At 41.4% G+C, this 288,358-nt stretch overlaps 1 protein-coding gene across 1 annotated transcript; it reads left to right on the plus strand.

Annotated features, from left to right (window-relative positions):
* Nucleotides 1-66,007: 66,007 nt before the first annotated feature.
* ptch2 (patched 2) lies at nucleotides 66,008-177,636 on the plus strand. The gene is made up of 24 exons (XM_072273632.1): nucleotides 66,008-66,518; nucleotides 68,298-68,490; nucleotides 110,966-111,155; nucleotides 111,976-112,045; nucleotides 114,967-115,058; nucleotides 121,253-121,448; nucleotides 122,321-122,442; nucleotides 127,391-127,538; nucleotides 132,802-132,933; nucleotides 133,095-133,250; nucleotides 133,437-133,535; nucleotides 134,172-134,297; nucleotides 137,481-137,599; nucleotides 138,980-139,385; nucleotides 140,530-140,842; nucleotides 151,716-151,858; nucleotides 152,514-152,694; nucleotides 154,189-154,469; nucleotides 159,301-159,438; nucleotides 160,312-160,454; nucleotides 167,974-168,073; nucleotides 170,919-171,194; nucleotides 171,994-172,548; nucleotides 173,759-177,636. Exons 1-23 carry the CDS (start codon nucleotides 66,378-66,380, stop codon nucleotides 172,546-172,548), a joined length of 4,320 nt encoding a protein of 1,439 aa, XP_072129733.1. The 5' UTR covers nucleotides 66,008-66,377; the 3' UTR covers nucleotides 173,759-177,636.
* The last annotated feature ends 110,722 nt before the right edge of the window (nucleotides 177,637-288,358 follow it).

Here is a 288,358-nt window from a genome sequence, read left to right on the forward strand (position 1 = left end):
AACAATTCAGAATAATAATGATTTGGGTTTAAGATTTGTGAAGATGGTGTTCGAAAGAAAAGTTCAGATCTTAATGTAACCAAATGCCTCTAATATGCAAGTTTAGTTCATATGGCTACATGCACAAAATATTGGAGGAACTCAGCAAGTCAATGAGCATCTATGGAGGGGAGTAGACAGTGGATGTTTCGGGTCAAGGTGTAGGGTCTCGGCCTAAATGTTAACCGTATAGATATTGCCTGACTTGCTGAGCTCATCATGTGTGGTTTGCTAAAGATTTCTTGCATCTTCAGAATCTTTTGTGTGAATAATTCATATAGCTAATGCATATGGAAATACAAACCTAAACCAACATGTACATGTGTGAAAGTTAAGGATCAATTTTCTGGTAGTGAAGATTGTGATGTTTATTGAACCAGTATTTCATCTTAAGTGCCTCTTGGCAGCATCAAACTCTCCCAAATGATTTATTGCAATTATTACGAAATGTCCATCTTTGTTGTTTAATTTAAGAAAAGCATTAGCTATTGTATCAGTGTATTATTTTTATTTCGACTTTGGCAATGACTTTCTTTTGCTTATTGTATAGCATGACAATAGTTGAGGGCAGTTGAGACACTAATGAATTCCTTCTTTGTCGTCCGCCTGCGAAAAGAAGTGGTTTCTAAGAAATGGAAAGTGATCCACATTTTCCAGGGCTGCATTGTAATTAACAGAGGGTGATACTGTGCAGCAGGGAGACAGGTTAGCAAAGGAACTCTGTCTTCCAACTGTTTTCTAAGGCCCATCCCCTCATGTGCTTCGGTGAAAAAAGTCACCAGTAATTTGAAGCTTAGTCTCTGAATATGCATGTATGCAAGCGTTATCTGCATATTATAAATCAATGACCTAGCAGAGGGTGATCTTGGTTTTAAAGCTGGAACTATATTCCGTTCATCCTGTAGATTAGCTCCATTCCAGCAGGGACATTGTTGGAAAGGAGGTGCAGTATTGCACTGAGGAAGACTGGGATGAGGATTGAAGCATTGACATAGCCTTTTTGAACCTCAGTCTGAACTTGAATTGAATTTGCACATTGGTTAGGATTATGGCTTGTAAGTCATTGCATAACACATACAGAATGCTAACAAATTTTTGAAAACAGCAACTTTAAGAAGGAATTTTATTGTCTGAGTTGAAAGCCTTTTACGAGGATGAGTATCATCAGATCCAGTGACTGGTGTTCCATCATGAATTTTTCTTGGATTTGACATGCATTGATAATCATGGCATCTCTTGACAGAGATTGATTCTGGAAACAGATCTCTGGCCTCTGGAGAAGTCAGTTGAGGATGATGCTTTCAAGAACTTTCCTAGCAGCAGACAGCATGGAGACTCCTCTGTATATGCCCCAGAAGAATATCATCTTTCTTACAGATGATTAAAATTATGGTGTTTGCGAGTTTTCTTAAAATACCTTCCACTTCTCCAAAGAAAAAGATGAGATCACAAATTCATATCAGAAATTGTTCTCCGTTATGTTTTCGTATATCTGCTTGAGAAGCCTTTTGTTTTCCATCTGTCGGTTGCTTTTTGATTGTTTGCTAGACTGGAGTGCTAGGAAGATTATAGTGGATTGTGTGTTGTGGGATTCTGTCAATGATGCATGTGTCAAAGACAGATTTTTAGTTGAGGTGACCTACAAAGTCTTTACCAGGCACTGTAGCAGATTAAAACAATGAATAGAGTTGCATTAATTTAGGTTTTGTTGTCATCAAGCATTCAATTATTTTTTGTACTATTTTAATTTGCATATAGCTATCAAATTATGTAACTATTTGTTATAAAAGTCATCAGTGATAAAATTGTAAAGCATTATGGTGAAATGTGTAATCGTTAATTCTGTCTGGAGAGACCAGTTGATGTGCTATGTATTTCCAGAGAGCTCTTTTATTTATTTTGGATTTTCAGTGTTTGAATTTGTTGGCATTTGTTCCTTTTTGATCATCAAACACTTCCTGCTTCATGATCAAGCCATCAAAATGTCAAGTGTTTCTTATCGCAAGTAGATAAGATGCCTGAAGCTATATCCTGACTTTGCTTAATTTCTCAACAAAAGTATGATATGAAGCAAACGAAGCCATGAGAACTATTTCACATCGGCTGTGTTAACTAGGTCTGACCAGTTCAGTGTATTTATAATCACAGTCAAGGGAGCAAAGTTTCCTGCGGGTTAGAGAAGATTTATCCTTATTGGCTGTGGTCTTATAAGATAAACAGTAGGTATCTCCCTGGACAGAGATAGATTCAGATGGTATGGAGAAATATTTAATTGAGGGAGGGCAAATTGCAATGCTGTTAGGCAGGAACTTGGGAGCGTAAATTGGAAAGAGATGTACTTTGAAAATGCACAATGGAAATATAGAGGTTGTTTAGGGGACACTTGCATGGGGTTTTAGATAGATTGTCCCACTGAGGTAGAGAAAGGGTGGTACAGTGAAGGAACCATGGTTGAGAAGAGATATGGTACATCCGATCAAGAGAAAGAAAGATCCTAACCTTATTATTAACCCCGCCGATAAGGGGGGTGCTGTTGTAGTCTGGCGTACTGACCTCTACCTTGCCGAGGCACAGTGACAACTCGCAGATACCTCCTCTTATTTACCCCTCGATCGTGATCCCACTAAGGAGCACCAGGCTATTGTCTCCCACACCATCACCGAATTTATCCGCTCAGGGGATCTCCCATCCACTGCTACCAACCTTATAGTTCCCACAACTCGCACTTCCCGTTTCTACCTCCTACCCAAGATCCACAAACCTGCCTGCCCTGGCAGACCTATTGTCTCAGCTTGCTCCTGCCTCACCGAACTCGTTTCTGCATACCTCGACACGGTTTTATCCCCCCTTGTTCAATCCCTTCCGACCTATGTTCGTGACACTTCTCACGCTCTTAAACTTTTCGATGATTTTAAGTTCCCTGGCCCCCACCACTTTATTTTCACCATGGATGTCCAGTCCCTATATACTTCCATCCTCCATCAGGAAGGTCTCAAAGCTCTCCACTTCTTTTTGGATTCCAGACCTAATCAGTTCCCCTCTACCGCCACTCTGCTCCGTCTAGCGGAATTAGTCCTTACTCTTAATAATTTCTCCTTTGGCTCCTCCCACTTCCTCCAAACTAAACGTGTAGCTATGGGCACCCGTACGGGTCCTAGCTATGCCTGCCTTTTTGTTGGCTTTGTGGAACAATCTATGTTCCGTGCCTATTCTGGTATCTGTCCCCCACTTTTCCTTCGCTACATCGACAACTGCATTGGCGCTGCTTCCTGCACGCATGCTGAGCTCGTTGACTTTATTAACTTTGCCTCCAACTTTCAGCCTGCCCTCAAGTTTACCTGGTCCATTTCCGACACCTCCCTCCCCTTTCTAGATCTTTCTGTCTCTGTCTCTGGAGACAACTTATCCACTGATGTCTACTATAAGCCTACTGACTCTCACAGCTATCTGGACTATTCCTCTTTCACTCTGGCTCTTGCAAAAATGCCATCCCCTTCTCGCAATTCCTCCGTCTCCGCCGCATCTGCTCTCAGGATGAGGCTTTTCATTCTAGGACGAGGGAGATGTCCTCCTTTTTTAAAGAAAGGGGCTTCCCTTCCTCCACTATCAACTCTGCTCTCAAACGCATCTCCCCCATTTCACGTACATCTGCTCTCTCTCCATCCTCCCGCCACCCCAATAGGAATAGGGTTCCCCTGGTCCTCACCTACCACCCCATCAGCCTCCAGGTCCAACATATTATTCTCCGTAACTTCCGCCACCTCCAACGGGATCCCACCACTAAGCACATCTTTCCCTCCCCACCTCTCTCTGCTTTCCGCAGGGATCGCTCCCTACGCGACTCCCTTGTCCGTTTGTCCCCCCCATCCCTCCCCACTGATCTCCCTCCTGGCACTTATCCTTGTAAGCGGAACAAGTGCTACGCATGCCCTTACACTTCCTCCCTTACCACCATTCAGGGCCCCAGAGTCCTTCCAGGTGAGGCAACACTTCACCTGTGAGTCGGCTGGGGTGATATACTGCATCCGGTGCTCCCGATGTGGCCTTCTATATATTGGCGAGACCCGACGCAGACTGGGAGACCGCTTTGCTGAACACCTACGCTCTGTCCGCCAGAGAAAGCAGGATCTCCCAGTGGTCACACATTTTAATTCCACATCCCATTCCCATTCTGACATGTCTATCCACGGCCTCCTCTACTGTAAAGATGAAGCCACACTCAGGTTGGAGGAACAACATCTTATATTCCGTCTGGGTAGCCTCCAACCTGATGGTATGAACATCGACTTTTCTAACTTCCGCTAATGCCCCACCTCCCTGGTACCCCATCCGTTATTTATTTTTATACACACATTCTTTCTCTCACTCTCCTTTTTCTCCCTCTGTCCCTCTGACTATACCCCTTGCCCATCCTCTGGGTCCCCCCCCCCCCCGTCTTTCTCCCCCCGGACCTCCTGTCCCATGATCCTCTCATATCACCTTTGCCAATCACCTGCCCAGCTCTTGGCTCCATCCCTCCCCCTCCTGTCTTCTCCTATCATTTTGGATCTCCCCCTCCCCCTCCCACTTTCAAATCTCTTACTAACTCTTCCTTCAGTCAGTCCTGATGAAGGGTCTCGGCCTGAAACGTTGACTGTACCTCTTCCTAGAGATGCTGCCTGGCCTGCTGTGTTCACCAGCAACTTTGATGTGTGTTGCTTGAATTTCCAGCATCTGCAGAGTTCCTGTTGTTTGTGAAAGAAGGAAACTTAAGGTTTAGAAAGCAAAGATCTGACAGGGCTCTTGGAAGTCATAAGGTAGCCAGGAAGAGCTTAAGAAGAGGCTTAGAAGAGCCAGAAGGGGACACGAGAAGGCGCATAGGGTTAAGGAAAACACCACACCTATGTGAGGAACGGGAGGATGACTAGAGTGAGGATTGGACCAATCGGATAGAAAAGGAAATCTGAAGTCAGAGGAGGTAGAGGAAGTCATTAATGAATATTTTATTTCATTATTCACCGGTGAAGAGGGACTTGTGACAACTGTGAGACCAGCATAAGACAGGCTGATATGCTAAAACATTTCAACATTAAAAAAGAGGATTTTTTTTGGAACAAATGAAAAACATTAAGATATATAAGTTCCTTGGCCAGGTGCGAAATATCTATGTTACAATGAGAAGCAAGGGAAGAGATTGTTGCGTGTTTGGGAATGATCTTTGCATCCTCACTGGCCACAGGAGTAATACCAGATGATTGGAGGATGGTAAATGTTATTCCTTTGTTTAGGTTTAGATTATGAGAACACTCAGTCCTCTTTTATTGTCATTTAGAAATGTGTACATGGATTAAGAAATGATACAATGTTTCTCTGGAGTGATATCAACAGAAAACAGGACAAACCAAAGACTGACAGAACCATATAATTATAACATATAGTTACAGCAGTGCAAAGCAGTACCATAATTTGATGAAGAACAAACCATGGGCACGGTAAATAAAATCTCAAAAGTCATCGAGTCGATTGACTCCTGAGTCCCCGATAGCGGCGGCAAAAGGGAGAAACTCCCTGCCGTAAACCTCCAGGCACCGTCAACTTGCCGATACCTTGGAAGCAGCCGACCACAGCCAACACTGAGTCCATCCGTACGAAAACCTCAAGCTTCCGACCAGCCTCTCCGATACAGCCTCCCGAGTGCCATCCTCTGCCAAGCACCTTCGACCTTGCCCTGGCCGCTGAAACACGCAAAGCCGAGGATTTCGGGGCCTTCTGCTCCGGAGATTCCAGTTACCGCACATTAGCAGCGGCAGCAAAGCGAGCATTTCAGAAGTTTTCCAGATGTTCCTCCACATTCTCACGTCTGTGTCCATCAAATCAGGATTGTGCACGGTCCCCTACTTGACAGATAACACGTCACCACCGAAGTGGCCACTCGCACTGCTGTCGCGCCGCCATCTTCTCCTCCTCCATCCTCCTAGTTTAAGAAAGGTAATAGGGATAATCCTGGAAATTATAGACTAGTGAGTCTTACATCATTGATGGGCAAACTTCTGAAGAGGATTCTTAGAGACAGGTTTTACGAACATTTGGAGAAGCAAGTCTAATTAGGGATAGTTAACATTGCTTTGTGAGGGGTAGGTCATGCCTCATGAGCCTGATTGAATTCTTTGAAGAAGTCATAAAACATATTGATGAAGGTAGAGCAGTGGATGTGGGTATGGATTTTAGTAAGGCGTTCAACAAGGTCCCCCGTAGCAGGTTAATTCAGAAAGTCAAGAGGCATGGCTGCGTCGCTTCTAAAAGTAGCTTGTGCAATAATTGATGGAGACTTTTCTGCCTAGAGGTCAGTGACCAAAGGTGTTCTGCAGGGATTTGTTCAGGTACCCTTGCTCCTAATGATTTTTATAAATGACAATGAGGAAATGGGAAGGTGGGTTGTAAGTTTTCTGATGGCACAATGGTTGGTGATGTTACGGATGGTGTAGAAAGTTGTTGTAGGTTAAGGAATTGATAGGAATCGGAGCTGGGCTGAGAAGTAGCAGATGGAGTTCAAACTGGAAAAATCTAAAGTTATGCACTTGGAAGGTTGAAATTGATACAGGGTTAATGGCAGGGTGGAGGAACAGACAGATCTTGGAGTTCACTACCATTTATCCTTCAAAGTTGGTACACAAGTTGATGAAGGTTGTAGAGAACGTGTACGGTGTGTTGGCTTTAATTAGGAGACTGAGTTCAAGAGCTATGAGCAACTGTTGCAGCTCTATAAAGCCATGGTTAGACCACACTTAGAGTACCGGTTGGTGGCGCAGTGGGATCAGCGCCGGACTTCGGAGCGAAGGCTCCTGAGTTCGAATCCAAGTCAGGCCACCCCCCAAGCACGCTTTCCATCCATGCCGGGTTGAGCGTCGAGCTAGCCACTCGGCCTCAAAAAAAAAGGGTTGAGTCTGGAACGTTCATATCGTGACCCGGTTAATCCGAAAGGAGGCCAATCCTGACACTACGCGCCAGACAAGAATGGCTGGCTGTCTGGTGCGACACGCTAGGAAGGACTTAGAGTACGTTGTTTGGTTCTGTTGCCTCATTATAAGAGTGTAGAAACTTCAGAGAGAGTGCTGAGGAGATTTATCAGAATTTTGCCTGGATTAGGGAATGTGTCTTATAGGAGAGGTTGCTTGAGCTAGGGCTTTTCTCTTTGGAGTAAGAGATGATGACAGGTGACCAGATTCATATGTATAATATGAGGCATTGGTAGAGTTGACAGTTAATACCAGTTGGCATTATTTTAAGGTGATTGGGCAGCAGTTTGGGGGGGGGTGCCAGGTAGGTTTTTTTTACACAGAGGTTGGTAGGTGCATGGAATGTGCTGCCACAGTTGGTGGTAGAGATGGATACATTAAGGACATTTAGGAGGCTGGTGGATAGGCACATGGATGAAAGGAAAGGATATGTAAGAGGGAAAGGTGAGATTGATCCTGGAGTAGGTTAAAAGGTTGGCACAACATCATGGGCTGAAGGGCCTGTACTGTGCTGTACTCTTCTATGTTTTACAACTCCTAGGGATAGCTTATCCATTTGCAAAGGATACCAAAATAAGAAGTAAGATAAGTTGAATTGATAAATGAAATCTTCAGTGTATGTATGGGAGAGGGGGACTGAAAAAAGGAAGCCGATTGTGCTATTGTGGCAACATGCTGACACCTTTATCAACTAGTATAGTACTCATGAGTAATAGAGCCATGAGCCATGGTGTGTCTCTGCAGCCCCAAGGAAACTGTTAATGTAGCACTGGGGTCATCTGGTTTAACAGTACATTTCAGAATCTAGCCATCAGTGGGAGAACAAGTGCAAAGTTCAACATTCAAGGATCTGTATCTAAAATTCATTTGACTGATTGGGTTCTCAATGGGACTCAGTTTTGGGAGCTCACTCTAAACTGCTGGAATAATACCAAAACAAAACAATATGCCATGGTTAAAGCAGCAACCAGAAAACCCAATCCAGACTTCACTGCTGAGGAAAATTCAGGCCTCGGCATCACTGCGATAAGGAGTTCCACATAATTACCTTTGATCAATCTGCCTTTAACCAGCAAATTAATTGTCATGAAATATAAACAAAATATTATAACTGAAAGGGGCTGTGCATCAATTTATTCCATTTAATAAACACTGTGACAGTGACTGATTTTAGTAACTACAATTTCCCTTTAATTTCCTTCTCTGTTTGGATGTATTTGTTTTGATGTGACTCCACTGTTGGAATCCACACAGAGAAATGTGAAAGAATGAACACAGTGTGTTTCTGTGTTATCCTGGTGGTCAGTGAAGCCAAAAGTGATACAAATAAAAAGTAATGAAACTGGTTTGGGAGGTGAGAGTGTGCTTCTGGATCTGGAGCTGTGTGTTGTGAGGAGGGGTCTAGGGCAGGAACTGCACCAGATAGACAAGTCTTAAAGACATGGAGATTAATAAGTCAGGGTCATTCAGTATGCACAGGGAAATCAGGGTGGTTGAACCAGCAGCCCACCCACGTAGAGCAGTCAAGCCTAACTGCTGACTCCTGCAGTTCATGCTGCTCTCTACCAATTTGTCTCGAACATTCTGTTTCATAAATAAACTTCCTTTGTAAACTCATACTTAAAGGGCCACTGACGCCAACTCTCATACACTAATAAAGGCACATTTGGGGAGAAACAAAATAAAATTATCAGGCGCATTTTAAATCAAACTATTCCTGTTATTTAGATATAATGCAGCAGGAGAATGGAAATCCATTAAAGATTTATGTCACAGCAATCTACAGAACTAGTGTATGAAAAAAGATTCTTTCAAGAGATTAAAGATTCAAGATTGTTTAATGTCTTTTCTCATAAACAAATGTAAAGGAGAACGAAGCAATTGTTCTCTGGATCCATTACTGCATATAAAAACAAATTAAGGTAAATATAAATACATAAGTTATCTTATATACATTGATTATATGTACTGTACATAAAGAGATGCTAGGTACCGGAGTGTCTGTACATAAGGCAACTCTGACAGCAAATTATAACGACGTGGTGGGATGGGTTAGTGGATGGAGGTGTTGATCAGCCTTACTGCTTGGGGAAGGTAACTGTTTTTGAGTCTGGCAGTCCTGGCATGGATGCTACATAGCCTTGTCCCTTATGGGAGTGGGGCAAATAGTTCATGAGCAGGGTGGGTGGGATCCTTCATGATATTGCCTAACCTTTTTCCAGTACCTTTCTGTACATATGAGGGTAGGCTGGTGCCAGTGTTGTGCTGGGCCTTTTTGACTACCCATTGTAAAGTTTTCCTGTCCACCACTGTGCAGTTTCTGAGAGAGGAAGAATAATTCATTATAATCTGTATTAGTGCATGTCTTAGCAATCTAAAGTACTAGAGTAAACTTGCAAAGGACATAAAAGTAAACTGAAAACCTCCAAGAATATAAAAAGAAAAATAATGAAGACAAATATAGGTTTCTAATAGACAACTAAGATGGAATGAAAAAACAACAGCAATTAAACAAACCATTTGGTTCTGTCTTCACCGAAAGGCTAAACAACCGAAACTCTCACAAGCAGTAGGAATTAAAGGAACTCTGTATTAGTAAAACTAAATAATGTTAAAAAATTGATGGAAGTGAAAGCCAATAATTCCCCAGGGTTAAATTGTCTGCATCCCGGCTTACCAAAAGGATTCACCTGCAAACAGTAGTTTTTTTTCCCTCTTTCAAAATCCTGTATATTGTGGCATGGTTACTGCAAACTGGAGAATGGCAAGTGTAACCCCATTATTTCAAATAGGAAAGAAGGAGAAAGGTGAATTACCAGTTAAGTTAGGGAAAATATTAGGCACCTGTCACAAAGGATGTCATAGCAGGACACTTCAAAGAGGTTAGTTGAAGTTGACATGGATTCAGGAAAGGGAAATTATTTTTAACAAATTACTGCAACTTTTCAAGATGTAACTGGTTGAAAAGATAATGGAGAAATAGTGGATGTGGTGCATTAATAATAAAAAAAAACAAGTGTTGGAGGAGATCAGTAAGTCAACCGGCATCAGTGAAAAGACCCAGAGTTAACATTTCTGGGTGAAGACTGGGAAAAAGAGAAAACAAATTATAAGCTACCAAGAGAACTAGGGAGAGATGAGTAAGACAAAAAAATCTCTGCTAAACTGAGGCCAGGGATATCCAAATGATCCAACATCTTAGAGATAAAGAGTGTGAGAGAGCACGTAAACAAAGAAAGTGGTCCATAAAAGCTGTGAAGTGCAGGTCAGGGCTGTTACTGAGCCCAGGAACCAAACTGAGAATATGGGAAATCTCTGACTTTGGAGAGATAAAGCCTGGATTAATATTGCAGGTGGATAATCTTGCAGCAGAACTGGTCAGTTCTTTTTGAAGGGGTAAGTAATGATGTTGAATTCAATATTGAGTCCTCAAGGCTTTACAAATGATTAAGTACTATTCCTCAAGCTTATATTGAACCTTGTTGGAACAATGCAGAAAGCCACAGGCAGATAATTCAGAGTGGCAGTAAAATTATGTAGTGTATTTGAATTTTTAGAAGGCTTTTGACTTTCACTCAATTCTGTGGCTTCTGAAGTGTCAAAGGAGCTGCAGACTCTGTCATAGAGGGTTGATGGGCTGGAAGATGAATGGTTCGTGAGGTGGTATGATCCTTCTGCTTGCAGTGGGACTGACCAGTTCTTTCAGAAAAATAAATTCATGATATTGTTGAATTCAATATTGAATCCTGATGGCTGTACCTCAAACTTCCATCCATGTGCTCCTAATGCATGTCCTTTGGTTTGGAATACCATCCTGAATGCTCCTCCTCTAGTTTGCCAAATTAGTGCAACTAGAGCCTTAATGCTGTGTATGTTGACTTGGAGGAGGACACTGATGTTGATTTGTTCATCCAGCATTTCGGAGATTTTGTTGAGACAGGGTTGCTAGTGTGTTCCTAGTGCATTGAAGCGTCTGCTGTTGATACACAAGATCTCAGACACACAGGGCAGGGATCACTGATGCCCGTTAGACCATACGCTTTGTGCCAACACTATCAGTTTGATCTTGAAACACCCTTTTCTTCAGTGAACCAAAGCCTCTCTTGGCACACCGAACAACCTTACTGTCAGTAAGACCATGTATTTGATTGTAGACTCGGGAAGGAAAAATCAGGGTAATACACAGCATTTCTCATCAACAGGTCAGCATGGAAAATGTGAGTACAGGTTTCCCCTGCCATCTGAAGGTAGAGCGTTCCTATGAAATAGTTCGTAAGCCGAAATGTCGTAAAGCGAAGAAGCAATTACCATTTATTTATATGGGAAAATTTTGTGAGCGTTCACAGACCCAAAAATATCCTACCAAATCATGCCAAATAACACATAAATCCTAAAATAACAGTAACATGTAGTAAAAGCAGGAATGATATGATAAATACACAGCTTATATAAAGTAGAAATACTTCTCTACAATGATTGCCTGTGCAGATCTCCGTAGTGAAAATCTCATGCAAGTGCTCTCGGCAGAATATCTCAGGCAAGCGCTGTTGGCATAAACGCGCTCTCCAGTAACCTTTAAACTATGAAGCTGCCAAATCTACTAGATAACACATAGAAATACACAGCCTATATAAAGTAGAAATAATGTATGTACAGTGTAGTATCACTTACCAGAATTGGGAAAACAGCGCCGAGCACACTGATGATGGTGCGTTAGACTGAGTTGTCGCAGGCTGGGTGGTGCAGTGGCCCCCACCCTCCGGGCCGCCGACCCGATACATTGCTGCAAAGAAACGCAGCAGTAGCCGGGAGGCACACAGCACATCTTTAAGAAAAAAAGCTGAAATAAACATGCTAATTAATTAGGTGCTGCCCGGCACGTAAATGTCGGCACAGTTCAGAGGCGATTGCCGATTGCATCGCCTCTGATCTGAGCCGACAATTACATGCTAGGTGGCACCTAATTAATTAGCATGTTTATTTCGGCTTTTTTCTTAAAGATGTGCTGTGTGCCTCCCAGCTACTGCTGCATTCTCTGCGAATCGGTACAGTATCTGTCCGCGGCCTGGGTGTTGGGGTAGTGGGACACGGGGTTGTCATCTCATCATCGATCAGGGCAGGCAGCTCATCCTCTCCTATGACTGCCCGTCTTGATGTTGAAAGTCAAGGTTCGTCAACTGCTGTGGCTGATGTGGAAGGCTTGCTTGACTGCTGAGCCTCTTGCACTTTTCTATCATACAGTTGTTTGTAAGCACTCAAACCATCCTGCAAATATCCCCTAAACTTACGTATCCTTTCAAAATTAAAGTCGTACTTTATCATTGCAGTGAAAATCTCACGCAGTTGCTTCACTTTCTGCATTCGGTTGCATTCGGTTTCGATTGTTATCCTTTCCTCTTCCAATTGCATCAGCTCTTCATCTATCAGTTCTTGGTCATGGGATGCCAAAACCTCTTCAACATCATCTTCGTCAGCTTCCACAACCCAAACTCACTTTGTCCTTGCTTCATTCACCACGATCAAAACGCTTAATTATGTCTAGTTTTACGCTAAGTGTAACACCCTTACTCTTTCAGGCTTTTCCAACACTTTAGAACTCATCTTGCTAACGGCTGCTCAATGCAACGTGCAAGCAATGCCGTTCTGAATCCGTGAAAGAGTGGCTGCTAGGGGCGCGCGCTGCCTTTTATCGCGCGCTGATTTTTTATCACACGCTGCCTTTCTTCATAACAGTGAAAACACCTTCTGAAAGCGAAAACAGGGTACTAATGTAGGTCTTTCATAACAGTGAGGCTTTGTAAAGTGAACATTCGAAAAGCGGGGGACACCTGTAGTTTCGAGCTTTTGGCTGTCAACATCTCTGAAGATCTATCCTGGGCCCAACATACTGACACAGTTACGAAGGCATGTCATTGGCTGTATTTCATAAGGAGTTTGGGAAGATTTGGTAAGACCGAAGACTTGGGCAGAGTTCTACGGATGTACCATACAGAGCATTCCTGACTGGTTGCATCACCGTCTAACATGGAGATGCCAATGCACAGGATTGGAAAAAGCTGCAGGGACTGTAAACTCAGCCAGCTTCATCATGGGCACAAGGCCCCCATCATGGAAGACATCTTTAATAGACAATGCCTCAAGAAAGTGGCATCCACCAAGAAACCCCCTCACTATCCAGGACATGCCCTCTTCTCATTATTACCATCATTAAGGAGGTATCGGAGCCTGAAGACCCACACCCACTGTTTTAGGAACAACTTCTTTCTCTCTGCCATCAGATTTCTGAACACTCCATGAACCCATGAACACAACCTCAATATTTTGCTCATTTTTTTCCACAATGTATTTATTTATTACATATTCTTTCTGGAATTTATAATTTTTATGTATTGAGCAGTACTGCTGCAAAAGAACAAATTTCACAACATATGTCAGTGATAATAAGCTTGATTTCTGAATCTGATTCTGAAGGTGGTGGTGTGTTAACTCATTCATGTTGTCTTTGTTGAGAGGTGGTTCCCAAGATATGGGAAATAGTCCATGTTTTCCATCATCTCAACATGAACTTTTATAGTCATGGGTCAATATGGTGCAGCAGGTACAGGTTGGTAAATGGCCTTTGTCTTCTACATATTGAATTTAAGGCACATCTTCACACCCTGCTGGGATTAAGCCAACAAGCTTCATGAACATGTATAAATGTAAATGTTCTCTGCAGTCTGATACTTGACCACTGAGATATGGGTGGCCTTGATTCTGGAGTAATGATTCTGTCACAAACAGCTTTCAATTAGTTATGGAAATTAGCTCTACTCCTGCAAGAGGTTTTTTGGAGATAAGGTACAATGTTACACTAAAAAAACTGAAAAGAATGCTGGGGTAATGACAGAGCCTTATTTCTTTTGTCAATAAGATTAGCTCTGGAGTTTTGAAAGAAGAAAGGAGATCTCACTGAGACTTAGGAGATTCTGACAGTGCTCAAAGGGCTGGATGCAGAGAAGATGGTGCAGCTAGCTAGTGGGGAAATTTACAATATGACTGCTTGGTGAAATTTATTTGCTCAGAGCTAGGAGGCCGTAGAGGCTAAGTTGCTGAATACATTTAAGAAAATGCATAGGGGAAGAGCGATTAATAATGGTGTTGCGATACAGAATCAGCCAGTATTGTATTAAATGGCAGAAATGCTTGAAGGGCCGATTGAGGTATTCCTGCTCCTCCTTTCCAATTGATGGTCAAAGACTGAGACTGCTCTGGATGTGTTTTTGCAGTTTTCTTTGAAGATGCTGTTAAAGAATTAAACTGATAACCTGAGCATATTGTTTTGGTTGGGGAAATAACTTTACAGTATCAGGAGAACAGAGAGGTGAGATAACTTGATGTTGTGCTGTTCTGGGAGATAATTTATTGCAAGTAGCTCTCTTTCGAAATTAAGTGGCTTAGACTTTGACAGCAAGGCTGCAATAACCATGGAGTAGGCATGTGTGAAGTTAAATGGGGAAATTCAGAAATTAGTGCCAGAGATTTTTGCTCCTCTTAAGACATTTTGCAGCTTTTCTCATTGAAAGTAATCTTATTAAATCAGTGAAGTAATGAAAACCAGGGACCTGCAAGCTTCATAAGATGTGAAAAACATTGAAATTGCTACACACACTCTTAAAAAGTGTAATGGTTTAAATAATTTACTAAGCATTATTGCCCAACTAAGCAGTACTGCCGAAGGAATTATTGGGCCCTCCAAAACTAAATTTATGTATGGATTGTAATTCCCTCAGATGAATAATCAGTTTTATTTTTGCAAGTGTGTCTGTGATATTTCGTTATTTTAATCATCTTTTGAAAATTTTGCCTCTTACTTTCCAGTTTGCTGTCTGTAAGAATTCCTTAGTGTGGCTGGTAGCTCACCCATCTGGATCACATCACTGTTACTGGATGCCAGGGATCACCAGGGTGGAAGTAACCAAATGCAGAATATGGGAAGTCCTTACACAGGTCACTAGATACTTGTGAGAGCTTTCTTTGAGGCCAGTGACAAAGTACGATTTACCCTATCACTTATTTAGATTTTAATTATATATTACATCTCAGAATCGAGCTTATCACTGACATATATGATGTTGTTGATATTTGTTATTTTGCAGCAGCAGTACAGTGCAAAGACAAAAATTACCATGAATTACAAAAATAAGTAGTGCAAAAAAAAAGGAATAACAACTTAATACTCACGTATTTGCTTAGAAGACTGATTTTAGTGGGGCAGTTTTAATCTGATACCGGTAAGTGTTTCAAATCCTGATACTGATGATTTAGGAGACCTCCTGGATAGTGGAGTCAAAAACCTGTATGGCTCCCTGGGGTAGACACTGCATATGTGTTATAGACCACAGTAGGCCACTAACTCAAGAGGCATGAGATTAATTTAGACATTTCACTGTAGACATCAATAAGGTACACTCAGTGAATCACTTTATTAAGTACCTGCTGCAGCTAATAAAGTGGCAACTGAGTGTATGGCTTATGGTTTTTTGCTGCTGTACCCATCCACTTCAAGGTTTTACATGTTGTGCATTCAGAGATACTCTTCTACACTCTGCTAATGTAACACGTGGTTATTTGAGTTACTATCTCCTTCCTGTCAGCTCGAACCAGTCTGGTCATTCTCCTCAGACCTCTCTCATTAAGAAGTGTTTTTGTAAACAGAACTACCACTCACTGGATGCTTTTTTTGTTTTTTGAACCATTCTCTGTAAACTCGAGAAACTTGTACGTGAAAATCCCAGGAGATCATCAGTTTCTGAGATACTCAAACCACCCCACCTGGTTCCAACAATCATTCCACAATCAAATTCACTTAGATCACATCTTTTGCCCACTCTGATGTTTAGTCTGACCATGTCTGCATGCTTTTATACATTGAATTACTGCCACATGAGTGGCTGATGATTGCATTAACAAGCAGGTGTACAGGTGTACCCAATAGAGTGGCCACCAAGTGTATGTTATTAATAATCTGACAGGAGCTATTAAGAATGCTGCTCTATGCTTGTTTGCTTGCAGCTTTCTATTCACAGCTAAACCATAGCCTTCATGCCACCCAGCAAGCTCTCCTTCCTCACCATACTCTGGAACTTCACCACGCTTCCCTCCTCTCACATTCACAACTTAGATGCAGCAGGAACTCAGGAAGGCAAATGGTACATTGGCCAGTATTGCTAAAGAGTTGGTGTTCTGAGACAGAAATACACTTATAATTGAACAATATACTGGTTAAGCAGCACTTGGAGTATTGTGCACAGCTATGGTTACCTTATTTCCGAAAGGAAATACTGGCATTGGAGTCGGTCCAAGAGTGATTCACGAGGATAACTCCCGTGATAAGAGGTGTTCCATCATGAGCTGCTGAGGAAATTACATCTGTATTTTTATCTATATTAGATCATAAAACAGTAAAGTACAGGAACAGGCTCTTCGGCCCATGATATTCATGCCAACAATGGAACCTTTTTAAACTGCACGCTGCTGCGCATAGTCTACGTTCCCTGCCTGTGTTGTGCCTGCCAATTCCCTGCCTGCCTGTTAGGTGCCTGTCTATATACCTCGAACATTGCTACTGTGTCTGTTTCCACCACCTCCCTTGGCAACATGTTCCAGACAACTACCACTCTCTCTGTGTTAAAAAAAAACAACTTTCTTTATAAGTCTTCTTTTAACATATAGTTGTTCCCTATTTGTTGAGATGTTTCTGTTTATGGAAGAGTCTAGAACAAGGGTTCAGTAATCTAAAACTGATATATGTTGGAACTTCCAAAGAGGATGATACACCTCTGGAGTGCTGCATAATCAATGATTATGAAGGCTATATCATTAGGAATATTTAAAATGGAAGTAGGTAAATATAGTCATGATTGATGAGTGAGGCCTAGGACAGATCAATCATGAGCACATTGAACAGCAAAGCAGGCTTGAGAAACTAATTAGCCTAATCCTACTTCTTATGTTCTCTTTTCTAATCAATAAATCAAAGTAAATTTACTATCAAAGTACACATATGTCACCATTTGCAACCCTCAGATTCATTTCCTTGTGGACATCCTCAATAAATCCATAATAGAATGATAATAGAATCAGTGAAAGACCGCACCAACTTGAGTGCCCAACCAGTGTGAAAAAGACAGCAAACTGCAAATACAAAAAGAAAAGAAATAATAATAAAAGTACAAACGTTTGTAAATAAGCAATAAATATTGAGGAAAATGAGATGAAATATCATTGAAAGTGATTCCATAGTTATGGGAGCATTTCAGTGATAGAGCAAGTAAATTTATCCCCTTTGATTCAAGAGCTTGAAGGTTAACAGGTAATAACTCACAATCAAAATCAGGTTTATTATCACCGGCATGTGTCTGGAAATTTGCTAACTTAGCAGCAGCAATACGATGCAATACATGATAATATAGAAAAATAAATAAATAAGTCAATTTTCAGACATCCATTAGTTTTGTGAGACCATGGATCTGCGCCTGGAAAGTCTTCACTCTCCAGGGCACAGGCCTGGGCAAGGTTGTATGGAAGACCAGCAGTTGCCCATGCTGCAAATCTCCCCTCTCCATGACACCAATGTTGTCCAAGGGAAGGGCATTAGGACCCATACAGCTTGGCACCAGTGTCGTCGCAGAGCAATGTGTGATTAAGTGCCTTGCTCAAGCACACAACATGTTGCCTCAGCTGGGGCTTGAACTCACGACCTTCAGATCGCTAGTCGCATGCCTTAACCACTTGGACACGTGCCCAATAAGTCAATTACAGTAAGCATATATATGTATATTGAATAGACTAAAAATAATGCAAAAACAGAAATAATATATATTTTTTAAAATGAGGTAGTGTTCACGGGTTCAATGTTCATTTAGGAATCGGATGGCTGAGGGAGAAAAGCTGTTCCTGAGTCGCTGAGTGTGTGCCTTCAGGCTTTTATACCTCCTTCAATAAGAAAAGGGCATGCCCTGGGTGATGGAGGTCCTTAATAATGGATGTCGCCTTTCTGAGGCACCACTCCTTGAAGATATCTTAGATCTTACAGAGGCTAGTATCCAAGATGGAGTTGACTAATTTTATAACTTTCTTTCAGTCCTATGCAGTAGCAAACCATCTCCCCCCCCACCCCATTACAGACAGTGATGCAGCCTGTCAGAATACTCTCAGCAGTACATCTATTGAAGTTTTTGAGTGTTTTAGGTAACAAACAAATCTTTTCAAGATTCTGATGAATTCTAGCCGCTGTCTTCGCTGTCTTGCCTTCTTTATAGCTGCATCAATATTTTGGAACCAGGTTAGATCCTTAGAGATCTTAACAGCCAGGACTTGAAATTGCTCACTCTCTCCACTTCTTATCCCTCTATGAGGATTAGTTTGTGTCCTCTCACCTTGCCTCTCCTGAAGTCCACAATCAGTTCTTTGGCCTTGGTGACATAAAGTGCAATGTTGTTGCTGTGACACCGCTCCAGTAATTGGCATTTCTCACTCCCGTACACCCTTTCACCTCCATCTGAGATTCTACCAACAACGGTTGTATAATCAGCAAATTTGTAGATGGTAGTTGAGCTATACCTAGCCACACAGTCCTGGGTATAGAAGGAGTAGAGCAGTGGGTTGGGAACACATCCTTGAGGTGTGTTTGTGTTGGTCATCAGGGGGGAGGAGATATTATCACCAATCCACACAAATTGTGGTCTTCCAGTTAGGAAGTGGAGGATCCAATTGCAGAGGGAGGTACAGAGGCCCAGGCTCTGTAGCCTATTGATCAGGACTGTGGGAATGATGGTATTAAATACTGAGTTATAGTCAATGAACAGCATCCTGACATAGGTGTTTATATTGTCCAGGTGATCTAAGGCTGTGTGAAGAGCCATTGAGATTGCATCTGCCATAGACCTATTGTGACAACAGGCAAGTTGCAGTGGATCCGGTCTTTGCTGAGGCAGGAGTTGATTCCAGCCATGACCTACCTCTCAAAGCATTTCATCATGGTAGATGTGAGTACTACTGGGTGATAGTTAATAAGGCAGCTCACTCTACTTTTTTTAGACACTGATATAATTGTTGCCTTTTTGAAACAGGTAGGAACTTCTGACTGAAGCAATGATAGAAAATGCCCTTGAAAATGCCAGCCAGTTGGTTGGCACAAGTTTTTAGAGCCTTACCAGGTACTCCATTGGGGCCTGCCACCTTGGGAGGGTTCACCCTCCCTAAAGCCAGCCTAACATCAGCCTTCGAGACAGAGATCGCAGGATCACCGGGTGCAGCAGGGATCTTCACAGCTGTACTTATATTCTCCCTTTCAAAGCGGGCATAGAAAATGTTGAGCTCACCTGGTAGTGAAGCATCACTGCCATTCATGCTATTGGGTTTCGCTTTGTGGGAAGTAATGTCTTGCAAGCCCTGCCAGAGTTGACGTGCATCTGATGTCGACTCCAACATTACTTGGAATTGTCTCTTTGCTCTTGAAGTAGCCCTCTTAAAGTCATAGCTGGTTTTCTTGTACAGACCTGGGTCACGAGATTTAAAATGCCACAGATCTAGCTGTCAGCAGACATCGTGCCTCCTGTTTCATCTATGGCTTTTGGTTTGGGAATGTACAGCAAGTTTTCGTAGGCACACACTCATCCACACAACTGTTCCTGAACCGTTGGGTCCTGAGGCTCTTGCACCTTCCTCCTGAGGCAGAGGCAGAAAAGAGAACATGGCATGGGTGGTGGGCATCCTTGATGATGGATGCTGCTTTCCTGCAAAGGTGCTCTGTGTAGATGAACTCAATGGTGGGCTGCATCCACTACTTTTTGTAGGATTCTCCATCCAAGGGCATCGGTGTTTTCCGTGATGCAACCAGTCAATATTCTCTCCACCTAAGTCTATGGAAGTTTGTCAAAGTTTTAAATGTCAAGCTGAATCTTCACAAACTCCTAAGGAAATAAAGGCACTGCTGCACTTCCTTCATAATTGCACTTAAATTCTGGGCCCAGGACAGGTTCTCCAAAATTCTAACACTGAAGAAATTAAAGTTGCTGACCCTCTCCACCTCTGATCCTCCAATGAGGACTGACTCATGGATCCTCGTCCTGAAGTCAATAATGAGCTCCTTGGTCTTACTGACATTGAGTAAGAGGTTGTTGTTAATGCACCACTCAGCCAGATTTTCAGTCTCCCTCCTACATATATGCTGCTTCATCAACACCTTTGATTCAGCATATGACAGGGATGTCATTAGCAAATTTGAATATGGCATTGGAGCTGTGCTTAGCCACATAGTCATAAGTGTAAAAGTGAGTAGAGCAAGGGGCTAACCACATGCACAAGCTGCCTTGTGGTGCATCTGTGCTGATAGAGATTGTGGCGGAGTTGCTGTTGCCGTTCCAAACTGACTGGGGTCTACAAGTGAGGAAATCAAGGATCCAATTGCACAAGGAGGCATTGAGGCCAAGGACTTGAAGTCTATTGATTACTTTTGAGGGGATGATGCTATTGAATGCTGAGCTCTAGTCAAAAAAGACCATCCTGATGTTTGTATCTTTGCTGTCCAGATGTTCCAGGGTTGAGTGAAGCGTCAAATGAGAGGACATCTGCTGTGGGCCTGTTGCTCAGTAGGCAGATTGGAGCGGAGTCAAGTCATTTCTCAGGCGGGAGTTGATATGTTTCAACATCAGTCACTCAAAATGTTATCACTGTGGATGTAAGTGCTACTGGACGATAGTCATTGAGGCAGGTTACCATGTTTTTCTTAGGCACCGACCTAAGTGAAATCTGCTTGAAGTAGGTGGGTATCTCAGACGGCCAAACCGAGGGGGGAGGGGTTAAAGGTCAGAGCGAACACTCCAGCCAGTTGATCAGCACAGGTCTGTAGTACTTAGATGGGTACCCCATCTGGGTCGGATGCTTTTCATGGGTTTGCCCTTTTGAAGGCTGCTCGCACATTGGCTTCAGAGACTGAAATCACTAGATCATCAGGGGCTAAGGAAGTTCATGATGGTTCCTTCATGTTTTGACAGTAAAAGTGAGCATAGAAGACATTGAGCTCATCTGGAAGTGAAGCCCTATGTTGCCTATGTTGCTTGTTTTTGCTTTATAAGAGGTGATTGCATTCAAAGCTGCACAACTGTAAACCATCCTTCATTGATTTCAAGTTTAGTCCAGAATTGCCACTTCACCCATGAGATGACTTTCCGGAGATTGTTCCTGGGCCTCTTGTAACTTTCCTGGTCACCAGGGTTGAAAGCCTGTGATCTGGCCCTCAGCAGACTGTGGATCTCATGGTTCATCCAGGACTTCTGGTTAGGGTAGACTCTGAATGATTATGTGGGGACACACTCGTCTACAACAGCTTTAATAAAATCCGTAACAACTGTGGAGTATCCATTCAGATCCACGGATGAGCCGTTGAACACAGCCCAGTCCACCGACTCGAAACAATCTGTAGCCACTCCTCTACCTCCCATGACCACCCCTTTGTTGTCCTAATCTCTGGAGTGTTGCTCTTTAGCCTCTGCCTGTATGCAGGTAGAAGGACAGCCAAGTGATCAGATTTACCAAAGTGCGGGCTGGTATGGCATTCCATATCTTAGTATAACAGTGGCCTAGTGTGTTGGGACCTTTGGTGTCACAGATTATACGCTAAACATGAGAAATTCTGCTCATACTGGAAATCCAAAGCAACACGCACAAAATGCTGGAGGAACTCAGCAGATCAGACAGCATCTATGCAAGTGAATAAACAGTTGCTGTTTCAGGTCGAAAGCCTTCTTCAACTTTAGGCTGATGGTAATTGGGCAGGGTTTTCTTCAAGCAAGCCTGGTTGAAGTCCCCAACTATGATTTAAAATTCATCAAGATTCTTGTTTGGATTTGGCATCGTGCAGAATCTTAAGTGCTTGATTATAGTCGGCCACTGGTGGTATGTAAACTGCGGTCAGGATTATGGGTCATCACTCATACCCAGAGTATTCTCATTGTTGGCAATATTCTCCATCTGCTGCTCTCAGTAAAGCACTTATTGTTTGCATAAGTAAAAGTTTCTAAATTTTACCAGTTGAGGATGAATCCATTTGCACATTTACTTTTTCATTTAACTCCCCATTCTACAGAACAGTGCTTGGACATTGGGTTGGAATGGATTGCACAAAGTTCCCTTACATCTAAACTTCTTTGTCCCTTTGTGTTATCAAGCTGTATGTATTTGTTGACAACCCAAACTGGCCCCATCAGTGAGCAGGTTTCACTCTGGAGTCACTCAGCTCCAGAGCTCATAAGTAGAAGCAAGTCAATCCTATTATGTCATTGACGTTTAGGGCAGCAATGAAGCTCCTCAATCTCTGATGCTGTTCAGAGCTTCCTTCATCATGTCAGTAGCTTGCTCTCAGTTTTCATTACTATCAAACATGTAAGTCCTGGGTGGAGACTCAGGAATACCATTGTACTCAGATGCAGAAGGATTCTCTATTGCTGTTTCCCTAAAAGATTTGCTTTTCCAGTCTGGACTGTTAGCCATGAGCTGAACCCCCAAACCTGGAAGACCAGTGGACCTCCAAGAGGATGTTTGGAGGCTTGCATGTCTCAATGACCCAGACAGCTATGTTGGCTGGACTCAGGGCTTCATGCTTTGATGGTTGGCAGAGTCACCCATGTCAAAGGGAAAAGGCCAGACTGAGGGTGGTCCACCAGTCCTTCAGAGCTCATCAGTAGACACAGACCAAAAAGTTGAACTCCATCGATGAAGTGAGTGACTGCCCTTGATACCAAACCAACATTTGGCTTGCACCTGTAAAACCTCAATCAATGGGTATCAATGTAAAAAAGAAGTTAACTTGCACAAAGGAAGACAGTTGTAGTTGTCAGAGGTCAACCATCCCAGCCCCATGACATCGCAACAGAAGTTTATCAGGGCCCGTGCTATTTTCATCTATTTCATCAATGAGTTTTATTACATCATAGGGTCAGAATATTCACCGATGATTGCCCAGTTTTTCTTGCCATTAGCAACTCCTAGGCAAATGTCGTCATACCTAGACGAGACCCATGCTTGGGCTGGCAAGTGTTAAATATCACTTTCTGCAGGCAGTGTCACCTCCAAGAGTGAGAGTACCATGGACATTCATTAGCGTTACCGTTGTCAGCATCCTGGAGGTAACCATTGACCGGAAACTCAGCGGGACCAGCCACATAAATAACCTGACTGCAAGAGCAGGTCAGAGGCTGTGACTCATCTCCAGATGCTTCAAAGGCTTTCAACCATCTGCAAGGCTGAAGCTGGGAATATACAAGAATAGTCTGACAAATGCAGTTTGAACAACACTGAAGAAGTTTAACACTTCCCAGGACAAAGCAGCCCATCTGATTCACAGCCCATACATCACTCCAACCATTCAGTCGCACCACAATGGTGCACAGTGCCTAAAGTGTGTACTGACTACTAAATATTCTATCATCAATTTCAGGTGGAATAACGAGGAATTTATTTCAGATGCTTCTTTTTAATTCACCATCCCAGAAAACTGTAGAGGTATTTTCAAAATGTATAATCAGAGCAGAGTGGCAAAACATCCCAGACGGATATTGGCTTTGATTATAATAAAAGATTTTTGATTGGATATTTAATGTTTTGTGGGATGGCACAGAAGTATAGTGTTAGCGTAATTCTATTACAGTGCCAGTGACACGGGTTTGGTTGCCGCCGCTGGCTGTGAGGAGTTTGTATGTTCTCCTCGTGACCGCGTGGGTTGCCTCCTTGTGCTCTGGTTTCCTCCCACATTTCAAAGGCATGCGAATTAGTAAGTTAATTGGGCACATTAGTGTGGTTGTGTGGCGTGGGCTCATGGGCTGGAAGGGCCTGTTACTGTGCTGCATCTTTAAATAAATATAAATAAAATATTTTTGTGAAACACATACCAATCTTTATGCCTCATTCATATATATTTTATGTACATTTTTCTATGTTTTCTGTGGCTGTCCACCTTCCTATTTTCCTGATGCCTATCAGTTAATAGAAAGCCTCGAATCGCAGCTAAAATTCAAATACTGCAGATGCTGAATCAGTGAAATAAAAACAGAAAATGAAAAATAACTGGCAGCCTATAATATAATAGAAGCACGTGGCCAAGTGGTTAAGGCGTTTGTCTAGTTACCTCAAGGTCGCTAGTTCGAGCTTCAGCTGTGGCAGTGTCTTTGTGCCCTTGAGCGACACTTAATCACACATTGCTCTAGTCTGTGCGAGGAATGGCGCCCCACACAGACTTCCAATCTGCGCTTTGTAAGGCATGAAAATGCCCGACGCAGGCCTCTCATGGTCTGAGTTGACGTTCCCTCCCCCCCGCCTCCCCTCCCTCCCTCCCCCTCCCCTCTCTATAATAGATGAATGAAGTCAGAATGCAGAGTCAGGTGATTGGATTGTGAACTGCCTTCCAGGTAGAAACCAGGTGGGAGTAAAGGTAACACAAACAAATGCTGAAGGAATCCAGCAGGTCAGGCAGCATCTATGGAGGGGAATAAACAGTTGACGTTTCAGGCTGAGAACCATCATCAGGACTGGAAAGGAAGGGGGCAGAAGCTAAAATAAAAAAGGTGGGGGAAAGGGAAGGAGTACAAGCTGGCAGGTAATAGGTGAGATCAGGTGAAGGGGTAGGTGGGTGGATGGGGGAGGAGAGATGATGTAAGAAGCTGTAAGGTGATAGATGGAAGAGATAAAGGAATGAAAAAGGTGGAATCTAATAAGAGAGAACAGTGGGCCATGGAATAAAGGGAAGAAGGGGAAGCAGAGAAAAGTGTCAGGCAGGAGAGGAGAACAGAAGGGTTGAGAAAGTAGCAGTTATTCCGGTGGAAGAAGATGAGTACTGATGTTGCACAATGGTCAGGCTAGGGACACCACCAATGCATTAATGGTTAATATTTTAGAATTGAAAACTTGCGGAATGGGCAAATAATTGAAAGTTAAATTCAACATAAATAAATGATGGGTAGCACATTTTGGTAGGAAGAATGCTGAGGTCGCTGATTACTTGGAAGATGTAAGTCTCGATGGAACGAAGGAACAAAGGAATACACTAATCACTAAAAGTTGTACCACAGGTTTTCAAGACCTTAAATAAGCAAATTGTAGCTCCAGGGTTTGTTTCTAGAAGGATGGAATTGAAAATTAGGGAAGTTATGTTAAACAAGTATCGAGCCTTCATTAGACCACACTCAAAGTGCTGCACACTGTTCTGGTTGCCATATTATAAAAACCAGTGGAAAGAATGCAGAGAAGATTTATAAGGAGAATGCTGGAAATGTGAGGGTATACACACCAGGAAAGGATGAACTGACCGTGTCTCTTCCCTTAAGAAACAAAGGCCAAAGAGTGGACATAATACTGTTCTCTCCTATCAGATTCCTTCTTCTTCAGCCTTTAATTTCTTCACCCAGTTTCTTATTTCATCCCTCCCTCCCACACCCACCTGACTTACATCTCACCTGTTGACAGTTTATTCCTCTCCATAGATACTGCCTGACTTGCTGAGTTCCTTTAGCAACTTGAGTGCGTTGCTCTGGATTTCCAGCATCTGCAGAATCTCTTGTGTTTATGGCCTAAAAATGGAATTGAAATGTTGAAAGGCTTTGATAGTGAAACAGAAACAATATTTCTCTCATGCAGAAGAGCATAATCAGACGGCAACTCCAGATTTGCCTAAATGCAGCAGAAGTCTGACCAAGGGTCTCTGACTTGACACTCTAATCATTTCTCTTTCCACAAATGCTGCCTAACCCACTTTGAGAGTTTCCATCATTTTCTGTTTTTATTTAAGCTTTGCAGCATCTGCAGGGTCTTCTCAATTTTTCACGTGTGATTGATTCACACATGTTTTCTGAATTGGCCTAGCAATCCACTCAGTTGTACATTGCTACATTGAAACAGAGAAAGAATAAAGCTGGGCAGCCCATTAATTATTGAGCTAAGCACCAAACTTGGACACAGGAAAGTCACTCCCAGTCCAATCGACATTTTAATGAAGTATCTAGGGATTGGTATCTAAACTGAGAGGTCTGTCCCAAGAGGAGTCCAGCAAAATCCTGGCTTACTCATCCTTATGGACATCATGTCAGCCTCTCATGTCACAATCCCTGGCTGCATTCTGCCTCACCAGCAGAACAGACCATCAGGTCAATACAGCATCAAGGAGTGCTGGTAGAACTGAAGTCTTTAGATATCAAGAGTATCTAATGGTTGGAATTATATCTAGAAGGAAAATCATTCTGATCGTCAGGGTTCAAAAATCCTGGCTCCAGGCCGTCACTGGAGGAGTTCCTCGAGGTAATCTCCTAAGCACAAATATTTTCAGCTGCGCCATCTCCAACCTTTGTTCCATCATTCAGTCAGAAGCAGGGATAAATGCAGGTGATTTTGTATTGTTCTTTACATTTGTGATTCAAAACCAGGTGGATAGACCATACGACTATAACACATAGGAGTGGATTTAGGCCGTTTGGTCCATTGATCATGGCTGATTTATTTTCCCTCTCAACCTGATTCTCTCTACTTCTCCACATAACCTTTGACACCCTTCCTAATTAAGTACCAATCAACCTCCACTCTGAATATACACAATGACCTGGCCTCCACAGCTGTCTGTGGCAATGAATTCCACAGATTCACCACCCTTTGGCTAAAGGAGGCCCTGCTCATCTCTAAATAGACGTCCTTCTATATTGAGGTTGTGTGTAGTAAACCATATATATATGTTGTAACTGGGTTACACGCCCCTCTGCTGACAGCTCCTGTGGCTCCTCCCACAGAACTCTGAATAAAGGCGATTGCGCCATTGCCCCTCCTCCTCAGTCCAGGGGCAGATACTTAGCATGATGGAGGTCACATTTTACTGCTAATAAAAGCCTTTCAGTATTTACTCCACTTCCAGTCTTTTGGAGTTATCGATGGTGCATCACTGTGTTCTTTGATCATAGACTTTCTATGTCCACTCTGTTCAGGCCTTTCAATATTCAGAAGGTTTCAATGAGATCCACACCCCCACCACACCATTCTTCAATCTCCGCTAAGTACTGAGCCATGTCCACTAACCCTCTCATTCCTATGATTATTCTCGTAAACCTCTCCTGGACCTTCTTTAATGCCCGTACATCCTCTTTTAGATTTGGGACCCAAAGTTGGTCATGTAACTCCAAATATGGTCTGACCAATGCCTTATAAAGTCTCAGCATTGGATCATTGCTTTTATTTTCTGATCTTCTCAAAATTAATGCTGACATTGCATTTCCCTAATAACACCAAAGGTATTTATGCATGGACTAATACAGTCTGAGCTCACACTTACAATGTAGTATTCCATCTGCCAGACCCTTGACCACTCAGTTAACCTAGAGTATCCGTAACTTTTGCAGACTCCCTGATTAATTTACTTTTCCAGTGAGTTTAGTGGCATCAGCAAATTCAGATACACTCTTCCAAATTGTTAATGTATATCGTGAACAGTTGCAGCCCAGCACCAACGTCTTTGGCACTCCATTCACCACTCTGCCAACCAGAGAAACACCCATTTAGCCCAATTCTCTGCCATCTATTAGTCCTCTATCCATATGTCAATGATAATAAAACTGATTCTGAAATAATCAGCCATTCCGACCTTGTGTCCCTCACTACCAGGATTCAGCTCTTTCCTTTCTCTCTTGTTTTCTGATAATTCAGACTTTAGGATACCTCTTCCTACTTACATCTCACCCAGGTGTGCCTATTGAGAATCACCAGCCTTCAGCACCTTCTTTCAGGCAATTCCACCACTTGGGTAATTCAGTCGCATCTGATCTCTACCCTGTCTTGGACCTTCACTTTTGTTGTCTCTGCCCCCCTCCTTCTTTTTCTGCAAATTATTTCATATCTCCTTATGACACCGAAGGAGACTATTCAGCCCATTGAATCTATGCCAACTTGGAAAGAAATGTCAGCAATCTTAATTTCATGACAACCTGTTCTCTCTATCTCCTCCTCACCTACTTATGTGAAGGATTATTTATGACAGTCAACAAACCTACCATCTTTAGTACATGGGAGAAGCCATAGAAAATGGAGAAGATGCACATGGTCATAGGGAGAGGTGTAAAGTCTACGCACTACATGATGTCAGAATTGACCACAGTTTGCTGGATAGTGAGGCGGCAGTCTAACATTTTTATTTTAGTTCTAGTCCTCCCAATACTGATGAAAGGTCATCAATTTGAAACATCCATTCTGTTTCCTTCTTCACAGTTGATGAGTACTTCTATAAAGTTTTCTGTCAATTTTAAATCTTAATCATGCTACAGATAGCTGTAGAGGCCAAGTCATTGGGTATATTTAAAGCAGACGTCAATAAGTTCTGGATTAGTAAGGTTACAGGGAGAAGGCAGGAGAATGCAGTTAAGAGAGATAATAAAGCCATGATCAAACAGTGGAACAGACTTGGTGGGCTGAATGGCCTAATTCTGCTCCTATTTTATCTCTGCAGTGATAAAACAATCTGTTGAGTTCTGACAAAGGGTCTGTGAACTGAAACGCTGTTTGTCTTCGCACTGATGCAACCTGATCTGCAGGGCATTTCCAGCATTTTCTGCTTTCTTTTCTACACTTTAGATTTCTGACATCTGCTGTTTGTTCTTTGATTTTCATAAAACAATGCTTGATTCAGATGCAACACAATAAGCTGCTGTTCCGCCACTGCAGTCTGCCTGCGCCATGCTTGTGAAACACTCTTATGCCAGTGATGCCGAAACTGTTCAGGCTGTCAGGATTGTCACTGTATAGTGTATTAGAGAAGGAACAGGACAGGTATGAGTGTGATATAATCTGCTTTGGAGTACATGATGTTTGATAGTAAAACAAAAGTTCAAAGACTAACAAAATACCTGCCAGATTGGCAGATACCATCGCTGAATCATAGGAATGGAGGTGGAAGGGAAAGTAAATGTTCATGGTGACGATCATAATTTTTGGATCAGATGGAGTGGGAATATTTCATTACATGTTTCAATGAAGAATAACTTCACAGAGAACACAGCCACGGAATTGATCCTGGGATGATTTTGATTCTCTTCATGCTCTCCCACGAGTAAATTTGGCAGACCACCAATGATCACATATTGGATTGGAAATGTCTTGTGAAATCTCTGACAGTTTTACTACAGTTTTGTAATAAGGTTGCTCTGGAAGGTAGAAGAAAGACAAGTTCTCAAATGAAAGGAATGATAAAGAATCTAAATTTACAACCATGGAGTAATCAGCATCAGAAGAGATTATTATGGTAATTCCAGAGTAAGCAGATTTTGTGCATAGGGGCACTGCAGATAACAGACTTTCCTGGTACATCTACAGAATAAATAAAGCATGTTTCAGGGACTGCACTCAGTGCAGCTAATCTAAACAACGAGTAGAAGAAACAAGCTATTTATACTAGAATCCATCTGGTGCTGCATTGCTCAGTTTAGGTTCAGTGGAATGTGTCAGGTTTGAAAAAAACATTTACATATTATGGGTATGCCAGAAATGTACTCTTGTTAACCATTTCGTCACTGAAGTAGATTTAGGTTTAACAGCAGACTTAGAAAGGAATGATCAATAGTCAAAAATCCCAGTGACTAAGTAAGCTTGCATCATTGAATCAGACAACTTGTGTTTGTGATTTTCTTGGTCTGGAGCTTTTCACTGCCAGGAAGCTAGATACCTTCATCAAAGAAGGGAGGATATTTGTAGGTAAAATGCAGACTATTCTTGACACTACTGAACCGTGCATTTCATATCATGAAGCAACTCTGCAGCCTTGTGAACGGCATGAACTAATTTTAACATTGTGAGCTAAGACCAGCAAGACCAGAATCCAATGAATAATCCCAAAGCATTTTTAAAGTGTTTTTTTAATTAACAATATTAACAACTGAGATATTTTGAAGGCATTTTTCATTTTTTGTTCAGCACCTGAAAAGAGACCAGTGGAGAAAAAAAATGTTTAAAAGTAACATGATTTGTTAGAAAAATATCATTACTAACTTTTATTTGGAAAGTCTAATAAACTTCAAGCCCAATAAGCAAGAGATGACAGACAATTACAGCATTTACAACATATAAAATACATTCGGACAGACACTTGGATGTGTTGGGTTAGACTGTTTAATTGTTATTTTTTTTGCAGCTTAACATTTAATTAGCTGCTAGTATTCTTATCACTACTTACATACATGTAACTGTTTAGTATGTTTCCTAGTGGCCACAGTATGTGCATGCATTTGTTCAGTGTGTCCCCTAGTGGTTACATTTGTGTGATTTAAATCAAATCAAATCAAATCAAGTTTAATTGTCATTCAAACCATACATGGGTACAGCCGAATGAGATAGTTTTCCTCTGCTGCCAAGGTACAAAAAAAATAACTGTGCACTCAAAATAACGAGAAAGGATTTAAAAAAAAAGAACAGTCATGTAATAAAACATATTTGCTTTCTGGAAAGCTCTGGAAGCTTCTCTAGTGTTACATTATTTGAATAAGGGCTAATTGATTGACTGATCATGTCTGCAACTTTCAATGGAATGTTCCTTATCTAAGGGGTATAAAAAGAGCTGACCACAATGCTGTGCCATCTTTCTTTTGCTTCTTCTCTCCCTTCTCCTACTAGCCCCCATCACTATCTATTTTTCAACTTGCTTTGTTCTATTAATGGTTAATAAAATTGTTGTGAAGCACCGAGCTTTGTACCTTTTCCTGACTTCCAAAAGAACATTGGATTAAAAATATCACAATCCAACAGATAGGAAATTTGTAGAGGGATGTAAGCCTAATGCAGGCAAACAGCACTAGTGTAGATATGCATGATCGTCCGCATTGATGAGATGGACCTGTCTTTGTGTTGCAAGTTTTTATGATTTTAACAAACTATATCATATACAATAATTTACAGGGCACATAGGTTCCACGTCTCTTGTCTCATTATCTGACCGGTCCTCTTCCTCTCCCGTTCCCTCTCACTAGTTGCTTTTGGAGGACTGTGCAGCAGTCTTGTGCTCCAAGTTGCAAGGATTGATCAGTGAGGCTTCAGGGCGATCGGTACGGACTGAGGTGCCTCAGTGATGAATGGCACTGCGGCCTGTAGTGTGTTAGTGGCGCGGAGTTGACTGAATTAAACTGAAAACTCCTGGACTCCTCATTGAATGTTGATATTCTGTTTTGCACTGGCTTTTTTCCATTTGCATAGTTTGGTTTTTTTTTGCATGTTGGACATTTGATGTTTTCTTGAATAAGTTCCATGGTGTTTCTTTGTTTCGTGGCTGCCTGTGGGAGGGCGAATCTCAGCGTTGTATTCTGTATACATACTTCGTAAGTGTACTTTGAATCTTTGAATCATTAGCAATTCCAAAAAAATTTAAGATTCCATAATTAGAATCACAGAAACTTCCATTTATTTATAACTCTTTGTGAAGCAGAAGAATGTAACAACATAAGAAATGTGAGCAGGAATAGGCCATCTGGCCTGTCGAGCCTGCTTCACCATTCAATAAGATCATGGCTGATCTGGCCAGGGACTCAGCACCATCTTCGTGCCTTTTCCTCATTACCTTTAATTCCCCTGCAATGTGAAAGTCTAACTGTCTTAAGTATATTTCTTCAGGTAGCCTCTACTGCTTCCAAGAATTCTTATTAAAAGTATTCAAGGTCAGCATTTGCTTGAACTTAGTGAATCTACAATGTGTGATTACCAAATCTGAGAAATCCCAGCATGAATTTTTAAAGTAAAAATTTACTTGGTAAAAGTTTCAAAGACACAGGATATTCTTCAGATCCTGGAAATGTTGAGCAATCCACACAAATTGTGTACTTGGCAAGACTAGCATTTACTGCCCATCCCTTGTTGTTCTTGAGACAGTGCTGGTGAGCCACCTCCTTGAATCAATGTGGTCCTTTTGCAGAATGAACTCCCGTAATGCTTCTTGCTTCCAAATTCATGGATGATAAAGAAATAGCATGTATTTCCTAGTTATTCATATAGGATTTGAAAGGGAACACACTGGGTGGTATAATGCCAAACTAATTCTGCTCTTATAGTCGTATGCTTATGTGCCTGTTGTCCTTGCCCATCTTGGTTGGTGAGGCTGCAGGGTAATTGAGGTGAGTAATTGCAGTGTGTTTCATGAAGTGTGTGCAGGATGAAGTTTTAGGTGATGAATAGAGTGGCAATCAGTGGCATCCTTCTGCCTGAATGGAATTAAGCTTCTCGAGTGCTGTTGAAGCTGTACTTATCCAGTCAGGTGCAGAGAACTTCAGTATTCTCCTAAAGAGGGTAAGAAGGCATTGGAGTGTCAGAAAGTGAGTCACTCCTTGCATCTTTCCAAGCCTCTGACTTTTCCGGGCCATGGTATTTATGTTACTGGTAGAGTTGAATTTCTGATCACCGGTCAACCCAGAATTTGATTTGGGGGGGGGGGGGTCTAGTTGATGATAAAGTCTTCAAATACCAAAGGTAGTTTTAGACTCTCTTTTGTTTCAGATTCAATATTCAAGTTTCAAGATTATATATTGTCATTGGTCAGTACACAGTATAAAGGAGAACAAAATTATTGTTACTTTGATGCAGCATAAAAATAAGCATAAAGAACACAATAAATATAAATACTTAAGATTAGCTTAAAACCTGTACATTGATTGATTGTATGTGCATAAGGTGACTCTAGATACAAAAGTATTTGTACATAAGGTGACTGTGACAGGAAATGATAAAGCAGTATCACAAACACAAGAAAATCTACAGATGCTGGAGATCCAAAGCAACACACACAAAATGCTGGAGGAACTCAGCAGGCCAGGAGTAAACTATAGATAAAGTAGTGGTGGTGGGGAGAGTTAGTTAAAACAGTTGTAGACCAGTGAGCCCCACAAAACCATTCCAAGTCAGCCCATGATGAACCATGAGATCCGCTAACTGCTGAGGGCCAGGTTGGAGATACTCAAGTTCAATGACAAGAAAGTTACAGGAGGACCAGGTAGGATCACTGGAAAGCCCGCTCATGGGCAAAGTGAAAATTCTGGACTAAACTTCAATCAAGAAAGGATGCTCGACAGTTTTGGCAGAGCTTGAATACTATCACCCCTTATAAAGTTACATCAAGCAACATAGGTGACAACAGGACTTCACTTCCAGATGAGTTCAATGCATCTTGTGCTGGCTTTGAACATCAAAACATGGAGAAACCATCACGAACTCCCATAGCCCTGATGATAATGTGATTTCAGTCTCTGAGGCCGACGTGCGGGCAACCTTCAGGGAGGTGAACCTACGGAAAGCATCTGGACCAAACAGGGTACCTGGCCAAGAACTAAAGACCTCTGCTGACCAACTGGCTGCAGTGTTCACTGAGATCTTTAACCTCTCACTTTGACAGTCTCAGGTACCACTTGCTTCAATCAAGCTTCACCTATACTGGTGTCTAAGAAGAACGTGGTAACCTGCCCCAGTGACTATCATCCAGTAGCACTTACGTCCTCCGTATGGAAGTGCTCAGTGGTGGGGAGGGTTTGAAGTTCATTGATTAGTTTTGAGGGGATAATAGTACTGAATGCCGAGTTATAATTGACAAAGAGCATTCTGCATTTTGCTGTCCAGATGTTCCAGGTTTGAGTGAAGAGCCAATGAGATGACATCTGCTGTGGACCTGTTGCAAATTAAAGTGGATACAAGTCACTTCTCAATCAGGAGTGGATATGTTTCATCGTCACCCTCAAAGTCTAACAAGATGGCTGGAGAGGTATCTGACAACTGTGAGACACAGATTTTACCTTTTGCTATTGCTGATTACAGCTACATCACACAATGTAGCCCAAGCAGCCCAAGCCAGATGAGAGAGTTATCTTCTGGCTCTGTCTCATGTGGTTCAGAGCAGTGCTGCCAGAGTGCGTAACCATCGATTCACTAACTTTTATGGTTGCATTTGAGAGACTAAGAAAGGGAAGAAAAAGATGGAAAGATACTCAACTTCTGATGAATAGAATATAGGACTATGGAAAGACAAATCTTGCTCCATCAAATAATATTCTGGATGTAGCTCTAAATGGCAATGTTAAATTGGTCAAAATGAAAGCTTTGTGCACAGCCTTGTTGCTGTTGAGATATCGTGCAATTGCCTGAACTATTTTGTTCTGATGGTACAATGACTCCTATATCTTGCTGAAAGCTTTCCCAGTTAGAAACATAGAACATAGAAAACCTACGGCACAAATCAGGCCCTTCGGCCCACAATGCTGTACGAACATGTACTTATTTTAGAAATTACCGAGGGTTATCCAGAGCCCTCTATTTTACTAAGCTCCATGTACCTAACCAGCAGTCTCTTAAAAGACCCTATTGTATTTGCCTCCACCACCATTGCTGGCAACCCATTCTATGCATTCACCACCCTCTGCGTAAAAATCTTACCCCTGACATCTCCTCTGTACCTACTTCCAAGCACCTTAAAACTGTGCCCTCTCATGCTAGCCATTTCAGCCCTGGGAAAAAATCTTGACTATAAACACAATCAATGTCTCTCATCCTCCGCTGCTCCAAGGAGAAAAGGCTGAATTCACTCAACCTATTCTCATAAGGCATGCTCCCCAATTCAGGCAACATCCTTGTAAATCTCTTCTACACCCTTTCTAAAGTTTCCACATCCTTCCTGTAGTGAGGTGACTAGAACTGAGCACAGTACTCCAAGTGGGGTCTGACCAGGGTCCTATATAGCTGTAACATTACCTCTCGGCTCTTAAACTCAATCCCGCAGTTGATGAAGGCCAATCCACCGTATGCCTTCTTAACCACAGAGTCAACCTGCACAGCAGCTTTGAGTGTCATATGGACTCTGATCCTCCACACTGCCAAGTGCCTTACCATTAATACTATATCCTGCCATCATATTTGACCTACCAAAATGAACCACCTCACACTTATCTGGGTTGAACTCCATCTGCCACTTCTCAGCCCAGTTTTGCATCCTATCAATGTCCTGCTGTAACCTCTGACAGCCCTCCACACTATCCACAACACCCCCAACCTTTGTGTCATCAGCAAATTTACTAACCCACCCCTCCACTTCCTCATCCAGGTCATTTATAAAAATCACGGAGTAGGGGGTCCCAGAACAGATCCCTGAGGCACATCACTGGTGACTGACCTCCATGACCTGTCGACAACTACTCTTTGCTTTCTGTGAGCAAGCCAATCCTGGATCCACAAAGTAATGTCCCCTTGGATCCCATGCCTCCTTACTTTCTCAATAAGCCTTGCATGGGGTACGTTGTCAAATGCCTTGCTGAAATCCATATACACTACATCGACTGCTCTACCTTCATCAACGTGCTTAGTCACATTCTCAAAAAATTCAAAGCCTTTGACAAAGCCATGCTGACTATTCCTAATCATATTATGCCTCTCAAAATGTTCATAAACCCTGCCTCTCAGGATCTTTTCTATCAACCTACCAACCACTGAAGTAAGACTCACTGGTCTATAATTTCCTGGGCTATCTCTACCCCCTTTCTTGAATAAGGGAACAACATCTGCAACCCTCCAATCCTCTGGAACCTCTCCTGTCCCAATTGCTGATGCAAAAATCATTGCCAGAGGCTCAGCAATGTCCTCCCTTGCTTCCCACAGTAGCCTGCAGTACATCTCATCCAGGCCTGGAGACTTATCCAACTTGATGCTTTCCAAAAGCTCCAGTACATCCTCTTTCTTAATGTCTATATGCCCAAGCTTTTCAATCCACTGTAAGTCATCCCTACAATCAACAAGATCCTTTTCTGTAGTAAAAGAAGGCAAAGCCAAAGTTAAAGCAAAGGAGAGGGCATAGAAGTCAAAGCCAAAGATAAAGCAAATGAGAGGGCATACAAGGAAGCAAAAATTAGTGGGAAGAGAGAGAATTGGGAAGTTTTTAAAAGCTTACAAAAGGAAACTAAGAAGGTCATTAAGAGGGAAAAGATTAACCATGAAAGGAAGCTAGCAAATAATATCAAAGAGGATACTAAAAGCTTTTTCAAGTATATAAAGAGTAAAAGACAGGTGAGAGTAGATATAGGACCGATAGAAAATGATGCTGGAGAAATTGTAATGGGAGATAAGGAGATGGTGGAGGAACTGAATGAGTATTTTGCATCAGTCTTCAATGAGGAAGACATCAGCAGTATATCGGACACTCGAGGGTGGCAGGGAAGAGAAGTGTGCGCAGTCACAATTACGACAGAGAAAGTACTCAGGAAGCTGAATAGTCTAAAGGTAGATAGATCTCCCGGACCAGATGGAATGCACCCTCATGTTCTGAAGGAAGTAGCTGTGGAGATTGCGGAGGCATGATCTTTCAAAAGTCGATAGATTCTGGCATGGTTCCGGAGGACTGGAAGAGTGCAAATGTCACTCCACTATTTAAGAAGGGGGCAAGGAAGCAAAAAGGAAATTATAGATCTGTTAGCTTGACATCGGTGATTGGAAAGTTGTTGGAGTCGAATGTCAAGGATGAGGTTACGGAGTACCTGGAGGCATATGACAAGATAGGCAGAACTCAGCATGGATTCCTTAAAGGAAAATCCTGCCTGACAAAACTATTACAATTTTTTGGGGAAATTACAAGTAGGCTAGACAAGGGAGATGCAGTGGATGTTGTATATTTGGATTTTCAGAAGGCCTTTGACAAGGTGCCACACATGAGGCTACTTAACAAGATAAGAGCCCATGGAATTACGGGAAAGTTACATACGTGGATAGAGCATTGGCTGAGTGGCAGGAAACAGGGAGTGGGAATAAAGGGATCCTATTCTGGTTGGCTGCCGGTTACCAGTGGTGTTCCACAGGGATCAGTGTTGGGGCCGCTTCTTTTTTACATTGTACATCAATGATTTGGATTATGGAATAGATGGCTTTGTGACTAAGTTTGCTGATGCTATGAAGATAGGTGGAGGGGCCAGTAGTGCTGAGGAAACGGAGAGTCTGCAGAGAGACTTGGATAGATTGGAAGAATGGACAAAGAAGTGGCAAATGAAATACAATGTTGGAAAGTGTATGGTTATGCACTTTGGCAGAAGAAATAAATGGGCAGACTATTATTTAAATGGGGAAAGAATTCAAAGTTCTGAGATGCAACGGGACTTGGGTGTCCTCGTACAGGATACCCTTAAGGTTAACCTCCAGGTTGAATCGGTGGTGAAGAAGGCGAATGCAATGTTGGCATTCATTTCTAGAGGAATAGAATATAGGAGCAGGGATGTGATTTTAAGGCTCTATAAGGTGCTGGTGAGACCTCACTTAGAGTACTGTGGGCAGTTTTGGTCTCCTTATTTAAGAAAGGATGTGCTGACGTTGGAGAGGGTACAGAGAAGATTCACTAGAATGATTCCGGGAATGAGAGGGTTAACATATGAGGAACGTTTGTCCGCTCTTGGACTGTATTCCTTGGAGTTTAGAAGAATGAGGGGAGACCTCATAGAAACATTTCGAATGTTGAAAGGCATGGACAGAGTGGATGTGGCAAAGTTGTTTCCCATGATAGGGGAGTCTAGTACGAGAGGGCATGACTTAAGGATTGAAGGGTGCCCATTCAGAACAGAAATGTGAAGAAATTTTTTTAGTCAGAGGGTGGTGAATCTATGGAATTTGTTGCCACGGGCAGTGTGGAGGCCAAATCATTGGGTTTATTTAAGGCAGAGATTGATAGGTATCTGAGTAGCCAGGGCATCAAAGGTTATGGTGAGAAGGCGGGGGAGTGGGACTAAATGGGAGAATGGATAAGCTCATGATAAAATGGCGGAGCATGCTCGATGGGCCGAAGGGCCGACTTCTGTTCCTTTGTCTTATGGTCTTATGGTCTTATGGTCGAAATACTGAAGCAAAGTGTTCATTAAGTTTCTCTGCTGTCTCCTCCCGTTCCATACACACTTTCCACTGTCACACTTGATTGGTCCTATTCTCTCACATCTTATCCTCTTGCTCTTCAGCTACTTGTAAAATGCCTTGGGGTTTTCCTTAATCCTGTTCACCAAGGCTTTCCCATGACCCCTTCTGGCTCTCCTAATTTCATTCTTAAACTCATTCCTGCGAGCCTTATAATCTTCTAGATCTCTATCATTATCTAGTTTTTTGAACCTTTCGTAAGCTTTTCTTTTCTTCTTGATTAGATTTTCAACAGCCTTTGTACACCACAGTTCCTGTACCCTACTATCCTTTCCCTGTCTCATTGGAACATACCTATGCAGAAGTCCACGTAAATATCCCCTGAAAATTTACCACATTCCTTCCGTACGTTTCTCTGAGAAAATCTGTTCCCAATTTATGCTTCCAAGTTCTTGCCTGATAGCTTTATGTTTTCCCCTTACTACAATTAAACACTTTCCTATCTTGTCCGTTCCTATCGCTCTCCAGTGCGATGGTAAAGGAGATAGAATTGTAATCACTATCTCCAAAATGCTCTCCCACTGAGAGACCTGACACCTGACCAGGTTCACTTCCCAATACCAGATCAAGTACAGCCTCTCCTCTTGTAGGCTTATCCACATACTGTGTCAGGAGACCTCCCTGAACACACCTAACAAACTCCACCCCATCTAAACCCCTTGCTCCAGGGAGACACCAATCAATATTTGGGAAATTAAAATCTCCCACCACGACAACCCTGTTATTATTACACCTTTCCAGAATCTGTCTCCCTATCTGCTCCTCGATGTTCCTGTTACTATTGGGTGGTCTATAAAAAACACCCAGTAGAGTTATTGACCCCTTCCTGTTTCTAACTTACACCCACAGAGATTCAGTAGACAATCCCTCCATGACTTCTCCTTTTCTGGAGCAGTAACACTATCTCTGATCAACAGTGCCATGCCCCCACCTCTTATACCTCCCTCCCTGTCTTTTCTGAAACATCTAAAGCCTGGCATTCTAAGTAACCATTCCTGCCCCTGAGCCATCCAAATCTCTGTAATGTCCACAACGTCATAGCTCGAAGTATTGATCCACGTTCTAAGCTCATCTGCTTTATTCATGATGCTTCTTGCATTAAAATAGGCGCATCTCAAACCATCGGTCTGAGCACATCCCTTCTCTATCACCTGCCTAACCTCCCTCTCGCACTGTCTCCAAGCTTTCTCTATTTGTGAGCCAACAGGCACTTTCTCTGCCTCTTCAGTTCGGTTCCCACCCCCCAGCAATTCTAGTTTAAACTCTCCCCAACAGGCTTAGCAAACCTCTCTGCCAGGATACGGGTCCCCCTCGGAATCAAGTTCATCCTGTCCTTTTTGTACAGGTCACGCCTGCCCCAAAAGGGGTCCCAGTGATCCAGAAATCTGAATCCCTGCCCCCTGCTCCAATCACTCAGCCACACATTTATTCTCCACCTCACTCTATTCCTATGCTCACTGCCGTGTGGCACAGGCAGTAATCCCAAGATCACTACTTTTGGGGACCTGCTTCTCAACTTCCTTCCTAATTCCCTGTAGCCTGTTTTCAGGAACTCCTCCCTTTCCCTACCTATGTCGTTGGTACCAACATGTACTACGGCCTCTGGCTGTTCACCTTCCCACTTCAGGATATTGTGGATGCGATCAGAAACATCCCGGACCCTGGCACCTGGGAGGCAAACAACCATCTGTGTTTCTTTCCTGCATCCACAGAATCGCCTGTCTGACCCCCTGACAAGACAGTGCCCTATTACTGCTGCATTCCTCTTCCCTTCCCTACCCTTCTGAGCCACAGGGCCAGACTCTGTGCCAGAGGCGCAGCCACTGTTGCTCCCCCCAGGTAGGCCACCCCCTAACAGTACTCAAACAGGCGTACTTATTGTTAAGGGGACAACCACAGGGGTATTCTCTAGTATTTGACTCTTGCCCCTTCCATCTCCTGACCGTTACCCACTTATCTGTCTCCTGAGGCCCCGGTGTGACTACTTGCCTGTAGCTCCTCTCTATCACCTCCTCACTTTCCCTGACCAGACGAAGGTCATCGAGCTGCACCTCCGGTTCCCTAACACGGTCCCTAAGGAGCTGCAGCTCAATGCACCTGGCGCAGATGTGGCCTTCCGGGAGGCTGGGAGTCTCCCGGACTTTCCACATCTTACACCCAGTACAGAACACCAGTCTCACAGACATGCTTCCTGTTTCTATTCTTCACAGGTAACCCACCTTGCCTCGACCCGCTATCACCGAAGCCCTGTTAAGCCAAAGCCCTCCTATTCTGTCTACCTCTACTCAGTCGCCCACTCTGTAAAGCTGTCTTCTTCTTTTTAAATTCTTCCTGCCAGTCTAACTTGCTGTTGTCCATGTGCTTGCACAGTCGTTCCTCGATCAAACTGCCAAAGGAAAAATGATCGCCTTTTATACTCTTCCTGCTGGTCTAACTCGCTGATGTCCACACACCTGCGCAGTTGTTCTACGATCCAGTTGATGGAGGACCTTGGTGTGCACTTCAGGCAATATCAGACCTGGGGTAAAAGTTCCTTGTTTCCTCATGCAGTACAACCTTTTCAGCAGATTGCATTGTAAATAAACCTTCTGTGACTTGCTTCTAAGAGACTGACTGCTGTAAAAGTGATTGTAGCTGGGTGAACCTTAATGCAGCTTAATGACAGGCATATGTAGAATGCTCCTCAGGTTTTGATCTGACTAATTTGGTCGTGATTTTTCTTGGCAGGTAACAAATGCTGAACATTTTCACCATTCAGAACCTACCCTTACTACCTAATGCATGGGATAGAGGTAAGAGTGTGTTCAGAACTTGTTTTCTTTAAGTTCAAACTTTGTGACTGGGAACTAGCAAGGCTGGCATAATGTTTGAAACTAAGAAACTCAGTTGTTCAGCCAATTTCCTCACATGCAAATAGCTAAGACATCAGCCTTTGAAGAGTACAAAAAATGTCTTATTTTTATTTTAGACTGTATCCTTGGTTCCAAACACTTACGACTTTTTAACAACATTTTGTAAGTATTCATAATTATGTTGAAGTAAATGGATAGAAGAATTAACTTAGAAATTATTGTTGCTGTCATAGTGAACATCTGTAGTTCCAGTTGATTAAACAGCCTGTCCTTAAAGTAACTCCTTAAAATGTAATTTGATGCTCCAGCATTTGAACACTTGCCTAATATGTGTTATTGCAGCTTGGAATCAGATTGTGTCTGATTCTACTCTCATAGAGTGTTTTAAGATGGTTAGAGGTACATGTTTAAAAAATGGTGTTGTAATGCTGCAGGATTATTAAATTAGAAACTTTTTGATGCATGCTGCCAATTTACTTTTCAATGAAAATAGCTTTTTATATTGCTGGTGACATACAATTAGGTTCTCATATTAATTATTGCTGATTTAATGGACTTTTAACTGATTTCTCCCTCATCAATTTAGGTTTGTAGCAGAGGTCTCACTTTGCTTAAATGAAAAGAGCGAGTTAAACTGCAGCCAGTAGAATCGTGTATACTCTGGGTTCTGGATTATGTGCTCCACAAACACCGCAAATGTCTGAGAATTGCCAACGGGTGGCAATGGAGAATGTTTTTACCTCTCATATTGGGCACGTGTGACCAGTGATGTGCCACAGGGATCGATGATTGGTCTACTGTTGTCTGCCATGTATACCAATGATTTGGATAAGAATGTAGGTGGCATGATGAGTAACATTGCGGAGGATATTGAAACTGAGAGTGTAGTGAACAGTGAAGAAGATTCTTTAAGATTACAACAGGATCTAGATCAACTGTGGAAGTGGGCAAAGGAATGGCAGGTGGAATTTGACTCAGAAAAGTGAAGTTAAACAGGGCAAGGTATATGCAGTACATGAAAGGGCCCTGGGAATTGCTGTAGAACAGAGGCCAAAGGGTACAAGTTCATAGTTCCCTGAAAGCATGGCACGTGTCGACAGTGTGACTGACAGATAGCACAGTTACCCGCATCAATTGGGACATTGAGTACAAAAGTTGGGATGTATTGTGACAGACATTGGTGAGACCACACCTGGAATATTCTCATAGCCACACTGTAAGAAAGATGTGATTCAACCAGAGAGGTGCTGGGAACAAGCCTGCTTTAAGGAGAGACTGGATAAGCTGAGACTTTTTCTCTGGAGCAAGGATTGAGGGTTGACCTTAATGAGATTCTTGGTCACTAGACTTGAAAGCCTCTGATCTGACCCTCAGCAGATTGCAGATCTTATGGTTCATCCAGGGCTCCTAGTTTGTTCTTTAGCCTCTGCCTATATGCACGTAGGAGAAGGTCAGATTTACCAAAATGCAGTCTGATAGTAATTAGGCAGGGTTTACTTCAAATCAAACCTGGTTGAAGTCCCTGACTATGACTTGAATTGCATCAGGATGGGATGGACTGTTTTCTATTTGGAGATGACAACATGCAGTACCTCAAGCTTGATTATAGTCAGCTAACAACAGTCAGGTTTATGGAAGGGAACTCCTAGGTAAATAGAACGGACGACATTTAACCATAACGTGTTCAAGGTTGGAGGAACACACATTTGACAAAACTGCTACATCAGAGCACCACTGAGAATTTATCATGAAACACAAACTTCCACCTTTGGCTTTTTCTGAATCAGCAGTTCGGTCCATCCTGTGAATCGAGAAGCCTATGGGTCTGATTGCTGTATCTGCCATGCTGGGAGTAAGCCATGTCTTGTTCAAACATAGAACACAACAATTTCTGATTTCCCTCCAATACAATAATCTTACACTCAGGTCCTCAGACTGAACATTTGCTAATAAAATGCTGGGTTGACAGGTTCTCACCCCTCTGTGCTTCAGTGTAGCTCCCCTTCCAAAGAAAAACTGTGCTGTGCTTTTTTTTAAACTTGAACATTTCTCCCTCTCTCTCCTTGAGAAGGTAAAAAATGTGCTGCACTTCAACTGGTAGGTGGACATTTCAAGTTCATTTCAAAATTTACTCGTTGCCACTGTTATGTTTTGTAATTCCAGAAATTAATTGAAAGAAGCACACGGAGCCCAGGGTAACTCATGTTTGTCTCACTTTTTACCTTAGTGAGGCGCACACTTATAACGTGGCGACATAATGACATACGCCTTTCACCTACTTTCACATATAACATGTTAACAACAAAGGATGCTTATTCAAACAATATATTTACAATATTAATCAAATATTACTGAAATATTAAAAGCACAACACCTAATAAAGTGGCCACTGAGTGTATTTCTTTATGTTAGTGGTCTTCTGCTGCTCTAGACCATCTATTTTAAGGTTCAACTTGTTGTGCATTCAGAGATGTTCTTCTGCAATCACTGTTGTAACAGGTGGTCACTTGAGTTACTGTCACCTTCCTGTCAGCTTGAAACCAGTCTTGCCATTCTCCTCTGATTTCTCTCATTAAGAGGGCTTTTTCAACCGTAGAACTGCTGTTCACTGGATGATTTGTTTTGTTTTTTGCACCATTCTCTGTAAGTTCTAGAGACTGTTGTGCAGGAAATCAGCAAGTTTCTGAGATACTCAGATCACCCCATCTGGCAACAACAATCATTTCATGGTCAAAGTCACTTAGATCACATTTCTTCCCCATTTTCATGCTTGGTCTGAACAACAACTGAAACTGTTTACCATGACTGCATGTTTTTTTAATGTATTGAGTTGTTGCCACATGATTGACTAATTAGATATTTGCATTAATGAGCAGATGTACAAGTTAACCTAATAAAGTGGCCACAGAGTATATTTCCCTTCTTAAATTAGTTATAAACTATGTTTCACAGCACCCTTGTTCTTCAATCTTCAAGTAAGCTTCTTACCAATTTGTTACTCTGATTTTTAAGTGCTTATGTTGTTTTGGTCATTGTCGCCTGAGTACAACTTTACCATTGCTTCTCTTATCTATTCATTCCTTGTTCAATCCCATAGTGAATCCTCCCTGGTCGCAGTTTTTATACACTCAGTTAGATATGAGCTCTGAATATGTTATTCTTTTCCTATTTCCTTTATCTATTTCCTATAGATTTAATTTTAATGTAATTTAATTCTTCTGTGATTATTAATACATCACTTTACACATTGTTTAATTTGTTTGTATAGTCCTCCTTTCCACTAGGGTCAAATGTAGCCTACTCTTATTATCTTTTATCTTTTTCCATGTGCATTTCTATACACAGAAAGGGTATTTTCTCTTGGGTAGCTGTATGCTGCATTTACAAGCTTTTGTCACATGAGTAAGATCTGGATCTATGCTTTAAGTGTGTTTTGAAGACGCACGCAGACCTGAGGCATTCCTTTTCAATGACCTGCTCTATGCTTTTGTGGTCTGGCCTCAAAGTGCAGGGCTTCCCAGTGGGATTATAAACACAAGAGATCCTACAGATGCTGGAAATCTTGAGTAACTCACAAAAAATGCTGAAGAAACTCAGCAGGTCTGCAGCATCTTTGGAGAGGAACAAATTGTCAATGTCCTGGACCGAGACCCTTCATTAGGATTAGAAAGGAAAGAGGTTCTGGCTTCTTCCCCCTTTCTTTCCAGTGTTATTGAAGTGGCTCAGCTCAAAGCGTCGACTATCTACTGCCCTCCAAAGATACCACCTGACTTGCTGAGTTCCTAAAGCATTTTGTGTGTTTCCCAACAAGATTATTGGCTGATTAGCTGACTCTGCACACTCACATCTACAATTATGTTTGTAAGGCTATTGGTCAGACAGATAGATCATTACACAAAGTATAAACTAGTCAGTAGAGTTAAAGACACTGATTGGCAGATACTTCTGATCAATGGAAGTTAACTGCTGGGAACTCATTCCTCTTCAATAAGATAAGTATAATATGCTAATTCATCAATTTGTCACACAGATCCTTTTCATTGGCTACAGCTCTGCCTTTAATACCATCATTCCAAATAAACTGATTTCTAAGCTCTGGAACCTGGGCCTTAGCAGTCAGATCTGCAGCTGGATCTTCAACTTCCTCACAGACAGGACCCAGGCTGTAAAAATAGGGGACAAGCTCTCCTCTACAATCACTCTGAGCACTGGTGCCCCACAAGGCTGTGTACTCAGCCCCCTGCTGTACTCACTGTACCCCCATGATTTTGTAGCCAAGTTTCCATCGAACTCAATATATAAGTTTGCTGATGACACAACAATTGTAGGCCGTATCTCGGGTAATGATGACTTTGCGCACAGAGAGGAAATTAAGAACTTGGTGGCATGGTGCGAAGACAATAACCTATCCCTCAATGTCAGCAAGATGAAGGAATTGGTTGTTGATTTCAGAAGGAGTAGCGGACTGCACGACCCAATTTACATCGGTGGTGCGCAAGTGGAACAGGTCAAAAGCTTTAAGTTCCTCGGGGTCAATATCACAAATGACCTGACTTGGTCCAACCAAGCAAAGTCCACTGCCAAGAAGGCCCACCAGTGCCTTTACTTCCTGAGAAAGCTAAAGAAATTTGGCCTGTCCCCTAAAACCCTCACTAATTTTTATAGATGCACTGTAGAAAGCATTCTTCTAGGGTGCATCACAACCTGGTATGGAAGTTGTCCTGTCCAAGACCTGAAGAAGCTGCAGAAGATCATGAACACGGTGCAGCACATCACACAAATCAATCTTCCGTTCTTGGACTCACTTTACACCACACGCTGTCAGAGCAGTGCTGCCAGGATAATCAAGGACGCCACCCACCCAGCCAACACACTTTTCGTCCCTCTTCCCTCCGGGAGAAGGCTCAGGAGCTTGAAGACTCATACAGCCAGATTTGGGAACAGTTTCTTTCCAACTGTGATAAGACTGCTGAATGGATCCTGATCCGGATCTGGGTCGTACCCTCCAAATATCCGGACCTGCATCTCAATTTTTTTTTTGCACTACCTTACTTTCCCTTTTCTATTTTCTATTTATGATTTTTAATTTAAATTTTTAATATTTACTATCAATTTGTAATCCAGGGAGTGTGAAGTGCAGAATCAAATATCACTATGATGATTGTACGTTCTAGTATCAATTGTTTGGTGACAATAGAGTAAAGTAAAGATCGCTAAATTGACTATATTGAATTTTCTACCTGATGACCTGACATTTAAATGGAAGGGCTACATGAGCCAATGTACCTGCTGATTTAGTATGATTTAGGTTTTATGGTCTTATGATTCCTTACAATAAGGATTAAGGTAGTAAAAGGTGAGTAATTTTACTTACAAGGTTGGTTCCTTAAGGTTGTTATAGCTTGGGTGGCAATGGGATGAGCTCCTACGATCTATTAAATGCTCCCAATGGCATGCACCTCAAATAGCCTCTGACAAACAAATTCAGCTTCTGGCCTTCATGTGTGGCTTAGCTACTAAGCCCAGTGTATCTACTGACAGAAGAGGCAAAGGCAGGTTACTGCTGCCTTAAAACCAGTCACTTTAGACAAATGGGGCTCATCAGCCACCATTGGCACCTCATCAAGGAGAAGAAAACTCTGATCTCAAACCGTGACCTCCATTGCCTTGCAGCTAAACCCGCTCATGGGGAAGGCTTCAGGAGGGAAAATTCTGGAGCTGGAGTCACCTAGGCAGTCTTACGTTGAGTTCATTGCTGACTGGCAACTCCTGCGATGCTTCTGGTACCAAACTGTATCCGTCTCTGGTGTTCCTTTGGTTTCATCAGATGCATGGAGAGGAGGAACTTGCTATATGGGGCAACATCTTGCTCTCCATATCGTACTGACCAGGCTTGTATATCTAGACAGATAGGATGCAATATCCATGGACAACTATGACCAATGGAGCCTCACTAAGTACAAGGTAAAACAATAACAGAGTGCAGAATAAAGTGTGACAGTTACAAAGAGAGTTGAGTGCAGGTAAACAGTAAGATTCAAGCTCATAACGAGGTGGACTGTGAATTCATCTTACTTGGGAACTATTCAGTAGTCTCGAAAGAGCCGGATGGAAGCTGTGAGTCTGATGGTACATGCTTTCAGGCTTTTGTATTTTTTTGTGTTTTCTGCCCATGGGGGTGGGGGTGGGTGGAAGAAAGGAGAATGACCGGGATAGATGAGGTCTTTGATTATGCTTGCTGCTTTACTGAGACAGTGAGAGAAATGTCGACAATTCCATGGAAGGGAGGCTAGCTTCAGTGATGTGCAGCATTGTGTCCACAACTCTGTGGCTTCTTGCTACCAGGGGCAGACGATTTGCATACCAAGCTGCAATGCATTCAGATAGGATGCTTTCTCTGCTGCATTGATAAACACTAATGTGGATTAAAGGGGACATGTCAAATTGTTTAGCCTCCTGAGGAAGCAGAGGCACTGGTGAGCTTTCTTGGCTTCACTGTGATTGGTCCAGGACAGGCTGCTGGTGATGTCCTCTCGTAGGAACTTGAAGCTCGTTTGTCTTGTTGACATAGAGAGAAGAATTCACTGTCTTCTGGATGAAGGACTTTTTATTCACCTCAGTCCTTATTTTGTGACGATAACCCTCAGCTTAGATGGCAAGTGAACATTTGAAAATCGATGTCAGCGGCCTAGCAATCCCTTGCTTGCCTCAGATTGCAGCCTGGGATACGTCTGATCAGGTCCTGAGGATTTATCCACTTTTAAGCCCACCCAGCCTTTTCATACCTCCTTTTTAGTGGTAACATATTCTAAAATTTCACCATCAGCTTCACTGAATTCTCCTACTAACTTTTATTAAGTACTGAAGTTCTGAGTGGATTCTGCCAATCTCTCGCAACAGTTTTGGCAGATGACTTAATGCAATCCCCAGGGAAAGTACCAGTGACCATTTTCAGATGTTTACACAACTTCCATGGGAACTCTACCAGTCTCTCACTAGATTTATGATAGGTGATAAGCAGAATCCTAACAGTCTTGTTGGGACACAGTTTCACTCAAGTATTTAAGAATTTATTCAATTTATCAACTAAACAAGAACATGGAATCTTTTTTTAAATGGTGAGAGCTTGGCATTCAAAGAGACCTGGTGTCCTTGTGTACTCAGAACATCAAGCACACTCAGTGGGCACTTTATTAGGTACTGCCTGTACCTAATAAAGTGGCCACTGAGTGTACATTCATGGTCGCCTGCTGCTGTAGCCCCTCCACTTCAAGGCTCGATGTATTGTGCATTCAGAGATGCTCATCTGCACACCACTGTTGTAACGCATGGTTATTTGAGTCACTATCACCTTCCTGTTAGTTTGAATCAGCCTGGCCATTTTCCTCTGACCTCATTCATAAACAAGGTATTTTCACCCACAGAACTGCCACCTACTAGATGTTTTCTTGTGTGTGAAAATTCCAGGAAATCAGCAGTTTCTGAGATACTCAAACCACCTCTTCTGACACCAAAAAGCATTTTCACGGTCAAAGTCACCATTCTGATGTTTGGTCTGAACAACAGCTGAACCTCTTGACCATGTATACATGCTTTTATGCGTTAAGTTGCTGCCACATGATCGGCAGATTAGATATTTGCAGCTAATAACATGGCCACTGAGTGTATGTAGTTTTCCTACTCCTCCAATTACAGGGAAATAAGAACACAAGGAAAGGAAGCAGGGCTAAGCCATTTGGTCCTTCTCAGCTGCCTATGCAATCCATAGATCATAGCTGATCAGTGCCATTTTCCTGTACCGACACCATACTCTATTCACATGTCTGTTTTGAAGAAGCCCAGTACCTAAGCCTCAATAGCTTTGTACAGTTAATTCCAAAGATTCACTATTTTCTTAGTGGAGTAAACTAATATTCAGGAAATGCAAATGTTGGGAAGGTAAATAACATGTTGGCCTTTATTGCAGAGTGTTTGAGTATAAGTCTCAAGATGCTTTAATGAAATAAGACCATGGTGAGACTTCACCTAGAAGATTTGTACAGGTTTGATCTCTCTGAAATATTTGATATAGGTGTTGGATGACTGAAGGACAGCAAATGTGTTAACCTTAATCAAAAAAGAAAGGAGGGATAGGCCAGGTAGTTATAAGGCTTATAACATCAGTATTAGGGATTTTACTTGATTAAAAAAAATTCTGAGAAACAAAGAGTAATCAATGATAGTCAGAATTGTATTGTGAGGTGATGATTTTTTTTGAGATAACAAAATGTATTGAAAGGAGTAAACAGTTGATGTTTCAGGTCGAGACCCTTCATCATGAAGAAGGCAAATGTGATGTTAGCATTCGTTTCAAGAGGACTAGAATATAAAAGCAAAGATGTAATGTTGAGGCTTTATAAAGCACTGGTGAGGCCTCATTTGGAGTCGTGAGCAGTTTTGGGCCACTTATCTAAGTAAGGGTGTGCTGATATTGGAGAGGGTTCAAAGGAGGTTCATTAAAATGATTCCAGGATTGAAAGGCTTATCATATGAAGAGCATTTAATGGCTTTAGACCTCTACTCACCAGAACTCAAAGAATGTGGGATGACCTTATTGAAGCCTATCAAATGTTGAAAGACCTCAATACTGTGGACGTGGAGAGGATATTTTCAATGGTTGGGGGAGTCAAAGATCAGAGGAGACAGCCTCAGACTATAGGGGTGACTTTTTAGAACGGAGACGAGGAAGAATTTTTTTAGCCAGAGAGTGGTGAATCTGTGAAACTTGTCACAGGCAGCTGTGGAGGCCAAGTCATTAGGTATATTTAAGGGAGAGGTTGATAGATTCTTGACTAGACAGAGCATGAAGGGATATGGGGAGAAGGCAGGAGATTGGGGCTGAGAGGGAAATGAATCAGCCATGATGGAATGGCAGAGAAGACTCGATGGGCCAAATGGCCTAATTGTGCTCTTATATGTTATGGTCTAATAAGGCCAGGACATGCACATAAAATGATAGGGCAAATGGTACTCTAGAGAAGGTATGGAGGAACTGAAGGACCAAGATATACAGTAAAGAATGGCTTCACAGGTAGATAAGAATAGGGTATACTTGCCTTTTTAGTTGAGGGATAGAATCTGGGAGCAGGAAAGTTATACTGAAACTTTATATAACATTGGTTAGGCCATAGTTGGAGTAGGGTGTGTCACTCTGGGTTGCTACACTACCGAGCAGCCTTGGGTCCCACACCATCAGGTTCAGGAACAGTTATTACTTTTCAACAATCAGGCTCCTGAAACAGCATGGATAACTTCACTTATCTCATCACTGAACTGATTCCTCAATCTTTGGACTCACTTTCAATGACTCTGCAACTAGTGTTCTCAGTATTATTTATTTATTTATTTATTATTGCTGTGTATTCTGGTTAATTGAGACACATCTGGACCAGTAAAGTTTGTCCAATGAAGCAACTGTCCCAAATAGCCAAAGTTTCATGGAAACAGTTAAAAAGGTATAAAAAAGACAATACCGTTTACTCAGTCATGAACTATGTACTTAAATAAAATACAGAGCATATTAGAACACTACTACAGTACTATAAAACAGTGTATTAGTTATAAAAGTTATAAGTGAAGGAATTCACCCAGTATACACTGCCGTGTTCTGTTGATTGACTATAAATGAACAAAATCAGTATAGGTTCCTAATGCAGATAATGAACTGCCTTCATACAATGTTTTCGCTGATTGCATCCTTCAAATCTTCATTTTCATTGTAACATTCAAGGTAATTGCCAATACCTTCAAATTCTTTGTAGTTCCTAACTTTTGAAGTAGTCAAATTGTTTCATTTTCACTCCCAGCTGTTTCTGGCTTCTCCAAGTCTGAATGCTTGAAACTGCAGTGAGCAAAACAGTTCTGAATTGTCCTACTGTTTATTTCTCACCAACTATTAGTGGCAAAAATCACTGCTTTTTGAACACAAACATACAACTGACACTAGTTAGAAACTGTTCGGCAACGGTCTCCTGGCCCAATTAAGAGGCATAGTGTCCAAAATAAACACAGAGAATCCCAGTTATTTTCTCGATCAGTTTTTCTTCTCAAGTAAGAGTTGTCTCAAATAAGCGGCTGCCTAATTAACTGATGGCCCAGTTAACCAGAAGCTACTGTATTATTACTCGTTGTTTTTTGTATTTGCAGTTCGTCTTCTCTTGCACATTGGTCATTTGTTATTCATTGATTGTGTGTAGTTTTTCATTGATCCTATTGTATTTCTTTGTTCTACTGTGAATGTCTGCAAGAAAATGAATGTCAGAGTAGGATATGGTGAGATAAACATACTTCAATAATGAAGTTACTTTGAACTTTTTAGAAAAAATGTGAATTCACTGGAGAAGATGCAAGGAGTTTAATCAGATGTTGCCTGGGAAGGATTGTTTCAGTTATCACTTGCTCTGTGATTCCCTTGTCCATTTGTCCCTCCTCATTAATCTCCCTCCTGGCATTTATCCCTGAAAGCCACCCAAGTGCTACATCTGCCCATACACCTCCCCCTTCACCTCCATTCAGGCCCCAAACAGACCTTCCAAGTAAGGCAACACTTCACCTGCGAATCTTCTGGGGTTGTCTATTGTGTCCAGTGCTACTGATGCAGCCTCCTCTACATTGGTGAGACCCATCATAAACTGGGGGACTGCTTTGTCGAGCACCTCCACACCATCCGCAACAAGCAGAACTTCCCGGTGGCCAATCCTTTTAATTCCAATTCCCATTCCCGTTCCAACATCTCAGTTAATGGCTTCCTCTTGTGCCAAGATGAAGCCACTGTCAGGGTGGAGGGGCAACACCTCATATTTCATCTGCTTAGCCTCCAACCTGATGGCATGAATATTGATTTCTCGTTTCAGTAAACAAATTCCCCCCCCCCTTCTATTCCCCACTCTGACCTTTTACCTCTTCTCACCTTCCTATTCTCTCTGGGTCTCATCCTTCCCGTTCTCTTATGGTCCACTCCTGACCTATCTTCTCCAGCCCTTGGCTTTTCCCACCCACCTGGCTGCAACTATCACCTTCCAGCTAGCCTCCTCACCCCCCCCCCCACAACTTTTTATTCTGGCATCTTCCCCTTTCCTTCTCAGTCCTGAAGAAGGGGTCTCGGCCTGAAACATTGACCAGCTGTTCACTTCCATGGATGCAGCCTGACCAGCTGAGTGCATCCAGCATTTTGTGTGTGTTGCTTTGGATTTCCAGCATCTGCACACTTTCTTACGTTTACCGTTCACGGAAGTTAAATCAGTGCAAATGGCTGCATTTATTGAAATTCTGTGTAACTGTTATCAATAGGATGAAATTTGAAATTAATCGATCGATCATGCTGGGCGTGGTCCCCTATCACACTCACCCTGGCTACCTGGGTGCAGAAGGCCAGTGTCACTGGACCTTGTTGGATTGGAGTGTAGAATTGTTATTTTCTTTTAGTTTAACTTTATTATGCTTGTTTGTATTTTTATATAATCACCTATATATATGTAATTGTTCACTGAGTTTTCCAGTGGTTACAGTTGCCTCTGTATTTTTCTGGAAACTTCTTGGTTCCAGTGGCTGGTGTCATATTATTTGAAACTGGCTATCTCATTGGTTAATGGTTATTAATAGAATTTCTGTTATCAATAGTCCGGTATGAGAAGACCACACTACTTTTAAACTTTTCTCTTTTCTTTGTCTCATACCTTGCTTATTCTTTGCTCTTGTAATAATTAACAAAACAATCATTAGCAAAATAGTTCAGGCCTTATTCTTGACTTCTGAAAAACCTTTTGGTTGCAAAAATATCAAGGTCCAACAATCTCTACATCAGCTGTTGAGGAATCAGCAGGGACTTGGCCTCAAGCTCTGTGATAATGGGCAATGAAAGATGGTGAGGATGTGAAGTTACTCAGTAAATCTGCATTGGTAATTAAACAAAGAGGGGAAAAAACACCTCCAGTAGTCTGGTGTGAATTTATCCCAGACAGCTGTAGAGCTATGGAGGCAGAGTTATTGAATAAATTCGAGTATCACCTCAGAATAAAAGAACACCTGTTTAGAATAGAGATGAGCAGGAATTTCTTTAACCAAAAGGTAGGGTGAATCTGTGGAATTCACTACCACAAACGGCTGTGGAGGTGAAGTCATTGGGTATATTTAAAGTGAAGATCTTTTTCTGGGTATATTTAAAACAGGTTCTTGATTGATAAGGGTGTCAAAAGGTTTTGGGAAGAAGGCGGGAGAAAGGGGTTGAACGGGAAATAAGTCTCTCAATCTATGATCAAATTTGGGAGCAGACTTGATGGGCCAAATGGCCTATTTCTGCTCCTATGTCTTATGGTCTTAACTGGACAGTATCCAAAAATTTTATTTCGAATTCATTACTTGGTGATCCAAACATCAACAATAACTGTCAAAAGTAATTAGATAAATACTTGGAAAAAGCAGAGGGAAAGTCAGGCTTTAATTAAAGAGCGCAGGTGTGGAACTAAGTAAATAACTCAATAAAAGAAAAGCCTCATGTTAAGTAGTCCAAAGAACCTGCCTCTGAAAAAAGCGATTATCAAGCCAGCCTATAAATGATCAGTGTTCCTTGCACAACATAGAACTGGTGGAGAAGATCTGGACATCAGGAAACTGCTATTTTCAATTCCTTTGAATGATTGGCTAATCGCTTGTAGAATGATATTGGAAATCCAGTAGAACCCTTCCAGAATGTTCAACAAGATACTTAAAAATGTTTCATATGCTAAGGACTTAGTCTAAATCCGCTGAAAGATTTAACATCATACTATTTTATGGCAGTTTCAAGCGTTGGGGTACCATGGACCACTCCACAACTTGCACTCTTTCCATTGCAGTGGTATGCAATTCTCAGTCGATATAAACCATCAATTTACAAAATAATATCTTCAAACTATACCATATATATCTGCGCTAGAAGAACTAGGAGCAAAATTGTATTCCAGACTTATTTTCAGTAAGATAAAAGTACAGTATCAAAGTATGTATACATTATACAACCTTGCGAGTCATCTCTTTACAGACAGCCACAAAACAAAGAAACCTAAAAGAACCCATTTTAAAAAAAATCTGTCAAAACACCCAATGTGCAGTGAGAGAAAAAAAAATTGAGCAAACAAAAGTAAGCAAATAGCATTCAGAACAAAAGTGAGTCCATACACATGAAGCCCGGAACAGGCCGCAGCCTCAGCCTCAGTTCAGCGCAGAGCCGAGTAAACGTTATGGAGCCCTCAGACACGAAGTCCAGAGTGGCTGGGCCAGGCCACAGGCTCAGCATCAGTTTAGCTCAGAACCGAATAAACGATGCAGAGTAGTGAGCAAAACCAGCCCGACCCTTGCCTCTTGTCCCAACACCCTGCCTTTTCAATCCATCTGGCCTGGCATTTAAATCATCCAGACATCAGGTAATTTCTCACACTAGGACCCAAGTCATGTAGACTCAATACGCTTTGGGTTTGGAACCCGCTGCCACATTTCAGCCCTTACCCGACCTTTCCAAATTGGCCTGGCATTTAGATGGATCAAATCTCGCTCTTGGCTTAGATAGACAGGGCTCAAATCTGCCTCTCCTCCGTTCTGAATTTACTCTGTTCGCCTCATCCCGACTTTGCCTTGAACATTCCTCAACCGTGCCTTAAACGCATCTTGACTTCACCTCGTACTCGTACGCTTCAACCTTCAACTCAGCCTTGCCTTTGCTCACCTCTCCATTGTTTACAGTGATCATTTACCATAAATTTTACAGGAAAATGTGTTATTAATGAAGTATTTAGTTGTACTCTTCATTTTGTTTGCCGCCAATGAGCTGGGCCTCACCAACACCATCTTAAACCGGAGAGGAAGATCAGAAATTTACAGTGCATTGAGTTTTGAACTATTGAATTACACTTACCAGTATGTACATATCTACCTGTAGCTTTTGACATTCTTCAGAAATCTTGACAGATCAAATTCTTTGTGGAGATTACCACACACCTACCAAAGCTCTTTTGCTGTATTATTCCATGAGAGTGAGTAGCTTCCTGAAAATTTACTCAAATTTTCATTCTTCACATCCGAATTTTGATAATGTTTGCTAGTGACCTGTTAAACAATAGGTTAATTAAACAATTAACCTATTCAGAAAACACATCTAAAGTCATGGCAACCCACAGGAGGGAAATTGAACCACTCTAGGACTCTCTTTTGGCCTGAGTATTACATAGAGTAAAACATTTCTGAGTGATAATCTTTTATTCTTCAAGCAGAAAAATTTAGAGTGATGGCTAAAGATGCTGGTCTTGAAGCTGAAGGCAAATTATTGACCAGATTATGTAATTGGCAGAACAGAGGAAGGGAATGCAAATAATTGGTATGTACTCTACAGGCTGGATTAATAGATTACATCCTGCAATATGTGTTTGGACAACAACTATTCAAATTTTCAAGATACTGTATAAAGAGGAACAATTAAATACTGAGAGAAAAAAATAGTTCCACTATTTCAAAAGTTTAGGACTAGTGGGCCTAGTCTAAAAATTATAAACAGGTCTTTTAGGAATGAAGTATGAAACACTTCCACTCACAGTGTTTTGCAGAAGTCTGGAACTTGCTTCAGGTCAAATGTTGATTTTAAATCTGAGATTGATGGATTATTGCTAATCAAAGATATTAAGGAATATGGGTTAAAAATGGAGCTGTCATGAATTAGCCATGATGTCATTGAAAGTTGGAACAAGGCGTTAATTTGTTTATTTTTATTCTTATATTCCTGTAATGTTGATTTTGCAATTGCCTTATTTGAGTTTTTTTTTGTAGGCAACATTTCTGGCGTTATCATTTATAATACAATCAAGTTTGAGTAGTGTTCTGACTTTAATTAGCATGTTACAACTAAGAGTGAGTCAGCCTCCAATTACAAGAATAAATAGCTCTGGTTAATTTCTAAAATATTTCAGTGCAAGACTGGTGATGCAGGGAAAGGACATATTAATGTCTCAAAGAAATCTCTAGGATGGTATTAACATGCAAATTCAAAGTGATCATTTCTCTGATATTAGTTGTCAGTATGGCACAGAGTAAACAAACAACATTTCCTCAGAGGCAAGAATAGAGAAGAGTCTGATAAAGATGCAACACCAGCCCAAGATTAACTCAACAGCTGCATCAAAAACCTATTCATCTCACTGTGATAATGGGAGAGTATCTAGGCAGATGAAGATAAATTTAACATGAGAGAATTATAACATTTAAAAAGTATTGTGCTTAATTATTCTTTTATGATGTAACAATGCAGAATGTATTTTTCGTGTAATTACTGAAAATGGGATCTTAAGGGAACATTTGTCAGTGTTGGATTGATAGTGTTTATTTAAAGCTTAATTTACCATAAGGTTTTCATGTTTCCATCTACAAAAAGCCACATTTCACTTTGCAGGAGTTACTATTAATTTTCTTCTTGATGTTTCTTTTTAAAGTACTTTTTAAAAAATTGTTCTTTCATCTCTAGGGTTTGGGTTATAATCGACCCCAGACTGACGGATGATAATCTTTGCGGCCTGTAAGTGATTGTTAGCTAAATGAGTCTGTAGTAGTTTCAATCCTAGTAGGCACAGGTCCATAGACCTAAATGCCCATAGTTAAGCTCTATTTGGCATCAATTACCAGTGTTACTCAGTGAAGCCACAAGAATGACAGATGTGGGAAATAGAACTATCACACTGGCACTGTAGGGAATATTCCTTTGAGGCTTTGGTTGAAAATTATTAACGGAATTGACCCCTTCCAGACAGCATGAAACTCAAAGAATAAAAACATTTCCTTAAGCCTTCAGCCTTGTAATCACTCCCACATATGCATTACTCTGTACTTAATCAAATTCTTTTATATCTCTGCTCATTCTTAATAGAGGCAGAATGAGTGGAAGTTACGCCATACTACCCCTGCTGCAGCTCCAGAACTTCAGTTGCAGCAAACAGGAAGAAACTTTGCATTTATAAAATGCACTGAATTCCCAAAATGTAGTTAGAATCAATAAGAAGAATTACATTTGGTCACAATTTGCCATTTATTTGGAGTGACATTCACTCATGTGTAGCTGTACAAAACATTGGTTAGACCAAACTTGGAGCACTGTGCATAGACAAGAGAAAATCTGCAGATGCTGGAAATCCAAGCAACATACACAAAATGCTGGAGGAAGTGCTGAAGAGTCTCGGTCCGAAACGTTGACTGTACTCTTTTCCACAGATGTTGCCTGGCCTGCTGAGTTCCTCCAGCATTTTATGAGCACTGTGCATAGTTCTGGTTGCCATACTACAGGAAGAATGTGGTAGCCACACAGAGTCCAGAAAATTCACCAGTATGTTGCCTGGAATGGAGGGCTGTAGTTATGAAATAATATTGCATATTTTGCAAGGCTGGTTTTTTTCTTACTGGAGGCTTATGGGTGACCTTATGGAAGTTTATGAAATGGGTAGATCAAGTATATGTTAAGAATCTTTTTCCCAGGGCAGGGGAATCTAGAACTAGAGGGCACCTTTAAAGTACGAGGGGAGAAATTTAGAAGAGACCTTTAGAGTGAGTTTTTGGGGGGTGGTGAATATCTGGAATTAGCTGCCAGAGGTGATGAGGCAACACTATTAGTATGCTTTCCAAATGTTTGGCCAGATAGGATAGGAGCAGATAAACGCAGGCCTAATGCAGCCATGACAGACATCATGCTCAGCATGGACGAATAGGACTGAAAGAGCCTATTTCTGCACTGTACAAGTCTGTGATTTTATGAGGTATATTTAAAAAATAGCTATGCCCATATACCTGACAGGTGATACCATCATCTTTAATATTTGTTTAGTTGGGACTAAAGCACATTTTAGTCAATGGTGAAACTCCTTCATACAAATTTAAGAGCTATTAAACTTTCTGATGAGACTTTTGATTCTAATCAGAGGCACAAGAACACTACATTGTGTAATTAATGAAAGTTGGCCTTCTCAGTGATGGATTAAAAGTATTTGCTTAATGTTGCATTTACCTTAAGGCTGGTTGCCTTCGACTTGGAATGTTTAAGTTTCACCTAATAGGATCATAGCTAAAGCATACGGTACAACCACAGAGCAAAATACTTGAAAAATAAAGAGGTACAAATTGGCATTTGCAATCACCTATAAAAAAACACCACAGAGGTGAGGACTGAAGAGATCATAACAAGAGGAGGACAGAGGAAACAATTCAGGGATGATATCAGCCTGAAAATGTAGCACTTGTAGAAATCCCTGCATCCATCATCAATCCAACTGGAGAAGGAGTGTGTTGGATACCTCTGAGGACCTTGAGTCCCTTTTGGAGCAAAAGGAAGCCTTGCAAAAATGGAAAGGAATGCGCTACCTCCATCCATCCACCCTGCCGAGCACCTGCTCACCTGTGGCAGAGGCTGCTGGTACCACATGGACCCCATCAGTCACCTCAGAACCTACAAGAGATGATTTATCTGCTGGAAGAGAACCATAATGCTACTGAACCTACAGAAACAGTGAACTACAAATGCCACTGTGGTTACAATTCTGAAGACGATACAAAGACTTTTGAGGAAATAAAGGAATACTAATAATTGTGCAGCTAAGTGTACTTAAAGGAGAAGGACAAATTCAATCAAGTCTTCAATGAAAACAATTTTGTATTCTGGAATTATTCTCCAGCAATGAACAATCCAAACTACACAGTTACTATTTTTCACATTTGCAGGGTGTGTGGAGAAGTGGCAGTGGAGCATAGTTGTGTGAGCAAATGGAAGGGCAATACTATGTTAAGGAACAAAGTCTGAATCATCCCATATTTGCACATTGTTGCAATATCCCCATCCTGGCCGATGCCTGTCCAGAAGTGGTTTAGGACCATCCATCCATGTCATGAGAGATCAAGGCCAGATAAAGTCCTGCGGGTTGGTCATTGAGAACATAGTTCAGGGATAGATCTGTTAGCAATGACTCTTTCCATTTTAAACTAGTAGAGTAAATTCAATAAAGTTTACACATTATTGCAATGCACCGTATCATACCATTTGGTATTTTTGTGAGGTAACACAGTCTGTTTAATCAAAAATCCCTGCAGTTTTAAAAATACTTAATTATGTTATGTAAATTATTTTTAAAAACCTAGTTTTATGCTACTTGTAGATTGCTTTTTGAATGTCATCACTTATTACCTTGATCTGGGTTTCTATTTCATCCATTTGTTCGGGCTTTAACTTTCAGTGTCAGGAAGGAACAGAGTTTGATTAGTAAGAACGAGCAGATTGCAAACATATTAAAACATATGGAACTGCTTATTTGTTAGAAAGGCATAATTCGAAATAGATTAGATTTTTAAACAATTTAAGTCATTGTTAATTGTAATAAATGAGGCTTGACAAGTCTCCAAAACTTCTCGTGAAGCAGGAGCTTGCAATATCTAGATCTCTTCTGAAGAATGTAGGGTACCATTCCACTAAAGATCCAGTCAACCATTCTGCCTTGACATTTGCAGATTAGTGCTCTCCTAAACCTTTCAAACAGTGCACAGTCCTGCCTTGACTGACAAACCTCACCATCTGTGCCCAAACAACCATTTCTTATATTCTTTAATTTACAGTCTATTCTTAATTGCCTTTACGAAGATGGTGACGAGCAATGTTCCCTCGAAGATGTGCACATGTGCATTCACGCAAATCTTTTGCTTCTGTGTACAAAAGGTTGTCACCCTCTACCTCATTGGCATGTTAAGTACATTTCACAATCGTACACAATTACATTTCGGTTTCCAGTTTCTGATGTGGACAGTGTTGACACCGTGGAACTTGCAATGATTTGTCTGCAGATTTTAGAACTGCCTTATTAATACTGTTTTTATTGAAGAAGTTATTGATTCACTATGTCAAATTCCAAAGAAGCAAAAGGCATGAAGTGCAAAAGAACAGCGAGTTCATTTAAATTGGAATGGCCAAATGAAACAGTAGAAACTGCTGCACTGAAAGCTCATGAGGTCAGGAGCATGCAGCTACGAAATATATGTGTGTACAATACAGAAACCAGAGTTACCTACGTGTATTGTCGCGATAGCAAAGTTGCTGGAGAATTTGCCAGTGGGAAGAAGTGGAGTGATATTTTGAAACTTGATTTTTTAAAGTATCATTAAGCAAACCAATCACATACGGACAGTGTGCAACAGCTCCGGTGAGAAAATCCTTACCCACTACAGGCTTGCTACGTATGTTTTATGAGAGTGCAGATGAACGAGAGCAAAAAACAATCAAACCCAGAGGAGATCAAAGTTCTTGTCGACAGTGTTTTGGAGCTGTTAAAATGAATACCTCCATGTATAAAATTCAGTGCACACATGTTGTTGTCACTGGGCAAAAAATGGCACAGCACAAGATTTTTGTGAACACCGGTCATTACAAATTAGAGGGAACATTGGTGATGAGCTACCTCCTTGTACAGCCTTATTCCTTTCGGTGAAGGAGCTCCCACATTGTTTTTGCATGGGAAGCTCCATGCATTTCCAAGGATTCATATACTCTACCCTGGTAAGTCTTCCATTAACTCTGCCAGCCTTATCTTGGCAATGTATTTAGGGTGTATGTCTCTGTTAAAATGTAAATGGGTTACTTGGGGGCAACATGACAGCATAGTGGTTAGTATAACACAATTCCGCCACTGTCTGTAAGGAGTTTGTACGTTCTCCCCATGACCTCATGGGTTTCCCCTGGGCACTTCTGTTTCCTCCCACATTCCAAAGAAGTAGGGGTTACTAGGTTAGTTAGTCACATGGGTGTAGATGGGTGGCGCACACTCCTTGAGCTGGAAGTGCCAATGACCATGCTGAAACTCTAAATCAAGAAAAGGAAAAATAAAACCTCACTGAATACACTAATTGAACCTCGCTATCATAATAATACTCTATAATAATCCTGCTGATGTAGGATTTAGAGTCGTGAGGTCAAAGAGCAATATAGCATGGATACAGGCCTTTCGGTCCAGTGAGTCCATACTGAACATGATGCCATTCCAGCTAGAATCGACTTTCGGCATTTAGCCCATATCTCCGAAGCTCCACCTCTCCATGTACCTCGCCAAGTGCTTCTAAAATTATACCATTGCACTTCACTCAGCGAGTTCCTCTAGCAGCTCATTCCATAGTCTCACCACACTCTGCATGCAGAAGTTGCCATTCAGGTCCACTTTAAATATTTCCCCTCTCACCTTAATCCTTTGTCCCCTAGTTTTGGACTGCCATCCTGCAGAGAAGACTGTTACCATCTACCTTACCTATGCCTCTCGTAATCTTAAAACATTTCTGTAAAGTCACTGCTCATTCCCCAAGGAATAAAGACCTAGCCCGGCCAAACTCTTCACATCAGGCTCTCTGGTCCTGGCACACATCCTCATAAAGCTTTTTGGCACTTTTTTCCAGTTTAATCACATCTTTCCTATAATAGGGTGACCGGAACTGTACCACATCCTGAAACAGCCTCAGAAACAACTTATACAACTGCAACCTAATGTCCCATCACTGATACTCATTGCTCTGACTGATAAAGGCCAGCATACTACACACCATTTTCACCTCTCTGTCTACCTGTGATGCCACTTTCAACAAATTGTGCATTTGTATTGGTGAGTTCCTCTGTTTCTTTAAACTCTCTAGTACTCTATCTAGTACTATGCTCCTTTGCCTTTCCAATATGCATCACCTCACACTTATCTATATTGAAATCCATTTGCTAATCCTCATCCCACTTCCCTAACTATTCAAGATCCCATTGTAATCTACAATAATCTTCTTCACTATCACTAATTTTATGTCATCGACAAACTTACTGATCAAGCTTTGTGCATTTGGGTCCACCTTATTTCTATAAATAGCGAATAACAGGAGTTCCAACATTGACCCCTGCAGCACACCACTCATCACTGGTCTCCATTCCAAGAAACAAGCTTCCACAACCATTCTCTGCTTCCGTCCTCCGAGCCAATTTTGAATCCACCAAACTATCTCCCTATGGAGTCCATGGGATGTAACTTGCAAGCTGGCCTGCCATGCAAGACCTTGTTAAAGGCTTTGTTCAGGTCCAAATAGACAATATCCACTGTCCTCCCTCCATCTATATTTTTGATTACTTCCAAAACCTCTAGGAGATTTGTCAAGCACAACTTTCCATGCACAAAGCCATGGTGACTCCTTCTAATTAGACTGTCTATCCAAACTCTCTCCAGTAACTTCCCCACCACTAATACAGGCCGACCAGGTTGTAGTTCCCTGGTTTGTCTTGCTACCCTTCTTAAACAAAATAGCATTAGCCACCTCCCAGTCTTCAGGAATTCCTCCAGTGGCTAACAACGGTGCAAACATGTCTTCAGCAATCATGATGTTCTACTCAATAAATACCAAAGAGAAATTTCATCAAAAATCCTAGCCATCTCCTGTGGTTCAAGACACAGGCAGCCCTGCTGCTCTCTAAGGAACTTATTCTCTTCCTAGCTGCCCTTTTACTCCTAATATGGCTCCAGAACATAGTGGGATTTTCCTTAACCTCACCTGCCATATCCATCTCATACCCTCTCTTTGCCCATCAAGGGATTCACTTGATCCTATCTCCTAAACGCAATGTGTGCTTCTTCCTTTTTCTTGACTAGAGCCTTGATACTTCCAAGGTTCACTAAACTTGCCAGGTTTACCCTTCACCATAACAGGAACAGGCTGCCCCTGAACACTTGATATCACACTCCTAAAAGTTTCCCACTTGCTTTCTTTTTAAACAGGGTCACCCAATAGACCTCTGCTAGATCCTGTCTAATTTCACCAAAATTAGCCCTGCTTCTGTTTAGGACCCTAACCAGTGGACCTGTCCTATCCTCTTCTTTCACTATTTTAAAACTAATAGGGTTATGGTTTCTAAGGCCAGAATGCTCCCTGACTGCATCTTCTGTAAATTTCCCTGCCTGGTTTTCCAAAAAGAGGTCTAGTACTGAATCTTCCTCAGCATGGCCCTCTATATATTGACCCAGGAAACATTTCACAAATTCCACCCCATTCAAGCCCTTAACACTCTGGATGGTCCAGTCAATACCAAGGAAATTAAAATCTCCCATTAATACAGTGAACGGCCGATCCCTTGGAATGTCTTGGAACACAGAAACCTTGAAGAGCAGGCACATAGTTCACCTGAAGCAGCATCCCAAATGGGCAGAGAGGTGACGGAGGCTTTGGGCAAATTGCCCTTTGTTAATCCGAGCACTGTGATGTGACATTACATTGAAGTTGTACAGACATAGGTGTGCTGCGCTTGGTGTACTGTGTACAGTTTTGGTCACCCTGTTATAGGAAAAGACAATCTTAAACTGGAAAGAGTCCAGAGAAGTTTCACAAGGATCCTGCCAGGACTTGAACGCCTGAGTTATAGGGATAGCTCGGACAAACTATGACTTTATTCTGCAGAATGTAAGAGATTGATGGGTGACGTTATCATGGTGAACAAAAACATGTGAGTCATAGGTCAAGTAAACATGCATGGTCTTTGTTCCCATGGAAGGGGAACTAAAAACTGTATATTTAAGGTGAGATTTAGACCCTGAGGGACACATTTTTAATGTAGAGTGTAGTGTGTGTTTGAAACAAGCTGCCAGAGAAAGTGGTTGAGGCAGGTACAATAACAGCACTACATGGATAGGAGAGGTTTAGACTGGGATATGGGCCAAATGAGGGCAAACTGAATTAGCTAAGTAGGCTTCGTAGTCAGCATAGACAAGTTGGGCCAAAAAGCCTGTTTCCATTGCAATATACTGTACAGTGTACACAAAAGGCTGGAGGATCTTAGCAAGTCAGGCAGCACCTATGGAGAGGAATAAGCAGTCAACGTTTCAGACCGAAACCCTTTATCAGGCCTTTATTACTCTGTGACTTATATTCTACTTCCCTTATGTACTTGGCTAACAATATTTGCCCCAGTCAATTCCAGCGTTCGTACCAAACGCCACTTCGCACCAGCCTTGATCTCCTCTTGCAAGGATTCCGCCAAGTAACCTCATAACCTAATTTCACTCCACGCCAATTCAATCTGATATTCCACCAGCAATTTAAAGTCTGCAAATTACCATGTAACATCTGGAGTTTCGGGAATTCCTAGCTGCCCCTGATCCGCTGGGACCATCCCTGGGCCGTGGATACCTTGTCTCGCTCGTCTCAGGCAATGCCCCGCAGAGGGCGCCGTATAGCCGATACAGGGCCCCTCAGCCACACAAACGGGCGACTGTGCGGTTGAACTCAGTCTGGGTCTCACATTTATTATAAAGGTTAATTGGACACCATTCGGAGCAGGGCAACGCGTGTAGTTTATATGTCTCTGTTAAACCTGTAGCTGCCTACAGCTTTCTTTAACATAATGTAGCTTGTGATCTAAAAGAAAAATATGGTAAAAAAAGGAAACGGGTTGCTGTATTTTAGGTTTTATTGTAATCATAGAAGCAGCTCAGGATTATACGCTGTTTAAAGCGGCGCTTTTCAAGAAGGCTGCAAACATAGGGGTGAAGAGTCGTGAAATATCTAGGAATATTGAAAAGATTGTTACACATATCTCGCATTGTAAAACATTTTGCTGACTGGTTACACAGGTTGGGGGTAAGAAATGGACACCATTTAACAGGGTGTGCGAAACCGACCCACGGAGGACAAGATTTTACAATACTGCTCCTTCTGCAGCTACATTTTAACACGGCTGTGGATTGTGCTGGAGCAAGTTAGGAGTAAACCCACGTCCGGCCGAAGCTCCGTCAAGCCTCCAATAGAGACAAAGGCGGGATTGGAATAACCACCTGCTATCTGCAATCCTACAATGCATCCTTAAAAGACAAACAAAAGACGTTAAAAATCTTAAAGAAGACTATTCATTAGATCGACAAAGGGGAAAAGAAATAAATTATCATAATTAATCCTATCAGTGCTGGTGGGTGGCACGCTGCGTGTCCTTTAAGGTAATGTAGGACACTAGTAATGTTAACATATACACATGCTTTTGTCGAAGGAGGCAGTCAGGGTTTCCACAGGATTTTAGCTGCTTGGTAAACAATCTTCAGGGAAGGAAAAACATGCTGCAGCTGCTGGCTGCAACGAAAACAACATTTTCTGAAGTCATAACGCACACATTTATGTAAAACTATATAAGCGCACACACTCGTGTAAGCCTAATTATAAAGCCGCAAGTCAAAAATGCCAACTGATTTGGGAATCTTTAACGCCTTTTTAATTTGCACTCCCTATGCGAGCTTTATTTACGCAATCTGATAGCCGGGTTGGATAATGCTATGGGGGACTGATATTTGTGAATTATAATAGAGTCTCAAAAGAAAGCGACCTATATTTGCATATGTTGTTTACTTGTTTTAATTGCATTACTGCAAATGATTAATATCACTTGTTCTTTCCCCTCCACATTATCATCTTCTTATTCTCCAGGTTATAAAATATTTAGCTCCCCAGCCTTGTTAATGTTTGGATGCAGTTTCACTACACGTTTACCTCATTGATTTCACTCCACTTTATTACCAGCATTAGCAATGCCAGATTTCTGCAGAACATTTATTCAGATCTAGTTGCCCTTGGTTTATTTATGCAGTCTCCAGAATTCATCTGGGACCTCCCCTGCGTTTGTTGGGCTAAAGGGGCCCGGGTACCTCACGAGGCAATTCACGACGTTTTATATACATGCATACATACCTAATATAAATACACATACACAGACCTATGTGTGGCTCTGTGTGTGCGTGTGCGTGTGAGAGAGAGCGAGAACTGCCGTTCCCACTACTTTCATTTTAAAGTTTGAAAAAAACTATTTAACAAACAGTATTTGCCAGGACAAAAACCATTATGTGTACATATATCTAAACTATATATGGTCCTATTTAGCTGTCAACTTCGTGTATCAGTTGGGAAACTTGTTTTTTTTACAAAAAATATTCCAGGGTTTGGAAAGATCCGCAGAGATCTTGTATGCAGTTTTTGCTACCTCCCATTGATGCTTCAGCAGTCTGGGTGGTCCGTCCACTTTGGTGAGCTGTTGCTTAGCAGCTAATAATAGTAGATGTTTGCTAAGTAATTTGCTTCTTCCTTAGCCAATGGGAATCCGGTCGAGAGGACTTTCCATCAACTCTTTTTGATGGGCTGGAGGCGGGTTTTTCTCTCCAAATGTTGGATGCCTGAGATCGGGGACAGAAGTAAAGATTGAGCTGAAAGAGTTTTTTTTTATTCCATGGTGTTAGAGGGACGAGTAAAAGGAGCGAGCGAGCGAGCGAGAGGGAGAAAACTACACGTGGATGTAGAGTCAAGATCCTTGAGGATTTCTGCGCGAAATGTTGGGATGGAAATATCAGGCTTTCGCTCAGGAAGAGACTAGGGACTCTCCAGCTGTTATTCTTGTCACTTTTGGGGAATTATTACTGTTGTTGTTGTTGAACCAAACGATCCGCGACTGGTTTCCAGCGACATGGCTTCGGTTTCTAACCTTGCCCGGGACGGTGGAGCACTGCCCCCGAGGTACAGTCATCGAGCCCCGGCCGCTTGCTCGGATCTGCTGCGGAGACCCAGTTACTGCCACGCTGCTTTCGCATTGAAACAGATCTCTAAGGTGCAAAAAGAGAAAAAAAAGAATATTGTGCTTGTTAACTCTCTCCTCCCGTGATAACACCAGGAAGTCGGCAGGACTTCTGGAAGTTGTTTTTGAAATTGCTGTATTAATAAGAGCTGGGGGTGTTTCTGAGTCGGACGTTTGTTTAATGCTAGATTGTTGTCTTTAATTTAGAAACTGCACGTTTCCCAGCCGAAAGGATTGTGGTGCGATGCTTTAAAAATAACAGTAGTTGTCAATATTTTCAAAAACTCTCTTCATAGAACATTGATAAAGCATGTCTCCGGTATAACAGTCCATACAGATGTTGGTGAATACCCCGCCTGGGGTTTACGAGATGGTGGTACGTTTAGTGCGCGCAATGTGTTTGTGCCTACCTCTGTGGTATGTGTGGACACGATATACGAGTGAGAAGGTGTACACAGGTGTGTTCTTCTGCGCCCTCAGCACGCCGTTATCCCTGAGTGTGCCACTGACCCGGGATGTTGGGATGTTGCGGGTCCAGGGAGCTTTTTAACTAGAAATTTGGCACCGTGATCGCTGAAGTCGAAACCAGGGAAGGGTGTCAGGTTTTCTTTAACTGAACTACATGGAGATAACTCGTCGCAGAATATGTGACGGAGTGTGTGTCGGGGAAGGTGGGAGAGGCGAATGAGAGAGAAGTTTGCAGAGACGGAGCAGATGTAAAGCGGAGCTTGACAATTTTAGTGTGCCGCCAATCTACGTATGTCCAGAGTTGACGGGAAGCAAAGATGACCAAAAAAAAGATGAAGAGTGATAAAAATGCTCAAAAGCAAATGGACAGAATACGCAGTGAGAATGGCAGGGCTGATGGAGAGAAGAGGGTGATGAAGGGGGCGAGCAGAAGGCGATGGTAAAGGATGCAAGAAAGAATCTACACTGAACAATGAGCACCTGACTAAAACTGCTGAGTGTGACATTAACAAAATAAGGCAAGGGAGGGGCAAAACGGGAGTGAAACGAAATGATAGATCGAGAAGAAATAGTAGATTGGAAAGGATACAGGAAGATTCGTGGTGTGGTGGAAAATGCTGAAGGACGAAATCTGAAAATGAATCAAGTGAAAGAAAAGCAGAATGAGATTGTGATGAGAGGAACTAAAAAGAGAAATGATGCAGATAACACCAAGAGAAATTGAACTTTGTTAGATTCTCTAAGAATCTATTTTAAAGTACCAGCAGTATTTTTTTTTAGCTTTTCCTAAACTACATCTCTTCATTAATAGTAACTATTTCATTCTGCATTTGCTTTTCTCTTGTTGCTGCACCAAATCAATTATCATCTCTGAGGTTAACTTTCCTTGCTGTTTGCCAGTTCTGGTATAACATGTTCTCCCCTTTATCCATTCACTGCCTTTAGCTCCAGTCCTCCACTATTTTTGCTTTCTATGCTTTTTGTATTTTATCCATAAAGTTGTGCTCACATCCTTTTTTGTTTTTGTATCCATTCTCTTGGTAGCTTTGCTCTCTTATCTATTTTGCCATTTTCCCATTGTCTCTCCTCCACTTGCTTCCTTCTCTTCCATTTCTGCATATGCAAAATTTGCCATCACATTCTCTCTCCCACCTTGATATAAGTTCCCTCTCTGCCTTACCCTGTTCTCATGATTTCCCTCTTGTCATCCTTCCCTTGCTTCTATCATTCCTTTCATCTCATCGCCTACTGTTTCCTGTCCATTGCCATCCTCTCACTCCATCCTTGTTCAGCTTTTCTCTTCCAGTTGCTGCCGGGTCTAATGCTCTTGTCTTTTCACCTTAGGGTAGGGCAGAGGGGCGCTGGGCTCCACTGTGGCTGCGAGCCCATTTCCAGGCCCTGCTCTTCAGGCTGGGCTGCAGAATCCAACGGCATTGTGGCAAGATCCTCTTCATTGGTCTATTGGTCTTTGGAGCTTTTGCTGTTGGCCTCAGAGTTGCAAGCATTGAGACTGACATCGAGCAGCTTTGGGTGGAAGGTAAGAACAAATGAGAACACACAAAGGAAAAACACATAAAGGTTCATAGAGTTGGGTTTACTACAATCCAGCTATTGGTAATGAAACCCTTGACTCTACTCAAACCTTGTTTTTAAGGTGACCTTTGTTGTCTAATTTTATCATCGAGTGCCACTTCTATTTTAGATCCAAACTCTTTGCTGCAATTCTTTGAAGTGTGTAGTGTGTAGTGTGTGCTTAAGGACAAATTCCCCTAATGATGAATCTTTTTATTGCAGGTGCTAAAAAACTATTTGCAATGTGCATCCTCTGTTTACTCGTCAAAAAATACATTGATAGTTTATTCCAAAGCATATCAATCCTTCATTAGCAATACTGAACCAAGGTTCCTTCCACCCTCTCAGGTGTTTATGAAAGGTCCTTCAGCATTATCCCAAGAACATGCAGGGAAGTTGCTCTTTTTGTCCAGGTCTACATATAGCCAACAAATACCACCAGAACAACAGATTACAAACGAGAAAATCTGCAGATGCTGGAAATCTGAACAACACATACAAAATGCTGGAAGAACTCAGCAGGGCAGGCAGCATCTAGGGAAAAAAGTACAGTCGATGTTTCGGGTCAAAACCCTTTGTCCTGAAACGTCGACTGTACTTTTTTCCATAGATGCTGCCTGGCCTGCTGAGTTCCTCCAGCATTTTGTGTCTGTTTGCAGAACAACACATTGTTTGTTTTTTTGGGACCTTGTCATGCACAAATTTTTGGTCATGTTCTCTCTATGAAGTTAGAGACCACATTGGTTGTAAAACATTTTAGACAGACCTAATTATGCAACAAGTTCAAACTTCCTGGAAATGTTTTTTTTCCACTCTCCATAACCTCATTTATTCCAGTCTCATTCTCAGCTTCACACACACACGAACTACTGGAGGAACTCAGCAGCGGTACTCATTCTGATTGCTTTTCCATTGCATTGCCAATATTACCTTGGAAGTCAGCAAATTTTTTTATATACAGATATATTTTCCTGGTTGTTTATCTGAAAACAGAACATGTTAAGGTTTTTGCATTACGCTAGTTGAATTAATACAAGGCCTTGTGTACATTATTTTGGTTTGAAGTAGATATGAGTTATGGAGTAATATTTCCTCAAATTTATATTTGTGAGTCAACTGATTATACTACTTCAGAAATGGGAACAGAAAATCATTGTGAAATAAATGTGCTCTGTGGTGAATTGTCACTCTACTGGTTCTGTTTACTCCTTGTATTTGCACGGCATTGTTTAAACTTTATGAGTTGAACAGTTGTCCAAGAGTAGTTCCCTGACTCCATGTACTTGAAGGAGAGAGAGAGGAAATTATAGGTTATCCAAAAATCTGAAGATGTAAGTGTTCAAGCCCCATTAAAGCCCTTTAACTGGCCTATGTTGTAATTCCCGTCGTTATTCCAGGTTGTGGGTGTACTCCAGATGGTGCCCGCACTGCAACTGCCAATGCAGGGAGCAGCAAGGGGTATTAGAACAGCAGAGTACAATGAGAAAAGTCACAGAATACTTAGAGCACAGAGGAGGCCTTTCAGTCCCTCAAGAACATACTAGCTCTATATGAGAGGCATCTAGTTATTCCCCTCATTCATCTTCTGCCTGTAGCATTTTTTTAGATACATATCCAGCTCCCATTTGGGTAGCACAGTTGAAACTTTCTCAGTCAACACCCCTGGCAATATACCATCGATCCTGCCCATTGAGTATAAAGAAAGTCAGATAATTTCTACATCCCTTGGTCCTTGACTGGTGCAATAATAGGAGTAGCTTCTTCCTGTTAATACTGTCTGACCCCTTAATGATTTTAAATATCTCCATGAGATCTTCTCACAACTTCTGTGTTACAGGGAGAAAAATCCCAGCTTCTGTCCTCTATACACGTAATGACGTCCTTTACTTTTGGGGATCTGGGCACTGCTGGCACGGTCAGCATTTATCGTGCAGCTCTAATTGCTGTTGAGAAGTGTTAGTGAACAGACTTCTTGAACCAATGCCGCCCTTCTGGAGATGGTACTTCCACAATACTGTTGGATTGGCTCTTCCAGCATTTAGAACTGTGACAGGATACCAGTGTATTTCCAGGTCAGGATGGCATGTGACTTGGAGGGGAATCTGCATTTGGTGGGGTTCTCATCTGCCTGTTACCCTTATCCTTCTTGTTGGTAGAGTTGTGGATTTGGGAAGTCCTATCTCCTCCAATCAGCAAATGTTTTATTCATACTGCTAGGGCCTTTCTTACTTCCTGGAGTTACTTTACTTGAGTAAATCACTTTTGGACTCTCTCCCAAGCCATCATATCTTTTCTAAAATGTGCCACTTTACTCCATTTTGGGGTGCTTAATTAATCTTTAATAAATATCATGACTTTTTACCTAATTCCTGTACCCCGACTGGATTTAAAACCCCAGATCCTATTTTTTACTACTCTCTCAATCTGTCCTACAACTTTTAATGAAATGTACACATATATTTCCAGATCTCTCAGATCCCACAAGACCAGCAGTTGCCCATGCTGCAAGTCTCCCCTCTCCACACCACCAATGTTGTCCAATGGAAGGGCATTAGGACCCATACAGCTTGGCACCAGTGTCATCGCAGAGCAATGTGTAGTTAAGTGCCTTGCTCAAGGACACACACGCTGCCTCAGCCGAGGCTCGAACCAGCGACCTTCAAATCACCAGACGAATGCCTTAACCAATTGGCCACGCAAAGTTCACTATGCTTCCAAATTTTGCATCATTGGTAAACTTGGAAATTATACCCTGTATACTCAAGTCTAAATGATTAATGTATATGAAGAAAAGCAGATGAACTCCTCTGTACACTTCTATCCAGTCCAAAAAAAAACTTCACAATTGCTCTTTCCTGTAATTTGGCCAGTTTTATACCCATACTGCAGTAGTCAACACATTCCATGGCTAATTTAGATAAACTTTTTATGTATCACACTACCAGTTGTCTTTTGAAAGTCTATGTATACCACATCAACTACATTTCCTTCATTGATCCTCTCTGTTACTCAATTTAAAAACTCTTTAGTTAGTCATGATTTGCCTTTAACAAATGTATACTGACTTTTGATAGTCAATGTACACTTGTCTAAGTGACTGCTAATTCTGTTCCTGATTGTCATTTCTAGGCAATCTCCACCAGTGATGTTAAACCCAATGGTCTGCAGAAACTGGGTTTTTCCTTGCCCCCTCACAGTTCTAGAGATCCAGGTTTAATCCTGATCTCCATTGCTATCTGTGTAGAGTCTGTGCAATTTCTCTGTGACTATGTGGGGTTTCCCTGTGTGTTCCAGTTTCTTTATGAATTCCAAAAATGTTCAATTTACTCAGTGGGTCAAAGGGCCTGTTTCTGAGCGTTATCCCTCTATTTTCAATTTTCTAATTCTAATTTAAGCACCAGCCTGAATCAATAGATAAATAATTACAATAATAGGCATCCGTTAGTCTCATGAGACCATGGATTTGCACCTTGGAAGGTTTCCAGGGCACAGGCCTGGGCAAGGTTGTATGGAAGACCAGCAGTTGCCCATGCTGCAAGTCTCCCCTCTCCACGCCACCAATGTTGTCCAAGAGAAGGGCATTAGGACCCATACAGCTTGGCACTGGTGTCGTCGCAGAGCAATGTGTGGTTAAGTGTTTTGCTCAAGGACACAACATGCTGCCTCAGCCAAGGCTTGAACTAGTGACCTTCGAATCACTAGACGAACACCTTAATCACTTGGCCACCCTCCAATAATAATTACAAATATCAATGTTATTATTGGTGTTAAGCTTTTAATTAATATTTTATCTCTTATCTCATACATTGTATGGCCTGGTTATTGATAAGGTGGCCCAATAACCATGCACAATCCCATTGATAATGCATTGTGATATCAATTTAGCATAAGGAATTTTATTTTGAAAGAAGTTGATAGCTCTTTTTAATTTTGAAACTATTTTATCTCAATTCTCCAGATGCTTGGCTTTTAGCATGGATGAAATAATTAAAGAGTTAATGAAATTTTTATGGCATGCTGGTGCAATTGTTATTAGAGCTGCTCCAAGTTGGATCCTGACTCTGGGTGCTGCCTGCGTGGAGTTTCCACGTTCTCCCTGTGACTGCAGGTGCTCCAGTTTCTTCCCACCTCCCAAAGACATGCTTACTGGTAGGTTAATTGGTTAATGTAAATTACCCCTGCTGTTGGTGGTCAGGGAATTGAGGGGCATTTGAGAGAGTATAGTTGCAGAAAGATTAGTGGGGGAAAAGGTTGCTAAGAAATCAAAACGGAATTGAAGGATATGTAATGGTAAACTGCAGCTCTATGAGGAAATAAGAGGGGAAATGGGACTCATCGTGTCTTTAGCTGAGAGCCAGAATGAACTCAATTAGCTGATTGGCCTCCTCCTGCCTTGTAATAAGTAAATTCCTCTAGTGTAACCTATAAGACAGCTCATGTTTCTGAAATTATCAAATATTTGTTAATAAATTAAATTCCTAAAATAAAAAAAGAAAACACAATTTTCAATGTTAGAAGAAAATTGCATTTGGATACAGACATTCCGTTGTTGACTCTAAAGGGTTAAGTCAGCCTTGAAGCAGCCATGTTCAGCAGCTTATGTTTCCAAATGCAATTTACAATAACATAGTCATCTACTGGTAGAAATGTAGCATAGCTTCAGAGTGTAGTAGTGAGTGGTTTATCGCAGACTTCAATTTCAGCCGTTTCAAGCTGCTATTTATTACACAACCAATTTGTCTACTTTAACTGTGAACGCACTTATCTGTCCTTCTTCTGCCTCTTAACTGAGCTCCTCCTTTCTTATTTTTCCAGTCTCCCCCACATTGCTGTTTTTATTTTAACAGTTGTATGGTAATTGCTACCTTTGAGGTTTTTTTTGTCTCTCTCCATGACTTTCTTCCTTCTCCTGTGTGCCGTGCTTCCTACGACTCTCCCGTCTCCCTCTAATTCAGGCAGTTCAGGGCCATGTGTTCAATTTAGTTTTCACACTCCAAACCTTTATAAACCTGCTCTTGACTCCCCACCATTCCCCCGAAAAGTTTCTGCAGTCTTGCTCCCGGGAGCAGATGTAGTGTGTGAAATTTACGCCATTTTGAGCTATTGACCCAGCATGGAGTTATGTATGTGTGTGTGTATGTGTGTGTGTGTGTGGTCCTAGACTGTTCCTGGACTCCATTCAACAATAAAGGGAACCTCTCTTACGAAACCTGAATGCCATTAAAGTTTACCCACCTGTTTGCACACAAGATTTCCACAGCAGTTGGAAAAAGAATAAAGAAGAGTCTGATACCTCTCCTAATTCTTTCATCTTGCTTTTTTCAAAAAAAAGTTTTTTTTTCCTCTCTAGAAACAACACCATGGGGAAGAGCAGCTGTTCTTACTTTTATGTTCTAAAGCACTGCATCTTTTTGTTTAATAAGCTGCATTTGCAAGACGGCACAACTTACGTTAACCCTTTAAGGAACACTGGTAGAATTTTTCAAAAATAACATTGTGGTTTGCATTTACTTTAAAAATGCCCTGTAAAAGCTTGATTTCCTCATTTTTTTTAAAATCCTTTTTCCTTGCTCCTTAACAAGGTTGGGCATATAAGATTTCATTAGACAACTTGCTTATGAGCTACCGGTAACAAATTAACAGTTTGTTTTTATTTCCTTTGCTCTACTGCATCGGAATTTTAAAAGTACCAGGCTGATCCTGAACTGTTCTTCAGGCAGTTTGATAAAGTTTTCGTGGTGATTCCTCTTACAAATGAGATTTATGAGTTTACTGCTAGAACAGGCCCTTCAATTCTCCAGCAATTCACCTACTTGCAGATTCCCCTTTGCTCAGAATAAACGCGTGGTGTCCTTCATGGTCAGTGTCTCCTCCTATGTGCAGCTGACACAAGAAAACTGTCTGGAGGAGCCGCATTCCACCATTCTTGGTCAGACCTGCAAAAGTGTTTAACTTTTGTACTGGCGTATAAGAAAGGTTGATTGATGATAGCTTATTCATTTTATGCTCTCTATAATTGTTTAATTTTCCAGAACCTCTCTAGAATTGTAACAGCATTAAGGTGCTACATGCTTGTTGCTGAGTTACGGTGGATGTGCATTTAGTGGAAAAATACGTCGGGAAGACCAGTACTGTATCCTGGGGTAATATCATCTTGAAATTAGTAAATACGTTATAAAGGAATGTTAAAGGGTTAATGATGTGTATAGGACAACAGGAATTATGAGTACAGTGTCACAGTGATGAGAGTAATTTCTTTAGCCAGAGGTGGTGAATCTGTGGAATTCTTTGCCGCAGACAGTTGTGGAGGCTAAGTTATTGGGTATATTGAAGGCGGAGATTGATAGGTTGTTGATTAGCAAAGATCAAAGGTTCTGGGGAGAAGGCAGGAGAATGGGGTTGATAGGGATAATAAATCAGCCATGATGGAATGGCAGTGCAGACCTGATGGGCTGAATGGCCTAGTTCAGCTCCTGTGTCTTATAATAATAATTAATCAACAGTATAACTTAATTCCTTGCCCGTGCTATTGATGAAAAAGAATTAGGTGAATTACATAATACGCCATTATTGGGGTTTATCAGTATGTTAGTTAATATGCTTTATATTTGAATAGCTACTTGTCTCAGTTCTGTTTTTGTTCTTATTTTGGATCTTGCCACAGTTTCTCTTCTGCTAAGTTTCTGATTGCCTTTGCATGTGTCTCACTATATAGTCTGTTATGTGGAAAGTGGAGGATGACTCCAGTTTGTGGGTCAAATACATTTGGACATGCTAACAGGCAATGACAAGGAGTGAAATAATTTGAAACTTTTACATTTCAGTCTACGAGCATTTGGAGAAGTACAGTCTACTCAAGGATAGTCAACATGGCTTTGCGAAGGGAAAGTTGTGCCTCACGAGCCTAATTGAGTTTTTTGAAGAGGTAACAAAAGAAATTGATGAGGGTAGGGTGGTAGATGTGGTCTACAAGGATTTTAGCAAGGCATTTGACAAGGTCCCCCACGAGAGACTCATCCAGAAAGTTATGAAGCATGGGATCAGTGGAACCTTGGCTGTTTGGATTAAAAAATTGGCTTACAGGAAGAAAGCAGAGGGTAGTAGTGGAAAGAAAGTATTCTGCCTGGAGGTCGGTGACTAGTGGAGTGCCGCAAAGATCTGTCCTGGGACCCCTGCTCTTTGTGATTTTTATAAATGACCTGGATGAAGAGGCGGAAGGATGGGTGAGTAAGTTTGTGGATGACCCGAAGATTGGAGGAGTTGTGGATGGAGCTGTAGGTTGTTGAAGGTTACAAGAGACAGGATGCAGAGTTGGGTAGAAAAGTGGCAGATGGAGTTCAATCCGGATAAGTGTAAGGTGATGCATTTTGGAAGGACAAACCAGAAGGCTGAGTACAGGGTTAATGGTTGGTTACTTAAGAGTGTGGATGAACAGAGGGACTTTGGGGTTCAAATCCATACATCCCTCAAGGTCACTGCACAGGTTGATAGGATAGTTAAGAAGGCCTATGGGATGCTAGACTTCATTAATAGGGGGATTGAGTTCAAGAGTAGAGAGGTCATGTTGCAAATCTACAAGTCTCTGGTGAGACCACACTTAGAGTATTGTGTTCAGTTCTGGTCACCTCATTATAGGAAGGATGTGGAAGCTATGGAGAGGGTGCAGAGGAGATTTACCAGGATGTTGCCTGGATTGGAAAACTAGTCTTATGAGGCAAGGTTAGTAGAGCTGGGACTTTTCTCTTTGGAGCGTCAAAGGATGAGAGGGGACCTGATAGAGGTCAACAAGGTTATGAGAGGCATAGATAGGGTGGATAGCCAGTACCTGTTTCCCAGGGCACGAATAGCAAACACCAGAGGGCATATGTACAAAGTTAAGGGAGGGAAGTTTAGGGGAGACATCAGGGGTAAATTTTTTATACAGAGGGTTATGGGCGCCTGGAATGACTTGTCAGGGATGGTGGTGGAGGCTGAAACTTTAGGGGTATTTAAGAGCCTCTTGGACAGGCATGTGGATGAAAGACAAATAGAGGTTTACGGGGTAGTGTGGGTTTAGTACTTTCTTTTTAGGAATATATGGGTCAGCACAACATCGAGGGTTGAAGGTCCTGTACTGTGCTGTAGTATTCTATTGTCTAGTGTCTAATGAGTTTTTTTTTCTGAACCACCTTATCTATGTAAATATTTGAAATTCAGCTTCTGAGTACAAACTATATGAAAGAGTTGACACTTCGCATTTTAAAAAAAATGGAGGGTTGAGCTGGTTGTGTTAGAGCCCCAGCAATCCCCCATGGCTTGTTCAAAAGTTCCTATCCGAATCATGTTTAAGTGGTTCACCAGCCAGTTTCTCACAAATACTGCACTTTTCTGTTAAGCAGTGTTGAAAGGACCCTGGGCAAATCTTTGAGTTGATTACAATCTGTCTGGAAAGTAACCCGTAGTTTTTGTTGAATACGTGCCCAGGAGACCTCAGTGTATTGTGTATTCTCTTGCAGCATTCACACTGCTGCACAATGTAAGATTTTTTTGAGGGCAAACATATTAAGTGAATGTTAAGGAAATCTCCTGTCACTTTGTATTCTATGGGTTTTAGTTTTCAAGTTTGTTAAATGTTTTCAAAGTATATATGGCAACAGGTTTTAGAAGGACTGAATCCCATTCAAATTTTACTTTAGCATGCCTATTTGATACTCTATTGAATCATCCATGAGTTCTATGTTGAATAGAGGACAAAACGTTGAGATAAAACATAAGGCAATGATTTCAGCATAGGTAGGTCAAACATTCATCATATAAAATATGACATATGACTTATTAAATAACATTAATGGCAGAAATAATTGCAAATAAAGGTTTAAGTTACCTGAGCAATGAATTGTTTGACTTTATTTTGATGCACAGTGTCATTCTTTGCATTTGAACTATGCAGTTTGGAAAGGAATTGTCATTCCATGTTTGGAGCTTCTTGTTTGCTTACAGGCCTTGTCAAGTCCAAGTTTATTGACATTTGACTGTATGTACTGTTTATACAACTAAATGAAATGTTCCTCTAGACCACAGTACATCCACACAACATGTATCACACACAGCACATAAACCAAAAATATTATATTATAAATAAGTGAATAAAATATAATTCAAAATGCATGTAGGAAAGTGCACCACAGGTACAAAGTAAAGAGTGCAGTAAGCAGCTTGCTGTCCCAGTGACGAGACCTCAGAGTACACAGGAGTCTCACAGCCTCAGGGAAGAAGCTGTTACACAGACTGGCAGTCCTAATCCTGATGCTTCTGTACCTCCTTCCTGATGGCAGTAGGTCAAAGGGGTTGTGGGAGGGGGTGGTAGGGATTCTCAGCAATGCTTTGGGTCCCTCGTCTGCAACACGCCTGGTAAATGTCACAAATAGAAGAGAGGGAAACCCCAGTGACCCTCCGTAGGGTCTTGTGGTCTGATGCCATGATGGGCAGTGCACATCACTTTGATTTGAATGTGTGTGTTGTTTCAGAACATGATTTGTGCTACAACAATTTTAGATTATCATACCAAACCAAAATAGTAAAATCAAAGCAGCATAAGTCAAAGAGAAAATATGGGTTATCATTGTGGGAATATATTCTTCTTCAGACTGTGGTTGATAAATGATCCATAATCAAATAGTGCTTCCTCTTTACTTTCAGGCTTGTCTATTTTATATTATCCCTTTTACAATTATGTAAAATATATAAGCTATGTTGATAGCTTATAATTGGTGAAGGTCTTACCTATCTTGTGCACAAGAAATGAGGCTCCCCAACAGATCCAAGATGTGCTGCAAATTTGGATGAGTTACATGTCACAATTCAGCATCAACCTTAGAGACATTCCTAATGCCTTTTGACAGGTTCTTCCTAATTGGATTCAACTAAAAGTTCACACACAAGCACATGAGACTTTGTGAAAGAAAAGCTCAACAGTTCAGACTCTTAATTGGTCGACTAACCCTTTGGTTCGTCTCCTTGGTTCTAGAATAGCCATGTTTCATTGTTATTTTAATTTAATAAAATATTTTCAAAGTATTCAGGTGCCCAACGTGTTCTATATTTTTTTCCAGTTAGCCAATGAACTGTAATAAAGTCCTGTTAATGTATGTACATTTATTTAATTTTATCTAAAGCTATTTCCGTGAATGAGGAAAACAGCAATTAGTTCTTATATAGATATCCTTTCTTCGTAGAGTGAAATAAAACAACCGGCTTGATTGCAATTTGATTAAATTACTAATAATTTTACAGCCAATTTTGTGAACAAAGGCTTTCAGTTCATTTTAACTATTTCTAGGGGCCTTTTGGAGAGATTTGGGAGGCGGAGAGGAATTTTTGACAAAGTTTCCTGAACTGCGTTACCTATGGTGTAGCAGAGGGGAGAATGAAAGGACATGCCCATTTAGAGGAGAATTTGGAAATTTTTGGCCTAATAAGTTTTTGTTGTTGAGAGTATATAATAAAAAATATTTGGTGCAATAAATATTTATTAATTTGTCTGGTGCATTGGCATCAAACTCCCTGGCAGTCCATATAATTGTCCATAATGTTTCTGTATTAGAGGCTTTATTCCTGAGAGTTGGAGGACCATCCATATCATTAAAAAAATCGCCCATAGTTCATTGTCATGCAGAAAGACAAACTGGAAAGTGTAGAAAACATAAAGACTGCAGTTCTCTCCTGTCAGGGCTTTGTAGATTTTGTATTGAGTACTTCATGTACATGGTTTGGCTATGCATATGGTTGAAAAGGGAAAGAGTCACTGAGCTCAGCCCTCCCCATCCATGCCAACCGTCAAGTACCTATTCACACTCATTTCCTGGCACTAGGTCTCTAGTCTTTTACGCCTTAAGCATTAAAAAAAAATCAGTGTTCCACTTTTCAAAATGGATACCACTCCGACAGGTCGGAGAACTTCCTAATAGAGTGTCTTGTGATTAGAAACTGCATCATTAAAAAATCTATGCTAAACTTGCATTTCTTGTGGTACATGTGTACCTGTGGTTAAGTTAGCATAAAACAAATAATACAGCCAGTGTACACATGCCACACGCCACCTGTCACTCCCTTTTAATCTGACATACTTCTGAATTACAGCTTCAAAATGACAACCACCTGCCAAGCTTCAAAATTCCTTAACCAAACAATTATACGCTGAGTGACCTCAGCCCTTGTTAGTTTAAGAATTAGACTTTCTGGCCTTATGGAGACACTGTGCCACCTTAGTGCAGTAATACTTTGTGCACTTCATGGCATAACGCCTCTTTCCATGTGAAAAACTTCATCATCCAAGCTGTTCTCTCCCAGCTTCAATCTGCTTACGCCTTCTTGTTCCTCTATATTTGAATTTATTTTTCCTCAGGCTTTATCTTTCATTCTGAATATTTCTTTGGCCCGTCTTTTGTTTTCTGCCTGATAAGTGAAGAAAATATTAAGCGAAGAAGGGAAGTAAAAGTTAAATGACTTTCTGTTTCATCCCCTTCTCATTCACTGTTTTCTCTTTTCATTGACTGGAAGAAGAGAACCCAGGAGTTAAAGCTTTGAAGATGCTGCAAATCCAAGAAGCTTTAAGTAGGTTTTGGGGGTAGTAGCCTGACTGACGAGAGGTTCTAACACAGTATTGAGTTACCTTAACCCTCATTAGTGACGAAATTCCTTCAAATAAACGAGACATTTTGAAATTAAGTTCATAATGAATGTGACTACCAACTCAAGATGCCAGAAGATGTTATTAGAAGAGATGCCATACTAGGTTATAAAATCAAATTTTAAGGTAAGCTCTCTGGACAAGTTAAGGGTTAAAGATACAGTAAATGCTGGGTGTTTTCAGCAGGTCAGGCGGTGTCTGTGGAAGGAAAAACAAAGTCATTGCTACAGATCAGTGATTTTTCACTAGAAGAAAAGGCCACCAACATGAAACATTAACTGTTTCTCTCATTACAGGTTCCACCTGACCTGTTGAGTATTTCCAGAATGTTTTGCTTTGATTTCAAATTTCAAGCTTCATCTGTATTTTAGTTCTGTATTTCTGACAAAAATTGAAGAGGCTCATCTTCTAACCAGATGATGAAAGTTCTGAGTATTTGAATGTTCATTGCACAATTGATATCGGGAGGTGTATTAGATTAAATGCAGAACAGTGGTAATTGGCACAATAAACTTACCCCCCCCATCTCAGAAGAGACTCTGATTGGCAGTATTTTTCTCACACTCGCCATCCATGTGACCTTTGTTAGTGATATCTAGCGTTGATTACAGCTGAATTTGGCCAAAATGCACATTCCCGTCATGCACATTCTTATGAAGTGAAACAACTTTACACAATACACGGACTAATTCAGCAATGGTGGTCTTGTATTACTATAGTTTCCCTCAGTTTTTCAGACAGATAGGCCCAAATGGCACATTCGTGAAGCACAAACCGCAAATCTGGCAAATTTTCAACATTCCACCAACCTTTGCTTTTCATTTTGGATTCTAATATTTAAATGACTTATTCACCCACTAATTTTAGGTAAATCTCTGTAAGCTGGTCCTATGCAAAGATCACCAGTCTTTTGTCTGTTAACTCTGCTCGTCCTTATGAATAAGAAGTTGTCGGGACTTCTCTGTTTTCTGGGAATTTGAAGTTAAGGATGAAACAAGCTGTAATCAATGTTAATGGATATAATGAATAATTGTTCAGAATTATGCTTACAGGTGTTTTCACTTAATTATTGTCTTTGATGCATTGCTGCACGTAAAATTCTATTTGCAGTTAATGAGGTAAGTAGTTGGAGGCATACTGCTTCTCACTGAAGCCTCTTAACCAGGATGGGACATGCAACTTGACCATTTCTGCCAGTATGTTTACTGTCCTTTTCAGAATCAGGTCCGGTTTATCATCATTGTCTTGAATGGCATGAAATGCGTTGTTTCCTGGCAGAATATGGTGCAAAGACATAAAACTCCTATACATTAAAAATAGTGCAAATAGAAGAAAAATCTAGATAGTGTTCATGAACTGTTCAGAAGTTTGATGGCAGAGGGGATGAAGCTGTTCCTGAATCATTGAGTGTTGGTCTTCAGGCTCAATTACTTCCTCCCTAACAGAAGTAACAGAAAGCTGATTTCAGTGATCAGCTTACTGATGTTTTATCAAGCAGTTCTGCTCTTGGAGGGATCTAGCTCATCCTTTCTGTGTCTTCCACGGTCATTATTGGTATTCCTGCAGAATTCCCTATTTAGGAATGGGAGGTCTACAACTTAATTTCTGTCAATCTATTTTAGCCATAATTTTAGAATAATTGGGCCTTCGGTTAGTTGGGGCAGCAGCTTATTTGGAACAACTCTTATTTAAGACCAAAAACTAATTGAGAAAATAGTTGAGGTTCCCTTTGTTTATCTGGGACATTATGGTGCTTAATTAAAGCAGGGGACTGTTGCAAGCGGTTTCTAATTAGCATCAATTGCGTGCATTTGCGTGGCCTTAGACCGAACAGTTTAAATAGCGCCGTTTGTGTGCATTTGTGTTCAAAAGCAATGATTTTTGATACTGGTAGTTAGTGCGAAATAAGCAGGAAGACAATTCAGAACTGTTTCGGTCACTGCGGTTTCAAGCATTGAGGCCTAGAGATGCCAGAAATGACCCAGTGTGAAAATGAAATGATTTCACTACTTCAACAAATAGGAACTACGAAGAATTTGAAGGTATTGACAATGATCTTCAATATTTCAGTGAAAATGAAGACTAGGAGGATGTAATCATCAAAATCATTGTGTGAAGGCAGTCCACTATCTGCACTAGGTGTCTATGCTGATTTTGTTCATTTACAGTAAATCAAGAGAACACAGCATAAATTCCTCTGATAGCTATTAGGAACTAACACAGTTTTATAGTAAAGTAGTAGTATTGGTAATGTTCTAATTTGTTTGGTATTTTATCTAAGTACATAATTTGTTACTCAATTAAAATGGAAGTTTCTTTTTTTTAACTATTTCCATGAAAGTTCAGCTAACAGGTGTAGCCACTTAATTGGGCCAAAGTATACAGGTCCTGATGCGTCCCAATTAACCAGAATCCACTGTACATTGTAACTAAAGCAGCAAAACAAAAGCCATATGAATTTACAAAATAATTTTAAGAGGCATTGTCAGGTCAGGATTGGGAATTTTAGCAGATGAGGAATGTATAGTTATAGCAAGCAATTAAACGTGCCTCACATTGTCCAGGCAGCGTTAAGTGGGTGATTTGAAGGAAAAATCACTTTGCATCTTCAGATCTACAGGGAAGGAATCAGGAATCCACTGCTCAGAAGATCTGTTCTTATTATTGAGAACACCAGTATGAATATCCTTGAAGCAGTAATTACATCACTTCTCAGTATCCCATCTATGTACCTGTCACTTTCTCACCAGATGTACTGCTGTAGTCTTTTGAGGTGATCTCATTACACTTTAGGTCAAGTCTTGTTTCGGTTGCAACTATTAATGTTGTCAGGTAATCTGCTTTATTCTATTTGAGTTCATGTAAAAACACACATGGACCAATAATTATGCATTGGCATTTTCTTCAGGGCAATTTAACAAATAACATTGAGACTTTGAATAATAATAATTGCATGTATAAAAAATAAAAATTCTTATGCAGGTGGTAAAGTATTGACAGCATTTGTTTCAGTAAGGATTTAGGAAAGACCGAGGGAAAACAAACTTTGGTTTCAATATGTGGCTTTTTGGCAAAAAAAGGGAATATGTAAATAGCTTATTGGAAAAACCATTGACTGGGAAAAAATTGCTGGCCATCTGAGCTGAAGCATTGAAAGGTTTGGATGGAGGGAATAATAGAGCCAAGGGACCATTGTTAGGGAGAAGAAAAGAGAAGGCTGGATGAGGAGCTAACTGCACTGAAGCCCAGTTCGAAGGGTGACTTGTTTCGTATTAGATTTGCAAATTAAAGAAGTTTAAAATAAAGTAGGAGTTTTTTGATTGACAAAAAGGCTGATGCAAGCCGAAAGTGGTCAGAATTATCTATTCATTTGAGAAATGTTATATCAAAAATATTCCATGCTCTGTGTAGGGGATTTGGGTGTGGGGTGGGGGTGAGGATGAAATAAACTTTTTATTTTAGGTAACACTGTATTATCTCCTTCTAAGTACTTAATTTATTATGTTGTCTCTTTTGATTGTAACAAACAAATGAGGAAAATATAATATTGAATTTCTGTTCATATCAGCATCAATATAAACAATTTTATGACAACTAATTGAATAAAGTAACTCCCTAACAACTTTTCTGAAGAAAACACTGATGCTGTAATGTCAGAGTTGTTCAACCATATTAAAAATTTTCAAAGTAGTAAAATTGCATGACTTGAAATGATTTAGAATTATAATAATGAGCAAATTATTAATATAAATCCCAATTCTACATGATGCATTTATTTAAAAAACATTATTTTATAATTTTTTTCTAAAAGAAATCAAAATAGATGTTGTCCCAATGATGTTCCATCCCTTAAACTGTTGCAGTGGATATTATTAAAAATTAAATTGGTCATGGAAAGATTATGACTTAGCTGAAAGTAGTGAAATCAGGGAATAGTATACACCTTACATGAGATGTTGCACTAAAGATTGCAACAAATCACAAGCTATAAATATACCTACTGGATAAATTCCTACTAATAAAATGCTACATTAGCCTACAAATGCCTTAAAATAAGTATCATCTAGGAATGATTTACAATTGATAACTTGAAGGTTCAGTGTCTGCATTTTATAATATAAAGTGATAACAGGTTGGAGAACAAATAAGGACCTAAAATGCTGATTGAGTAATACTCTTGCAACACACACAAAATGCTAGAGGAACTCAGCAGGTCAGGCAGAATCTATGGAAATGAATAAACAATCGACGTTTCAGGCTGAGACCCTTCTTCAGAAAGGGGGAAGATGCCAGAATAGAAAGGTGTGGCAAGGGGAACGAGGCAAGCTGGATTGCGATGGGTTAGGCCGGGCAGGTAGGAAAGGTCCAGGGCTGGAGAATAAAGAATCTAATAGGAGAGGAGAGTGGACTAAAGAAGCAAGGGAAGGAGGAGGGGACCCAGAGGGAAGTAATAGGCAGGTGAGAAGAAGTAGAGTGGGGAATAGAGGAAGGGGGAAGGAAGTAATACTGTATATGTTTGGCATTAAGTGAATGCATATTGTCTTTACTCACAGTGAAGCACAAATAATAAACATTTTCAGATCATTTCGATTTGGACCAGGCCAGTCTGACTTGTTACCTTCTTGAGTGATTCACCTCACCTTGTGCACCTGATGGAACCCTTAGTTTGGGGAAAAATTAGTTTAACTGGTTGTGGGAGCATGTGCTGTCACTGGCCACTCCTGGTTCAACTGGAATTAATAACCCAGTGCTGCATTGTAACACTTGTCAGGTAACTCCCACACACGTGCTTCACAGTTCTCCTCTTCTTACCTCTAACTGCCCCCACCCTCACCCTGCTATCCCCTCCCCCAAAAAGTGATGGACCAGAACACTACCTTCCTTTTGCCTCATTCACTACTCACCACATCAGACCCTTAACGTTAATTTTTGCCCATCTGGCACTCTAGATATTCTTCTCTTCCCCCCATCCATTTACTTGTTCCACCAATTCCTACCTGTATGTCCCCCCCCCCCAAAAGTTCCTCACAATACTTTAAGTTCTCTTCTGTCTGACAGGAATTTTAATGTGGGACTCTTTTACCCCCTTCTCTGTTATGGTAGTTCGCTCGCTATGTGCTGTGCCGTATAACATAGGCAATCATGGTCTTCCCATGAGGTGATTTTGTTCCTGGCAATTTTTTTTTTCTCATTGCCTCCTTCTGGGCAGTGTCTTTACAAGATGGGTGACCTCAACCATTATCAATATGTTTCAGACGTATCGGTGGCCACGTAACCAGGATATGCACCAGCTGCTCAAATGACCATCCACCAACTGCTCCCATGGCTTCACGTAACCCTGATTTTGGGGGGCGGGGAGCTAAACAGGTGCTACACCTTGCCTCAGGGTGACCAGCAGGCTAACGGACATGTGGAGCACCTTAGACCTCCTTTGGTAGAGATGTATCTCCAACCTGCCACCCACTCTTGCAAATCCAGCTCCAGACCCTGATTCCCTCCCCACTGCTTTACCAAGACCCAAAATGGCGCTTGCTTGAAACAGAAATTTGTAGTATTGCAGCCTCAATTAAACTGTAGTTGGCAGCAGATTTAAGCCCTGGAAATAGAAGGTGCTGCTGTAGTATGGGATAGAAATTTGGCTGAGTGACAGGAAACAGAGTTAGTAGTTTTTTAGACTAGAGGGAAGTATGCAGTGATATTCCCAAGAGCCAGTGCTTTTCTTAATATAGATTAATGTCTTAGACTTGAGTGTACAGGACAGAATGATCAAATCTGCAAATGACACAAGCCATGGAAGTATGGTGATTTGCAAGAATGGATACGTAATGTACTTCATGAGAAAGACAATCTGGTAGAATGGTCAGTCACTAGCTGAGAGACAATGAGGTGTTAGGAAGAATGAGGAGAGCCAAACTAAGACTATGATTCTAACAGAGAGGTGTTGTGATAAATATTGCTTAAACTGTTGAAAATGGCAAGCTAGGTTGAGAAAGCAATTAAAATACCTATGGGATTCTGGATATAAGTAAAAACAGAGATTGTAGGAACAAGGAATTCGTGATGAAGCTTCTTAAAACATTGTTTGTCACACCTGGAGTACCGTGTTCTGTTCTGGACACCATGCTTATGGGAATATATGAAAGAGTACAATGGATGTTCACTGAAATGATTCCTAAGATTTGGTCTTAATTGCATGCATAGATAGGGGAAGTAGGGATTGTGCTTCTTGGGATCAAGAAAGCAGAGGCAGAGATATTTCAAATCATTAAAGGTCTAGACAGATGAGGTAATGAGAAGCTATTTACATTGGCTGAAGGGTCAAGAGCCAGAGGACATTGAATGAAGATAGTTTGAAAAAGAAGCAGAATTCACTTGAGGATAAACTTCCACTACAACTTAGTTGTTAGGATTTGGAATTCACTGCCAGTGGTTGTGATTGGCTGATAAAGACCAGTTTCAATTGTAGTATTTAGAAATGAACTGGAAAAGCACTTGAAGGGAAAGAAATTGCTGGGAAATGGGAGTGGTCAGTGCCATGGGGAAAATTAAAGCTGGATTGCTCTTGCATTAAATCTGACTGGACCAACCAGGTGTAACCTTTTTGTTAATCTGCTCTGCTCTATCTCATCCGTACACTTGGTGAACTAGAATTTCTAGACCTGAGACTTATTTTTCTCAATTACCCTTGAAGTAGATGATTAATATTGTTACGTCATGCATAGTATCCATAAAGGAATTATTTTATATGTGTGTGTATATGTATTAATTTAATTAAGGCATCCGTTAGTCTTGCGAGACCATGGATCTGCGCCTGGAAAGTCTTCACTGTCCAGGGCGCAGGCCTGGGCAAGGTTGTATGGAAGACCGGCAGTTGCCCATGCTGCAAGTCTCCCCTCTCCACGACACCGATGTTGTCTAAGGGAAGGGCATTAGGACCCATATAGCTTGGCACCAGTGTCGTCACAGAGCAATGTGTGGTTAAGTGCCTTGCTCAAGGACACAACACGCTGCCTCGGCTGGGGCTCGAACTCACGACCTTCAGATCGCTAGTCAAATGCCTTAACCACTATATCTGTCTGTCTGTCTGTCTTTTCAGGCTAGCTTTAATATAAAGAGTCAGTAGGTTGTATTTCCTTAATTATGGAAGATCAAGAGGTGATCTGCTTGAGGAGTTTAAAATTTTATAGGATTTGACTACAAGACTTGCTTTTATCTGGCATCTTTCACAGTCCTGGGACATCCCTAGGTGCTCTACAGCTAAGTAAATGCTTTCAATGTTTAGCCACCATTGAAATATAAGAAATAAAGCAGCTATTCCAGGAAACTTCTACAGATAGAATTGTAAAAAGTGACTGTTTTTAGATGTTATTTGATAAATATTGGTCAGGATACTAAAGTCGCAATAGAGTCATTAGATCTCTTACGCGGAGTCGAGAAAACAGATGGGGCTTAAGTAGAAGATCTCACCTGAAAGATTGTATTTCCAATCACTACACTCCCTCAGTAACTATTTCTAGAAAAGATTTAAATTTAAAACTATAGCTGTAAGATGCAGAACAAACATAGGGAGCACTTTTCCATAAAAAGCTGCAAGTTGCAGTTCTCTGCCAAAAATCTGCTATATGGCATTTTTCCCTCATTCTGAGTTCAATAGGTCTATGTTGGGTAAATATTTGGTAGCTACAAGGCTGAATTTCACTTTCCCGCTCCTATAATAGTTTCCCCTTAATATAAAACCAAAAACAATGTTTCAGAAAGATGAGGTGACTTTGAGTGTTTTTTTAAACAGTGTAGCAACCTTATTGCAAGATACAGAATGTTTGTATTCTAACAGTGGTAAAAATACAGGAAATATCTCTTTAGGTAGACTACAACCAGATTCAAATCACAGTTTAAAAAAAGGCTAAACAGTAACGGAATTTAAACTTGTACCCAATAAGCACATTAGCAATGGCCACAAATCACATGATATATTGCAGGTGACAGGGACACTTTCCATTTATTCTTGTGCCCTGCTCTATTTAAAGGTCATTCTCAAGTGTGAAAGGGAAGTAGCAGTGGCAGTAGATTTTATTTACTACTGCTCCACAGATCAGAAACAACAGAGAACTGGGTACATCCCCATGTGCTCTTTAGCAAAAAATTACCCTCTCTCAGTAGTGCTAAACTCATAACTTAGCAGCAGTCCTGGTCTGTACTTTGCTTCTGAAATTGTGTTCCGTTGACTTCAGCGTAACTAAATTTTGGAAGCAAAGTACAAGGCACAGATCTTGTCCACACTGCTCTCTCTTGGATACTTCTCTCTGCGTTTTGACCACCTGACATTTCAGAAGACTTGTTCTGCCCTCTGGTTTTAGGTGATGACTCACGGATGGCGAAACTAGGAGCTGAGGTACGGAGCTAAGCCAGGATGGAAGGGCCTGGCTATATCTCCACTCTCCATCAGGAAGTAACCTAGCAGTTCACATGAACTGTAACCAGTTACTATTAGGTAATTCTGGCAGCTAATCTAATTGTAGCATTATCCCACAAAAGATAGCAAGGGAATAGTTGGTTAATATGCGATGGTTGAGGATAAGGCCATCTCCCTGTTCGAGTCCTTTTATCTGCACAGTAACACATAGACACTCTGAGACTTAGCACATCATTCAAAAGGCTGCATTTTGGAATGAGACCATATTTCCTTAGCACATCATTTAATTATGAGCCTAGGTTATGCACTTAGATTGGATTTAAACCTAGAAATCTACTTTTAATGGATGTGGGCTGACTTAAGGCAGTTGATAGATTCTTGATTGGTCAGTGCATGAAGAGATGTGGGGAAGAAGGCTGGAGACTGGAGCTGAGAGGAAAATTAGATCAATCATGATGAAATGGTGGAGCAGATTCAATGGGCCAAATGGCCTAATTTTGCTCCTTTATCTTATGGTGTATGACAGCAGCATACTCAAAGCCCCTGTTTTGTCTCTATTCGTTATGAGGCCCTGCATAGGTGGCAGAATTGGAGTTATAGATTTTTGTCCTACCTCTCCAGGCCAATGTCTCTAAAATTCCATGAGTTCCCCAGCATTGACCTTCATTGGAATCTCCAAGATTAATGAGGGAGTGCCTCATGTGGGTGGAATGGAAGGTGGAGGAAAATGGAGCGGCCCACTCAGGTGCTTTTTTTTGGCTCCTGTCCACTTGTTTTGTTCAGCCCTGCAAGTCGGAAATCAACAAATAGTTTATTTGTCCAGATGTTTGCAAACAGTTATACCACTGCACCTCTCAAACAATTCCTTTCTCCTTCCAATTACAGTATAACATTACCCACAAGGATCTTCAATAAGAGAGCCAGTCAGGGAATCCTGATCAATCATTTTTGCATAGGAATTTTAACGATGCCCATTAAATCTGAGGGTCATGTCTGACAGACCTCCATGTACTCTTGGTAAAGCTATGCCATTTTTATTGAGTGCACATTGTAATACCTGGTTCCAAATTCTGAACTAGGCTGTGAACTCAGGGGTTTTGGGGTGGTGGGGGCTGGTCCCTGTGCCTGTCTCTCCCTGACCTCATCTCAGCTTTTCTCATGTGTGAGAGTTACAGGGGTTCACAGACGTTCAGCCTCTTGCTAAGCAGCCCGAGATCTCATGACGGGATGATGTTGCTGGTCCTCTTTCATTTCCATTGGTGGTTTGCCAGTTTACTTCACAAGTTGGGTGTGAGGGACAGGAGGGTGTGTTGTGGGCTGATCCTCTGTGGAACACCTCAGACAAAGTGAGTCTGCTTTGTACCACCATAGTCGAATTTATTCTAATTCTCATTTGAGGTAAAGACACGGGTCCCTCTAACAACTCAACCAGGAAGTATAATTCATGCTGGTATTATTAACACAGGCTGCAGCCATGGCCCATGAACTGCGGGGGCACCAGCTACACAAATAAACTGTTGCTGCAGAACTGCATACCTTAGTAGCAGTAAGTATAAACAAAAGAAGCAACAGCCTTGAGGCTCCTGATAGAGGTGCAGTGAGGGGTTTCAAAGGAGTGATTCCTTTGTGTGTTCTGAAAGTGATTGGTGCCAGTGGTGATAGGGGTCATTTCTGCTTAGAAGAGAGCACCTAGAAAATCTGGTTGGAAGGCAATAAAGTAAAAGTATACAACTAATTGATGTTTTCTCTGAAGTAACTGAAACTTAGACCCTAACATTATCTGAGTAATAACAGGTATAAATTTGACCATCAAGTTGAACAACTAAGATTAAAGCATTTTGTACCATATGATATTTATTACTGTTGTGATGTACTTTTGCTCATTCTTAAAGAATTCCTTTAATAATTGGTGGGTTGCATATTAAACCGGATTAAAGATATAGTTTAGATTTTGTTAGCGGTTTAATTGCATTCATTGGTGGAGAGTTTTACTTCCTTAGTGAGTAAGGGATATTATCTAATTTACGATCTACTGTATGCAGTACTTGGGCATCTCATACTTGGACCACATCACAAACGAGCTGGTCCACAAGACCATCCAGCACCACGTTGGCCCCCATGAAGACCTTCTCACAACGGTGAAGAAAAGAAAGCTGAGATGGTACTACGGCCACGTAACAAGATCCGGTGGCCTTGCAAAGACTGTTCTGCAAGGAACTGTGGATGGGAAAAGAAGGCGAGGTAGACAGAGGAAAAGATGGACGGGCAACATTAAAGAATGGTCAGGGAAAACATTTGTGGTGACCTAGGCTCTGGCACACAACTGCGACAGATGGAACAGACTGGTGCAAAGCTTGTCATGACGGCACCCTGACGACTCCAGCAGGAGTTAAGGGTGCAAGGAAGGAAGTATGTAGTTTTCTCTGTGGCACAGCTAATTAAACTGTTACTTCAGTCCTGACATCTGGTGCAGTCTGTGCTGAGTTTGTAGGTTCTCCCTGTGACAACATTTGTTCCTCCCAGCTGCTTTGATTTTCTCTTACACACCCCAAAGGCATGCAGGTTGGCAAATGTAAATGGTCCCCAGTGTCCAGGTGGGTGCCAGAACCTTGGGGAGCTGATGCAAAGGTTTGGTTTCGATTTATATAAAGCTTTGATTTATTTCTCACACGCACGGCGAAACGTACGGTGAAACGCATCGTTTAGCATTGGTGAGCAACGCAGTCTGGGAGTTATGCAGGGGGCAGCTCGCAGGTGTCACCACATCTCTGGCGCCAACATTACATGCCCAAGTCTCTCCAACCCTATCTGTATGTCTTTGGAATGTGGGAGGAAGCTGGAGCTCCTGGAGGAAACTGACGTGGTCAGGGAGAGAACGTACAAACGCCTCAGAGACAGCGGCGAGAATCAAACCCCACTGCGTGATCAGTGAGGCTGTAAAGTGGTTGTTTTAAGCACTATGTTAGCTGGAAAAATTAATGGGGAATGGGAATACCTCCGTAAGCCAGCATGGACTTGGAGGGCTGAAATGGCCTCTTTCTGTGTGTAAGAAAATATGATATAAGGACTTCTTTGCATTGGTGCTACTCAATTGGTGTATTCTCAGCAGTTATTGCCGGCTTTCTGCTGTCACCTACAGTATAAATAAGGAAAGAACACATGAGCATAACTCTCAGCCTTGGGATCTCACACTGGAATCAAGGGTTCCCAACCCTTTTTGTACCATGGACCCTTATCATTGTCCGAAGGGTCTGTGACCCCAGGTTGGGAACCCCTGCACTACATCATAAAAGCCATGTGTCGAGGTTTAGGTTATCAGTCTTTGTGGCAACATGTGTAAAGTTGGTAACATCAGCTGGTGCAACCTTCTTGAGCTAGGTTGATCTGCTGGAAGATATGGTTGCATGTGTGAGATGAACAGGAGTCCATGGGTGAAATAATTTCAAGATGGAGGGGCAGAATATTTTGAAGCTATTGGGTTGCCGTGAACCACTGTAAGAGATGGTGTCAGTATTTGTGGCTGCTTGCACGTATAGGAGGAGTCCTGTTCACTAATGAAATCCGGACAGCACTGTATATGTTGGGAAGATGCTGCATGCTGGTCTGCCTGAGGTCAACTGTTGCCTTCTGACTGAGACTGTTGTCTGCCTGTGTGGGTGGGACGACAACTCTGTTATTGCTTGGATTGTTTGACGTATCCTTCTCTTCACACCCCCTGCCTCCCATTCTTAGCTGCATCAGCCCTGTCCATCCAGAAGCAGGAAGATTGCTTCCCACATCTGTCCTGAATTTTTCAGTGAGACTTGCCAGCCGCTGACTGATACTTGTTGTAGCTGTCGAATTGTCCTGAAGGCTGTTTATTTTTAATGGAAGTTTTCATTTTAAGATGTGTGCCTTCTCAAAGAATTCCTCACTCCCTGTAATGATTTCTTTTATTCTGAATCTTGACAATTTTTACCTCATGTGGGGGGTGGGGTTTAGAAAGGAGGACAGGCTTCAAGCAAGGCCTGGCCTACTTCTAGGAGTGTGTGAGTTGACTTGAGACAGAGGTGGGTGAGCTGGTGGTCTGTGGCGTGAGGTGATAAGGTGGACGGGGATGTGGGGATGGAGCATAGCAGTGGTGTTTTCCTTCCTAGTACATAGCCCTGGCTATTTGAAGACCTATAAGAGTGCTTGGCATAAAGCAATTATTTTAAGGCATATTTCCTCAGTTATTGGAGCAGCTTGTTAAAAAAGAAAGATAATGGGAAAGAAAAATCAACAGTAACATTTTATTTTAGGCAACATTTCACTTGCCTGAGTATGGGGGACTTAACTGAGTTCAACAAATTCATTTTTTTCCATGAATGAAGTCAGCAATGTGGAAAAATTTTGCCTTTCAGAGCCGGATGAATGTATATCTCAGCCACACATTAAGCCGCATTAACAGGCAGTGGAGTGCTTAATGTGGCCATTTTTCACAGGAGCCAACAGAGGAGATGATTAGCATAATTAGTACAGGCAAGCCTATACATATGGAAATGCCAACTGCGTAAATGCCAGCACCAGTGGAAATTTATGTCAAGGCTGACAGGAATCTCAGGGCTCAATAGTTCCCAGCTGTACCTCTTTCGGTCACACTGTCCCCAACCCAGCTAGGGTCGAAGTGTGAATCGGCTAAAACCAGATCATTTTGAGAGCTCGAGCTTGTAAAACGGACCGGATGGCAGCACTTTCCTCCACCCTTAATTACGCAATGCCTTCCTTCCCTTCTCTTCCTAATCTTATAAGGATCTTAATCATTTTCAATATGATCAATACATCCTCCCTTCCCCCGCCTTCCCCAGACCCGACCTTCTCTTCTCCACCCACTTTCCTTGGTCTATTTTTTTTACGTGGGGGCTTTGGTCTCCAGCTTTTGTTGTAGAGAATTCTTTTTCTCCCCCTGTTTGTTACAGAACATCTCTGATGGACATTCATAGTGGTGACAAAGCCGTGCATTCATTCAGGGGAGGCTTGATGAGCCCAGCCTATTCGGCCTGGGGTGGAGCACACATCTGCTACTCGATTCAGGCAATGGAAAGATTTATTTTCAACAAAGCTTCTCCTGCAGGCCTCTCTCTCTCTCTCTCTCTCTCTCTCTCTCTCACACACACACACACGCACACACAAATACACGTGCATGTACACTCTCTCGCTCGCTCGCTCTCTCTCTCACACACACACACACACACACACACTCACTCCCACACTCTCACTCCCTGTTCTAACCCCCCCACCTTCTGCAACCGCTCTCCCATCATCCACAATATTAGGACCCATTAAAGCATGCAGAAGGTGGTTCTGGGAAAGGTCCTGACTGAACAATGATGTAAAACAAAGAAAACATTCTGACCAATACATGTTGTGACAGCACTTGGCTGGAGAGCACTTATGGGCCTTTGGGGCTTGTGTCTCCCTCTCCCCTCCCCCTTTCCTCTTATAATAGAAGGCAGGAGTAGCTTGGACAGGTATAAAAAAAAAGTCTCTTTCAACTAGTCCAAAGTGAGACTTCCTCCAAAGCAGCATGGGTCTTTTCAGTGGAGCCGTAATCCAGCTAATCCTACCCACAACACTTTGAAGGTGGCCTTAGCCATGTACGTGGTATGATTGGAAGAAAAGCCTGAGTGCAGGGCATGTCATTTTTTCTCTCTCTCTCTTTCAGGATGCGGCTGTATTTACGGAGACATGCTTGTTTTTTAATCACCAATTGAAATAGATGCAGAGTTTTAAAATCAAAGCCCTTCTATGAATTGACATTGCCTGAGCATGGTGATGTTAGGGTAACTTCAGCAACAAATTTTCTGTACCCCAGTATGAGAGAAAGGTTTGTAAATGTACTCGGAAAGTTGTAACTCCAAGAGGGATGAGTGGTGACTGAATCCAGTGTAATGTAGTGAATGGGCCTGATTACCCTCCAATAACTTGAATAGTAATTAACTCCAGATTATCCCTCAACAAACTTTCACTGTTTATGATAATAAACAGGAAATGATAACCTTCAGGAAAGGTCATTGGTCTGAATGTTCCTTGGGGAATCTGTTCGTTTTTGGGCTATCCACGTCAGTTAAGCAGATAGAAATGCTGTGGAGATTCCTACTGCCAACACCCCATTGCGAAAAAAGAGCTTCAGTAGCCTTCCTCTCATGACCCCAGTTCCCTCCTTTTACACTGCCAATTCAGCCCAGCCCCCAGCCTAATGTTGAAGGTGGTAGTTTTTTGAACTGCATCCTCCTTAAGGCCGAACTGCAGATAATGAACGGAGCCACAAGAGGCGGCAGATGCCGGAAGCTGGAACAAAACACATTCCGCTGGAGGAGCTCAGTGGGTCAAGCAGCATCAGTGGTAGGAAAAAAATTGTCGAAATCTTGCGTCGGGGAGTGAAGGTGGCAGTGCTGAGAATAAAGCTGAGGTTTAAAGTGTGCCTTTTGGCACGAAGAGTGGCTGCTTCTCGTGACACCCCAGCCCGTTGTGGAATATTTGCTGCACTTTGCCTGTCCAAGTCTCTGTTTGCATTTCACATGAGCTTGTGAGCTCAGCAGATTTTGATAGTTGTCCCATTTCCACAAATGGTCAGCTTAGAAATAGGCCATGTTGGCCCTCCCTAACTCTGCTTTTAATTATGTTCTGCATCCAAACTGCCTCTCACCTTATTTCATCAACTTCTGTCAGATTTCCTCACTGTCCAGACAAGTTATTAAAAATTGATTATGAATATGAATTGAGGAATAATGAATGGATTCTGAAGAGAAATTTCTTGAACTTTTTTAACTGCCTTATGATTTCTCTTAGCAAATGATTATTACTTACTGCCTGTTACAACACTGGTGTTTAGGGCAGCAGTCCATCTCTGATGCTGTTCAGGGCTTCCTTCATCATGTCAGTAGCTTCCTCTTCGTTTTCACTACTGTCAGTCATGCAAGTCCCTGGTAGGGACACAGGACTACCATCGCACTCAAATGTAGAAGGATTCTTCTTTGCTGTTTCCGTAAAAATTTAGTTATACCGGTCAGGATTGTTAACCCTGAACCTGAAGGGCTGATGGACTACTCTTAATCTGCCCTCTACCCTTTGACCAGTTTGGCATGGTGACCCTACCAAGAGCCAAAGCATAAAGCCCTGACTCCAGCCAGCATAGCTCTCTGGGTCATTGAGGCATGCAAGCCTCCAAACCACGACAAGGTGTGGTCCTCTTGGAGGAAATGATTATTACATTTGGGAAGTGCTCACAGGGAGTAGAACCAAATATGTTGCTAAAACCCCAGGCGTCAAAAAGAGGGAGAGAAGGAGGAGATGACAGACCTAGAGTGGAAGAATGAAACACTGGCCTCACTTGGAATGTTCTTGTCAGGTGGGCACTGTTAAAATGAGCACAGTGGACTGAGACCTTAGGGTGTAGACAAAGACACAGGGGACGTGAAACAAAGGTGCTTGCAAAAGAACAAAAAAGTCATATGCAGTTAGGGTCTGGAAACCACGGGGTAAGAGTGGAAACATATACGATTGTGTTCAACAGGGAACTGGATAGCTATCTGAAAGAATTTGCAGGACTCTGAGGAAAGGACATGAATGTGAATGAGCCAGAATACTCTTACATAGAGCTGGTACAGTCTTGATGGCCTTGCTGGATTCAATCTGTGATAACACAGTGCTGGCCAATTTACCAGGGAGTGGGACTCATTTATGGCAGTATCTATTTTACACTTTTTGATACATCAGAACTATTTGTTGGTTTTTCTTCGGTAATTCCTCTCATTTGTCATTCTAATCTAAGGAATCACAGTCAGTAATGGTGCTGTCACTGAATGCAAAATGCCTTGTGCTTTGATATTCCAGGAGTAACTTCGACTCTAGTTGATTGTGTAAAATGGCTGATATGAGTCATCAAGTTAGTCCCATTTGCCTGCACCCTCTCCCAGGTCCTGCGCACCCTCTCCCGGGTCCTGCGCTCCCTCTCGCTGGTCCTGCACTCCCTCTCGCTGGTCCTGCGCACCCTCTCCCGGGTCCTGCGCTCCCTCTGCCGGGTCCTGCACTCCCTCTCCTGGGTCCTGCGCACCCTCTCCCAGGTCCTGAGCTCCCTCTCCCAGGTCCTGCGCTCCCTCTGCCGGGTCCTGCGCTCCCTCTGCCAGGTCCTGCACTCCCTCTCGCTGGTCCTGTGCACCCTCTCCCGGGCCCTGCACTCCCTCTCGCTGGTCCTGCGCTCTCCTTCCTTTCTATAATCAGCTCTCTTTTGAACAGTGCATTTGAATTTGTTTTCACTTGTACTGCTGTAATGAATCAGGAATGTGATAAAATAGCTTGAAATTGATACAGTTTAGTATCAAAGATCTTCGGAGTTTGGAAGCCAAAAGCAATTATGAAATTGCTATTGGGGAAATGATAATGTAACAGTGTGATGGTGGTCAGCTGGAATAGTACTAAAGAAAGACACAAGTAATTGGAATATGGTTTACGGTGGACTGGAATTTCTACTGATTCTTCTCTTTGGGGTGGAATTTGATAACCAAATCTGAATTCTAGCAGTTTATAGTATGCGGTTATGGTTGGATTAGGACAGGTAGAAGTCAATTGGGTTTGGTCTAGAAAATATGGTAGCAGTGTCACTTCTTGTGAATAATAATGTTTTCCCTCAGAGCATTTAGTTGAAAATTCAAGTTGACAATTCCACCCATCCACAAATTCCTGATAATCTTTCCTCTCAGTGAGGATGTATGAGAGAAAAGAGGGAAAGCAGACAGCTCAATACTTCCCCATAGAAAAGTTGTCCTTCTGTCTTCAACCCTTGCCACATAGTTCAGCATTCAAAAACCCCTGGAAACAAGCGGTTTTCTGCATTTTGTATGTAAGGAATCATGCATGGTTACTTGTAGGGAGGAGTTGAAGACCACAATGAAGGGGACTTTTGCTTGCATTTGATCTTCATATATATATTAAGATTCTGTTTTCTGTTCTTTTGCACAGCCCTTTTTAAATATCACAGACTTGTGGTAATGTGCTTAAACTGTTATATGATTTTTCTTGTTCCTCATTCTGTTACACTGGCAGCTTTCTGCTGTAATAAAGTTATTGTCAAGTTATTTAAGAAATTAGCATAGCAAAGAATGGAATATGTTTTGGGTAACCATTGGCATTTGTATTAACTGTACAAAAAGACTGAATCTTCATAATTGATGCTTTGATTTCAATATTGTTCACTTGATTTTATTATACTTTCACTTTATAGAGGGATTTGCAGGCATATTTCCCTTGGGATATTTGGTTTAGAATTGCACTGATGAGTGAAAGTGTCCCCTAAGGTTCAAGATACCTTGCCCTGCATCTTAAGTTCTGAAGACAGGATCAGATTGTCGTGGTACTGCAGAAATTCGAGTACAGGTTTAGAAATCTGAATATGCAAGCTATTTACTCCTGTGACAAGTGCAGAATTAACAGCTTCTACAGAAAACAAAATCATGATACAAATCACTAAAATAGCAATTATGTGCAGCATCTGCAGTTTCCCCACATCGAGACTTCATCACAACATATTAGAAGTCTAATCAGTGTTGTATAAAGTAACACTTTTGTTAAATGTTTTCTGTTGCTTTTATTTAAGTTGAATTGCTGAATGAAAGCTTCAGCTGAGCTGAGATACAAAGATCTGCCAGTTGGCTGTTTTAACCTAACGTTTATAGAATTCCTGACTCAACCACAACATTTCTCAGCAACATGAACATTAGGATTCAGCAGGTGTAGTTTATTTTCCCTGTTCACTGTGAAGAGAAGGAAAAGAAAAAACTGAGTAAGGCTCTTAACAAAAAAAAAAATTCTCAGCTACCAGTGTCACCACTGCAGAATGATCGGTTTCAGTGATGAATTTTAGATTGCTTATCAGAGAGAGTGAATTATCCGCTGATGCACGATTTCATTTGTTACACATGTTTTGGGTGTTAGAATGTTGTAACACCCAATAGCTACATACAGACAACTGGTGATTATTGAGGTTTTACGTGACCATTTCGGGTAAGTATTTGAGAAGAAATTGTTGTCTTAGGGGGTTCTTCAAGGAGACCCAGTTTGTAATGCACACAAAATGCTGGAGGAATTTAGCAGGGCATCTACTGAAAGAAACAAAGAGTTGATGTTTCAGGCTGAAACTCTTCATCAGGACTGGAAAGAAGAGGGAAAGAAACCGGACACCTGTTTTTTAAAGTAGCTCTCTCTGAAAACTGTTGCAGGCCAACATCACACTCCTAATCAAATGTACAACTTACGATACCTTCAGTTTCCTTAATAATGTTTCAAGATTGCTGCCAATTCTTTAAATTAATTTCTGGCAGTACACCAGGGGTTCATTGCCTGGTGTATAGTAATGCAAACATGAAGGAACACTTAAACATCCCTTGCTGTTTACATTGGAGCAGAGGAAATTACACATAGCTAGAGGTGTTTAAAATTGTGAAAGAATAGAGCAGCATTAATAAAAATAGACAATGGAAGAAATTTGTCCTTGGTTACTAGGACACTATAATGATTGACAGCTGCATGTTATATACTCCTTCAGAAGCAGAGTCCACTCAGAAATATAAGAACATAAGAAACAGGAGCAGGAGTAGGCCATCTGGCCTGTGAGCCTGCCCTGCCATTCAATAAGATCATGGCTGATCTGTCCGTAAACTCAGCTCCATCTACCTGCCTTTTCCCCATAACCCTTAATTCCCCTACTATGCAAAAATCTATCCCACCTTGTCTTAAATGTATTTATACTGACGTAGCCTCCACTGTTTCATTGGGCAGAGAATTCCACAGATTCACTATTTTGTGTGACTGGTGCTACTGGCCAAGGTGAATTTCTAGGAACTCGCCTCCACTTTGCACTGAAAGGAACATCAATGTGCGATTAAGTGCAAGAAATTGAGAACAAGCAGTTGGACAAATCTTTTTAGATAGAGGATCAGAGCTCACAATTGACTAGGCACTGTGTAAACGCCTGGGAAAAATTAGATAAATATGGAGGGAAGTGGCAAAAGGGCATACAATAACCAGAATAGGTTGGTGAAATTAAGGCTACTGCTCAAGTGAACCCAATCATTGGGCCAAACTGCCAGTGTATGTGTCATCATTTCATCTTAATATGTATAATAAAATTCAGCTGTTTCTTTTCTTGTATAACCCTTTTAAATATAACAGGTTTATGGCAAAGTGTTTCAATTATTATAAGCTTTTACTTGATCAATCAAATTTCTGTCCCTTTCAAAAGACTTCAGCTATAATTGTGGTTCATCAATATTGGCTTATCTTGGTGGTTGCGTGGCTCTACAAAGACCACTCTGGTCACAGGGCCAGATTTCAGAAAGACTTTTGCATCAGTCGAGTCAGGTAGGGGGTGAGATAAGTTGGAAACCTGTTTGGGATGTGGTTTGTGATTTGAACTGGAGTTGGTTGGGGCCAGATGTGGAATAATTCAGGTAGCAGGTAAACATCGGGGCATAGACCAACGTAGGGGATGGTTTGGTGTTCTTAGTGGAGACGTAGAACTTGGGGTGTCAGGCTGTCAGTGTACCCATGCTTTGGGAGTCAAGATCAGTACAGTTGGTAGGACCCTAAGGGACAGATGACAATTATGGGATTTATCTTGGCTAGTACCCAGTCCTGCCTGTTGTGCATTTCTGGAGTGATACAAGGTGACCAGGAACTTACTTGATTGCATTTGACTCCATGAATTTCCAACTGTACAGCACTGAAGTAAACTGTATTACATGGTGCTACTGCTCAACCTGGATCAGTGCAGAAAGGAAGAATACGAAGTGTACTCTGATGGCAACTCTATTGTGAAAGACAGTAGCAGTCTGGCTGTAAGGATAACAAACTATAAGGAACTGCATGCTTATTTGTTAAATTAAATGGTTCCGTGTATTATCAGAGAATGTATACAATATAAATCAGAACTACTTGTCTTCGCAGACATTCACGAGAAACAGAAGAACCCCAAAAGAATGAGCGACAAAAAAAGTTAGAACCTAAAGCTCTTTCTTCACCACCGCCCCCCCCGCCCCCCCCATGCAAGCAGCAGGAATCTTGTTGAAAATCAGATAATTGCATAAAAGGGGAGGTGCAACGAGACCTGGGTGTCATTATACACCAGTCATTGAAAGTGGGCATGCAGGTACAGCAGGCGGTGAAAAAGGCAAATGGTATGCTGGCATTTATAGCGAGAGGATTCGAGTACAGGAGCAGGGAGGTACTACTGCAGTTGTACAAGGCCTTGGTGAGACCACACCTGGAGTATTGTGTGCAGTTTTGGTCCCCTAATCTGAGGAAAGACATCTTTGCCATAGAGGGAGTACAAAGAAGGTTCACCAGATTGATTCCTGGGATGGCAGGACTTTCATATGAAGAAAGACTGGATGAACTGGGCTTGTACTCGTTGGAATTTAGAAGATTGAGGGGGGATCTGATTGAAACGTATAAGATCCTAAAGGGATTGGACAGGCTAGATGCAGGAAGATTGTTCCCGATGTTGGGGAAGTCCAGAACGAGGGGCCACAGTTTGAGGATAGAGGGGAAGCCTTTTAGGACCGAGATTAGGAAAAACTTCTTCACACAGAGAGTGGTGAATCTGTGGAATTCTCTGCCACAGGAAACAGTTGAGGCCAGTTCATTGGCTATATTTAAGAGGGAGTTAGATATGGCCCTTGTGGCTACGGGGGTCAGGGGGTATGGAGGGAAGGCTGGGGCGGGGTTCTGAGTTGGATGATCAGCCATGATCATAATAAATGGCGGTGCAGGCTTGAAGGGCCGAATGGCCTACTTCTGCACCTATTTTCTATGTTTCTATGTTTCTATAAAATAAAACAGGAATCAGTTTAGCTATAAATTACTTCTGGCTTTGCTGACGAATTAGGACTTTGGAAGTTGCTGAATCCACCCATCAATGTACTTTAAATGCAGCTTCATCTCCTCCACGTATCTGTAAATGGAACCAGGATTGTCCTGCACAACCACTGGAGAGGGAAGAAGAGATTTACCTTATTTATTTATTGAGATACAGCATCGAGTAGGCTCTTCCAGCCCTTCGAGCCACGCCACCCAGAAACCCCTGGATTTAATCCTAGCCTAATCACGGGACAATTTAGAATGACCAATTAACCCTCCAACTGGTATGTCTTTGGGCGGTGGGTGGAAACCAGAGCACCTGGAGGAAACCGGCGCGGTCACGGGGTGAACGTACAAGTTCCTTACAGGCAGCTGAAGCAGTATAACTCGGGTCACCTGTACCGTAAAGTGTTGTGTGAACCACTACGCTATTGGCTGACCTTCATGAGCCCCAAGGAATCTTTATGAAGAAACTAAAATCTCGATGACATGGGATCCATCCACAAATTTAACTAACTTAGGACGGGGGACTATTGAGGACAATAATCCCAGGAATCAATAGGCTAGGTCTTAAATATAACATGTATATATTATATGTGAAAATACTTGCATACGTTCAAGCCATGAGGGTTTTGAAAAAAAATCTACCTTGATAAAGGAACATTGAATCAGGTCATTGCTGATCCCCGGAGAAATGTTGTTACTATCTATTTTCCTCTCACTGTTTGTACAAAGTGCTTATTGACTTGATAGTTTGGGTCCAATTTTGTTTGTCTGGAAATGAACTGGTTTTGAGTTGAATCTCATGTCATTGTATGGCTCCAGTGTAAAACAAACCACCTACAAATCCATAGAAAATGAGGCAGGCAAGAAAAATAGCAGGGTTGCTGCACTGCTGTCCTGTGTAGGGATTGATAGGGTGCCAGGTAACCTCTGTCAGTCTTCTGTACAGAGAAAGTGCAGAGCAGAGGCTAAGTGCTTACCCACAGGAAGGAATGGGACTTTTGGCAGAACCAACCTCCCAGGTCTTCTGCTGTGTAACTATGACAGCTGTTCTGTGAACTGGAATGGCAATGAAGCTTGCCCATTTAATCAACACTTGTATATTCAGTGGAAAATAAAAAGAAAAGTCAGTGAAGAAACTACTAAAATTGTGTTTTAAAATTTTTTTTTAATATTATCAGTTATAAAGAACGAGTGTGGGGATGAATCAGAATTTCAACCCAAAGAAATAGATTTTAGAACTGAATTCAGATTCAGCATCAATCAGCTGAATGAAAAAAAATCTAATAATTCAGTTTGATTTTTCCCAGTGCATCTCATTTGTCTGTAGATAAAGTAAAGATGCTACCTTGTGTATTTACCTTGGCTTAGTGCCACCGAGGCTTGAGCACAGCTGTGGTTAGAGTGTCAACCTCACTAAATCCCAAAGAAATCACTAGATGAAGATTTTTTGGTATTCCCTTCTAACATTGATTCCATTGACTTAACCAATTGTGTGAATCAGAAATGGGAAGTCAAATCTGTTTCAAGTGCCTGACTGGAATGTGTTAAAAGGGGAAAGGGGAAATGGGAAAGGGGAAAAGATCTGTTTGTAGCCCATGTATCAAGGAAGAGAGTAAAAATGGCTGGCAGAAAGATACAAGGTAATTATTGCTGTCAAGGGCTTTGCTGACATCAAAACACTGCTGTTGTAACACAGTTGGCGGTGCTGTTAATTACCCTCAAAAAGCGAGTTGAAGCATATTTCACTTTACAAAAACACCCAAAATTGTAGCTTTTTAAAACAATAGCAGAACTCTTATGGATTGAATAATAGACTGCATCTTCAACAAGCCAATTTCCTTCCTTTCTGATTGCATACCAGGTGGAAGTAATGTTTGTATTGAAGCCTGTTTGCTTGGCTAACAGCAGTTTGTTCAGCTGCTGGTTGTTTTACGGTTTCGGAGATTTTCATGGTGATACTAAAGATTATGGTGCTAGTACCCAAGTCGTGGTATTTAGCCTTACTGTGCCTTTTCATGCTTTGTCCAGTGGTCACCAATATGAGTACAAGGTATAAATTGTGATATCTTTGTGAGGAGGACTGAGGTGAGATAATGGAAGGAAGATAGAAATTACAGGACATGTACATAATGACAGTCTCTGACAACTGGTGAGGTGATGGGGACGTTTGGAAGGAGTTTACGATCTATGTATTTCTCCTCACAACTGAAAATGTAATGCTTAGAAGTTGAGATTGTGAAATAATTTAAAAGAATAAAAACTGTTCAGGTCCCCTAGGTAAGAGCAAAATTCACAGAAGTGAGTAAGGGTGAGTTTGTATCCAAGTGTTGAAAATGTCAGGCGAATTTGAGACAGTATTGGATCACCGAAGAGTTTATCTAAAACCTTTATTCAGTTGGATATAAAATATTTGAGTAAGCAAAAGAACAGAAGATACCTATTAAAGATACAGTCATTCTTCAAAGGAAATGAATTGGAAGTATGAGTCAGTGTTTGTCTGACAGATGTAGATTACGTGGACTACACGCTTGAGATTGTCATTTAGTGAGGCTTCTTTGCACAAGCTATGTATTTTGAGAATCAGTATGAGTAAAAAAAATTACTCTGAATGGAAACCACCCACATGTATCACCCAAATTTACTTAAGAACTTTATTCTTTGGGCTTCAACCCCTCAATTACATTACTGTACTGCTTCCAAACATCCTCAGGTAACCATTACTTTGTGCACACACCATCTCATTTCCTTGACTAGATCAGAGCATGATAATCATTCCAAAATAACCATTTTTCTTGGAAACATCTAGAAGCACCTGTTATTCCTTACATAATTTATAATTATCAATATTAAACGGCAAACTGTTCCTCTTTTGCCTACCCTTCCTGTTACTTGATGCAAGTTTCTTCCAGATGCTCATTTCTCTCTATACTGTGGCTCTCATTTCATCACTGAATACATTTCATCCACAAGGATACAGTATATTGAAAGTTAAAGAATATGCCTGCATTTTATTGCTGAATATAGATTTTCTGTTTCCTTATATTTTTGTGTAGGGAGAACATCTTCATAATCATGTAATTTTTCTCTGGTTTTCTTTCATCTTGATGTTTGCCTTTATTTTCAATGGACTTCAGGTAAAGTTCAGAGCTGGAGTCGGGGTTAGTGGGCATTTATCAAATTAAGACAGAGGTCTTGAATGGTGGTTAGATTCTACAAAGCCAAGGAGTTAATATTATTATAGTTAGGGATTTAAAGAGATGAAGGAAATTTGTTCTTCAAGGATATTATGGTGTTATGACATGCTGGAACTGGCCGCTTGCTCTCTAGGCAAAGATTTGTGGCTTTTTCAGTTAAAGCATATGTGTCACAGTGCTATTACCCTATAGCAGGGGATCCCAATCTTTTTTATGCCATGGACCAAAACAAAGGGGTCTGTGAACCCCAGGTTTGTATCCCCTGCAAGGAAATGATGTTCTCCTTTGAGATTAAATTTGGAAAGGCACAACATTGAGAAGCGAGGCTAACTATTGTGTTGATTTATTCCTTGAGCGCTTGCTTGGCCGGGCGAGCTTCTGTTTTGTTATGTAATAATGCCTGTTAGACAAAGAGGAGGAACTGGACTTGTCTTAATGGCATCATAAACTAAGCATTGGGAAAATAGCATGTAGTTGCAGGAACAAAGCTACTATAAGAAAGAAGCAGCTTTTCATCCCTCTGTTGGTTTTTAAATTGGATATTGCCAAGGCATTTGGGTATGACAAGATGCGGTGTCAGCCAAATTTTATGTTTGGATATTCCGGGTGGTCCAGCTGGAAGAACAGGAGATAGCAAATAACTGTAATTTAGTTCGCCAATCCTATAATTATAGGGACAGTCCACATTTTGTTTGTTTGCAGTTTTCAAAGCTACTAAAAGGACACAATTTGAAAAGGTTTTTCTGGCCAGTGGGTCATTTCAATCATGGTTTAAGTTCACAGTTTAAACCCATCCTTTCCGCTAACTTAAACAAAAATATGGAATTAAAGACAAACATTAACTTTATCCAACTTTGGCAAAGACATATGTAATTTCTTTTAAGTATAGAGTTCTAAGAAACGGCGAGAGTGCAATGTGTGCAGTTGCCACAGATCTCCAAGTGTAACTTCCCAGCCTTGGGCACATGAATTGTGAGTGTGGGGGGTTATCTGTGGTGGTGGGGTTTGAGATGTTAGCAGATGGAAGTCACACTGCAGTTGGCAACCTACCCAAATACTGATTGTGGCAACTTTTCCAAGTTAAATAGAAATATTGATAATGAAATTCCTTTTGTAGAATGCAAACTTAAAGCAGGCCTGTGCTTTATTAATGCAGTATGCTTTGAACCATGGGGAGAGAGTGGGTTCAGGGTGGTTGTAGGTCACATGATTATACTGATTGCATGAGAATTGCTCAGACTACTGTAGGTCATGTGCTAGCATTTTAAACTGATAAATTGAACTATATGTCATCTCTATATGTCACTGTAGTCAGGTCACTCGTCTGAGTGTTACCGGTACCATGTAACCCAGTGCTACCTGTCGCATGGTTGGGTGGTCGGCGACTAAACTGGCTCCCCCACCAGGCTTGCCCGGTGAGGAGAGTGGCTAGACACCCTGCAGGATGAAGAACAAGACCTGTCAAAGGGCGGATGAACCCTCTCGTAGGGTCAACGGCCATCTAGCAAACACGTGCCGTGAAGCGCGGAAAGGGCATCCCTTGCATCGAAGCTTGGTCTGGCCATTCACTGCAACAGAACTTCCACCAGCTGTCTTGGACCTCATCATGCTGCTGGATCCGGGAGGGGATGTCGAGAGGGTGGGTCTGGACCTGTGCAACCCCCTACTCACCTAAAATCCATTCACGCACACGCTGTTCCTTTCTGAGGAGAGGGGTCAACCCCACTAACTGACTGAAAGGAACCATCATCATCCTATGGGATGGATAGCCAGAGAGAAAGAGAGATGTCACTATATGTCATCTATATGTCACCATTTTAAATAACATGTTACACTTCAAAAATGAATCAACCAAATTGCAGTGCTGACCATTACACCAAGTCCTAAATCTTCAAAGAGGATGTTAAACATAGAATATAGAAGAGTACAGCACAGAAACAGGCCATTCGGCCCACAATGTTGTGCCAAACCAACTAAAAAGCAAATCAAAAACATGCAGACACTAATCTCTCCTACCAACACCATTTCCATATCCAACCATCCTCCTTATATCCATGTACCTATCCAAATGTCTCTTAAAAGCCTCTGATTTATTTGCCCCGACCACCATACCCACAGTGTATTCCAGGCACCCACAATTTCTTTGAGTAAAAACCTTACCCCTCACCTTCACTGCATGTCCTCTGGTATGAGACATTTTAACCCTGGGAAACAGATACTCTCTGTCCACTTTATCTATGTCTCTCTATGTTGCTGCTAATTGGCCTATAACTGCACAGTGTTAATGTAAAAATGTAAATAAACTAAAAAATCTTTGTATAGTTCTTTTGTAAATAATCTTCACTATTTTAGTTTATTTTCATAATAACAATTTTTTGCTAATTGTGTGAGAATTTTGATACATTAATACTAGAGTGTTTACTGTAGTGGCAACTTGCATTTCTAAATTACCTATATTGCTGAACAATGTATCTATTGTGGGAGAGCTTCGCTGTTCTGATAATCTAGGTGTGAAAATGGCAGCCAGGTTAGGAAAACAGTGTTTCCTATCCAAACTCCATTTTACACTCTCATCTGCCTATGTTCTTCCCCTCACAGACAGGCAGGTTAGTAATTAGAGCTTTCATCTTTAATAGGCTCCCTGATGAAGAGGTCTTAAAAGGGTGAGAGTGTCACAGTCACTCTTCAAATGTGCAATAGACAGTTAATGCCTGTGTTAATTGGGAAATGACTCCATACAAACTTGGTGCTTTGGCTATGTTAAAGAAGGATCAAAAGTTTGTTATCATCACAGGGCCTCATCAAACGACACTGTCTCCTTTAATGTGTGGCTTTTCAGAACGTTATTTTTCTTGCTTTGTTGTGTTTGGCTTGGTGGATTACATTCTGGAATTTGAGGACACTTAAAGGCTATGGACTTTAAATCACATTGCTGATTTGGAAATGGAAAAGATTTTACTCTGTTTCTGTTTCCAGTTGGTTACTGTTTTTGATCAGAAATGCAACACGTGCATCCATTATTTCCAGCACTTCCAACAAAATTAAGATGGGCTTTACACAGATCATTATCACACTAAAGGCTTCAATAAGGTAGTCTGTATTTCATTGGGCTTGATATGGCTCATACTCATTTCTGTTTCGACTAAAAGTTGGAAGTTAATTTCAGAAACATTTCTACAAATTTATTTGATACAGCTTTTCATTTCCTTCAGTGCCGTATAGGCTCCCCAAATGAAGGGGTGAACCAGACCTGCTCTAGCCTAGAGTTAGTGTCTAACTATCTGCTAAAACTTACTCAACCTTTGTCTTTGAGATTGCCTCTCCATCCAATTCCACGCTCCACACACCCCCCACACCCCACTGATTCTTCAATGGAGAGAAATCAGTGGCTGAAGTCGAATGGCTCCCCTGTGAAGAAATTGCAAAGCAATATTTGGACACTTGCCACTGGTTCAGAAGCAAGCTGGCCTTTTGAAAAGTGACATTACTTGTCCAAGTTTAAAGCTTTTCTTTCCCCTGTCTTTAATGCAGTGACAGAGTACTGAATTTATGAGCATTTGAGTTGCTTTGACAGACAATGCAGAGCCTAGCAAAATCCTAGCATTAGCAAATATTCAAGGATATTAGTGTAGAAAACCACCCATTCATCTTGTTAATATACTCTTGCTGCGAGGCATTGGACAAAATGTAATAACATTTTGGTTTTAGGCCTTAAAGGGGAAACTTATGATGAATTTAAAGTTTTATTCTCTTCTGTGTAACATCACAAACTGCAAAAGTGAGCTTCAGTATCAACTCCTGCATTAGAGCAGCAATTGAGTTGCAATTTGATGTCTCTGCAAGTTTGCTCTTTATGGGGGAAAATATAAAAGTATAAATCTGCTAATGCTGCAATTTGTGCAGGAAGACCTACTCAAAAGGGAGTAGGCAGTAGAGATAAGGCTGCATTAACTCTCTGACCTATTCTTCCTTCAAGTACAACACACTACGGGGTGAGCTGGATTGATGAGCTCTCGTTAGAAATGTCCCTCCAATTACACCTTCAAAAATCTGCTTCAAAAAAAGTAAAGTGACTTTTTTTTCCCTAGAATAACTGAATGCTGCTTTATAAATGGAAGGTTTTGTTTAGGCTTTGACATAGATGTTCTTTGAGTAGGCCTTGCCACCCCCTAGTAGCACAAGTATCAATCAAAAGAACCAAGCAGACAGAGGTGTTTGACTACCCACAGCAAGGGGAGGGAACTCAGCATCTGTCAGGATATTAAAAATAATGCTTTATAATGCTCCCTGTTTGTGGTCTCGCTGTATGATGCTGGTTTACCTCACATTGGACGTCTGCCAGCCTTTCAATTTGGAACGTGTTGTCGACTAAAGCATGTAGGAAATGGAGCCGTACTGTGGGGAAGTGGGAACTGGGTTAGTTATCGGGGAATGAAAGTGAGAGGCATGCACCATACAAGCCAGGAAATGTATTATGTACTCCAGGCCAAGAGAGGCTGCACTGTCTCAGTGTAAATTTTTATGAGTGAAATGACAGCCCATTACTGTAATCAAGGCTGGGACTGTTCTTGTTTTAAAGGCACACTGTGCTTAATTTTTGATCATCCATTTAATATCTTGGGTTTGAAAACCTGGTACACAGAACAGTAAAGGGCATCACCTCATGTCTGGCAAAGATCATGCACTGTGGGAGGTTACTGGTCCAAGTCTACAAATCTAGGACAAGACAAATACTTCTTTCCTTCTTCTGGAAATTGGATTTGAATATTCTAAACACAAGAGTTACTGCAGATGCTGGAAATCCAGAATAATACATACAAAATTTTGGATGAATTCAGCAGGTCAGGTAGTATCTACGGAAACGAATAAAGAATCGATGTTTCGGGCCAAAACCCTTCGTCTATCTTTTTTCTGTCTTTCTTTTTCCATCTCATTTGACTTTCTCTGATTGATCCAGAGGAAAGGGAGAACCAACTGAGCTGGAAGTGAACTATAGTGTAAACAACTGTATGGTAGTTATTAATACTGTATGTGTTGATCATGATTGTTGGCGTGTGGCCAAGTGGTTAAGGCGTCAGTCTAGTGATCTGAAGGTCGCTAGTTCGACCCTCAGCTGAGGCAGCGTGTTGTGTCCTTGAGCAAGGCACTTAACCACACCTTACTCTGCGACAACGTCGGTGCCAAGCTGTATCGGCCCTAGTGCCCTTCCCTTGGGCAACATCGGTGTCGCGGAGAGGGGAGACTTGCAGCATGGGCAACTGCCGGTCTTCCATACAACCTTGCCCAGGCCTGCGACCTGGAAACCTTCCAAGGCGCAAATCCATGGTCTCACCAGACTAAAGGATGCCTATTATTATGATCATTATTATTATGCATATTTTAAGAGTGTCTGAAGGGAAGAACAATACTTTAAAATATTCAAACTTAAGATAGCGAATGAAATATTTTATCTTTGAGGGTAAATTAAATGAAAGAGAAATATAATGAAATGCTTTTAGTGAATGATTTGAATAATGAACCACTTGGACGTAAGGGATTTAACTCCTCCACCCTGAGTCAGCTGGAGATGTCCAGAGGTCATTTCAGACTGGAAATCCGCAAGTGCTGCTGCTAGCTGTGGGCCGGGCTACAAGACTGTGAGCACAAGCAACCGTTGTGTAAAATCAGCTTGTCGAGACTTTAAATGGCACTGGTATCATTTAAAACTTGCATGATTTAAAGAAGAGGGATTTTAGACTCAAAAAGACAAAAATAATTAACATTATGGATTGAATTTTTTTTCCCACTTTGAGTGTCTGAATTTAACTTATCAACTCTTGAGATAAATGCAGGATAAAATTCTTCAAACAGCTTTCCACAAAATGTGCCTTAATTCCAAATTGAGTAGAAGTTTTCAAGTTACGCAGTATTCCATTTCCCATTGGCATGACCTCTGTGAGAGATTGTCCCTTTGGTAACAATTTAGTCCGTTGAATCTTGCCTATTGGGAATTAATTCAAGATTGCCTTATCATTCAAATCATTTGGCTTAAGATTCTTACAGAGGGGACTTCCATTAGCTCAAACTGAATTAAATCACAGCTCCAAAAGCACAGAGTACTTTTTAATAATGAGTACACCGTGCTGATCGTAGCAAATACCACAAGCCGGAATTGGTGGTTGTTGACAGAACTGATTGATCAGACCTCTTGCTGAACAAGTTCCTAAGGTGTATTGTCACAGTAATTATGTGTTAGATGCCCTGTTTAACAATGCACTTTAAATGTTCTTTCCATGTTTCTCTGCAGTGGGAAGCCGGGTGAGTCAAGAGTTAACATACACACGGGAGAAACTGGGCGAGGAGACGATTTTCACCACACAGATGCTGATTCAAACCTCGAAGAATGAAGCGGAGAATATCCTTACTCAGGAGGCATTGCTCCAACACCTGGAAGCTGCCCTGGCAGCCAGCAAAGTACAAGTCTCGCTCTATGGAAAGTAAGAATGCTAATACTATCACTTATTGACCTAAGGTTTGGGTTTTAGACAATCAGAGGAAACAGACTCTCAGCTGGCCTGGTTTAACTGCAGTAGCTCATTTTAAAGTATTGCCAAAGCATTCATCTTCCTATCTGGATAGTACAAGTACCCAGATCAGCACGTGGAGATCCCATTATGCCCAAGGCTTTTGAGTATGTGGTCGTAAAATTTGGGACCCTTCCTGCTGCAGCAATATCAAGGTAACATCATCCTTTCTGTAAGCTTCATTGAGCTGAAATAGACCCTGTCTGAATCCACCTTGTCTGCTATTAAAGCCAGCAGTGTTAATCTTGTAAACAAAGCTCCCCCATCCATTCCAGCCCTTCTGTGCTTAAGCTTCTCCCACCCCTCCTCCAAATCTGTCATTTATAGGGACAATCAAACTTATATCGCCCATTAACTGCTACCATTGATGATGAAGGTAGCATGTAATCATTTTGAGATCCACAGATAGGAAGTGGCCTGGCCTGAGTTTTTATTGCTTCATCTGACTGATTCATAGCAAGAAGTGATATTCCTCCCTCTCAGTCTCTCTGTTTTGCTTCAGATCATTATCTAATAACAAATGGCAGCTTGTCTAGCTTCCTAGATTTTAGTTTGGGGGGGCGGCGAAGGCTAGTGGGCAAATATTATCTACAAAACATTTAAATGAAGTTCTTCATGATCAGGCATGCAGAGCGGTAAATAAATGTGTATGTGTATGCACTCGGTAATTAGCATTGCTGCCTCTGTCAGTGTACTGTTTAACCAGGTCATTGGCCTTTAACCTTTCTTTCAGGTCCTGGGATTTAAACAAAATCTGTTACAAATCTGGAGTGCCTATTATTGAGAATGGAATGATCGAACGAGTGAGTACAGCAAAAGTTATATTTTACTATCTTGGGAGTGATTCTTTACTCTCTGAAACTTTCTGTTTTTAATTTGTCTGGTAATCGTTGAATTGGCATCACATCCAACGAACCATTGAATTTCAGTTTCATGGCTTTCTCAGCTCCAGTTCAAAAATGTGCACAGTGCTTTTGTTGTGTGCTAAATCTCTGAATGGGTTAAAGCTGAGATAAAAAATCCTTTCACCCTGATTGATTTCATCAGTGTTATTTTAAAGTGATGAGGAAACAATGGAGTGTTAGCCCAAGTAAAAAGAAGCACCCCAGCATCCAAACTGTTAGAGCAATATTTACATAGTGATTAAAGTAGAATTAATCATTGAAGGCTGGAATTATCAATGTGAGTCAATGATAAAAGATTTACCAACCAGTCCCTGCATTTACTATCTAAACATTGGTTAGTAACTTACCTTTCATACAGTCTCACTCATTTTTCCCCTTCTCATCTGTAATGCTGTTGTCTCTCTGCTGAGTACATTATCCAAAACACCAGGATTCATAAATCAATCTTGTCATTATTAAAATGGGCCATCATCACCGGGGGAATTACCAAGGAATTCGATTTTTCCATCTTCTAGATTTCCTCACGTACCTGTGCTTCCAGTTGAGGTCGCCAGGTAATGCAATGGGTCAGGACTGAAAGCTGTGGGTTTACAATCACTATTCTAAATCAAGGGTGCTGAGGTCAATATAGCAGTCATCCAAACATGCTGATTGGGCAATTTAGGCAAGATCAGCTGCTCTCTAGACCTGTTCTCTGAAACATTCTGGAAGACATTTACTGCCTTAACAATATTAGCAATGTAAATAAATCTCTAAATTTAACCGAAGTACCTTGTTAACAGACCTGTCCTTCATGTTCCCACCTTAGACCAGTAATCTCCTGAAGGGCCAAAGAGTTAATTTAATCTGATGATGGGAGCAATGCACACTTTTAAAAAAATATAATGCTCCCATGTGGAGATCCTGGCATGATATGACACTATGGTATTGTGTTCAATGGAACTCGCATGTTGCTGTCAGGATTTCAAAGCCAGCCAGTATGATCAAGATGCAGAGGCAGGAGGCTGATGACAGGCTGTCCTGATTTATAGCTGGCTAATGGTTTTGGAGTTCAGTGTGGTTTCTGCCAACCTAACCATTATAAGCTCTGGCTGGAAGAAGATGCTTGGCACACACCTTCATTAGTTATTTCCTCAGTTTTCTGTTCTCCCTCCTGACTAATACCCCCTCCCCCCCAATCAGACACGCAAAGCAAGTTATAAATCAATGGAGCCCGGACTGTGACGGTAAATGCAAAACATTAAACTATACAAGTTAAATGATTAATTGAGAAGCAAAATTTATTGTGGCCTGCTACATTTAGATTTGATGCTCAGCCATAGAGTTTCTACTAAACTCAAAACTCACTGTTAAATAGAGATGGCTCATTTCTGTCATTACTTACCTGCTCCCTGTTTGTTTTCCTTCTCTGATTTGTAGATTAAACTAGAGGGTGAAATTCAGCATGCATAAAAATCAAATGCTTAATGGAAGTGGAAACCATTTGTTTTTGCCACCTGGATCTTTTTATTCTAGGGAATGCCCCTGATTTAAGAGTAACATATGGACCAGGAATTGACTAGTTAAGGGAAGAAATTTTCCGTCAGTGATTTTACCTCTTTGCAGTTGTACTTTTTATTTGCCAATTCTCTTGTTGTGATGCAAGGGAATGTAATGGCCTTATTTATATTTTTCTGGTTGACTGCCTGAGATCCACACCATCGTAAGAGCCATCATTCTGGTTGCCAACATGGGTGGACTCGGGCAAGTTACGAGTGGGAGCTTGCAGACCTGAGTGGAAACCAGTGTGTGGGGAAGACGAGGTGAGCAGAGGCTGCAAGGCATCTTCGGTACCTGCTCCTTTCCAGCCTGACAGAGAAAGGTGGAAAACTCAATTATTAACTCTTTTGCTCCTCTGAATATAAATAACTCTGCCAACAAAAACAAACTCCCCTGATAGGTAAATATGCTGCTGGGTGCATTATCAAGCCTCTCTAATCAAGAAGGGCACTAACTCTGTCTCTGGCTAATTTGGATTGAGCTGATGTTAGAGTGTTGGTGATGATGCTTCAATTCACTTTAACATATCTGGACTAAGATGTGGAATGCCAGCCTGTAGTGCTCTTGATACCCCCTTACTGAGTGTCACGTTCTTGTTAACATCGGTGAGGACACAATCAGGTTCTGCTTTGAAGGATCTTATGACGGAATTGCCTGTTGAAAGGACTGCACATGAACGATGATAATTTTGGACGAGGGATGGAAAGATGATCATAAACACAAGAGGTTTAGCAGATGCTGGAAATCCAGAGTAACACACACACACACACACACACACACACACAATGCTGGAGAAATTCAGCAGGTCAGGCAGCGTCTATAAACAGTCAATGTTTCGGGCTGAGGCCCTTTCTTCATGGAAAGATTATCATTGTCCTAGGAATGTGTTCCTTCAGATGAGTCACTCTGTTCTAAATTGGGCTGGTCAGGGCGCCTCTTCCCTTCAGCCTCACCATTCATCTGCTAAGGTTTGCATTGGTACCCTGGTACTTTTTCAGCTGCAACATTGCAACTTAGTGAAAAATTTGATAAAGTGATAGTGCCACAAAAGGCCTGGGTAACAGTGCATACGTACATGCACTGGCATAGTGGACTTGGTAATATCTTTATTGCACCCACATTCCCTTCACCAAAAATATCCAACTCAGTAGTGGGTTTCAGTTAAAGAAAATCAGCAGAAAATAAAATTAGTGAATCATTTGTTTCCAATTTTCTTCTTTAGCCTTGTTTAGGATAAAATGTAACCACATTTGTTCCCTTGCTTTGCCTCCACCACCTAGATGATTGAGAAGCTATTTCCCTGTGTTATTCTAACTCCCTTGGACTGCTTCTGGGATGGTGCCAAGCTTCAAGGAGGTTCTGCCTACCTACCGTAAGTACGGCTGTGTTAATTATTATGTTTCTGGGGTTTTAGGGATCTGTCCTCTAAAAATGACACACTGGACATTTCTCCCAAGTTTTTGGTCTGAATTGAAGTGGTGAGGGGCTGAACAATAGCTTGCATTCTTCCTCTGCGAAGTGGTTACTTGTCAGGCAGAGCAGAGAGACCCTTGGGAATTCTTTGTCAACAGACGGTAACTGAAGTTATTCTCATGCTAATCTGAACCTTATTGCTGCAAGTTGCCCAACAAATAAAATGTACACATTATTCATTCTATTTAAAAATGCCCCTGAGAAGAAAAAAAACCCTCTTTCGATTAAAATCAGCTCACTTGACAGCATTCCATCCTTGAAAGATTTTCCACAGCTTTTTTTGTGTTTACTCTGTCAGTGCTAAACTGACACTGACTCTTATTCTTTCTAATTTTTAAAAAAAATTTAAATTACCATGTATGTGTGACGTTTTCAGTGTTTAGCGTCTTTTAAGCTGGTTCTCTCACTCACTCCGATCCACAGAATTTTGCCAATTTCATCTCTTCCAACAACCTCACCCCACCCCCTTCCCAGCCTTCAGTGCCCAGTAAACCCTATTTGTGCTGTCAGCTTCCACTTCAGTTCAGTCAGTTTGAAATATGTGAGTGAGAGAGAAGGGAGAGTGGGAGAGAAAGAGAGAGAGAGAGAGAGAGGAGAGTGGGAGAGGGAGAGAGGAGAAGGAGAGTGGGGGAGAGAGAGAGAGAGAGAGAGAGAGAGAGAGAGAGACAGAGACAGAGAAGGAAAACAAAGGCTGGCAATCTATTCTCAAACATACAAAAACAAAAGGGCTTGAGCAGGCTCAGTCAAGCAAGAAATAGGAGATAAAGGAGCCTCTCTTTGGTTGCAGTAGAAGGGGTTGCTGGTATGTGGGAATCAGAAAGAGCCTGCTTCATGCGATCCCCTGCTCATGAATTATTGGAGTGTCATTCTGACAGAATTGGACTTTTTCTCCTCGTCTTCTATTCGAGATGTTCCGTGCACTCGCATTTCAACTGGAAGAGTTGGGGGAGGTCGGGATTGTGAGAGTCAAAATCATTGGTAGGCTTTATTTATGATAAATCTATTGAAGGAGACGTAAAAAAGAACTGAAGAAAATAAGGCAGTGCCAATAATTACAGAACATTTCAATTGCTACATTGCATGGAACTCGGCTTTCAGTTTAGCTAGTACTTTTAAACTCAAGAGATATCATTAAATGACAGCAGAGTCCTTTGATTAACAAGTATCTGATAAAACGCTTTAATAGAACTTTTCTTACGGACATATGGCTGACACCGATAAGTTGGATTATTAATGACCAATAGCATATTACTGCCATGTGTTATAGATTCTTTGCAGTCTTGCACATCTTGTGGAAAAAAGACATTAAATTCAGTCCCCTGTGTCTCTATAACCTCGCAGAATCACAGACTTATCCTGTTGTCCTATTTTGTCCCTGATCTTTAAATCTGTGCTGGTGATGTCAAAGGTGTTGCTGCTCTTGTGCAGACGTCATAGCACATTAAGGAGTTGAAATCTGCCACCAGTCTGCATCTGTTGACAGCCACTTGCAGCCACAATAAAACACTCCTTTCAAGTGTGTAGCTTACTATATACTATTAAATGAAAACAGATGATTAAAAACATTTTCAAGATTGTTCCCTGACTTCAATTACTTGACGATAGTTTGAAAGCTTTTCAGCATTTATGTACTTAATAGTCACTTCATGGTGTCCATTATTTGATAATATATCAAAGTAACATTTGTACAGTACTGAGTAAAGTCTTAGGCACACATATATAGCTAGGGTGCCTAAGTCTTTTGCACAGTATTGTACTTGTCAAGGTGGAGCAGAGAGCGAGCTTGTTAGTCTGGAGGAGCACAGGATGTTGGGAGTAGCGAGGGTGGAGCGCAGCGGGAGGGTGTGAGACAGGTGGCAGAGAAGGAGTGCCAGGGATGTGTGGTGCGGACACACCCAGCCCTGAGACACCAGGCAAGGTCATTTGATTCCAAACAATTGGTTTATTAATCATTACAGAATGTCTCTCTGGTGCTTCCCACTCCCCTCTCCTTGAGCCTTATCCTGACTATGATTCTCCTCATCCTGCCCCCTTCCCACTGTCAGTCCACAATAGAGACCCATATCAGAATCAAGTTTATCATCACTCACATGTTATGAAATTTTGAATTTTTTGTAGCAGCAGTACAGTGCAGTGCAATACATTAAATTACTACAGTACTGTGCAAATGTCTTAGGCATGCTGCCTATACTGTGTTATCTTCTTGAGTCACATGAGCAAAAAGTTAGAAGTTATAAAGATAAATTGAACCACACATTTTCATTCCTCTAACCCCACCAGCAAACTTCCCCTCCCAAATTTCCTATACTCTGTCGCCCACGTCTAGTACAGTAGCTGAAGGAGACCTGACAGTTCTGAAGGAGTTTATTAGGTCTTGTCGAGGTGGTAAGAGGCAGGCTGGGGAGGAGGGAGTCGGGTCTATGTCGGAACCTCTTCCATCCCGCTTTCTTGAGTCCAGTTTTCTGCTTGGCTCCCAAATGGTGATGAGCTGGCAGCAGCGGGTATTGAAATGCACTGAAATGAGAAGAAAAGGGAGAGAAAAAAAAGACACTCTTTGTGGTGACGGGAGAAAACCGTACAAAAGGATATTTTACAGATGAAGAGATTAATGATTTAATGTGGCTGAGAAGAGAGCTGTTACACGGAGAGTGGGAGGTGGAATGAGCACAATGGGGGGGGGGGGGGGAGAGACACAATCTAGAGCGGCAGCCAGTGTTGGAGATCGCAGGGCTCTGTTTGTGAGGCGTAATCTGATTATTTAGAGGAAAGACCTTTAATGAAAAATTAATTTGATCGGGCCTGACACATAGCCTGGATAAGTGCAGGTGGAGAGTGCTAGCTGAAGAAAATGGGTTTATTAAAACATCACCTAATTGCAGCAGAGTTTGAGGTCTTAAACGGAAGGACACTAATCCCATCTTTAAAGAAACTCTAATGTGGGAACACAATTCTATTAGTTTGCTACATCAGGTATCAAAATCCTTTGTACAATAATTTATTTTTCAGCAAATTGTTATGCCTGTCTTCTGCTGGGTGATTCTGTGTAGTGTGAAATATTAGTACACACAAATACAATTACTTCACCTGCTACTGAAACAAGCATTAGACAAGTTAATTGGTGCATTAATATTACTGGTGTATAATTTTTTATAGTGAGTTATGGCTCCATTAATTTGTGTATCATTGTGATTCATTTTCAGTTTAGCTGTGCTTCTCTTCAGTTTTTGATTAGTTTATTTTGTCATCGTATTCCAGATATTCTTTAGCTTTATTTGCTCTAAAATAAAACTCGCTGGTAGAGAACAAATTTAGTTAGGGCTCCTTCTTAAAGCATCATCAAAGGGTCTGCTTCCCTCCCTTGTAGATGGCTTTGTATGACAATTCACAGCTTACCTCGATGACTATCCCAACAATGTCAACAGATATGGAGCGAGTCTATTCCTTGCCTTCATTACAGGAGTTCAAAATGGCCCAGAACAGGCCAAAGACCAGTAATATCAAGACATTTTAGAGTTCCCCAGTAATTGTCATGTCTCACTGCACAAAGTTAAGAAATGTGAGTGGGCACCGCGGCCTGGTCAGGCTTTCCCTCACTTTGTTCCTGCATAATGGGATAATACATGGTCTTTTACTCTGCATCTGGCAACGATAGAAGCTTAAAGGAGAAGGTACCTCCATGGATAAATATAGTCAATTGGAAGTTCTTGCTGGCAGACTGCCCCATTCTGTTTTGTAATTTTTTTTTGAAAACAGAGGACAAACTGACATTAAGGAAACACTTTTTTTAAAGAATATTCATATTCATGGCCTCCTCATTTTTTTTGGCCATTTCATATTTAGCTTTGGTGAAATTGCATGAAATATTGGACTGTTTCAACGACTTGTAATTAGAATCTTTAGAACGTGACTGGAGGCTGTCTCCTTTCAGGGTAAACAGTTCCCTTTGACAGAAGTTACCTGCAGAATTACTTTCTCCCCTAAGAACATCCCTAGAAGAGTTTTGCAATGGAAGCACACAGTGATCAGAAGAATTTGGTGACATGGGGAGGAAAAGTCTTCTGTTTATCATTTGTAGCCAAGTTATACATGCATTCTTCATACATGTGTTTTTGATTTCACTACAAGTAGTGGACAGAGGAAGTCATGCACAGTAACTTAAACAGATATTATCACTTTCATAAAGAGGGAGTCTTGTCATCAGTAGCCCCACTGCAATGTGAACAGTAAGCAAGATTTATGATTGTCAATAGTATTTCTTTCTGCAATGTCTATTTTTGTTGGGGATTTTTTTGGGCAGTAGTATTTTTTAATTGAAACTGTAACTGGAATATCATTAACAGTTTCTGCTAAATTTGACAGTAGGGGTGTTACGAATTAACTCCCACAGTTGAAATGACAACAGATAAAATAAAATACAGAGGTTCACCAGGTTAGTGATAATTCCTTTGTCATACATCATCTTGCTTTGCAACTGCTCCAACATACCCAGCACTCACTGATATACATTACATATAAAGCAATACATAAAATTAAAATACGATACAGCATGAAAAGATATTTAAGAGGTTCTGACTGGGATGCAAGTAACAAAGGTGCTTGATATTGAAACTCCTTCTGTAAGTGGCATCTGCCTCATGAAATTGAAAAAGTTTCAAAAGCAACTTTAGTTGTTCAAAGAATCTTTGAAGAAACTTGGCAAAGTTCTTATAACATCTGGCAACATATTCTGAAACCAGCAATAAAGTTTGCATGAGAGTGGGATCCTCATTATAGAATATTTATGCCTTAGTTGAAAAGAAATTTATAAAATATATTTATATGCTACCTTTTATGTCCTTACAAGATATCCAAAAGCATTTAACAGCCAACAGAGTACTTTTGAAATGTACTGACTTTTATAATTAAGGGACATTTCAGCAACCTTCTGTAATCAACAGTTCAAACATGTAGAAATGCAGTTTACTTGGGTCATTAGAGCTCTGTGTTCCATCAACTCTCTCTTGCTAAGGTTGGTTGAAGAGCATCATGTTTATATTTAACAGCTGGGTATAAATGACATTTTGGTTGTCTCTAGTACAAAACTGCCCTTGCCAACTCAAAGATTCAGCACTTTTCTACTAGTCAAGTGGAGTGAAATGGGGTTAGAGAGGCAGGTTACAGGCAAGACATACGTAAGATTGAAAGAATGCGGAGAAAATTTACAAGGATGTTGCTGGGAGTTGAGGATCTGAGTTATAGGGAAAGGTTGGATGAGTTAGGACCTTATTCCCTAGACTGTAGAAGATTGATGGGAGAATTGATAGAGGTATTCAAAATTATGAGGGGTATAGATAGGGTAAATGCAAGCAGGATTTTTCCACTGAGGTTTGGTGACACTACAATTAGAGGTCATGGGTTAAGGGTGAACCCATGGGGAGCGGGGGAACTTCTTCACTCAGTGGGTGGTGAGAGCATGCAACAAGTTGCCATTGAAAGTGGTGGATGCGGGTTTGATTTCAACATTTAAAAGATATTTAGATAGGTATGAATGGGAGGGGTACGGACTATGGTCCAGGTACAGGCCAATGGGACAAGGCAGGTTAATGGTTTGGTGTGTCTGGATGAGACAAAGGGCCTGTTTCTGTGCTGTAGTATTCTATGACTCTAGCTGGTCATTAAAGAGAGTAGTTGTGTTTTTTACCCGTGGAGAACCTAGTTTTATAACAATGAATATTGCTAAACTTTTGCAATACTAATAGTGATATATTTGCAATGAGTAATTATTAACTATTATCTGACCTCCAGTGCAGTACTCCATCTACTGTTTTTGATAAGAACCATCTAAGTTGACTGTAAATACCAGTCCAGACTGGATTTTCAATTTACACCCTGTTGGTAGAAGATGCAACAACAACTAGCCCATGACCCACTCTGTCAAAGTCCAGTGAAAAAGAGTTCAAGCCACATCATAATACAGTTAATGCACAGCTCGTTAGGCTGGTTTACAGGCTATTGGTTACAGACAAACCCAGAACAGCATTTCATTGGTATCAGCTGGAGATATGAAAACAAAAATCTTGCCAGCAAAAAATTAATATACATTTCCTTCAGCAGAGGAAAGCCGGATATTCAGTGGATGAACCTGGACCCAGTGCAGCTCCTGGATGAACTGGGGCAGTTTACATCTTTGGAAGGATTCAGGGAGATGCTAGACAAGGCACAAGTAGGACATGCCTACATGGACAGGCTATGCTTACAACCAGATGACTCTGAGTGCCCCATGACCGCCCAAAACAAAAGATCACTGGAGGTAAGCCCTTTGTCAATGTGTCTCATTAACTGCTGAAACGCTCAGCTGGTCAGAACTCATCTGTAGGAAAAGAACCTGAGACAACATTTCAGCTGGAAGATCATTAATCAGAACTCTGTTCCGCTTTCCACAGATGCTGGCTGACCTGAGTTTATCCATCATTGTCCATTTTAATTTCAGATTTCCACCACCTGCTATTTTCTGCAACTTTCTTTTGAGTTCCCCATTGATTGGTAGTTTATTTCTGATATTTTAACCTTTAGGTAAATTTTGGGCCTCAGCAATTTGAGCACTTGTCCTTTTGCTCAGAGTAATATGGGAATTTTCATGCGAGCTTCAACACCCAATCTTTAAATGTAAAAGAGCTCTGTTTGCCCAATTGTTTTCTGCCAACACAGTTGAGGAATATTTTCATTCTTGGGCATGCCAGTGTTCATCAGACAATTTCCTTGTTTATTAGGGCAGCTATATTTTTGGACCAGATGAACTTTTGCTCGAAAGTTACTTCTAGGTCATTGAGTTTGAATCTACACATGACTGAGATCAATCTTTTTCAATGATAAGCCTCATTTCTGAAGGGTATGGTTGCTGAAACAAACTACCCAAGTTTTAACAGTTCTATGTAAAGTTGGTTCCTTCCGTCTGGTTCGTCCAGTACATGAAATGCTTTTTTGGACATACAGGTCCACTCAAACCTATACAAAATAACTTGATAGTAAAGGTTCTAATAACTTGATCAGTATTTTTCTGAGAACCATTGATGCTCCTTTTCTCAAGGAACTGCACTGAAGTATGGAACCTGCATTTGGGCAAATTTAAAGGTCACTGTGATGCTATTAAATAAAATAATTTAAGATTTTATATTGTTACAGGCTCCTAATATTTCCACTGAGTTAACTGGTGGTTGCCATGGATTCTCAAAGAGGTTTATGCATTGGCAAGAAGAGTTGATTTTGGGTGGTGTGAAGAAAAATTCCCAGAACATATTGCTGAGGTAAGAGAAGAAGAAAAAGAAAAGTTAAAGGTATGGGGTTGGGGGGAGAGTATAAGTTATGCTTCCTGAAGTCTCGAACAAAATTGAATACATTCCAATGTTTAGGTCAAAGTTTCTTTCTTTTTTTCTCTCTTAAGAGGCTAATGTAATGGGATGTAACTAAGCAGAATAAACAAAATTATGTAGATGGAGCTGGGAGGAAAAGGGGGAAGGATAGATACAGAGGTTGTTAGGTGATAGATGGAAATAGAAGGGATCATGGGTCGATGGAACCAGGTTGAGGACGGTGATAAGTCTAGATATGAAAGTGGGAGGAGTGGAGACACTTAAATAAGGGAAAGAGACCTGAAGTGGACTTTTAGGAATGGGAAAGATCACAGGGAGTGGGTTTTCTGAAATTGGAAAATTCAGTGTTAATACCATTAAGTTATCGGCTGCCCAAGTGGAATATGAGGTGTCATTCTTCTTGTATGCGTGTGACCTCAGCATGGCTTTGGAAAAGGCCGAGGACAGGTCAGTGTAGGATTAGAAAGGTGAGAGGAAGTGATGTACTACTGGAAGCTCACGATGGCCATTGTGGACAGAGTGCAGTTGCTTTGCAAAATCATTGCGTCATCTACATTTGGTTTCACCAGTGTAGAGGAGGCCACATTATGAACACCAAATGCAGTAGAGCAGGTTGGAGGAGGTGCATATGAATCTCTGCCTCACCTGAAAAGGATGTTTAGGTACCTGGATGGTAGTAAGAAGAGAAAAGGTGTAGGAACAAGTGTGGTAGCCCCTAAGATGACAAGGATTTCGGATCTGGAAGTCCAGGAATCTTCACTCCACTACTGGTTCTTATGCAGAGAGCAGAAACCCTAAGGTGTAAAGCTGTGTGAATGAATCATTTCAATGGTTGGGTCAGGACCCTGATACAGTTGCATCCACTCATGTTTCTCTGAGATCTCCCAAGGTTTCTGGGCTGAAGGAAAGGAGATTTTTATAAAAATACTATCAGCTCCAATAGAAACCTTTCTCATTTTAGCATCTCCATTGCGAGCAAGAAAGTTTATTAATCTTCATTGGGTTTAAGGAAGGTTATTTATTTTCTCTGTCATTGGCAGGTGTTGTAGATACTCTCTGGTACTGAGAATGAGTGCTGAATTTTACCCTTTGCGATTAAGAAAGCTTTTATCATCTCTGCAATTAATTTGGATAAACAATGGATCCCATAACTATATCCATATTAATTCAACTGATTCACATTCTAATATTTGTCTAGTCTCCACTGAAATAATAATACAAAATATTGCAGTGTTGAATACAAAATAATGGTATTTAACAGGTCAGGTAATATTTCTGAAGGAACACTGGCTGCTTCAGGTCATTGACTGTTTTTTTCTTCAGTTCATTATCTGGATCCTGAAAATAGAAACAGAAAGTGCTGGAAATTTTCAGGCAGCATCTGTAGACGGAGAGAGATGGCAAAGTCTTGGGTTCGTGAACTGATGATTTTAAAACCAGTCACCTAAAAATGTTCCTGTACTTCATCAAAAAGGCTGCCTGCCTTGCCAAGTATTTGCAGTAAACTCCACTATTAGTTCACCTATGTGCTCAGCAGTTTAACTTGTTTAGCTTCACACAAGAAATATTCCAGAAGGTGGCAAGGATGTTAATATAATATTTTAATAAAACACACTGCAGTTAAAGTAAAATATAGCAACAGTGATATTTTTAGTTTAAGTACTTCACCTTTAAGGTAATGCAAATTCTAATCATCCATAATATTGCTTAGTTTCCGTTATTGATTAAATGAAGCATCGTGTTTTATTTAATAGAGAAGAGGGAAAGGAACAGGTGGCTTTAGTTGTGTGGTAACATCGAATGCGTCAGTGGTCGTCATTTACTGGTTGCAGCTGCTGTTACAATCATGAGAGCTTCCTACTTTCCCGGACTAATTAAGTCCTTTTCAGGGTTACTGCTTTGCACCTTCCTGCGAAGGCAGTGGCGAAAGCTGGCAGCTGATCTCCCTGTCTGTCTCCACGTCATTCCTGGGGAGCATGTGTGTGGCTCTGGAAAGACAGGAACCAAAAGAGAGGAGAAAATAACACAGATCACTTCAAATTGTAAAAAAGAAACAGTCTAAGTCATGTAAGAATGAATGGAATGTTACACAATCCCAGTATTTTTGTGTCTTTTTTTTCTCTCTGTTTGAAATCAATGTAAAATGAGTGGGATTACAACAGAGTTGGTGCTGTGCCCAGAACATGACCTGGGAAATCTCCATGGATGTGGTGCAGTCCCTTTAAACAGACCATGAAAGACCTGGAAACACTACTTTGTGATATGATTTATTATATCCTGGTTGCGCTGTCTGAGCTCTGATTGTCAGGGTGCCAACCAGAAGGCTGCCCAGTAGCTGAAAACACAGATTTGAATTTGCACCTGTGACTAAACTTGTGTGAAATCTCCCTGATGAAGGGCCATAAAATTATGGTATTGTTAAGGTGTTGGGAGGAGTTTTAACTGGTCAGATAAACCCTAGCGCTAAAGGCAATGATAGGTCACCTGACCCAGCTCTAAAGTTTCAGGCTGAGAACTCGAGATTCTGACTGAATGACATGTGGACCAGTGAAAACAGACACTAGTAGAAAACTTCTCAAGAAGAAGAAATTACAGTGAGTCAGATCTCAGCCCGAAGAAAATATTATTTAACTATTTCTAGAGCAAATAACACAAGCTACTCTAAATATTTTTCTAATCCTATGCAGGTCAGTGTTGATACAAGTCTGTAGAACATAGCACAGGAATGAGCCCTTCAGCTCACAGTGTCCATACAGAACACAATGCCACATTAAACTAAATCTCTTCTACCCACCTGTAAATTGTGTAAAGGAGTTTAGTATTACGTGTACTGAAGTGCAGTGAAAACTTTGTTTTGCATGCCATCCATAGAGATCATTTCTTCACATAAAGATAGGATAAGGGAAAAGCAAAAAAACAGAATGCAGAATTGTGTACCGTTACAGAGAAAGTGTTGTTCATGCAGATAAAAAAAATACAAGGCACCTTTTATCACGTGGTCAATATCCTTCCAATCCCTGCATATTCATGTGTCTATCGAAAAGCCTCTTAAACACCATTACTGCATCTACTTCCACCCCTACCCTGGCAACCACAGGCTCCAACCACACTGTATGTTTAAAAAACAGCAAGAAGAAAATCTTGCCCTACACATCTCCTTTAATCTTTCCCCCTCTCACCTTTAGTGTATGTCCTCTGATATTCACCATGTCTGCCCTGGGAAAAAGAATCTGACAGCTTACCCTATCTCTGCCTCCCATGATATTATAAACATCCATCAGGTATCTCCTCAGCTCTTGATGCTCCTGAGAAAAAAAAAGACAAGGTTGTCCAACTTCTCTTTATAGGTCATATTCTTGAATCCAGGCAACATCCTGGTAGATCCCTTCTGTACCGTTTCTAAAGCATCCACAATTTTCTGCACGCAATACTCCAAGTGCAGCCCAACCAAAGTTTTGTACAGTGACACCATACCTATGCTGATACTCAATGCCCCCAGCAATAAAGATAAACATGCCATATCCCTTCATTAGTCTCTTCTCTTTCATTGTTTTTCCTTGCTAATTTTTCTTACACACCTTTTTCCTCTGTACTGGAACAAGATTTGGGACACTGACACCCTTCGTTAGCTCCTCCCAGTGGCCATTATTCACATGTTAACACTGGAATTAAACATAACCAGTCACCTATACAACTACAGAGCTAGTGTAACAGGAACTGGCAGTGTTTACTCTTCCAAGAGTGTCCATCTTCCTCACCATATCATCAATGAGGACCTACACCATCCAGGGTAGAGTTAGAGAAATGGTTATTGATTATATCAAGTCTCTGGGCCTTTTGCAGTGCTTTGTGTGTATCTTTCGCAAACACCATTTAATTTCAGATTAATTGAAAATTTCCTATCTCGTGGTCATTGACTTTGATGTAAATTCTTCCAAACAACCCTCCAAAGCACAGGCACAAAAGGCTGAATGTCTTTCTTCACAGTCATAGGTTCTTGACGGTCGATGATCAGACAAGCAACAAATTTTATACTACTACTACTCAATGAATAGTTCAACTGTGAAAGGCATCGGAGCTAAGCCCGATTTTCTAAAAAAGAAAATGCCAGAATCGCTCCTACTGACAAAGCTTCAATTTAATATGACCGTTTCTGGTGTATTCCTCCTTCCTTTCTGGTCCAGAAGAAGGGTCTCTGCCCGAAGCATCGACTTTTTATTCATTTCCATTGATGCTGCCTGACCTGTTGAGTTCTGAGTTCCTCCAGCATTTTGAGTGTGTTGCTCTGGAATTCCAGCATCTGCAGAAACTCTTGTGTTTAATACGTTGAATCTGTTTTTGTTTTGTGTGGGTGCTGTGTGGTCTGGACTCTGAAATGTGTTTATTTCAGGGCTCCAGCATGATTTTGTTTACAGCTGAACCTGACATTCCCCTCGTCTGATAGCCACACTTGCATGGTTCTCACATGAGGCAGTACGAGCAATACTGGCTGATTTCTCCCTTTTATCCAAGAGCATGAAGGCCAGCGCCGGATGCCAAAGTTCTATAACTGGCATGCTTGAGCTCCGGTGCACAGTGCCACCATGTCACTGATGTGTTCTTACCAAATGCAATGCAGTCCTTTGATTTTTGAGCATATTCTGGGTTTGAAGTAGAAACAATTTCATTAATAAAGGCACAATACACACTTACTGAACTGATGACGTCTTGATTTTAAACATCCTATGATATTTGGACACCTTCCCTCATTAAAATCCAAAACAGCCCTGCAGAAATACTCAACTGGCAGGAGAAGATTTTTGCAGCCTGTATGAAAAGGAACTATAAAAATTCAAGTGCTTCTTTTATAAATCAATTGTATATGTTTTCCTCCTCACTCAAGTGCTGAAGCTTTACAGACCATGTATCTGCTGATGAGCCCCAAGCAACTTTATGAACATTATAAGGATGATTATGAAATCCACGATATCAACTGGAACTTGGAGAAGGCAACAGTCATTTTGGAAAACTGGCAACGAAAGTTTGTTGAGGTATTGACAATTGCCATCTTTAATGTGACTTTTCTTTTGCATGAAATGGAATTTAATGTGAGGAATGGATAATGAATTAATTCTGCAAGTAAGGAACTTACCTGCATTAGCAGAAGAGGTGAAAGGGCTCAACAGGTGAGCTCTTTGTCAGTGATAAAGCATGAACTGTACATTACAGGCTTGCTCTACAGTTAGCTCAGTGTAACAGATTGATTATTTATCTGCACCGCCCACCACATGAATGGGTAATTATAGTACCACTGAACTAGCTACTGCCCTTCACTAGCTTTAAGTTGTTAACAGCAAAAGATGTTAAAGATTAACTCTTTGAACATTATTTACCAGCAGCATGAAAACCTGTTGCCCTTAGAATGTCAGTTTTATGTCCAGCTATGAAAGGGACACAAATAAAGCTAGTAATTTAAGTTTTTGAACAGCAAATGCTGAACCTATCATTAGTGGAGTATCTGACCTGTTATTTGATAAGCTTTTTAAACCGCCAGTGATGATGAGGCAGTGTAAAGCACACGATAGATCACAGATTGATAGTGTATCATGGCGGTCGCTGTTTTGATGTGTTGCTCGATCAGTCATATACATATCGTAGATGCTGGCCAAACCAGTTGATATAATAAGGAACCAAAGTGCAATACATCGTTAATTCTATAGACTAATCTTATATTTTATATGATACTTATTAAATATTCAATCATTTCTCTTGTGGACTTGGGTTTGCTGGACTAGATGATAAATTTCTTTTACCACCTGTCCATTGCTTCGTATGTAATTGACTCAGAATGGTTAAATAGATATCAAAAATATTTCAGGTATACCAATAAGTTTGCAAAGAAATCAGGGGTTATTTGTAAAGAATAACTTGAAGTTATTGATCTATTAAGAAGATGTCTATTGAGGTGAAGAGATGGTGGAGTTACAGGAAATGCAGTGGAATGGAGCAGGGTGGCAGGAGCATGCTGTAGATTACTGTGCTGGAGGTGATGCTGTTTCCTATGCTGGAAGGACTTTGGTTTTCCAGTAAAATGAATGGTTTCACGGTGAAGAAAGACAAAGGAATCTTATTGAAGACTTGGCAAACAATAAAGGCATTGTGTGAGGACAAAAAGAGAAAGGGCAGAGAAGTATGAGGTGGTTCATTTTGGGAAAGGACAGTGAGCAGAAATTCATTTTATATATTAAAATTCTTGGCAAGTTGAATGGAGAGAGAATTTAGGACTGATCTGTTAAACGGCAGAGATCCACAGTGAAACTAAACTGGGTTCAGGGTGAGAAGGACAAAGTTTTCCCTCAGTCCTGCTGAGTAGATGTAGGGCCTTGAGTCAATGCTGGTTCTCAGAAAAATTCCATCAATCACATTCCCGTCCTTAATTCCCCGTTACCTATTATCTCTCATATGCCCATCAATACTGATTCTCCCATCCACCTTTGACACTAGACACAGTTTATTGTAACTATTTGCTTACTAACCAGCATGCTTCTGTGAACAATGCTCACAAAATGCTGGAGGAACTCAGCAGGTCAGGAGGGATTTCTGCAAATGAATAAACAGACAATGTTTCGAGCCGACACCCTCTGTCCTGATGAAGGGACTCGGTCCAAAATGTTGACTGTTTATTCATTTCCGTAGATGTTGAGTTCCTCCAGCATTTTGTGTGTGTCGCTGTGGATTTCCAGCATCTGCAGAATCTCTTGTGTTTATGTATCTGTGACGTGAGTGGAAATCTATGCGTCTGTGCACACTCCACACACACAGTACCACAGGACAGAATTGAACTCGTAGTGGAGTTCTGAGACTGATTGCCTCAGTACCATCCATGGCAGAAATTTGAGGAACCATTTGAAGTTCTGTGATTCAAAATCCATGGCTTCTTCATTTTTAGTAGAGCCAAAGAGATAATTGTAAAGAATGATTGGTCCCTCTTCAATATCACCAGCTGGATTCTTCATGATCAATGTTGGGGGTATTCTGTCACATTGGAAAACCTGAGTTGAGAAGCTATGGTCCAAAGGGCTGGACATGATCTAAGCTGAAAATGTAAGTTCTCCACACTAGTTTAATTGGCTAGGTGTGATGTGTGTCTGAAATTTTACAAGCAGGACGGTTTGAGTTAGCTAGTTAGAACCACCTTGCAACAAAAATAAACATGCATTTGTGCCAATTAATTTTGCAAGGTAATTTACAAAGAGATTTGAACAGTGACTCAAACAGAGGTTAGAGGTAGTGACCAAAAGCATGTTTTTTTAAAAAAAGAGCAAGAATGATTTTGAAGTTTGAGAGGCATGTCAAGGTGCAGAAATAAGCCTTGAGTTTACAGTCCTGATTCTTATTCAATAATCTTTACGGAAAAAATGTGTGAATGTTAAAGACAGGTGAAGATAGAATCATGGAACATATATACACTGATACGCATTCGCATTCAGACACACATGTTCATGAACACACATGATGAAACACCATGCATGAACACAAACACACACACACACACACACACACACACACACACACACACACACACACACACACACACACACACACACACAACCATCTCGGTAATCATGGTCACTAGATTCATGTTCAGTTACAAGTCCATGCATTTAAGTGGAAGTTCTCCCAAAAATGAGAAAAGGAAGAAATTGTAAGTGGTAGTTCGATGAATGCCAGACTGAGGTTTAAACTACATTGAGGAAACAGGTCCTGAGCAAAGTATGGATTTTTCTGAGGTTATACTTAATGCCTGGGCTTTTATCAACATAAAATGAGGCATATTGCAAGTTATGTCCATTTTTATCAGAGATACATCAGATTACCAGGAGTTGGCCTTAACTATTAGTTGCACTGTGTTCAGCACACTTAGGAAAATAAATGTTTCTACTGAGTGTACAAGATTTTGCAAGCAGTTTGGTTCAGTACTTTAAATGCCTCCTAGAGAATTTCAGGGTTTTGTTTTGTGGGAAAAACTAAGGATTTTTAAAATATACTGTATGAAGAAAACAAACACACTTTTCTCTTTATTTTCAATTGGATTCATTCCAATGTGAGAGGGAGAATTGTTCTTGTAAATGCTGAAATTACTTATCAGGCTGATTTTCATCAGTCTGCAGCTGTAGTGTACAAGGAGACGGATTCTGGGCTTCTGACAGATGGAGAGTTATGGGAACAAGCTGTTTGGTGATAACTGACACCCAGATGCTGATTACAAGAAGACCTGAGGCCTATGTGAAGCTTGCCTGGAAAGGGAATTGGGTTGTGTTGGGTTGAATAGCAAATGTGGAAGATGTTTCACTGATTCCCAAGGTTGCAGTCCCTTTGGCTGTGGCAGCTTAGGTGGTGAATGACGGGACCTTTGCTGTGCTCCAGAGGCCATGTGATCTCACCTGACCTTTGACCATAGTGATCTTTGGCATCTGCAGCCATTACTCTAAGCTGTCAAGGATCAAAAAATAATGTATTTCGTACATGTTTAAAATGTATGAAAAAACTCACAAAGAGTTTGCATTTGAATAAACCCAATCAGAAAAATTGGATAGCTTCAAGATGTACCTCAAATTTATTCAACCCTTTTGACAACACAGATCTCTTGGGAATGTAGAATACACTGACATTTTTATTTAACTATTCCAGATTTATATTCAAATTGCCTTAAATGGTTGAAGCGTTACTTTTTCCACATTGTTTTATAATTAATTAGCAGACATGTTTTATAACTAGTTAGCAGTCTGAACTTTATTCAATTGTTCCACATATTGTTTTCCTTTAAATCTGCTACAAACGTGTGTGTCAATTTTAGTGAAGAATTCAACCCCCTGGGTGCATTATCCTCTTCCCTACCACACCCCCACAATCTCGCATGGTTTACTTATATTATTAGTCTCCGTAGTATCTTACACCAGGCCAATGGAAGTGAGTCATGCAGACTGGCCTCTGAAGGCCTCTTCTGTCAAGTTTTGACCACCTTTTACCCAGGAGATAAACAAATAACCTACAGTGGTAGTCTAATGTCATGAGTCAGCATGCCTCGCTTAACTAGGGCTATTTACTGTAAATGATGGAATTATGAATATTTGTCCTCAAGGTTACCTAGTATCAGATTCTATTTTTTTAAACATTACGCAAATAAAATACAGAAATATACTTATCTGTTGTTTAGTAGCAAATGCTTCAGTAGTGTGATTTCAAGCTCATATTTGTGACCAAGTAGGTCAACAACATTAATTCTTTAAAATAATTGTTGTTTGGGCATGTTTTAGAGTCTGCCTCCTTTCACAATTTATTCATTTTAACCTAGGAGTTATCATTTGTATCCAATAAGAATGGTTTCCTGTTACATTTTACTGGTGAATTTAATGCCCAGTGGGCTATTGGGTCATTTAGAGTAGTGTGATTCATGGTTTGTTTAAGCTGTCACGACAATTAGTAAGGATGCCACGAATGGGCTTTGGGTCTTCAGGACCCAAGTTAAAAAATATTGGCAGTTCCTCCTTTCGGGGAAACAGTGTTAGCTTTGTCCTCAATTATTCTCCACACAGTGACACCTTTCAGCCTGAACTCATAGTGATTTATCTCCCTTTTTCAAACTGAGATTGTTGAAATCGATCACTAACAAGTGAAAGTCTGCAGATGCTGGAAATCCAAGCAACACACACAGGATGCTTGAAGAACTCAGCAGGGCAGATAGCATCTATGGAGAAAAGTACAGTCGACGTTTCAGGCCTCAGGGTCTCGGCCCAAAATGTCGACTGTACTTTTTTCCATAGATACCGCCTGGCCTGCTGAGCTCCTCCAGCATTTTGTTTGTGTCCTTTGAAATCAATTGTAAAATATCAACTATTTTCTTAGTTTAGGTCAAACAACTCACCACAGGGTAGAAACCAAATCTAACCCTGTATGCTTCATCAGATCAGTTGCATATTTTTACTAGGGAATCCTAGACTGAGCCTAAAGATGCACACTCAATCTTTTTAGGAGCAGCTTTTTTGCCTCTGCCATTGGATTTCTGAATGGTCCCCACCATCCCTAGTCTGCACTGTTTGTTTATTTATTCATTGTAACTCAGGAATTGTTAGTCTTCGTCCCGTACTTTTTCCACAAAACTACAAATTTCTCAATATATGTCAGTGATAATATACGTGAATCTCATTCTGATTCTGAAGACCTGAAAATATATGTGTCATACTTTTGAATGGTCATTTCTAGTGAGCCAGTAATGTTAATGTTTTTTAAAAATTGTATTTCTTCTTGTTGTAGGTGGCTCACCAGTCCCTGCCTCAGAACTCCACACAAAATATCCATGCCTTTTCCACCACCACCCTCAATGACATCATGAAATCTTTTTCTGATGTCAGTGCCCTCCGTGTCGCTGGAGGGTACTTGCTAATGGTGAGTCTGTTTCTATCTTCAATATTTCTGTTTCGAGTTAACATCATTTTCGGTTGCCTCTCAATGCAAATTCTTAACAAAAGAAACAGAAATTTTCTGTTTCTATTTCTACTGTATTGATATATGTTGATAAATATTTTTTTTTCTTTAATTCCCATTAGTTGGCATATGCTTGCGTGACCATGCTGAGGTGGGACTGCTCCAAATCCCAAGGAGCTGTGGGTCTAGCTGGAGTCCTGTTGGTGGCATTGTCAGTAGCTTCAGGACTGGGGCTGTGCTCCCTTCTGGGCATCTCGTTCAATGCTGCAACAACTCAGGTACTTAATTCTGATCTCACAAGTCTACTCCTTCCCCGCAATTGAATATTTCTCAATGGAATATACTGGAATTGAGGCAGTAGAGAAAAATCAATGGCTTTTGCCTGTGAACTTGGCGTGGTATAGGCTTTGACTGTAATAGCAAATTTCAAATATTAATAATTTCTTTATATCTCCTGAAACTAGGTACTACCGTTTCTGGCCCTGGGTATTGGTGTTGATGACATGTTTCTCTTGGCTCATGCATTTACTGAGACAGGTCAAAATAAGAACATTCCTTTCAAGGTAAAGACTAATTTCTACTTAAAACTAGAATCCAATGGCTACTTCTTTCTAATTACTACACTGAAATAATCAGGGGAAGATTACAAAAGAAACTTCCACCAACCTGATAGAACGTGCTTCTTTGTCAATAAGTTTGAATTAGTTTGATAACTCACAATCCATCACAAGTAGTCAAGAGTTCCTTTTAAGCTACTTTTGGCAAAATGTTAGCACCGTCAATTTTTGATGCATGCCTTTCCATGCAATTTTAATATAAATGTGCTGAGTACACAAAATGTGTGTTCCCACCAACAGTTTAATCATAGAGAAATAAGGTATCTCACACAGGGATTGGTAGTGGATTCCACAGCCAACAGAAAACCAACAGAGACTTTCTTCTGGAAATGGAAAATCCATAGTATAAATTTGAAGTGGCAGGACAGACAGCAAAGGTAGAGAGAAAGTTATCAATTCAGGTGGATAAACTTCTTTCATTAATGATGATTTGGTTACGTTTGAGACCAGTTATAATAAAAATCATGTTTGAGTTGGTATGCAATGATACCTTTGTTTGCCTTGCTCAGTTATACCCACAATTGACCTTGGTAATGTGAATTATTTCCATAGCCATTTACTATGTTTTGTTTTGTGCTAAAGGACAGAACAGGTGAATGTCTGAGAAGGACTGGAACCAGTGTTGCTCTCACATCCATTAATAACATGATTGCTTTCTCGATGGCTGCTCTGATTCCCATCCCCGCACTTCGTGCATTTTCCTTACAGGTAAGTGAATCATGTAAAGTGGCTGGAGAATGCATCACTTAATACCTCGGTTCAACATTCTCAAAGAAGTTTGCAAAATGTTTAAGTTGGAAAGTGGCAGAGGGGCATGGGAGGGGTCCGGGCAGACTGGATGAGGGTGGATTAAGGGCTGTAAATTCCTTTGCTCCAGGTGTTACATGCTTCTTTGAATTTACCTGCACCTTCTCTCTTGCTACCTGCAGATGTCAGCCACAGAGGGGCTTAGCAGTCTGCTGAACAACAGTGTAGCTCTTCTTTAGAAGTGTGGCAGAGTAGAGTTTGGCTTCTGAAGTGTGATGAACTGATGAGAACATTTTGCAATAAAATAAAAAAATAGAATTTTGTAAGGATGGGATCAGGACCACTTGACTTAGGATGTCATCGACATTGAATTATTTTATACACTTGAAAGGCAATCATGGAAACCAAATTTTGCATGCAGCTTTTCCCCTTTTAACTTGTCGCCCCTTATAAAACATACGATTTGACTCCTGAGAATGATAAGTTACTTGTTATCCAGTAGACACCTTTCTAATACCGCTAGTAAGTTGTGACCTGCACTGGTGGTCTCAAATGTAGAAAACTGTATAAGTGCTTTTTTTAAATATAACTTTATATGACCATGAGACATAGGAGCAGATTTAGGCCATTCAGCCCATCAAGTCTGCTCCACCATTCCATCATGCTGATTTATTATCCCTCTCCACTGCATTTTCCCGTCTTCTCCCTGAACCTTTAACGCCTTACTAATCAAGAACCTATTAACCTCTGCTTTAAGTATCCCCAATGACTTGGCCTCCAAGCCATCTGTGGCAATAAGTTCCACAGATTCACCACCCTCTGGCTTCAGAAATTCCTCCTCAAGTCCTCCTCTCTTTATACTTGAAAGGGATACCATTTCAAAAGAAAAGATGGGATGATTATAGTGGTAAACCTCTCCACCAAATCCTGAAACGTGGCCTTGAGCTCCCCAGTATTTGCATGTTAATTGCCCCCTCCCATTTAGGCCTGCCTGTCCTCAGACACCTTTCCAATTAATCTCAACAAAAATTTACCCAGAGAATCAACATGTCATCCACAATTGATGTGACAGTCATAATCATGTCATAATGTCTCAGGCAGTAAACACAGAGGAAGAAACTGTTACCATTTAGAAAAACTTGAGCTATATTTGAAGTGGGGGGGACAGGTTCAGATGTGAGAGAGATGCAAAACATTTCTAATTTGCATTTTAAATCTGAATGCAGATGCAATTTTAGAGAGATGGCAAGTCATACTTCCTCCTGTCTTACATGTTTCAAATAAATTGTTCCATACCCAAACACATCTTTTTAGAATTGTTATTGAAATTGAATGATGACTAATTTATTTTTCTGTTTAAGAGCAGGGGTGCACAGGGAGTAGGATTACAGTCATGAGATGGGAGGGATCAGTAAATGGACGCCCCAGTCCATTTATAAAATGGTTAATTTATTGGGGCGTAAGAGCTAAAGAAAATAACATTGCAAAAACATTTAATTTCCACCGAGCAGCGATTGTTTTTCTCTCCTTTGCCCTCCGGAAAACATTGTTCTTATTTACATGTTGAATACGTGTGGCAGGGTGGAGATAACATCTACCAAAGGGGGTGTAAGGGGCTGCTTCCCAACATTAGCCTGCAGGTCACCCTTGGGCAAGGCGTAGCACCTGCTTCGCCTCCTCTACCTCCCCCGCAAGGTCAGGGTCACGAGAGCCATGGGAGTAGGTGGTGGATGGTCATATGAGCAGCTGGTGCAGATCACAAGTCCTGGTTATGTGACCACTGATGCCAGGCAGACAATCTCTGAACAGTACTGGTAATGGGCTTGGCCGGCTGGTGGCGCAGTGAGATCAGCACCAGACTCTGGAGCGAAGGTTCCTGAGTTCGAATCCAGGTCGGGCCACCCCCGATCACACTTTCCATCCGTGCCGGGTTCAGTGTCGAGCTAGCCATTTGGCCTCATAAAAAATACAAGGGTCGAGTCCTGTGACCCGGTTAATTCTGACACCAAGTGCCAGACAAGAATGGCTGAATGTCTGGTACGACACGCTTAAAAAAAAAACTGGTAATGGGGTTACCGGTTTTGTAAAGACACTGCCCAGAAGAAAGCAATGGCAAACCACTAACGTAGAAAAATTTGCCAGCATGGTGATAGATAGACCAATGTTAACGACATGGCACATAACGAGCAAACGAACATGCTGAATGCTGATTTGCTGAAAAGGGTCCCATTGGCCTACTGTACTTGGCAAAGCCCGGAGATGTTGATTGAAAGCAATACAAAGAGCATTAAGCACCAAAAACCTGACAGGGAAGAACACTAGACTGGCCTGGAAGCAGGCCTTCAATTTGCACAGCCAGTGTAGTTGGCAATAAATGATGGGCTGTATCAGCTACATGTCAGTTCCAGCAATGTGATCTTCTTGGACTCACTGGGTGGTCTGGGAGATAATAATGTATTATAATGGCTGCCTTGGGCAACTTCACCCCCTCCATATTCTCTTACATCAGACTACTGTGACTTTAGGAGTCTTTCACATTAATGTTAATGTAGAGGAAAGGAGTCAGAGGGGGCATATTTAAGGGAGGAGGGGTTTCTTGCATCAAATCCTTAAGAGATTTAATATTTTCCTTGGCTAAATACAGGGCTTTGGTGAGGTCTGGAACTGGAGTTGTAGTACAGCTCACTTAAAGCTGGAAATATCTTGGTTAGAAATCAGAAACTGCTGTTCTTTGCCCGAGGCCTGGGGCCTACAGTGAAGCTATAGATTTTCAACTATGTTTCTTTCAGATCTTAAAGGGGCATGCTAAACTGGTAGGCAGTCTGACAAGACAGTGCAGGAGTTCATTAACATAAGAAGAAAGCAGAAAGCAAACAGTAACGCATGCATTTGATGATGTAGAATCATATTTGGGAAGTTAAAAGCCAAGAAAGAATGACAGATATTATGTAAGAGGTACCTCTCCTCCAAGTATTACAGCAGAACAAAAAGTATTCATGGTGGGCTGTTGACTTTATCATTAATAAAAGCCAATTCCCTCATCCTAGTCTCTCCTTTGTGGATTTTTAAAAGTAATAATTCTGTAGATTTCCAAATCTGGGTAATGATACAATAATATTAACCTCTATTCCTTGCCCCTTGCAGGCTGCAATAGTTGTGGTTTTTAACTTTGCGATGGTGCTCCTCATCTTTCCTGCCATCTTAAGCTTGGATCTTCATCGACGGGAAGACAAACGGCTGGATATTTTCTGCTGTTTTTCCAGGTGAGATTTGCTCTTCTAATAGAGTCCCTGGGTTTGGTCACAAAGATAAGGACAATGCGAGGATTTCTGCCATTATTTGTCAATACAAAGCGGAGGTGAAACCAGTCAAAGGTCATCATTAGATGTGGGCCAATTGTTTCTTCTCTTCCATTTCTTTTCCTGTGACCCAACTTATACAATATATGATCTGCTGCCGATTCGCTTGCCACTGCTCCCTGAAACAGATTTTCACCAGCTTCGCCTCCAAGTAAGATCCTACCAACTTCTGGTTTAAGGTAGCACTACCTAGACATGTGTCCTGCTGGTGCACTGCAAAATTGACACACTTGGAGTTGGAGCCTTGCTGGATGGAGTGAACGATTTGGAGGGGGGAAGCTTTCAATGCCCATCCAACTTACCTGGGTGCGAGGGTGGATCACTCTAAGTGCCGAGCTGATTTGGAGAGGTTGAAAACTGCTTCTCCGGCAGTGAGATCTAGGCCGGGGTCCAATTCAGGGCCTGGTTCCTTGTGCGAGGTTTGGACAATTTGACCGCTGGTCCGGATAGTCTGGGGACTCCTCTCTCCAGGACCCTAAGGCTGAGAGTGTGCCCCAGGCTGCTGTGCTTTCTTGTCTGTGAACTATGCAGCGACTTGCCCTGCCAATATGATAAACTGAATACCAAGGCTTTGGGCCTGCTCCGAGCTACTCTGTTTCCTTTGTTTGCATGATTTGTTTTTTTGTCTTTCTCTGTGGACACTGGGGGTTGGTCTTTAACTCCATCCTTGCTTTGCAACTGCCTATTAAGCAACCAAATCTCAGGTTTGTATAATTTAAACATTTGTTGATAACAAATGCACTTTGAATCTTTGAACAATGAAAAAACTATTGGAGAAGGAAAGGCCATTCAAAGTGGAAAGTTCTCATAGCATCTGATTGGTAAATATCTTGGGATACATTGTATATCTGAGTTTTAAAACAGGAGATGGTGTGTAGCTGAATAATCCCATGGTCTGGACACCATCATGAATCAACCACATGAAATGTTTTAGACACTGGCATCCACCATAACATCTGTTACTTTCCCAAGAAGGGTTAAACATGGAACAAAGCTGCTTTCAGCCATGAAAGGGATATGTGGGAGTGATTTCAAGGCCATAATTTGACTTCAGGAATTAATTCAGTAGATAGTAACGATTAGTGATTACTACTTATTTTTTGATGATCAATGAAAATTTTTCATAAAATTACTGTGGTTAATTTTTGTTAACTCGAATAAAAGTTGATCATCATGATAGTTAATTTTGCTATGTTAACTATTACTATTCAGCATTGTAATGCACATAACAATATATAATGCTATCAATGTAGAATGGATTACACTGTATATTTTGTTTTTCAGCCTCTGCTCAACGAGAGTAATACGGGTCCAACCACAAGAGTTTGCAGATGTGAACGATATCCATAACTTTCACCCTTCTCTGAATGGAGGGCCAACATATACCCACAGCACCCAGATCACCACCACGGTTCAGGCATTTACCCAGTGCGATCCCACTGGCCAACACATTGTCACCATCATTTCTCCAACATCTCAGATCTCTTCAACTCCTTCAGTCATCGTACCTCCAGCCGAGCACATTGGCTCCCAGGGAATGGACCCCACCAGCTCAACTCGGGACCTACTGGCCCAGGTGGATGAGGCAAAGGTCTGCAGGAACTGTGTTCAAATACCCTTCGTCAAATGGAATTTGACTGATTTTGCGCGGGACAAGTACGCTCCACTTCTTCTGAGGACTGAATCAAAAGTAAGTAATTTTCAACTATTTTGTCCTTTAAAGGTTATGGCCAAGAAATATGAACTCTGATCACTTGAACTCAGATTGAGTAACAGTTTATAACTGTTTTCTGGTTGTTTGAAAATTAACAGAACCGTTCCCCAGTATGAGTCACACTTCCTTGACTGGCACTGACATCATACGCTGTGCTGAGAAAATTAGTCCTCTTCTAGGACAACCATGGAGGCACAAGAGTGCAGAATGGTGGAATCTGAAGCAGAATATAATCTGCTGGAGGATCTCCGCAGGTTGAGCAGCATTGTGGATGAGGGTGGGGGAGAAGGAGTTGTCAGCATTTCAAGTTGAAACCCTGCATCAGTCACTTGGGCAGATGACAGCACATGTTTTTATACCCTACTATCCGTGACCTCTTGATTTCTATCCTTGATTGTAAATCTTATTCCCTCCTTTCCTGTGTTCCTGAGGTCTCCTGGGCATGGTAGACTTGTTGCTTTCCTAAAGAAGAAAGAATTCTAGTGTATTATGACTTGGATTTTCAAATCATAATTCTGGTTACTATCCATACTTGCTTGGCTCTGTAGCCTGGTTTGTCTGCTTCACAATAGGACGGTAGAAAGAAACATAGGCCCATAGGACACACAAGCAGAACCGGGCCATTCAGCTCATCGTGTCTGTTCCGCCATTCCACCATGGCGGAGTTATTATCCCTCCCAACCCCATTCTTCTGCCTTCACCCTGTAACCTTCGTTGCCTTTTCTAATCAAGAACCTGTCAAACTCTGATTTAAATATACCGATGACTTGGCCTCCACAACCATCTGTGGCAAGGAATTCCACAGATTCATCAGCCTCTCACTAAGGAAATTCCACCTCATCTCTGTTGTAAAGGGACATCTTTATATTGGTTGAGGCTCTGCCATCTGCTCCGAGACTCCTCCAATATAGGAAACATCCTATCCATGTCCACTCTATCTAGTCCTTTCAATGAGGTCGCCTGCTGAAATTCTCTAGCAACAATGTGAGAGTTTACAGTATAACTCCACCCCCCAAAAAAAACCACTAAAGCCTTATCGCTCTGGATAAATGCCTTGTATTGTACTCTGATCTGAAGTGCGACAGACTTGTTCACTTATGATTTTACTTTTACAACCTAGATTGTCGTGTTAATCCTCTTCATGGCCTTGCTTGGGATGAGCCTTTATGGAACTACCATGGTTCATGATGGGCTGTACCTTACAGACATTGTGCCTCGTGAAACCAAGGAGTACAATTTTATTGAAGCCCAATTCAAGTATTTTTCCTTCTACAACATGTACATCGTCTCCATGGGGGGGTTTGATTATGCTGCATCCCAGAAGCTGCTTTATGATCTGCACAGGAGTTTCGATAGTATCAAATATATTGTTCGTGAAGAGAATAAACTGTTGCCAAAAATGTGGTTGCATTATATTCAGGACTGGCTAAGAGGTAAGATTACAAAACCTCTCTTTCATATTTTTTGTTCACTATTTAACAATGAGCAGTTAAGTGTGTTTGCATGCATAATGTCATCTCAGGACAAAATACCACTTAGCTTGGGGATCTGAAGGTGAAATTCAGAAACTTAAAACAGGCCTCCATTAGTGGTTTAGCGTTTAAGAAACTGCACCACAATATAATAATCTACTCCTAATCTTCTTGTTCGTATATCCTCTACCATAATTTGTTTTATGACATGAGCTTTTGAATTCAACATCTGTTAATTTCAACATGGCTTGGGGTACTTGAAGTGGGGTCTGGGGTTCTGAAGAATAGCCCAGGAATGTAAATTTTGGGGCCTGATATATACAAAGTGACTGTCTCTGTACTTCAAAGTAATTCATAGCATGTAAAGTATACTGAGATGTTTCTGAGAGACATGGAAATGCGAGTCTTTTTCTTGTAGCAGACCACAGCTATCAGGTATGTATTATACTGAACTATTTGAACCCTGTGAAGTTTCATAGCAAATAAGCTAGAGACTATATGAATTGTTTGACGCCTTGTCCTTTCTCATGTGGCTGACACAGAGGCAGAACGGAAATCATAACTTTACATGTAGGTGGTTGTTGTGTAAGGAATGCCAGAGTATATTACAGTAGTTCATGAAGCCAGCTCCCCACCACCACCTTAAGGGTGACAAGAAATGGGCAATTAAAAGCCGGCTGAGCTAGTGAAGCCACATCTCTTGAATGAGTATTAAAGAAATATTACTGAAGGGTTAGTGATGCTCTCTTAGTGATGCAAGGAATCTGGAAATAACTTGCCAATCAGGATGTTAATTATTTTCATGATTTCAGCTAGCTATATTGAATACTCAGAACCACACATTTAATTTCATTTTTGGTCATTTTTCTTGTCAAAAAAATTTGCTCTGGTTTCAGTCATACGTCCCTATCTTGTTGGTGAACTGATAAAATAACAGCAGCTTTCCTGCTTGTGACAGAGGGGTTTTTTGGCACTACCGTGTTGAAAGATCACATATTTTCCTGAAAGTCAAAGGAGATGATCATCAGTGATCCTAGTGCAGTTAAACTTGCAATTTCTCATTGCAGTTAGAGACACGCGCACACTCAATTTCTGATTCACGTTAAGCAGAAGATGTCAGCCTTCCTGCTAAAGATTACCTTGTAACAGAAAGGTTAATCACCACCTAACTTGCTTACTTGAACCAATGCCTCAGAAATTTTTCAGAATCAGCAGAAGGATCGGTCCCAAAACACTTTCATCCCTCATCAAGAAACCTTAAGGAAGAGCTCGCTGCTTCTTTTGCAATGAAAGAACCAATCAGTTCCCCTCCACCATCATCCTCCTCCATCCGGAAGAACTGGTTCCCCCCACCCAACAATTTTACCTTCAGCTACTCCCACTTTCTCCAGACTTGACAGGTAGCCATGGGCCCCAGCTATGACTACCTTTTCACCGGCTATGTAAAATTGTCCATGTTCCAAGTAGCCCCAATAACACTTCCCAACTCTTCCTCTGCTACATTGGTGCTGCTTCCTGCACTCATACCGAGCTCGTCAATTTCATCAACTTCCACCCGCCCTTAACTTCACTTGGTCCATTTCTGACACCTCTGTCTCCATCTCTGGATACTAACTATCAACCGACATCTTTTATAAACCTACCTTTCCCACAGCTATCTTGATTATACCTCTTCTCAACCTGTCACCTGTTCTCAGTTCCTTCATCTCCACCACATCAGAATGAAGCTATACTTTCCAGATATTAGAGGTGTCCTCCTTGCTCAAAGAATGAGGTTCGCCCTCCCTCCACACATCTCCTCCATGTCTGCGCTCACCCCATTTTCCAGCCACCAGTAATACCTTTCTTCTTATCCTTACCCACCATCCCATCAGCCTCCATGTCCAACACATCGTCCTCCACAACCTCCGCCACCTCCGAAGGGCTCCTACCACCAAACACTTCTTTACCGCTCTCTGCCTTTCCACATTCCACACGGATCATTCCCTCCATGAAGAGGGGTCTCAGCCCGAATCACCAACTGTTCATTTCCATGGATTCAGTCTGACCTGCTGAATTCCTCCAGCATTTAGTGTGTGTTGCCTTTTGAAAATGTCATTAATGCTGGGGAGGCTAGTGCCCATAATAGAGCTGGTTGAGTTTGTAAATTTCCGCAGCTTTTTCCAATACTCTGCAATGGTTTCCCCCCCAGCCCCATATTAATACTCACTATTGTCTCTCAACCTGTTAGATCCCAGTTAAGTCGTACTGCATGGATGAGCTAAAGCTGTAGGGACAATTACACATCGCCTTTAAAATCTAACCAATATTGCTAATTCTCTGAAGTTATTGCATTTGTTGGCTGATTGAATGCTTACACCTTAAACACCTTATAAGAAAAATGCCAGAAAATTATCTTGCAAAATGCTACCTTGTCCTTCAATCAGTTCTGCATTACTTTTGTTCCATTTCTGACCTTCCCCCCGCCCCCCCAAGTTCTCCTGCTAGTAGTTTAAAAATAATATCATCTCGCCTCAATCATTTCTATTTCTCCACCTTGCCCCTTCAAGCGTCTGGAATGTTTTCTATTTGAATGCATATTGTTTGTTCTGAGGCTTACACTTGATCTGCTGTGTCTCAAACTTTGGAAATGTACGTTTTCCATGTAATGTGTGTTGTTTTAAAAAGATTGAGGCAGGCACAAATGACAAGGGAATTACATCATGATTCCACAAAGAAGGCTTCAGTTATGGTAATAATTAGCAAGACTCATTTGTGTGCATAACTTGAAGAGTTTCAGTGCTACTAAGCTGCTATTTCTAGATTTTTCTGACTCCAATAATATTTTTATTGCAATAGGAATCTGAATGTAGATAATGAAAAGCAAAAGGCCTTTATTTTGACATTCCTTTAATTATGAAAAATCTAGAATGATTAAATAGTACTGCAGTAGCATTGAGTGCTTATGTTAGCAATGCTGTTGAAACAATGATTGACTAACTGAACACACAGCCGTATGGGTGGTCTGACAAACTCAGACTGCAGGATCATTTTTGATGAATAAATGTGAAAAAGGGATGAATATGGTGGAAAAACCATGTTATAAAACTGAATCTGTTTCTTTGTCTCTTGGATAAATTGCCTAACTTACCTTTACAGGCAGCAACAGAGGCTTACACTTTCATGGTCCTTGTGAACTGAAAGGACTTATTTACCTGCTATGATCTCCTGCAGTGTTAGAAAGCGTGTAGCTTGTTAGAAACATAAAAAGGCCTTCTCTTCGAGAGTCAGTAACCTTAATGTCAAAGCACCTAATATGGATGAGGTAAACATACAAGCATACTAAGTGAGAAACAGGATTTAGGATGAAAGGTGCACAAATGTTGAATGAAAGCAGGACTGAAAGGGAAAATGTGCTCTTTCTATGACGAACACCCATTCCAGTGGCACTGTGATAGAGTAATGATATAGCATTTACTGCTTCCCAAAGTTTTCTGTTTATCCCAGATCAACAGCAAGAGCTTGCAATTTCTATCATACTAAAGCGTACCAAGGTGATTCACAGGAGGAAACTTTTGCAATGTTAGACTCAGACAAAGAACCTGGGTAAAACAAGCTAGTGGTAATACGTTTCTTAAAGTGTTGGGTGGGGAGGGGGGAGAGAGACATTTATGGAAGGAATTATGGGACTTCAAATTTGGAGGCCACTGGTGGGCAGGAGGAAGTGTGGGAATGCACCAGAAGTTGGAATTGGAGAAACAGTTATCAGAGAGTTGGTGCTGGACCAGGTCGTAAGGAAGGACTTAGGAATATACTTTCCAAGAAAAAGAACGTTTGGGCACACCTACCTAAAGAGAATAAACCTGGAGAAAGGAGCACCCCCAGCATGAGAGAACTTCCAATTAGCACAAGTCCACCTTTCACCTTAACAGGAAATGGTGTTTTCTATTTGTGGGTAGTGTTTCATTTCAGTTTCAATTGTAATGATAAACAGCCGTGACTCACTATCTAAGCAAATTGGTGGTTGGCGTATGTTATTGAGTAATGACATCATGAAGATGAAGGAGCCCAATGTCTGTAGAGTAGGTCAGATGCACTATGTAAATTTGCACTGGATTCCATATGTTTCTGGATCACCAAATACAGAAGACTTAAATCCAAACTTTCAGATGTACTTAAAAGATTTGAAATTGAAGCAACATCCAAAATACACTTCAAACTTTGAGTGCACAACCACTATCAAGTAATCACGGAGTATTTATATCATAGAAAAATTTATTTTAATTTTAAAATTTCATTTAAACGAGTTACCATTTCTGTTAGAAGTACCATGCTCCAATATTGTCCTTAAATCTATGATTTGGGTATTCATTTGATTTAGTGATAATTTTTTAAAAAGTTTTACTAAGTTTAATCTCTGAATCTTGGCTTTATCATTTTCAATTGGTCCACATCCTCCCCTGAAAGAAAGCGCAGAGAGAGCACCCTTACTGACAGTCGATTGATGAAAGCCTGGATCTGGCGGAGGACCCTTACTAATACTTTCTTTCAATATTCCATACAAAAGCATTTTAGTTTTTGTATCTTTTTTCTTCTTGTGTGGAAGGGGAATTGATGTCTTTCTTTCAACTACTTACATGGTTTTCTGTATTGCATGGCTAGCTGGAGAAGACAAATTTCATTGTTGTATTCTGCATACATACTTTGATAATAAAATGAGCCTTTGAACCTTTGACTTCAACATTCATGGTCGATTTTAGAGTGGCAGAGCAGCTCATTTGAGGGGCTGGGTAAGACACAGTGCCACAGCCAGCAGAGCGGCTGATTCCAGAAACCTGGATTCAGTTCTGGACAAAGCTGTCTATGCAGAGTTTGCCTGTTCTCTCTGTCTGTAAATGTGCTGGTTTCTTCTGGATGTGCAGGTGGGTAGGTTAATTGGACATTGTAAAATGACTAAGTACGAAGGTAATTAACAGAATCTGGATGCTGCTAATGTAATTGTGAATAGAGTGAAATGAGACTGGTATAGGTTTTGAATATTGGGAGCTTGATGGCTGGTACAGTCTCAGTTGGGTGAGGAACTTGTTTCTGTTCTGTAGGACTCTGTGAAAGTACCGTACGGATACTAATTTTACTGAGGAAGGGAACGAACATTTTTTAACCTATTGTTGACACCCTTGTGCTGCAAAGGAAAGTAACAACTCGTGTCACCACAGAGACTGGTCTGGTATTTTTCAAATCCAACGATATTTTGCCTTTTGAAACAAATTCTTTGCTTCTATAGAGATGCACTCAGTAGCAATAGGTGCAGATGCCTTATTTTTAAATGCAAGCATCACAGAGAAATTGGAGCAACTGGACAATCTGCTGGAGGAACTCAGGAATTGTTCACGACTCCGGTTGTAAGCCCTGCGCTCGATCCTGGTGCAGAGGTTTGATCTGAAACATTGGCAATTCGTTTTCTTCCTCAGATGATGCCAGACCCACTGAGTTCCTCCAACAGATTATTGCTCCTGGTTCCAGAATGTGCAGTCTCTTGTGTCATCACAGAAACTGCAGCATTAAGAATGCTGTTCTCTTGTGTTGATTGGAAATACCTGTGGATGTGAACATAAAATCCTGCATCTCAGTTTGAAGTCTGCTACAACTGAGAATGAACAAATCCCTTGCAAACGACACTGCTGTAATATGCTTGCTGATAACTGTTGATAAATCTAAATGCTACGTATCTAGTACAGCTCTTCCCTTTCCTCTTTAATGTCTTTTTGATGTGTTCTTAATATTTTAACATGTGACCTACTGCTAAAAATGTGTCAGCTCCTGCTTTGTCCTGAAACTTTCCCTGTGTGGACTTGGTGGTGCCCTCTGTTCCCAGTAAACAGCTTTGTTCTGAGACATTCATCAGTGAATACACAGCTGCCTCCCAGCTCTCCTGAGCATGGAGTACACAAATGTTTTCTGAAGACTTAAATTCCCTTCAGGGTTGAATTGGAGGGGTGTGGGTGGGGGGGGGGGGGGGAGGGAAGGGGAAAGCAAAGCAGGAAATACAACAACGCTTTTTTCTTTTCCGAGTAAATCGACTCGTATTACATCCTCATGCCTTGAGGGTTTGGGTTGATTGCATTTGTGAGATTGAATGACAAGGTGTGTTTACATTTCAGCAGAGTTTCTCTGCCAAACAGCCAACATTCTACCGAGACCATGCATGAGTTTGGAGCATTACCCTACCTTAGCCCTGTAACTAAAGACGCTCATTGGCATCTCTTTACGAGGCTGAAGATTAGGATTCTTTTATAATAACTTTTTTTCAAAGCTTCCTTCATGTGAATTGGTATTGTTTTCCAAGTGGCACTGTACAACAACCCTGATTTTTATCTATCTCTTTCTCCCTCTTCTTTCTCTCTCTCCTCTCTCGCTCTCTGCAACATATATATGCATGTTCCCCTTACAAGGTACTTTTCTGCATTATACCTGCCTACAGACTTTAGGCCTGAACATGAGAAGGTCTTCAGATGCTGGAAATCTGAAGCGATGTAGACAAGATTCTGGAGGAGTTCAGTTGGTCAGGTAGCACCTATGGAAATGAAGAAACAGTCAATGTTTCGTGTTGAGACTCTTCATCAGGACTGAGAGGGAAGAGTGAAGAGTGGACATGGAGAGCATGTTTCCTATGATGGGAGAATCTAAGACTAGAGGTCACAGCTTCAGAATAGAGGGGTGTCCTTTTAGAACGGAAATGAAGAGGAATTTCTTTAGCCAGAGAGTAGTGAATCTGGGATTCTTTGCCGCAGGCAGCTGTGGAGACCAAATCTTTAAGTATAATAGATTCTTGATTGGTCAGGGCATGAAGGGATATGGGGAGAAGGCAGAGATTGGGGTGGAGAGGAAAATTGGATCAGTCATGATGAAATGGTGCAGAAGACTCGATGGGCCTAATGACCTAATTCTGCTCCTATATTTTATGGTCTAAAATACTAGAATAAAAAGGTGGGAGAGGAGAAGGAGGTTAGCTGGAAGGCGATGGGTGAATCCAGGTGGGAGGGATGAAGTAAGAAGCTGGGAGGCGATAGGTGGAAAAGGCAAGGTGGAAGTAAGAATCTGATAGGAGAGAAAAGTGGGCCATGAGAGAAAGGGAAGGAGGAAGGGCATGAGGGGGAGATGATAGGTAGGTGAGGAGAAGAGATAAGAGGGTAGAGTGGGGAATAGAAGAATAGGGAAAGGAGGAGAGAAAAAATTAGTGGAAGAAGATATTGATGTTCACGCCATCAGTTTGGTGGCTACCTAAATGGAATATAGAGTGTTGCTCCTCCCCACTAGAGTGGCCTCATCATGGCAATAGAGAAGGCCGTGGACTGACATGTCAGAGTGGGAATGAGGATAGTAATTAAAATGGTTAGCCACCGGGAAATTCCACTTTTTCCATTTTGCAGAAAGATATGCTCATTCTGTACAGCTTCTGTCAGCTCAGATAGTCACCAAGTGCACTTAGTATTTGAAGTTTCTGGCAGCTAGAAATCTTCAGTCCTTGGAACCCTTGACCCAAAGCTCCCAAGGGTCTTACCAACAATGGTTTTTGAACCTATGTCGTTGACAGACACCGGACAATGTTTCCTGAGTGAATCTGTGCAGCTCCACATCAAAAAAAAAGGCAAATCTTTGAGGGTCTCTAGAATCATCCCATCCCCATTCTCAGTTCTTCCAAGTAATCCTCACTGGGGTCTCCTTGAATTTTCTTGCGGCATGGTAGTATGATTCTATTACAGTGCCAGCGGTTGGGCTTCATCTTCTGCTGCTGTCCGTAAGGAGTTCATATGTTCTGCCCGTGACCACATGGCTTTCCTCTCCAATCTCTATCCATATTCCAAAGATGTATAGAGTAGTAGGTCAACTGGTCACATGGGTATAATTGGGCCTTGTGGGCTTGTTTGGTGGCAAGGCCCGTTACCCTGCTATATCTCCAAATTAAATAAAAATATATAATTTAAGTTCAACGTCTATTTATGATCAAAGTATGTACACATTATACAGCAACACACATAAAAGTTGCTGGTGAACGCAGCAGGCCAGGCAGCATCTCTAGGAAGAGGTACAGTCGACGTTTCGGGCCGAGACCCTTTGTCAGGACCCTTCGTCTGTCCTGTCGAAGGGTCTCGGCCCGAAACGTCGACTGTATCCCTTCCTAGAGATGCTGCCTGGCCTGCTGCGTTCACCAGCAACTTATATGTGTGTCGCTTGAAATTCCAGCGTCTGCAGATTTCCTCGTGTATACATTATACAGCCCATTATTTAACCGTAATAGGTAAATGTATTTGGCTGAAAGACTATCTTCATAAGGAATAAAATATAACATCCATCTCTGTTCATTTTTCATGCAGAGATCAGTTTTTTTGTTTCAGTATAACTCTTGCTTCACAGCCAGCAGAATGATTGCCACATCTCTGGAGATTTACCTGTAGGATAAGCTCATGACAACAGAAGATATTTAATTTTTTTTACACAGCTTGAACACCCTACTCTTTCTGTGCTAGTAATCGTGTCACTCATATACAGCATGACTATTCAACAATGCTGTTAGCACCAAATTGTGCAGAGCCTCTGATGGCACCGTTTAATTCTACAGTTTTGGTGAAACAATTCACCTTGACTCAGCAAGCTCTAAGTCAATGAGTGTAAAGATTTTATCACTCAAGGAGCCTTAGAGACACAGATCAATAGAACTAGCAGGAGGAAACAAACACCCAAATGCAAAATAAAAGTGAAATAAAGATACTGAAATGTTCAAAGGCTTTACCAGATGGAGTTAACTGGTTTTAAAAAAATGCATCTGTCACAGCCGTAACAGATTGAACAGACTGATGCGATTTGAAAAACCGTATATCCTTTTTTGTTAGACCACACAGGATATCATTGAACATTCTAAAACTTTTTAAAAAATCTTGCAAACTGTGCCCTTTAATATGCTCCATGCATTCCCGGGTCTTAATTGTGGTTTATTTTCAGTGATGTAAATCAAAGCTTTGAGATGAATTTCTTTCTAAACCACTAAATGGCGGGAACAATTGAATTGTTCAGAGAAGTTTTCCTTGAGCCATTCTTTTGAAAAATAGGGCAAACCTTGATGCTTGTCAGAGTGAAGGACGTCAGAGGAGATAGAAGAGACTGCAGATGCTGTAAACTGAAGCAAAAAAGATCAGGAGGAACTCAGCGTGTCATGCAGCATCTGTGGAGGCAGACGAATGGGCGGTCTGAACATTAACCATCCCCCTGATCCTTCTTCCTTCACAGATGCTGCCTGACCTACTCAGTTCCAACAGCAGTGTGATTTTTGCTGAAGGATGTCAAGGACTGGGGGAGCATGACTTTGCCATTTCAATAGCAAGCATCACCATCAGTAACGGCTGGTGAGGTGGGGGGAGCAGGATGACTGAAGCATCAGATTTGCGTAAGATAGATTAGTGTTGGCACATAGCCAAGTGGTTAAGGCGTTCGTCTAGTGATTTGAAGGTCGCTGGTTCGAGCCTTGGCTGAGGTAGCGTGTGTGTCCTTGAGCAAGGCACTTAACCACACATTCCTCTGCGACGACACCAGGTGCCAAGCTGCATGGGTCCTAATGCCCTTCCCTTGGACAACATCGGTGGTGTGGAGAGGGGAGACTTGCAGCTTGGGCAACTGCTGGTCTTCCATACAACCTTGCCTAGGCCTGCGCCCTGGAAACCTTCCAAGGCGCAAATCCATGGTCTCACGAGACTTATCGGATGCCTATATAAAGATTTCTTTAATTGCCCCAGTCGTATAATTAGTGTATTACAGGTGAGTAGGCATTATAAGTCTGTTCTTGTATGAGCCACAGTAACTAAGTTTGATACTTTCTTTCAAATTTGACCCATTAGTGTCATTGGGGTGGCATAGCGGTTAATGCATCACATTATAGTGGCAGCAATGACACATTATAAGGAGCTTGTGCATTCTCCCCATAACTGTGTTCATTTCCTCCAGGTGCTCTGGTTTCCTCCCACATTCCAAAGCTGTATGGTTAGGGTTAGTGAGTTGTGGGCATGCCATGTTGACTTTGGACAAGTTGCCTACACTGTGGGCTACCCCAAGCACAATCCTTGCTGATTTTGATTTGATGCAAATGATGCGGTTCACGGTATGTTTTGATGTTTCGATGTACATGCGACAAATAAAAATAATCTTCTATAAATCTTCATTCTAACACTCGTGCCAGAAAATCACATGGATCATATTAAGCAATGCCTTGGAAGATTTCTCAGTGAGAGCTTATGCTTGTAGTTACTTCCATTAAAGTTAGTGCAGGACAGGAAGACAAATCAAGGGTGCAGATGAATTGAAAGTGAAAGTTATAGATAGACTTTTGCCTTTAGAGCCATAATCCAGTGGAGTGGACCACATCTCCCTTTACAGAATTTGACTAGCTTTTGCTTGCCTGAAATTGTGATATTACAATTAAGCCTATTATATAATGGGTGAGTGATTGATTAGGCCAGATTACTGTGCAACTGGTGATGAGGAATCATTGAAATCTACCCTGCAATAATTTATTGCTGCTATCTGATGTACTGGTAGCAATGTGAGGAAAATCTCCTGTACCTGTTAACTTTTATAAACCTACACTTGATCTGGTGGCAATTTCATTTCAAAAGCTTCATTATAGTTGGAAGGGTTTATCGATATTGTTTTGACAATAATAAGGTAAAGAATACTCATCTGGAGATGTTTGATGGACCATATTTCTCTTGCACAATGTTCAGTTCTTCAAAAGATTAAAAGATTTCTAAGAAGTTGTAGAACTGCATTGCGGACCCCTCTCATAGCAAATGTCTTGCTCACTCAGGGCTACAGGCTGCATTCGACGAAGACTGGCGGACAGGGAAAATCACGAGGGAGAGTTATCGTAACGGTTCAGAAGATGGTATCCTTGCCTATAAATTACTCATACAGACAGGAAACAAGAAGGAACCCTTCAACTATAACCAGGTTTGTTTTTGGTCTGTCCGCATGAGCTGAACTTAAATGGCAGAAGTATTACTTTCTCCAGCTGCTGAAATTTGTCACCAGGTCACCCAGTTATATTACAGGGATACCTGAAGTAGGAAATGGCATAGATGGGATTGAAGTTACTAAGGGAATACACCCAGAACAAAGTGGAGGGTGTAATATTCCAGATACCTGAAGTAACAAAAATCTTGGCTCAGGGTAAGCTCCCAGAACTTGCTGGAAACACTCTTGGAAGTTGGAGAGATTTCTTTTCAGACTCTCATCTCCCAGATCAGCTTTGTTTTGTTTTTCAGTCTTATTCCTATCTGAGGAGATTGTGTGGCTCCTGTTGGGGCTTATGATATTCAGTGTTGTCATGGCTGGTGAGGACCCATCATGCTCTGCTGCTGTTATCTCCCCAGATCCGATTCTACCACAGCATAAGATAGAAATTACTGCTACACCACTTAAGTGTTTAGACAGAAGGGAAATAAGAAGTAAGGGATGTCAAATTGTGCAGGAGATGAAGACTTCGATATTTTCATGCTCAATCATTTCATAAATTCTTAGATTGATTAGTGCTCATTTGTGCTGATATAATAATTTGTCATGGCCCATGCAAGGTGCAATGACAGTGTCCTCATTTTTATTATAGCTATCGTCAAGGCGATTGGTGGATGAGGATGGGATCATAAATCCTGACGTCTTTTACATCTATCTCACGGTGTGGGTTAGCAATGACCCTCTGGGCTATGCTGCATCTCAGGCTAACTTCAACCCTCACCCCCCTGAGTGGATTCACGACAGATACGACACAACTGGAGAGAATTTGAGAAGTAAGTGCTGAGAAGGGCATCAGAATGTGTGTGTAAGTGAATAAAGAAATTTGCTTCAAAAGTTTAGAATTTAACTCTGAGATGTAGTGATACACTTCTCCCAACATGAATATGAAAAAAAAAGACAATTCATCAATAGAGTTGAAAGCAAGCTCAGTTCGGTGTCTATTCCTATTAGTAATTCCAGTTTCCCCAGTTGCAGTGGCTAGTTTTGATAAGAGTTAGTCTTTGGTCCATTGAACAATGACAGCCTTTGCACACACACGGTATCATCACCTTTCTTGCTAAGCATGCTGGAATTCATTTTAAAGTAAGTCTGACATTGTCTATAATATCACCATGGAAGGAAGAGGCTCCATATGCCTCAACACGGGCGCAGGCAGTCGTTGCTTTGAAGCCAAACCACTAGAGAAATGGCAGCAATACATTGGTATAGTGTTGTCCTGATGCGATTACGAACTTGTATTTTCTTGTACTTAGAGTCGTAGAGTATTACACTACAGAAACAGGTCCTTTAAGTCCATGCTGACCTGGTCTTCTGCTTGGTCCCAACTACCTGCACCCGGACAACAGCCCCCAAAACCTCTCTCATCCATGCACCTATTCAAGCTTCTCTTAAATGTTACAATTGAACCTGCATTAACCACTTCTGCTGGCAGCTAGTTCCACACTTTCACCATCCTGTGAATAAAGAAGTTCCTCCTCAGATACCCCTTAAATATTTTACCAGTCACCCTAAACCCATGACCCCTAGTCCTAACCTCACCCAACCTGAGAGGAAAAAGCCTGCTTCCTTTGCATTAAAACTCTCCAGGCAGTGATTAGGCTAATGAACTGGTGCTGAGGGAGAATAAACTCCCTCAGATTATTCTTGTGTCCCAAGTTTAAAGCTGAAGCTGACTTCATCAGACAATGGAGCAGGGTGGCACAAAGAGGCCCAAGGGATCCTGAGCACAGCTGGAGCCTAGCAGTTTCATCAGGGTTCTGCTGACTACACAGAATGTTTCAGTACACATTCTGTCACCTCTGTTTTCCCCTCTGGCCAGACTTCTCCATCACTGCAGTACTTCAAAACCTCTTTATCTAATTTTCATCCGGCACCTGTTGTAAGCAATCACACCCTCTGACCCATTGTGGAGGTCACCTGAGCATCCGGTGACCATACCAAGTGGTCATGTCATGTCCACAGTGCTCAGTTGTTTCCATGTGACACGCTACATCTAAGCTTTGACAGCAAATCCATTTTACAGCACTCTCACTCCACCTGTTCCAGTTAGTGCAGGTTCATTACGTTTCCGTGACTCTATGAAATGGTGCTACGTGGAATCTTGATGATGTTGTTACCACCTTTAAAGCAATAAAATATTAATATGGGTTATACAAGTAATCTATAATGAAGAGGGGGAATCCTCGTCCATTGGTCTACATTACGGAGTTCTGCCTACATCAATTTTCCTCCTACTTAACAGTTTCTCTCCTCGCCTTTTTACCCAGTTCCCGCTGCTGAGATGATCGAGTTTGCCCAGTTTCCTTTCTACCTGACTGGCCTGCAGCAGACCTCGGATTTCATCGAAGCTATCGAGAGCATCAGGGCAATCTGTGAGGAATTCTCCAAGAAGGGCGTGCTCAGCTATCCCAATGGCTACCCTTTCCTGTTCTGGGAACAGTACATTGGCCTGCGACACTGGTTTCTGCTCACCATCAGCATTGTGTTGGCCTGCACATTCCTGGTCTGTGCCCTTCTGCTGCTCAATCCCTGGACTGCTGGCATTATTGTAAGTGCCTCTCATAAGTAACAAATGTGATGGATACAAGGGCTGCAAATTCCTAAAAAAAAGTGTTTTTCAAGTTTGCTTTCATATTCCAATTCTAACATTCTCAAGCACCTGCAACAATGAAAAAGCAATGGTTTGTTGTGGCCGAGGACATGCACTTCCTTTTTCTTGTGTACGTTATTTTTTTTGTTCTCTTCCCCAGAAGGGAGACTACGCAAGCAACTGCTTCCCAGTACTCACTATTATCTTCCACTGGGATTGCCTTGAAATGTCCAAGTTAATAAAAAATACCTGAAAGGGAAGCAATGTAAAAGGGACGCAATGTAAAAGGGACAAAATAGTGAGCAAAACAAACTGTTTTCAATATAGAATAAAACTGGGTCCATTTCTTTGGTACCGCATAACTTAAAAGTGGAAGTAGCATGACTGAGTTATGGTCTATGGGAGACTGTGTAAAACTCACCACATCCAATCTATTGGTGAATTACACAGTGGGGATTCCTTGAGTTTAAGGCTAAAACCAAGATACCGAACTCTATTTAAACAGGTTTTGTAATGTTGAGTGCTATTTTGCAAATATTTTACTTTAAATATATTGTATTTGCAATATCGATCCGGTGGTTTGTAGATTATTCAGTTAGGACTTGTATCCTCCCTCCAACATATTTAAGTAATGATTTCAGGATACTAGAAGTCTTTCTAAAGAGAAGTTAAATTGGCTTCAACACACACACTACATATACATACATCTCCATCTCTTTCTCACTCTGTCCCTCTCTCTCTCTCTTTTTGTCTGCCTCTCTCTATTTCACTTTCTGTCTCCCTTCTTTCTCTATCTGCCTCTCTGTCTCTGTCTCTCACACATACAAAATAAAAAAAGAATGACTCAGCACTTTATCTACACACACACACACACACACACACACACACACACACACACACACACACACACAAAATAATCACAATGATCCATCATTTTATCTACCCAACATCTAATATTTGAATATCTCAAGTTGCCAGATGAAAAGTTATGTAATTTATTCATGTACTGTATCTTGTTCTTTTGCTTTATTAAAAAAAATCAACTGATGCTCTAAAAAGGAATAGAAGTAGACAACATGAATTCTAAAGAAATACAGCATGATACTTTAATTTTCATAACCTTTCTAGTCTCCAAAGAATCGCTGACAGTTGCCAATAAATTAAATTGTAGGGGATATTGTTTGAGGTTTATAGAGTACAGTGGGAAGTAATTTTTTAAGAAAACAGTGATAAAATAGTTAGGGCTCAGGGGACTTTCACATCCCTTTCTGTTGAATTCAGGGGAAAAAAGCAGTCCTTGGCTTGACCTTCATGTGATAAATCAATCCATCAACGGCTGACAGACTATGGCAGCAGAGGTGGGAGGCCTTTTGGCGGGAGGGGGTCACCACAAGGCTTTATTCCAAGGCTCAGTCAATAGTACCATGAAAAGTAAGCCGAGCTTTAGGAGGGAATTGCCAAAAAAAAGATTCACTTGGAAAAGGAAGCGACAGGCATAGTTTACTCTAAGAAATGTAGAACGCATAACACTTTGCAAAGCCAAATGTGTCAATTGTGTGGTAGCACTGAATCAGAAGGAAGCTGAAGAGCCCTGCCAGAGACCTGAACTCAAAATCTAGCCTCCTTCAATGCAGGACTGAGGACGAGACTTTAACTGATGCCCCATCTGGACCCTTGAGTGGAAATTTCAAAGAGGAAAATGGAGTTTTTAACCATTGCCCTATCTAAATATTAATCCCTTAAAAAGTCTTTAAAGGCAACAGATAATCTGGCTGGTGCAGTTTGTGGACAATGTTCCAAACTGACAGCTACAGGCCCACTTTATTAAAGGTACTGCACTTAAAGTGTTTGATAAGTTCCCTGAGGTTGTGAAAGGTACTACTATATAAATTAATTTTTTTCCTTAATAAGTAACATTGACTATCCTTGTAGCATATAATCTATACAAAAGAAAAAATACACAAAAGGTATTTCTCAAGTGTAATCAAGCACAGTCAAGAGATTTACTTGATCTTGGGTTAAGTATAGTGCCATTAAAAAGTAATCGCTATTTCCCTCCAAAATCCTTTGGTTATCCAGTTGGTTCCTTTGTAACTCTGGTCTACAATATCAAAATGTTATGAAACAGAGACTCACAAAGAATTAGAAAGGGCATTAGAAGATCTAGAAGGAGGAAACAGCTGTGAAATTAAATAGCCTTGTCCTGTTTTGATACATTGGCTTCATCTATCCACCCTCTTACCATGTTTGTAAATCCTCTACTCACCAAAATGTATTTGGTTTTACTTTAAGTTATTTGAAGTGCTTTGGCCTTCTGTAATGGCATTTCACAAATCCTTAATATTACTGCACATTGGCTCATCTTTGAAATTACTTTGGGAATATAAACAGTCCAGTAAATGGAACACATTGCAGTTCCCAAGTCACATCAGTCAACCTCTTCTTGTTCTGTGTACACACTAAAACAATGTATAGTACCTTCCACATATTTTCCAGAATATCTAAATCTTTACCACCAATGAAACAAATTATATGCAGTTCTTTTTGTAAAGTAACAAATGCAAAAATAGGTAAAGACATTGCAACAGAAACTATTATTGAAAGTACCCATGGTTATTGCTGTATTCAGTAAATGGATGAGAATAAGTAGCTGGAGTTGTCTTACAAGGAATGTTACCAAATTGAGGGATTTTGAATGTTCAAAAAATGTTTGTATTGTTGTATTAACTTGTGATTAATTTGCCATTTCAGCAGCCCAACCCTCCATTTCAGTCCTAGCACAGTGGCCACCACCCAGGAGTCTGCCGCTTTCCTCTCCCCTCCACCACTCACCACTCCCCACCCCCAAGACTTCCTCAACTTCATGTGCTGATAGGCTTCAACATATGTGGAATTCTAAAGCTTTTATTTGTTCAGTTGGTCACTGGCAGTCGGCATGTTCTAGCGTCAGGGCTGAAGGATGTGCTGCCCTTCACTCTTCATCCTTCCCTCGAGGAACAGAGAACAGCCTATAATTTGCCACAGCTGAAGTTGATATATACCTTTGGGAAAGAGAGACCTGTATATCTTGCTTGTGATATTTTCCCTCCTATTTTCTGACAGTACATTTTGCACCAGCTAATACGTACCTTCGAAAATACATTAAATAACCCATTAATTTTGAGTTTCTATAGTGGCAATATGCTTTATAACAGTAACATGGTGAAAACTCATCCCTGTATAATAACCCTATTCAGTTCGGAAGGAATTTAGAGTTATCAGTGATTCCTTCTGCCCTAGTCAAACAACAGGGTATGCGTGACAGAACCTGCCTCATGCTGACATCAAAGCAAGAATCTTATCGTTCCCTAGGCATAGGAAAGCCAAGAAAAGAGAGTACCAGTTATCTTGCAGGCACACAGTTTTGACTGTTCACTAAAGTTCAGGCAGCCAAATGTGTAATGCTGAAAGTAACTGAGCAAAGAGTTAGGAGGAATGTTTCTGTGGGGGGGGGGGGTGGAGGGAATGAAAAGCTTCATTTGTCCTTGGTTTAAAGATGGTAGACTTCCCTTGTAAACACCGAATCACAGGAGGCCCCTGTAACCTGATGCCTAACAGATGATGCTGGCAGCAAGGTTCAGAGTGAATACTTGCTTGCTGCTGTCCTCATCTTCTCCAGGTCTGGGCTGGAGGGGCTGCAGGAATTTACATTTAAATAGCTCACAGCGGAAGATAAAAGCGCAAACTATAAACAAAACCCTTGCTCCAGCATCTTCTTACCAAAGAGGAACACCTTTCTACCTTTCTCCTCCCACTTTTTGAAGTTAACCTTTAAAGTAATCCTTAAGTTTACAAGAAACATTTCCGATCTTGCCAACAAGTGGGTCTATTTGTCGTTTCAAACATTCAAAGAGCCTTTATGTACTTTAGATGTTAATCCCATAATTATTTTTTCTATCCCTCCCACCTACCTAGCCACCTTTCTCTGTGGTCTGACCCACTGGGTGATGCCATTGGTTGAAAAGGTAATACAGGGAAGCTGCTACCGTCCACCTGTGACATCATCTGTGTGTCAGCCAATTGAAAAGCATGGGGAGCAATGAGCTGGCATCTATTTATTCTGTCGCACACATAATTATGTAGAAAGTACAAACAATTAAACTATTGTCATAAAAGCCTATCTTTTTCAATAAGGTTTGCCATCTTACCCGGTCTGGCTTCTAGCCATGTAACTACTACCTCAAAGAAGAACAATTAAGGTTGGGAGTGGATTCTGACTTTGTTACTGCTTGAGTTATATGCAGCTCACCTTGGGGAAAGTCCACACTTGTGGCTTCTTTTTGCAGTCGATTTTCTTTATGGCTTCAAAGGATTGCATTGTAATAGCAGCGGTCAGGCAGGGGTTATCAATGGTGCAAACTCCAAACTTCAGCAAATTCAATACCTGCTGGCCAAGGATGAGATATTTTCCTGATCTGAGGTGACATTTTTTTGAACGGCCGGATTTTCAGTACTTTTGCCTCCAGATTCAATATTGCAGTACAATATGTTTCCATTTGTTTTCTTGTGCCTGTGCTAGTACAACCTATTAGTATTTCTTCCCTTTTGTAATTGTACTTTGAACCTTTTTTTTGGTGGAAGTTATGACTACATGTATTGTCTCCTCAATAAATCACTCATCAACCCTTTCTGTATGTGGTAACTAGCTAATAAAGGTACTTCGGCCTGGTGGTTATACTAATGCAAAGGCATTTCTAGTGAGGTAAGCCCATTCAAGTCTGACACCTTCACTTCTCTTACTTATCTGTAGGTGTTTATTTTGGCTATGATGACGGTCGAGCTGTTTGGAATCATGGGACTAATGGGAATCAAACTGAGTGCAATCCCTGTAGTGATCCTGATTGCTTCCGTTGGAATTGGAGTGGAATTCACTGTTCATGTAGCTCTGGTAAGTCGATCACTGCAGTCCTGTGCTTGCCTGCCAACAGAACATCTGCAGCCAGTCGTCGTAGAAAATCATTTTTTAAAAAAAGCAATACTGAAGGAACCATTCAGCCCATTGTGTTTGTTCTATTAGAAAAAGAGCTCCCAATCCTTAACCCACTTCCCAGGTTTCGGTTCTTCAATGGAACATCTGGGGCACTCGATGATGTTTCTGCCTCAATACTCTTTCAGGGAGTGGATCAGATCCTATCACCATTCAGGTGAAAGACATTATCCTCCACTCTCCTCTGATTCTTCTACTAACCAGTTCATATCAATGCTAGACTCAGAACTTTTTCAATAGTCAGATTTTGTAGATGAATCCAAGTCTCTCTCTTCCTTTCTACCCAAGCTTATCATTGATAACCAAAGCTTCTCCTGCTGACTGTCTGGATCATAGACCCCTCCCTAAACTTCTTAGCCTTTTTTAAAAATCTCCTCCTCCTCCATGGGGGCCATGCTTCAAACCAATATCATTGATCAAACTTCAAATCAGGTCTTCTGATAAATTTGTCCTTGGTTCAGAGTTGATTTTAAATGACTTTTATTGGAAATGGTTCTCTGAAGTGCCTTGGGACATTTCTGTCCAAGTCAACGTGAACTGGTACTGGCTGTGCATATTTAAAATTGAATACTTTAGCCCTGACTGAAACAAAATATTGATGGCCATTGGAAATAAAATGAGTGAAAATAAGTGATTTCTTTCTGAGAGACAACTTAACATCTTGATAGTAAATCCTGTTAATTGTTCAATTACGTTAATGGTGAGTTTAAGTTGATATTTAATACCTTTACATTTTGGTCAGTGATATAAATATGCAATGTTTATACCCATCAGGGTTTCCTGACTGCCATTGGGAACAAGAATATGCGCTCTGCTGCAGCTCTGGAACATATGTTTGCACCAGTGATCGATGGAGCAATCTCTACACTACTGGGGGTCCTGATGTTGGCTGGTTCTGAATTTGACTTCATCATTAGGTAGGTTTTGGGGACAAACTTTACTGCAAGAATTTACTTTGTAATTATTCAGCATGAAAAAGAATGAAAAATTAAAGATTATTTTTCAGTCTTTCCAAGCTGTTGTTCCTTGCACCTTATGTTGTTAACTGCAATGCCCCAAACAAAAGAGTGAGTTAAGGGAATCAGCGGCCGTCTAACTTAGCTAATTCTGTATACCCTTCCTTACACATAAGATCCTGCTTCTTATGCTGTTACACCTAATGTACATTGATATTCTCTGAGAGCAAGAATGTTTCTTGAGTGGCAATATTCAGGACGTTAGATAATTACTCTTATGATGGGGGAAGAAAGAAAAACATTTTATATACATTCAATTTCTCTCACCTCATCTAAAACAAAACACGACTTTCCAGAGTGATAAGCCTTCATCAGTCATATCCTTTGCCCCCTTTAATGGTATTACTGAAAATGGGGGCTCTTGAGGGCCTCATGGCCTAATTTTGTTTGGGACAAATGGCCTAATTCTGCTCCTAACTCTTATGGTCTTATCGGGGAATGGGGTTGAGGAGGGGATAAAAGGATCTGCCATGAATGAATGGCGGAGTAGACTCAATGGGTCAAATGGCCTACTTCTGCTCCTATGTCTTATGGTCTTATGGTCTTGATCTGGGAGATTAGTAAATTAATCAGCAGAAGGTAAAAATCTAGTATTAAAATGAGTGATTGTCCTTTATTTTTCTCTTCTCTGAATTTCCCCAACATTATTCCAAACTTCAAATCATGTCTTCTGATAAATTTATAAAGGGAGAAATGAGAATCATTTCCTACAGTGAAGTAAGGTGACCAACGTTGGAAAGGATTGAAAGGAGCCTGTCATGTCTTGTCTGTCACCCCTGTGCTTGACAATGGTTTCACCCAGTTACCCTATCTAAACCAATCATATTTTAGTATGCCTCTACTAAATCTTGCCCCCATCATAATTTCAAATCTTCAAAATAATTATTAAATTATGATACTCTGTCAGTTTGAGGTGCTGTAACAATTTAAGGACAAATTTTCCAGAGATTGTGTCATTCCTTTAAGTAAACAGCTGTCTCCTGTTCTATGTTTAGCTCCCATCATCAAAGCCACGAGTATTTCCCAGTTGAGATTGGTTCTCAGTAATTTACTACCAAATCTACACAGTCATTGCTTTTCTCTTTTGGAAAGTGATGTAGGTCACCTGGAGCCAATCAAATCTGGAGGAGATTTGTGCCTTTGGAGATAGTTTCTGAACAAAGAAAGAAGTGTTCCTTAATTTAAAGGGATCTGTTCACTGAACTAACCTTTATCCTTATACTGTTACAACCTAACACTAAGGGTAATAATACAACTTTTCAATTGGTTAAGCATTTGGATACAGCATTTTGATAAATATTTGAAAGTAAACAAGTCTGAAGAACTGTTGGAAGAACTGAAGGCCTGGAACTAAATGGATTGCTATCAAACAGTAACTCGATGGACTGAATGGTCTCCCTGTGTGTGAAACTGATTCTGTATTTGCCACAAATTAAACTAATGTTAGAATTTCAAACTACTGCAGCACTTCACTTAAAATTTCAAGAGTAAATATTCTTTGAGTGTCAACTTAAATAAAACTGCGTTACTTTAATGATGCAAAAGACTGTACAGAATACTTTCAGTAGACCACTGAGGTCCAGTGTCTGATGTGGATTGGATGTGCATATGTGATAGAGATATAAGTGCCTTTCAATGCTCTCTGCAAGGGTGATACTCAGCTGTCAATCCCACTTCTTTGATGTAACCTATGACACTGAGTAGATATCCAGTCAAAAAGTGTTCCCAGGCAAATATTAGACTCGAATACATTGCCTTCCAGAATGGGTTGTGACAAGTGTTTGGAATCTCAAACCATTGCCCTGAGCGGAGATTAAAACATACTGTAACATTAAAAGTATAATTGTGAATGGTAAGCTATTTTTTTGTTTTATTTCTGCACGTGTTTCCATTCTTCCTTGAACGGTATACCAGCTAGAAAGGAAGGAAAAGTTGGCAACCTAAGAATGCTGCTTTGTAGATATTTGCTTGATGGATTTCCAGACCACCCAGTGGTTTGACTTGCAGGAGTCAAAATTCCTTGAGGCATTCCTGGAACTCTGGCAGAACCCACTGGAAATGATGGGCACCCAGAGTTTCTGAAGTGCAATTCCTACCGTCTACTATTCGCTACCAGGACAATGTTTTCTTAAGCCATGTCATTCAGACAGAATCCAGCTACCTTTTTGAAGCAGTTCACAGAGAAGGCAGAGATCTGAATGCAGCTAAAATTTTTTGCACCTTAAAGCCAAGTCCAAACTGGAAACTGTCACAGATATCCACTTCAGTGGTTGAAACTATTCCAGATGCCTTGCCAAATAGACATGCCAATTAAGATTTTAAGATATAAAGCAGTACCAATGCCAAATAAAAAGAAAATGTAATTGTCATCTTCTCCATCCATTTTAAGCTGCCTTTTCTATGATTCACAGCACATGTAGCAAAAGAATTTTTCCCTTTATGCACAACTTTCATAATGTCAGCCATTGAAGACTGTGATTTTCATTTGTTCTGCAGACAGTGGCTGCGCCTGAAACATTTCAGCTTAATTTGTGCATAGCAAGCCACTACACACAGAAGTGATATAATCTGCTTTAGTGTTCTGACGGAGGATCTCAGACATGAAATGCTGACTGTTTCTCCGTTCATGGATACTGTCTAGCTGCTGAGTGTTTTCAGCACTTTCTGTTTCTTTTTTGTTTCAGACTGGCAGCATCTGCAGGTTTTTGCTTTTTATTTGATGGGATGTTGTTTGAGGCCAGAAAAACAGGGAGAACAACCTCTTCCCCACCACCACCAATGCAGCAGTTCTTTTTCAAAGCATGGCCTCGAGCTTCTTTTTTCTGTCCGGCCATTTAAGAAAAAAAGCACTGTAGAAAAAAAGCACTGTCTCCTCTGAATGCTACCACCTTCAACAGCTCAGCACTTTCTCAGTACAGTCCCATAGTGTGGGCACACTTCCACAACCTTCTGATTTACGAATAAATAAAAACATGCTACCACTGGCACATGGCCACCACTGTGGGGATCCATATGTCATGAAAGAAAGGAGATCCCAAAATGTTCCACAGACAATGGAGTACTTTTGAATTGTGGTTACTATTGTACTTTTAGAATCAGCAAAAAATTCAATAACACATCAGTTATCATTTATGTAGACCCTGCATTCTGTGAATTCAAATTGGTTCCATTCAAGTAAAATAGCTGGTCAGTTATGTAATACATACTAATAAGCAATTAAAATCCTCGGGCTGTGTTGGCTATCTATGAGGAGGGGAGAAGAAGTTTGAAGCTGAGGTGTTTCATACTCCTACAATATGATTTCTAAATTGCATGATGCTGGGCAAAGGTTGATAACACATCACATAGAAGCGTAAGCACAAGACGGCCATTCAGCCTACGATATCGTGCTGACCTATCTCACCCTACTTCACAATTAATCTAATCCTTTTCTCCTACACAACCCATAACCCTCCATTCACGTGACTACGAGTCTCTCAACTGTCACTCTGTATCGACCATCATCCCGGCAGTGCACCCACCACCCTCCGTGTATAAAACATCCCTACCTGTGACATCTCCCATTAACTTTCCTCCACTCACCTTGCAAAGATGGCGTCTGGTATTGACATTGCCTCCCTGGGGAAAAGGGCAATAGCTGTCCACTCCATCTGTGCCTCTCATATTCCTTCACTCGAAGGAGAAAAACCCTAGCTCACTCAACCATTCCTCAAAGACACACTCGCTAATCTGGGCAGTGTCCTGGTAAACCTCCTCTGCACCTTCTCCAAAATCTCCACATCCTTCCTATAACGAGTGGACCAGAACTGAACACAATACTCCAAGTGTAGTCTAACCAGAGTTTTACAGAGCTGCAAGATAATCTTGCAGCTCCTGACGTCAATCCCCTGGCTAATAAGGGCCAACACACCATAAGCCTTCTTAACTACCCTATCAACTTGTGAGGCTGGGTGCGATTCCAGTCTACAGCAGGCACAGAGGATAAGGGATAGATTTTCTATCCATTTAGGTGATCAGAACAGACCCTTTAAGATGGCCATGATTTTGTCTACAGGGGAGTCCAGTGTTTTAGGGATCAAGCAGGAAGGTGGAGCCTATTGTCAGATCTTCTATAATCATATTGAATGGTGAAGCAGACTTGAAATGGGCTCTTGCTTCTATGCTTGTACCCTTGTATAAAGGAAAAGAATTGAAAAAACGGAGAAATGGCAGAAGGGTGGGTGCACGGGAGGAATTTCTACTCTGCATCATTTAAAACTGATGGGAAACAGAGATACTATTTTGAAAGCCCTAGCTGACTTTTTATTTTAAACATTGAGCTAAATGAACCACAAGGTAGACTTTCAGGCAGGGAGGTCTTATTTAGAGAGCCAGTCAGATAGCGTGGGTTAGTGTAAGGAAATTGTTGTAAATATTTCTTCTTTGGTGCATGCACCATAAACAGCTGAACAAACTCTGCATTTTTCAACAAGCTTTCGCCAGAATGGAAAAGATTACATAAGGCATAAACAACGGGATTCTGACATGCTACCTACCTGGAGGTCTGGCAAAAACATGCCAACCAATTGATTTTCAGACTGTTGGCTTCAGTAAAATAAACAGAAAATGCTTGCTCGTCTGATTGTTGTACTAGGAGGGCATGGGGGTGGGGGGGGGAGAGCAATTAAGTTTTTTTTTGGTGGAGGAGATTAACCAACATGTTCATTCATCACTGTAAAATACCAAATTGAATTTTGGTAATCGCAGTCACCAGGAAGTAGAAGCATCTTTGCCTGATGATTTGCGGCAAAAGGCAGCCTTGGTGTTGGGGCTAATTTGACAGACTGAACCTCATTATCATAGGTGCAGACCCTGCACCCCCACCCTCAATCCTCCCACAGTGATATTAGCTAATTGTGGAGGGGTCAAACGGGCCAGGGCAAGGCATTTTCCTCAGTCTGCTTAGAGAGTGTTATTAGAAAGCCAATGATAAAGAAACAAGACTGTAATGCAGAATATTCAGCCCAGTGAATTTTCTGGCAGTGATGGAGCAGCAAATTGAGGGTTAGTTATGTTTGGATCAAAAAAAGCGTGGCTGAAGTTTGACTTTTCAGCAATATCATTGCAAGAATCCCTTGCTAAATGATTCATCAGCAGTTTTACAAGCCAGGACCACAACTATTTTTTAACAGGGTAAGAAGAAGATTGGCACAAAGAATGGGCTGTGGATTGGGTTCAGAGGACTGTAACAAAATGTTACTCGTGAAATTAATTTTACAAGCTTGTCAAAACCCCGTCAGCATATTTCCTTCCAAATCGCTTCAAAGTGCGGTTACAACTGGACTCTTCCCCACAAAATAGATGCCATGGCCCCTTTAACATACAAACCAACCCCCACCTTCCTCTCCAGAACATACGTAGACATAACCAAGCCACAGTGGAAACTCGTAAACCAAAAAAAAATTGTTTTCAATGAGGCGGGGAGACAGATCCTGGGCCTTCATTGGAGTTGCGTGCCATTCCTGTGAATTCCAAGTAATGTATATTGTTGCTTATCTTACTATGTTGTTAAATAAACACTTGGCCTTCCTCGGCACACATGGGGCTCAAAGGCTTTAAAGCTGGAAAGTCAGTAAGGACTCGCAGAAAGGTTACTGCTGTTCCACAGCTGTGTCCGAGTTCTCTCTTTTCTGCAGCAGTCCCTGTGCTTTAGAGGGAAAAAAATATTGCTGCACAGTTTAAATGATTGCCAAGACACTAGATATATTAAACCAACAACAAAAGGGAAATAAAATTCCACCAGACGGTATCCATTGGTCTCATCTATCAGATGAAATTTGAACCATGGCCCTGGCCTGCCTCACAGGTGGATGTTAAAGATCCTATGGTACATTTCTGAAGAAAAGCAGCAGCTCTCCAGTATCCTGGCCAATGTTTATTCCTCAACCTCATTGCTAAAAAGCAGATTATTTTGGATGTTATTGCTGCTTAAAAGGAAGAAGAAATTGAATGGTTTACTTTTCTTTTTTACTGCAGTAATTTGGAAATAAAGGATGTTTTTAATCTTGCCCTATTAAGGCGTGGTTTAAATAGACAATCTGCCATTGATTGCCTCAAAGTTTGCTCCAAGTTTTCTCGTGTGGCTTCTGAATACATATTTAGCTGTGATATGTTGAACACAGCACACCATCCCACTGCACTTACAGAGGATTTATCTGAATTCCCAGAGCAAGGTTCTAGTTCCTTCCTGCATTGTTTACAGTAGTTTTAATTGAGCATCACTGGGAAGGAGTAATCGTGACAATTGGATTCCCTTTTCTGGGATATTAGTAAAAGGAAGAGACTGGAATTTTCTGAAGCGTAGTACTGAGTCTCCCTCCCTCTTGCTTTCTCACACACATGCATATACTCACAGTGCAGGAAGTACCACGACTGTAATGATGGATGAGTCTGCCATTGGGAATAGGACTAAGCCTCCTGCTCAGGAATTTCACTTGAAATTGAGCCAAATGTCTTAATCCTTCTAAGTACAGTGAGGAGTTTTTGTGGAGGCCCTTTGCTCTGTAATTAATGCCTCCAGACCAGCAGGCCTGAAATGGGAAATTGGCCATAATTATTCACAACCTTTCCCAATTTACTTCCAGTGCAGGAGATGTAGCTTGCTGCTGATCTTGGAATATGCCATCTCATTGCACAATGTGGAGATGTGGGCTTGGAGTATGATCAAGGGAGTTGTTAGCAGTGCCAACAGCTTCCTGGAGCAACATTTATATTTTAACTAGCCGTCTGTTTAATCACCGTAGACACAGCAGAGTTACGTTTCTCCTCTCCCCATGTCACTACTGCCACCCACACTACAGCCAGCAAGTGGATTCACACCAACAGTTCCTATTCCGTAAGCTCCACCAACCCAGAAATACCCCCAGCACCTCCACTTCCCTTATTTTGAAATTCCGTCTCTTTAATTTCTGTCAAATCCTCCAAGCTCATCTCATTAGGCAACCAGCAAGTAATATGTTTAACCCCACTTTGTAAAATCCCTTGTAATTTCCCCTGCTGCTTCTCGGTGGTTTGATGTCCTCTGATTTACTTCCTTCTCAAAACTATTATATGATCTTGGTCAAACTACCATTACACTCTCTGAAGTTTCCCACCTACATCCTTTCCATTCTTGACCTTGCTGTTTGATATACAATACTTGCCGTTATGAATGATTAATCGACTGGTTTTGATTTGATGGTATAGAACATAGTATAAGCCCTTTGGACCACAGTGATCTTCTAACATACTCTAAGATCAATCCAACCCTCCTCTCCCACATAGCCCTTCATTTTTATTCACCCATGGTTTGCTCTTGTCTTTGGGGAAAAATGGAACTGCAATAATACAATGAAACCACAAGGATGATCTTCTCACACTGTACATTCTTCTTTGTTTGCAGGTATTTCTTTGCTGTTTTGACCATCTTAACAATATTGGGTATCCTTAATGGACTGGTTCTCCTTCCTGTTTTGCTGTCAGTTATTGGACCCCCAGCCGAGGTAAGCTCAGTTGCCATGAGTAATTGATCCGACTCTGATCCAGGAATAGAACGAATCATTCTCCATGTAAATGCATACATTAAGTTCCGTATTCCAAGGAGGACGTCATAGATTTGGTTTTGATTGCAGTGGTTAGAATCAATCGGACTAAACTGAAGATACAGTGGGATCATGCTTAAGGTGCTAGAACAATATTCAGAGGCCCTGATTGTTGATCAGGGGACATGAGTTTCAAAGTCCGGAATAAAAAACGATGGGACCAGGCAGCGTGATAAAACTACCCGAAGATTATGAAAACCATCTTATTCACTTAATTCTGTCAATAAAGAAAATCTGCTGCCCCTTCCCAATCTGACCTATATGAGATTCTAGGTTCATTTAACATGGTTATTTAACTAGCAATAGGTTCAGAGCAATAGTTGCTGGTCTAGCCTCCAGTAACAACATCTGTTGGACAGATCAAGAAGAACTTACCATTGGTATCTTGTGTAGATTCCTTCATTTCAGGTTCTTTTTAAACCAGCATTTCTGGTAAGCCTTCTCAGGTAAACATCAAGTGCTTCCAGGTTGATGATAACATTGGGTTTCAACTACAGGCTTAACTTGAGCCTAATGAGTAGGTTGGCTTTTGTTTGTGAAGAGGAACCCCAGCAGAACAGAGAAGGCAGTTTAGTTAAGTTTCACGCACTGTGGTGGTGGAGAGAGGCCGTCAAACTATCTCACTCCAGGATTCAGAAGCTACAAGCCTCCCAGGGTCCATATGTATTTACCCATCCTTCCTTTCTGTAAGGTGTAGCCCACCCTGCAGTGGGTGAGGTCAGGCTATCTGCATTCCACCGCAGTGTACATATTCAGACTTCTATTCCAACTGCATTATTGGTACTAAGTAGCTTTTAGTGTCAGTATTTAACTTTGCTTATAGTCCACGCCCCCATTTAGTTTGTTCTTTTGCCCATTTCCATTCCACATTTTCTTGTCCGAAGCTGCAGTGGTTGTAGAACGGAGCAAATGTGGAAGATCGGTGGTTGGACCTGACCAATGCTACAAATTAAACATGCAAGGCTCATTTTCCTTAGGGGCCTGGATGTCTCCCATCTGCTCTGCATCAGCTCAAGCTTTATCCTAATCAGTAATAGCAGGTTTCATTTGGCTGGGTGCATGGAGAGTTAAATGCAGGAAGCTTGACTTCCTAATGATTGAGGCACACACTCCCAGAATTAGTTTGTGCCTGAAAAGCTATCTCTCAGCTAGAGAATGCATGCCTCCCTCACAATGACACCACCTGATATAACATAGTTTTTGATATAGGGCACAGGTCCTAAACTGCTTTCTGACACACAGCACCCTCTGATGACATAGCCCTTCTCTAACAGAGAACTCATATACAAAATGAGCTCCTTTTGATGCAAACTCACTTTTACTGTGACCCACGTCTCCCTTTAGAGCAGTTACCAGGTTTACATCAGACGGAATGGTTTATGTTTTTTTATTTGCATCCACAGTCACTCTTCCTCTGCATTACACCTGATGCAGATGTCTGGTATGTTATACCATCTGGAATTAGTCTCTTATCACCACATTCATACTTACAATGATACTCTAATATTTAAAATACCTTGTCCTAATTTATGTTGTTACTTCAATAATTGAGAAGCCGCAGAAATATTTCAGTTCCTCATTTACTGTAACAAACCTGATTTACCTCATTCCCTCACCAAACCTTTTTCTCAAACACACAAAGCCTCACTGCAGCAGCTTCTGCAGTCTGATAAACCTGCTACTGGCCACAATGTAACAAGAAGCAGAGATGAAGTAGACTTCCCACAACACAGTGTTCCTGACTAGCTCCTGAATGCCACCTTTAATTCCCGGTACTTCCTCTCGAAGTGTAAGTTCTATTCAGAATTCATCTGAGAATTTCCCAGGTAACAAATTCAAACTAATTTTAGAAGCATGTTTATGTTTGATTAACAAGATTTGGATTCTTTGGATTGAAAACTGAATTTCATGTAACAAGGGCTTCAACCAGAAAAGCTAATTAATATAATTGGAAGCAGACCATTTTTATGAGTTACAAATCCATGTTTGTTGTGAGTCTGCAGAACGAGCAGAGCAGCTGAGTAACTAGACTGAAATCACGTCTTGAGGTTCTGCAAACTCTCCTACATTTGTGACCTTATCTGAACCGCTCACAATTAAGTTAGTTATTCCTAGTTAGCCATTGTTGTGTACGCAGGCCATATGAAGCCAATGGTGTAGTTACTGCTCTAATCATTTCAGAATACAGGTTGTTCTGAATGTAACAGAATGCCGCAGAAACTGTTATGAATGTACCATGTCAGGTTGACTTTGTCACTGGGTAGTGGCCTGGCTAGTGTGGTCAGGGAGTCTACAACAAAACCAATATCCCAAGAGAGACTGAACACTTGGATTTTGATGGACTGCTAGGGTAAGGTTGCAAATCTCAATACTGCTTTTTTCTAAATTCAGTCATTAGGTAACGTCGTGCCTGGAGAATTTCCACAAGTGGACACTTGGAAGTTAGGCTGCCTACTAGATCTTTTCACTGCATTCGGGGTGTAGCCATGTCTTAGAAATTCTCAGGGCATTTTTTTTTTATTACAAAGATGAGCAGAGACTTTGCCCAGAATCTGAAGAAGACTATAACAGAGAGAAAAAGTTAGCAAAAATATATCTGGGAAATGTACTGGAGGAATAGGTGTGGGTAAAACCAGGCCTTGGCGGTGCCCAAACCATGACCTGCCTTAAGGTTGATAAGAATGCCTAATTTATGAGGTTAACTCACTTTTATTCAATGAGTCTTTGATTTTGTTTTTGCCTTTAGGTCACTCCGGCAGATAGAGGCAGTCAATTGCCAACCCCTTCCCCTGAGCCTATTCCTCCACCCATGAACCATCATGGCTTCTATGTCCATTCATTTCCATGGCAGCAGAGCACGTTTCCTGAGTCTTCCGACTCCGAGTATTACTCAGAAACCACGGTGTCTGGGATCAGCGAGGAGGACCTGCCGCACTTCGACCAGAGTGCATACATCATCCCACCAACTCGCTCACAGATACTGGTGGAGTCTGGAAATAACCCTAACTTCCCGCGAGTTACAGTAAGTAATTTCTCTGTGATTCAAATAATCTTCTGTTTTCCTCAGCTTTTTGGTAGGAGTCAAAAGTGATGGGCTACAAAAGTGGACTGGGCTTTATAATGAGCTGAACACATACATTATTAGAAGTCCATTTCAACACTTTCCACCTGGGAATGAAAGAAACTGAAACATTGCCAATATGAAAACTGTATGCTTCAATTGCATTCAAATATTTAAATGTACTGCATTTATTAATTATTCCATTCTGTCGAAAGACTCTACTCCACTAAATTGCTCATGGAAAATCAGACACACCTGTCTTATGGGAGGGAAGTGAGAACAGAGAAGGAATATTTGCCTTCCAGAGGAAAAAGCAGGTCAAAGCATTGCTGGTGTCCACAGAGAATTTCCCCAATCTAGCCATCATCTTCTATTGCTAAATGAGTGAATGGCAAGTTACACTTTAACTTGCATTTTTTTTTCTGAAGGCTGAGGAAAGATAGAGTGACTTTGGCTAGAATTTCCTCATTGGTAATTAACAGAAAAAATTCCATTGAACTAATAATTATGTTCCTTTAACCTTCATATTATTAGAAAATGATAATTCAGCCTATAGACACTGCACTGAAAGGCTGTTTTGGAAATTAGTTTCCTTCACTACAACTGTTGACTAAACTTAAGCAAACCCAAATTTCTTAAAGACTAATAAACCTTTTACATCATTTTTAGTTCACAAATCTGTCTAATAAATATATTTTTTAAAAAAACTTTGCTTAGAAAAAATATGCGTAAGTAATGTTTTTAAAATGTTCTTCGACAGGTTGTGAAGCCATACAAAGACGTTAAGGATTCGACATACAAGAAGAACAATTTAAACTCAAAAGTACCACATCGATCTACTGTTGGTTCTGTTAGTTCTCAGCTAGCCTGGCAAGAACCTCAAGACTTAAATAAAATCGCAGGAGAAGGGAGGCAACATTTCTCTAACAATGGACTGCACAGCAGAAGTGATGCTCAACCTATCCAACCTGCCAGTTCTTGTAGGAGTCAATATAGGTCTCGCAACAGTAGGACTCACCAGCCTAGGACTACACTTCCAGCATACTCCACTGCTATGCCTGGATCCAATAACCCTTTCACTACAGTGACTGCCACAGCATCAGTGACACTCTCTCTGCACCCGAGTGTATCACAGACATTTCAAGGATACACACATGAAGGGTTTGAGGACAGCGAGCCAGACTGTTTAGAGGAATTGCACATACCTTCCTCATATGTGAATCATGAGGAAACAATAGACTCCAAACAGGAGAATTTTGAACTTCAGGATGCTGAATGTGAAGTGAAGAGCATACAAGCCCCAAGAAGGCATTAGGTAATTTTTAAAATGTTTTTTAACTTAAAGGTAAACAAAGTGAACTCAAAATTTCCTATTTTGAAACAAAATTGATCAATATCAATTATGACTAAAAGAGAAATAGGTTTTAGTGTCCCAGGTTCAAAGCTGCAATGTTAGTTTATTTTTGAAATTCTGCGCCAGCTTTGTTTTAAATTCCCAGGCTTCCCACCCACTCATTTTTTTTTTGTTCCATCTCCATGTACTCAAACGCTACATTTCCATTGGCCTCAGAGACAGGGACTAGAATCATCCCATGTAAAACAATATATGACCACATTTCTTAGCGTTGGCGATGCCAACATTCCAGATTTTCTGCAAGTCCAAAGTATACTGGGCACTACTCAGAATTTTCCTTCTGTGCCACTATTACAGAAAGGGATTAAATATTGGTCAATATTGTGAAAACCAATATCATCTTCCTTGTCAGTCCCTCATAGAATCTTGTGTGTGTGCCAAAGAGGTTCCCTCTTATTCTTCTGAACTCCTGTGAATAAAAGGCAGTTCTGTTCTATCCTCAAACTCAATGCAATCTTCCTCTATTTCAAGACTGTTGCATTCAGGAACAACAACTACAGAAGATTCTCTTCTTTCCAATTCAGTTTGTAATGGCCTTGCTGAGAAGCACCCACCTGCTTTCAGTTCAGACTGTTCACAGGATGGTTCAATTCCAAACTTAAAAAATTCCTTGAACCATTTAGGTAGTTTATGCCATAAGGAGCACACATTTATTGATATGAGTGCTAACCAATTTTATTCACTAATGTAGATTTTGCCAGTGAGTATTTTTTTTACCTTTGCCCATCAGTAGATAACTCTGCTGTCCTCATAGTACTACTTGGGGGAGGTGCTCAGGAAAGTCTTGAATTGCAGCTTTTTCCATGGTGGCACAGAAGTGTTCAGTCATTTAAAATGATTATGCATCGATCTCAACAGTATAGAATAACTAGATGTCAAGTCCTGATTCCAAAATAGAATTCTGCCCAAATTCAAGAGAAACGAGAGCAAAAATTTTGAATTTTGTTTTTAATGGCATTCTATGAGTTCACTGGTACTTGTTATTTTTACTATAATAGAGACACAACTTAAGTAGAATGAGGACTGTATTAGCAATGGTATCCGTTATAACTTTGCTGCTCGACTTTGTATCACTGATATACTTAGCATTCAATTTATTTTTTTTCTGCAGGTCGCCTCAAATGAATGTGGCAACCAAAGAATGCTTGTATTCCCTATCATCATCCCATCCCATCCCATCCCATCCCATATCCCAACATCCTCTGGGCTCAAGAAATGTGTAAAACTGCCTATGTACATAAACCTCATGATGGAGACAGGAAGATTTATATTAAAATATTAAGTTGGTGTTTAAATATATTTTAATACTAAAAAAAATCAAAATGAAACAAACCTATTTAATGATGTACTGTATACTTCTGTATTATATACTGTGTAAAGCACCGGAAAATTCAGAGTCAGAGTTCTAATGAATGGTAAGATGTGTAGACTGTGTACAATGAAGAGAATTTTTGTAACTTTGGGTACAGATAAATGATAATTGCTTGATTATTTTGCTGCTATGCTTTTTAAAACTTAAAAGTTTATATAGATTAGAATCCCTATTCTTTCAGGATTTTCTTTCTATGCAAGTACCTAGTCACCATGAAAGACATTTTGTTTTCAGTTCAGGCAGATTGTGGTGTTTACAGAAGTGACTTGTCTTTCTCACAGGCCTGTGCGTGCGGATGCTTGGGATTGACTATAATTTCATGTAAAATAATTAAACAATAACCATATTTACAGGCAGCCTTTCTGCCGTAATGCAGAATGCTTGTTTACCCTTCTTCCATTGAATTAGTTTCTCCAGTGGATGGTGTCACAGGCATTTGAGCAAAATCATAATCTAAGAACTAGAATGTTGGCAGCAAGAATGGCAATGTGATGCTGAAGGCAGCTACTACTTTGCATTACAAAATGGCTGCTACTAATTGTTGGCTCTTTTGGTTGCTCACTAAGGCTGATCCTGCTGAAATTTGAATCTGGGCTTCCTTGATGGGCTTAGTGACCGTCCTACTACAGTTCAGAACAGTCTCAAACCCAACTCTGGCATTTGCTAAGTTAGTTGATGTAAACCAAGGCTGGTGATAGTACAACAGAAACAGTATCTAAGCTCTCTGAGCACTTGGTGTCCTTGGTACTCATTTTTATCTGGGGATCCTAGCAGGAGAAGATAGGATTCAGCTCAGCAATGATGCACAACGTGGCAAACAACTTGTCCAAGCCCAATGTTAAACCCATAAATGAACAAGTTGGTAAAGGGTAGTTGACTTGCATGGAACAAGAGCACAGCAGGCAAAACTTCAGGAAGGAAAGAAAGACAAAGAAACTGACATTGCTTTTTAACGGTGTGAGAAACTATATGTAAGCTACTCAGAGGAAGTCATGGTGAGCTGTTGTACCTAAAGCAAATTCATGGGCATTTGATTCAATGCATCGAAGCTCATACCTTACAAAATGATTAATACAAAAAAATTGTACAAGGGCACAAGCAGGGAAAAGTATAGGGGTTGACAGGGCAGGAAATCAATAAAATACCTCATCTGAAAATTGATTTTTTCCCTATATATTTAAAATGTTCTCAGCTCCAGCTCAGAATAGGTGCACATAATTCCCAAAAGTATATGTCAAGCATTGATGTGACTAAAATTCAAAATGGGCACCCTGCTTAATGTTTTAAAAAGTAAAGGTTTTAGAGGTTAGCATGGTCTCAGCTAATTTAGCATGGTTAGTGATCAACTCATGATCTAAACCATCTATCATTAGATTCTTTCTATAGGCATCAATTCTACATAGAATTATTAAGTTATCTTTGTCCTTCAGTTTGCTGAGCTAGAGTTCCATGAGTCCCCTTCAACATCCCTCCACGTGGCATTCTTCCATGTATGACTGGTGACAGAAGAGTGTCAGTAAGCTATTAGATGTGGAGATCCCAGTTAAACTTAAGTCTTTCTTCATCTGACATGCACATAACAGAAATTGCTGAAAAATGATCTGATGAAGAAACCCTTGAGAATTTTTGCACTGAACCGGCTTTTCCCTGGAAAAGGGAAGACTGAGTGATGGAGGCCTATAAAATTACAGGAAGAGTTTATCCGGGTAGGCACACCAATATTACCAATTCTGACAGGGTCAAAAATGACAGACCATGAAGACAAGAGAGTCACTAATAAATTCAGTATTAGGGTTTGATTATTTTAACCCAGAGAATGATACAAATATGGAACGTGATCATATTGGATAAATAAAGGGAAACAATATGCTGTATATCTAACAGAATCAGATTTATTATCACTGATTTATATGGCATGAAATTTGTTTTGTGGCAGCAGTAGAGTGCAAGATATAAAATTATTATAAATTACCAAAGTAAATAAAGACTGTAAAAAAAAGAGGAACAACAAGGTTAAAAGGGACATCATGATTGGCCTGTGAGAGAAAGGAAACATATATATATTTTGATAGGAGAGGTGAAACGCAGTGGGACAAAGCTTCTGTGGAGTGTCACTACTGGCAAAATACATTCATCCATGTGACCTGTTCCTGTGCAGTGAATTCCACATAATTCCCTCAGCTAGCCGAGGGGAGCTGTGTTACATTTTAACAGTCTCAGCATGGTCTCAGCTAATTTAGCATGGTTAGCGATCAGCTCATGATCTAAAGAGCTCAGCAAGTTAGTGCCTTAATTACTTGAGCAATTAGGACAACTTCAACCTTTTTTTCCAAATGCTTTAAATGCCATGCACCATCACTTTTCCTCTTGCTCCGGATCAGGAGTTTGGGCTGTTCTGTCAGCATTATTCAGTGGAATGTGAGTGATTTCAGGATATTTAACATTGCTTTTGCCATTACTAGAAGTGCTATAAGTTTATGACCAGTAAGCCATGCATGATGGTAACTATGATTGATCACAACGGGTTTGAGATTTCGTTGCATTGTGCACTTCATTCTGTGTAACTGGACTATTTGTAAGCATTTTGACTCCCTTCTCAGACGGAGAGGACACTTATTTCCATTCTAGTGACACTGGATTGCCCAACAACATCTTCTCTTTCCCCTTATACTGTGAGAAACTGCATACTTGCTTCCATATAAGTAGATATTCGAGTATTTTTAATCTAAACAGTTTCTCTGTTTTTGCAACATCAGTGTGAGATGTTTGCAATATAGCACACTTAAAGGGACTAGTTTTCCACGAGCACTCCATTTCCATTCTGTTACTTTTCACATTTGGCTTCACATTTTCTCAAAGAACTTATCAGTCACAGGCTGGTGCAAATAATTGTGCATCTAGTTTGCAGCCCTTCTAGGCAACTCTTGATGCTGCAATGAGGCCCGTTACTAAGATGTGCACAATAGTCTCCTCTCCCAGGTCAGACTTAACCTGTTCTGAATTTCCTCTCCTGTTCAAAAAAAAGGTTCAAAATGCAAGCTTCCAAACCTTGTTTGCTTTAAAAAATAGTAATAATCGATTATTCCAACAGTTTGTATGATATTGCTCCCACCTAAGGCAGTGATGTATTGGAATAATGTGTGTGTTGGACTGAGTAATTCAAAGGGAGCCCATTTTTGTCTTTCAACAGAATGAGATGCTAAATGTTCGTATTATTTTCATTTGTCATTTTTGCCCCAGTGCGAACTTTCACAGAACATGCAGCCATTATTTTCATTGCAACCATTTTAAGTGCCAAGTGTTCTTTTTTCTAACCAGACTGAAGAGAGTGGATATTCATTGCCAGTAAAATGCATGAATGGAAGTGTTTTAAATTAATAGTGTTGATTGTTGTTATTGGTGGTGTTATATTTATATTTTTGTACAATATGGAAAAGAAAACAGTGTTTGTCGCAGAGGTATTTAACCATATTGCTCTGGATCGTGCATTGACTCACGTGATTTGAAATCTGTAGGATGTCACAGTATATTGATTTTGCAATTTGTGCCATAACTCCAAGTACAGATCACTTGTGCTGACTGGTCTGAGTTCTGCTGAAATAAATGATGGGCTTACAGATGGCTGTCTAATTATCTCCATTCAAGAAATCCAAGCAATTTCACACTTCTTTTTTACTGCAGACTATTAATAGATTAGATGAAATTGAGTGCTTCCATTTCCCACATTTTTTCCACGACCAGTTCTGTTAATTTTGCTAAATTGTTCCTTTTTTCATGTTTTGTTTCACACCTTCATAATTTTCCTCAGGTTGGGTAACTTGGAACTATTAACTACCGATTTGTCAACAGCCCTATCACTTGGATGAACTTTTAAAATTAAAACCCCTTATAGACTTGATCCATCAGATAGCTACTTTTCTTTTTGTTTGCCATCTGAAATTATCCACTTAAATGCATCCTTGTTTTCAATTTACTTTAAAAGATTGGTGGAATTTACAAAACAATAATTTATTGTCTTTCACTTAGTTTTAATATTTCTTGCAATAAGACACAAGAACTAATTATGTTAGAACTCTAGAATAGTAAATATTTTTACAATGTCCTCAATTAATTAATATTAAATCTGTTTCTATGCTGTTCCTCCAGTCATCTGGTTTTAAAATGTTCCTTCATGTAAGGTCCCCTGAAAATGCAAAATCTTCCGTCCCACTTCTGAAGGGCAATTTCAGCATGAATGGAACAGAAGATACATTGTGTATCCAGAAGCAGAAATGGCAAGTTCGTGAGTTTACAGCCCCTAAAACCCCCCCAAATTATAAGGATCCCAGTTTGAGAAACCTATGTTCTAGCTCTGGTATCTCGCTAATCATGTGGAGGGCCACCAGGACCACTGGGAGGGAGCTGCAAGTACAATTTCAATCATCAGTTACAGTAATGATGTAAGAAAACATTCCAAACTCTCTTCTCCCAAGTGGCTGGAGAGCAACAATTTGTGTTCCATTTAAGTATAGGAGTGAGGGAGCACTGAGAAGTCTTGTTAACTGTAATATTTCATCCTGCCAATTACTAAAGGAACTGCAGCACGGAAATACTCATCTGTGCCTGCTGGTGCTAGCTCAGTGTTTACATCCTTTACCTAATTGCCGATCCAGAGTTTTAAGGATTCAGCACTGTGATTGGTCTAATCACTGCCATTCCAACAAATGCAGGGAATTTTGTTTTTGTTTTCTCTCTTGAATTTTTTTACAAATGTGTTGAAGCAAAAGGGGCTGCTTCAAATTGGGGGGAAAAATTGTCAGTGGATAAATGCTGTATCTGTCTAAAGTGTGAGGGGGTGGTTGAAGAAAAAAAAACTTTTAATTGTAGGATCCAGTAGAATAAAAATGTCTTGTTTCTTTCTGTGAAATAAAATCTTGTAAATGGTAGTTACTGTAGTAGAAAAGAAAAATATACCCAACACATGAAAAAAAATCTAATCTGTTCATGGGGGCTTTTTTTGGTTGTTGGGTATATGTAATCAGTTAAACTATTGTATGCCATATAAGTTATTTATATAAATTTTTATTTTTGTAGTTGTACAGAAGTAGCCATCTGACTGAAGTATATTTTTAAAGAGTAAATATATATTATTATATTATATATTGTTAATTGGGTTCATTACTAAGGTCTGGTGGCACGCCTCTTGTATACATCTGCAGAGTGAAGGATGTGTACTAAACTGTTACTGTCTGTGTTGTCATCTTGTTACTGCTCCTCACACCCTTCCCATTCCTGTTAAATGAGGTGATGAATTGGAAATCTGGACACTGTGACCAATAAGCCTGCTCCTTGTGACTGTAATACTGCCATGTTTAGTCTCCAGCACAATAGGAGATTAACTAACAAAATAAAAATAAACATGAACCATTTAATCGAGCGGTTGTCCTTTGTGCTTTATTACACTGTTCAGGGAATCATCAGATTTCAAAACAGGTCATTCAGCATTTTTCTAAACATCATGTGGCATTTTCTAATTATTTTCCTGCACGTTCTATAACAAATCAGAATGAGAAACTTCTGCTCCTTTTCTCAGGTACAGCCACTAAGCAAGGAAAACCATGCATGATTGTTTAATTCTCTGAACACTTGAAGATTCATTTTCAGAGATTTATTTAGAGATACTGCATCAAACAAGCACAGCAACCCACTATTTAACACCAGCCTAATCACAGGACAATTTACAATGATCAATTAACCTACTAACCAATACACCTTTGGACCGTGGAAGAAAACCCATGCAGTTCGTGGGGAGAACGTACAAACTCTTTACAGACAATGCCAGAATTGAACTCTGAACCCTGACCTCCTGAGACGTAGTAGTGTCATGCTAACCATTACACTATCGTGGCGCTCTTCTTCACCCATATTAAGCCTATACTAGCCCTGTGGAGAAATCTCCAAATTCACATGCTGATTGTAACCTCGCAAGCTATCATTCACATTACTTCAAAGATATACATTACTCTATGTAGAATCATAGAATATTACTGCACAGAAACAAGCCATTCAACTCATCCAGCCCATGCTGAGCTATTATTAGGCCGTCCCATTGATCTGCACCCGACCCATAGCCCTCCATACCTCTCCCATCCATGTACCTTTACAAATATGATTTAAATGTTGAATTGAACCCGCATTAACCACTTCTGCTGGCAGTTCATTACACACTCTCACCACCCTCTGAGCAAAGAAGTTTCCCTTATACATTTTACTTTTCACTCTTAACCCATGATCTCTAGCTATAGTCTCGTTTCACTTGCACTTCACTGTAAGTTGATCTGTACTGTGCAGTCTCATCGACGATCTTTGTTGGTTATAGGTGAAGGCAAAGTGAAGCTCAGGTTCAGAATCCAGAATGAAAACGCAATACCTGGGAGTGAAATGTGGACAATCTCTATTAGTGCTAACTTCTCAAAGTCAGTGATCTCTTCCATATTCCATTTGTGAGACTGGATGAAATGTTGGGAGAACATATGGAACATCTGGTTTTCAAATTTAACCAGAAGCTGATTGATCAGTGAGCTCCTTCATGAGTGGTGCTTTCTTTGATGGATTGTCGCCCAGAGCCCAGGAACAAATAGCTTTATACTTGATGAGCTGCCTGGCAAAAGTGATATCATCTCTCCAATTCACGATATGTTCTGGAGAAACAGGTGAAATTGTTTGTTTGGAAGTCATCCATTTGCCATGTACTATAAAATAATAATAATTTACCATGATTAATGTCCTCAAATCATCCCAAACCAACACACTACCCTCAAAATACTTTTTGAGTTCGATGACTGCTGTAAATTTAGGAAATCCAGAAACCAATTTGACAGTAAAAAGGTATGAAATGTTTGAATTTATGAAGTCGTTTGAAGGTTCAGTGAGGAGCAGAGCACCATTTCTTAAAGTATTGTCCTTGGATCCTCTGTGACCAATCTGAGAGGCAGGTGAGACCCCCCAGTTTAAGGCCTCAGCTGAAAGACAGCACCTCTGACATCACCACACTTCATCACCTACTGTTTTTTGGAGCTACCTATACTTGAATTTTCAGATATCCTGCTAAAGGACTCATTCAGACAGCCCCAGACATTTTTTTAAGATGACTTTCATGGATAACTGTACATAGTTGGCCATCAAGGTTCCGAGATAGTTTGTTTCCTCTGATGCATATACATGGCCTAACAAAACACAATGAACAGTATTTAATAATAGTATTTACTAAGTTCAGCTTAATACAGTGTAGAATACTGAGACCCAGCTGACATTCCAAAGCTGCTTAAGCTTCAATATAATGGTTTATAGCACTGCTGGCTGATTGGATTATTGGCTTGTAGCACACTGCCAGGCATTTTGTTATTGCATCTGGTATCCTGTGACCTTTTCAACGCATACCCTCTACATGCCATCCAGTTGTCCAGAACTGCTCCACAGCTGCAGTGGATAATTACTGGGAAGCATTCTATTAGTTGTCGAGTGTGTACTGCAGGATTAGCTGTCATTCCTGGCATTCCCCCCCACAGCTGACATGCAGCCTACAAACACATCACCCTTAGAACATCAATGGTACTTCAGTGCAGAAGGAAAAATATACTGAAAATAAATTGACATGATTAACATTCAGTTAGTCACACTTGTGCGTAGCTCTTAGTGACCTTTAGAGAGAGAGTGTGTGTGTGTGATTGTGTGCGCATATGTGTGTGCATGCACCTGCAACAGTTGAAGTTCTTAAGCAGCAGTATGAGGTATTACTATTAATCATTCATCGTGGTTCAGGAACCATCAGTCTCCTGAACCGGAGTGGATAATTTCACTCAGCCCATCACTGAACTGATTCCACAAACTATCGACTCATTTTCAGGGACTCTACAACTTATGTTCTCAGTAGTATGTATCTATGTTTGTATTTATTTATCATTTTGTTTTGTATTTGCACAGTTAGCCTTCTTTGACACATTGGTCATTTGACAATCTTTGTGTTTCTTTGTTCTACTGTGAATGCCTGGAAGAAAATGAATCTCAGGGTGACATTTACATACTTTGACAATAAATTTACTTTAACGTTGGTTGCAAGACTGCAGATGCTGAAATTTTGAAAGTCAAATAAATTTTCAAAGTACTCCAAAGGTGACTCTGGAGGACAATAACCCTTCATTAGAATTGGGAGGCACAAATATCACATATTGTAAGGTCCAGTGAAACTGGGAAGGGAAAGGAAGGACAGAGGTTATTAATAGGGTGGTTGCACTTCCACTCAACCTCACTGAAGGGTCTTGGAGCTGAAATATTTCCACAGAAGCTGATGAGATTTTCCCAGCAGTTTCTGTGTTAATTCCATCTCTCCTCTGTTCGCAGTTGTGTACTGCCCATGGCATTCACCTGAGTCAGATAGTTGAAGGTTCAAGTTTCAAGCTAGGAAACTGAACACTGTACTGTGCAGCAAAAGGTGGGGGGGATGTACACAGATAGAAATACTGTCCTTCCAAGAAGTCTGAAAACAAAGGCTCAGGAGAGATACAAGGTTCAATGGCAACTGTTTCAATATGCAGGGGAGCTGTTGGCCGATGTTTAACATTTAGCGAAGATCACTAGAAATAAATCATCTGATCATTATCACATAGCTATTTGCTGTCAACAAATTGGCAATTGGATGCTTCGGTCCCGACTTTCAACAGAGACTCGGTGGCAAATAGGTTGATAGTTTTTATGCATATACAGTAAGTGCATCTTTGGCTGGTAAAGTGATTTGGGCCTTTCAAAGCATGTCTTCCCATCACACCCAACAGTATGCATGTATTACCGTAGCATTGGAGAAGGATAGGACAGACAAGTTAGGGAAACGTTTGATCGGAATAAGGGGAAATATGAGGCTATCAGGCAGGAACTTGGAAGCATAAATTGGAAACAAGTGTTCTCAGGGAAACGTACAGAAGAAATGTGGCAAATATTCAGACGATATTTGCGTGGGGTTCTGAGTAGGTACATTCCAATGAGACATGGAAAGGATGGTAAGGTAAACGATCCATGGTGTACAAAGGCTATTGTAAATCTAGTCAAGAAGAAAAGAAGAGTTTACGAAAGGTTCAAAAACTAGGTAATGATAGGAGTCTTGAAGATTATAAGGCTAGCAGGAAGGAGCTTAAGAATGAAATTAGGAGAGCCAGAATGGACCATGAGAAGGCCTTGGCACACAGGATTAAGGGAAACCCCAAGGCATTCTACAAGTATGTGAAGAGCAAGAGGATAAGACGTGAGAGAATAAGACCAGTCAAGTATGACAGGACAGCCCAGGAAATTATAGGCCAGTGAGTCTTACTTCAGTGGTTAGTAAGTTGATGGAGAAGATCCTGAGAGGCAGGAGTTATGAACATTTGGAGAAGTATAATATAATTAGGAATAGTCAGCATGGCTTTGTCAAAGGTAGGTCATGCCTTACGAGCCTGATTGAATTTTTTGAGAGGGTGACTAAACACATTGATGAAGATAGAGCCATAGATGTAGTGTATAAGGATTTTAGCAAGGCATTTGATAAGGGACCCCATGCATGGCTTATTGAGAAAGTACGGAGGCATGGGATCCAAGAGGACATTGTTTTGTGGATAAAGAACTGGCTTGCCCACAGAAGGCAAAGAGTGGTTGTAGGTGGGTCATATTCTGCATGCTGTTTGGTGACCAGTGGTCTGCCTCAGGGATCTGTTCTGGGACCCCTACTCTTTGTGATTTTTATAAATGACCTGGATGAGGAAGTGGAGGGATGGGTTAGTAAATTTGCTGATGACACAAAGGTTGGGGGTGTTGTGGATAGTGTGGAGGGTTGTCAGAGGTTACAGGGGGACATTGATAGGATGCAAAACTGGGCTGAGAAGTGGCAGATGGAGTTCAACCCAGATAAGTGTGAGGTGGTTCATTTTGGTAGGTCAAATATGATGGAAGAATATAGCATTAATGGTAAGACTCTTGGCAGTGTGGAGGATCAGAGGGATCTTGTGGACGGAGTCCATAGGACACTCAAAGCAGCTGCGCAGGTTGACTCTGCAGTTTAGAAGGCGTACGGTGCTTTGTCCTTCATCAATTGTGGGATTGAGTTTAAGAGCCGCGAGGTAATGATACAGCTATATAGGACCCTGGTCAGACCCCACTTGGAGTGCTGTGTTCAGTTCTGGTTGCCTCACTACAGGAAGGATGTGAAAACCATAGAAAGGGTGCAGAGGAGATTTACAAGGATGCTGCCTGGATTGGGGAGCATGCCTTATGAGAATAGGTTGAGTGAACTCGGCCTTTTCTCCTTGGAGCGATGGAAGATGAGAGTTGACCTGATAGAGGCTGAAATGCCTAGGACGAGAGGGCATAGTTTTAAGGTGCTTGGAAGCAGGTACAGAGGAGATGTCAGGGGTAAGTTTTTTACTCAGAGGTTGCTGAGTGCGTGGAATGGGCTGCCGGCGGCGGTGGTGGAGTTGGAAATGCTAGGGTCTTTTAAGAGACTCCTGGGTACATGGAGCTTAGAAAAATAGAGGGCTAAGGGTAAAGCCTAGGTAGTTCTATGGTAGGGACATGTTCAGCACAGCTTTGTGGGCCGAAGGGCCTGTATTGTGCTGTAGGTTTTCTATGTTTTCTATGTTTCTATGTATTCAATGTGAATGCTTATTTTCAGAAAGTGCTCCTGGCCTGAAGGGCAATTGAAATGCCTGCCCTCCCCTGATTGGTTGGCTGATAAGTGAACAAGACCACAGACAGAATCTCAGTGTTCCTGAGCCTCCACATGAACTTTTGCACCACAGCCTGCTGGTAAGCGACTTTTGTCAATGCTGTCAATCTTCTGCCTAGGAAATACAGGATGGCTGCTCAAAAGCACACCCTCACAGCATGCCATGTTTTTATGTTGGTACCACATGAAAGAAGACATCCCTGAGTAATCAGCAACTGGTACAGCTTAACAGGCCACACCTGCCATTAACTGCATTTGTGGGCACTGTCACAGCTGTCCGGAGGAGAGCTGTCAGAGGACCCAGGTCAGTGGAAGGCCAGATGCACACGCACAGATGCAACATTCTCCATGAGGACACCTGCACCACTACGACACCTATCCCTAGGCATGCTACAACATTTGTGGAGTGACCTTTTACAACCACTGCATATGACTTGTTCCACCCTGCAACATTCAGCAAACAGGAATTCACGCGCTTAGCGACTCCATGAGTTACTGATGATTTATGCCCTCTCAAGGAACTTCCTTTCCCTTCATGCTCGTCTGTCATTCTTATTAATCTCTCAATCCTTCAGTGTTTTTACATGCCTGTGTCTGTTTCACCTTAAGAAATTTCAGAGTTAAGAAGTACATAACATAAACTCTGTAGAACAAGAATAATGTACAAAGCACAGCCATAGAAGCTTGGAATCATTCTAGGCTGAACTCTCAGTGACAAGTGGGAACAATGCAAATAAGTTCTTTGGACACACTAAGGAAACAATTTTCCTCTTCTCAGTAGACCAATCCCAGCTCTTGTACCTTTTCCATTTGACCGTTGACCACCTTGATGCAAATGCCCATGCACTAAAAACTAACTAGTAGGTGAACATGTTCTATTAAGTAAAGCAGATTATCAGTTAGAACATAGAACATAGAAATCTACAGCACATTACAGGCCCTTCAGCCCACAATGTTGTGCTGACCATGTAACCTACTCTAGAAACTGCCTAGAATTACCCTACTGCATAGCTGTCCATTTTTCTAAGCTCCAGTACCTATTTAAGAGTCTCTTAAAAGACCCTATTGTATCTGCCTCCACCATGGTCACCGGCAGTGCATTCCTCGCACCCACCACTCTCTGTGTGAAAGACTTACCCCTGACATCTCCTCTGTACCTGCTTCCAAGCACCTTCAAACTATGCCCTCTCATGCTAGCCATTTCAGCCCTGGGGAAAAGCCTCTGACTATCCACACGATCAATGCCTCTCATTATCTTGCACACCTCTATCAGGTCACCTCTCATCCTCCGTCGCTCCAAGGAGAAAAGGCCGAGTCCACTCAACCTATTCTCATGAGGCAAGTTCTCCAATCCAGGCGGCATCCTTGTAAATCTCCTCTGCGCTCTTTCTATAGTAGCCACATCCTTCCTGTAGTGAGGTGACCAGAACTGACCACAGTACTCCAAGTGGTGTCTGACTAAGGTCTTATACAACTGTAACGTTACCTCATGGTTCTTGAACTCAATCCCATGGTTGATGAATGCCAACACACCATGCACCTTCTTAACAGCACTGTCAACCTGTGTAGCAGTTTTGACTTGGACCATAAGATCTCTCTGATCCTCCACACCGCCAAGAGTCTTACCATTAATACTATGTTCTGTCTTCATGGAGAATCTTTGTTGAAACTTGCCTAAAACTTTAGGAATAACTGTCCTGATGAAGAGGCTTTGCCCAAAACATCAACTTCTTGTTCCACTCCATAGATGCTACCTGACCTGCTGAGTTCCTCCAGCATTTTACTGGAGGAACTCAGGATTTCCAGCATTTACAGAATCTCTTGTATTTAGGAATATCTGTCACCTATATTGGAACACTTCCCTTTTAACTGCATCTTCCCTATGAATTTTACTCACAGAGAATTTTCTGATCAAATACAAAGTGTACTTAGCTAAATTTGCTTTTGGATCTGTGAATAATTATACAAAAGTCTGACCCAGGAAATTGAGTGCTGTTCGCAACATATCCTCACTATTAGAACTGACTTTCAAAGGTAGATGTAAATTGCTTGGCCCAGAATGGATACTCTCCAAGTCCCTCCATAATGCATTAATTCATACCATAAGCATGAGATGGTCAAGAGACATTGAGGAATCTATGGGAAAGCTCTTTGTTTTAAAGAATGACCAGAAAGTTCGAGAAGAAAGTATGGCATGAACAGGACTGACATTTCCTACAGCATTGGTTTCCCTTGCCCAAGCAAGCAGCAGAATCTGGCGAAGTGCTTAGAATGCCTGCCCTAGGAATCAAGCTTCACCGATTACAGTGAAAACATCACTCCGAACACTCATTCTGCGCAGCAGAACACGTTTCCTCGTGCCCGCAATGGCAATGACATCCACCTTTTTAAAATGGATACTTTGTCCTCCTTCCCACACACATCCAGACACAGTGAAGTGACTCTCTAACTTCCAAGGCAAGCAAATGCAGTTTGCCACATAATTTAACCCAACAAACAGATCTGTGAGTGACATGCTTTGACATTCTTTCAAAGCAGATGGTTTAATCTAGGTGTTGCAATCTTTTTTAAGGAGCCAGCTTGCAGTCTCAAACATTTGCTTCCAAACAAAAGCAGGGGAGAGACGACAAAAAGACTGACACTTGATCTCCAATCATTACTACTTGGGTGGCCAGGCTGAGTGACTATTATTATGCTGTGAAGAATGGCGCCTGATTTCAGACAACTAGCTGATTTTCCCTCTGGGTAATTATTTTTTTCACTCTTTCATTTTGCTCCTCATTTCCTTTCAGCTTTGTTTCTGCTCTTATTGTGATACGTGACAAAGGGAGGGTTTGACACACTTGCTCGCCCTGCCATCCAGGGTGGATTTTCGTAAATAATGATTAACATTTATGCACGGCAATAGAACAGCCAGAGGCCCACATGGTCGAACAGAGACTAGAACGCATCACCTGGCCAACCTGTCACCAGCTGACAGGTTCTCTTTGTGAACTTACGTGACTTACAAATCACCGCTTTATCAGACAAGGCGATACTAACTTTTACTCTGTAAGAATTGTCACACTTAACATTTGTTTTAAAAAGAACTTCAAAACATGAGGAAGACTACTCCCATTGACTGACTGCTTTACACTTAAAAGTACTGAGCTTCCTTAGGTTTCAGGTGCTCTTGGGGAAATATCCTTTCTGCTTAAGTCTCCTTCCTATTTTGCTGTTTGTGTGTGCCTGGTGAAATGGGGAAATTGAAATCATCCAAAATGGATGCTTGGTTTGTAGAATATGATCATAAGACATAGGAGCAGAATGAGGTCACTCAGCCCATCGAGTTTTCTCTGCCATTCCATCATCCCTCTCAGTGCCATTCTCCTGCCTTCTCTCCTTCTCCTTGATTAACCAAGAACCTAACAACCTCTGCATTAGTTATATTCAATGACTTGGCATCCACTGCCATCTGTGGCAATGAATTCCACAGTTTCACTACCGTCTGGCTAAAGAAATTACTTCTCACCTTTGTTCTAAATAGACATTCCTCTATTCTGAGGCTGTGCCCTCTAGTCCTAGACTCACACCCACCATAAGAAACATCTTTTCCATATCCACTCTATCTAGACCTTTCAATATTAAATAGGTTTCAATGAGATCTCGGCTTCATTCTTCTAAATTCCAGTGAGTATAGGCCGAGGATGCTGTTTTCTTGTGCTCAATGATGGCGAAGGCTTTGCCCATGATGGACTGGGCTGTATCCACCACTTTTTGTAAGCTTTTCCATTCCTGGGGCATCTGTGGAAGAAAGGTGGATTAAAAGCAAAGGATAATGGGCAGAAATTAAGAAATTCCCCCTCCCTTCCTCTATTCCCCACTGACTTATTACCTCTATTATTTCCCCCTGGGTCCCCTCCTCCTTCCCTTTCTCCCATGATCCACTGTCCTCTCCCATCAGATTCTTTCTTCTCCAGCCCGTGACCTTTCCCACCCACCTGGCTTCACCTATCACCTCCAGCTAGCCTCTCTTCCCCCTCCTACCACCTTTTTATTATTACATCTTCCCCCTTCCTTCTCAATCCTGAAGAAGGGTCTCCTGGTTTCCAGAGATGCTGCCTGACCTGCTGAGTTCCTCCAGCATTTTTACGCGTTGCTTTGGATTTCCAGCATCTGCGGACTTCTTTGTGTTTAAGAAATTACAGGCCCTTTAGCAGAACATCTGCCAGTAAGAAAAATGTTAGGAGTTATAGAATAACAGAGCATTCAAGGTAATCAGGCAAATTCAACATGGTTTGGTGAAGGGAATCAGTTTTTGAGCAATTTGGATTTGGAGTTCTGTAGGAGCAGCAGATTTGCAGAAGGCATTTGATAATCCTATAACTAATCTGTGTGCAACTGGAGCCTGCAATTTACATTTTGAAAATATGTCTTGGGCCGACTGAGTGAATTGCTTTTGCCTGGTGCTTTTGCTATCTCCGAGGGAATTCAGCGAGGTTGAGAACAGAGTGTACGGCCTGATGGCGGAACATGAACCCATGATTGGCTCCATTACTCAGTGATCTTGCCAATTAAAGCGTCGAGCAAGATTTAAATCAACAAGGACAAGAGCGGAAGGCAAGCAGATTTTCAGCACCCTCTGCCTGTGTTTGACTGGTCTCCCTCTCCCTCTTGCTCCCTGCTGGAATGAAGGTGCAGGAGTCTTGGTTCTTGGGCAAGGTTTGATCAAGGCAGCTCATGGATTGGACTCGTTTTTAGAGGACAGCGGTTCATGTCACATGTGTTTCTGGTTCTGATTACTCTATTTTTATTGCTACTTTGTGCAATTTTGATTGGGGCACTTCAACACAGACTGGTTCTGTGGTCTGCAGTCAACGAACGACACAGCATTAAATTGAACTAAACTGAACTACACTGAACATCCCTAGACTATCTCAAAGACTCTGCAGTTTGATGTTTAATATTCTGTGTGTTATTTACTATTTTTTTGCCGTTTGCATGATTTGTTCTTTTTTTCTTGCATGTTGGGTGTTTGATGCTTTCTTTGAATGGGTTCCATGGTGTTTCATTGTTTCAGGGCTGCCTGCGATAAGGTGAATCGCAGGGTTGTATGCAGACTTTGATAATGAATGTACTTTCAATCTTTGGATCTTGGAATAAGGTTCCGTATAAAAGGTTGGTGCAGGAAATTAAAATTCATGGTGTCTGAGGTAACACATTAGCATGGATAGAAGACTACCTGACCAACAGAAGGTATTTGGTTGCCACAAGGATTTGTACTGTGACCTCAACACTTTACAATTTATATAAATTATTTGGACAAAAGCACAGAAGGAATGGTTGCTAAATTCATTTCAGACACAAAGATAAGAAAGCAAGCCATGCAGAAAAAATAAGAATCCTGCAAAGGGCTATGGATAGGTTTAGAGAATGGACAAAGGTATGGCAAAAGGATTAGATGTCATGTTGACCACTTTAGCAAGAAAGATTAAAGGATCATTTTATCTAAATTGTGAGAGATTCCAAAGCCTCATGAACCAAGGATCTGGATGTTCTGATGCATGACTCGCAAAGACTAGTATGTAGATACTGCGAATAATTAGGATAACTAATAGACAATGTCATTGATCGCTATAGAAATTAAGTATAAAGGTATGGGGATTATGCTTTAGTTTATACGGCACTGGTGAGACCACATCTGGAGCACTGTATGCAGTATTATTCTCCTTATTTAAAGGAAATATTAATGGACTGGAAGCAATTCAGAGTTATACGAGATCAATATCATAATTTAGGAAATTGTGGAGGAGGTGATAGTGTTGTTTTATGAGGTAGGGTTGGACAGACTAGGCTGCAGCAAAATAATAAACTTTCCCTCCACAGGTGCCACTTATCTGCCGAGTTCCTTCAGCAGTTTATTTCTTTTTGCTGCAAAATCTTGCATCAACATTCTCATGTGTCGCCATTCTTGTATCTGAAGTAGTTTGGAAGAACAAAAGGAGAGTCAGTTGAATCAAATGAGGCTTTTGAAAAGGCGGATGTGAAAAATCTATTTCCGATTGTGGGAGAATCTGGAACTAGATGGGCACAGTGTGAAAATGTCAGGCATTTAAGAGAGAGATGAAGTGATTATTTTTCCCCTCCCACATAGGAACATAAAAACATGAGAAACGGGAGCAGGAATAGGTCATCTGGCTCATCAAACCTGATCCACCATCCAATGAGATCATGACTGATCTGCCATGGACTTAGTTCCACCTACCTGCTTTTTCCCTGTTACCCTTAATGCTCCTGCTATGCAATAATTTATATAACTGCATCTTAAGTATATTTAATGCAACAGCCTCTACTATTTCCCTGGGCAGAGAATTCCACAGATTCACTACTTTCTATGAAAAATAGTTTCACCTCAATCTTCAAATTTAAGTCCTAAATCTTTATCCCTGAGTCTAGGACTATGTCCCTTAGTTCTAGTCTCACCTATCAGTGGAAACAACTTTCCTGCTTCTATCTTATCCACCTCATTGATAATTGTATATATTTCGATAAGATCCCCTCTCACGCGACTCAATTTCTCCTCATAGGCTAACTCCCTCAATTCTGGAATCATCCTAGAGCACCTCCTCTGCACTGCCTCCAAAGCTAGTCTATTATTCCTCAGGTAAGGAGACTAGAATTACACACAGTACTCCAGGTGTGGCCTCACTATCCCCTGTACAGCTGCAGCATAACCTGCCTGCTCTTAAATTCAATCCCTCCAGCAACGAAGGCCTTGATAACCTATTGAACGTGCAGACTAACCTTTTCGGATTCATGCACAAGCATGCCCAATTCCTTCTGCACAACTGCAGTCTTTCACTGTTTAAATAATATTCTGTTCTTCTCAATTTTTCCTTCCAAAGTGGATGACCTCACAATTACCAGTACCGCACACCATCTTCCAGACCCTTGCCCACTCATCTAACTTATCTATAGCTCTCTGCATCCTCTGCACAATTTGCTTTTCCACTCAATCTAGTATCATCTGCAAACATGCTACACTTGTTCCCCTCTTCCAAATCATTAACATATATCATGAACAGTGGCAAGCCCAGCACCAACCCCACTGACTGCCAACCAGAGAAACACCTAATTATCCTAAGTCTCTGCCTTTTATTAGTTAATCAGTCCTATATCTATGTTAATACATTAATTCCCAACTCCATGCATTGCTATCTTATGGATAAGTCTTTTATGGAATGCTTTCTGGAAATGGACATGAGTCTTTGGAGATTTCTTCCTCAAAGAGTGTAGAAACAGAGCCATTGATATCTTGAAGGCAGAAGTAAATACTTGATAAGCTGTCAGCTGAAATGTTAGTGTGGGTGGATGGGAATGCAGATTTGAGATTATGATCGAATCAACCACATGCTCATTAAAAAATGCACTGAGCTTGAAAGGATGTGTGGTCCACAGTACTGCTAATTTATATGTTTGTATTAAACATTTCAAAAAGATTTGAAGAATTAGGAATGCAAAACAAGGAAGTATTGTTACTTCTAGGTAGTTCAAATATGGCACACTCTCTCAATGTCTTTCTATGATACAAAGTTGCTTGGATGGTGCTTTGAGAATGGGGGTCTTAAGGACATGTCTACAGTGAGTGCTGATGAACTGACAAACGACAAGAAGTTTATCAAAACCCTATATAAGTCTCTTAAGATAAATTGGATGTACAGGCAGCTGAGAAATTGCGCCATTTGGATAAACATTGTAATTACTTTGTTGAGAGTTTTTTTTCACTCAAGCTATGTCTAGCAATTACTATATAAAAGCTAGAATATCTTTTGCTCACAGATCACACAGGAGCTGGGTGGAGAAAAAGTACAATTCAAGTAGAGATACCTACTATTGATAATCATCTGAGATTCCAGGCAACAGAATATCAATGCCTCCATCACGGTAAAAGCTTGCTTGCTCTCAGACACTGACCTTTCTGCTGCATTAGGCATAAAACATACTCAGTTTACAGAACACACGCACAACAGCTGACACTGAGACATACACAAGCTGTACATAGCCAGACATGACTGAGTGGTCCTCCTCTACTCAATGTGTGCTACAACCCTTTCGAGAAATGGATTGGGCTAATGGAGCATTTTACAAATGAGGAACTATGAAAAGAATTGAATAAAAGTTTCCAATGTAACATTTGAAAGATTGCATCAGAACAAAAGTACAAAAGGGTTGATGATCGCCACGTTCTTTATACATATGTTTGCCTGTTGAAGAATTAAAACTAATTCCCAATTACCCACAATTAAACACATTAATATCATAAGCTAAATTTTCCTCATTTTCTCAGTTTTACTGGGGAGGGGGAGCAAGAGCTAAGCTCTTAGTTGTTTTAAAGACAGACTGCACTAATGCAATATGTGTTTAAAGCCTTTCCTGTTTATTTTAACTGTATGCACTTTTCTGTCTTCCAGTCTAAACTGTACATCTGTAAAAGACATAAATATTCTGCTAAAATCAGACTTAATTCGGTCTGAAGTGAATTCGTACTATAAACAAAATTAGGTGTTAAAGAAAACTTTAAAAACAAGCAACTCAAGGTTTACAGATTTAGTGCTGGAAGAAATTTGGTATTTGGTACAATGACGGGTATTATTGTGAGATGAATTTCTACCTGGCTGCAAATGACATGATCTGATGGGGTATTCTTTTCGGGTGGCACAATAGCGAAGAGATTAGGATAACACTTTACAGTGCCAGAGATTGGGTTCAATTTCCACCGCTGTCTGTAAGGAATATGTTTGTTCTCCCTGTGACTGAGTGGGTTTCCTCCCACATTCCAAAGACATACGAGTTAGGTTTAGGGAGTTGTGGGCATGGCGACATTTGCAGGCAGCGCTCAGTTCATCGTCGGACTATGCTGGTCATTGATGCCAATGACACATTTCACTGTACATTTCAATGTTTACGTAAGACCATAAGGTATAGGAACAGAATTAGGCCATTTGGCCCATTGAGTCTGCTCCGCAATTTCATTATGGCTGATCTATTTCCCTCTCAGCCCCTCAGCCGACTTCTCCCTGTAATCCCTCACACCCTGACTAATCAAGAATCTATCAACACCTGGCTTAAGTATACCCAATGCCTTGGTCTCCACAGCCGCCTGTGACAATGAATTTAGCAAATTCACCGCTCTCTAACTAAAGAAATTCCTCTTCATCTCTATTCTAAATGGACATTCTTGTATTCTGAGGCTGTGCCCTCTGGCCCTAGACTCCCCCATCATAGGAAACTTTTCTCTATATCCACTCTATTGAGGTCTTTCAACATTTGAATGAGACCCCCCACCATTCATCTGAATTCCAGTAAGCACAGACCTAGAGCCATCAAATACTCCTCATATGACATTTACGTGGCACATAAAGCAAATCTTTCCTATTTTTTCTTTTCTTTTCTGTCCTTAAATCCCTCACAACAATGAATTCCCCACCTCAGCCACCAAGCAGCTAAGTGATTCCTGAATGGAGCACTGGTATTTTTTTACATTGGACTGAGAACAGGCAGGATCTCCACTTTCCTCTCAGTGACAGAAGATGGTTGGAAGATCATTTCTTCATCTTACATTACAAATGTTTTTAACAGAAACAGAAGGAAAACTATGCCTCATGCAACCCCTGATAACGATGTTCACATGAGGGAACAGTAAGAAAAACTATATGAAATCCATTTATTGACTACTTAAATGCTGATATCAGCTTATTTAAATATTTAATCCACTAATTTCATTAATAGCATTTTCAAGATACATGCCTCTTTAAGGAATACAGTACAACACATTTCACTAAGCAGATTACAATTAGACAGCTAATTCATGTGCACAAAGAGTAAACTTCAATCAAAGTGATGGAAATAAAATGGCTAAAACCATGAATTCACCTTTCAAGAAATCATATTTTCACTGAAATCCACTCTATAATTTGTGCTAGCCCAAGTCTCTTGTTACTAATAATTTGTCACATCATACTATAATATTAACATGACTGAACACCAAAGAACGATCAAATTGTGGCATCATTGCGTTGTTTCAGCACAGCTCCTGCTGCCGCCTGAGCAGAACAACTGAACGCTGTAAGACTTCGATATTCTGGCCTGCCTGGGCTTTTCGTGATGCCAGATTGGCACATTTTTGCAAACTATTGGCTGTTACTCTTATTGGTATGATTTTAGTTTAATGCCCTTTTAATTTACCTTTTTTTAAAGGTGTTACACAGTCATAAATGGGAGATATGCCTGAAATGGGTCCCCAGTGAATTTAAAAACAATGTGGGAATGTGTCCCTGATGAATTTAAAAGCAGCATGGGAGTGAAGCCCTAATTCACCTAAAGAGAGGATAGGAAGGTGGCCCCAGCAAATTTAAAGGGAATGTGGAAACGGGATACTGAACCATCCCAATTTCCAAATAATGGGAAAGCGGATTATTGGAGTTTTCCTGAAGTTTCACCTACTGACCCATTTTCCAAAGACTTCTACATTTAGCTTCACCGTTTATCCAATTCACTTTGTAAAACCACCGATGCAAGCCGAACACTATAGATTCAAACCACATTCTAATAAAAATGCTTTCCTTAATAACAATCTTAACTCTTTTCCCCTTTGTTTTATGTTTGTGACATCAAATTCTCCACCAAAGGGAACTATATCCACAGTCAATCTGTTTATCCTGTCAACATTTTCTATACTTGTACCAAATCTACCCTCAACATTTCCTTCTCCGAAATATTTCAATCTCTGATCTATTTTTGTAACTGTACTCCCTTAATGTAAGAATCATTTTTGTAAATCTACTCTCGTTCCTCTCTAACATTCCTTACCTTCACACCTTTTCCTAATTTGATGACCAGAATTGAACACAATACTTCAATTGAGGACTAAAAAATGTTCAGCATTACTTAATTGCTTTAAAATGCTTTGCCTCTATAAGGCACTTTATCAAAAGCCTTCAGGTAATCTATTACATCATATCCCTATATTACCTTTAATTAACTCTATCCAATTACCACTTGGGTAAAATATATTGTATGGAAACAGGGGATTATTGCAGGATTGGTATAAATTCAGCATGGATTTGATGAGCAGAAGTCTCTGTCTTTTATCATTTATAGTATATTCTATGTATTGCACCATATTGCTGCTGCAAAACAAATTTCATGACATATGACAGGCTAATAAACCTGATTCTGATTCTGTCAACGATAGAGACAATAAGCACCTGGAAGAGACTAAACTGCCCCCTCCAAGTCATGTCCTGGCATAACTTGAAAATATATTCTTTATCTAAGAAATATATCCATTCTTTTATCACTGCAAGCTCAAAACCCTGGGACTCCTTGCCTAATAACATTGAAGGGAGACACAAGAGATTGCAGATGCTGGAATTTGGAGAAACAAACAATCTGCTGAAGGAACTCAGCAGGCTGAACAGCATTTGTGGGAGGAAAGGTGTTGTCGATGTATTTGGGACAAAACTCTGCAGCAGGACAAGAGTATCCTAAACGGATATTTTTCCTCAAGGACTAATGATTCAAGTCGATGATCACCACTACTTTATCAAGGGGAACTTAGGGGCAGCTGATAAATGCCAACCTTACCAACAATGTATACATCACTTGTATAAGTAATTTCTAAAAAACACTTAAGTGTCAATCTAGACAAGTTGGGAATCCTTAGTTTTGGAAATCGTGCAGCAGGACTCCGAAGTCCCTTTGCACCTCTGATTTCTGAATTTGATCTGTTTAGATAATATACACCTTTATTTCTTCTACCAAAGTGCATGACCATACACTTCCCTACACAGTAAAATTTTTGTTTTAAGTAAGTTTCTTAAATCTCAGAGGTGAAGATAGATAGATAGATATACTTTATTGATCCCGAGGGAAATTGGGTTTCGTTACAGCTGCACCAACCAAGAATAGAGCATAAATATAGCAATACAAAAACCACAAACAATCAAACAACAATATGCAAACTATGCCAGATGGAAATAAGTCCAGGACCAGCCTATTGGCTCAGGGTGTCTGACCCTCCACGGGAGGAGCTACAAAGTTCGATGGCCACAGGCAGGAACAACCTCCCATGACGCCCAGTGTTGTATCTTGGTGGAATATGGCCGGAGTCCAACAGCAAGAAGTTCAATATCCGGTCTACAAACACGTTCCTCAATCGTAATATGACCAGGATTGCACCATCCGTTGTTAACCAGAACAGCAAGCCCCCAACTCCTTTACGCTTACCGCTCTCAGTGCACTTCCGGTCAGCCCGAACGGTCTGGAAGCCCTCCATGGAAAAGTTTTGATCGGGTATGTGCTCGTGCAGCCACGTTTCAGTAAAACACATAACACTGCACTCCCGAAATGTTCTCTGACTCCTGGCTAGCGCCGTCCACTCGTCCATTTTATTACCCACCAAACTCCTCTTCTCTGTAAGTTTCATAAAATGAAGCTTTCACGCTTCTATAAAACTATTTGATGAATTTCTGTAACTAACAGCATCATTTTCGTTATCTCCCATGACTTCACACAGAGAGTGGTGAATCTGTGGAATTCTCTGCCACAGGAAACAGTTGAGGCCAGTTCATTGGCTATATTTAAGAGGGAGTTAGATATGGCCCTTGTGGCTACGGGGGTCAGGGGGTATGGAGGGAAGGCTGGGGCGGGGTTCTGAGTTGGATGATCAGCCATGATCATAATAAATGGCGGTGCAGGCTCGAAGGGCCTAATGGCCTACTCCTGCAATTATTTTCTATGTTTCTATGTTTCTTCGCACTGACCTGCAGGGCATTCACCGTTTAACTAAATCAGCATTGAAAATTCAACGTACGACACAGAAAAGTTCAACACAGGAACAACAATGCACCAACCATGAAGCCAAATTAAAGTAATCCCATCTGCCAGTATATGGTCCATATCCTTCTATTTTCTGCCTCATCTTGTGGTTGTCTTAATGCCCCTCAAATGGGTCTTCTTCAACCATCTCATTGGCAGTGTATTTCGGACACCTGCCATTTCCTGTGTAAAAGATTGTCTTGCCAATTTCCTCCTCTCACCTTAATCCTATGCCTTCCAGTATCTGGCATTTCCTGTCTAGTAAAATAAACTCTGTCTCCCCTCTCTATGTCTCTTATAAAATATACTTTTAACGGGTTGCCCTTCAGCCTCTTATGATACAGGGAAATCAGTCCAAGTTTTCCAATCTCCCTTGAGAGCTCATATAATTTCAGTTCTGGATGTTACGTATTTAAAAGCTCAACTTGTGCCATGACAAGTGAATGGGACTCACTTGGACCTTAATCTCTTATTGCAAGCTCCATATTTAGCCATCTTTTATGGAGTGCAATTGATAAGTGCAGTTTGGTGGAATGTAGGCCAGGGGCTGGGATATATTTCATTGAATCAAGATGCTCTGTGAGGGTCTCCCATAAAGATCCTGTTTCTAAACCAAAATTAAACTTAATGATTGTTTACATGAAGAGATGCTGAAAAAATGTAATTATTTTCTATTGCGTATTTTTTTCTTCCATCTGCATTGATTGATCATGGTATGTGGTGAAATACCTACTTCTGGGTGGCTGTGTCAGTCTGACGAGTGACCACAATGTATCTATCAGCTAATACCCTGCCACAAAGACTGAGCTAATACCAGCTTCCAGCAGCTGTTTGTTTTAAGAAGCTTTGACAGCTTTGACTGTGTGAAAACAGTGAAATATTTCAGAGGGACCGGAGCACTGCCAGGCTAATTTGAAACTCACATAATTTCTTTTTCCATCACAGCTTGATGCTGTTAAATTTCTGACAATGAATGCCATCAAAGAGAGAAAAACACAAAATATACTTGGCCTTTCACCTCTTGGGCCTGATTGCAAATTAATTTTTAATTAGAGCATTTTAGTTAGTTCTAGGTTCTGAATTTGGACAGAATTCTCAGATTGGGTGAGTTAATTCCAAAACTAATGGAAGACTGGCTTGCACTGGCTTGGGCACATTGCTTTCATTGCCTTCATACTTATAAAGTGGGGATCAAATTCTAATACGACACTGGCCGACACAGTTGTTATCCTATTGTCTTTTCATCAGTGGGATCTAGACTGAAATTCAATCCAGCCAGTTGGAGTGAAGGTTTACTCTATGACATCAATTACTAGTCACAAATTAAGTGATTTCAGATAGTCATCAATTCTGATTCTGGAGAACACAAAGCAGTAGCATTAAGAAACTTCAAAATGTGTTGGCTAATTGGTACCCATTTGACAATCGCACTCACACACCATATGTAGTGAAGTGAATGAAACAAATGATTGCTAAGGCTGTAATACAGTATATGACATACTTCTTTCAGTTAGTCCTGACGAAGATTCTTGGCCCGAAACGTCAACTGTACCTCTTCCTAGAGATGCTGCCTGGCCTGCTGCATTCACCAGCAATTTTTATGTGTGTTGCTTGAAATTCCAGCATCTGCAGATTTCCTCGTGTTTGCATTCACAATCAGCCTGATAGAGATACCCGCATGGTGCGCTGCCTCCCAGGTGCCAGGGTATGGGATGTCTCGGATCGGGTGCAGAGTATTCTGAAGGGAGAGGGTGAATAGCCAGAAGTCTTGGTACACGATGGTACCAATGACATAGGTAGAAAAAGGGAGGAGGTCCTGAAGAGAGAATTCAGGGAGTTGGGTAGGAAGCTGAAAGTCAGGACCTCCAGGGTAGTAATCTCGGGATTGCTGCCTGTGCCATGGGCTAACGAGCACAAGAATGGCATGATTGGACATATTAATGTGTGGCTGAGAGAGTGGTGTAGGGGGCAGGGCTTCGGGTTCCTAGATCATTGAGGGATCTTCTGGGGGAGGTATGACCTGTACAAAATGGACAGGTTGCACCTGAACCCAAAGGGATCCTATCCTAGCAGGCAGGTTTAATAGAGCTGTTAGGGAGGGTTTAAACCAATTTTGCAGGGGGATGAGAACCGGAGTGATAGGGCTGAGAAAGGGGAAAACAGAAATAAATCAAAGATAGCTTGCAACAGAGATGATAGAAAGGACAGGCAGGAGATGAGGCATAATCACAGCCAGTGGGATGAGTTACAGGGCAATAGAGGCGTGGTGCAGTTAAAACAGAAAGCAACAAATACTGGACTGAAAGAGTTGTATTTGAATGCACGCAGCATAAGAAATAAAATGAACGATCTTGAAATTCAGCTAAAATTGGCAAGTATGAGATTGTGGCCATCTCTGAAACTTGGCTAAAGGATGGCTGTCATTGGGAGCTGAACTTCCAAGGATATACGATGTATCAGAAAGGTAGGTTAGCAGGCAGAGGGGGTGGTGTGGCCCTGTGTATAAGAAATAATATTAAATCATTAGAAAGGGATGACATAGGATCGGAAGGTGTAGAATCTTGATGGGTTGATTTAAGAAATGGCAAGGGTAGGAGGACACTAATGGCAGTTGTTTACAGGCCTCCAAACAGCAGCCAGGATGTGGATTACAAATTACAGCAGGAGATAGAAAAGGTGTGTCAGAAGGGCAATATCATGATAATCGTTGGGGATTTCAACATGAAAGTGGATTGGGAAAACTAGGCTAGTACTGGATCTCAAGAGAGAGAATTTGTAGAATGTCTAAGGGATGGCTTTTTAGAACAGCTTGTTGTTGAGCCCACTAGGGGATCAGCTGTGCTGGATTGGGTGTTGTGCAATGATCCAGAGGTGATAAGAGAGCTTAGGGTTAAGGAACCCTTAGGGAACAGTGATCACAATATGATTGAGTTCACATTGAAATTTGAGAAGGAGAAACTAAATTCCAATGTGTCGGTATTTCAGTGGAATAAAGGAAATTACAATGGCATGAGAGAGGTACTGGCCAAGGTTGACTGGAAAGGGACACTAGCAGGAGGGACAGCAGAGCAGCAATGGCTGGAGTTTCTGTGAAAAATAAGAGAAGTGCAAGACAGATGTATTCCAAATAAGAAGAAATTTTCGAATGGAAGAAGGACACTACTGCGGCTGACAAGTGAAGTCAGGGCCAAAGTAAAAGCAAAAGAGAGGGCATACAAGGAATCCAAAGCTAGTGGGAAGATAGAGGATTGGGAAGTTTTAAAAACTTACGGAAGGAAACTAAGAAGGTCATTAGGAAAGAAAAGTTCAATTATGAAAGGAAGTTGGCAACTAATATCAAAGAAGATACCAAAAGCTTTTTTAAGTATATAAAGGGTAAAAGAGAGTTGAGGGTAGATATAGGACCAATAGAAAATGGCTCTGGAGATAGTGTAATGAGAGACACAGAGATGGCAGAGGAACTGAATGCGTATTTTGCATCAGTTTTCACAGTGGAAGACATCTGCAATATACCGGAAATTCAAGTGTGTCAGGGAAGTGAAGTATGTGCAGTGAAAATTATGACAGAGAAGGTGTTCAGGAAGCGTAATGGTCTGAGGGTGGATAAATCTCCTGAACTGGATGGAATGCACCCTCAGGTTCTGAAGGAAGTAGCTGGAGAGATTGAGGAGGCATTAGCAATGATCTTTCAAGAACCGATAGATTCTGGCATTGTACCGGATGACTGGAAAATTGCAAATGTTACTGCGCTATTTAAGAAAGGTGGGAGGCAGCGGAAAGGAAACTATAGACCTGTTAGCCTGACATCAGTCTTTGGGAAGTTGTTGGAATCGATTTTTAGGGATGAGATTACAGAATACCTGGAGGCACATGACAAAATAGGCCAAAGCCAGCATGGTTTCCTGAAAAGAAAATCCTATCTGACTAACCTACTGCAAATCTTTGAGGAAATTACAAGCAGGGTAGACAAAGGAGATGCAGTAGGTGTGGTGTACTTGGATCTTCAGAAGGCCTTTGACAAGGTGCTGCACATGAGGCTGCTTAACAAGATAAGAGCCCATGGAATTACAGGGGAGTTACTAGCATGGGTGGAGCATTGGCTGATCGGCGGAAAACAGAGAGTGCGAAAAAAGGGATCCTATTCTGGCTGGCTGCCGGTTACCAATGGAGTTCAATTTGGACAGGTACATGGTGGGAAGGTCTTGAAGGATTATGAGCCGAACATGGGCAACAGAGACAAGCAGGGAGGATATTGTGATGACTATGGACCATTTGGGCCAAAGGTATTATTCCGTGACTTTTTAACTCTATGACTTAGTCTAGCAGTGCATTTCAGGCCCCTACCACACCCTGTGCAAAAACTTACCCCATAAACGTCCTTTAAACTCCCCCTCCCCACTTTAAAGCTATGCCCTCGGAGTAGTTGACAATTCCACCCTGGGAAGATGACTATCTACGCTGGGTGGACAGTTACTCTATGTACATATGTAGTGACTAGTGTGGCACCATTACAGCTCGAGTTCAATTTCGATGACGTTGTAAGGAGTTTGCACATTCACCCCATGACTGGGTGGGTTTCCTTTGGGTGCTGCATTTTCCTCCCACAGTCCAAAGGTGTGCCGGTTAATAGATCATTGTAAATTGTCCTGCGATTAGACTTGGGTTAATTAGGTAGATTGCAGGGCGGTGCAGTTTGTTGGGCCCAGAGGGTTTGTTCTGTGCTGTCTTTCTAAATAAAATAAATAAATCAGGGTGCCCCATAAACTCCACACTTGAGGGGAAAAAAAGCAATCCAGGTTTTTCTCACCTCTCAACTACTGAAGCTTCTTTGCTCTCCATAACAACAGTGCACCTTCCCTTAAAGATGAGATGGTTATCTTTAAGTAGTGCCTGTGAAGATAAATTTCCCTCAGATGACAACCTTAGTATGTGTGTTTAAACTGGACATTTAACAGTGTATAATTTTCCAAGGTGTTTCACAGGAGCATTATCAGAAAGAATGCAGATGCTAAGAAATTGGCGATGGGTCAGAAGAAGAAGCAGCTATGTTTCCACTATGTCAGTTCATATGATATGACTGTAAAAACAAATTTTAACTGAAAATTAATTATAATTAATACTTAGGGTCTTTCAATAATGATGCACCTGTATGTAGCTCATACTGGCTAATCACCTGTAGCAGTACACCATGGAGTCAACATTCAGTTCAGATTTCAGTCAATACAGGGCTCAGGTTAACAGGTTTGCAAAGGTAGTGGTACAATATTAGTCCAATTTTAATATCATACATTCTGACTTCATTTTTACACAGTGTTTTGCTTTTTTAGCTTAATAACTATACAGGTATAAATTTGGAATACCTTGTACAAACTCTTATGTAATCTCTGAGATAATTCATTGGACCTTCCAATAGGATGAAATACGATGCAAGAGTGAAATTTTTTTTAAAAACTGCAGGGACAAAAAGGTTATGACAAAAGTTCCCAGATCAGAATAGGTAGTGGTTTCTCTCTCCACAGATGCTGCCTGAGTTTTTCCAGCAATTTCTGTGGTTATAATAAAAATTGAAGCACTATTACCTCAAGATATCTTTTAATTAAGGACCTATTTCTATCAAATTATAGAATGTGATGTATAAATTATGTTTAAGCCTGCTCAGAAAAATAATGTATTGCACAGGGTTTTCAATCATCAGAACTGGCTTCATCAGATATGCATTTAGGTGAAGTTTCTGTATAAGAGATTCACACTTAAGATTCAAGATTGCTTAATGTCATTTCCAGTACACACTGTAAAGCAGAATGAAATAATTGTAACTCTGAATTCGAAGCAGCACAAAAAAACGTTAACATAAAGAACACAGTAATAAAATGAACATAAATACATACATATGGTGGCTTACATAAATAGATTGATGGTCTGTACATAAGATGATGTACACAGGAGTATCTATACATAAGGTGACTGACAAGAAATGATAAATTAGTGGTGGTTAGATGTGTCGTGGGATGGGTTAGTGAGTGGAGGTATTGATCAGCCTTACTGCTTGGGGAAAGTCGCTGTTTTTGAGTCTGGTGGTTTTGGCATGAATGCTACTTAGCCTCCTCCCTGTTGAGAGTAGAACAAACAGTCCACGAGCAGAGTGGATGGGATCCCTTCATTACGTATATTGCCGGTCTTTGCCTCGCACTTTTCTATATCTAGTGTATGTCCTTGATGGCAGGTAGGTTGGTGCTGGTGATACGTTGAGCAGTTTTGACCACCCATTATAGAACCTACCTACCTGCTTCATTGCAGCTTCTATACCATGAAATGACGCAACTTGTTAGGATGCTTTCCACTATGCATCTGTAGACGGTGTGAGCACTGATGTGTATAGTCCAGCTCATTTCAGCCTCCCCGGATACTGGAGGCGTTGGTCAGTTTTTTTGATTATGTAGAATGTGTTCTAGGGCAATTTTTTAAATGACCATTCTTGAGGTGTCAACGTCTTCTATCCACTTACAGTTATATCTGGAGACGGCTGAGACGCATTCCTCGAGGTCTGTGTCTTGTCTGTTTGTGACAGCCTCTTTGAATACCTGCCAGTTGTTCTGTTCAAGTCCAGAGGTATAGAGATTGCCTCATTAGGACATACAGTGATGGTTCCCTTGACTGGTTTCTCCATTTTCAGCAGCATTTGGTATGCTGGGATTAACAGGATGGAGATGTGGTCAGAGAGGACAAGATGAGGGCCTGGGGTGGCTTTGTAAGTACCACGTCCATTTGTTCCCCCAGTGGTCCTAGTGACATGTTGGTGAAATTTGGATAAAAAGTCCTGCGGGCTAACATGAGGAGACCATCCAGGTGCTTGGTTTGTAGAGAGCTGATGACACTGTAAAGCTCTCCTTGGCGTTTGAACTCGGGAGGATGTAGCCAGAGGTGATGAACACAACAATAAACTTCCTGAGCAGAAAATGTGGTTGGCATTTAATTGTAATATGTTCAATTGCCACAGAATAGTGACTGCCAACTACAGATGAGTTTGTGCACCAAACTTTGTTAATATACACACAGAGTACCCCTCCTTTGGATTTCCCTGACACTGAGTTCCTATCTGCGCAGAACCTTTGAGTTAAAAGGCTGAGTCGGGCATGTTGTTATTTAGCCACGTTTTGGTGAAAACCAGAATGCAGCTGTTTCTCATCTCTTTCTGTGCATTCATTCTTAGTCTCAGTGAGTCCATTTTATTTTCTAGCGAGCTGACATTGGCCAGGAAAAGTCATGGTACCACTGGCCTGGTCGGGTTAGCTTTCAACCTAGCTAGTACCCTGGCTCTCTTGCAGCCTTTCTGCTTCCTGTGTCTGCCGTTCCCTCAGCTGAGCTGCCTGGCCCAGGTCACTGTTGCTGGGTGTGGTGTCCATAGAACCCCCAGCCTGTTGAGCACCAGTATTAACTCTACCATAGCAGATTAAAAGTTATTTTGTCCAAGAGTTCAGTAGTGCTGTATTCGCAGAGCTTTGGTTAACTGCAATACCTGACTAGAAACTTTGAAACATCATCTAAGAATTTGAAACTAGCACCATTATTGGGAGCCAGAGATGCCACTGTGTCTCTGTGCAGTGCCATTTTTTAATGTAATGATCCGTTCTTAGTTCTAGAGGTCTATAAGTCCATAAGCAATAAAATTAATTCCACAGGAAAAAAACATGAAAAATAGTCTTAAAGAGCTCATTGCACCATAGACTTGAACATCTGAAAAAACATCCTTGGCTTGCTTCCAATCCATTGCTGCCAAACATGGAGGCCCATGTGAAGTGGTTTCCCTCGATGACAAAAAGAGCTGAAAAGCTTCCTCACCAGCACTTGCCCTCCTAACTGGTCATAAAAGAGCACCGACAGATTTGTAGAATGTTCATGCTCTTCCTCCTTTCTTTTAGCTGAATAACAGGCAACAGAGCCCTGGAGCCAGTAAAGCAAGACAATTCACAATAAAGCTGATTGTTTCCTTCTTGTGCTTTTGCTCCTCGCCTTCTGACTCATGAAAATCTACAGTAAGTATAATTTGCCACAAATGAAGTGTTCCAACAGCAACAGAAATACAATTGAAACCGAACTCGCATGCATCACTTGCGCTGGCAGCTCATTCCACACTCTCATGACCCTCTGAGCGAAGAAGTTTCTCCTCATGTTCTTCTTAAACATTTCACCTTTCACCCTTAACCCATGACCTCTAGTTGTAGCCCCATCCAAACTCAGTGGGAAAAAGACTGCTTGCACTTATCCAATCTATACGTCTCATAATTTTGTACACCTCTATCAAATCTCCTCTCAGTCTTCTACATTCCAAGGACCTGGTATGGGAGCACCAATTCCTTTGAGTGGAAATTCTACCAAAGCTATTGGGTTTGGCCTAGAATATCATGAGTACTCCCAACCATTGAGCACATCTACTTGAAACTTTTGCCATAGAAAAGCAGCATTCATCATCAAAGATCCTCATCACCCAGGCCATGCTCTTTTCTCGCTGCTGCCATCAGGTAGAAGGTACAAGAGCCTCAGGACTTGCACCACCAAGTTCAAGAACAGTTACTACCCCTCAACCATTAGGCTCTTGAACAAAAGGGGATCACTACACATTCTATTTCCGATGTTCCCACAACCAATGGTCCCATTTTAAGGACTCTTTATCTTGTTATTTCATGCTTTTTTATTTCATGTTATTTCATACTCATTATTTATTGCATTTGCACAGTTGATCCTGTTTACAGTAACTGTTCTATTAATTTTCTAATTATACCCGCAAGAAAAAGAATCTCAGGGTTGTATGTGGTGACATATGTACTCTGATAATAAACTTTACTTCAAATGTTTTGAACTTTTGAATAACGTCCTACACTATTCTATCTTTCCATATAACTCAGGTTTTCCAGACCCAGCAACATCCTTGTAAATTGCTTCTGTACTCTTTCAACCTTATTTACATCTTTCCTGTATGTAGATGTCCAAAACTGCACGCATAATCCAAATTAGGCCTCACCTATCTCTTATGCATTCAACATAACATCCCATTTCCTTTACCCAGTACTTTGATTAATGAAGGCCAATGTGCCAAAAGCTTTCTTTATGACCCTATCAACCTGTGAGGTCACTTTCGATGAATTATGGAACTATATCTCCTGATCCCTTTGTTTACCACACTTCTCAGTGCCTCACCATTCACTGTGTAATATCTAGCCTGATTGGTCTAGACAACACCTAGATGACAGGCAACAAACGGACCCCTGCAGCACTCCATTAGTCAAAGCCTCCAGTCAGAGAAGCAACCATCTACTACCACTCTCTGGTTTCTCCCACTAAGCCAATGTCTAATCCAATTCACCACCTCATCTTGAATGATTTTATTTCACACATTTAAGGAACGTATAAAATCAAAGGCCTAAGTAAAAACAAGGTAAGAAAGTACCACAATAAGTGAGAGAAGAATTATTCTTAAACACGAAAAAGTCTGCAGATGCTGAAAATCCAAAGCAACACATGCAAATTGCTGGAGAAACTTAGCAGGTCAGGCAACATCCATGGAGCTGAATAAACAGTCAATGTTCCAGGCAGAGACCCTTCTTCTGGACTGAGAAGGAAGGGGGAAGATGATACAATAAAAAAAATGGGGGAGGGGAATGAGGCTGCCTGGAAGGTGATAGGTGAAGCCAGGTGGGTGGGAAAGGTCAAGGGCCAGAGAAGAAGGAATCTAATACTTTTTTTTTACTTTTATACTTTATTGTTGGCAAACAATGGATAATAGAATGTACAATCATCACAGCCATATTTGATTCTGTGCTTTGCGCTCCCTGGAGTACAAATCGATAGTAAATATTAAAATTTTAAATTATAAATCATAAACAGAAAACAGAAAAGGGAAAGTAAGGTAGTGCAAAAAAACCGAGAGGCAGATCCGGATATTTGGAGGGTACGGCCCAGATCCGGGTCAGGATCAGTTCAGCAGTCTTATCACAGTTGGAAAGAAGCTGTTCCCAAATCTGGCTGTACGAGTCTTCAAGCTCCTGAGCCTTCTCCCGGAGGGAAGAGGGATGAATAGTGTGTTGGCTGGGTGGGTCCTGTCCTTGATTATCCTGGCAGCACTTCACTGCTGAATTGGAGAAGAGAGTGGACTGTAGGAGAAAGGGAACCAGGGGGAAGTAATAGGCAGGTGAGAAGAGGTAAAAGGTCACAGTGGGGAATAGAGGAAGCTTTTTTTATCGAAAGGAGAAATCAATTTTCATGCCATCAGGTTGAAGGCTACTCAGACAGAATATAAGGTGTTGCTCCTCCACCCTGAGGGTGGCTTCATCTTGGCACAAGAGGGGGCATGGGCTGACATGTCAGAATTGGAATTAAGATGTTTGGCCACCGGGAAATACTGCTTGTTGCAGGTGGAGCAGAGGTTCTTGATGAAGTGATCCCCCAGTATATGAAGGGTCGCTCCCATGTAGAGGAGGCCGCAACAGAAGCAGCGGACACAACAGACAACCCCAGCAGATTTGCAGGTGAAGTGTTGCTTCACCTGGAAGGACTGTTTGGGGCCCTGAATAGAGGTGAGGGAGGAGGTGCATGAGCAGGCTGCTTACAGGGACAAGTGCTGAGAGGGAGATTAGTGGGAGGGACGAATACACAAGGGAATCATGGAGGGAGAAATCCCTGGAGGGGTGGGGGAGATAAAGATATGTTTAGTGGTAGGATCCCTCTAGAGATGGCAGAAGTTACAGAGTACGTGTTGGATATGGAAGCTGATGGGTAGTAGGTAAGGACAAGAGAAACTCTACCACTGTTAAGGTGGGGGGAAGATAGGGTGAGCACGGATGTCTGGGAGATGGAGGGAATGTGGATGAGGGCAGCATCAATAGTAGAAGGAGTGAAACCCTGTTCTTTGAATGTCCCAGAACAGAAAGCCATGTCATGGCAGCAGATGTGGTGGGGGTGAAGAAACTGAGAAAAGAGAATAGCATTCTTACAGGAGATAGGTAGGGAAAAGATATAGTTGAGATAATCATGGGAATCAGTAGGTTTATAAAAGATGTCGTTTGACAGTTTGGTTCCAGAGATGGAGAAAGAGAGATCGAGAAAGGGGAGGGGGGTGTCAGAGATGAACTAAGTGAATTTAAGGGTAGGTTGGAAGTTGATAAAATTGATGAGCTCAACAAGGGTGCACGAAGCAGTGCCAATGCAATCAGGGGAAGAGTCGGGGAGTATTTTGAGGGAAGGCTTTGAACATGGACTGTTTACGTAGCCAGCCAAGAGACAAGTATATCTGGAGCCCATTCAGGTACCCATGGCTACCTCTTAGTTTGGAGAAAGTGGGAGGAGCCAGAGATAAGAATTGTTGAGGGTTCTACCAGATGGAAGAGGGTGGTGATGGAGGGGATCTGGTTGGTTCTTTTGTCAAGAAGGAAGTGAAGAGCTTTGAGGCCTCCTTGAGGGTGGATAGAGGTGTACAGGGACTGGTGAAGATGTGGCATTCAGGACCAGTGAATTGAAAGTTACTGAAGAGATCGAGGGCATGAAAAGTGTCACGGATGTAGGTGGGAAGGGAATGAACTTGACGGGATAGAATGGAATCGAGGTATGAGGACATGAGTTCAGTGGGGCAGGAGCAGACAGAGACAATGGGCCTACTCAGATAGTCCAGTTTGTGGATCTTGGGTAGGAGGTAGAAGCGAGCAGTGCAGGGTAAGGGAACTGTGTTTAGTGGCAGTGGATGGGAGCTCTCCAGAGTCGACGAGGTCAGTGATGGTGTCGGAGACAGCTTCTGATGGTCTGGAGCGGGGTTCTCTCCAAGGGGGAGGTATGAAGACGCGTCTGAACTTGCTGCCTGGCCTCTTCAAGGTAGAGGTCAGTCTGCCGTACTACAACATCAATCCCCTTTGTCTGTGTGTTCAATGGTAAGGTGAGGAGGGAGTGGAGGGCAATGTGTTCAGAGGGGGTAGGGTTTGAGGAGGAGAAAGTCGGAGGGTTTTGAGAAAAGGCCTAAAGTGTATTAGAACCCCAGATCTTGGGTTAATCATCACATCTCAAACACTTGACTGTAGCCATCATTTGTCATGAGCACTGTTTATTTTCCTCTACAGATGCTGCCTGACCCAGAGTTCACCCAGAGGCACATTTTTTTTTTGCTCTGGATTCCGGCATCTGAATTATTTTGTGTCTCTATATTTTGTTATAGCTCCTACCAATAAATAACTACAGTACAGAAGCAGGCCCTTCAGCCCATCCAGTCCATGCTGGACCATTTAAATTGCCTACTCTGATCAACCTGCACCCAGACCAAAGCCCTCCACACCCCTTCCATCCACATATGTATCCAAGCTTCCCTTAAATGTTGAAATCAAACCTGCATTCACCACTTGTGCTGGCAACGCGTTCCACACTCTCATGACCCTCTGAGTGAAGAAGTTTCCCCTCATGATCCCCTTAAACATTTCACCTTTTATCCTTAACCCATGACCTCTGGTTGTAGTCTCACACAACCTCAGTGGAAGAAGCCTGCTTGCACTTACCTTGTCTATACCCCTCATAATTTTGTATACCTCTGTCAAATCTCTCCTCAATCTTCTATGTTCTAGATAATAAAGTTCTAACCTATTCAATCTTTCCCTATAATTCAGATCCTTCAGACCTGGCAACATCCTTGTAAATTTTCTCTGTACTCTTTCAATCTTATTTACATCTTTGCTGTAGGTAGGTGACCATAACTGCACATAATACTCCAAATTAGGCCTCAATAACGTGTCATACAACTCCAATATAACATTCTATCTCCTGTACATTGATTTATGAAGGCCAATGTGGTAAAAGCTTTATTTATGACCCTATCTATCTATCTGCCACCAGTTTCAATGAATTATGGACCTGTATTCCCAGATCCCTTTGTTCTACCACACTTGTCAGTGCCCTACCCTGGTTGGTCTTTCCAAAATGCAACACCTCACACTTGTCTTCATTAAATTCCATCTGCCATTTTTCAGCCCATCTTTCCAGCTGGTTCAGACCCTGCTTAAAGATTTGATAATCTTCCTTGCTGTCTACCACAACCCCATTCTAGGTGTCATCTGCAAATTTGTTGATCCTATTAATTGCATTATCATCCAGTTTGCTGACAATCAACAAAGGGCCCAGTGATCCCTGTGGCACTGCACTAGTCACAGGCAACCATCTCTGGCTTCTTCCACAAAGTCAATTTCTATTCCAATTTAGTACCCCATTTTGAATACCAAGAAGCTGAACCTCCTTGACCAACCTCCTATATTGGACCTTGTCAAATGCCTCGCTAAAGTCCACATTGACAACATCTACTGCCTTGCCTTCATCAGCTTTCCTGGTAACTCCTCCAAAAAACTCTATAAGATTGGTTTGACATGACTTACCACATACAAAGCTATGTGACTATCCCTAATCAGCCGTTGTCTATCCAAATACTCATATATCGGGTCCCTTAGAATACTTCCCAATAAGATTCCCACTACTGATGTCAGGCTCACCAGCCTATAATTTCCTGGTTTACTCTTGGAGCCTTTCTTAAATAGCGGAACAACATTAGCATCCTTCAATCCTTTGGTACCTCACCTGTCACTAAGGATGATTTAAATATCTTTGCTTGGGCCCTGCAGTTTCTGTACTTGCTTCCCATGGGGTCTAAAGGAACACCTTGTCAGATCCTAGGGATTTGTCCAGCCTGATTTGCCTCAATTAAGCAAACACCCTTTCTTCTGTAATCTGTATAGGGTTCATGACTTTGCCACTGTTTTGCCTCACACCTATAGACTCTGTATCCGGCTCCATGCATAGATTATGATTCTGATCTTCCAGAGGACCAATCACTTGCAATCCTTTGGCTCTGTACACATCTGCAAAAACCCTTAGGATTTTCTTGATCACTAAAGCAACCTCATGCCTTCTTTTAGTCCTCCTGGTTTCTTTCTTAATTGTTCTCTTGCATTTCTTATACTCCTCAAGTACCTCATTTGTTCTTACCTGGCTATACCTGCTATGCACCTCATTTTTTTTCTTAACCAGGACCTCAATATCTCTCTAAACCTGGGTTCCCTAAACCTCTTATCCTTGCCTTTTATTCTGACAAGTTTTGATCTCTCAAAATTCCACTTTTGAAGGCCTCCCAATTACCAAGTACACCTTTGCCAGAAAACAGCCTGTCCCAGTTCACACTTGCCAAATCCTTTTCTGATACTATCAAAATTGGCCTTTTGCCAATTTAGAATAGTAACCCAAAGACTAGACCGATCCTTTTCCATAATTACCTTGAAATGAATAGCAATATGATCACTAGATTCAAAGTGTTCCCCTGCACAAACTTCTGTCACCTGCTTTGTCTTTTTCCCTACTGAGGGATCAAGTATTGCACACAGTATTGAATGAAGTTGCAGTCTGAATAAAAGCCTAAAATGTAACCAAAGTCCGGAAGCAAAGGTAAACTAGAGAAAGAGAAGCTGCAATGTGAAAGCTAACAATAGTTCAGTGAGACGCTCTCTCACTGCTCCCCCTCTGTGATCTCCGCCTCTCTCTGACCCTTCGACCAGATTCTCACCCAGACCCACTACCACAGCCATGTCTCCTTCCTGGGAACATGGCTCCGCCGCCATCTTGTACCGCGGGGATTCCAGCTCCGGTTCCAGTTCGGGCTCAGCGAGGATCCCAGGTACCTCTGCTTCATTGACCGCTGCTCCTGTCGGATTCTCCACGCCACACTCACTGCCGTACGGAGATAACTACGGGACCTGTCCCTCTCTCTGCCACCACTCCGGGCCACGCTCTGCACTGTCTGCCATGGACCTCTCCTACACTTCATTCTCCGCCGGATTCATGCCTCCAACCGCCGTTTCTTCTCCTTCCTTGCGTCCAAGAAGGACCACAAGCTCGTCTGCCTGGAGCCCATGACGACGACCGACTCCAGCTCAGACCCCGACCCCTCAGACCTCGACTTCTCAGGCCTTCGGCAGGCCGGAGACCCATCCCCCTCTGGCTCTGACCCCGACTGGAAGCACGGCCTCCCGGACATGGGCACCAGCCCCCGGTGGGCCATAGACTCACTCACCTCCGACTCCGACCTCAGTTCTGAGGCCCTGCAGGCTACAAGCTCCGCCACCCCCAGCTCCGGATCCAGCTCGGACCGAGGTCCCGACCCTCTCCGGACCAGGACCGCTCTTACTGCCGCTGGGTCCTACCGCCCATCTTATTCTCCCACTACCCTCTATCCTCCCCACGACTCCCAAACTTCCCTCTACCCCTCATCACCCCTCCATTCCTCTGATCCCTCATCCTCCCCTAACCCCACTCTCCCTGAATATCCCAACCCCCCTCTCCCTCCTGAGACCTCCCACTCTTTACCTCCTCTGACCCCAGCCCCAATCCTTGCTGTGTCTTCACCATCCCCTCTGACCTTCCCCTCTCTGAGGCAGAACATTCTGTCCTTAGCAAGGGCCTCACTTTTGTCCCCCTCCGTCCACACCTCAGTGAGTTCCGTGCCCGCCATGACGCTGAACTCTTCTTCCGTCGCCTACGTCTCCGAGCCTACTTCTTTGGCAAGGATTCCCCTCCCCCTACTGAAGACCCCTTCTCCCATTTTCAACCCTCCTCCTCCTCCTGGACACCCCACCCGGGCCTTCTACCTGAACTCGATCTTTTCATCACCAGCTGTCACCGAGACATCAACCGTCTCAACTTCACCACTCCTCTCTCCTGTTCCAACCTCACTCCCTCTGAATGCACTGCCCTCCACTCGCTCCGCACTACTCCCAACCTCACCCTCAAACCCGCAGACAAAGGTAGTGCCGTAGTAGTCTGGCGGACGGACCTCTACCTCACTGAGACCAAACAGCAGCTCTCTGACACCTCCTCTTACTTACCCCTGGAACGGGACCCCACCAAAAAACATCAAACCATTGTCTCCTGCACCATCACCACCCTTATCAACTCCGGAGACCTTCCATCCTCAGCCACTAAACTCATAATTCCCACACCCCGTACCGCTGGGTTTTACCTCCTCCCCAAGATCCACAAGCCTGACTGTCCCAGTAGACTCATAGTTTCTGCCTGCTCCTGTCCCACCAAACTCGTATCTGCCTACCTGGACTCCATTTTGTCACCCATAGTTCAGTCCCTCCCCACCTACATCTGGGTTACATCCCATGCCCTCCACCTCTTCAATAACTTCCAGTTCCCCGGTCCCGACCACTTCATTTTCACTATGGATGTCCAATCCTTATACACCTCCATTCCCCATCAAGAGGGCCTCAAAGCCCTCCACTACTTTCTGGACAATAGACCTCACCAGTTCCCCACCACCACTACCCTCCTCCAGATGGCAGAACTGGTACTCACACTTAATAGCTTCCCTTTTGGCTCTTCCCACTTTCTTCAGACCGAGGGTGCAGCTATGGGCACTCGCATGGGACCCAACTATGCCTGCCTCTTTGTTGGTTATGTGGAACAGTCTGTGCTCCAAACCTATTCTGGTACTGCTCCCCAACTTTTCCTTCGCTACATTGACGACTACATTGGTGCTGCTTCCTGCACCCGTGCTGAGCTCGTCAATTTCATTGACTTTACTTCAAACTTCCACCCAGCCCTCAAATTCACTTGGTCTATCTCTTTTTTCACTCTATTCACTTCTCTTCCCTTTCTCAATCTCTCGGTCTCTATCTCTGGAGACAGACTGTCCACTGACATCTTCTACAAGCCCACTGACTCTCATAACTACCTCGACTATACCTCTTCCCACCCGGCCACATGCAAAAATGCCATTCCCTATTCCCAGTTCTTCTGTCTCCGCCGCATCTGCTCCCAGGATGAGGCTTTCCGTTCCAGGACATCTCAAATGTCCTCTTTCTTTAAGGATCGTGGTTTCCCTTCTGCCGTCATCAATGAAGTCCTCACCCGCATCTCCTCCATTTCCCACACTTCAGCCCTCACCCCATCCTCCCACCACCACAACAGGGACAGATTTCCCCTTGTCCTCACCTACCACCTCACTAGCCTCCGGATCCAACATATTATCCTCTGCAACTTCTGCCACCTTCAACAGGAGAGAGACAGAGGGGTGTAAAGTGAGGGTAGAAGCAAAAAGTAGTAAGGAGAAGAGTAAAAGTGGCAGGCCGACAAATCCAGGGCAAGCATCAAAAAGGGCCACTTTTCAACATAATTGTATAAGGGCTAAGAGAGTTGTAAAAGCGCGCCTGAAGGCTTTGTGTGTCAATGCAAGGAGCATTCGTAACAAGGTGGATGAATTGAAAGTGCAGATTGTTATTAATGATTATGATATAGTTGGGATCACAGAGACATGGCTCCAGGGTGACCAAGGATGGGAGCTCAACATTCAGGGATATTCAATATTCAGGAGGGATAGACATGAAAGAAAAGGAGGTGGGGTAGCATTGCTGGTTAGAGAGGAGATTAACACAATAGAAAGGAAGGACATAAGCCGGGAAGATGTGGAGTCGATATGGGTAGAGCTGCGTAACATTAAGGGGCAGAAAATGCTGGTGGGAGTTGTGTACAGGCCACCTAACAGTAGTAGTGAGGTCGGGGATGGTATTAAACAGGAAATTAGAAATGTGTGCAATAAAGAAACAGCAGTTATAATGGGTGACTTCAATCCACATGTAGATTGGGTGAACCAAATTGGTAAAGGTGCAGAGGAAGAGGATTTCTTGGAATGTATGCGGGATGGTTTTTTGAACCAACATGTCGAGGAACCAACTAGAGAGCAGGCTATTCTAGACTGGGTTTTAAGCAATGAGGAAGGGTTAATTAGCGATCTTGTCATGTGAGGCCCCTTGGGTAAGAGTGACCATAATATGGTGGAATTCTTCATTAAGATGGAGAGTGACATAGTTAATTCAGAAACAAAGGTTCTGAACTTAAAGAGGGGTAACTTTGAAGGTATGAGACGTGAATTAGCTAAGATAGACTGGCAAATGACACTTAAAGGATTGACGGTGGATATGCAATGGCAAGCATTTAAGGATTGCATGGATGAACTACAACAATTGTTCATCCCAGTTTGGCAAAAGAATAAATCAAGGAAGGTAGTGCACCCGTGGCTGACAAGAGAAATTAGGGATAGTATCAATTCCAAAGAAGAAGCATACAAATTAGCCAGAAAAAGTGGCTCACCTGAGGACTGGGAGAAATTCAGAGTTCAGCAGAGGAGGACAAAGGGCTTAATTAGGAAGGGGAAAAAAGGTTATGAGAGAAAACTGGCAGGGAACATAAAAACTGACTGTAAAAGCTTTTATAGATATGTAAAAAGGAAAAGACTGGTAAAGACAAATGTAGGTCCCCTACAGACAGAAACAGGTGAGTTGATTATGGGGAGCAAGGACATGGCAGACCAATTGAATAATTACTTTGGTTCTGTCTTCACTAAGGAGGACATAAATTATCTTCCAGAACTAGTAGGGGACAGAGGGTCCAGTGAAATGGAGGAACTGAGCGAAATACATGTTAGTAGGGAAGTGGTGTTAGGTAAATTGAAGGGATTAAAGGCAGATAAATCCCCAGGGCCAGATGGTCTGCATCCCAGAGTGCTTAAGGAAGTAGCCCAAGAAATAGTGGATACATTAGTGATAATTTTTCAAAACTCGTTAGGTTCTGGACTAGTTCCTGAGGATTGGAGGGTGGCTAATGTAACCCCACTTTTTAAAAAAGGAGGGAGAGAGAAACCGGGGAATTATAGACCGGTTAGCCTAACGTCGATGGTGGGGAAACTGCTGGAGTCAGTTATCAAAGATGTGATAACAGCACATTTGGAAAGCGGTGAAATCGTCGGACAAAGTCAGCATGGATTTGTGAAAGGAAAATCATGTCTGACGGATCTCATAGAATTTTTTGGGGATGTAACTAGTAGAGTGGATAGGGGAGAACCAGTGGATGTGGTGTATTTGGATTTTCAAAAGGCGTTTGACAAGGTCCCACACAGGAGATTAGTGTGCAAACTTAAAACACACGGTATTGGGGGTATGGTATTGATGTGGATAGAGAATTGGTTAGCAGACAGGAAGCAAAGAGTGGGAATAAACGGGACCTTTTCAGAATGGCAGGCAGTGACTAGTGGGGTACCGCAAGGCTCAGTGCTGGGACCCCAGTTCTTTACAATATATATTAATGACTTGGATGAGGGAATTAAATGCAGCATCTCCAAGTTTGCGGATGACACGAAGCTGGGCGGCAGTGTTAGCTGTGAGGAGGATGCTAAGAGGATGCAGGGTGACTTGGATAGGTTAGGTTAGTGGGCAAATTCATGGCAGATGCAATTTAATGTGGATAAATGTGAAGTTATCCACTTTAGTGGCAAAAATAGGAAAACAGATTATTATCTGAATGGTGGCTGATTAGGAAAAGGGGAGGTGCAACGAGACCTGGGTGTCATTATGCACCAGTCATTGAAAGTGGGCATGCAGGTACAGCAGGCAGTGAAAAAGGCGAATGGTATGCTGGCATTTATAGCAAGATGATTCGAGTACAGGAGCAGAGAGGTACTACTGCAGTTGTACAAGGCCTTGGTGAGACCACACCTGGAGTATTGTGTGCAGTTTTGGTCCCCTAATCTGAGGAAAGACATTCTTGCCATAGAGGGAGTACAAAGAAGATTAACCAGATTGATTCCTGGGATGGCAGGACTTTCATATGAAGAAAGACTGGATGAACTAGGCTTGTACTCGTTGGAATTTAGAAGATTGAGGGGGGGATCTGATTGAAACGTATAAAATCCTAAAGGGATTGGACAGGCTAGATGCAGGAAGATTGTTCCCGATGTTGGGGAAGTCCAGAACGAGGGGTCACAGTTTGAGGATAAAGGGGAAGCCTTTTAGGACTGAGATGAGGAAAAACTTCTTCACACAGAGAGTGGTGAATCTGTGGAATTGTCTGCCACAGGAAACAGTTGAGGCCAGTTCATTGGCTATATTTAAGAGGGAGTTAGATATGGCCCTTGTGGCTAGGGGGATCAGAGGGTATGGAGGGAAGGCTGGTGCAGGGTTCTGAGTTGGATGATCAGCCATGATCATAATAAATGGCAGTGCAGGCTCGAAGGGCCGAATGGCCTACTCCTGCATCTATTTTCTATGTTTTCTATCTAGGACCCCACCACTAAGCACATCTTTCCCTCTCCACCCCTCTCCGCCTTCTGCAGGGATCGGTCCCCCTGTGACACCCTGATCCACACGTCCCTCCCCACGGATCTCCCACCCGGCACTTATCCCTGTAAGCATAAGTGCTGCACCTGTCCCTACACCTCCTCTCTTGCCACCATTCAGGGCCCCAAACAGTCCTTCCAGGTGAGGCAACACTTCACTTGTGAATCTGTTGGGGTCATCTATTGCATCCGGTGGTCCCGGTGCGGACTCCTCTACATCGGTGAAACCTGACGCAGATTGGGGGACTGCTTCATCGAGCACCTCCTCTCCATCCGCCACAACAGACAGGATCTCCCAGTTGCCACCCACTTCAACTCTGCTTCCCACTCCCATTCAGATATGTCCATACATGGCCTCCTCTACTGCCGTGATGAGGCTAAACTCAGGTTGGAAGAGCAACACCTCATATACTGTCTAGGTAGTCTCCAGCCCCTTGGTATGAACATAGAATTCTCCAACTTCCAGTAATTCCCTAACTTCCAGTAATTCCCTCCCCCTCCCTTCCCCTATCCCTATGTCACTCTGCCCCCCTCCCCCAGCTGCCTGTCACCTCCCTCATGGTTCTGCCTCCTTCTACTACCCATTGTGTTTTCCCCTATTCTTTCTTCACCTTTCCTGCCTATCACCTCCCTGCCTCCCCTCCCCCACCCCTTTATCTTTCCCCTTACTGGTTTTTCACCTGGAACCTACCAGCTTTCTCCTTCCCACCCTCCCCCCAACTTCTTTAAAGGCCCTCTGCCCCTTCTCTCTTCAGTCCTGATGAAGGGTTCTGGCCTGAAACGTTGACTGATCGTCTCCATGGATGCTGCCCCACCTGCTGAGGTCCTCCAGCATGTTGTGAGTTAAATCTTTCACCTTGCTGGAGAAACCAACCTTCACCAATTAGAATCAATACAACTCATTTGCCTTTTTATAGAGGTTTATTCAAAGTGACCAGCTCAAAATTACAGAGACATAAAATTACAGCAATACATATGAGACAGTGGAAACTAACAGTATAGTTGAATAAACAATTTCCACCTTGCTCTAACATTATTACATTTTAAAAGGTGTTTTCCTTTCTTTGGTAACTTTTTCATGTCACTTACTTTTCTTATCTACAGGGCAAGTCTAGTCATAATCCATTTTCTCAAAGTTGTGTTGCACAAGGCCAGCCTATGGATGCCGATCTTCCAAATTTCCCTTTCACTTTAGATAAAGATGCCTTTATTCATGGCATTAAAATGTTACTTGAATTCAGTAGCAAGTCCAAAATTTATAGGGCATGGAACTCTGATAATCCCACACAATCAGGACTTTGGTGGTGCCAGACTGCCACATTTCCCAGAGAAATGGATACTACTCCTCTTACTAAACTAACACTACTTTAATTATTTTTAGATATCATAGAGTAGAATAATATATTTTCCAGTAAACATGGTATAATCGGAGCTGAAAATGGGGCCCCAGAAAGTTTAAAGGAAGTGTGGGAAACAAGGTGCAACAAAATTTAGAGAGAGCATAGGAAAAGGGACTCTGGTGTGTTTAAAGGGAAGACAGGGAATAGGGTCCAACAAGTTTAAGGAGAGCATAGTTAACAGCGTTTGGTAATTTAAAGGGAACTTTGGCCAATGGTCCTGACGAGTGTGAGAAATGGGACTGATGAATTTAAAGGAAGCTCAGGAAATAGAACCCAGTGAGCAAGATGCTGATTTCTCAAGGTTTCCAAACAATGGGACTGCAGATTATCCAATTTTAATTGTATGGTCATGATCCCAAATATCATAATGATTCCTTATATTATAATCCTGATCTTACCATGGCTGACTATGTTCCTTTCATTGGTGACATTTTCTGAGTTGTATTTTTAACACCTTGACTGTTGTAAATTACAGATTCAACCCAACAGCTATCAACTGGATTGATTCTACCCCTCAACCATCCCCTCTATGAAGGATTTTCTTTTACCGAGTTGAGTTTTTATGAAGACGAAGCACTACAGCACATGACCTTTAATGTATACCTCAGCATCAAGCTATCTACCTCCAGGATCACTGTGAAATGAACAAAGACGTCAGAGCAAAGGAGGAAAGCCCATTTACTGTTACATTCGAAAAGACACCTTCAAGGGACAGAGACAGCTTAAGGATAAGAAATCAAGATCCTATGAAGGCTTTGGCAGGCTTCTGGGCCTTCTATGCAGTTAGGAACAGAATGCATCGGCTGCTGAAGTGCTCTGGGAAATGTACAGATACAGTTATAACATTGGCTGAAAGAAAAAAAATTCCACTAGGACCCTTGGAATTCATGGTCTTCTACCTCAGTCACTAGTTGCATATGAAGTGTAGGGGGGAAGCAGGTTACAGCAGGTGAACACACAAAAGCAACATTCTACAGATGCTAGGAATCAAAATAAAGCAGAAAATTCTGGAAGTACTCAGCCACGTCTCTGTAGAGAGAAAAGCACACGTAATAATTCTGCGTCAATTATCTTCGGTTCATCTACCTCAAATGTTAGCTTCACCTCACCTACCACAGAGGGGAATGCCAGCCTCGCTTTGTGTTTCCCCATCCAGACATCTGACTGATTCCACTGAAATCCTCGCTCAGCACAATTATGGAAGGCAGCCCTTTCCCCAATGTGTGAGTTCATATTGCATGAGTTCTGCTTTCCAATGGTGACTAACATTTGAGAGGTCACAAGCAGCATACTTTCTACAAGCACCAGGCAGTTTGAAAGACAACAAAAAGTGGGATGTAGATCAATAATAAGATCATCTGCCTTTATTGACAACTTTAATAACTACAGTGGATTTCAGTTAATTGGGACCAGACATTTTGACTGAATTATGCAGCTGACCTAATTAGGTGAAGTTCCATGGAAGTAATTAAAAAGGGTTAAAAAAGACAAAGTACCCTTTAACTGAGTAACAAGTTATGTATTTAAATGAAATACAGAATAAATTAGAGCCATATTAATACTGCAACAGTACTATAAAACTGTGTATCAATTCCTATTTGTTATCAATGGAGGAATTCATCCAGCGTACTTATAAGCTGCCACGTCCTTTTGATTGACTGTAAATGCACAGACTCTGTGCATTCAAGATGATCATTGGTACCTTCAAATTCTTTGTAGTTCCTAACTTGTTGAAGTAATAAAATTGTTTCATTTTCACTCCTGGACTTCTCTGTCATCTCCACGACTGAATGATTGAAACCACAATGAGCAAAACAGTTCTGAATTGTTTTACTGCTTATTTCTCGTCAACTATCAGTGACAAAAATTACTGCTTTGTGAACATAAGCACATGTAACTGATGCCATTTAAAAACTGTTCGTTCTATGCACGGTATAGTGTCTAACGGCCACACAAGTGCAGGCATCTGACACTAGTTAGTAACTGTTTGGCAGCAGTCTCAATTAAGTGGCATCGAGTCCTAAATAACCAAAGGGAATCCTGGCAATTTTCATGATTAGCTTTTGTCCTTTAGGAATTGTCCCAAATAAGTGACTGTCCCAATTAACAGATGGCCCAATTAACTGGAATCCAATGTCTTTGCCACCCAATAAAAGTCTTCAAAGATGCCATTTGAAAAGTGAGGTTTTATGTAGTACAGCAATAGAATCTTGTCTTCCATGCCCAATAGGAAGCCTTCTATACAAGGCTATGTTAATTATTATAGCAATCATAACAAGTTAATTATTCTTACTAGATGATGCCAGACCAAACGTCAGTCAGAAAGTTCACTACTTCTTAATTTTGCTTCAATTTGATCCACATAAAACCATGAGATATGGGAACAGAATTAGGCTATTCAGTCCATCGGGTCTGCTCCACCACTAGATCATGGCTAAATTAGTTTCTCCCTCAACCCCATTCTCCTGCCTTTTCACTATAACATTTCATGCCCTGACTAATCAAGAGCCTGTCAAGCTCCACTCTGAATATAGCCAATGACTTGGCCTCCATAGCCGACTGTGACAATATGTTCCACAGATGCACTACCCTCCGGCTACAGAATTTTTTCCTAATCTCTGTTCTAAAGGGATGTCCTTCTGTTCTGAGACTCTGCCCCATAGGAAACATTCTCACCACATCCACTCTGTCTGAGCAATTCAGTATTCAGTAGGTTTCAAACAGGTTCCCCACATGAGATACCCTGTTCTTAGCTGTGATTCTTCTGAAATCAACTCAGATTTAGCGCTGATTACATTCAATTAATGTGGATGAGTGGGCAGTCAGAGCAAGTAGCAAAAAAAATACTAGTTTAATTTATTTTTGCACTTTTATTTTGTTTCTCCCCCACCACCACCCCACACTAACCGCCACCCTCTCATTTCTTTTCAGTGTACAGTTCTACAGACACAGGCAGCCTTCAGTTACTTTTCTCACCTTTCCAGTGATTCCCTGGACAGCAGCTGTCAATGGGCCATTTTAGAATGGAATCCATTGCGGCTGCAACTATTCTCATCTTCTGCCAATTCCAAGCACCTTTGGCATAAAGCATAAATGTTGGTATTGACCTGTTGGGCAGCATTCAATATTGTGGGTGTTATTATCTTTGTCAAATTTCTGGATAGGCATCAAAGATAGCTACAGGGGTCTACCCTTCTGGAGGCTCCCCTTTCATGAGGTGAGATCAGGTGATTCAGCAGAGGCTGTAGAGGAGGGAATAATGGATTTATATAGCAATCAAAGGGAACAACCTTCATTTGCAATACTTAACTAGCAACTCTAAGTTATAGAATGCATGAATGCCACTGCTAAGAAATAAACATTAAAACACTTCTCGGATAAAATTGGGAGCAACAACTTTTCATTCTTAATATTCTGCTCTTGAATTTTCTTATTCCTTCTAAGAAAATTAAGTGTTTATTTGGCATGGTGTGGGCTCTGGAGTGGGGGAGTTGAGTGTAGGTGGGTTGTATTTCTGAGCCACAGTTATGAATGGACCTCTTTTCACTAGCTGATTCTTTCTGATTTATTGACGAAGCTTGTTTGCCACCTACTGTTCAAGTATATCAGCCAGAGTCATTCATAACCCACACAGTCTGCTCTTTCTAAATGACTTCAAGGTATTTACTTAAAGCGTGGCAGACTATTTCTTCCAAATAAGAAAATATCTGCAGCAGTTTACTTAAAGGAGTAAAAAGACATTTCAGCTAAAATCTATGATAATATTCTAATATAAATTCTAGTGTATAAAACTGACAACTTCTATTTCATAAAAATGTTAAAGGAAGTGTCTTTCAAATTACTTTGCAAAAACGCAAACATATGGTGTATCACAGCCAAGTTTCATAACAAGCTATTCATTTCAAGAGAAATAGATTTCACTCTTCAATAACTACCTTAAAATCTGTAAGACTTCACAATCTCTTGCATACATGTATTCCTTCCCTGACTCTATGAAACTAAGTCCCCAATAAGATCATTCTTTGAAAGCAATCTGCTTTCAATAGTTCTAGCATATAATAAAGATGGCACGAGTATGCAACATTAACTACTTTTAAGTCAACTGGAGAAATATAACTAAAATGACGTGCCCTCTTCTCCGGGAGGAGATACAGGAGCCTGAACACCCACATTCAACGATTTAGTACAACTTCTTCCCCTCTGCCATCAGATTTCTGAACGGTTCATAAACTCATGAACACTACTTCATTATTCCTTTTTTAAACTATTTATTTATTTTGCAATTTATGGTAATTTTATGTCTTTTCCCCGTAATGCTGCCAAAAAACAACAAATCTCAATATATATAAGTTAAAGATAAGAGACCAGATTCTGATTCTGACTAGCAATTTGACGATATATACTTTGATAATAAATGTACTTTTGAACTTTGAACATAATCGGAATGATATGTTTTATGACTAATTACAATCAATTTAGTGACATACGTGCTGTCAACCTACACTTTTTTCACTGAATTGTATATGTCTCCCTATCTAAACCATGGATCAGTTGGTGAAAGACGAGACTTTTCCAGATAATAAATTATTCTGTTATGACTGTTTCTCATGACAAATTAGCTGCTTTTGAATGAAAATTTTTCATTTTCCTTTTTATGACCAACTATTTTGGGCATAATTCATAATTGTACTTTTTATCAGTCTTTCACCACTTTGGATCCTGCTAAGGTAAACTCCTAAATTCTTCTTCCCTCAGTGCAGGTGGTAATGCCTGTAGACATTTCTGGAACAATCAGCAATGGCATCAGCCCACCCACACTGTGCTGCTGCAAAGGCAGGATTGGTCTTGCTGGATTTCTTTTCCTTAAGGGATATGTTACCTAAAGCCCTCCTTCTAGTGGCCTGGCTGACAGCCAATGAGTAATTTTTAGATATTTTGCCAAATGAGAAGAATCAACATTCAACAATCATTGAAAATAGGAATGAAATACCAACCACAAATTTGAGACATCACTACCATTGGACAACTACTAGAATTCTATTGATAGGGTCACTACAACTTCTGTTCTCAGACCCAATATTTAGAGGTGCCAATCCTTGGCACCATCTTCCTTACCATGTCCTTTAAAAAGAAATTTACTTCAACACCAAGTGAAATGTTCGTGACTTTGTTGCTGATATTTCTAGAGTGCTGGGTGATTTTAATCCCACCCCCATGGCAGAAAGCAATTGGGTGTGCAGTTAAAAATCACTGTGAGATGTATCTGTCAACATCTCACAGCATTTGCTATGACTTATCTTTGATCAGATTGGAAGGATACCAACCCGAAGACATTGAGGTTCTTCTTTATAAAGGAGAGACTATTGGTTAACACCATCACTGGGGTCAACTTTTATTTTAAAAGATGGCCTTGGTAGAAAAACTATTAGTGAACGAGCCCACTAAACTACAGCCATCAGTATCATAGAACATAAAACAGTACAGCCCAGTATGGGCCCTACAGACCATCATGTTGTTCTAATCTTTTAACCTACTCCATGATCAATGTAACTCTTCCCTCCTACACAGCCCATAGCCCTCCATTTTTTTCAATCATGTGCCTGATTCTTTTAAATGTCCCTATTGTAACAGTATCTACCACCACCCTCAGCAGTGCATTCCAAGCACTTACCTCTCTGTGTAGAAAACCTACCTCTACCCCTACACTTACCTCCACTCACCTTCAGTGAATGTCCTCTGCTATTGGCCATTGCTGCTTTGGGAAAATGATGCTGGCTGTCCACTCTACCCATGCCTCTCATAATTTTATACACCTCTATTAATTTGCCTCTGGTCGTCTTTCACACTAAAAAGTCCCTGTTCACTCAGCGTTTCCTCATAAGGCATGTTCTTTAATCCAGACAGCATCCTGGTAAATCTCCGCTGCACCTTCTCTAAACCTTCCACCTTCTTCTTCTAATGAGGTGACCAGAACAGAACACAATACTCCAAGTGTGGTCTAACCAGAGGTTTTTTTTTGCTGCAGGCATGGGTCACATCAGAACTGAATTAACCATTAGCCCGAACACATAATATTAAACAGCCTTGCTGACAGTAAATGTAGGGAGCTTTCATCCTTGCTATCATGCAAACAGTTTTCCAATATCTACAACTTAATCTGAAATGACTAGAACCTTAACAAAATAAAAATCAAAGTACTCCGCCTGTAAAACACTAAACTGAGGATTTAAGTAATGCTCAAGGAGAGATGTCTGCAGATGTATTAATGCCCAGATGTGGATGGCAGCCATTAAAAACTTACAGATATCCTAGGAATACATCTGCCTGGAAATTGGATTTTGCACTCCACTGTTTTTGCAGCACAGCGTAATTTAAATTCAGATTTTACAGACAGACATATGGCACAGAAGCAGATTATTTGGCTCAACTGCTCCATGCTCACCTAGATGCTCCCCTAAGCTAGTCTCATCTGCCTGCATTTGGCCCTTATCCCTCTAACATTTCCTATCAACATACATGTCCAAATGTGTTTAAAATGTTGTTGATAAAGATCATTTTTGCGACTATTTCCAGGTGAAATTTCAGTGATCACAAAATAGGACTAGGAACTTTTGCTTTAGATGCATATTAGCAGGTCTAATATATTCCCAATATCAAAGTTCAAAGTAAATTTATTATCAAAGTACATACTGCATATGTCACTGTAAACTACACTAAAATTCATTTTCTTGTGGGCATTCACAGCAAGTACAAGAAACAAAATGGAATCAATTGAAAACAGCACAGAAAGACAGACAAACAAGCTGTGTGCAAAAAATTATGCAAATGCAAAAAAAGAAGAAAAAAATAATGAATATTGAGAAAGTAAGTTGTAGCATGCTTGAGTTGTAAGTTGTAAGAAACATACAAATTAGCCAGAAAAAGCGGCACACCTGAAGACTGGGAGAAATTCAGAGTCCAGCAGAGGAGGACAAAGGGCTTAATTAGGAAAGGGAAAAAAGATTATGAGAGAAAGCTGGCAGGGAACATAGAAACTGACTGTAAAAGCTTTTATAGATATGCGAAAAGAAAAAGATTGGTTAAGACAAATGTAGGTCCCTTACAGACAGAAACAGGTGAATTAATTGTGGGGAACAAGGATATAGCAGACCAATTGAATAACTACTTTGGTTCTGTCTTCACTAAGGGGGACATAAATAATCTTCCGGAAATAGTAGGGGACAAGGGTCTAGTGAGATGGAGGAACTGAGCGAAATACATGTTAGTAGGGAAGGGGTGTTAGGTAAATTGAAGGGATTAAAGGCAGATAAATCCCCAGGGCCAGATGGTCTGCATCCCAGAGAGCTTAAGAAAGTAGCCCAAAAAATAGTGGATGCATTAGTGATAATTTTTTAAAACTCTTTAGATTCTGGATTAGTTCCTGAGGATTGGAAGGTGGGTAATGTAACCCCGCTTTTTAAAAAAGGAGGGAGAGAGAAACTGGGGAATTATAGACCTGTTAGCTTAACATCAGTGGTGGGGAAAATGCTAGAGTCAGTTATCAAAGATGTGATAACAGCACATTTGGAAAGCGGTGAAATCATCGGACAAAGTCAGCATGGATTTGTGAAAGGAAAATCATGTCTGACGAATCTCATAGAATTTTTTGAGGATGTAACTAGTAGAGTGGATAGGGGAGAACCAGTGGATGTGGTATATTTGGATTTTCAAAAGGCTTTTGACAAGGTCCCACACAGGAGATTAGTGTGCAAACTTAAAGCACACGGTATTGGGGGTATGGTATTGATGTGGATAGAGAATTGGTTGGCAGACAGGAAGCAAAGAGTGGGAATAAACGGGACCTTTTCAGACTGGCAGGCGGTGACTAGTGGGGTACCGCAAGGCTCAGTGCTGGGACCCCAGTTCTTTACAATATATATTAATGACTTAGGTGAGGGAATTAAATGCAGCATCTCCAAGTTTGCGCATGACACGAAGCTGGGCAGCAGTGTTAGCTGTGAGGAGGATGCTAAGAGGATGCAGGGTGACTTGGATAGGTTAGGTGAGTGGGCAAATTCATGGCAGATGCAATTTAATGTGGATAAATGTGAAGTTATCCACTTTAGTGGCAAAAATAGGAAAACAGATTATTATCTGAATGGTGGCTGATTAGGAAAAGGGGAGGTGCAACGAGACCTGGGTGTCATTATGCACCAGTCATTGAAAGTGGGCATACAGGTACAGCAGGCGGTGAAAAAGGCGAATGGTATGCTGGCATTCATAGCAAGAGGATTCGCGTACAGGAGAAGGGAGGTACTACTGCAGTTATACAAGGCCTTGGTGAGACCACACCTGGAGTATTGTGTGCAATTTTGGTCCCCCAATCTGAGGAAAGACATTCTTGCCATAGAGGGAGTACAAAGAAGGTTTACCAGATTGATTCCTGGGATGGCAGGACTTTCATATGAAGAAAGACTGGATGAACTAGGCTTGTACTCGCTGGAATTTAGAAGATTGAGGGGGGATCTTATTGAAACGTATAAAATTCTAAAGGGATTGGACAAGCTAGATGCAGGAAGATTGTTCCTGATGTTGGGAAAGTCCAGAACGAGGGGTCACAGTTTAAGGATAAAGGGGAAGCCTTTTAGGACCGAGATGAGGAAAAACTTCTTCACACAGAGAGTGGTGAATCTGTGGAATTCTCTGCCACAGGAAACAGTTGAGGCCAGTTCATTGGCTATATTTAAGAGGGAGTTAGATATGGCCCTTGTGGCTAAAGGGATCAGGGGGTATGGAGAGAAGGCAGGTACAAGGTTCTGAGTTGGATGATCAGCCGTGATCATACTGAATGGTGGTGCAGGCTCGAAGGGCTGAATGGCCTACTCCTGCACCTATTTTATTTGTTTCTATGTTTCTATGTTCCAGCATCATGAATATGTGGAAAAGGCACAGGAATTTCCCTCTAACTTCCATCTTCCAAATGACACCCTGCATGCTACTAGAGCTACTGGTGGTGCAGTGCCATGGAGATTGAACCTTTAAGGGATGACAATCTTAATGAAACACTGCCCAGGGAACTAAAGGATGCTGAATGACTCCATTCAATGCTTCTTTTCAGATGCAAATCTCACTAATGCTGGTGCTCACTTGTTTTCAACTAATTGTGTGATTTTATTTTTGGGAAGGGCCTGATTTGAACTACATGAGGCAATGTTTAAATACAAGAGAAAAGGTGCAGTGCAATTCATAGGTAAGCATGTCCGTGAAACAAACCAGTTGAAGTGTCAAAGCTTTGAGAGATGATTTCACAGATTGCTGATTGATGGCACAGGCAAATAGAAAAAAGATTCCAATTGTGCCTTGTGGAGATTTTGTATAAAATAAACAAGGCAGATTAAGTAACAAGAAAGTCAGGTTAGAACACATGTCTGCAGCTCTGAAATATAAGCGACATAAATGTAGTTGTCAGTATGACAACAGGATGAAAGAACACAAGAGTAGACAAATCAATCATGATTTAAACTTTATTAAAATATACATCTTAAAGAAACAGAGATACAGTATAAGTACTCTCAATTAAAGAGTTAAATATACCTTTCTTCCAATGTGCAAAATATTTGAAACAATTACAGATGTGTATGGATACACAAACAGGCAGACAGACATTGATTAGTAATGAGTCTCCTTGAGTGTAATTCATAAAAGGATATAGAGCAGTGTTGAGACATTATTTAAATTGTTTTCTCCTCCAAAACTGTGGGCCACCCATAAGAAAACAATCCAAAGCCAAACAGTAAATGCAATTGACCTCAAAGCATCTGCATCAACAATTCTGAAGCCAAACCAGATACCTGCTTAGCTCCAGGTTCGGTCAGGGTCACCTACCACAGTATCACTGAATGCCAGATAGATTTTGAAGGGTTTCTAAGTTACGTTGAGTTAGCTTTTCAATCTGGGAGATATGAAAATGGAGCACAATCACAACAATTAAATGGAGCATGGTATCCCCATTAAAAATGCAAACCACCACAGATGTTGTAAATCGGAAACCAAAACTGAAGGACATGAAAATACTCAACAGTCTAGGCAGCATCTGTGGAGAGAGGAAAACTGTCAACTTTTCTTGAATTATATCTGGAGCATTTCATTAAGTGTGGCACAACAAGCTAATCACAAAGAACGTCTTTTACTCTAAATTTCTAATTACCATTTGCCTAAATCAGATGAAGTGTAAAGATAGAGGGTAGAAATTAAGTGAAAAGATCACACCAAATAACTAGAGAATACAAGAAGTATATAACACAAAATGACTTAATTTACCAAGGAAAGGTAAATCTGACAATATTGTTTAATGATGTGACCACTGTTTTCAAAACATGCTTTTTATTTGCAGAACATCTTGAACAGAATTTCCGAGGTAGAGATTATGCTATGTTTCCATTCTGTTAACTCTAATTTCAGAAGAAGATTCCCAACTGCATTCTTACATCAACATAACCCTTCTCCCTATACTCAGCCTTATAAACAGCCATCTTTCCAAGTGAGGGGGAAATTTTGTGTCAACTTGTGGGCATTTTAAATGTATTCATTGGGAACTGGATTAAGATGAATTGAGTTTGCTTCACAAAGAGTTTTCCAGTTGTCAGCAAGGGGAGACATTCTTTCACTGGTCTGGCCCACTTTCAAGCCCAGGCTCCCGGGGTTGGTGAACACTGAGTGAAACCACAAGGCCACCAAGTTCTTTATTTACCTGCATTTTCAAAGGCTGTTTTGCTGGAGCATTACATTGACACAACATTGATATTGCCTGTTGTGGAAAAAGTAAAATTTATCGGATGTTACTAACAAGAAATTTATTAGTATAATGTCAGCTGTGGTTCCTTTGGTAAGACACAAGGAAGACTACAGGTACTGGAAATCTGGACCAACACCCAAAGTGCGACAGGAACCCGGCGGGTTAGGCACCATCTATGGAGGGAAATGAACAGCAAACGTTTTGGGATCAAGATCCTTCATTAGAATGCTCACATGTGAGTTGAGGGCTGTAGGTTCAGTTAAATGTTGGCAAATGGAACTAACCTAGGTGAGCAACTTTATTAGCATGGACAAGTTCGGCTTAGGGCCTTTTTCCATGCTGTATTACTCCATAATGTTTTGACTCAAAGCCACCAGTCAGATACATGAGCCTAATAATGCTGTTAAAATAGCAGTGTCAGGTAGCTGTTAAACAATGTATCTTTCTATTTGTCTGAAGGATGGTTGTGGTTGGGAGCTGAATGTCCAAGGTTACATGTTATATCAGAGGGATAGGAAGGTAGGCAGATGGGATGGTGTGGCTCTACTGGTAAAGAATGGTATCAAATTAGTAGAAAAATGTGACATAGGATCAGAAGATGTTGAACCTTTGTCGGCTGAGTTAAAAAACTGTAAAGGTAAAAGGACATTGATGGCAGTTATATACAGCCGCCAACAGTGGCTGGGAAGTGGACCACAACAGGAAATAGAAAAGGCGAGTTAAAAGAGGAATGGGAGTCATGGGAGATTTTAACATGCAGGTTGATTGGGAAAATCAGGTTGGTAATGGATCTCAAGAGAGTGAGTTAGTTGAATGCCTAAGAGATGGCTTTTTAGAGCAGTTTGTCATTGAGCCTACTAGGGATCAGCTATACTGGATTGGGTGTTAAGTAATGAACTGGAGGCGATTAGGGAACTTATGGTAAAAGAACCCTTATGAACCAATGATCCAATATGATTAAGCTCAACTTGAAATTTGATAAGGAGAAAGTAAAGTATGACATAGTAGCACTTCAGTGGAGTAAGGGAAACTACAGTTGTATGAGAGAGAAGTTGGGCAAAGTAAATTGGAAGGAGCTGCTGACAGGGATGTCAGCAGAGCAGCAATGGCGTGCATTTCTGGGAAAAATGAGGAAGGTGCAGGACATATGCATTCCAAAAATAAAGAAATACTCAAATGGTAAAATAGTACAACCATGGCTGACAAGGGAGGTCAAAGCTTTTGTAAAAACAAAAGAAAGGGCATACAACAGAACAAAAATTAGTGGGAAGATAGAGGATTGGGAAGTTTTTAAAAATCTACAGAAAGCAACTAAAAAATCATTCGAAGGGAGAAGATGAAATATGAAAGCAAGCTAGAATATAATATCAAAATGGATAGGAGAAATTTTTTCAAGTATGTTAAAAATAAAAGAGAAATGAAAATGTACATAAGACCACTAGAAAATGAAGCAGAAATAATAACAGGGGACAAGGAGATGGCTGATGAACTAAATGAGTATTTAACATCAGTCTTCACTGTGGAAGACACTAGTAGTAAGCCTGATGTTTCTAGTGTGTGAGGGAAGAGAAGTGGGTACAGTTACTATTCCAAGAGAGAAGGTGTTCAAAAAGCTAAAAGATCTAAAGGTACATAATTCACCCGGACCAGATGAACTGTACCCTAGGGTTCTGAAAGAGGTAGCATTAGAGATTGTGGTGGCATTAGAAATGATCTTTCAAAGATCATTGGATGCTGGCATGGTGCCAGAGCCATGGCATGGGTAAGAAAGTGGCAAATGAAATTCAATGTTAGAAAATGTATGGTAATGCACTTTGGTAGTAGAAATAAATGTGCAGACCATTTTCTAAGTGGGGAGAAAATCCAAAAATCTGGGATGCAAAGGGACTTGGGTATCCTTGTGCAGAACACCTTAAAGGCTAACTTGCAGGTCGAGTTGGTGGTGAGGAAGACAAATGCCATGTTAGCATTCACTTCAAGAGGTCTATAATACAAGAGCAAGGATGTGATGCTGATGATTTATAAGGCACTGATGAGGCCTCACCTTGAGTATTGTGATCAATTTTGGGCAGCTCATCTTAGAAAAGATGTACTGAAGTAAAAAAATTGGATCACTCAAAGAAAGCTTAAAAAAGTAATTTCGGTAAATTAAACTACAAAGTTTAAATTTTTTAAGAATAAAAAAATTGCGGAACTGGAGCCAAATTTGTAAAGGATACTTAATCACAGGATACAGGTTTAAATTAACAACTTTAACTAATTGCATAGGTAAAGGAGCTCCCAATAACGAGGTTAAATACAACTGTTTTACAACTTTCAGTTCCAGGTCTATCCAAATTAGCCGATCACTCTTATCAACCCAGTATAACCAAAAAGACATATATCGCACGTTAACAGCCCAATAATACATTCTTAGATTAGGCAAAGCAAGACCTCCATCCTTTTTCAATTTTTGTAAGTAACATTTACTAATTCTTGGTCCTTTATTATTCCAAATAGAAGATAAAATAACAGAATCAATCCGATCAAAAAACTTCCTAGTCAAAAAAACAGGAATATTCTGAAATAAATATAAAAATTTCAGTAAAATCATCATTTTAACTATATGAATACGACCAACAAGTGAAAATGTAAGTGGACTCCATCTACTAAATAAATACTTCATACAGTCTACTAAGGGAACAAAATTGGCTTTATAAAGATCCTTATATTTTTTAGTAATTATAATACCTAGATATCTAAAAGAGTCTGTAACTTTATAAGGAGTATTATCATATATAGAGACAGAATCATTTAAAGGAAACAATTCACTGTGCTTTTTGGAATAATTCCTCAAAATATTCATGGTATCTCTGCGTCTGACCAACATGTTATTGCATTTGTTACATTGATAGCTAGGAGGGCCATTTTGTTGAAGTGGAAGGATACATCAGCTCCCACTTTGTCACAATGGTTCTCTCAAGTGATGCTATGTCTTAGTTTGGAGAAAATTAGAAGTCGAACCTTTGAACCTTTATTTGATTTTGAGAAAAGATGGGGCTCATTTGCTCATTATTATCATTTGAGTTAATTGATATAATTTTTCCATGATCTAACTGTAAATTTTTTAGTATATTTTCTTTTCTTGCTGGCGGTTTGATGTTTATTTATAGAAGCTTTTTGTATGGAGCATGACTCCGCAGTTGTACACCTAATGGGCTCTTTTTTGAAAAAGATTTGAAAAGGAAAAAAAAGAAAAGATGTGCTGGCATTAGAGACAGTCCAGAAGAGGTTCACAAGGATGATTCCAGGAATGAAAGGGTTATCATATGAGGAACATTTGATGGCTCTGGGTCTGTACTCGCTGGAATTCAGAAAGGGGAAGGGGGCACCTTATTGAAACATTTTGAATGTTGAAAGGCCTAGACAGAGTAGATGGGGAAAGGATGTTCCCCATGGTGGGAGAGTCTAGGACAAGAGGGCACAGCCTCAGCATAGAGGGGTGCCTTTCCAAGACAGAGATGCGGAAAAATTTCTTTATCCAAAAGGTGGTGATTTTATGGAATTCATTGCATTAAGGGTTACAGGGAGAAGGCTAGGAACTGGGGTGGCGGAAGAGAAAAAAATAGGATCAGCCATGATTGAATGGTGGAGCAGACTCGATGGGTCAGATGGCCTAATTCTGCTCCTAAGTCTTATGGTCTGATGGTCTTATCTTATGGGATAATTTTGAAATAGATGAAAAAAAATTATCCTTGTGTCCTGCCCAATAGTTATCCCTCTCTCAACGTTACTAAGACAGATGATCTGGTTGTTATCATACTGCTCTTTGTGGAAACTTGCAATGCACAACTTGGCAACCATGCTTCCTACATTACAACAGTGACTGTTCTTCAAAAAGTAAATACTTCATTGACCATAAAAGCATCAGAGATATTATAGATGACTATAGATATTTAGCTTTTAAAATATGAATCAGCCCACAGAAAGCAGAGGATGGTAGCAGATGGAATATTTGGCCCAAAGGTTGATGACTAGTGGAGTTCTGTAGAGATCTATTCTGTGACCTCCCTACTTTTGTGATCTTTATAAATGATTTGGATGAGGAAGTAGAATGTTATGGGTAGTGTAGAAGGTTGTAGGTCACAACAGGATATAGAGAGGATGCAGAGCTGGGCAGCAAAGTGGCAAATAAAGTTCAATCAGGAAAAGTGTGAAGTCATACATTCTGGAAGATTGAACCTGAAGATGAAGTTCAAGGTTAATGGTAGGATTCTTAGCAGTGTGGAGGCCAAGAAGGATCTTGAGGTTCTTGTCCATAGATCACTCAAATTTACCTCACAAGTTGATAGGGTGGCTAAGAAGGCATATGGTATGTTGGCCTTCACTAAAAAATCAAAGGTTCAAAAATCAAAAAAATCAAAGGTACTTTTATTATCAAAGTATGTACGCAGCATACAATCCTGAGATTCATCTTCCCACTGACAGGCATGAAACAAAGAAACACTATGGAGGCCCTTTAAAGAAAACATCAAACACCCAATGTGCAAAAATAAAACAAATTGCGCAAATGGCAAAAAATGAGTGAGAAACACAGAATATAAAACATCAAACGACAAAATCATTGAAACTGTCTAGGAATGTTCAGTTTAGTTGAGTCAGTTCAATTTAGCTTTGAAAGGAAGCCCTCCAAGTACGCAGGCTGGATGGAGAGCGAGGTGTCTCCCAGTGGATGATGGTTGTAGGGGATTCGCAGCCCGTTCCTTAGTTAGAGCCTTCAGCAATTTGGGCATCGAGAGAGAGAGGAAGAGGAGAGCCATCCGCAGTACCACCGATGCGGCAGAGAGGGCCTCAAGATGGCTGTTGCTCAAAAGAGGGGAGCCATGGAGTCATGAGTAGCTAGCCATCTGGACACAAGCTGGGGTCTGATCAGCCCCGGCTGGGTTACCTGGAGGAGGTTGTATGATGTTGAAGGACCCAAAACAGCCGATGATTCCAGGAACATCACTGAAGTTGTGTCCAGAGGCGTCAGTAGATGTATGTACAGAGTAGCACTGTGTTGTTTGCTGATTTCAGCCCATTGTTCAAGAGTTACGAGATAAACGTTGCAGCTCTACACAACTCCAGTTGGACAACACTTAGAGCACTGTGTTCAGCACTGGTTGCCTTATTATTGGAAGGGTGTGGGAGCAGTGGACGCAGCCTGGATTAGAGACCATGTTCTTTGAGAAAAGGCTGCACGAGCTTTTTTCTTTGGAGCAAAGGGATATGAGCATTGACTTGATAGAGGTGCTTAAGATTATGAAAGAGTGGACAGCCAGTGCCTTTTCCCCAGGGGAACAATCACCAATACCAGAGGATACATTTTTATGGTGAGTTGAGGAAAATTAAGAGGAGACATAAAAGGTAGTTTTTTTTACACAGAGAATGCTAGGCGCTTCGAGTGCACTGCTAGGAGTGGTTGTAAAGGCAACTACATTACAGACATTTAAGTGACTCTTAGATAGGCACATGGATGTAGGGAAAAATGGAAGGTTTTGGGCTGTTTAGAAGGAAAGGGTGAGAATCAACATGGAGTAAGTTTATATAGATCAGCAAAACATTGTGTGCTTGAGGCTGTTTGGTTCTACGTTCTATGTTTAAAATATAGAAAAATTGTCTGTCAAATTTAATAAGCAACAAAATGTCAAAAAGAATTCCAAGAATATCCTATGATTTGGTGCCACATCATTCCCCAGATGGAACCTATCACCTAATATGATCATGAACTTCCAACATTTAGGCATCCCACTAGGATTTGAAATTCTTCCCTACACACACACACACACACACACACATACGTAAATTGAGGTTTCTCCATCATATGATTGATTACGTTATCAGACTTCTCTAGAACACATTCACTGTGAAGCAGATTTCCTCACACAACATGTCTCTACTGGTTGACCAGGAACTAACACAGCTGGGCTTAAAACTGTCCTGCAGTTAACTTTGCACAACATTTGGAAAATTTATTTATCCAACGCTTCTTAACCTCACAGAATCATGAAATTGTCTAAGGGTCTTGTCATCGAAGTTAAAATGAAGCGAGTTATGATGGCTTAAAAGTAACTTGGCAAGTAGCTCAAGTGCCACTTAAGCAGCAGCAACTGAAAGTACAAACATTATTTCTCTCATTTTTCTCAGTGGTAAACAATATGAGGCCCAGAAGAAGCTTTGAAGAAAGCTTAGTGAGTTCCTTAAAGAGAATCCTTTGCGACCCGACCGTGGAGGCATTAGAAATTGAGTTAACAGTCTAAAAATCTGCATTAACTTAAATGTTGTTAAACTTATAGTATTTTCGTTCATTCAGTTGAGAGGTAAATGCCACATTTTGTTCTTGATTTGGGATTTATAGATTCAATAGTTCAATTTAACGTCAGAGAATGTATACAATATACAACCTGAAATCCTTACATCTATGAAACAGAGAGAAAAAACCCCAAAGAATGAATGATAGAAAAATAATAGAATCCCAAAGCACCCCTCCCCCTTCATCCACTTGTTCCATCAAAACGCATCAGGCCCCCCTCACCACCCACCAGCAATAGCAAGCCCCCAGAGACTATGTCTACGCCCACCTGGACAAGCCAGCGAGCACTGTGAGGGTCATGTTTTTTGACTTCTCCAGTGCATTCAACACCATCCGCCCTGCTCTGCTGGGGGAGAAGCTGACAGTGATGAAGGTGGATGCTTTCCTGGTGTCATGGATTCTTGATTACCTGACTGGCAGACCACAGTACGTGTGCTTGCAACGCTGTGTGTCCGACAGTGTGATCAGCAGCGCTGGGGCTCCACAGGGGACTGTCTTGTCCCCCCTTCTCTTCACCATTTACACCTCGGACTTCAACTACTGCACAGGATCTTGTCATAGAACCATAGAACCATAGAACATTACAGCACAGAAGCAGGCCTTTTCGCCCTTATTGGCTGTACCGAACCATTTTTCTGCCTAGTCCCACTGACCTGCACCTGGACCATATTCCTCCATACACCTCTCATCCATGTACCTGTCCAAGTTTTTCTTAAATGTTAAAAATGAGCCCTCATTTACCACTTCATCTGGCAGCTCATTCCACACTCCCACAACTCTCTGTCTGAAGAAGCCCCCCCCCAATGTTCCCTTTAAACTTTTCCCCCTTCACCCTTAACCCATGTCCTCTAGTTTTTTCCTCCCCTAGCCTCAGTGGAAAAAGCCTGCTTGCATTCACTCTATCTATACCCATCATAATTTTATATACCTCTATCAAATCGCCCCTCATTCTTCTACGCTCCAGGGAATAAAGTCCTAACCTATTCAACCTTTCTCTGTAACTCAGTTTCTCAAGTCCCGTCAGCATCCTTGTAAACTCTTCAGAAGTTTTCTGATGACTCTGCCATAGTTGGATGCATCAGCAAGGGAGATGAGGCTGAGTACAGGGCTACAGTAGGAAACTTTGTCACATGGTGTGAGCAAAATTATCTGCAGCTTAATGTGAAAAAGACTAAGGAGCTGGTGGTAGACCTGAGGAGATCTAAGGTGCCAATGACCCCTGTTTCCATCCGGGGGGTCAGTGTGGACATGGTGGAGGATTACAAATACCTGGGGATACGAATTGACAATAAACTGGACTGGTCAAAGAACACTGAGGCTGTCTACAAGCAGGGTCAGAGCCGTCTTTATTTCCTGAGGAGACTGAGGTTCTTTAACATCTGCCGGACGATGCTGAGGATGTTCTATGAGTCTGTGGTGGCCAGTGAGATCATGTTTGCTGTTGTGTGCTGGGGCAGCAGGCTGAGGGTAGCAGACACCAACAGAATCAACAAGCTCATTCATAAGGCCAGTGATGTTGTGGGGATGGAACTGGACTCTCTCTCACGGTGGTGTCTGAAAAGAGGATGCTGTCCAAGTTGCATGCCATCTTGGACAATGTCTCCCATCCACTACATAATGTACTGGGTGGGCACAGGAGTACATTCAGCCAGAGACTCATTCCACCGAGATGCAACACAGAGCGCCATAGGAAGTCATTCCTGCCTGTGGCCATCAAACTTTACAACTCCTCCCTTGGAGGGTCAGACACCTTGAGCCAATAGGCTGGTCCTGGACTTATTTTCTGGCATAATCTACATATTACTATTTAATTATTTATGGTTTTATTATTACTATTTAATTTTTTGTGATGCAACTGTAATGAAAACCAATCTCCCCCAGGATCAATAAAGTACAACTATGACTAGGACTATGACTATGATCTATGGACCAACAAAAGTCCATCCCAACACTTTGACATCTCATCAGTTCCCCTCTCTCACTAATGAGGGAGAGAGTGATATCACTCCTGGCACAGCGAGAGGCGATGCCAGCAACTTGCTGTTTTGATGTTACAGTCAGCAGCGTTGCTTATTACGAGTTTCCCGGACTCGAGAATCAGCATACTGTCTCTCACCATTGAGAGAGAGAGAGTGCAGAGGTTTCTGACAGCTACATCCACTGTCTCGATGTTTCAATCTCCTGCGATGTTTCAGTTGGTGACATCAGCGAGAAGTCAGGTCGTCCACAGGGTCGCACCCAAAGATGCACATCTTCCAAACCACTCCTGGCAATCTCACAACACAGGCCACTCGGTGAGTTCCGAAGGGTGAGAACCCACTGCCTGTGAAGAATGTAGTCTGAGCGCAGCTATAGATCGTGGACCTCAACAGGAAAAATTAGATATGAGAATAGAAGATTTAATAAGATTTAAGCTGTTTCGTGGATGAACTTGAAGAAATTGCCCAAGTCTGCAAAAACGTCTGGCACCATCTCTTATTATGAAAAGTCTTTAAAGATTTGAGACTACAAACGTATTTGTGTGTCAGAAATCTCAGCCCCCCTGTACTGCTGGGAAAATTTACTTAGTCCATTTAAACTTCATATCAATATTGACCTCAAGTAAATTGATGGAGAGTAACTTGGAATGGTTATTGCTTTTTTGTTGTAGCGTATAGGTTACTTGCCACTTGTTAGCAAAATGATTCATATCAATGAACGCCTGTTGGGGGTCATTGGGGATCTCATCAAGAGGTAGCAAAGCATAGATAATATCCATTAACAGACAGATGTTCTGACCAGACTCTCTCCCTTTGCAAGGAGAGGAATCCTACCTAGATTCTAAGCTCTAAGCACCAGGATGCAATTCAAAGTGACTCAAAAATAATAGACTTCTGTTTCTGAGTTTCATTCACTTAATGCATGCAATTGTAATGTGTTAGCCAGATCTCTGATTAAAAGCAATGAAGAGAACATAGATCAATGCATATTGTTTCAATCCCTTTAAGCAACCTCACAGAAACTGTTATGATTCTCTTAAAGAATGATTAACAGTCATTTCAACAGCTCTGCTCATATTATGTAACTGCAGTTAAACAAGTCATTAAAAATTCCAAAACCCCTTCCAAATCTTCATTTTCTTTGAGCCAAATAAGCCGCCAGATCAGAAAATCTAAACAAATAACCAATTGAAGAAGAAGTATATTTGTGGAAGAATTTTCTGAGTACCAAAATCTTGATGCGCCTCACAAGTTGTAACTGGGATGAAACTGGTCCTTGGGATTAAAAGGGTAGCCTTGTGCCTCTAGATAGATGAGTTAAATAGACCAGATGCAAAGTAAAGCTTCCTTCTCTAGGACCCAACAAATGACATTACCTCCTCAGAGTGTTCCTGTCATTCTGCTAGGTTACAGAGCAGCACTGTTGGTGGCAGAGCAGGGAGTCCAAGAATGAAAAAAAAAACAACTAAAATACTGGAAGGAAGCTATTGGTTAACAACATAAACTGCCTCCAAAGTTCAGAAACAGAGTTTAGCGACTTTGGGTATGGAACTAGTACAAAAAATGCAGAATCCTGCAGCTCTGTCCCACAATGCATCCTAGCCCCAAACCTCAAAAGAACGCTTCCTACTGAAGCAATATCAGATTACATTTCCCACACTGGTTATGCTTGTTTCTGTCTCTTGTTACTTTTTCACCTGTGTAAACAAAGTATCAGCTTTTATGGCCCCTATCAGTGGGACCCAACAGAGAGAATAATAGCTTTAGAAGGGGTAAGTTTAATGCAGTAATTGCATTGAGCATTCAGATGATGCCCTTAATTGCAAGAGGGGAAAATTGAGCAGTTTGAGAGGCTTGGCTAACTCTCCAGATGAAAATGTGTTTGCTTTACTCACTGCCCTTTGACTGAATGATAATGTGTGCTATTCAGTCATTTGACTGAAGTTGGATTCATACCAGGGAAGTGGGGGAGTTGCTACTGCTGGTGTCAGTTTGTGAAAGAAAGCAAGCCAGTCAATGATGACAGCGAGGGAACAGTCGCAGCAAATATTAAGAGGAAACATCATCACTGGGACACGGCATTCTGGTTGCTAAATTGAGTAACGTTTCTGCTGTAAAACTGTACGGTTACATTGGGGAGAGCTGAAGAATGGGATAGAGCACAAGCAGTTCAAAATAAATTTTTTATCAATCCACAAACAGTATATGTTACCATATATTACCTTGATATTCATTTTCTTGCGGGGAAAAATGAAATACAATAGAATTTTACAAAAAAAAACTATAAATAAGCAAAGACTGACAAGCACCAATGTGCAAAGGACAAAACGTGCAGCTAAAAATAACATTGAAAGCATAATAAATACAAGAAAGACTGTAGATGCTCAAAATCCAAAGCAACACATACACGATGCTGGAGGAACTTAGCCGGTCAGGCGGCATTTATAGAAATGAATAGATATTTGATGTTTCAGGCCAAGACGCTTCTTCAGGACTGAGAAGGAAAGGGGAAAATGCCAGAAAAAAAAGGGAAAGAGGATAGCTGGAAGGTGTGAGGTGATGTAAATAGGGTTGGAAAGGTCAAGTACTGGAGAAGAAAGAATCTGATAGGAGAGGAGAGTAGACCTTAGGAGGAAGGGAAGGAGGAGGTGTATGGGCAGGTGTAGCACTTAGGCTGCTTGCTGGGTTAAGGGCAGAGAGGGAGATCAGCAGGAAGGAACACAAGTTGTAAAGAGTCTTTGAAAGTGAGTCTGTAGGTCATAGAATTAGTTCTACGTAGTGGTGAATTAAGTTATCCATGCCAGTTCAGGTGCCTGATGATTGTAGGGTAATAACTGTTCCTGAACCTGGTGGTGTGGGTCCTAAGGCTTTTGTACCTCTTGCTCAATGGTATTAATGAGAAGGCATGTCCTGGATGGTAGGGGTCTTTCATGATGGATGCAGCTTGCTTGTGGCAACGCTCCTGTGAATATACTCAGTGGTTAGGATTCCACTCCTTTCCACCACATACTAACTTTGATTCTGGTACCTGGAAAGGGAAAGTGCTTCTTTGTGATTTTTAGATTCAGCTAGACCTGAGACCATTGAAAAATTGAAACCAAATTCTCCATGATATCTTTTCACTTTTAGCACTTGTTTAAGAAGATATATGAATAAAGGTGACTTCAGAATACCACAGAAGCTTCAGTTTTAATGGTGTCAGTTGTGACAAAGTCGCATCTCACAGTCTGACTGCTTGAATTTATTATACTTGATGTTATGTTTTGTAACTTCAAGACATTGAACTAATTCAAAGGAAGACACTGGAGTCTAAAATTTGAGTCTAACTGTATATATACACAAGATTAGATTAGATTAGATTAGATTATGAGGACACTCAGTCCTCGTTTATTGTCACTTAGAAATGCATGAAGAAATGATACAATGTTCCTCCAGAGTGATATCACAAAGAAAAAACAGGACAAACCAAAGACTAACACTGACAAGACCACATAATTATAACATATAGTTACAGCAGTGCAAAGCAATACCATAATTTGATAAAGAGCAGACCATGGGAACGGTTAAAAAAAAGTCTCAGAGTTCCAATCGACTCCCGATAGTCCTCGATAGCAGGCGGCAGAAGGGAGAAACTCTCTCTGCCATAAACCTCCAGACACCGGCTACTGTTGATGCATTGGAAGCACCCGACCCCAGCCGTCTCTGAGTCCGTCCGAAAACTTCGAGCCCCCAACCAGCCTTTCGACACAGAGCACCGAGCACCATCTCTGCTGAGTGCTTCGACCCTGTCCCAGCCACCAAGCAACAAGCAAAGCCAAGGATTCGGGGCCTTCCTCTCCAGAGATTCAGGATCACACAGTAACAGCGGCAGCGAAAAAGGCATTTCAGAAGTTTCTCCAGATGTTCCTCCGTTCTCTCATGTCTGTCTCCATCAAGTCAGAATTGTGCACGGCACCCTGGTTGGCAGACTACAGATATCATTCACCGGAGTGGCCGCGCAAGCTGTGTCGTGCTGCCATCTTCTCCTCCTTAATTACTCAAATATTACTGAAACATTAAATACACAGCACTCCTCTCTGCTTAGCTATAAACTCCAACTCAACAAAGAATGCATCTCAACTATATTCACAGTATACTATATAATACAACTACTATATACTGACACCCAGTGCTCAATAAATTTTAAATTGCTCCATCCAGGCCGAAAGATTTAATCGCTGTGAAGGGTTCCTTAGTCTTGTGGAATAGCGTCTTTCCTGACAAGGGGATCACTCTGCTTGGTCGTGTGGCTGTGAAACAATCTCAGGTTTCGGATCTTCCTCTGTGGTGGTTGTAGGAGCTAACTCTGAGACTGCATGGCATGAAGTGTTTCTGATAGCAGTAGACAACTTTGTCCTCTACCAATCGACTCTGCTCTCCTCAACTGATTGATGTGTTGTCCCCCGATGATGACACAATCTCCACTGTGTAGGTAAACAGTCCAGTTCTGTCCTTAATCTTTCTGAGTACCCACTTCTGATCACCTCTGTAGTCCTTCACCAGGACTGCTTGTCCGGGAACGAAACATTGAACCTTCTTGCCTGAGGAGCCTTCATTTGTCTCAGCTGTTTGTCCTGCATATTCCTGCTGAGATTGGGTTTGAGGAGATCCAAGTGTGAAAGCAAGGGGTGGCTCAGGAACAGCATAGCTGATAAGTTGTTGGTCGTGGAGTGTGCTGCATTGCGATATGCAAGGAGGAAATTGGCGAGCTTCTGGTTCAGTGTCAGTGTAGTGAATTCTTTAAACTCTGACCAAACCTTTCTGCCAAGCCATTTGTAGCTGGGTGGTATGAAGCCGATGTAATATGTCTTATTCTGTTTATTTTTTGGAATGATGGAAACTGTTCCCCCACAAACTATGGCCCATTTTCACTGCCTACGTGTTCTGGAAAAAACAGCCCTTATGAAGAGGCTTCTCAACACTTTAGCAGTGAGTGAGGCTATAATGGAGGCTGTTGGCAACACATCTGGCCCCTTTATTGTTGCATCCACTACTACCAAGAAATTTGTGCCTATGAACAGTCTAGCAAAATCCACATGAATCTTCTACCAGAGCAATGCAGGCTATTCCCAGGAATGGAGAGGCGCTGCTCTTGGCATGTTCTGGATGTGTTGGCATCCCGAACAGTGCATGGCAATTGCTGATCTATCCCAGACCACTGGTCAAAGCTTCGAGTGAATATTCTCATTCTAACCATGCCTAGATGACCCGCAAGTAGCTCCTCCAGCACTTTAGTTCTCAGCTTCGATGGCACAACAACTCTGAATCCCTACATAAGGCAACGTCTGTCAAGGGCAAGTTTATCTCAGCACTGATAAGAATGGGGGAAGTGGAGTTCCTGCAACCACATTCCAGCCATCTTGGGTGGCCATGTAGACCTAAGACAGTTTAGCATCTTTTCTGGTTTTCCTTTGAATCATCTCTGATATAATAGGAAGACTTTCAATTTGTGTTAGAGTGAATATGTCAAATGGAGTGTCTTTTTTTTATAAATGTTTCTGCTATTTCTTTTTCCAAGGGCAAAAAGGACAATCCAACAGTATTTCCATGATTATTCATCCTCTTGAATTCAATCTTGTAATTGTGTCTTTCAAAAAACAGAGTCTACTTCTGTATTCTTACTGCTGCTGTTAGCGGAACACACTTCTGTGATTGAAAATTAGATTAGATTAGATTCAACTTTATTGTCATTGTGCCAAGTACAGATACAAAGTCAATGAAATGCAATTAGCATCTGACCAGAAGTGCAAAAGAATAGCATTATTTACAAAATAACTGCGAATAAAAAGTAAGTGCTACAGCGCACAAATGTAAAAGTACTGAGACAGTCCAATATGGGTGCAATACTGCTTAGCGCTTTGAGCCTCCGGAAAGAAGTTCTTCCTGTGCCTGCTGGTGTGGGAGTGGAGGCTCCTGTAGCACCTACTGGATGGGAGGAGAGTAAAAAGTCTATGGTTAGGGTGAAATGCATCCTTGATAATGCTTTTCACCCTGCCCAGGCAGCAGTTATAGTAGATATTCTCAATGGTGGGCAATTGGGTGACGATAATCCACTGGGCAGTTCTCACCACATGCTGGAGTGCTTTGCGGTCTGATACGGGACAATTGCCATACCACACTGAGATGCAGTTGGTGAGTATACTCTCAATGGTGCGGCGGTAAAAGTCCGTCAGTATCCTGGGACAGAGGTGAGCTTTCTTGATGCTCCGCAGGAAATAAAGGCGCTGTTGCACCTTGGCACTAATGGTTGATGATCAGTAATGAGAGGAATTCTCTCCCATATAAGTCTTGGTTGAAATGTTTTACATTCCAAGCTAGATTAAAGGCCTCTCCATCAATCTGTGCGTAATTTTTCTCTGCAGTGATAAGGGAACATGATGCAAAGACTATGGAGCATTCACTTCTATCACTTAAAGCATGTGACATAATTGCACTTTTATCATGAGGTGAGGCATCACAGGCAAGCTTCAACGGATGATGTGGATCATAATGTGTCAGCACAGTGTCTGACATCACCATTTCTTTTTACCTTTTGCAAAGTCTCCTCACACTACTTTGACCATTGCCATTTCTTCCCAATCTGTGGTATTAAGTTCAAGGGGTAGCCAGGTTTGGGAGGCATCTATTACAGTAATTGAAAAACCCTAAAAAGGACAGTACCTGTGAATTGTCCTTTCTCAACATATTTGTGTAATTCTTGTGTGTCAATTGTGTGAACACAATAGGTGATGCTTGGTTTAAAGAAATTAACATTTTTTGCATCATGCTCTGAGCCCAGCATCTTCTATTCTTTTTAACACTGGACTGAGATTTTGGAGATGTCCCTTGTCATCTCTACACCGGTCACAATGATGTTACCTGGGTAACACTGAGTGCCTGGACAGCCTTGCAGCACTTGCTCCATAACTTTCTGCCAGAGTGCAGGTGCAGATGCTGCTCTAAAAATAAGCCTATTATAGTGATAAAGCACTTTGTGAATGTTTATGATAAGAAACACTTTGGATTTCTCTTTCATCTCCATCTGCAGGAAGGCCTTTGCTGAAGTGTTTTCCTCCAGAAAGATTTGCAAAGATATCCTCTATCCTGGGCAGGGGGTATTGATCTACTTTTAGTACTGGGTTGATGGTGACCTTAAAAACTTCACAGATCTTGACAGACCCATTCTTCTTGGCTACTGGGACCACTTGGCATTGCCCGTGGGCTCCACTCAACCTTGGAATGAACTCCTCCATCCTCCATGAGATCTCGATCACTGGCTACTTTATCAAGGATGGTATAAGGAACCAGACGGGGTTTGAAAACTTGTGTATGGTATTTTCATTTAACACTCTTTTACCCTTGATATGTCTGAGTTAGAAACATAGAAACATAGAAAACCTACAGCATAATACAGGCCTTTCGACTCACAATGCTATGCAGAACATGTACTTACTTTAGAAATTACCTAGGCTTACCCATAGCCCTCTATTTTTCTACTCTCCTTGTACCTATCCAGGAGTCTCTTAAAAGACTCTATCATATCCACCTCCACCACCGTCGCCAGCAGCCAATTCCACACACTCATCACTCTCTGCATAAAAAAACTTACCCTGACATCTCCTCTGTACCTACTTCCAAGCACCTTAAAACTGTGCCCTCTCATGCTAGCCATCTCAGCCCTGGGAAAAAGCCTCTGACTATCCACACGATCAATGCCTCTCATCACCTTATACATCTCTATCAGGTTACCTCTCATCCTCTGCCACTCCAAGGAGAAAAGGCCGAGTTCACTCAACCTATTCTCATAAGGCATGCTCCTCAATCCAGGCAACATCTTTGTACGTCTCCTCTGCACCCTTTCTATAGTTTCTACAACCTTCCTGTAGTGAGTGACCAGAACTGAGCACAGTACTCCAAGTGGGGTCTGACCAGGGTCCTCTATAGCTGCAACATTACCTCTCAGCTCTTAAACTCAATTCCACAGATGTTGGAAGCTAATGCACCATATGCCTTCTTAACCACAGAGTCAACCTGCACAGCAGCTTTGAGTGTCCTATGGACTCAGACCCCAAGATCCCTCTGCCAAGAATCTTACCATTAATACTATATTCTGCCATCATATTTGACCTACCAACATGAACCACATCACACTTATCTGGGTTGAATTCCATCTGCTACTTTTCAGCCCAGTTTTGTATCCTATCGATGTCCCGCTGTAACCTCTGACAATTTTCCAATGCCTACTTTAAACACTGCTCTGTCGGCAGAACTACTGCTCACTGTATGAATTTTTTTTGTTTTTTTCTTGCACCATTGTTTTTAAACTCTAGAGATGGTATGAAAATCCCTGGAGATCAACAGCTTCTGAAATACTCAAAGCACTCCATCTGGCGCCAACAATTATTCCACGGTCAAAGTCCTTTCGATCACATTTCTTTCCCATTCTGATGCTTGGTCTGAACGACAGTTGAGTTGCTACTACAAACTTGGCTGATTAGATATTTGCATTAAAGAGCAGATGTACAAGTTAACCTAATCAAGTGGCCACTGAGTGTATTTCCCTTCTTAAATTAGTTATGAACTATGTTTCACAGCACCCTCGTTCTTCAATCTTCATGTAAGCATCTTTCCAATTTGTTACTCTGATTTTTAAGTGCTTATGGTATTTTGGATGCTGTTCCCTGAGTGAGTGCATCTCTACTTTTGCTTCTCTTACCTATTCATTCCTTGTACAATCCTGTAGTGAATCCTCCCCTGTTGCATTTTTTTTCTACATTCAGTTAGGTATGAGTTTTGAATATGTTATTCTTTTCCCTATTTCCTTTATCTATTTCCCAACCATTTAATTTAAGTTAGTTAAATTTTTCTGTGATTATTAATATGTCTGATGTCACCATTTCCCTTACATTTCAGAAAGCCAGTTCACACTGCTTTGTCTAGTGCCGTTTCTTCCCAATCTGCAGTAATGAGTTCAAGAAGTGGACCACAATAGACAGGTTTGGCAGGAACCTGTTATAATAATTGACAAATTCTAGAAAAGACCAAAGCTGTGACATGTCCTTTGGCCTTGGGGCATTCGCACTGCTTGAATTTTCTCAGCACACTAGTTTAATCCTTGTGTGTTAATCATGTGACCACAGTAAGTGATGCTTGGTTTAAAGAATTCATACACGTCCTGTCATGCTCTGAGCCTATAATCTTCTAATCTTCTTAACACTGTCTTGAGGTTTTGGAGATGTTCCTTGTCATGCTTACCGGTACAATGATGTCATCCAGGTGACACCAGGTGCCCGGGCAACCTTGCAGCACTTGAAACGTAGCTTTGTGCCAGAGTGCAGATGTAGCCTATTATAGTGACAAAGCCCTTTGTAAGTATTTATGGTGAGAAACACATTGGACTCTCCATCTCCATCTGCAAGTTGATTTCAGCTAAGTCCACTTTACTGAAGAGCTTTCCACCAGAAAGTTTTCTTTTAAGTTATCCTCTATCCTGAACAGAATGTATTGATCTACTTCCAGTACTGGGTTGATGTGACCTTAAAATCTCCACAGATCCTGACGTATACATCCTCTTGGGTACTGAGACCATTGCCATTGCCCATGGGCTCTACTCAACCTTGCAAGGAGTTCCTGGAGCCTCTATGTGAACTAGCTCACTAGCTACTTTATCACAGATGGTATAAGGAACTAAATGAGTTTTCCAAAACTTGGGTGCGCATTTTTATTTAACACTATTTTACCCTTGATATGTTTGAGTTTTCCTTGCCATTCTCGAACACTGTTGTGGCATCATCCAGCACTTTTCTTAATTCACTTTCAGGTGGCTTCATTGCAGAGGATGTGGCTCGCAAGTTGTGAATGGATCTCCAATCATGTTGCAGTTGTCTCAGCCAATCACGTCCCCGCAATGCTGACACTCAGGTTTTTACCACATACAAGCCCAATGTGGATTGTTGGTTATTGTATTTCACTGTTACTAATGTCATTCCCATAGGAGAACTGAAACAGCTGAACAGGTGTCTAATTCCATTTTAATTGTTTTGAGATTTACGTTGTAAATCTCAAGGCTACATATCCCTGTGGCACTCTCCTTTGTTTCAGATTTTTTATTCACAACATCCAGATTAGTGTTCTTTTTGAAACTGCAGCTTTGTTTTTTAGCTTTTTCTCTTCTCTGTTCAGACTGTGTATTTTTGTTAGCCCAACACATTCCTTGTATATGTCTTACTTCGCAGCATTTTCTGCAAGTTTCACCTTTAAATCTGCATTGGTCTGGTGTATGTGAGTCCCTGCAGTAACAGTAACACAATTTGTTTAGCCCAGCCGGTTTCTGTTTAGACACTGCAAATTTGTTCACATTCACTTTCATTCCCGACTACAATTCAATTGCGCCTCCATCTGTTGTTTCCATTGATACAGCAATTTCAACTCTTCTTTTAAAAGCAAGTTGTGCTTCACTTAGGAGCCGTTTTTGAATGTGTTCTAGCAAGATTCCACAAACTAAATGATCTCTCAGCGCATCATTAAGATGATTACCAAACTGACAATGCTCAGACCAGTTCAGTCACATAAGCTGAAATAGACTCCCCTTCCTTTTTGATTCAACTTACAAAACCTAAAGCGTTCTGCAATCAATAATGGCTTTGGTTCTAAGTGTTTCTGTATTACTTTGACAATATCAGCGAAGCTCATTTTTGCTAGTTTGGTTGGAGCAGTCAACCTTCAAGCAAACTGTATGCCTTTAAACTCTTAGCAAAATTGGTACTTGTTGGCTATAGCTGCTATTTCATTTACTTCAAAATACTGTTCAATTTGCTCTGTATATAAAATCCTGGTAGCTGTTGTGTACTCAAACATGTCTATCTTTCTGATGTAGCCGCCCATTCCTGCTGTTTTTCATGCTTATTATCACCCATTACTCACTGATTATGAACCCCTGAATTCTTTAGTTGACTACCTTTTTTAAAACTCCGCAGTCTGCATGTGCTGGGCTGTGGTTTTCACTCAACATTCCTTGCTGCATTTTTTTTCAGTCTGAGTGTCTTACTGTGTTTCACCAGGTCAATATCTGTCTCAGGTTCGTTTTATCACCAATGTTATGTTTTGTAACTTCAACACATTAAACTAATTCAAATGAGGATACGGGAGTCTGAAATGTGAGCCTAACTTCAAGTTTACTTTAAGCAAGATGTGCACGTATCACTTGGCAGCATGATGATGTATTTAATGCATGTAACTCCTATACATGTAACCCCTAATGAGTTATTTAAATGAACAAGGATACTTAATCAACCAATATATTTACAAGATTACTCAAATTTTACTGCAACATAAATATGCAACACTTGGGATTAAAAAAATACTTTATACTTTATTGTCGCCAAACAATTGGTACTAGAACATACAATCATCACAGCGATATTTGATTCTGCGCTTCACGCTCCCTGGAGTACAAATCAATAGTAAATATTAAAAATTTAAGTTATAAATCATAAATAGAAAATAGAAAATGGAAAGTAAGGTAGTACAAAAAAAACTGAGAGGCAGGTCCGGGTATTTGGAGGGTACAGCCCAGATACAGGTCAGAATCCGTTCAGCAGTCTTATCACAGTTGGAAAGAAGCTGTTCCCAAATCTGGCCATACGAGTCTTCAAGCTCCTGAGCCTTCTCCCGGAGGGAAGAGGGATGAAAAGTGTATTTCAGTACCCAGCCAGGTTCACTGGCAGGCCCGATGCTTTGCGAGGGTTCTCCTCGAAGGATGCACTGACAATGACTCCTGAGATAGATCACAGGGTTGCCATAGGCTGGGGGGACTCACATAGGTATAGTGTCATTTTCTCTTTGAAAGCATGTATAACAGACATTAAGCTCATTGGAAGGTGAAGCATCACTGCTATTTATGCCATTAAGTTTTGCCTTTCAAGAAGTAAAGGCATGTAAATCCTGCCACAGCTGCTGGGTATCCAACTGTGTCTCTAATTACACATGGAATTATCTTTTCAAATGGTGACTTCCATTGGTTGTACCTGGTCTTCCTGTTAGCATCTGGATCACCAATCTCAAATAGCATATATCCAGCCCTCAGCAGTGAACCTCTGGGTTCATCCAGGGCTTTTCATTTGGGAAAACACAGTTATGTTCTGAAAGGTACATACTGATTCACACAGGTCTTGATGAAGCTGATGACAAGCATATTTATTCAGATAAGCTGAATCAGTGAATATGGTCCAGACACTGATTCAAAGCAGTCTTGCACAGGCTCCTTTCCTCCTTTGACTAAACCACTGTGGTTCACACCACTGAAGTTGAATAGCAGCAAAACCAAAAAGAGAACCGATAACTGTGCTGAATGCTCACCTGCTGAGAGGTGGAATTCATGAGTAAGTCCCAGAGCCCCAGTAACATTAATAAATTAACAATGATCTCCTGTTCTTCTTGGTATTACCTTGGAGTCATTCCTAGAAGCATTCACAGATTTCATTGGGAATTCAGACAGGATAATTCAAATTGGCCCAGTAGAACTTATACTACCTGGAAGACCCCAGTAGGATTTTTGTCATGGACAAAGACCTGAACATCCTGCAGAGTACCATGAAAATAGTTAAGCAACTGCAGTTTTTAGGTCAAGCAGCCTCTATTACTCACTTTAGGAATGGCACTGCCCTCTCTCTAACTACATCACCTGTACTGTTTGAGCAAATGGTCCAGGTACCAGATCCATCCATGGCTGCAAGTAGTTCCACCCCCCAACATTTCTAGCTGTATCTTTGCACTACTGTGGTTTTTAAGCTATTAGCCGCAGGTATCTGCAATTGCTTGAGCATTAGTTCAGAGTCTCCTATTCAGCATTTGTTTCTCGTTATGTTGTGGGTATTATTTTGCTGAAAAGAACTGTAAACTAATCACGTTTCATGACTCCTTAAATCATCCAACAAAACAGGAACAATCTATTCTCACCCTGACTGTTTCTGATTTCACAATTTCCTTTAGCTGATTCCGTTAGATTGGGACAGTGGGCTTTCCAGCAGGAATCTTCCTTCCCTTATGTTTTTTGGATGGAGATGCAAAGAACAGCGTGGGAATACAAAGCTCACAATGCGACACATTTATCCACCTGCTGATACCTCCAAGAATGTGTTGTATATTTTCAGGAGACTCCATGAAGAATATCTTAAGCTTTATTCAAAATGACTTATTTTCTTCAGGGGCACATATGCTTCCTATCAATCTCACAAGGTGGCTTGATATAACTTTAAAATTATTATAAACTTAATTACATCCAGTTCTGATGAAAAGCTAAACTATCATCACATCAGAGCTATTGATGTTAATTTTTCTCTACACAGATGCTTCCTGATCTAATTGCCAATAAAGCATTTCCTTGCTTTACTTTTGATTTCTAGGATTTTGCATTTGTTTAGTATTATATTGCCCTTTCATTAGTGAAACTCATTTTTAATTACTCTGTAATTAAAGTAAACCTTGAATTCTATCACATTCTTATAATTATGGTATTGCAAATCTAAACCCCGGTTAATTTAAACTTCTGGTAAGAATGCCCAGTGAGATCATTAAAACACCTAATCTGAATATAATGCAATTATCTCAAATAATGTGAAGGGAAGAAATCTGAAATAAAAGCGGCCAATGTTGGAAATGCTGAACGGATCAGGCAACATGAGCAGAGAGAGAAACAATTCATGATTTTGAGCGAAGATCTCTCACTATGACCATTTCAGTCATGTGCGAATAAAAAGCTGCTGGCCTGGCACACAAAGAATTTTTAATGTGCTTTTCCAGGTGTTGCAGAATTTTTCACTTTAAAAATGCCCCTTCTACTCTGTTTCAATTTTTCTTTCACTGTCTCTTGTGTTTGCTGCTCAAGATGAAAAAAACTTACATACAGTGACATGATCATTCTTATCTGTCAGCTCCTTTTTCAAGTAAAAGATTAACTAGTCTAAAGTCAAAGTAAATTTATTATCGAAGTACATACATGTCACTAGATATTACATTGAGATTAATTTTCTTGCAGGAATAAAGAAACACAATGGAATTTCTGAAGAACTATACACAAAGACTGACAACTAAAGTACGAAAGAAGACTTATTGTGCAAATAAAATAAAATAAATAACTACTACTGAGAACATGACGTGTAGAGTCCTTGAACATGAGTCTATAGGTTGCGCAATCAATTCAAAGTAAAGTTTATCAACACTGGTTCAGGAGCCTGATGGTTGTAGGGTAATAACTGTTCCTGAACTTGGTGGTGTGGGACCAAAGGCTCCTGTACGTTCTGCCCACTGGCAGGAGCAAGAAGAGAACATGGTTCGGATGGTGGGGGTCATTAATGATGGATGTTGCTTTCTTGTGGCAGTGTTTCTTCTAAATGTGGTCATGGTGGATGGAGAGGACTGGATTGCTTGCACCTCTTTCTGGAGACTTCTGGAGATTGGTGTTTCCATACCAGGCCATGAAGTAATCAGTCAAGATACTCTCCACCGGGCATCTATAGAAGTTTTTCAAAGCTTTATATAACACGCCAAATCTATGCAAACTTCTAAGAAAGTAGAGGCACAATGTGTCTTCTCTGTTATGGCACTTGTAAGCTTGGTCCCAGGGCAGATCCTCTGGTGTAATAATGTCAATTAATTTAATCTTCTCCACCTCCTATCCCCTAATGAGGAGTGACTCATAGACCCCTGACTTCTTCCTCCCATAGTCAACAACCAGCTCTTTGGTTCCACTGACGCTGAGTGAGCAGTTATTGTTGTGCCACCATTCAATCAGAATTTCAATCAAAGTTCAAAGTACATTTATTATCAAAGTATGAATACTATATACAACCTTATGACTCATCTCCTTACAGCCAGCCGCAAAACAAAGAAATCTAATAGAACCCATTAAAAAAAGACTGTTAAGCACCCAAAGTGCAAAAAAATTGCGCAAACAATAAACAGTAAGCAAGTAACATTGAGAACTAAAGTTCACAAATGTGAATTCACAGCCACAAAGCCAGTCACAGCTAGTCCAGGAGCCTGTTAGTAGTAGGCCCCAGCCTCATTTCAGTTCAGAGGGAAGTAAACCTCACCAAGCAGAGAGCTGAGCATCACCCCATCCCTTGCCTCCAGCCATGACACCATGACCTTTTCAATTTGGCCTCGCGCTTAAATCGGCCAAACCTTGGCTCATTCCCCGCTCTCAGACTTGGGCACTGCTGCCTTGATATGCTCCTATCTCCCTCCTATATGTTGATTCATCACCACCTATTCACAGTTCTGTCCTTATCTTGTAACTAAGGCAAAGTCCTCTCCATCCACCATGAACGCATTTACAAGAAGCACTGCCACAAGAAAGCAACATCCATCATTAAGGACCCCACCATCCGAACCATGCTCTCTTCTTTTTTACGCATCTTTTATTCATTTTGCTGTTTCTTTCAAGAGACTCTCTAAGCAGGTTTATGACTCTTGGCAATCCCAGCATTAATTTGCCTAAATCTCTCACAATACCAAGATAACATTATTTCTGTTAGCTTCCATCCTTCTGAATATCTTCTCATACTATGTGCTGGAAATATCTTCAACCTGGGATGATCCTAAAGGTACTCTTAGACATACAATTTTACTAAGTAAACTATTAAAATGAGTTTTCACACAGCAACCCTCGGCAGTAATCTCAATATGTATTGCTGACATATTAATGATAAGACAGTCAGCACTGTTGACTGCTCCCTTGCTATGCCGTTCTTTAAATCCTGTAGACCCAAAGCACAGATGCATTAAACCATTGTATGGCTTGACCATCACCAACACATTGCTGATTAATTAGCAACCTTAGAACATAGAATGTAGAACATTGCAGACCTTTATCCCATGATATTGTGCCGAGCTGCTTAAGTTAAAGACACCTAATTAAACTAATCCCTTTTGTCTGTGATTGTTCCGTAGGCCTCCAGCCCCCTCATATTCATGTGCCTGTCCAAGAGCCTCTTAAACACTTCTATCTTATCTGCCTCCTCCCCCTAGCAGCATATTCCAGTCCCCCGTCACTATCTGAGTAAAAACCTTGCTCCGCACATTCCCTTCAAACTTTTGCCCTCTCACCTTAAGTGCATACTCTCTCATATTAGTCATTGTGACCCTAGGCAAAAGATACCAGCTACCTATCTATGACTCTCAAACGTTATAAACTTCAATATGTCAGCCTCACTTTGATGACCACCTTCGTGTGTGGCTGTATCAGGCCGTGCATGAAACCTAGATATGTGGGCACAAAGTACAACTACTTGCCGAGGTACTATCTGTCCCCAGTTTTGCAAAGAATAGCTCTCGCCCATTGCCGTGCAATGTCCCAGTCAGCTGAGTGATACTGCACTACTTGTTGTTTGTGGAAACGTTCTTCTGGACCAACACCTTTGACCACAAGTCCATCAGGCAGTGGTCAGCACAGAACATCCTGAAGACATTGAAAGACAAGGACTCGATGGATACAATGGGGTAGTCCTCTGAGCAGATCATCTGGCAGAACGCTTCACCAACAGGCACCACCTGGTTGGCAGTGAGAGGGGCCCTGATCTTTCCTGCTTGCCCGGAGCACAGCTCCCACAACACACTGCTCATGGGATGACTACAGTGGGGAAGAGGCAGGAACTCACCTCTTTGTGGACTGTGGGTTTGCAAAGAGGGTGTGGAGAAAGATGAAAAGGCCTGTGTTGTGGTTCATCCCAAGTAGCTGTGTGACAGAGAGCTCTCTGATCTATGGGCTGTTCCCAAGGACACACACACACATACACACACACAGACGAACATCAAATACTGCTGGCAAACCATCAGCCCTTGGGTTTCTCCAAATGTTGCTGGTCTGCCAGCACATTGAGATATCCTGTGGAGAAACACAGCTGACTGGCTTATTCCCGGCTGTGGGAGTACATGCTGAGGGATGCAGCCACCGGTAAGGGCTCAATGGGGAAGAACCACAATGTAAAGTTCTTCTGCAAGTGGAGAGGGAGAGGCCGGTTTGGGGAGGAAGCCCCTCAATTATTGTAACAGGATAGCACCCCAGGGGGCACATGAGTGGCAGCAGCCCTATTGATTGATATGTAGGAATGTAATGGAACTGTACTAAAAACTTCAACTTCGAAAGAAAAAAAAAATGAAAAGACGATGCATGGTTTGCTCTTGTAAATATTTTTAAAATTATAAATAGAGTTTATTTTGTTTAAAAAATCATGGCTCCCCCCTGCCTCTGCTTACTCTAGAAAAGAAAAACAATGCAAGTTTGATCACCCTGTTCTTATAACAGAGGGTCTTTGATCCAGGCAGTGTCTCAGTAAACTTCTTCTGCACCCTTCTTCGAAGTCTCAACATCCTTCCTATAATGGGGTGACCAGAATTGAAAGCAATTCTCAAAATGCAGATTAAATAGAGTTTTATAAAGCTGCAACATAACTTCCTGGCTCTTGAACTCATGCCTTAACTAAGAAAGACAAGCCTGCCATAAGCTTCATTTACCACCCTATCAACCTGTGAGGCACCTCCAACGAGCTATCAAATTGGACCCCAAGATCCCTTTTCACATCAACACTGTGAAGGGTACAGGCACTAACTGTGTACTACCCCTTGATTTTGGATCTTCCAAGGTGCAACAGATCACACTTGGCCAATGTCCACTTCACGCACCTCATATTTGGTAAAGCAGACGATAATCAGGGACATTCAACATGACTTTCTGTGACAGGAGTTCTGTCTCATTAATTCCATTCCCTTTTTTGAAGTTGGGAACTTAACATCCAAGGATACACATTGTATCAATAGGACAGGCAGGTAGGCAGAGGGGGGTGGGGTGGCTCTGTTGGTAAAAGATAATCAAGTCAAATCCTTAAAAGAGGTGACATACGATACAAGGTGTAGACTCCTTGTGGTTAGAGTTAGGTAACTGCAAGGATAAAAAGACACTGATGGATTACTGTATATACAGACCCCAAACAGTTCTAAGGTGGTGGTCTCATATTACAATGGGAGACAGATAATGAATGCCAAAAAGGGCAATGTTACGATAGTCAAAAGGAGATTTCAATATGCAGATGGATTGGGAAAATCAGACTGGTGTTGGATCCCAAGGGAGGAAATTTGTAGAATGCCTACTAGATGGCTTTTTAGAGCAGTTTGTGATTGAGCCCACTAGGGGAAAGGCAATTCTGAAATGGGTTTTGTGTCATGAACCAGATCTAATTAGGGAGCATAAGGTAGAGGAACCCTTGGGGGAGAGTGATCATAATATGATAGAATTCACCCTGGAAATTGAGAAGGAGAAGCTAAATCAGATGTAAAAATAGACAATAGACAATAGACAATAGGTGCAGGAGTAGGCCATTCAGCCTTTCGAGCCAGCACCACCATTCACTGTGATCATGGCTGATCATCCACAATCAGTACCCTTTTCCTGCCTTCTCCCAATATCTTTAAGAGCTCTATCTAACTCTTTTTTGAAAGAATCCAGAGAATTGGCCTCTACTGCCTTCTGAGGCAGAGCATTCCACAGAACCACAACCCTCTGTGTGAAAAGGTTTTTCCTCAACTCTGTTCTAAATTGTCTACCCCTTATTCTTAAACTGTGGCCTCTGGTTCTGGACTCCCCCAACATCAGGAACATGTTTCCTGCCTCTACTGTGTCCAATCCCTTAATAATCTTATATGTTTCAATCAGATCCCCTCTCATCCTTCTAAATTCCAGTGTATACAACCCCAGTTGCTCCAATCTTTCAACAAATGACAGTCCCGCCATCCCGGGAATTAACCTCGTGAACCTATGCTGCACTCCCTCAATAGCTAGAATGTCCTTCCTCAAATGTGGAGACCAAAAATGTACACAATACTCCAGGTGTGGTCTCAAAAGGGCCCTGTACAACTGCAGAAGGACCTCTTTGCTCTTATACTCAACTCCCCTTGTTATGAAGGCGAACATGCCATTAGCTTTCTTCACTGCCTGCTGTACCTGCATGCTTACTTTCAGTGACTGATGAACAAGGACACCTAGATCTCGTTGTACTTCCCCTTTTCCTAACTTGACACCATTCAGATAGTAACCTGCCTTCTTGTTCTTGCCACCAAAGTGGATAACCTCACATTTATCCACATTAAACTGCATCTGCCATGCATCTGCCCACTCACCCTACCTGTCCAAGTCACCCTGCACTCTCATAACATCCTCCTCACATTTCACACTGCCACCCAGCTTTGTGTCATCTGCAAATTTGCTAATGTTACTTTTAATCCCTTCATCTAAATCATTAATGTATATTGTAAATAGCTGCGGTCCCAGCACCAAGCCTTGTGGTACCCCACTAGTCACTGCCTGCCATTCTGAATGGGACCCATTAATCCCTACTCTTTGTTTCCTATCTACCAATAAATTTTCTATCCATGTCAGTACCTTACCCCCAATACTATTTGCTCTAATTTTGCACACTAACCTCCTATGTGGGACCTTATCAAAGGCTTTCTGAAAGTCCAGGTACACTACATCCACTGGTTTTCCCATGTCCATTTTCATAGTTACATTCTCAAAAAATTCCAGAAGATTAGTCAAGCACAGTTTCCCCTTTGTAAATCCATGGTGCCTCGGACCTATCCTGTCACTGCTATCCAAATATGCCACTATTACATCTTTTATAATTGATTCCAGCATCTTCCCCACTACTGATGTCAGACTAACTGGTCTATAATTGCCTGTTTTCTCTCTCCCTCCTTTCTTAAAAAGTGGGATAACATTAGCTACTCTCCAATCCGCAGGAACTAATCCTGAATCTATAGAACATTGGAAAATGATTACCAATGCTTCCACGATTTCTAGAGTCAGCTCCTTAAGTACCCTGGGATGCAGACCATTAGGCCCTGGGGATTTATCAACCTTCAGTCCCATCACCATGTTTACCCAACACCATTTTGTGCCTGATGCGAATTTCCTTCAGTTCCTCTGTTACCCTAGGTCCTCTGGCCACTATTACATCTGGGAGATTGTTTGTGTCTTCCCTAGTGAAGACAGATCCAAAGTACCTGTTCAGCTCGTCTGTCATTTCCTTGTTCCCCATAATAATTTCACCCGTTTCTGTCTTCAAGGGCCCAACTTTGGTCATAACTAATTTTTTCCTCCTCACATACCTAAAGAAGCTTTTACTATCCTCCTTTATATTCTTGGCTAGCTTACCTTTGTACCTCATCCTTTCCCCCGTTTTGCCTTATTAGTTATCTTCTGTTTCTCCTTAAAAGTCTCCCAATCCTCTGGCTTCCCACTCATCCTTGCTATGTTATACTTCCTCTCTTTTATTTTTATACTGTTCTTGACTTCCCTTGTCAGCCATGGTTGCCCCTTACTTCCCTTAGAACCTTTCTTCCTCTTTGGAATGAACTGATCCTGCACCTTCTGTATTATTCCCAGAAATACCTGCCATTGTTGTTCCACTCTCATCCCTGCTAGGGTACCTTTCCAGTCAGTTTTGGCCAGCTCCTCTCTCATGGGTCCATAGTCCCCTTTGCTCAACTGTAATACTGACACTTCCGATCTTCCCTTCTCCCTCTCAAGTTGTAGATTAAAACTTATCATATTATGGTCACTACCTCCTAATGGCTCCTTTACCTCGAGTTCCCTTATCAAATCTGGCTCATTACACAACACTAAATTCAAAATTGCCTTCTCCCTGGCAGGCTCTAATACAAGCTGCTCTAAGAATCCATCTCTGAGGCATTCCACAAACTCCCTTTCTTAGGGTTCAGTACCAACCTGATTTTCCCAGTCTTCCTGCATGTTGAAATCCCCCATAACAACCATAGAATTACCTTTGCGACATGCCAATTTTAATTCTTGATTTAACCTGCACCCTATATCCAGGCTACTGTTTGGCGGCCTGTAGATAATTCCCATCAGGATCTTTTTGCCCTTACAGTTTCTCAGTTCTATCCATACTGACTCTACATCTCCTGATTCTATATCACCCCCCGCAAGTGACTGAATTTCATTCCTCACCAACAGAGCCACCCCACCCCCTCTACCAACCTGTCTGTTCTTTCGATAGGATGTATACCCCTGAATATTCATTTCCCAGCCCTGGTCCTCTTGCAGCCATGTCTCTGTTATTCCCACAACATCATACTTGCCAATTTCCAACTGAGCCTCAAGCTCATCCACTTTATTTCTTATACTCCATGCATTCATATATAATACTTTTAATCCTTTTAAAGTATTACTTTTACTCCCCTCACCTTTCACATCGATTCCTATTGCACTTGCCTATACTCTCCGATCCCTTCCTGATCTTTCTGCCCCTTCAATTCTGTTTGTCTTTCTTAACTTTTCTTATTCTCTCATTCCCTTTCACTCCATTCTTATATTTCCAGTTCGTCTCCTCCCCCCAACTACTTAGATTAAACACACCCGTGTAGCAGTGACAAACTTGCCTGCCAGAATGCTGGTCGCCCGCATGTTAAGGTGCAACCCGTCCCTTCTGTACAATTCACCCTTACCCCAAAACAGATCCCAGTGGACCAAGAATCTAAATCCCTGCTCCCCGCACCAGCTCCTCAGCCACATATTCAGATCCTCTATCTCCCTGTTCCTGTCCTTCCAAAGAACTGGAAGCAAACCGGAGATAACCACCCTGGAGGTCCTGCTTTTCAGCCTTCTTCCGAGTTCATGAAGTCACGCTGCAAAATGTCTCTCATCTTCTTCCCGACGTCATTTGTGCCGACATGCACCACCACCTCCGGCTGATCACCTTCTCCCTTGAGTATGCCCTGCAATCAGTCCATGACGTTCTGGATCCTGACACCAGGGAGGCAACACACCATCCTTAGATCCCGACTATTGTTGCAGAAACCCCTATCTGTACCTTTCACTATGGAGTCCCCTACTACCACGGCTCTGCCTGACATCTGTCTCCTCGGCTTTGTTTCAGCTCCAATTTTTGACTCACAGACCCGTCCGCCTCTCAGACTGGCACTGTTTTCTGTCCGGACAGCTTCCAAGAGGGTGAACCTGTTTTCAAGAGGCACATCCCCTGGGGTCTCCTGTACTCCAAACATCCATCCCTTCCTGTATCAGTATTACAGTGAACTAAAGGGAACTACAGGGGCACGAGAGAGGAGCTGGTCAAAGTTGATTGGAAGTAGACACTAACAGGGATAATGGCAGAGCAGCAATGGTGGAGTTTCCGAGGGAAATTGGAGGGCTCAGGTTAGAGACATCCAAAAGATGGCAAAGTATTCTAAAGGATGTATAGGGTAACCATAGCAGAGAAAGTAAGTCAAAGACTCTTTAAAGGGAAAAGAGAGGACATAAAATATAGCAAAAATTAGTAGACAGGTAGAAGATTGGGAAGCTTTTAAAAACAACAGAAGGCAACTATAAAGTCATTAGGAGAAAAAAAAACAAAACATGAAGGTAGGAGAGCCAATAATATAAAAGAGGATATGAAAAGTTTTTTCAAAAAAGCATGGTGAGAGCAGATAGCAGACCACTGGAAAAAAGAAATAATGGGGGACAAAGAAATGCCATATGAGCTTCATATGTATTTTGCATCAATCTCCACTGAGGAAGACACTAGCAATATGCCAAGAGTGTCATGGGGCAGAAGTGAATGGAGTGGCTATTACTAAGGAGGAGGCGTTTGGGAAGCCAAAAGGTTTGAAGGTAGATAAGTGACCTAGGTCAGATGGACTACACCCCAGGGTTCTGAAAGAGGTAGCTGAAAAGATTGTGGAGGCATTAGTAAGGATTTTTCAAGAATCACTAGATTCTGGAATGGTTCCTGAGGGATGGAAAATTGCAAATTGGTCACTGCAGCTTGCCCTTGGTGTGTTGGAGAGTGGTTAAAATCTGAGGGAAACTGAGAGGATTGTGGGGAGAAAAAGTAGGATTTGTCTAAGACTTGTGTAGTTGATGCTCATTAGTCAGTAGGAATTCAGAGAGCCACAGAGTCTGACTCCGTGATATATGAATCAATGACTGATATTTGAATCAGTGGGTTACTTGGCCACTGTAAATTGCCTCTAGAAGTGGTGGAGTTGATGGAAGTGTGGGATGAATAAAATAGTTATATTAATTACTGGAAATGTGTATTTGATGGTTAGTGTGGATTCTGTAGGTAGAAGGGCATGTCCCAATATTGCATGATTCAGCAGCTCTAAAAAGCAAATGAAGTTTAATATAGTTCCATATGTGACATATATCTCCTCAGAAGGTCATACCATGCTTGATTGGATCATGGCAAAATAATGTAGTATATTTCCATATATATTTTTATTGTATTTGCATAGTTTACAATCATGCACTTTAACTTGATGTGCATAATCTGACCTGTCTCTTCTAGGAGTTGGAAGACTGTACATGCTCAGAATTTGAATGCTTGACCTTTGTAAATAAATTACAGATTCCTGAAATTTATAATGAACTACTCCTGCATCAGGCTTTCTACTTTTCTATTAATTCTTGTTGATAAGCTTTTTATTTTATTTAGATTTTTATTTACAGGTAGTTCATGGTAACAGGCCCTTCCTGCCCAAAAAGCCCATGCCACACAGTTACACTCATGTGGCCAATTAATTTACCAACCTGTACATCTTTGGATTGTGGGAGGAAACCCGAGCACCTGGAGGAAACCCACTTGGTCATGGTAAGCATGTACAAACTTCTTACAGACAGCAGTGGAACTGAACCTGGGTTGCTGGTGATGTAATAGCTACTATGACACTCACTTTTATAAAGTGCATCTCTCTATTTCTCTCACATTGCTTATTGAAATCCCTGGTATTGTTTCAGATTTTATTGGAGTAATGACATTGAAACTATAAAGTGGATGGCAAATCATGATTTCTGTGCCTGCATATGCAAACACAAAATTCCAGAATTCCCACACAGCAATATATGGGTATTAGTTAGATTTCTCTGGCATTGAAGTCCTCCTGGAATTTAGCATGGGAAGGAGCTGACTCTCCTACAAGTCCATATAACCAAATCACTGGGAAATTCAGCGCTAAGCCCAAGGAGGCGCAAGGGAACTTCTATCAGAGCCTCAGGTAAGAACTTGTAACTTTAAAACTCTTTCAGATGTGTTATTAGTTGAAAAATTCTCTTTCAAATCTTTCCAAAAGTTCTTTTAAATCCCTAATGGCTTGTTAAACTGAAGTGTTTAAAGGTGTCTAAAAGTGTTTGGAAAAATCTTTTAACTTTTTTTTTGTTTTTTAGCTTTTCACTTTTTAATAGATTGTATATGTTTTTGAATATCTAGAACACAATTAGGCATTTTTAATATATGGTCATTTTGTTCTGAATATATGGGTCCACTTTTTGAGCTTCTGAAGCAGTTGAGCAGTGATGGATTGGATTTCAAATTTTACTCCCTGGCTTTGTGCATCCCGGAGGAGTCCACTAACTTTAGATTTCAGAGTGGACGGGGCAACTACCTCCTGTTTCTCCTCAGGCTCCACTTGTACATGGGGTGAGGCCACTCATGCTGGTTCAACGTCACAAGACAGAACTTTATCCACATTTTCTGCAATCTTCACTGAAGTGTTTGGAAAAGTTAGGATAGTATTGTTTATCAAGTCAGGACCTGCATTTTTGGCTTCCAAGTGAAAAAATAATCTCCCTTTCTAAATAGTTCATTAAATTTATATTGTTGGGTTTTGATCTCTACATATGGAGTTGCTTCCTTTTGGCCCATAGTATACTCGTTCCTCTGGCGGAGGAGGTGCATTGGTGGCTCCTCAATGGCGTTGGAACTTTGGCAAACAACTGGTGAATGCACCTCATATGTAGTTGATCTGAGGTTTCAGTTTGAGGTTGCGGTGGAAATTCCCAATGAGTCCTTTTTTCCCTTAAAAACGACTGACTTGACCGTCTTGGATACTGACTGCAAGTGGATCAATGCCCTTTACTGTAACTTGGTATTCAAAACATATTTTCAGAAGCATATTTTCGTGCCAAAGATTTTATATTTTTTTATTTAGAGATCCAGCCCAATGAGCCACACTGCCCAGCAACCTAACTATTTAACATTAGCCTAATCACAGGACAATTTACAATGACCTATTAATCGTTGGACTGTAGGAGGAAACTGGAGCTCTTGGAGGAAGTGCATACGCTCATGGGAAGAACGTACAAACTTTTTACAGATGGCGTCAAAATTGAACTCTGAACTCTTGACACCCCAAGCTGTCATAGCGTCACACTAACCGCTATGCCATTGTGGCAGATGTGCTGATTGGTAGGACAATTTGCCAATGTACGCTGTCCCTATATGGTAGGAGAATCAGGGGTGTCTGTGGGGGCGGGGGAAGAGGTCATGTTATGAGAGAGGTCAAATGAGACATGGGTTAGTGGGTTAGCATAGGTGTGTGGTCAAATCTAGGAGGGAGTTCAGTGGAATGTGGGGGGACTACAATAAAATACATTTAGTGTAGATAGGTGTTGGTGGTTGGTGGAGATATGGTGGAGTGAAGGACTCATTTTTGTTTACCTCTCTCTTCCTGGAAACATTCTTCAATTCTGCACATTAATAATCCCAATTGCCTCTTTCTTAGCAAATGTACCTTTCTCCTGGTTAAATACATAACTGTACTTGGATTGTTCTATTTTCTGAATCAGCTGGTCTTGGATACTTCTACAATATTTCTTTATAGTGTCTTGAGCTGTCTGGAAGCTTTATGTACTTCATTATTTCCCGAGTTCGGTCATAATATAAAGGTTTTTAACTTGTCTAAACAACTTCTTTATGCGACTGCAATGAGTCTCAAGCAATATTGCAGCAGCTGGAATTCATAGATCAGTCTGATTCTTGACAACTAAGTGGTTTTGCACAACATCAACACTTAAGCCCTAAATTTCTTAAAGGATTCAACCAATTTAATTCTTTTCCAGATCCCTGTCAATTTTCTTGTCAGGCTTAGATACAATGCAGCCCCTATTTTCCCATTTAATGAAATGGGATGAGACACTAAGTGGAGCTGGGGGACAGGAATTTCCCATCTAAGTCCAAGGGAATTATCACAGGCTCACAGATAAGTTGCTAGGAGGATTCTTTAATGGGTCTTTCACTTGAGGAGAAGGAAAAGGCATCTCCATTCTTTTATATCTTTGTACTTAGGGCAGCATTGTAGTGTAGAGGTTGAGCAATTGCTTTACAGCGCCACAATCACTGATCGGGGTTCAATTCCCACTGCTGTTTGTATGTTCTCTCTGTAACCACGAGTGTTACCTCTCATATCCCAAAGATGTACAGAGAGGTTTAGGATCAGTGAGTTAGTGTGGGTATGCTACTTGGGTGCCTGAAGTGTGGCAATGCCTACGGGCTGCACAATACTTGGACTGTGTTGGTTGTTGATGCAAACAACGCTTTTCACTTTTATGCACATGAAACAAATAAAGCAATAAAGCTGAGCTTACTTGTAGACACCAGTCAGTTTGGATTGGCAAAAACATCTCCTCTACAATCTCCACAGGGATGTGTGCTTAGCCCCCTGCTTACTCACTTTAAGCCTATGTACAGCTCCAACACCATATGCAAGTTTGCTGATGACCCCACTGTTGTGGGCTGTATGAAAGGTGCTGAGAAATCAGCATACAAGGGGGTGATTGAAAATTTGGCTGAGTGGTGCATTAACAACAAACTCTCACTCAATGTCAACAAGGCCAAGGAACTGATTGTGGCTTCAGGAGAGGGAAACTAGAGGTCCATGAGGCAGTACGCATTGGCGGATCAGTGGTGGAGAGGGTTAGTAACTTTAAATTCCTGGGAGTCACTATCTCAGAGGACCTGTCCTGGATTCAATATATAAAGGTAATTGCAAAGAAAGCACGATGGTGCCTCTGCTCCCTCAGGGGTCTGTGAAGATCACCTGTGTGCTGTCAAGGTGTTTTAAATGATTGTAGTACAATTACATCTGTACCTGGAAGCTCCAACTGCTGGTGAGTCAGTATCCCGGCAAAAGCTATACCATGAAGACAAAAGAACACTCCAAACAACTTTGTGAAAAGGTTATTGAAAAGTACAAGTCGGGAGATGGATACAAGAAAATTTCCAAGTCACTGAATATTCTTTGGAATACAGTTAAGCAAATCATCAAGAAATGGAAAGAATATGGCACAGCTGTAAATCTGCCTGGAGTGACCTTGAAAGAAGGGGACTAGTGTGTGAGGCCATCAAAAGACCTGTGACAACTGTGAGGGAGTTACATGATTCAGCAGCTGTGATGGGAGAGACCGCACATACAACAACTGTTGCCCAGGTGCTTCTCCAGTGGCAACATCATGGGAGAGTGGCAAAGAGAAAAAAAGTCACATGAAATCTCAGCTAGAGTTTGCCAGAAGGCATGTGGGAGGTTTTCAAGTCAGCTGGAAGTTTGTATAGTCTGATGAACCAAAACTGAGCTTTTTGGCCATCAGACTAAACACTATGTTTAACACCACACATTGTCCAAAACACACCATCCTTACCATGAAGCATGGTGGTGGCTGTGTCATGCAGTGGGGATACTTCACTGCAGCAGGCTCTGGAAGGCTCATGAAGGTAGTGGGTAAAATGAATGCAACAAAATACAGGGAAATCCTGGAGGAAAACCTAATGTAATCTGCAAGAGAAGGGTGACTTGGAAGAAGATTTGTCTTCCAGTAAAACAATGACCCCAAACATAAAGCTACACAGGAGTGGCTTAAAAACAACAAATTTCCTGGAGTGGCCAAGTCAGGGTCTCTGGAGTGGCCAAGTCAGAGTCCAGACCACAATCCAATTTAGAATTTGTGGCTGGACTTGAAAAAGCCTGTTCACTCAGATCCCCATGCAATCTGACAGAGCTTGAGTAGTTTCATAAAGAAGAACGGGGAAAAACTGCAGTGTCCAGATGTGCAATGCTAAAAGAGACCTATCCACACAGACTCAAGGCTGTAATTGCTACCAGAGGTGCATCGACTAAATACTGACTTGCAGGGAATTAATACTTATACAATCAAGTATTTTGTGTTTTATATTTGTAATTAATTTAGATCACTTTGTAGAGACCTGTTTCACTTTGACAAGAAAGAGTCTTTTTCTGTTGATCAATGTCAAAAAAGCCAAGTTAAATCCACTGTGATTCAATGTTGTAAAACAATAAAACATGAAAACTTCTGGGAGGGGTGGTTAATACATTTTATAGCCACTGTACGTATTTAGCAAAAGGGCTTCACTGTTTCAGGCAGATGTCCATGTTGCATTAAAGGAACAGGCTAATGTAGAAGGCAGTGAGAATAGAGAAGGATGCTGACTTGTGGATCTGCAAACTTTCTTTAACAACCCGTTCAGGTTCTACAATGTTCCACTCACTCAACAAAAGATTCCATTTACTACATCACATTTATTGGTCAGCTATGAATTTTTGTCAGACTTTTCTAGCTCTTCTTCGCAAAAGTATTAACATCAAGATTAAAAGCAAAAGTTGCTTTAGTGGGTATATACAAAAACTATCAGGATAAGATTTTTGCTTTAATTTTGCACCTTTTATAACCTCAGGAATTTGCATATTTTATGGATTGAGATGTACTTAGCATCAAGTTGGAAGAGAATCATTGCTCTTCATGTCCCCACATTGCATTGTGAAGGTTCAAAATGCACAGGGTACCCTCTTTGACCCCTTTTAATAGAAATGAGCACAGTTTTAGCTTTGTTAACTTTGGTCATCAAGGTTGAATTTAAATATAAGTCCACGATAATGTCAGAAAAATCCCCAGGCAACAACAAACTTTATTTTAAATCAATATCAGCTGTTTCTGAATGCCTCTGATTTTCAGAGGTCTATTCAGCACTTACAGACTGCTCCACACCATGGTACAGCTGTGGCAGTGAGACTTTGGGGTTGCGTAGGCCTGCAGGTCACGATAGTTTGTGGGGCTGCTGGGATCTCATGAGGGGGCAAATGCAAGGGGCAGGCCAGGTCAAATGTGATCTCACTTGCTGAAATGCCATCACTGCTATAATGTAGGAAATCATGGCAGCCAATATGTGCTCAACAAATACCTCATATCTGTTTTGCTGGTGTCAAATGAGGAACAATTATTGGCCAAACCCTGGATTTCTTATCAAATGTGATCTTAGACAGAAACCGAAATGGAAAGGCCCTCAGCTTAACGTCATCTGAAAACTTCTTCTCCTTCATAACCAGCTCCTTAGGGTAGAGGCTATTTTGCTTTTGTTCTTCAGATTACGTGGGTGTGATGTGGCTGATGAAGCCTAGATATCAGATGCAACTCTGCCATGGATGGGGCAGGAGGTATTGACAGGGCAGATTGATGTGTTGTTTAGGATTTTGGGCCTCAATATGTTCTGATCACAGAAGGATAAAGGCTACACTTTTTCAGGTGCTCTTTCTCCAACCTGGGTGCTATTGAGCCAGAAATTCCCATGACGTACAGTTATTCTAGGAAATTTTGTGTATGTCCTTGAAATGTTTTCCCTTTCCTTCTGGAAATCCCTTGCCTTAATAGAGCTTAGATCAGAGACCTTGTTTTGAGAACAGGGTGACTGGCTGGCTGAGTATGAAGACAGTCAAAATGCTGGGGATTTGACTGGGAGAGGCTGCTAATAATGGTTCTCGTATCCTGCCTGCCAATGGATTTGGAAGTTTCTGCAAAAATAGCCTTGCCATCGGTTCTCCAGTGTTTTCATGTGTCTGATGTTGATTGTTCATGTCCCTGAAGCATGCAAGGAAGTGGAGTTATCACTGTCCTGTTGACAATCAGCTCAGTTCCAGGTTTGTTGTCCCAGTCTTTGACCAACCCTTTTTTCAGCTGGCTTAAGGCTATGCTGCATGCCGGAGGCAGTGGAGGATTCTGTCACGGAGAGGAGCCTCCTAAGATGCGGAACGTGATGCACATTTTCCAGCGGTCTTGTCAAGGATTTCGATTGTTGGCTGCGGCAGGCTGGGGGGATTGGGTATGAAGGATTATCACCTTGAGTTGCACAGTGGGTCAGAATCTATAGCCTTTGAACTGAGAGATGAGATCAGCATAAGCAAGCTGACACACTGTCACGTTGCATTACTTACAGTAAATGCTACTTCTAGTATTCTTCAAATACTTAGGCCAGCTTTTGGTATCGATGAACCAAGTAAAATGGTAAAAAGAGAGTTATAAGACAAAAGAAGGTAAAATCAATTCAAGCTCTTTCTCATATGTTAAATATTCATTGTAATGATATATTCAAATTGAATTCATCATTTGAAATTCAGTTGCACTGACTTTGACTTGAACCAAATTTCAGAAGCAATGTTCCACACAGATGTGTTTCATGTGTAGAACAGATTATGTAGTCTCATCCAGGAGTTTTATTGACAACTAAAATATATTTTTAATGCAGTATAATGGCAAAGAAGAATGTGGAAGAATGTTTCAGTGTACGTGTGAATGTTAGTCTACATATATTAAAAAACATGACTGAAAAATATGCTTGGATGGTGTTAATTGAAAAGGAAACTTATATCCTCAGTGGAAACATTCCTTAGGCTTGACCTGACCCATAAAGCTCCACCCCTTCTCCCCTACCTCCTCCCCTCTAGCTCCTGTCCTGGCAAAGGCAGAACCACTGAGTTCAAAAATGTTAATGGTCATGTCTGTCTGTGCAGCCAGCACTAACACGTCGGATGCACGAGCAAGCAGCATTATAGCTTGAAGCAGGCTTGTCATTCTCAGCATCTTTCCCAGAACACAAGCCTTACTTTCTCCTCACATGCTCTGGGATGCAGCTGTGTTTATTTAGTCTGCTAAAGCCAGTGAATTTGTTGGGGCTGTTGCCAACATTCTGCACTGAGAAAATATTTTTTCTGACAGCTGGAATCCATGACAGTATTGGACAGTTAATTATACTCAAGAGAAATCGCAGAATGCTAATCGAAAATTTAAGATATCATTATTAATCTAAAAAAACCCGAAAATATTTAAAACATTTTTGCCATCCTAGGTTCACCCAAATATTCACCACTTAAAAAACAACCTACCTTTTTTATGACTTTGATTTAGTTTTTCACATTTTTTTAATGTATGGTATGTCAATGACATCATAAGGAAAAGGTTGCCAGAAGACATTACTGAGAGCAATGGTGTGTGTAAGCTGAATTAATGTCAGAAGTAATATATTCATTAATATAGAGGTGTTCACTGATCTTGTCACTTTAAATCTTTGTGCTAATTCAACTGCCCCACACCACTTGGCTGAGTTGGTTCTCCAAGATACAGTATCTCCCCAGTGATGTCATTACTGTTCAGAAATTCCTAAATTGAACTCACCTAACAGCACAAACAAGAGGTGAAACTTGGCTTCTGTCCTAGAAGGCACAATACTACACCAGACATTGTACCATACAGTGTCTCACTGGATGAATTAGGGTAACTTTAAAACAATTTGCAAATGCAGATGGTAAACACGAGAAAATCTGCAGATGCTGGAAATGCAGATGGTGGTCATTTGGATGTTTAACTTATAATGTTGTGCGCTACTAATCACAGCTTCAAGGTAGGTATGATTAGAAATAAATTCATTATTCTGGCATCTTCCCCCTTCCTTTTCAGTCCTGAAAAAGCTTCTTGGCCCCAAATGTTGACTGTTTATTCATCTCCATAGATTCTGCCTGCCCCACAGAGCTCCGCCTGCATTTTGTGTGTGTTGCTCTGCAGACTTTCTTGTGTTTATAATCCATTATTTATTTGCTTATTTGAGGTCATGTACATTAACATTTGCATTCTTTCCTAATTGTCATATTTATTGTGTGTAGTTAATAGTCACTTACCAACAGAAAAAGATATGAATAACATTGAAAGAGTGCAGAAAGAATTTACAAGGTTGTTGCTGGTACTTAAAGACCTGAGTTATATGAAAAGGTTGAATAAATTAGGAAACTAGAGTGTAGAATGAGGGAGATTAGATAGAAGTATAGAAAATTATGATGGTTTTTGATGAATGAATGTAAGCAGGCTTTTTCTGCTGCAGTTGGATGAGACTAGAACTAGAGGTCATGGCTTAAGGGTGAAAGGTGAAATATTTAAGGGAATATGCTGTTCCTTTTCATGCTTTGTGGTGCATCAGGCAGCTTTTTCGTCATTTCCGTAGCATTTGATTGCTTTTTATGAGGCCAAGTTCTCATAAAGTAGTTCGATGCTCAACCCAGCATGGAAGAAAAGCATGTAAGGAGCCAGTCAGATTCGAACTTGGGACCACTTGCGTCGAAGTCCGGTGCTGATGCCACTACAGGAAATATGAGGGGGAACTTACTATTTGCTCAGAGGATGGTGAGAGTGTGAAACGAAGTGCTAGTGGAAGTAGTGGATGTGGGTTTGATTTCAACAGATATTGAATTAAATTGACACCCCCAGCCTCCCCCCTCCCCCCTCTGATCCCAGCTCTCATCCGTGCCGGGTCTTTACCATCCCCTCCGACCTTCAACTGTCGGAGGCAGAACGCTCTGTTCTCAGTGAGGGCCTCACCTTTGTCCCCCTTCGCCCACACCTCAGTGAGTTCCGTGTTCGCCACGATGCGGAACTTTTCTTCCGCCGTCTCCGTCTCCGAGCCTACTTCTTCGGAAAGGACTCTTCCACCCCCACCGATGACCCCTTCTCCCGTCTTCAACCCTCCTCTTCTTCATGGACACCCCGCTCTGGTCTTCTGCCTGCTCTGGATCTCTTTATCGCTAATTGCCGACGGAACATCAACCGTCTCGACTTCACCGCACCTTGTCCCCATTCCAACCTCACTCCTTCCGAACGCTCTGCTCTCCACTCCCTCCGCACTAATCCTAACCTTATTATTAAACCCGCCGATAAGGGGGGTGCTGTTGTAGTCTGGCGTACTGACCTCTACCTTGCCGAGGCACAGCGACAACTCGCGGATACCTCCTCTTATTTACCCCTCAATCGTGACCCCACTAAGGAGCACCAGGCCATTGTCTCCCACACCATCACCGACTTTATCCGTTCAGGGGATCTCCCATCCACTGCTACCAACCTTATAGTTCCCACACCCCGCACTTCCCGTTTCTACCTCCTACCCAAGATCCACAAACCTGCCTGTCCTGGCCGACCTATTGTCTCAGCTTGCTCCTGCCTCACCGAACTCATTTCTGCATACCTCGACACTGTTTTATCACCCCTTGTTCAATCCCTTCCAACCCATGTTCGTGACACTTCTCACGCTCTTAAACTTTTCGATGATTTTAATTTCCCTGGCCCTCACCGCTTTATTTTCACCATGGATGTCCAGTCCTTATATACTTACATCTCCCATCAGGAAGGTCTCAAAGCTCTACGCTTCTTTTTGGATTCCAGACCTAATCAGTTCCCCTCTACCACCACTCTGCTCCGTCTAGCGGAATTAGTCCTTACTCTTAATAATTTCTCCTTTGGATCCTCCCACTTCATCCAAACTAAAGGTGTAGCTATGAGCACCCGTATGGGTCCTAGCTATGCCTGCCTTTTAGTGGAACAATCTATGTTCCGTGCCTATTCTGGTATCTGTCCCCCACTTTTCCTTCGCTACATCGATGACTGCATTGGTGCTGCTTCCTGCACGCATGCAGAACTCGTTGACTTTATTAACTTTGCCTCCAACTTTCACCCTGCCCTCAAGTTTACCTGGTCCATTTCCGACACCTCCCTCCCCTTTCTAGATCTTTCTGTCTCTGTCTCTGGAGACAGCTTATCCACTGATGTCTACTATAAGCCTACTGACTCTCACAGCTATCTGGACTATTCCTCTTCTCACCCTGTCTCTTGCAAAAATGCCATCCCCTTCTCGCAATTCCTCCGTCTCCGCCACATCTGCTGTCAGGATGAGGCTTTTCATTCTAGGACGAGGGAGATGTCTTCCTTTTTTAAAGAAAGGGGCTTCCCTTCCTCCACTATCAACTCTGCTCTTAAACGCATCTCCCCCATTTCACGTACATCTGCTCTCACTCCATCCTCCCGCCACCCCACTAGGAATAGGGTTTCCCTGGTCCTCACCTACCACCCCACCAGCCTCCAGGTCCAACATATTATTCTCCGTAACTTCCGCCACCTCCAACGGGATCCCACCACTAAGCACATCTTTCCCTCCCCCCCTCTCTCTGCATTCCGCAGGGATCGCTCCCTACACAACCCCCTTGTCCATTCGTCCCCCCCATCCCTCCCCACTGATCTCCCTCCTGGCACTTATCCGTGTAAGCGGAACAAGTGCTACACATGCCCTTACACTTCCTCCCTTACTACCATTCAGGGCTCCAAACAGTCCTTCCAGGTGAGGCAACACTTCACCTGTGAGTCGACTGGGGTGATATACTGCGTCCAGTGCTCCCGATGTGGCCTTTTATATATTGGCGAGACCCGACGCAGACTGGGAGACCGCTTTGCTGAACATCTACGCTCTGTCCGCCAGAGAAAGCAGGATCTCCCAGTGGCCACACATTTTAATTCCACATCCCATTCCCATTCTGACATGTCTATCCACGGCCTCCTCTACTGTAAAGATGAAGCCACACTCAGGTTGGAGGAACAACACCTTATATTCCATCTGGGTAGCCTCCAACCTGATGGCATGAACATCGACTTCTCTAACTTCCGCTAGGCCCCACCTCCCCCTCGTACCCCATCTGTTACTTATTTTTATGCACACATTCTTTCTCTCACTCTCCTTTTTCTCCCTCTGTCCCTCTGAATATACCTCTTGCCCATCCTCTGGGTCCCCCCCCCCTTGTCTTTCTTCCCGGACCTCCTGTCCCATGATCCTCTCGTATCCCCTTTTGCCAATCACCTGTCCAGCTCTTGGCTCCATCCCTCCCCCTCCTGTCTTCTCCTATCATTTTGGATCTCCCCCTCCCCCTCCAACTTTCAAATCCCTTACTCACTCTTCCTTCAGTTAGCCCTGACAAAGGGTCTCGGTCTGAAACGTCGACTGCACCTATTCCTAGAGATGCTGCCTGGCCTGCTGCGTTCACCAGCAACTTTGATGTGTGTTGCTTGAATTAAATTGAATTGACTTTATTACTTACATCCTTCATATAAGACCATAAGATTTAGTAGCAGATGTAGGCCATTCGCCCCTTCAAGTCTGCTCTGCCATTCAATCATGCCTGATCCAATTCTTCCAGTCATCACAACTCTCCTGCCTTCTCCCCATAGCCTTTGATGCCCTAGCTAATCAAGAACCAATCTACAATGTATCTCTGCCTTAAATGCACCCAATGATTTGGCCTCCACAGCTGCTCGTGGCAACAAGTTCTACAGATTTACCACCCTCTGACTAAAGTAATTTCTCTGCATCTCTGTTCTAAATGGACATCCTCCAGTCCTGAAGTTGTGCCCTCTTGTCCTAAACACCCCTACCATGGGAAATAACTTTGTCATATCTAATCTGTCAAAGCCTTTTAACATTTGGAATGTTTCTGTGAGATCCCTCTCATTCTCCTGAGCTCAAGGGAATACAGCCCAAGAGCTGCTACATTCCTCATATGGTAATCCTTTCATTCCTGGAATCATTCTCGTGAATCTTCTCTGAACCCTCTCCAATTTCAGTATATCCTTTCTAAAATAAGGAGCCTAAAACTGCACACAATACTCCAAGTGTGGTCTCACGAGTGCCTTATAGAGCCTCAACATCATATCTCTGCTCTTATATTCTATGCCTCTAGAAATGAATGCCAACATTGCATTCGCCTTCTTCAAAACCGACTCAACCTAGAGGTTAAACTTTAGGGTATCATGCACAAGGTCTCCCAAGTCCTTTTGCATCTTTGTGTTCTGAATTCTCTCTCCATCTAAATAATACTCTGCCCATTTATTTCTTCCACCAAGTGCATGACCATACACTTTCCAACATTGTATTTCATTTGCCACTTCTTTGCCTATTCCCTTAAGCCTCCCTGCAGGCTCTCTGTTTCCTCAATACTACCTGCCCCTCCACCTATCTTTGAATCATCAGCAAATTTAGCCACAAATCCATTAATCCCATAGTCCAAATCATTGACATACATCGTAAAAAGCAGTGGTCCCAACACCGACCCCTGTGGAACTCCACTTGTAACCGGCAGCCAGCCAGAATAGGATCCCTTTATTCCCACTCTCTGCTTTCTGCTGATCAACCAATGCTCCACCCACGCTAGTAACCTTCCTGTAATTCCATGGGCTCTTATCTTGCTAAACAGCCTCCTGTGGGGCACCTTGTCAAAGGCCTTCTGAAAATCCAAGTACACCACATCCATTGCATCTCCTTTGTCTACCCTGCTTGTAATATCCTCAAAAAATTGCAACAGGTTAGTCAGGCAGGATTTTCCTTTCAGAAAACCATGCTGGCTTTGGTCGATCTTGTCATGTGCCTCCAGGTACTCCATAATCTCAACCGTAACTATCGATTCCAACAATTTTCCATACATGACGAGTAAATAGCTTTACGTTACATCTCTGTCTGAATGTGCAATGTTCAATTTGTAGTAATTTATAATAAATATTATGTACAACAGGATAGTCAATATAACATATAACAATATAACACAGTTGTATCAGCATGAATTAAGCAGTCTGATGGTCTGGTGGAAGAAGCTGTCCCGGAGCCTGGTGGTCCTGCGGTAGCATTTCCTGGACGGTAGCAGCTGGAACAGTTTGTGGTTGGGATGACTCGGGTCCTCAATGATCCTTCGGGCCCTGTCTTTGTAAATGTCCTGAATAGTGGGAAGTTCACATCTACAGATGTGTTGGGCTGTCTGCACAACTCTCTGCAGAGGTCTGCGAATAAGGGAGGTACATTTCCCATACCAGGCAGTGATGCAGCCAGTCAAGATGCTCTTAATTGTGTTCCTATAGAAAGTTCTTAGGATTTGGGACCCATACCAAACTTCTTCAACCGTCTGAGATGAAAGAGACGCTGTTGTGTTTTTTTCACCAGACAGCCGGTATGTATAGACCAGGTAAGGTCCTCAGTGATGTTTATGCCGAGGAACTTAAAGCTGTTCACCCTCTCAACCCCAGGTCCATTGATGTCTATAGGCATTAGCCTGTCTCCATTCCCCCTGTAGTCCATAACCAGCTCCTTTGTTTTTGAGGCTTTGAGGGAGAGGTTGTTTTCTGGACTCCACTGTGTCAGGGTGATGATTTCTTCTCTTTAAGAGAAATTTACATAGGTACATGGATGGGAGGGGTATGGAGAGCTATGGTCGTTGGGAGTAGGCAGAATGATAGTTCAGCACAAACTTGATGGGCTGAAGTTCCTATTTCTGACCTGTAGCATTCTATGACTCTGTGAATCCATTTTGTTAAAGGCTCAGTGAGTGGTGGATGGAGTATTTGGCCAAGCAGGGAGAATCACTAAGGGACCCTGTGCTAAGTTCAGTAATTTTAATGTAGAAATTTATGATGTTCCACTGTGTGTCTCAGTGTTTATCAAGTATGAAGGCCTGAAATATTAGCCAGTGCTGGTTGCCTTTTTGGCCCTTAAGAAACATATCAGGAGGGAAAAATGAAGACATGAACAGAGAGGCTTAGGGTACAGGTACAGTTCCCTGAAAAGAGAGGCATGGCCAGATAAGGGAAGGGGGAACCCTAAGAGATTTTACAAGTATATTAAGAGCAAAAGGTCATCTAAGGAGAGAATAGGATCCGTAAGAATCAATATGGTTGTCTATGTGTGAAGCCACAGGAGATGGGAAAAGCCTTAAATTAATATTTTTTTAATCTCTATTTACTGTGGAGAAGCTCATGGGATCAAAGAAATTAAGATAAATGAATAGAAGTACTTGGAACCTATCAACATTACAAAAGAGGAGCTGATGTCAACCATAATACATACTAAGATTGATAAAGTTTTTAAAAACACAAACAACAGGAATTCTGCAGATGCTGGAAATTCAAGCAACACACATAAAAGTTGCTGGTGAACGCAGCAGGCCAGGCAGCATCTCTAGGAAGAGGTGCAGTCGACGTTTCAGGCCGAGACCCTTCGTCAGGACTAACTGAAGGAAGAGTGAGTAAGGGATTTGAAAGTGGGAGGGGGAGGGGGAGATCCAAAATGATAGGAGAAGACAGGAGGGGGAGGGATGGAGCCAAGAGCTGGACAGGTGATAGGCAAAAGGGGATACGAGAGGATCATGGGACAGGAGGTCCGGGAAGAAAGATGAGGGGGGGGACCCAGAGGATGGGCAAGAGGTATATTCAGAGGGACAGAGGGAGAAAAAGGAGAGTGAGAGAAAGAATGTGTGTATAAAAATAAGTAACAGATGGGGTACGAGGGGGAGGTGGGGCATCAGCGGAAGCCAGAGAAGTCGATGCCTATCACCTGTACAGCATGGAGATAGTAGTGGCATCACTCAGTACCTTTCTTAATTCACTTTCAGTTGACTCTATTAGTTATTTCAGAATTTGCGTTTCACTTCTGATGTAAAGCTGGCTGGTGACGTAGTGGCAACAGCGCCGGACTTCGGAGCGAAGGCTCCCAAGTTCGAATCTAGCTGGCTCCCTTGCACGCTTTCCATCTGTGCTGGGTTGAGCGTCGAGCTAGCAAATTGGCCTCGTAAAAATAGGAAAGCCTGCTAAAAATGCACCGTCATGACGGCATCCGAATGACTCCACTGGGAGTTAAGGGCTTTCTTCTTCTTCTGATGTAAGCCATATTACTTTTCTATTGTTAGTTTTCAAATTGTAAATCCCAAGGCTGCCCAGTCATGTGTCATTCTCATAATTATCTGAGTTTTCATCAACAGCATGCAAATGAGTACACTTTTTGAAACTGCAACTTGACTTTTTAAAATCTTTTTCTCTTCCCTATATAGTTCATTTATTTTTGTATGCCTGGAATGCTTTTTATATGTGTCCTACTTTGCTGCATTTCCTGCAAGTTTCAGCTTTAAACTTGCATTGGTCTGGTGTATGTGAGCCCCTGTCTCAATGGTAACACAATTTGTTCAGCCAGGCCAATTTCTGTTTAGACATTGCAATTCTGTTCACACTCACTTACATTCTTGACTGCAACTCTGTCTCTGTCTGCTGTTTCCATTGATTGTTATTTTAACTGCTCTTTTAAATGTAAGCTGTGCTTCAGTTAGGAGATGTTTTTGAATGCCTTCTTGTAAGATTTGTTGGCCAAAAAGAATGACAATCTACAAATCAGTGAATTCAAATGAATCAAGAACAGCGGAAGCTGTCTTTGTTCTTGCCACATGCTTGGAGATGGAGGCTGCCATTTTGTGAAAACACTCTATTCTCCATTTCGTGAGCTTGACATGCTGCGCTTGATCAATGTTTTAAAGAAGACACAATGATTCAGGTAATCTGTTGGACTGGAGATCATTTCCAAGTAAGTTATTTGTGAGATGTTCTCTGGTTGGCTATAACATGCAGGTTTGTGAATGTTGGGGTTGATTCGAGCTCATTGCTGATTGAGAACAAAAAACCATAAATTATTGATTGTCGCTTGATGGGAAGAGGACAATAAATTGATGCTGGCTTGGAGCAGAGCCAATAACAAGGTGTTAAAGGATAGACATATGGCCTGTGGCCAATGACACTGGAATGCGATATTTGACTTGATAAGGAATGGTTATAAAAGTGGACGCTTTGTGTGTGCCGGTAGCGGTAACTTCGAAGAATAACCATCGCAGATACAAGCATGAGCAACCCTACGTGGAACACGTGGCGAGTGAGTCGGAACAACGAGGAACGCCTGGCCAGCGTAAACTCCGTTGCCTGGGTAATACCTTTGCTATTCTTTGGCTATTCAGGAGGGTCAGGGATACTTAGCGGGTGTGCACACAAGGTATGTAGTGTATGAATTCATGCACTTGTTGGTTAGAACAATAAAGGTACTTGTCAGTAAATACAGATCTCTCTGTGCCTCACTAAGCATCGTTATAAGTAGAAGAAGTATTTTTTTTACAACATGTTCTACAAACTAAATGATCTCTCAGTACATCATTATGCCCATTACTGAACTGACAATGCTCAGACAATCTCTTCAATCCAGCCAAGTAAGATGAAATGGACTCCCCTTCCTTGATTCTGTTTATGAAACCTGAAACAGTCTGTAATCAACAATGGTTTTGGTTCTAAACGTTCCTACATTACTTTCCCAAAATCAACAAAGCTAATTTCAGCTGGTTTGCTTGCAGCAGTTAAATTTCTAAGCAAACTGTATGCCTTTAAACCCAATGCACTCAGCAAAACTGGTACTCACTTCTCATGGGCTAATTCATTTGCTTTAAAATACTGATTAATCTGTTCAGTATACATATTCAGTTATTTTTTGTGTAATCAAATGCGTCAATTTTTCCGATGTAGCTAGCCATTTCTGCTCCTTTTTTATGATTATTATCAGCTGGATTGTCTGATCACTGTTATGATCTCCTGAATTCTTCTGTTTTCTGCCTTTGTGAAAATTGATTGCCTTTCCTTCTGTGAAGAAAATGTGCTGTTCCGACGAAAGAAAATATGTTGTGTGATTATTTTTTTACTCAACTGTTTCTCACTGCACTTCAGCAGGTAGGTACTGTAGTTGTCTCAGTTCATTTTAAAAACAGTTCATCACCACTGTTATGTTTGTAACTCCAAAACATAAAAAATAAATTGCAAGATAAAGACAGGAATCCACGATGTGGGTCCAACTTCATTTTTTAATTTAAGTGTATCACATGGTGGCGTGACGACGTTAGCACTTTACGGACTTTTACATACAACTTGTAATGAATTACTTAAGTAACGAAGAATGCTTAATCAAAGGATACATTTACAATATTACACAAATATTACTGAGATATTAAATACACAGTAATGTCAACCTCAGAGACTGAAATCACAGGATTGTCAAGTGCTGTAGTAGTTTGTGAATGTTTTGACAAAATGAGCATAAAAGGCATTGAACTATTTTGGGAACAAAACCTTGTTGTTGCAGATGTCACGTGGTGTTACTTTGTAGGAGGTGATAGCATTCAAGCCCTGCCACACCTGTCAGGCATCCATCTGTGATTCCAGTTTGGTCCAGAATTGGCACTTCACATTTGAGATGGCTTTCCGGAGGTCATACGTGGACCTCATGTATTTTATTCAGTTGCTGGATCTGAATGCTACTAATCTGGCCATCTGATTGTGGATTTTGCATCTCCCGGTTCATCCAGGGCTTCTGGTCAGGGAAGACTCTTAAATAATTTTGTGGGAACACACTCATCCATGACTGACTTTTATAAAGTCCATGAAACCATAGTGTACTCATTTAGATCCTCCATAAGCAGGTAGGAGCAGTTCAACCACAGGATCAGATTCCCCAAAATGAGGTCTAGAGATGAAACAGTAGGTACTTCTTAAGATAGTGTATAGTGGTTGATTGTCTTGGGTCCCCTGGTGCTGCAGGTGATATGTTGATGATAATTGAGCAGAAATTCAATTAAGCCTGCTTGAAGAAAGTCCCCAGCAACTATATGAATTCTCAAGTGTATCCTCGGACATTTTGGAAAGATAAGGGTGCAATTACAAAGATATTTGCATTATCTTTAGACTAGGGAGGGGTACAGGAAGACTGGAGTGTAGCAAATGTTCTGCCTTTATTTTAATAGGGCTATAGGATCAGCCCAGGGAAATACAGGCCAGTCAGCCTAACATCAGTGGTGGGAAAGTTACTGGAAGAATTCTGAGGTAGAGGATCTATTAGCATTTGGAAAGGCAAGGACTGATTCAGAATAATCAGCATGGCTTTGTGCATGGGCATTTATGACTTACAAATCTGACTGAGTTGTTTTAAGAAATAGTGAAGAGTATTGGTGAGGACAGGGACTTTGGCAAGGCTAGTGATAAGATCCCACAATGTAAACACGTCACAACATTTGATCACATAAAATCCAGTGTCTGCTAGCCAACTGAGTCCAACATTGTCTTGGTAGAAGGAGTCAGAAGGTGGGGTTAGGTGGTGGTTTTTTAGATTGGAGACCTGTAACCAGTGGAATACTGTAGGAATCAGCACTGGGTCTGCTGTTGTTTGTCATCTACACCTTCTGTACCGAATAAAATCGCCACTTGTTCAGGGTCGTTCGCTACTGTAGCTCATTTTCTTCAAGGTTTGACATATTGTGCATTTGGAGATGCTCTTCTACACACCACAGTTGCAACACATGGTTATTTGAGTTACTCTCGCCTTTCTGTCAGCTTGAACCAGTCTGGCCATTTTCCTTTGAACTCTTCCATTAACAATGCATTTTTACCCACAGAACTGCCATTTACATGATTTTTTTTCGCTTTTCGTATCATTCTCTGTAAACTCTAGAGACTGTGTGTGAACATCCCAGGAGATCTGCGGTTTCTGAGATACTCCAACCACCCTGCCTGCCACCAACAATCATTCCACAGTCAAAGTCACTTAGATCACATTTCTTCCTCATTCTGATGTTTGGTCTGAATAACAACTGAACAGCTTGACCATGTCTGCATACTTTTATGCATTGAGTTGCTGCCATGTGATTTGCTGATCAGATATTTGCATTAATGAGCAGGTGTGCAGGAGCAACTAATAAAGTGGCAACTGAGTGTATATCAACAAGTTGAATGAGAATGCACTTGGCATGGTAAGTCAGTTTGTGGATGACACCAACATTGGTGGCATTGTAGACAGTGAATAGTGTTTAATACTATTACAACATGATTTACATCAACTATGTCAATGAAGTGACCCAAAGAATGACTGAGGTAATATAATTGGAATACTAACAAGGTTTACGAGGATTTACGCAGTAGATGTTAGAACAGAATTATCTAGGTACATAATTCTAGGTACATAATTCCTTGAAAGTGAAGGCACAGGTAGACAGGGTGATGTAAAAGGCATTTGGCACTCTTGCCTTATTGGTTATGGCACTGAATAAAACAGTTCGGGCATCATGTTACAACCGGACAAGTCATTGGTAGCACCACATTTAGAATATTGTGTGCGATTGTAGTCTCCCAGCTACAGCAAGGATGTCACTAAGCTGAAACTGGTGCAGAAAAGATTAATGAGGATGTTGAGAAACATGCACAAAAGGAGGAGAAGATGGCGGCGCAATGCAGCGTGCGCGGCCTCTCCGGTGAATGATATCTGTAATCTGTCAAGTAGGGTACCATGCACAATTCTGATTTGATGGAGACAGATGTGAGAGCACGGAGGAACATCTGGAGAAACTTCTGAAATGCCCGCTTTGCTGTCACTGCTACTGTGTGGTAACAGGAATCTCCGGAGCAGAAGGCCCTGAATCTTTGGCTATGCTTGTTTTGGCGGCTGGGGCGAGGTCGAAGGCGCTCAGCAGAGGATGGTGCTCGGGAAGCTGTATCGAAGGCTCAAAGTTTTCGGATGGACGGACTCAGTGTCGGCTGTGGTTGGGTGCATCGGCAGTTGTCGGTGCCTGGAGGTTTATGGCAGGCAGTTTCTCTCCTTTGCCGCCTGCTATCGGGGACTCGGGAGTCGATCGGGACTTGAGACTTTTTTTTTACCGTGCTCATGGTCTGTTCTTTATCAAATTATGGTATTGCTTTGCACAGCTGTAACTATATGTTATAATTATGTGGTTCTGTCAGTGTTAGTCTTTGGCTTGTCCTGTTTTTCTGTGATATCACTCTGGAGGAACATTGTATCATTTCTTAATGCATGTATGCATTTCTAAGTGACAATAAAAGAGGACTGAGTAAAAAAGCTGGAAGAACTCAGCAATTCAGGCAGCATCTATGGAGGACAACAAAAATTCAACATTTTGGGCTGAAACCCTTCATCGTTCTTGATGAATGGTCTCTACCAGAAACACTGACTGTTTCTTCAAGTACACTTGTGATGAATTGGATACTTAGGATGAAAGAAGTGAGGGACACATAGTTCCTTCCATGGCACTGGGACATCCCAAAGTTCTTCACAAAATAATCAATATTTTTAAAAAAGAACTCAAATTATCAGGTTGTAAAGCCCTCAAATAGTAAATATAAACATTTTAACAAGGTTGAGAGAGAAATATCATGAAGAATGTAATAAATCTTTCTCTCTTTTATAAAAAGTGCCAATAGATCTTTTACACACTTAGAGTGCAAAAAGGCATTGGACGAACATACCGTCAGAAACGTTGGCGTTTTCAATAATGTGGCACCCTCTCAGTGCTGCCTAGGTTACGTGCTTATGGCGCTGGAGCGGGATTTGACCTGGCATTTGTTAACCCATGTATATGCCACTAATGCCCAGATTGATAGCATTGCACTGGTGGGAAGCAATTACCAGTATTTTCTTGGGAGAAGGAGAGATATAATAAACCCTACTCTTATGTTGAGTGTTGAGCGTGGACACGAACACCACACTAGATTTGAAATCTGCAGCTAAAGGTAACACTCTGAGCTCAGGTTAGATTCCCTCATTCAAAACCCCTCCACCCAAGCATTTCATCAAATGACCATGATCCCAAGGAAAGCAAAGCATAACTCACCTTCATTATCTTGATGGCTTTTGCAGTCTGCCTCGAGCCCTCCGCCAAACTTAGTTATGACATCCACAAACCCCACTCCAGTCTGTGTGATATATCTTGTGCATTCCCCATGGGCAGATGTCACCTTCTGACCTGTGAAACATGCCCCAAGACATGTTTCTCATCCAACCCCTTGATGCGTACCACACCCTGTCTCTGCCAGCTAATGTCTCGGATTAGTTCCCTGAGCATGGGTATCATTTCCCATTTACTCCATTGCCAGATATCACAACCTACCACCAACAGTTGAAGCGGACACTCCAAAATCGTCCTCCTATTCTAAGTCAAGTCCTTTGTCTTTGCTCCCTGGTTAAGTGTCTACCTGACAAAACCACAACCCTCAAGACATTGAGTCAAACTGATCCAGATAAAATACTGAGTCAACATGACCCAGCCCATTATTTTCCAATGAAATACATACCAAGCTCAAACCAACACAGTCAGGTCAGGTCAGGTAGACTGGCTTTAGTCAGGTAGACACTGGATGAGTGATCCATTTCACTATTTTGCTCTCTTCTTAAAGCTGATGGATTCAATAAATTATTTTTACTTCCATCAATTTCAAAATGTGCAAATGAAATGTTGCTCCCTCTGGCATTCAACATGATTTATGGTAGAATTGAACCTTCAAGGACATATGGAGCTCGAAACTCCAATGAAGAGCAAGGCACAGAAAGCTACAGACCAAATGTGGAACTAGTATACATACACTGTATAGAATGGTCAGAATAGACATATTTTACCAAAAGGCCTGTTTAGCACTGTACATGTCATGAATCTATGACCAATGTCACGGAAATGATTCTAATCCTCTCATCATATTAACATACAGTACATTTTGTTGGGTCAGTAAATTACAAAACGGTAATTTTTGCTTGACATATGGATGTGACAATCTTAATTGATTAATTAAGTAATTTAAAGGTACAGCATGGAACAAGGGCTTTCTAGCCCTTCAGCCCACGTCACCCAGCAGCCTCTGACAAGACCGATTTAACACTAGCACAGGACAATGTACAATGACCAATTAACCTACTCGGTACATCTTTGGACTGTGGAAGGAAGCGAGAGCACCCAGGGAAAACCCATGAATCCATAGGGAGGACACGCAGAGACCCCTTACAAAGGGCGCTAGGAATGAACTCTGAACTCTGACGCCCCAAGCTGTAATAGCATCGTTTTAACTGCTACGCTACCACGGTAATCGATTCAAGTTGTAACAGTGGAATGGAAAAATATCCTCTTAAGAGTATATTGAGGCTTGTGGTTCTTTGGGATGTCTATTTGCAATGTGATGTTAAAGGAGTAACTTCTCTAATAGCATCCTCCTTAAAACCACAATCTTCCCATAGGGGCTCGTCTTTTGAAAAACACTTAGAAATAATTATGATTAACTTCAGAATCGTGGTTCTGTAAAATACTGGTGAAGTAGAGGGATTCCTTTTTTTGAAATTGAAAGTGTAGCACTGACAACTCATTGGTAATGAAGTGTCTTGTGGGAGAAATAGTTCTTTCAATGTGAGACAATTCAAATTAATAGCAAATAAGATAATTAAATGAGGCAGCCGCAACAAGTATATCATTGCAACCTCTGTTCAGTAAGATTTATTTCTTTTTGATAGATTATTTGGAGATACATTTTTCAATGTTCGCTAGTTCAACTGAGATGCAAGCATATTGAGTCATAAGAGGAAATAAGACAGGATCAGAAATAAGCCAGACGGCCTCCATGCCTGATCCAATATTTAGTGGTTTGGCCTCAATTGCACTTTCCTGCCTTTCTCCATAAACCTTTACTCTCTCATAATCCTTTAATCAATCTCAACCCTTTATATATTCAATAATAGACTCTGGAGCCCACTGCAATCGAGAATTCCATAGCCCTCTAAGGGTCAAAAACTCTCTTCCTCATTGTCATGACTATGATGAGTCACACCCTGATCAAAGCTGTAGTTGTAAAGAATCTTCATTCAGTAAAAGCATACACTTAGGAGAGTCTCCCAAAAGAATCGCGGAAAGAATCTCTCTGAATTTAAAGAACATTGAGTTTTCATACTCTTTACATATGAAGATAACAGCAGGTTTCAATAGTTGCAATTGCATAGATTAGTTTAACATTTTGAGTAGAGATATGTAGTTCCATGGAACTGTGCACTTACAGTGACAGCACACATTTACAGACAAGCCCAACTCTGAATATGCAACGCACACAAAATGCTGGAGGAACTCAGCAGGTCAGGTAGCGTCTATAGAAAAGAGTAAACAGTCAATGTTTCAGGTCGACACCCTTCTTCAGGACTGAGAAGGAAGGGGTATGATACCTGAATAGAGAAGTGGGGGGAGCTGGAAGATGATAGGTGAAGCCAGGTGGGTTGGAAAGGTCATGGGCTGGAGAAGGAGGAATCAGACAGGAGAAGGGAGTGGACGGTAGGAGAAAGGGAAGCAGAGGACCCAGGGGGAAGTAATAGGTAGGTGACAGGAAGTAAAAGATAAGAGTAGGGAATTGAGACAGGGAGGAACTTGTTCACCAGAAGGAGAAATTGATATTTATGCCATCAGGCTGGAGGTACCCAGATGGAATATAAGGTGTCGCTCCTCCACCTTAAGGGTAGCCCCATATTGGCACAAGAGGAGGCCATGAATCGACACTTCGGAATGGGAATGGGAGTCAGGATTGAAATGTTTGGCCACCAGAAAGTCCCACTTTCGGCAGATGGAGCCGAGGTGCTTGATAAAGTGGTCCCCCAATTTACGACAGGTCACACCAATATAGGGGAGACGCATCGGGAGCACTAGTCACAATAGACGACTCCAGCAGGTTTGCAGGTGAAGTGTTTCCACACCTGGAAGGACTATGTGACGCTCTGAATGGAGGTGAGGGGGGAGGTGTACAGGCAGGTGGAGCATTTAGGCTGCTTGCAGTGATAAGTGCCTGGAGGGAAATGAATGGGAGGGACGAACAGATAATGGAATCATGGAGGGAGCGATCCCTGCAGAAAGCAGAGGGACGGAGGGAGGTTTGGAGGTAGGAACCCTTTGGAGATGGCGGAAGTCGCAGAGAATAGTGTATTGGATGCAGAGGCCAATGGGGTGGTAGGTAAGGATAGGAGGAGTTCTATCACTGTTACAGCGGCTGAAAGATGGGCTACATGCAGATGTATGGGAAAAAGAGGAAATGCAGATGAGGGCAGCATCAATAGCAGAGGGAGGGAACACCCCATTCTTTATGCCCTGGAATGGAAAGCTGCATCGTGGGAACAGATGTGGCAGAAGCAAAAAAACTGATAAAAGGGAACAGCATTTTTATAGGAGATAGGGAGGGAAGAGGTATAGTCAAGATAACCATGCGTGTCAGTAGGTTTATAAAAGATATCGGTTGTCAATTTGTCTCCAAAGTGCACAACTTAACTCACACACATAACATGTAAAATAATGCTACCACTAGTAAATTAACATTTAATAAGGTGCATTTTGACACAAATTAAGAAGTAAACATCATAGCGCTACCCGTGCTTCATACGTGATGAGACCTGTGTGGTGGCAGGGAGTTCAGTAGTCTTACGGCCTGGAGGAGGAAGCTGCTTCCGAACTTAACAGTTGTTGTCCTAATACTATGATGCCTCCTGCCTGATGGTAGGGGGTCAAAGAGATTGCTGGTCGGATGGGAGGGTTCATTGACAGTGCTAAGGGCCTTGCGTATGCAATACTCCCGATAAATATCTCTGAAGGGTGGAAGAGGAACACTGATGATCTTCTCAGCAGTCCTTGCAGTCCTTTGTAGGGACTTACAGTCAGATGCCTTGCAATTCCCGTACCAGCCTATCATGATGATTCCGCTTCCATGATGAAGAACTGTCTGGAGTCTATTTATTACCTTCCTCAGTGGCTTTATGTTAGCTGCTCTGGTTCTGTTCAGGCATCAAAGGTCCAATTGGCTACTTGTTACCTTAGGAAATTTGTCTCAATGAATCCCTGCTTACAGAATCTTGTACAGTTTTACTCCATTGAGCAAAAGGGTATTTGTACAGTTACACGGCAACTGTGACTAGCATTTTAACTATTATCCTGTGGCACAGAATGAGTAAAACTTGTGCTAACAACAAAGCAGTCCTTGTACTTACACAACAAGTACTTTCTGCTCTCCTGAAATAACAGAAAATCGCTCAGTTATGGAGTAGAAAATTTCCAACACAATAGGAGACCGTCTGGTTGAAAAGGAGTAAAGCAGGCTAATCTTATCTTCCAGCACTAGGTCTGTAACCCTGCAGGTCACAGCTTTACAAGAGGACATTTTTAAATGTGGTGATCGCTGATTGAGAAAAATCTTTTCCTTGTTGACCTTCCCTGTCACCTCCAGAAAAACACATTCAATTTATTAACACTGGATCTTCCCTTAACAAATCCATTCTGAGCTGTTAACAAACTGCCTTTCTTATTAAAGCTTTATAATGTCCCTTGGCAATCATTGCCCTTGTGGATAATAAATAACAGTATGTAGTTGAATAACAAAATTCTGCAACCAATACCCTTATCAAAGGATAAAATCATTAAAATCATTTTTTCAAGCCTGCAATGACTATTGAATAACTCACTTACAATTTTAATCAATCTGTAGCCAATTTTTAGCTGTTAGAACAGAAGCATTGAACTAGAACTTTTTGACATCCCTTTGCAAATAATAGTTTTGAAATTAAACTATTTCTTAAAATTTAGAGCATGAATATCACAAGAAATAAAACTGCTGCAATTTGAATGGTTTATTGTAACTTCTTTTCACTGAAAAGGTTACAAATAAATTGGAGGAATTAGAGACTCACAATTTGCTTAAAATAGATGAGCTAACATATGCTAGTACGATAAAATCAATCTACAAACATGTAAGCAATGCTACATAGACTAGTATATTACCGAGCAAAAAAAAAACAATGGTGAGGGTTGTGATAATATTAAATGTGCACTTATTCAGTAAATTTTCTGAGGCTTTTCAATTATGTACCCAGAAGCAGTTATTAAGTGCCCTTTCTGGGCTACTTTGCTTACTGTTGGTGATATGATTTGGTTCAAGCTGAAGAAATAATGCTTAGGATTCATCTGAAAGCTCATTGGGACATCCACACATTCATAAGCATTATATTTATTTAGAATTCAGTGCAAATCAGAAGCAAAGCAAGAATACCGAAATTAAGAGTAGTTATCAAAAATATAATTAATTCCTGAGGATTGGATCAAAAAGGTAATGAAATGAATAGTGCTGTTTATTGAAATGTTATAAAAGGACTTGTAATCAGTTTGAAATATTGGTAAATTATTTATTGTGTTGTCATTTTGTTCAACCCTGTTCTGTTTATGGTTTCAAGTGAAATATAGAGGTGAGGCAGAAAGCCCAACTTACTTTTCAACCCTGGGAAGTTAAGGGTAGATTATAACTTTGGACCACTGAGATTATAGCAGATTCCCTGAAACAAAAAGGAATGGGACTGAAGAGGGCAACCTGTTGTCCTGCAAACACGAGGAATTCTGCAGATGCTGGAAATTCAAGCAACACACAGGGTCTCGGCCTGAAACGTCGACTGTA

This window comes from Mobula birostris, chromosome 12, assembly GCF_030028105.1.
Source record: "Mobula birostris isolate sMobBir1 chromosome 12, sMobBir1.hap1, whole genome shotgun sequence".
NCBI lineage: Eukaryota > Metazoa > Chordata > Chondrichthyes > Myliobatiformes > Myliobatidae > Mobula > Mobula birostris.

Coding starts and splice junctions, on each gene's coding strand:
- ptch2 (XM_072273632.1), top strand. CDS start 66,378: ATGGCTTCGGTTTCTAACCTTGCCCGGGACGGTGGAGCACTGCCCCCG. Junction 68,491..110,965: donor CGAGCAGCTTTGGGTGGAAG/GTAAGAACAAAT, acceptor GTTTCTCTGCAG/TGGGAAGCCGGGTGAGTCAA. Junction 133,251..133,436: donor TCAATGCTGCAACAACTCAG/GTACTTAATTCT, acceptor TCCTGAAACTAG/GTACTACCGTTTCTGGCCCT.